General features: G+C 35.6%; 7 protein-coding genes across 10 annotated transcripts in view; 3 read left to right on the forward strand and 4 right to left on the reverse strand.

The window, feature by feature from the left end:
• Positions 1–4749: 4749 nt before the first annotated feature.
• Positions 4750–102980, reverse strand: fancm (FA complementation group M). The gene is given in 25 exon segments (XM_030126059.1): positions 4750–5399; positions 8449–8743; positions 10568–10916; positions 12229–12322; positions 12809–13290; positions 15118–15224; positions 16155–16320; positions 18832–18945; positions 19165–19233; positions 20167–20249; positions 20376–22161; positions 53421–53585; positions 55267–55412; positions 55555–55795; positions 57224–57430; positions 59631–59830; positions 61040–61138; positions 61964–62056; positions 62232–62364; positions 64442–64573; positions 99488–99646; positions 99763–99840; positions 101867–102000; positions 102003–102038; positions 102116–102980. Coding segments are annotated over 25 exon segments (6198 nt in total). The 5' UTR covers positions 102819–102980; the 3' UTR covers positions 4750–5272.
• On the forward strand, positions 74393–87366 carry soul3 (heme-binding protein soul3). Its single transcript, XM_030126062.1, has 5 exons — positions 74393–74922; positions 80873–80967; positions 84279–84420; positions 84572–84755; positions 86971–87366. The coding sequence occupies exons 1-5, from the start codon at positions 74682–74684 to the stop codon at positions 87140–87142; spliced, it is 834 nt and encodes a 277-aa protein (XP_029981922.1). The 5' UTR covers positions 74393–74681; the 3' UTR covers positions 87143–87366.
• A 130-nt stretch (positions 102981–103110) lies between the features above and the next one.
• On the forward strand, positions 103111–113663 carry iqcc (IQ motif containing C). Of its 2 annotated transcripts, none has more exons than XM_030126063.1 (5): positions 103111–103210; positions 103398–103544; positions 105514–105850; positions 107758–107903; positions 112564–113663. In XM_030126063.1, exons 1-5 carry the CDS (start codon positions 103169–103171, stop codon positions 112597–112599), a joined length of 708 nt encoding a protein of 235 aa, XP_029981923.1. In that variant the 5' UTR covers positions 103111–103168; the 3' UTR covers positions 112600–113663. The 2 variants fall into 2 exon arrangements, with proteins under 2 accessions (XP_029981923.1, XP_029981924.1); XM_030126064.1 differs by having other exon boundaries at positions 107782–107903.
• A 720-nt stretch (positions 113664–114383) lies between these two features.
• dcdc2b (doublecortin domain containing 2B) lies at positions 114384–135411 on the forward strand. Its single transcript, XM_030126061.1, has 14 exons — positions 114384–114424; positions 114620–114914; positions 120433–120484; positions 126933–127003; positions 127084–127215; positions 127293–127427; positions 127579–127618; positions 127711–127776; positions 130137–130293; positions 130405–130514; positions 132689–132757; positions 134840–134932; positions 135022–135096; positions 135202–135411. Exons 2-14 carry the CDS (start codon positions 114631–114633, stop codon positions 135292–135294), a joined length of 1377 nt encoding a protein of 458 aa, XP_029981921.1. The 5' UTR covers positions 114384–114424; positions 114620–114630; the 3' UTR covers positions 135295–135411.
• A 1843-nt stretch (positions 135412–137254) lies between these two features.
• tmem234 (transmembrane protein 234) lies at positions 137255–146973 on the reverse strand. The gene is made up of 5 exons (XM_030127630.1): positions 146885–146973; positions 146415–146566; positions 146256–146322; positions 142654–142746; positions 137255–138370 (listed from the first exon to the last, which is right to left on the reverse strand). Exons 1-5 carry the CDS (start codon positions 146901–146903, stop codon positions 138267–138269), a joined length of 435 nt encoding a protein of 144 aa, XP_029983490.1. The 5' UTR covers positions 146904–146973; the 3' UTR covers positions 137255–138266.
• Positions 146974–147934: 961 nt separating this feature from the next.
• ncmap (non-compact myelin associated protein) lies at positions 147935–172996 on the reverse strand. The gene is made up of 4 exons (XM_030126413.1): positions 172211–172996; positions 151369–151475; positions 150885–150969; positions 147935–149017 (listed from the first exon to the last, which is right to left on the reverse strand). The coding sequence occupies exons 2-4, from the start codon at positions 151460–151462 to the stop codon at positions 148738–148740; spliced, it is 459 nt and encodes a 152-aa protein (XP_029982273.1). The 5' UTR covers positions 151463–151475; positions 172211–172996; the 3' UTR covers positions 147935–148737.
• Positions 172997–185877: 12881 nt separating this feature from the next.
• Positions 185878–288358, reverse strand: part of rcan3 (regulator of calcineurin 3) — a 113055-nt gene continuing 10574 nt past the window's right edge. For 2 of the 3 annotated variants that reach the window (XM_030126411.1, XM_030126410.1), the window contains exons 3-5: positions 202884–203057; positions 198017–198188; positions 185878–188979 (exon numbers count right to left, since the gene is read on the reverse strand). In XM_030126411.1, coding sequence (XP_029982271.1) covers positions 188825–188979; positions 198017–198188; positions 202884–203057 — 501 coding nt within the window. In that variant the 3' untranslated portion in view covers positions 185878–188824. Of the gene's footprint in view, positions 188980–198016; positions 198189–202883; positions 203058–251122; positions 251399–288358 lie in introns of those variants that run through there. The other variant, XM_030126412.1, reaches the window with a different exon arrangement.

Raw genomic sequence — 288358 nt, forward strand, 5'->3', positions numbered from 1 at the left:
GTGATTTTGGTAATTATCAAGAAAACATGGAAAATGACTTGATATTAGCTCTGAAATGAAACTGTTATGAGCTATTTTTGTTGTTATCATTATATTTGTCTAAACAAATGGACCTTAAGTTGTACCAGGCGTTAAAATGAACCAAATATTTTTTCCGCAACTGTATTTTTAACCAAATCAAAGTGTCACTGAGATTAAAACCACCTTTTCAAGAGTATTCGTCACATGTTAGACAGAACCAGTAAATGTTTGGTCTTTTTTTTATGTTGCTTTGAAAATCACTGAATCAATGAATAGGTCATTGAAGTAGTTGTATTTTTTGATAGATGCGTTGTGGCTCTAGCTACAGTAGGTTTTATGTTTGTCTTGTCTTTTGCGACGCCACCTTCTGAACACACTGCTTTATCCACTGTCAAATAAGTTCTGGGTGAATGCTTTTACTGTTAACTCGGCTTCAGTGACCCGTCGAGCCTTTTCCAGACGACGGTGGATCAGAGAAGAACGCGGTAGGATCAAGTCAAAACCTCCTCTCTCGGGCTTGAATGTTGAACTTATTCTCATGTAAAAGTTGACTAAAGCACATCAAACTTTTTATGTATTTTAAGAAACGTACTGCCCGTCTGCGAGGTGTAGTCTGAGCAGCGTACCCTTCTGTGCATGTGGATGGAGTGTGTTTATCTACTGCGGTTCTAAACTGCTGCTGCTGCTGCTGTTACTTTTCCTGCTTATCGGTGACGTGTTGAACCAGGAGTGCAGCTGGCTCTATAGTCGTCCAAAACCTCCTTACATGTGTATATACTGTGAATTTTGGATGTAAAATTTCTTTAGGCTGTAGAGTGAGCATGATTACAGTCCTGTATTTTTCTCTTTTTTTTTTTTTTTAACATCTTTTCTAATGTACATATGTTTCGGCTTGTGCTGATGATTGTTGTAAATCCTGGTAAAAGGGCTGCTTTAAATATCTAATGTTGCCTTTGTGTTCTGTACATTTTTATTTACACCATTTTGCACCAAAAGCAGCATGCACACTATGTAGTTCTGTCACGGGGTGGTGAAATAAAACTGGAATTTTTCTCTGGTATTCTGTTGTTTTTTTTTGTCCAGTCACTAACACAATTTCCTGGAAATACAACATAAACAAAAAGTTAAGAATATTCTTTTTTTTTTTTTTTTTGGTCATTTTTTTGGGTCATTTTTGTCATTTGTAAATAAAACTGTTTGGTCATTAAAAAAAATGTGTTTCAGTTTAATTCACACAAAAAAAAGTGCAATGCAAGATTCCCAACTGAAAAAAATAGCTGAAAAAATTAAAAAATATCCTTGACTTTATTTGCAGTGTATGGCAGAAAGAAGTTTCAATACACCTATCATAAAAAAGATGCAATTCTGACCTCTAGTGGCTACATGTGAATATTAAAAATACTACTTAAATTGGGGATTGGAGTACAAAATTAGTCACAATAATGTTGAAATATCTAATGTTGCCTTTGTGTTCTGTACATTTTTATTTACACCATTTTGCACCAAAAGCAGCATGCACACTATGTAGTTCTGTCACAGGGTGGCGAAACAAAACTGGAATTTTTCTCTGGTATTTTTTTTTTTTTTGTCCAGTCACTAACACAATTTCCTGGAAATACAACACAAGCAAAAAGTTAAGGATATTTTTTTTTTTTTTGTCATTTTTTTGGTCAGTTTTGCCATTTGTAAATAAAACTGTTTGGTCATTTAAAAAATGTGTTTCAGTTCAATTCACACACACACACAAAAAAAAAAAACACACTGCAAGATTCCCAACTGAAAAAAATAGCTAAAAAATGAAAAATAACCTTAACTTTCTCTTTGTAGTGTATAAAGAAGTTTCAATACACCTATCATAAATTACATAAAATACAAAATTAGTCACAATAATGTTTAAATAGCTAATGTTGCCTTTGTGTTCTGTACATTTTTATTTACACCATTTTGCACCAAAAGCAGCATGCACACTATGTAGTTCTGTCACAGGGTGGTGAAATAAAACTGGAATTTTTCTCTGGTGTTCTGTTTTTTTTTTTTTTTTGGTCAAGTCACTAACACAATGTCCTGGAAATACAACACAAACAAAAAGTTAAGGATTTTTTTTTTTTTTTGCCATTTGTAAATAAAACTGTCTGGACATTAAAAAAATGTGTTTCAATTCAATTTACACACAAAAAAAGTGCAGTGCAAGAATCCCAACTGAAAAAAAAGCCCAAAAAATTAAAAATATCCTTAACTTTTTCTTTGTAGTGTATAAAGAAGTTTCAATACACCTATCATAAAAAAGATACAAGTCTGACCTCTAGTGGCTACATGTGAATATTAAAAATACTACTTAAATTGGGGATTGGAGTACAAAATTAGTCACAATAATGTTTAAATATCTAATGTTGCCTTTGTGTTCTGTACATTTTTATTTACACCATTCTGCACATGTAGTTCTGTCACAGGGTGGTGAAATAAAACTGGAATTTTTCTCTAGTATTTTGTTTTGGTTTTTTTTGTTTTTTGTAATTTTTGCCATTTGTAGATAAAACTATGTTTGGTCATTAAAAAAGTGTTTCATTTCAATTCACACACACAAAAAAAAAGTGTAGTTCAAGAATCCCAACTGAAAAAAAATAGCCCAAAAAATGCAAAACTAGAAGCACTCGGAGAGCGCAGACCTCCGCCAAGGCTGATCAGTGCCCCCCCGCCCCCGTGGGCCCCCCCACGCCGAGGAGGTTATGTTTTTGCCAGGGTTTGTTTGTTTTCTGTCTGTCTGTTTGTCTGTCCGTTAGTGTGCAACATAACTCAAAAAGTTATGGACAGATTTTGATGAAATTTTCTGGTCTGCGCCCCCCCGTGGGCCCCCCCACCCCCGATCACCACCAAAATTTAATCATTTCTTCCTTATCCCATTTCCAACAAACCCTGAAAATTTCATCCAAATCTGTCCATAACTTTTTGAGTTATGTTGCACACTAACGGACAGACACACAAACAAACAAACAAACAAACAAACAGACAAACAAACAAACCCTGGCAAAAACATAACCTCCTTGGCGGAGGTAAATATCCTCTTTGTAGTGTATGGGTAGACAGAAGTTTCAGTACACCTATTATAAAAAAGATGCAAGTCTGACCTCTAGTGGCTACATGTGAATATTAAAAATGCTACTTAAATTGGGGATCGGAGTACAAAATTAGTCACAATAATGGTTAAATATCTAATGTAGAAAGATCAGGCCATACCTAACCGAACAGGCCACCCAGCTCCTGGTGCAGACTATGGTTATCTCTTGCCTTGACTACTGCAATGCTCTTCTAACGGGCCTCCCAGCTTGTGTTGTCAAACCACTACAGATGGTCCAGAATGCAGCAGCGCGTCTGGTCTTCAATCAGCCTAAAAGGGCACATGTCACCCCCTTACTCACTGAGTTACACTGGCTACCCATAGCTGCCCGCATCAAATTCAAATCTTTATTCCTAGCCTACAAAATTCTCAGTGGGTCTGCTCCTACCTACCTAGGTGCACTGATAAAAGCTTATGTTGCCCCACGACCACTCCGCTCATCTGGGGAACGTAGTGTGGTGGTCCCCAGACCTTGTACAAGACAATCCAGGCTCTTTTCATGGGTCGTTCCACGTTGGTGGAACGCTCTACCAAGTGCTACAAGAACAGAGGCATCCCTGCCTATCTTCAAGAAGCTCCTGAAGACCCAGCTCTTCCGAGAGCACCTCCTATCCTAGCACTTTCAAACATTCCATTTTAAATATTCTAATAAGGTTTTTCCCAGGATTATCACAGATTCTTCCAGGATTATCTCTGGACCTGCTGCGGTGGTCCTGCCTCTCTCCTGCCCTCATCATCACCACTCACTTATCCTCAGCTGCCTCCATGTGTCTCCCCCTACTCCCCCCTTCTCCCCCAGTCTATCTCTATCGCTCTCTCTTTCTCTCTTTCTTTACCCTCTCTCTTTAACCCCAACTGGTCAAGGCAGACGGCCATCCTCCAGGAGTCTGGGTCTGCTCCAGGTTTCTGCTGTTAAAGGTAGTTTTTCCTTCCACTGTCACCAGTCACAGGTGTTTGCTCCTGGAGGATTCTGTTGGGTTTCTGTAAATTGGCTTAGAGTCTGGTTTTTGACCAACTCTATATATAAAGTGTCATGAGATAACTTTTTTTGTGATCTGGCATTATATAAATAAAATTTGATTGATTGAGTGATTTAATTGGTTTTCCCCTGTAAGTCGCTTTGGAAAAAAGCGTCTGCCAAAAGCATAAACATAAACATAATGTTGCCTTTGTGTTCTGTACATTTTTATTTACACGGTTTTGCACCAAAAGCAGCATGCACACTATGTAGTTCTGTCATGGGGTGGTGAAATAAAACTGGAATTTTTCTCTGGTATTTTACACAATGTCCTGGAAATACACCACAAACAAAAAGTTAAGGATATTTCTTTTTTTTTTTTTTTGCCATTTGTAAATAAAACTGTCTGGTCATTAATTAAATGTGTTTCAATTCAATTCACACATAAAAAAAAGTGCAGTGCAAGATTCCCAACTGAAAAAAAAGCCCAAAAATTAAAACTATCCTTAACTTTTTGTTTGTAGTGTATGGGTAGACAGAAGTTTCAGTACACCTATTATAAAAAAGATACAAGTCTGACCTCTAGTGGCTGCATGTGAATATTAAAAATACTACTTAAATTGGGGATTGGAATACAAAATTAGTCACAATAATGTATAAAAATAGCATTGTTTATTAAACAAATCTGCCACATTTTATGATATATTTATGAGTACATTTGTAAACAAGGTGTCCATTATTTTAACGGAAAAAATAAATTATTCAAGCGTCAATCAAATGTTGATTGATTCCTCATAATGATCAAATCACAGTGTTGTCTTTACGTAACACTGTATGATGAGTTAAGTGCAGGAGGTTTAAGATGAACCAGTAAGAAGTACAAAAAAGTACACATATTGCATATATTACAGAATAAGAGCATGTGTGATCATCACAGTGAGTTGGATCAGCTTACTGTGGGTTGAGGCTCTTCTTTAACAGGAATATGAGTGAAGATAAGAGCATTCATGACCTGGTATCTGAGACTGAAAACAGTAATGAAATAGGCCCCGATAATGTGGGAGAAGAAAGTCCACAGGACAGATGTAATGAATGAGATGAAAAAAAGAAAAGATAGTAAAGAAAATGAGGGATGAGCGGTAGGACCAGACACCAGGCTGTTGAATTCTCCTGTGGTTTTAGCTGATTTTTCTTGCTTTCGATGCGTTCATGAGGAATGAGTCGGAGGAGTAGTGCAGGAAGCGGTAGATCTCCTGGGCTCTGGGTCGACTCATGCAGCCTCCCTTCTGGATGGCTTCGATGGAGCTGGGATGTGAACACAGGCAGGTTAAACATGAGGGAAAGCAGTGGAGTTCATGTTTACTGCCTCTGAAATAACAGGGTTCCACAGGGTCTTTAAGTCTTAAAAGTCTTGAATTTACAAATCTACATTTAATACCCTAAAAAAGTCTTTAATGGTATTAAATTATATATGGTAAGTCTTAAATTATGTTGCCTTAACCCAGGGGTGTCATACTCATTTTAGTTCAGGGGCCACATTCAGCTAAATTTGATCTGAAGTGGGCTGAACCAGTAAAATAATAACATAACTAGAAGCACTCAGAGAGCGCAGACCTCCGCCAAGGCTGATCAGTGGGCCCCCCCGTGGGCCCCCCCACCCCCGATCACCACCAAAATTTAGTCATTTCTTCCTTATCCCATTTCCAACAAACCCTGAAAATTTCATCCAAATCTGTCCATAACTTTTTGAGTTATGTTGCACACTAACGGACAGACAAACAAACAGACAGACAAACAAACCCTGGCAAAAACATAACCTCCTTGGCGGAGGTAATAATATATAAATAATGCCAACTCCAAACTTTTCTCTCTGTTTTAGAGCAAAAAAAGTAAATTTACATTATGAAAAGGTTTACATCTACAAACTATCCTTTCAAAAGATGTGAAAAAATAAGTGTAATTTTAACAATATCATGCCGCAGTTTATCATTTACACATGTACGTTATAACTTACAGATCACGGTGGATCTACAAACACACAAAATATTTAACCCTTTCATGCATAGTGGTCACTACAGTGGACAGCTATTCTACAGCTGTTCTCTTGTATATTCATGGATTTTGTTGTTCTTTTCGTTGTTTTTTTGTTTTTGTTTTTTCTTTACACATATCTTTAAGTTTTAAGACACTACATATCTTTTCTGACATGAACTGGTAACATTATGTAGATCTCTCCTGAGGATAAACCCCCAGAATCACAAGCCTTCCCCACAGTTTTCACACAATGTATCAGTAAATACATGTTTCTGTGTGTCAAAAATTAAACGTGTGGTGTCCAGCTGAGTAGATATTTTTGCAACTTCATGAAAAATAGATTCATAAGAATTTTCTTGTCATTATTACTTTTTTAATGTATTTTTAAATTTTTTTTTAAAATTATTTTTATTTTATTTATTTATTTTTTATATATTTTTCAGAAGAAAATTTTCTATCACATTGTTTTTTTCATGCCTAAAGAGGAATAAAAACACTCAGGAAAAAATTTTGATTAAGGTTCTCATAATTCGTGCATGAAAGGGTTAATAACAGTATAACAATATTAACAATATTGTTAAAATTGTACTTCTCTTAAGACATTTCAGGTTCATGTTTGTTCAGGTTATTCACATTTCTTGCAAAATTATACTTTGTTTTAGTGTAAATACATAAAAATATTTACATTTACAAAGAGAAAAATGTGGAGTTGTCATTATTTCTATGTTATTATGATAGTATTTTACTGGTCCTGCCCACTGGAGATTGAATTGGCCTGAATGTGGAACCTGAACTAAAAGGATTGTTAATATCTTGTTTTTGCATTTCACAAATTCATCCCAAGGGCCGGATTGGACCCTTAGTCGGGCCGGATTTGGCCCCCGGGCCGCATGTTTGACACCTGTGCCTTAACCCATAAAGATCCAAACATCCACCCGCACCAAAACCACCTACTGATCTAAAGTGTTTAATACCTGTTCATCCACTAATCCTATCAATCCATGTAAATAATTGGGGTTAAATACAGTTATTCATCTTTTCATGGTCATCAGATATGACCCATTTGGACGTTAAGAGGCTCTGTGGTTACCGTGGAAACACCATTATCTTCTACAACATTGATTCACCAGTAAAACCCATACAGTTGGATCAATGACAGTGGATGGAGACACTTGGTTAATGTTTAGTTAATGATAGATTTTACTGAAAAATGCACTTTTTCTTCAGTTTTCTTTGTTTTTGATATAATAACCCTCAACTTTAATATGAGCTTTTATGAACACCTTCATGATCAGTAAATTAAATATAAGAAAATATGTGATTTTCACTGAAAAAGCGCAAAATACTGAGTATAATATTAGAATAAATGGTGACAAATCACTTAAGAAAGGGTTGATAGAGAGAAATATTCATTTGGGAACTACCACAAAAGTACACTGGGTCTTTATGGGTTAAACTTGTTGGTTATATTGTGTTTAAATGTGTCTGTTAAATGTTTGAGCTGCGAAGAAAGTAACGATAGTCAACTCAGTTCCACCTGTTCCAACCAGACCATTTATATTGAGATTAGGAACCAGTTATCGCTAACTTTGCAGCCCCCGGTGAGAAATACCTTGGAACGATGGGAACAATGGAGTAAATAAGTACATTTTCCTAAACTCTAGGAGGCACATTTTTGCCAGTATGGCTGTGGAATGGGCATTAAATTCTGTTCTAAGTAGTCTTAAAAAAAGTCTTAAATGTACTTATTGGAGGGAAAAAAGCTCTGATAAGGAAGTGGCTACAACCAGATGGACCATCACAATCTATGAAATCTATGTAATAGAGAAGCTATCCTTCTCATTAAAAGTGAAACAGGATAAATTTATGGAAATGTGGTCGAAATGGAATGTACATATCACCCCATTGAGGCCAGATTTAACTTAACTGGAAATGACTAATTATAACTGGACTGGTAGAATGTAAAAAATCTGAAACGTGTAAGGATTTTGGAGTAAGAATAATGAAAATAAGGAGAAAAAAGTGACATGTTTTCATTCTATGGTGTATTTTTTTAACAAAATATAACAAAAAAAGGGAAGACTTACTTTAAGAACAGTCGTTTTTGTTTTGTTTCTAAACAGAGAACTTATATGGAATGTGTGTATGTTAAATTTCATTGTTGATTTTTTCAGACATGATATACAAATGTGCTTAGTTATCTGTTGTAAAGTATCTTTCCAAATGAAAAAATAAAATTACGTTAAAAAAAAGGTTTCAATTTAACTTGTAGAAGCCTGTGGGAACCCTGAATAAACTAGATCAAAGAAAAAAACCTCACCTGTTTATGAGTTGTGCGACTGACCCAAAATTGTGGCTCATGTTGAGAGCGTGGACGTAGTTGACCGAAGGCAGGCTTAAGTACAGCTGCAGCGCCTGTTGCCTGTGCTGACCTTTGACCTCCAGTGGGACGGTGATTCCTTGTGCCTTCCGTTGCTCCAGCTTTGCCAGCTCTGCCAGTAAACCGGCGCTCTCTTCAGCGCCGCCGCTCCATAGTAAACGCACTCCTGACCGCACCAGCGCCGCCACAGTGCTGTCATAGTAACGCGTCCGCTGGAAAGGCCGCGACGCCTCGCCTAAGACAGTCATAGTCATCAGGAAAAAAAAAAACAAAACACAGACTGTTACTGACATATTGATGTTTGTAGCAGGGATCGTTAAAACTTGATCCTCTGTACCACAGGTGTCAAACATGCGGCCCAGGGGCCAAAACTGGCCCGCTGAAGGGTCTAATCTGGCCCGCGAGATGAATGAGTGAAATGCAAAAATTATACCGAATAGATGAACAATCAAGGATGTAAAAATCATTTTAGGTCAATTCAATCTAAAGTGGGTCAGACCAGTAAAATACAATCATAATAACCTATAAATAATGAAAAACACACATTTTCCTCTTTGTTTTAGTGTAAAAAAAAGTCAAATAGACAAAAATGTTTACATTTAGTCTAGGCCTTTTACAAAAAAATGTGAACAACCAGAACAAATATGAACAACCTGAAATGTCTTAAAAGAAGTAAGTGGCATTTTAATAAAATTCTACATGTTATTAAATGTTTGGTGCATTTGTAGATCCACTGTGATCTGTAAGTTATAATGTACATGTGTAAATGACAAACTGAGGCACAATATTGTTAAAATTGCACTTATTTTTCTTAAGAATTTTCAGATTGTTCATATTTGTTCATGTTATGTTCGAGTACAGTTTGTAGATGGGAACATTTTCATTACGGAATTTGACTTTTTTTTACTCAAAAACAGAGAATACTTTGAAGTTTACATTATTTATCAGTTTTTATCCTGTTATTTGTAGTATTTTACTGGTCCGGCCCACTTTAGATCATATCAGGCTGTATGTAGCCCCTGAAGTAAAATGAGTTTGACACCCCTGCTCTATACAGTAGTGGAAAGAAGTTTTCAGACACCCTTAAAATTTTATTCTCAAATATCATCATGAAATATTTGCGGAAAAATCTTTTTTGTGTTTCATTATGTGTGGCTGCATCAGACACAAACAAATGCATTTTTTTTTTGTTTAAAGTTCACAAAAAAACCCAGAATCAATATTGAGAGAAATTAACTAAAAAAATAAAACATCTCTGAGACATTCTGGGATAAAAAAAAAACAATTTAAATTAAACTAACCAATGCAATGATATTTATTACAATATAAAACTATATTATAACATTTGTCATTATTATTCTGTTGCCCAGACCCCTGGTAGAAAAGACATTCAACGTGTCCCAATACTTCTGTCTATATAGTGTGGCTTAGTATTACCACTTTGTTCTAGGACTGACTTAGACAAACTTTATTGATCCACAAGAAAAAAGAAAAAAAAAAGGAAAGTAAGTATGAAGAGATAAAAACAATAAATTATATGAATAGAATACACTAATAAAGCAGAAAAAAGTACAAGATTTGCACATGTAGAAATGTACAGGAAATAGAAGTAAATATACACTATAAACATACAGGCGTAAAAGTGACTAAGGTAATAGTAATGTGAATGTGAGGATGTTGCAATAGTTCATTGTAATATCATTAAAGGTGCAGAGTGGAAACAGCAGAGTATCTAGATAGGATTTTTTGTGTTGTGTGTATGTTGTCTATATGTTTTTTGTTTTTTTGTTGTTGTTTAGTTTTGTGTTTTTTCTTCCCCTCTTCAGCTTTGACTTGTGCAATTCATTTTCTTCCTTTCCAGTTTGGAAATTAACTGGTACGATAACTAACATTGCTAAATGAGCTTTGTTGTCAAGGAGTGTTTATGATTGTATGTGATCAGTGTTTGATCTGGATGATCAATAAAACTAGTTCCAAAAAAAAAAAAAAAAAAAAAAAAAAAAAAAAAAGGTGCAGTGTGGTTCTTCTCCTCAGTCACACCACCTTGTTCAGGACTCACCTGGCTTGGTTCGGTCTTTCTCTATGATCAGACAGACACGTTCGAACAGTCCCTGCAGACCGCCCACTCTGTCCACCAGACGCTTCCTGTTCTGCATCGAAGCCAAGTCTGACTGGCTGTGGCGCTCCACCGCCATCCGGTTGCTGACGATGAAGTAGCCTCCGTCCAGGGAGCAGATGTGGACGGAGGCTGAGTGTCGCTGGCGGAGGCTGGTCATCAGCTCCACGCCGCCGCTGAGACAGCGACTGTCCACCAGGATGTAGACGGGCCCCGGTGGAGCAGGGGACCGGCTGGTGGACATCTGAGGCTGAGGGACCAAAGAGGAGGAGGAGGAGGAGCCAGGGACAGTCTGGACAAAAGACACAAACGTTGGACAGTATGTCATTTATCTATGACGTTACATACTTAGAATTCAGTGTTTAAAAAAAACTACAGGAATAAACAGGTGTGAAAGAAGAAAAAAATATCGTCTGTAAGTTTTCATTTTCACAGGTCATCGTTCATTATTAATCATTTTTGAATTTCAACTAGACTGGTTTGGTTCTTGTTTGAAAACTACAAAGATATGGTTAAAACTGTATTATATGTTTACAAAATCCTAAATTAAAAATTATCAAGATAAAATATCTTTAGTTTTTTTCATTTTTTGTAAATGAATTACAAACTTATGAATGTAACAAATTACCTGTAAACAGTGACTAAAACACACCTATAATTGTCTTTTACAGATGGTTGTTCATCTTTCCTTAGTTAACATTATTTTTATAACTGTATAATATTTTTAGTTTTTAAACAATCACAGCAAAGCTCATGTTACAAAAAATGACTGAAACTAACACTGACATTTAAATATTCAGTTAAAAAAAAGCTATAAACTATTATAACCTTAGTGCATATTCATCTTTCCCGAGTTAAAACATATTTTTTAATGTTATATTTTATTTTGTTTGTATAATTTTACCAAACAAACCTCATATTGAAAAAAAAGACTAAGACTAACACTGAATCTAGCAACAAAAACCAAAAACTAACACTATAAAACTATATTTAAAGACTAAAACTAAACTGATTCTGTATATTTTCTTTTGGTTTTATAATTTTCACCCAACAAACCTCATGTTGCAAAAAAAGACTAAAACTAGCAACAAAGACAAAAACTAACACCATAAAACCATATTTAAAGACTAAAACTACAATGGAATTTAAATATTCAATTGAAATAAAAGCTATAAACTATTATAACCTTAGTGCATGTTCATCTTTCCTAAGTTTAAATTTTTTTTAATGGTATAATATTTTATTTTGTTTGTATAATTTTCACCAAATAAACCTCATGTTGCAAAAAAGACTAAAACTAACAACAAAAAATAAAAACTAACACCGTAAAACCATATTTAAAGACTAAAACTAAACTGAAATTTAAATATTCAATTAAAATAAAAGCTACAAACTATTAAAACCTTAACGCATGTTCATCTTTCCTAAGTTAAAGCATTTTTAAAGAATAACTAACACCATAAAACCATATTTAAAGACTCAAACTAAACTGAAATTTAAATATTCCATTCAAATAAAAGCTATAACCTATTATAACCTTGGTCTTGCCATCATACATAACGGCCGATCTGACCTTTGACCTGTGGACAGTCATGTGACTTTACCTGCTTTGTCTGATTGGATGATAACAGTGACTCTGACTCCATGAAGTCCAGCTCATCAGACAGTAGATGCTGCTGTTCTAACCTCTGGCGACACCTGCAGGAACATACAAACATTGCTGTAATAACTGTGAGGGTTCATGGACTGTATTAGTGTAAATACAGTAGTCAACCTTTGCTAGGGATCGGGACTGTAACTTTGCTATATTCGGGGGTGTAATTCTGGAAACTTGAAAATTTACTTTCCCAGTGGAGTACAGCCTGCGGATGCGGATGGTGGCCACACACATTATTGACATCACACCGTATGTGTTTCAGAACATTCTGAGTGGTTTCAGTGAAAACAAAATTGGAAGAGTAATTGTTGTGAACTCTAATTTCTAGGGTTGTATCACCCTTTTGCCAGAGAGTGCAATAAAAATTTATGTTTTTTTACCTTTTGGTCCATTTTTCTTTACATGACTAGCCAAAGTACACACATAATATATGAAGTCACCCAAAATATTATACAACATCAACTATTGTGCAAATATAAAACTGATCCCTAGCAAATGTTGACTAGTATATTTGAGGATTCCATCACCTCTGGTTCTGCTGTTCTCCACTCACTGCTCCTCTTTGTGCTTTACTCAGCAGCGACACCTTGGATGCGATAGTAGAGGTGGAGGAGGTGAAGGAGGTGGACTTCTGCTCCTGCTCTGCTGACTTTGAGCTCAGATTTGCGACACCTCTCCCTCCTGCCGTTCCGCTTGCATCTTCACTGACTTGCTCCGTCTCCTCGTCACTGGAGTCCTCCACGCGTATGACCCGGGCCCGTTTGGCTTTCACCCCCCCTCTGTGTACGAGTGGACGCTCAGCTTTAGTCTCAGCACCAGCTCTGGCTTTGTGCAGGAAAACCCTCCTCCTGGTGGCGTACTGCCTCCTGCCGTCCACGTAGGACTCTTCAGGCAGGAGTTCAACTCCTTCTTCTTCCTCATTATCATCTTCCTCACTGTTCTCCAGCTCCTCTTCATCACTGCCCACCACAAAGCTGTCCTCTGCATAGGTCTCATCCACCTCAGGAACCTGCAACCGGAAGAACTTTGTTCAGACCAAAAATACACAACATTCTACCTGTAACTCATTCATGTTCCATACTGAAATAAACAATTTCAAAATGTATTAAAATGTTTCCTCTACATGCACGGTGGACCTTGAGGATTACAGTTAACCCTTTACAGGTCACTCATAGAAATACTCTGAAATTCTACATTTCAACCTGAGTGTGTTATTAGAGGACATAACAAGACTATTACTTATTATTGTTACGTAGAAAATCAAGATCAGTGAAATTACCATATTTGGTTCCTTACCCATAAGTGGCAAAACAATAAATAAATACCAGAAATATAAAAAAAAGATTAATTTAAATTCATTCATATAAACCTAAATGGACTGTAATTGATACAAATACATTATTACAAATATTAAATTATTTAACTCATTGTTGTATTGTGGCTGCCTCCGCCGCTACCATCGCCACAATAATACTAGCAAATTAGACTACTGCTATTATTATTATTATTATTATTATATATTTTTGTATTATTACAACAATGATCATTTTCCCCCTCACTCCCCCCTCTCTCTTTCTCACTTTCATTCCCACTCCCCTCTTCCCCTTTTCCCTACCGCCCTTAATCAAACTATATTGTTTAGTTGCTCTGTACATTTATGATCTTTTTCATTGTAATATGATGTTGTCACTGTTGTTGTTTGTCATTACTCTGTCGTTGTTGTTGTTGTTTTTGGTTTGTTTATTTGTTTGATTTTCCCTTTGTTTAAAGGTGTGGGAGACTTTCGTGACCAATTTTTCATCAGATCTGTCACACCTCAGTCATAGCCTCAGTATCAGGAATCTGTAAGTCTTTCTGTGATTACTCACCTCTTGCATTATGGTGAACAGTTTCTTAGTGCCATCCACCAGAAACAAACCATTTTTTTGCAGACAGTGCCAGTAGGAAACTCGGGCATCTTCGGAATTTTGTCGCGACATGCATTGTGGGAAAGGGAAGTTCGTGCAGCCGCCTGACAGTGGCAGCGGCATTTCAACCACATGATATTATATGGATGAAACAAACACAACGCTGAAACGGATGAAATGCGGAAACGGCTGGAGGAATATGCATAGAGGGAAGGGAGCTCCTGCCGTTTCCGCGTCATGTCTATAGCAGCTGCCACCGTCAGGCGGCTGCGCGAGCCTCTGTTTCCCACAATGCATGTTGCGACAAAATTCCAAAGATGCCCAAGTTACCTCCTGGCTCTGTTTGTGAACACATGGTTTGTTTATGGTGGATGGCACTTAGAAATTGTTCACCGTGATGCAAGAGATTCAGGTGAGTAATCACAGAAAGACTTACAGATTCATGACACTGAGGCTATGACTGAGGATTTACAGATTTGATGAAAAATTGGTCATGAGAGCGTTTTTGTCGTTTTTCTGTCCACAACATCTTCTTAACTGTCACTAATAAAAAAAAAGAAATAAAAAAAATACAAGAAAAACACTATGATAATAACCTATAAATACTGACAACTCCAATTTTTTCTCTTTGTTTTAATGTAAAAAATTACATTGCTTGAAAATGTTTACATCTACAAACTATCCTTTCACAAAAATGTGAATAATTTGTAAAGGCTTAAGAGAAGCAAGTGCCATTTTTAACAATATTCAGCCTGTTACTAAATCTTCTGTGTATTTGTAGATCCACTGTGATCTGTGAGTTGTAATGAATATCCATAAATGATAAGCAGGGGCATAAAACTTTTTAAATTGCACTTTTCTTGCCTGGGAAGGGTACCATTATTATTCATAAAGTAAAAAAAAAATTGTCAAAATGACATGTAGTGTACCTGGGAGAATATGTCCATGTTATGATGGTTTCGGTGGGACATTTTAAACTTGCCACGGACTGCAGGACTTCTCACTGACTTCAGGTAAATCCCTTGCATTTCCGAGTCTGAGACAGAGGACAGACAGGAAGTTTATCATACACCAAAAAACATCAAATGAATTCATTGGTAAAATACATATTTTTATGATGGGTGATCACACTCACATACTTTGGGATTGCCCAAAAACACAGACATTTTAGAAAAACATTAAAGAGTTGGAAAAATTTTTGGAAAGACCCTTTGTTGTTCTTATTAGATATGTTTCCTAATCACCTGTTCACTACAGAACAGTGTTATATACTTAAAACTGATAACTATTAACTGACTGAACCTCCTGTGATAATTCACTGGTTGCAAAAAGTAAAACATGTCCACATGATGGAGTACATGATGGCTCAGTTACAACTAAAAGAGCCTGTTTTTCTGAAAAGATGGACCCCAGTCACTGAATATTTGGGCTAAGATGCCTATACCTTTGCCGCCTAAATTATATAATACAGTGGAAACTTATATATACGCTGTTTACCTCTATTTTCCTCAACCTTGTGAAACCATTTGTGCAGCGCCAGGCTCTGGAACCTGATTCCTGTCAACAAGATCAATACTTTCCTTGGTAACCTGCTGTATGTGAACTGATGTGTGTTTTCTGCCCCCTGGTGGTCAAATCTCAAGATGTGTTGTTTTTTTTATTTTTTACCCCCGCCAAGGAACGGCGGAGGTTATGTTTTCATCGGGTTTGTCTGTTTGTTTGTTAGCAAGATAACTCAAAAAGTGATGGAAGGCTTTGGATGAAATTTTCAGGAAATGTTGATACTGGCACAAGGAAGAAATGATTAAATTTTGGTGGTGTTTTATTTTCATTTACATATTTTTTCTCCCTCTTTTCACTGATGATGTTAATTGCCTGTTATAGAAAAAAAGATGGCAATAAAGTAAAAAAAAAAATTTAATTAAATAAAAAATATTATTATTTGTGTATGACTGTGTTGCTGTACCATTCAACCCCTGGGAAAAATGTGAGTTATCGACCACAAAGCCTTCCAGAGACTGGTTCTGATCCTCCCCGTCCTCTTCATCGGATGAAACATCTGCTGCGTCATCGTCGTCCAACAGCTCTGCTTCCTCGTCCAGGAACTGATGTCTTCTTCGAATCGCAGAGCGCTGACAAGAGGAACAAGATGAGAAATGTCAAGGCAGATACCGAGGATGACCATACAACAACAACCGTGATATTTATAGACGTGACATTTTTGGTTTGTGGGGAAGACGCGGCGTCTGGGCAAAAAAAATAAGACACAGACAGAAATACCTGTTTATTTTTTAAAGGTCAAATGTTAGAGATTAGAGCTCAAACAGCATGAAAATGTGGACACACAAATACCCACACACTTTAAAATGTTAAATGGGGTTTCTTGAGGTGGAGTTTATACACAATTTATACATAATAGCCTCATTGGAATTACATGAGCTGACCATGATTATTTGGCACAGTTGTGGTCATCAGTTCCACATTGTTTTCCACTGGTGCTGTTTTAATAACTATAAAGAACTGAATTATTCTCTGCTTCTCCTTCTTTGACCTTTTCTCTCTTAATTTTCTCTTCTATTTACGCCACAGTGAATACATGTTACCGACTTGACTTCTTCCCTGGAGTCTTTGTGCTTTATCTCCTCACAGGTTTTCCATGGACCATCTCTGGACCTGCTGCTGTGGTCCTTCTCTCCTGCCTTTATCGTCATCACTCACATATCCATATAGTTATGAAAATGTTTATTATATACTTCCATAGATGGTAGAGGTTTCAATTATTTGTACTAACTGTTGTAGTAGTAGTACATCCACTATTAGTACTTGTACTTGTAGTAGTAATATTAACAGTCATGGACCTTTGTTCTGGTTTCTAGTAATTACACTAACACCAGCTGATCTACTTTAGACAGTTCTAGTTCAGTTATCTGTGCATTATTGCATCCATGTGTCTCCCCCTACCCCCCACCCCCTTCTCCCCCAGTCTCTCTCTCTCTTTTTCTCTTCCTTTACCCTCTCTCTTTCACCCCAACTGGTCCTGTCAGACGTCCATCCTCCAGGAGTCTGGGTCTGCTCCAGGTTTCTGCTGTTAAAGGTAGTTTTTCCTTCCACTGTCACCAGTCACAAGTGTTTGCTCCTGGAGGATTCTGTTGGCTTTCTGTAAATTGGCTTGAGAATCTGGTTTCGACCAGCTCTATATGTAAAGTGTCATGAGATAACTTTTGTTATGATTTGGCACTATTTAATAAAATTTGATTCATTTATTTTTCTTATCAATTAAAGAGGGCACTTTTCAGTTTATATTTTGCACGCAAAATTTACTTATAACGATTTATAATTTTTAATATATTAAAGTTAAATATACGTTGTTTGTTTGCAAAGTTTTGAAAATAAAAACTGGCATAGGAACAAATTTTGCCCCATTTTTTTTCCTGAATTTTCCTCATTTCTTGAATTTCCCTTGGGATTAATAAAGTATCTATCTATCTATCTATCTATCTATCTATCTATCTATCTATCTATCTATCTATCTATCTATCTATCTATCTATCTATCTATCTATCTATCTATCTATCTATCTATCTATCTATCTATCTATCCATCCATCCATCCATCCATCCATCCATCCATCCATCCATCCATCCATCCATCCATCCATCCATCCATCCATCTTCAAAAATGCTGAAGCGAGGCTTGGGGGGAGTTGGCTAAAAACATATTTCAGGGGTTACTCCACTGTAAAAAGTTTGAGAACCACTGGTCTAGTGGATTGAAAAGAACATAAATATACAGTGTATTTAGAACATTTTCACTGCATTACCCTCCCATCAGAGTATGCAGCAGTGACAACAGGGGAAAAGTTTTCAAAGCCCCCAAACTACCAAGACAAAAACGTGCCATTTTACTCCACAGCTCAAAACCAACAACCATCTAGTACATGTACTACACTGGTTAAACACCAGAGGCAATTTCTCATAGACTGCAAGGGAAGCTCAGCTTCCCCTAAAATTACAAAAATTAAATGGTTAAATATGTTCGGTTGTGTTGACATTTCATTGACTACAAATGTGTTAGAACACGTTCATCTCACAGACGAGTTCGTTCAGAATCAGCTTTATCACAAATCATTGGACTCGATTTTGTTCACTTCTCATACATTCCCGTGTCTCTGTTTTCCCATTCGATCTCTGCTCAGTGCATTTGCCCATAGACGCTCAGTGTCCATGCACTTCAGTGGGACTGAGTGGAACAGTTTTTTTCATTGCCTCAAAACTAGACAGTAATTGGATAAATGCCACAATGTTGTCCCGTACTTCCTTGTTTCAATTTAATATAATTTCAACATTTTCTTGTTTAGTTGGTACGATAAGGTCATTGACCATTTTCTTAAAAAGGAACGGAGGGCCGAATTTATGTTTAAATAACTTGACTTTTTTTTTTTTTTTACGTAAGCCGACAATGAGCTTCCCCTGTCTGAAAGATGAGCAGCCTCCACTGTTAAACACCTCATACAACCCTGCTTCCAAGACTCTATCCAACCCTATGCTGTGACAGGTGTTGGTGATTACATGTTGTGGAAATGTGAGTAATGAATAAAACAGTTCTGTTTCAGTGACAGTAGAACCATGTGTTCCTGCACAGACCTTGGCATTGGCCTGTTGGACTCGATGCTTCTCAGCCGTTATGGGTCTGCGTATGAGCACAGACTCATTCTGGAAATCATCATCAGAAACAGCGTTGTCCTCCGTTTCATTAGACTAGAGGACAAAAGAGAGACAGATAAGTCCACAGTTAATCACTCTCTTTATGGTCTTATGATGCTGCATATTATTGCCTCATTTTAACTTCAATGACTGATTTGAAATCCTTCTGAGTCGAACATAAAGTGAAAAATATTAAATCATATCAGCTCTATTAAGTTCAACCATGTGGTATATTACACTGCTCATAAAACGAAATAATAAAATAAATCTTACAGTGTCGAGTGCAGTTACACGTTTCCTGTTCATTACCACTGGAGAGTCCACGTCACTGGTGATCTTCGTCTATCAGACACAGACATGTTAAAAAATACAAACATTTATACTGTTTCTGTACGTGTTACACACAAATTGTCAATATTTTGTCACTGTGTGTGCAGTGATGTGCTATCAACACGTTTTTCACTTTTCAGCTAAAAAGGACTTTATCAAAGCTGGCAACCAGGTTGGCATGACAACTGCAGGTACCAAGGAAAATGATGGACAGACCCAGATTGAGCCATCTGAATCAGATATGGCCCACCTCTGCGGTTAACCCATAAAGACCCAAACATCCATCACCAACCAAAACCATCTGCTGGTCTAAACTGTTTAATACCTGCTGATCCATTAATTCTATCAACACTTGAAAATAATTGGTGTAAAATACAGTTTGCCATCTTTTCATGATCATCAGATATGACCCATTTGGATGTTCAGAGGCTCTCTAGTTATCATGGAAACACCGTTATCTTCTACAGCATTGACTCACCAGTAAAACCCATGGAGTTTGATTAATGAGAGTGGATAGAAATGCTTGGTTTATGTTCAGTTAATTACATATATTACTGAAAAACTCCCATTTTCTGCAGTTTTCTCTGTTTTTGATAAAATAACCCTCAACTTTAATCTGAACTTTTATTAACACCTGCATGATCAGTTGATTAAATACAGGAAAATGCCAAATTTATACTGATAAAATGCAAAATACAGAAGATAATATCATAACAATTAGTGATAAATCACTTAAGAAAGGTTAGATATAGAGAATAAGTAATTTCGGAGCTGACACTAAAGTAGCACTGGGTCTTCATGGGTTAACTCAACATACAAAACAAATGCATTTATTATAGACCTAAAATGAACACACAAAGACAGAAGAGCTGATGCAAACAGGTATCTTTTGTGTGAATCTCACTGACATGAAAAGCAGAAAAATAAGACTCAGTTAGGGCTCACCAATTCAGGAGACGACAAAGGGTTGATCTTGTTTGGATGTTTTCTTTTACGGACCACAACTTCATCCTCGCTGTCACTGTTCACTACAAAAAAACAGAAACAAGCCGGGATCTTGACAACATATCCAAACAGTAGCAACAACAAAAACAAACCACAGCATCATACACTGAGAATTGCGCCTTTTGAAGATTCAGTCAGAGTGAACAAACCTGGATGAGGAGGAGAGGAGTCGGACACATGAACGTATTCCTGCCGTGGGTCGTCGTCCGCGCCCGATCGCCTTTGTTTGAAGCCTGACAGTGACGGTTTGCGAGGAGTCCGCCTGGCTCCGGGTGATACGATTGGAGATGGGAGTCCTTTAGATATCAAAGGCGAAGTGAAAAGAGAGGACGTTTTTCTCTGTTTGTTTTCTGACAGTCCTTGCGGTGTAGACAGTTTATATTCACTGGACTGCGGAGGCCTGGAAGAGCTGTTACAAGGAGACATTAGGACACGTGGTCCAGGACTGGCCTCTGCTTCTGCTTCCTCCTCTGAGTCGTCCAGGCAAAATCCGAGGTCAAAGTTGACGGAAAAGAAGTCACGGGAGCTGTCAATTGACTCCGTTTGTTGTTCCACTGTGGGAGATTCACCTGTAAAACCCTTGTCTGTCATTGATTTGTCTGTTACATGATTACTTGCAGGAGTGTTATGAGCGTTTTTTTCTGGAGTTATCACTTCGGCATGCACATTTATGATGTGCGTATCTGTTAATCTTACACTTTCGGCTAAGTCTGTAGTGCTATGTGGTTTGCTAGGCAACTTTGTGGCACTATTAACAACATCCTCTGCACTTGTTACGTTTGCGACAGAGTCTTCTGGAGTGGGGATGTCTGGGATGGTCATCTGCAGGAAGGCTTCGTCGTCTCCGAACAGATCCATGCTTTCATCCGTTTCAGGCTCAAATGCAGACTTCCTATCGTTGTTAACACCACAGTCGGACTCTTCTTCATTCCTCTCAACCTGGTTGTCTTTTCTAACATACACGCTATCAATCTTATTTTTTATTTCCTCATTTTTCTTTAAGATTTCAGCGTGTGCCTCGTTGTTGTTTGGTTCTTCATCTCCGAAAACCTCGTCCCAGGTCGGACTGTTGACAGCTGGTGAGTCGGGATCGATCTGCTGCTGCTCGTTGCTCATTTTGCTGTTCTCTTTATCTGGAGAAGCCATCTTTGAGTTTGAGTTGGCCTTCAAATTGTACACCTCGGTGTCATTTATCACCCCTTCATCATTTTCGTCGTCGTCATCCACATCCAGGGTAAAACTGACCTGGAACGGCTGATTAGGTCCTTCCATTGGCTGAGGAGTTGAAGGAGGTGATGGAGAAGCCATTATTTCTTGCGTTTCCTCTTCTAAATGTAAATCTTCAGTCAGGAGTGATGGTGGCGATCGGGACAAGAGTTCACCGACGTTGGCCAGGATGAGCTCTAGACTCTTGTTTCTGGGTTTCCCTGAGAGGATTTTACCACAGGAGGTAGGAGTAGATTCCCACTTAGGAAGGTAGAACATGGCCTGGAGTTCCACATTTTCCTCTAGGTCGGGGTCACTGTTGTCAACTTTGGTGATCAACTGTGAAATGTGATCTACAGTCACCGGCTCGTTCAGTAAATGCTTCGATTTTGCAGGAGCTTTTTCCTCCGCAACAAAGACACAGTCGTCATACTCGTCATCGTTTGAGGGACAAACTGTTTTTAGGTTTGATCGGTTTATGATGTTGTCATGCGGTTCCTCAGTCTCAACCGAAGACGTCTGGTGTCTCAACACCGGAAGTAAACCTGCGTCCCTTTCTGGTTCCTCATCAATAAAGTCCAGATCAGGCAAAGGCGGCCGAGAGTGTTTGCTGTTGGATGTTTTGTTGCCGATCTTTGTTCGCTTCTGTCTCTTCTGTCCATTATTTTTGACACTGTTGTCAGCTTCGTGAAGGTAAGGCAGAAGCTCCTCTTCGTAACTGCATTCCCCCTGAACACAAACAGGACAGTTGTATAAGGAAACAGCACTCTGCAGGAGGACTAAGGTCAGTGTGCCGTTATCAGCCTGTGAACCGTGTATGTATGACGAGTACGCAGCATAGAAAACCAATTCACTGATAAAGCAGCTTATGGTTTCATGCTCACACTGTAATGTAATCAGGAAATGCCCTATAAAGGGTCACATGCAGGCACACATACGATATTTTTATAAAACACATCAAGCAAGATTGAGTGCCTGTGTGGAATTTAGACATTTGCTACAGGAAACAGACAAATTATCAGTCACATTGTTAGGATTATTTGTATCTCAACATATTTGGTTAAAAAAATGGATTGAGCTCATCATCTCAAGCAACATCCTGCTGAGATCACTAAATCACTCAAAGGCTTGTGACAGAATGAAAGAAACTACTGATTAGTATTTTCTTTCTTAGATTTAACACTCAGCTTATTGCATTTACCAATATGCATTTATAAATCATAGCAGAAGTATACGTTTTAGTACAAATGTAAATCATTCCCAAATACACCCGTTATCCAATCAATCAATCAATCAATCAATCAATCAATCAGTTTTTGCTGTATTAAATGTACTGCAAATGAAATAATTGTATATTTGTTGGGTAAAAAGAGAAAGACTACTATATGCCCTTGAGAGCTCACATTATATCATTATCTTGGTCATCCAAAGAAACAACATTAGCTAGCTTAGCAGAGAGTTGCTTATTATTTATTTTAAGTTGGGTGGTTGTGTGTTGTTTACAGTTGAGTAAATACCACATTTCAAATAAAAGAAATACCACCAGTGTTGGTTTTCTTTAGTAACAACTGTACAAACTGTGTTTTAAAGAAGCTAACCTTAGTTAGCATCTGACCCTGTCGCAAATAGTTTGCAACAATGTTCAAGGGCAAGAAGTAAACGGTAGGAAGGACAAGATACAGGAAAGTGTGGACTATGCTACTTTAGACAATATATAGATAGAAATATACATATAATATAAATACTACTAGTACTCCTTTGCATTAATTTAGCGTCAAATATTCAGTGCCACATTGTTATGGTCAGAAATTATGCAGATCGGTGTGGGTAAGTTACAGATCTGCTTAGATATGGACAAAATCTTTCATACGCAAATGCCATTTAATTCACTTCTAGCAATCAGTGCACAAACAGTGTTCATTTTAGGTCGTGCAACTGCTGCAATTAGCAAATATTCTCTCTTTACAGTGAATTACAGAAAAATAATCATATAGGTAACCCACTTGTATGAAGTAGATTAATTGATTGTCTGCTAATCTAGACTATTGAGCATGCTTGAGCAAGTCGGATATATTAGGAATTACTACTTACACCATCATGTAAACAACCTAAGACTGATGACAGATTACAATCATTCGTTTATAATAATCATCTTCTGACAGTGCTGAATTTGGACAGACTAAAAGCAGTTTCTAACATATTTATGTCTTCTATGTACCTGTTAAACAGGTTTAAGGGTTAGTGCTGTTGTTTTTAGTTGAAACAAAGGCTCCCAAGTCATTTTTCTGATTTTCAGTTCCTTATTTTTCCCCCTCCTTAACAGCAGCTATTGTTACATAATAAATGTTCCCTGTTTTTCTCTAACTGGCTGTCTGGAACGACGATAAATGACTGAAAGCAGAGGTGTTTTGACAGTGTTTCTATGGAGAAAATCAATTCCTGCCATCTGCCTGCTCTGATGAGACATCACCGGCAAAGATCCTATTAAAGCTATACTGAACAATCTGGTATTTTTACCCTTTTTCTTTTGTAATCTTAAAATGCTCCTGATAAGCATGTAGCAAAATAAATGTAAAAGAAATCCACCAGGTTTTGAAACTAAAAAATGTTTAATTCTCATATATTTCTGATAAAAGTCTGACCAACAGTTTTATTCGGTCCAAACAAAATGATTGGCTGAGCTTCCTGTCTGTCATCCGTTGCTGCATCCCGCATCACTTGCCTATCGATGTCACCGCTTGCGAGTCACGTACCTCTGCAACTGAGCGGTCTTTGAAAGATATCAAGGCACGGTGAAGAGCTTTCAACTTCCACCCCCAACTGCTCACACAGAGAATAAGATGCACAAAAAGACTGTCGCAGAAAAAGCTACCCAAAAGAGGATTCTCGATGCGACAAGAAGCAATACATCGGGTTTGCCTTCGAACGATGGCTTCATTCAGAGGTTAAAAGCGATGAGATGGTCGCAGAGTTACTTTCAGTTTGCCTAATCATAGAACAAAGCATTACATGTGATAACGCAGCATCTAAATGCTATCAGTTACTATAGTTCTGTAATGTCATGTTATTTGAGCAATGAAGATTCGCGTTAGCGTCAGCGTTAACTTCATTGTTAGTGTAAAAAAAAACAAGCATGTAGCATTAGCGATCCTTTAGATTTAGCTGTGGCATTATGGACAGTGCTATCAGTGTTAGCGTTAGCACTTGCAGGAGCCTCAGTGTTTATTGTGAAGTTGTCATTTACCCTGTTCTCAAATGCAACTCTGAGGTTGCATTTGACTGTGTTGGCCGTACAGTAACCAGAGCTAGTTCAGCACATTGCTAGAGGACTTTCCTTTTGTTTTGCTGCAGGAAATGATTGGAAGTCCCTTCAACACTTCCTTAAACTTTCAGCTTTCCCATCACTCTGTATGTTTAAACCGAAACGACAACATTTCCTAGTTGACAGTTGCACGTGTTGACTCTCCCTTTTCCCCTTCTGCTCTCTCCCCATACATTCTAGTAGTTATTTATGCTGTTTTTAACTTCACAGCCTCTTCACCATTGGTTGTGAGTCTTGGATTCATCTGTACTGTTTCCTTTTATCAGTTTTTCTTTTGTTCTGTTTTGTTTTGTCTTTGTTTTTGTCTATTGGGGTCTCTTGCCAGGTCCTCATTGCAAATACAAAGCTGTTCTCAGTTGCTTTTACCTGGTACAATAAAGCACTACTAATAAAAGGAATTCTCCGACTAACAGAGAAGCATCAGAGGTCAGGCAAGGGGAAGTGGGCGGGACTTCCATGAAGTGCTGTGCGACATGCCAGATCGGTAGGTGTAGCTTTAAAGAACTTTTCATCAGTCATTAATACATTCATTTTCTGAACCCGCTTTATCCTCACTAGGGTCACGGGGGTCGCTGGAGCCTATCCCAGCTACTTATGGGCAAAGGCGGGGTACACCCTGGACATGTCACCAGTTCATCGCAGGGCTGACACATAGAGACGAACAATCACTCTCACATTCACACCTATGGGCAATGTAGATTAACCGATTAACCGACAGTGGGAGGAAGCTCATCATGTTGAAGCTAAAATAGGATTTGGACTTTGGCCATTTTAGGATGGAACACAACCAATTTAACTAAACTGTCCTTGGATTTTCTTCTTGCTGATAAAACAGAGATACATAATACATTTGTCAAACCCGAAAGGTGTTCCATTTCCCTATGACTCATGTTCTGTTATACACACACACACGCACACACACAAACATACAGTAATTATCTACTAAATCACCTGTCAAAACAATGATGATTCATACAGACTGGTATCATCGTTATGCAAACCTGTGAACAGATGGTGCAACGTACTGAGAGACTATGGGAAAAGATGGTGCTTAATGAAGAATGAAATGAGAGAAAGAAAGAAATCATTCGAAATGTATCTGAAAAAAAAAAAAAAAAAAAAAGGTTTGTACCGTCCTGCCAGTGATGTAACTATACACTTCCTATATGTAATTTCTACAAAGTGGGAATGAGAACAAATAGACTTGGTACACCATTTACCACAGCTCACACAAAGAAATACCTGTTTGACCTGGATTCTGCTGAAACCCAGTCATTTGTTGAAACACTGGACCTCTACACAGGACACTTAGAGTTCAATCTGGAATTGATTTGACAGAACCCCTGCTGTGTCTTTTTACTTACAGGTCACAAAGTGTGTTTATACTGCACAGCGTGTGTCTCCTGCCCACTGTACCGCAAAGTCAACACAGCAGGGAAGCACTACATGTACAGGTGTTGGTTCTTTTCATTTTCACTTATTCCAATAATGTCTGTCATTAATATGGAAGTCTTTAGGGCAGTGTTTTTCAACCTTGGGTCGGGACACCACGTGGGGTCGCCTGAAATTTCTAGCAATTGATAAAAAACACAAAAAAAAAACAAAACAAAAAAAACTTACTAATAAAAAAATATATATGGTGAAATGACAGAGACAATCCCACTCCATAACAGACATGACAAACTCTGAAGCTGAAAGTGAAGCACTGTGGTACTGTTTATCTTTCAAATGTTCATTGTGGTCAGTTTCAGATGCTGCAGCTCTTTCATAATTCATAGTTTGAGTTCTTGTTTGTTCAGTATTAATTGTCAGCCTTGTAAATCCAAGCTGGACTGACTGTACATATCCTGACCGAGGAAAATCAAATTCTCACTTTGTGCAGTAATCTACACCAAGGTTATTATCGTAACGTTAAAACATTTTCGTTAACTGAAATAAATAAAAACTGTAATTAAAAGAAAAAAACGATAACTAACTGAAAATGTATTGTGTGTTTACAAAACTAACTAAAACGTATTAAAATTATGGATAAAATTCCCTTCGTTTTCGTCTTTGTCAATGTCGGATTGATATGAAATCGATTTATTTCCCTCAAGCAATTTTAGCTAGCGGCACCATATGATATTTAACGGTCCGTCACTTCTCGTCACTTGCGGTTTACAGTCGTCTTCTGGTCCCCACTCTACTGGAAACATGGAGACTACAGTTGGGAGAAAGCAGCAGAGTCCTGTCTGGGATTTATTTGAATACGATGGAGAAGAAGAGAAAAGATATGAAAAAAACTAAAACTAAACTAAAACTAAGCATTTAGAAAATAACAAAAACTAATAAAAACTAGCAAACCTGCTCTAAAAATGAATTAAAACTAACTGAATTAGAGAAAAAAAAGTCAAAACTAAATGAAACTAAACTATAATGAAAAATCCAAAACTATTAGAACCTTGATCTACACCTGGCTTTTCTGCCTCTGTCCAGAATAATATACATTATATAGACTAAATGTCGTCTAAAATTAAAGTTTTTTTGCGACATAGTAAACTATTACATGATCAAAAACACATAAATTTTAGCAAAAACATGTCTCTGTTTTTAATGTCTGAGGTCGCCAGAAAATTGCGATGTTAAAATGGGGTCATGAGCCAAAAAAGGTTGGAAACCACTGGTTTAGGCTTTTGTCAGTTCCTCAAATGTATTCAATTATTAGGGCACATCTTTAGAGAGAAACACCTGAGATTTTTGAGAGCATTAAAAAGAGAAAAATGCATCACGTTAAAAGTTCAGTATGTGATATTTTGTTGTAAGATTCAGACTGTGACCTACTGACCGACCTACTATTGTCAACCTCCCATATAATGGTCAATGTTTAGTTTGTCATCAGCAAACAGAAAAAAAGACGAAAAATGGAAAAACATGAAGAAAAAGAACAAGAAGAAAAACAAAAACAAGAAAAATATTGAGAAGAAAACCATGACAAAGAAAAACAAGAAGAGGACGGAGGAGTAGAAGATGATGAAGAAAAACATGAAGAAAAAGGAGAAGAAATAGAAAAAGACAGACAAGAAGAAAAAGAAAAACAAGAAAAATAATAGCAAAACATGAAAAAGAAAAAGCAGCAGAGGACAGAGAACTAGAAGATGATGACGAAGAAGAAAAACATGAAGAAAAAGGAGAAGAAATAGAAAAAGAAAGACAAGAGGAAAAAGAAAAACAAGAAAAATAATAGCAAAACATGAAAAAGAAAAAGAAGAGGACAGAGAAGTAGAAGACGATGATGAAGAAGAAAAACATGAAGAAGAAATAGAAAAAGAAAGACAAGAAGAAAAAGGAAAACAAGAAAAATAATAGGAAACCATGAAAAAGAAAAAGAGGACAGAGAAGTAGAAGATGGTGATGAAGAAGAAAAACATGGAGAAGAAGAAATAGAAAAAGAAAGACAAGAAGAAAAACATTAAGAAGAAGAAATAGAAAAAGAAAGACAAGAAAAAGGAAAACAAGAAAAATAATAGAAAAACATGGAAAAGAAAAAGAAGACAGAGAAGTAGAAGATGGTGACGAAGAAGAAAAACATGGAGAAGAAGAAATAGAAAAAGAAAGACAAGAAGAAAAACATTAAGAAGAAGAAATAGAAAAAGAAAGACAAGAAGAAAAACATTAAGAAGAAGAAATAGAAAAAGAAAGACAAGAAGAAAAAGGAAAACAAGAAAAATAATAGAAAAACATGGAAAAGAAAAAGAAGACAGAGAAGTAGAAGATGGTGACGAAGAAGAAAAACATGGAGAAGAAATAGAAAAAGAAAGACAAGAAGAAAAAGGAAAACAAGAAAAATAATAGGAAAACATGAAAAAGAAAAAGAAGAGGACAGAGAAGTAGAAGATGGTGACGAAGAAGAAAAACATGAAGAAAAAGGAGAAGAAATCAAAACAGAAGACAGACAAAAAGAAAAACAAGAAAAAAAAGAGGGAGGAGGAGAAGACAAAAAAGAAGAATCTTCAAACTGAGCTACAGTAGAAAAGTCATAGTATAATTTAATTACTGAAGACCTGCTCCATCTGTAGAAATAAACAACTCCATTCTGGAAACGAAAACACAACTATTCCTTTTTCCAGGTGATTTTACACTAATGACAACATATTATATAAATATCATGTCCCACTGTTCCAATTAAATCTCCCTAAATCCTTCAAAACCTTCCACACTGACTCTTTAAAGTGACACAGATGCATTAAAGGCTCATTTATTCATCCATTTTGGAACAATTCAAGGTTGGTTGCATTCACACAGACCTGAATCCATTCAGTTATGTTTGTTGGGAGTTGGATCATGTTTCACAAATCTGCATTTCCCTTCGCCTACACAGGTTTTTTTATAGTCAGCGATAGTAATCCTACTTCAATGGAAAACCCATGTCACACCAGAGTACAGGCAAGCCCGGATTAACCATATGGGCAACTGGGCAATTGCCCAGGGGCCCGCGACCTCTGAAGGGCCCTGGGTAGCTCGGGCATAACGAAAATATCTGGTTATCTTTTGCTTATAAATGAAACTGTCCGCTGCCCGGAGCCATTGCACTGCACAGAAACCCTGCTCCTGTTGTCTGTGACCGTGAGCTGAGACCCTCTCCTCATTGGTCAGTCCAAAAAGCCAACCAGCGGTGACGCAAATCAACGTGCGTGCACTGAGCGGGATGTGAGACGTCAAGAACTACGCGACATACGCGAATCAAACATTGCAAACATGGAGAAGCAGCTAAGTGGGAAGTTTAGTATTGGTCAGATAAGTATTTCTTTGAGAGAAATTGACGGTTTTCCAGATGTTTATAGCAGTGGCGATTTCTCATAGACTGCAAGGGAAGCCCGGCTTCCCCTAAAATTATGAAAATGAAATGGTTAAATATGTACGGTTGTGTTGACATTTTATTGACTACAAATGTGTTAGAACACGTTCATCTCAAAGATGAGTTCGTTCAAATCAGCTTTATCACAAACCAACGGACGCGATGTTGTTCACTTCTCATACATTCCCGTTGCGCTGTTTTCTCCTCCATCTCTGCTCAGTGCATTTGTCCGCAGACTGTGTCCGTCTCTGGGCTTCAATGGGACTGAATGGAACAGTTTTTTTCATTGCGTCAAAACTGGACGGTAATTGGATAAATGCCACGATGTTGTCCCGCCCCCGGACACCGGGTGTCTCTGCGGGTGAATGGAGCTGTGGGCGGAGCTCGAACGGGCTATGTCAGAATCCCACGTGCTGATTGGAGGATCGGTCGAAAGGCTGAATCCCGTTTGATTGACAGCTGTTTTCAGATCTACTCCTTCACTGACACAGTTCAGTTTAATACCATCACACATTCTGCTGTGAAATCAAGAGAGAAAGTACTACGAAATTACTCGTTCATTTTTTGCACTGTAAATAAAACACACTCATTGTACTTCCTTGTTTCAATTTAACATAGTTTCAGCGTTTTCTTGTTTCAGTTACATAATTTAATCATTTCTTGTTCGAGTTTAATATCGTTTTGTAGATAGTTAAATCAGTCAAACTGTCGGCTAGGTTGGAGTGAAAGAGCATCTGTAGTTTAAAAAAGCTGAAGTCTGACACCCACAACAGACTGGGCCAAGGCAATCTAAGCAGCCTAGGTCTACTGGATATTGAGAGGACACTGGTCCAGTCCCTGAAAAAGACGCCTACTTGGTACGATAAGGTTACTGAGCATTTTCTTAATTTTTTTTTTTTTTTTTTTTTTTTATGTAAGCCGACAGTGAGCTTCCCCTGTCTAAAAGACGAGCAGCCGGCACTGGTTTATAGTATTTAGTATATGTAGTATTTAGTATTAAAATGTTTAACCCTTGCCTTGACATGCCTTGAATTGTGATGTGTTTTCTGTTTAAAAGTTAAACTGGGACCAAAATGTTTATTTTATCAGATTATACTACATTATATTTATTTTTTCCTTGTGGTGGCTCCATGAAAATGTTGAGATATGTTTATTGTTGAGAGAAAGCAGATTTCAAGATGTTTACATTGCACTTACTTTAACTCTCTTGTTGAATTCTGAGGTGACAAGGGGATTTCTGTTTAAAATTCATATCTGAGTCTATCAGATTATGTTTGTGTTTTGTCTGTGGGCTTTTTCTGACGATTCAATACATTTGTGTTGGCAAAAAGTGTTCTTAAATAAATACTGGATACTTTGGAAATGGTTTATTTATTTTTTGTGAAAATGGAGGACACTTCCCTCTCTTTCTAATGTAGTGGATCAATTTTAGATTATACTGATGATGAGGATGTGTTTTGTTTTCATATCATCATATGCAAGTGAGTGGCCTTGTCAAGAGGCTGTAGTAGTGCACTTATAGTTCTACGAGCATTTACACATTTGTACATCAAAATGCAATTGATAATAGTTAGATATTGGAGTATGGGGTATGTTTACATATATTCCTGGAACTTATTCTGTATTTTGCCAGATTATAGGGATCCTGGGGTTGTGATGATGGGGCCCTTAAATATTGTTGCCCAGGGTACAATGAAGTGTTAATCTGGCCCTGAGTACAGGGAATGAGTGAACGTCAATGCATCATTTCAACCACTGACAGCTGCAGCATATGATAGAAAATAATGTTTAATGGGCTAGTGGGACTTTGTGGGATTTATTAAAGGAGAAAATATGGAATAAAAGATTGTTTTAGCAGTATTTATGTTCTTATGTAGTTCAATTTTTTTGGACTTTTTCACACTGTGAGTCCCAGAATTTAGGAAAATGTATTTATTTACTCCAACACCTTGATTACCACCATTCGGAGTCATTTCTCACTGGGAGCTGCAAAGTTAGCAATAACTGGGTCCTAATTTCAATATAAATTGTCAGGTTGGAACGGGTAGAACTGAGGACACTAATGTTATTTTGTTTGCAGCTTAAATACAACAAAGGGAACAAGTTAATGACAACATAATTTAAGATCTACAACAGGGGTGTCTAACTCATTTTATTTCAGGAGCCATATTCAGCTAAATTTGATCTCCAGTGGGCCGAACCAGAAAAATAATAACATAATAACCTATAAATAATGACAACTCCAAATTTTTGTCTTTGTCTTAGTGTAAAAAAAAACATTAAATTATGAAAATACTTAGTTTTATAAACTATCCAAAAAAAAAAAAAAACCTGAAAAAACTGAAATTTAAATTAAAAAACATAGGAAAATTTAGTGCAATTTTAACAATATTCTGCCTCAACTTCTCATTTCTACATGTGCATTATGGATCAGATCTACAAAGACGCTAAACACTGAGGAACAGGCAGAAAAATTGTTAAAATTGTGCTTAATTTTCTTTAGACATGTCAGGTTGTTCATATTTGTTCAGGTTATTCACATGAATTTTTTTTTTTTTTGCTTAATTCAAGGTTTTTTGCTAAATTTGAGATTTTTTTGGCTTAACTGAAGATTTGTTTTACTTAATTGAAGATTTTTTTTTATTTTGCTTAATCCAAGATTTTTTCCTTAATTCCAGCTAATTTTTCTTTCCTTAATTCAATTCAAGACTGTGGAATTTTTGCACTTGGCAAAAACATCCCAGGGGCCGAACTGGACCCTTTAGCGGGCTGCATTTGGCCCCTGGGCCACATGTTTGACACCCCTGAGCAACAATATCACATTTAATACCTTTTAAAGATGTTTTAAGGTATCAAATGCAGATTTGTAAATTCAAGACTTTTAAGACTTTTTAAGACCTCACAGGAACCCTGATTTACACAGCACTGGAGGTCAGTAACATAGACAGAAGTCACCTCAAATGCAGTACAATTACACTGGTCTACATGGAAAATGCTTCCAGAATAAAAGTAGTTAAACTTTACCAGATTTGAGTCACTAGTAAAGAAAAATTAAGTCAAAAGTGCTCGTTGGTTGTAGTTTCTAAGATACAGTCTTGGGCCAAAATGTGAAATTCTGAGAATTAATGAGAGACTGGGTTTTATTCAAAAGGAATATTTGTCTAAGAGTTACCAGATCTACCTCAAAACAGTGTCTGCACATTATAATACATTCATTTTACAGGTTGTTTCTAGTGGAACATTTGTAAATTCATTGTATCAATGTACATAAACCAACATATATGTGTAATAACACACCGTCAAATATATTGAAAACATGAGCTAACCAGCACTTTGGTCATTTATTTTCAGATTCATCTTATTAAAGTATGTAAGATTTAGCACATTTAACGTCTGAAGCACGGAGACATGTGTGTTTCTTTATTCATCAATCGAAAAGAATGGATTTGCAATTAAAAAAGAGATTTGACAGCAAAAGGCAGTAAGTGGCATTAAAAAAAAAGATCATTTTGCTTATAATTCAGTTCAGTAACCGACGCTATTTAGTGTAATTCATTACTTATGAGATACATTTCAATTTCAAAGAGCAAGAGACTATCAACTGACCTCCAAGTAACAGAACACAACGGAGAAGGGGGTTTAACGTGGAAGCTGGAGCCGGTGCTGGAGCCAGGTCAAACCCACCAACAGAAACTCTTCTCTCATCCATAAGCGTAGGCCCCGCCCATTAAGCGCAGTTAAATTCGCAGGCAAAACTTTTGAAGTTGCAAACAAAGAGGAGTGATTCATACACAAACTGATCTTTTTTTTTTTTATTGCCACTTACTGTCTATTGCTCTCAAATCTCTTTTTTGGTTGCAAATCTATTCTTTTTGATTGATAAATAAAGAAACAAATTTCTCTCCATAATGAAGTAGATATTTTCTAAAAAACTGTAGAACAGTGTTATTACTTCCCTTTGTGGAAACATTATGAGGGCTGATTCTTCCCTCAGAAATCAGAACCTCCTGAGGGAGAAATGGGTCGGTTTGAATGTTTTGGATAATGAAGACCTGAATGTAAATGAAGAGGAAGAAGAAGATGAAGGACCTTCTGATAACGTTCATGCAACTACGTCAGTGAGAGAAGTTGGACAAAGAGTCCAGCCGACTGTGAGCAGCTTCTCTGTAAACTCTGTAATCTTTACAATCACCATCTCCACAGAGGAAAATATGTAGATCCTGTATGTACTGGTTTCTCTGTAACTGGAGCTGGACTGGTCTGGTTTATGTTCAGAACGTCTGGGATGTTGATGAGAATCTGTGGACTGATCCAGACCAGAGACAAAGAACTGACGCAGAATAAAAGGTTTTTTTCTTTACATCCGAGCTGGTTTGTTTCATTCATTTGCATTAATATGTACTGGATATTCAGCAGTGATTTTTTTCACTGGTCTGATCCACATTCATTTTCCAATAATTTAGTTGGGGGGTGTCAAACATATGACCCAAAATTGGCTCAGCAACTCTTCCAATCTGGCCTGCGAGAGGAATTTGCCAAGTACAAAAATTAAGACATTAACACTTACTGCAGTCAAACTCATTTTAGCACCAAAAGCTGGCTTGTTACCGCCACCAGGAGGTATTGTGATCACTTTGCTTTGTTTGTTTGTTTGTTAGCAACTTTACGGGAAAACTATTTCAACCATCTTTACCAAATTTTACCCACAGATAGGCCTAGGCCCTGGGACCAACCCATTAAATTTTGGGCCAAGTAGGCCAAAGTTCAAGGTCACAGCAAGGTCACAAAATCTCAAATTTTCCCATATTTCATCATTGAGCAATTTTCGAAAATTCATAAAAAAATCAAAACAACTCCGATTAGCCTCCAATTTGATACACCCTTAGCTTATAACAATATCTTGTACCTGGCACAAAATTGTCCACATCCACTGTGGAATGTGGACTCTGTGGACATTTCAATTTAACATCAAAAATCCCATTTACGACACATTTTTCATTTACATATGTTTCTATCTGGTTTATATATGTTTCTATGTGGTTTACTGCTGCTTGGCTGGTTTATATATGTTTCTATCTGGTTACCTCTGCCAAGGAGGTTATGTTTTTGCCAGGGTTTGTTTGTTTGTTTGTTTGTTGGTTTGTTGGTTAGTTAGCAAGATAACTCTAAAAGTTATGGATGGATTTTCATGACATTTTCAGGAACTGTTGATACTGGCACAAGGAAAAAATTATTACATTTTGGTGGCAATCGGGGGGGAGACAGATCTGTCTTGGCGGAGGTCTGCGCTCTCCGAGTGCTTTTCTAGTTACAAAATGTTTGGTACCTTTGTGGATCCACTGTTATCTGTTCTACACATCTATAAATGACAAGTTGAGGCATAATATTGTGAAGATGTGAAGACTGTCGTGTGGGTGTTTGTACATGTAAACATTTTCATAAATACATCCGCAAAGGATGGCAGTTACATTTTCATGGAGGTTTGTTTGTCTCTCTGTTAGCAAGATAACTCAAAAAGTTATGGACAGATTTTGATGAAATTTACAGCAAACGTTGATACTGGCACAAGGAACAAATGATTACATTTTGTTGGTGATGGGGGGGGGGGTCCACAACACGAAACTGATCTGCCTTGGTGGAGGTCTGCGCTCTTCGAGTACTTTTCTAGTTAAATTTTACTTCTTTGCACTAAAACAAAGAAAAACATTTGGAGTTGTCATTATTTAGAGGATATTCTGTATTATTGTACTGGTCTGGCCCACTTGAGATCATATTGGGCTGTATGTGGAACCTGAACTACAGTTTAAAACGCTGCTGTGTTGTGATGTTAAGGACAATCTAAGTCTGATTATGAACAAAGACAGGAAACTGAGGCAGAATAAATGTGATTCCTTTCTTTATATATAACAATCTTTTCCTCCTATTACTCACAAATACCTTGAAAATCACTTTACAGTTCTGTATTATTTATTAGCTACATATTTATAAAACCCATTTATTTTTTTCACTTAGATTCTGTTTATTTTACTTTAGTGCATTAGGGAATTTATAATGTAACCATTATTTATTGCAGTTACATGTTTTTATTGTAGTGTTTTGAAGAAATCTGACCAATGTATGATGTATTGATTATGGAGATTGGTAAGTTTTGGGAATGACACAAATGGATTCTTAACATAAATGTGATTTATTTGCCAATAAAAGTCTTTGCAACCTATTTATTACTTCTACTTGTGCACCTCAGAAACAGGATTTTTTTTAATTTTTTTTTTAACTTTACAAATTTTATGAAAACAAAACTTGTGTCATTCCTAAAACTTCTGTCCAGGACTATAGACAGTAAACGGTGTTGTTTGGACACAGACGTCTTATGTCTTTGAAAATTAGTGTCTGGTTCTGTATTTGTCAGTCATGTTTTGAAAAACAGAGCATGCATTCCAAGTAAATTACTAGTTACCCTGAAAGAAACACCCAAACAATTAAACTTCTTCACACCCTTTCTACTGAAATCAGCCAAACAAACCTGAATGCAGATATTAATTAGCCATCAGACGTCACGTTCTATTCCGCAGAAACACGGACACTGTTAATGTTAGCTGTAATGGCCACGTCGTCACTCTACAGGGTTACTCAAAAAGAATGAACCGATTTCATTTCGCAATATTTTAATAAGGAAAAGCAATAGAAAACTCAAGCCAGGTCACAAGTATTCTACTCACAATCAACTATTATTTCCTGTCTTACAAGTGTTCAATGTGTCCACCACCTGCACGGACAACATCAATGCGATAAGAGAATTCCTCCCAGACGCGTATCACCATATCACTATCCACTGAGTTGATCGCTGTTGTTATTCGATGTTAAAGGTCATCGAGGTTAGTGGGTAGCGGTGGGACATAAACTTAGAAAACTCCTCTTTCAAATGGTCATGGACTCATTCCATGACGATGCTTGAGAACTGAAGCAATGCGTCATGAAATCGGTTCATTCTTTTTGAATAACCCTGTATTATGTTTCAGGGCAAGGCTTGACAGCAGAGAAGTCTATCATTTACACGCAAACACTGTCATTGTGTGCATTATGACTGAAAACAACATAAAAATGAAAACAAAAATTTGAAAACTGAAAAAATATATCGATTCATTCAAAGTGCATAGTTCCTAGGTTCTGATATACAGTCACGGAAAAAAAATATTATCATTACCACCCTTGTTTTCTTCAATTTCTTGTTCATTTTAATACCTGGTGCAACTAAAGGTACATTTGTTTGGACAAATATAATGATAACAACAAAAATAGCTCATAGGAGTTTAATTTCAGAGCTGATATCTATCCATTTTCCATGTTTTCTTGATAATAACCAAAATCACTTCAGTTCTTACATCAATATCTATGGCATTGTACTGACAAAAACAGTGCTTTTAGGCATTCCATGTTTTCTTTTCTGTCTGTTTTAGTCACATGATACACACAGGAGTTAGTGGTTGATTACATAACTATTGTTTTTGATGACTTTTGATGGTCTAATAATTTTTTCTGCGACTGTAATATACCCAATCCGGTGAAATAATTAGTGTTATCACCATTTCTCCTGTGATGTTACAGCCAATTAGTGTAGTTCACTATTCAAAACAGTAAATAATTATGTCTTATTTAACAAAATAAACAGTAGTTATACTTCTTTAAGTTACTTTTACTTGATTTTTACTGAAAATCTGCAAAGTCAGTCAGTTTATAAAGCTTTTTCTCTTGAACTGTCACTACAAGGACAAATTAAGTAAGTAATTTATTCATCCATTTAACAAAACATGATATATACATACAGGGTGGGGAAGCAAAATTTACAATGAACATTTAGTTGTTTTTTCTCAGCAGGCACTACGTCAATTGTTTTGAAACCAAACATATATTGATGTCATAATCATACCTAACACTATTATCCATACCTTTTCAGAAACTTTGGCCCATATGAGTAATCAGGAAAGCAAACGTCAAAGAGTGTGTGATTTGCTGAATGCACTCGTCACACCAAAGGAGATTTCAAAATAGTTGGAGTGTCCATAAAGACTGTTTATAATGGAAAGAAGAGAATGACTATGAGCAAAACTATTACGAGAAAGTCTGGAAGATACTATTAAAGAAGAATGGGAGAAGTTGTCACCCCAATATTTGAGGAACACTTGCAAAAGTTTCAGGAAGCGTGTGAAGGCAGTTATTGAGAAAGAAGGAGGACACATAGAATAAAAACATTTTCTATTATGTCAATTTTCTTGTGGCAAATAAATTCTCATGACTTTCAATAAACTAATTGGTCATACACTGTCTTTCAATCCCTGCCTCAAAATATTGTAAATTTTGCTTCCCCACCCTGTACATACAGATTGGATTTCTATATTAAACATGGGCGAAAAGGTGTAGGCAAAAGTAACAGCTTATTTATGCCTACCCTATTTACAAAAAGGAAAGTTGCAGAAGCAAAACAAGATAACATTATTTAATTACCGGCAAATTAAATTAATGATGAACTCCAGATTAGTACAAAGTGGGGCTGGGTGATAGATCATATTAATCTGATTTATTGATTGATTGATTATTTGCTCTTAGAAAATTATAAAAAAAAAAAAATCAAGATTATTTCTCTGGAGACCCGTCTTGCTCAATAAAAACCTCTTAACTTCTTGTAATAAATTAATTGTGAATGTGTTTTTGCATAGAAGTCATATAGCTTTAGTAAAGAAAGAAACTTCATGTAGCCAGATAGTAATTGATTAAAAGTGGAAATCATCATTAACACTGACTAAAATTTTTTTTTTTTTTTTTTTGCCATATTGCCAGGCACTAGTACAAGCCCGTATTTGTTTTATTTTAGTGCCAGTGGGCTGTCAGACGATTGTTAACTCTCTGAAACATTGTTCATGTACTGTCCAAACCTTAGAGACAGCTTTTTTTTCATGGTAATCCATCTCTTGTAAATTTTTTAAAACCTCCAGTGTCCCTCCGGCAGCTTTGCATGTGGCGAAACAAAACATCGCTGTAGTTCGTCCTCTTTCACATCCCAATCCTGATGAAAAACAGACTAAAGCGTTTAGGCGTTCAAGGATTTAGTCACACTCAACTTAATGATGTTCCTCCTGTGACAGAAAAGTGTTGTTTGTTGTTAATTTAACAAATAGCATTAATTTCTCCCCCATTTTTTTTCCCCTCGAAATTCAGGACCGACTTTAACACAATTAATTAATGATGATCGAATTAAGTCTGTAGGAGCAGAGAGAGGTCTGAGACTGAAATAAACTGGAGGACGAGGACAGGGAGGGCCGGGTTAGAGGGTTCACGTTGTTCGGACGGAATGAGGAGGAAGCGGCAAAGTGGAAACTCCACTCTGTTTATTATTCTCATCGTACTGCAATAATCATACAAATTTAATGCTCATGAACCCACACAAAGAATGCATCGGCCGCTTTGATCGGTCTATAAAACACGCAGGCGCTCTTTTTATGGTGTGTCTTTTTTTCCTTTGCGGTTTTTAAAGTTAAATCGACCACCAAAACAAAATCATACCTGACTAATAAGAGGCATTTTAGACTTTTTTTTACACTTTCTAAACAAATACAAACATAATTCTCTATTTTACTTCACGCTGGAGGATAATTGGCATAACAACATGCAGTTCTATTAATAGTTTTTGTAATTAAATGTATTTTTTCTATCTAAATATTTTCAATTTTGTCTTTTTTTTCTACTTTTGCATCTGTTTTTGATGTCCCGTTCTCCGCTCTTCAGCACACGGCATTACTTCTAGGTCATCACAGTCTAACCTACTTCTAGTTTCCTGGGTTTACGTAACAGTTCAGAGAAACGTTACATAATCAGAGGAGAGGAGGCCCGTCTGCTCACCCTACAGCCCCCACCCTCTGTCTCCTCATCATAAAGACAAAGAGGTAAAGCAACGGGAAAAAAAAAAAGAAAGAAAAAAAAGAAAAAGACATGCACATCATTGATTTCAACTCAGCCGGACAGAAAATAGCTGAAAAATTAGGATAATGGCTTCCGAGGTAAAAGGCTATGAAAGAGAGGAGGTTAGAAGGGGCAAGATGGAGTAGGAAAAAAATGTGTGGGCTCAGAATGGGATGTTTTTTCTTGACCTTTGATGTTTCTGGAGCTAAAAGTCAAAGGCTAAATAAGTAAGCTGTGGCGAACACAAAAACAAGCACATCTCAGCATGAAAATGGGTGAAGAAGAGCTTGAAAAGATGTCTACAGTCGCAGAAAAAATTATTAAACCACCCTTGTTTTCTTCAATTTCTTGTTCATTTTAATGCCTGGTAACAACTAAAGGTACATTTGTTTGGACAAATATAATGATAAGAACAAAAATAGCTTTAATTTCAGAGCTGATATCTAGCCATTTTCCATGGTTTTCTTGATAATAACCAGAATCACTTCAGTTCTGCCTGTTTCACATGGAGACGGTGAATTGTGTTCCTCCTACAAAACCTGACATACATTTACGCTTTGTCTATTAGACGTCAATGTTTGATATTATGACAGTTGACAGAATCTGAAACTATTATTGGACAAAATATAAAAACCTGCGACACAAACTAAAATAATCGCAGACTGCACATTTTGACTAAAGCTTCACTTTTGGTGTCGAATAATATTGATGATTCAAGATGCGCAAAGAATAAAATGCATTAATGATGGACTGGAAAGTAAGGACAAAACTGTACATATTACGATTTATGTCAAATCATTTTTTCCTTAAGATTTAAAGGCTGACTTTTGGATCCTGAGTTTAAAGTGAACTGGGTGATGATTTCTGTTTTGATGGTCGAAACATGACCGACTCTTGCTAAAATCTAGACGCTGAGCATTTAAAACTTCACAAATAAGTAAAAACATTGTATTATATATATTGTAAAATAACAAACAGGCTAGCATAAAAGAATCAAGACTTGCTACTATACTATAAAATACTAAAATACTATATTAATGCTTCTGCTTAGTGTCACTGAATCCATACAGTTGCGGAAAAAATTACACTGGGTTACAAAAAAATGTTTTTTGCAAGTTGTCTAGGTTTTTTCAACTGAATTAGGACCATTTTGCACCGGAAAATCAAAAAATTACATTTGTTTTTCTCAATCAGGTCAGGTTTTTTTGCTCATTTGATTTTGAAAAATCTGATCTTCTCACAAAATTGATTACATTTTTGTGACTTTATCAGTTGATTTTTTGTACAGTTCTCACCCAAAATAGGTTTATGAAACTTTATGAAACTTGTGACTTGATTCCTGTTAGGTACAATGGTGTATTCACCGCAGATGTAGCAGAATACGTCAGGCTTATTTTTGCAAGATCTTCTAGTCGAAGCCATTTCATTCACCATTTAAAAAAAAACCATTAATCATAAATTGGCAAAAGTAAAATCTTCAGAATTCGTTTATTGCAAGAAATATGAAAGAATTTTGTATCATATGATGTGAAAATGCCCATAAATGTAAGCAAAAATGTTAAAAAGCCAATATGTAGCATAGTTCAGAAAGTTGACCTGATTGAGCAAAATTAATGTGATTTTTGGATTCAGCACACCAAAATTATCCTAAATCAGCACAAAAAACTTAAACAATAAATTTGTTGTTGACCAGTGTTATTAGACCACCCCTTCTTTTCTTCAATTTCTTGTTCATTTTAATGCCTGGTACAACTAAAGGCACATTTGTTTGGACAAATATAATGATAACAACAAAAATAGCTCATAAGAGTTTAATTTCAGAGCTGATATCTATCCATTTTCCATGTTTTCTTGATAATAACCAAAATCACATCAGTTCTTACATCAATATCTATGGCATTGTACTGACAAAAACAGTGCTTTTAGACATTCCATGTTTTCTTTTCTGTCTGTTTTAGTCACATGATACACACAGGAGTTAGTACTTGATTGCATAACTATTATTTTTGATGACTTTTTATGGTGTAATCATGTTTTTCCACGACTGTAATATATCCAATCCAGTGAAAGGTGCTATTGTAATGAAATAATCAGTATTAATACCACTTCTCCTGTGATGTTACAGCTGATTAGTGTAGTTCACTATTCAAAACAGTAAATAATTACGTCTTATTTAACAAAATAAAAAGTAGTTATACTTCTTTAAGTTACTTTTTCTTGATTTTTATTTTATTGTAAATCTTGAACTGTTACTACAAAGAGAAATTAATGATGAACTCCAGATTACTACAAAGTGAGGCCGAGTGATAGATCATATTAATTTGAATTACTGATTGATTGATTATTTGCTCTTTGAAAATCATGAAAAATCAAGATTATTCCTCCGGAGACCCATCTTGCTCAACAAACATCAATATTCTTACATCAATATCTATGGCATTGTACTGACAAAAACAGTGCTTTTAGGCATTCCATGTTTTCTTTTCTGTCTGTTTTAGTCACATGATACACACAGGAGTTAGTACTTGATTGCATAACCATTGTTTTTGATGACTTTTGATGGTCTAATAATTTTTTCTGCAACTCTATGTAGGGCTGGATACACTCATTTAATCAGTACTAAATTAAGGGGCAACATTCATTAAATCTGATTCTGTCAAATTACAGAGAAAAACAACTATTTTCTATCCAAATGTATTGTAAATTTGCAGAAAACCAGCACATTTCCATTACAAACATTATATGAACTAGTAGTTTCATGTTAGTAATAGTTAACTGTCATTGATGGGATGTAAAATAAGTAGTTAATGTGACATGAGGTGAGTTCTAAAGTAAATGCAGTGAGTTTGATTGTAAAACTTTGCTACTTAGATGTATTAAAGCTGGGAGAAAGGGATAAAACAGAATGATCCCTTAATGTACAGAGCTGTAGGTCAGAGTGAGAAAAGAGGAGAGTCTCATATTCTGTGATGTCATTAACCACATCCTGTGTGGGATGAGTCTATTCCACATACCAGAGGTAAAGCAGTATGGAATTCAACTTTTTCTAAAACTGAGTGTTTTCCATCTCAAAATTTTACATAACGTATATCCCTCCAACACTATTTTGTGTCGATTTTATGATGTGGAAGAAATGCATAACTTTTGTCAATCTGAATCTGAATCTACTTTACACCTATTCTTTTTATGTGAACATTGTTCTAATTTTTGGTCAAAAATTGAAAATTATATCATATCTAAAAGTAACAATAAAATAAATATAACATCCCAAAATATAATTACTTATTTTAAACATGATACTAACAATCTAGAATTTATTGTAAATTTATTCATATTATTTGGAACATTTCATATACATAAAAACAAATATACTAAAACACACCCAAATTTTAAAATCTTCTTTAGAATTAGAATTTGAAAATTCTATTAAATTCTTTAGAATTCATATATAATAAAAAAGCACTAACACATTGGCTATTTAGAAACAATTTTTCAATACTGACTGAACTCTCTGTTGCATTTATTTATTTGTATTTGTCAGATTTATTATTTATTCACGTTTTTACTTTTTTTTATTATAATTTGTATTTTATGCTTTGTATTTTTAAATCTATGTATTATTTTCTGAAACTTACATGTCCAAATGCTTTTTCTCTTTTGACATCTTGATATTTGTTTAAAATTTTGTACTGTATACTCAAATGTTGTTAAAAAAAAAAAAAAAAAAAGAGTCTATTTCACATATTGTCCAGCGCTGTGTCTAGGGTTTTGGATAATAACGTACAACCAAAGCTCAGTGCTCGTTATACCTTTTACAACTGACACCTCTCCACATGGCTTTACTGAAGTCAACATTTTTTAACTCTACCAGAGAGCACTCTTATTCTATTTTAATTAACCCATAAAGACTCAAATATCTACCGGTGACCAAAACCATCTAACTGATCTAAACTGTTTAATACTTGTTGATCCATTAATCCTATCAATCCATGTAAATAACTGGTGTAAAATACAGTTTGTCATCTTTTCATGGTCATCAGATATGACCCATTTGGACGTTCAGAGGCTACGTAGTGAAAACACTGTCATCTTCTACAACATTGATTCACCAGTAAAACCCATGGAGTTGGATCAGTGACAGTGGATGGAGACACTAGGTTTATGTTCAGTTAATGATAGATTTTGCTGAAAAAGTCACTTTTTCTTCAGTTTTCTCTGTTTTTGATGTAATAACCTCTGAATTTACTGTGAGCTTGAATGAACACCTACATCACAGGTGTCAAAGGCCCGCCAAAGGGTTCAGTCCGGCCCCTGGGGTGAATTTGTGAAATGCAAAAATTACACTGAAGATATTAACAATCAAGGATGTTAAAATAATTTTAGGTCATTTCAGTCTATAGTGGGTCAGACCAGTAAAATACTATGATAATCTATATCAGGGGTGTCAAACTCATTTTAGTTCAGGGGCGTCAAACTCATTTTAGTTCAGGGGCCATATTCAGCTAAATTTGATCTGAAGTGGGCCGGACCAGTAAAATAACAACATAATAACTTATAAATAATGACAACTCCAAATTTTTGTCTTTGTTTTAGTGTAAAAAAAACCAAAACATTAAATTATGAAAATACTTGCTTTTATAAACTATTCCCAAGAAAAAAATGTGCAATTTTAACAATATTATTCCTCAACTCATCATTTCTACATGTGCATTATAGATCAGATCTACAAAGAGACTAAACACTGAGGAACAGGCAGAAAAACTGTTAGAACTGTGCTTAATTTTCTTTAGACATTTCAGGTTTTTCATATTCAGGTTATTCACATTTTATTGTTACAGGATAGTTTGTAAATGTAAATGTTTTCATAATTTCTTATTTTTTGCACAAAAACAAAGAAAAAAATTTAAGTTGTTAATTCTAGACTTTTTTTTTGGCTTAATTCAAGATTTTTTTTACTTAATTGAAGATTTTTTGCTGAATTTGAGATTTTTTTGGCTCAATTCAAGATTTTTTGCTAAATTTGAGATTTTTGTGGCTTAATTGAAGATTTTTTTACTTAATTGAAGAATTTTTTTTTTATTTAATTCAAGATTTTTTTTTGGCTTAATTCAAGATTTTTTCCTTGATTCAAGTTACTTTTTTTTTTGCTTAACTCAATTCAAGACTGTGGAATTTTTGCACTTGGCAAAAACATCCCAGGGGCCGAACTGGACCCTTTGGCAGGCCACATTTGGCCCCTGGGCCACATGTTTGACACCCCTGATCTATATAATAATGCGCGTTCTGTGTCCGTCTGATGTCCGCTCCATATGTGATCGATGTTGCAGCACAAGAGTGTGTACGGGTACAATGCCACTGTTGCACCACAGGAGGGCGCTATCATACAAGGGCACCACGGGTACAATGCCGCTAGTAACCTATAAATAATGAAAACTGTAAATTTGTCTCTTTGTTTTAGTGTAAAAAAAAAGTAAAATTAACCAAAAATGTTTACATTTACAGACCAGCCTTTTACAAAAAATGTGAACATCTGAAAGTATGTGGAATTTTAATAATATTCTCCCTGTTATTTGATGTTTTGTGTATTTGTAGATCCACTGTGATCTGTAAGTTGTGATTCACATGTTTAAATGATAAACTAAGGCGTAATATTGTAACATTGCACTTATTTTACTAACGAACTTTTAGGTTGTTCATATTTGTTCATGTTATGTTCATGTACAATTGTATGTAAACATTTTCATTACGGAATTCACTTTTTTCACTCAAAAGTTCTTATCCTATTATTTGTATTATTTTACTGAACCGGCCCACTTTATATCATATTAGGCTGTATGTGGTCGATGAACTAAAATGAGTTTGACACCCCTGGTCTTCATAATCACAGCCTGATCACAATCAAGATGTACAAATATATTTGCATCACTTACTAATCAGTATTGCAAAAAGATACGTCCAAAACCATTCCCAAAATGTTTCTTTGGCCATCTTATTACTAGATCTTGCAATCCTCCAAACTTGAAGAAAATTGGATAAAAACTGATAAGCCCAAACCCAATGAGCATGAAAACGTGCACAATTTTATTATTATAAGACAGCAAAATTATTGTATATAATGTTTTGTAACACAATAAATAATTACTACTCAACTACTCAACTCCTGTGTCTTTTTTTAATCACAAAATACACACATCACATTGCTTTTCATTTATTGATCATTTTTGTTTGATTATCAGTTCTTATTTTCAGTATTAAGACAATCAACCATTTTATTATGAAATCCCTTCTTTTACAGCCCTTTAATTGTAATAATAGAATGGGAACCTGTTATTTAAGTATTATTATGACTAAATATGCACAGCTAGACAGATTTTGGTACGCTCCCTGGCTGCAGAAAATTCGGTAACAATGCGGCAAACGCATGTTTACGTCGAACCGCATGTTTTCAATGGCGCGTTGTTCACCAAAAGTCATGTAGCATCCGTGCACCAATATACTTCCATCAATAATATGGCGTATATGCCTTATAGATATATTGTTATAACTTGTTCACAAGTGTTTATTTCCTCCTGTGCCAGGAAGACTTAGTTCCAGATCTAACAGAGATGCGACCATGTGGTAAGCCAGATTTCCATTCCAATCTTGTAGAGCCCGTACACCAAGTAGTGTCCGTACACCATATTCAAAATATGTGGGTCTAATTTTATTGTTTCTGTGAATATATGGAATTTTTCAGCATGCATGCTTTGGACACAACATCTATGCAATAAACAATGCATGATTATCCTGAGTGCTGAAATATTTGTATATCTTTGTAGGCATTAAATATGGAGGCTATTAGGCTGGAGTGTCCGTACACCCAATAATTTCTGATTTGACAGGGGTATAAGCCTGTGAAATTTTTAGTAGACACCATAATACAAAAATATTTTGGACTTAAAAGAGAAATATCAGACAATTAAAATGGCCTGTCTGATTTTTTTGATAGAGCATTATTATTTTTATCTATATGTGCACATTTTCTGGTACCCTTGATTGTGATCAGGCCGACAGTAAATTAAACACAGAAAAAAATACCTGATTTTTATTGTAGAAATGCAAAATAAAGAGGGTGATATTACAAAAATTAGTGATAAATCACTTAAAGGGTAAATATAGAGAAAAATTTGTTTGCAAACTGCCACAAAACTAGCGCTGGGTCTTTATGGGTTAAATGAATTAACTTATATATCATATTATTGCTATACATTTCCTCTGCTAATTGATGACCCAATAAAGCCAGATTTGTGACCCATTTTGGATCCTGATCCTAAGTTTGGGAAACACAGAGCTAGAGCATTGTTTGTCTTAACAGCATTTTGTGGTTGTTTCCCATTCTATGCTATTTATGTTTGTTTCTTACATTAATTCAAGGAACATTTCAAATTCATCGCAGTTGCATTTACCAGTTCACTCACTCAGTCCGTTTCCATAACAACTACATTTACCTTTTATCAAAACACTGACTTTTCCAAGTTTTCCATCTGTTATACTTTGTTGAGATACCGGGAGGCATTTCCATTTAGGTGTTTTTATTCATGAAGTGAAAAAGTAAATAAAAACAGCTGGATGGAAGAGCCAAAACAAGCAGAGAGAGAAAGAGTAAGGACGAAATAAGACACGAAGCAGAGAAAGAGATGGAAATGACTTACAATATACTGCAAGTTGACCTGAACTCCATGACTCCAGGATTTTCAAAGCCTGTTATTATTTTCATACCTATTTACTGGATCGTATTTACATCAGTTACTGCAGAATGTTAATATTGTCCCTATTCCTTTGAGTCTTATTATCTCGGGATCCAATCTGCCTTGCAAAATTTGTGGTTAAACACAAATTCTTCAAGTTCTCAAGTAATTTCATGACCTACATTCATCCATTTGAGGTATGTGAGACGTGAGCTGCCATCTCACATTATAATCCTGTTTTGTTTTTACAGGTGGGCCAAATTTGCTCCTTTTCTAGTGTGGTTAAACCTGAGGTGGGAGGGGGGTGTGTGTGTGAAAGGAATCCACTTATTACCTGAGCTAATAGTCACTTTTATCTAAATCACTGACCCAAATTTAAGGATTTGCACAACTTGGCAATGGCAGAGTCTTATGAGAGAGCATATGGTGAGGTAAGGAGGTTGGGAATATTATTTCAAAACATATCCTTCACCACTGATGCTGTAAAAGATATTTGACAGTGATAAAGGTGTGTTACGTGTTTCGACCGGCAAAGAAAAAGGTAAACAATCTGAAGAAGAGAATAATAGAGAGGTCATTAACTACATTATCTGTTATCTCATATTTATAATCAAATTTACCATAAGGGTAACACACTAAAATATAGAGTTACACTGAATGTGTTTTAAACCTCAAACCAGACACGAAGAAGCTGCGTTCAGCTTCGATGCTCCACATGTCTGGAACAAACTCCCAGAAAACCTCAGATCAGCTGAAACACTCAGTTTATTTAAATCCAGGTTGAGTAGAGTTTTTATTCATCACTTTTTTCTTTTTTTTTTAATTGTATATTTATTTGGAATGGACAGAAAAGTACAGCATGACATCACTTAATCAAAATTAAGAACAAGTGGCATTCCAGTTTTTTTTGGTTTTAGATCAGAAAGAGAGTGACATCCAACGTCCAGACATAAAAGTTCAGAGGAGGATCATCTCAGATCGTGGGTTAGGCTGTGTCAGTTCCTTACAGAATCCACTCTCCTCATAATAATGTAATACAATACAGTGGCGGCTGCTCGTCTTTCAGACAGGGGAAGCTCATTGTCGGCTTACATAAAAAAAAAAAAAAAAAAAAAAGTCAAGTTATTTAAACATAAATTTGGCCCCCTGTTCCTTTTTAAGAAAATGGTCAGTGACCTTATCGTACCAAGTAGGCGTCTTTTCCAGGGACTGGACCAGTGTCCTGTCAATGTCCAGCAGAGCTAGGCTGCTCAGACAGCCTTGGCCCATTGTGTTGCGAGTATAAGACTTCAGCCTTTTTAAACAAGAGATGCTCCTTTCACTCCGACCTAGCCGACAGTTTGATTGATTTAACTATCTACAAAATGATATTAAACTCAAACAAGAAATGATTAAATTATGTAACTGAAACAAGAAAACGCTGAAATTAAGTTAAATTGAAACAAGGAAGTACGAGTGTGTTTTATTTACAGTGCAAGAAATGAACGAGTAATTTCGTAGTGATTTCTCTGATTTCACAGCAGAATGTGCGACGGTATTAAACTGAACTGTGTCAGTGAAGGAGTAGATCTCAAACTAGCTGTCAATCAAACGGGATTCAGCCTTTCGATTGATCCTCCAATCAGCACGTGGGATTCTGGCGTCCAGCCCGGCCGAGCTCCGCCCACAGCTCCATTCACCCCCAGAGACGCCCGGCATCCGGGGGCGGGACAACATCGTGGCATTTATCCAATTACCGTCCAGTTTTGAGCCAATGAAAAAAACTGTTCCACTCAGTCCCATTGAAGCCCAGAGACGCCCGCAGTCTACGGACAAATGCACTGAGCAGAGATGTATGAGAAAACAGCGCAACGGGAATGGAGGAGAAGTGAACAACACTGAGTCTGATGATTTGTGATAAAGCTGATTCTGAACAAACTCATCTTTGAGATGAACGTGTTCTAACACATTTGTAGTCAATGAAATGTCAACACACCCGTACATATTTAACCATTTAATTTTAGGGGAAGCCGGGCTTCCCTAGCAGTCTATGAGAAATCGCCACTGATACAATAACATTAAGAAACGCACTGAGGCAGCAAAGGTGGAGACAATTTTTCACTTAGAGCCCATACTGGCTAAATGCCCAGAACAGACAGAGCCCATGGATGTTCACAGATTCACTTATAGAAGGTTCTGGTACGATTTAAAGTGAAGAGGAAGAGTTAACACATAACTATGTACAAAAATCGCGGGGGGAGACATTGCCTGCTGCTGCTGTCATAAAAGTAGTCGACAATAGCCAGTCACAAAAATAAAATAGGTAAGTTACAAAACAACATTACCAGTGGAATCAAATAAAGTCTGCTCTCGTGGGGGCTATGAATGAGATCCAGTTTTTCCAGATTTGGTAGAATTTGTCTTTTTGGAGTCTTAATTTTTCCATCTTAAATATTTCAAAAGTAATTCCAAACCAGTCATCTAGTGTAGGTTGAGTTGGGCTTAACCATCTTCTTGTAATTGTTTTCTTGCTTAACACCAAAAGTATTCGCAGCAGTTTTATTTCTCTTTTCTGTTTCAGAAAAGGAACATGTCCCAGGTATAGGATATTAAATTTCAAGGGAATTTGGGTGTTAAAGACTACGCTTAAAGACGCCTGGATATCCCTCCAGAAATTTTTTAACTTGGGACAGTCCCAGAAGATATGATAGTGATTAGCAGCAGTCAAGTTTTATTCATCACTTCAGATCTGCACTGATTCTTTTACACTTAAAGTTTTTATCTGTTTTATCTATTTATCTGTTGTTCTTTTTTTTTCTCATGCCTATACTTTTCATTGCTTCCCTGCTGTAATGCTTTTAATGTTTTATGTAAAGCACTCTGAATTGTCTTGTACAGGAAATGTGCTATAAAAATTAACCTGCCTTGCCTTGCTATGCCTAAAAAAGCATACTTTAAAGTTGCAATTTTTTCCTTTCAAGGAGATTTTACGGGTTAATTATAATTAGTGTTATTTCGCTGGAGTGTGATCTTGTCGATTTGATGACCTGGTTGATAGAACTGATCCTTTCAAACCACCAGAAATGTTAGACTGCCAACAACAACCAGCTACGAACACAAAACAAGCTGCTACTAAATCAGCAGGCAAGAAAACAGAAACCAAAGAAGAAAGAAAGACAAGAAACCAATGTAACGTCCACTGTTCAGTCCTGCATGTCCACATACTCTGGTGTTCTGGTTAAGGTTGGCTGAGATAGACTTTGGCTTAAAGGATTTAAAATTTTTGATATTTCAGAGCATTTTATTACAACATATCCTCCCTCTGTTGGTTGATTTAACCTTGAGTATGTTGATGATGTGAGAGTAGAAGGAAGAAAAGGTTTCATTTTAGCTCAAAGGAAGAAAAGGCACCAAGTTCACCGTGTCCTTAAAGTGGCTTTATGTAATATTTCTACTTTCAAATATCAAAAAAACTACCTAAAATCATCAATAGCATTTTTAGAATAAAGAGCTTTGAAGTTCTGCCAAAGACACCAAAGTGTTGGTTTGTAGACACATAAGTGAACATATTTACACTGAGGGTCCGTCTGTCTGCATCTGAAAGTGACCAGATGGGATGAGAACCGCTAAGAAACAACTTTTAGAGTCACAGAGAGTGACAAAGTGATAAAAGCTACAAGCAATGTTCTTCCTTTTCTTTTCGTTAGGAGTTATTTTGTGGCTTGTTTTTTGGGTAGGGTAGCAGTGCACTGGCAGCTTCTACAGCTGGGGTTGGCCTGTCCAATGCACCATCCTTATTTATATTTGGCCGGTCCACTCCGGTCTTTTCTTTAATTATTTTGGGTTTGGTTCTAGCCAAGAAAACCATATCCCGTTTCTATAATGTGTTGAATCAGACCGACGTGTTGAACATAACAAACACTCATAGTGTAGCACAGGTGTGGCAAAACAAACTTGGTGTAGACATCAGTAAAGAGGAGTGGGACATAATCTGGAACCATACAAAAAAAAAAATCTCAGTGTGTAACCGTGCAAGGCTGTTGCAATTCAAAATTCTGCCCCCTGTGCAAATCTCTCCTAATAAAAGACACCAGATGAATAATCAACTTTCACCTCTGTGTTTGAAGTGCAGGTCTACTGTAGCAACCGATACACACTGTGTCTGGTCACGTCTAAAAATTCAGTCCTACTGGGTAGATATTTTATAAGATACGGAAAAGATTCTTGGCGTGTCTTTGAAACTGGACCCTTTATCTCTACTCTTGGGACATCCAAGTCGGGACATTATCGACACCAGCTTGAAAAGACTGTATGATATCCTCGCATGTGCTGCAAGGAAAAATATTTTCATGTCCTGGATAGATGACGAACCTCCCACTAAAACAACTTGGCATAAAATCCTTATGGAATGCTTTCCTATGGACTATTTGACCTGTTTACTTCATTCTTCAAAGGGACAGTTTATGAAAATTTGGACTCCATACCTTTCACGAACTCATCAGTCACTTCCATGCTTTCAGACCTCATCAATGACTGAAAATCTTTGGTGCCTGTTTACAATAAGATCACTACTGGTCTCACCTGTCACTGCTTGATTGTCTGATCTTTGTTTTATCTTCACTATAAGTCCATACTATGTAGTAGTTGCTTTTTCTTGGATTAGTCTACTTTTTTTTTTTCTCTTACTCTGTTTATCTTCCAGCAGCTTCATACTTTTTTTTTTTTGACCGAGTGTTGTACTGAGCCATTTGTTGTTGTAAAAAATGTAATAAAATATAATAAAGATAATTTTAAAAAAAAAGGGGGTTGGTTCTGGTTAATTAAAAACAGCTCATTCAAACAACGTAAAGAAGTTAAAAACAACGAAGAATGAAACAAAAGACATCTAATAAAATAAAAACATGTTTTCTGAATGATACCCTTTTGACTTCTGTGTCCTTTTTAAATATGTTTCACCCTCAGGTTGTAACACTCCTCCAAATCCAAAGATTACGGTTTGCAAATGAGCACTGCAACACAAATATGACCTTTTGGTGGCATGGTCTTTGGTCACGAATCATGAAAATTCAGCCAGGAAGCTAAAGCTCAAACACAAGCGGATCTTTGAGCAAAACAATGGGCCTTAGCAGACCTTCAAAATGTCACTGATGTTGCTTAAGACCAATGAAGTAAACATTTTGGACTGGCCATCACAAAATCCTGACCTTAATCCGAGTGAAAAAAACAGGTTTGTATGAGGAGGGCCAAAAATACTACTGACTCAGTATCACGAGTTCTGAGGGAGGAATGGGCCAAAATTCCTGCAGAGTGTTGTGCTTGTGGAAGGCTACCCGACGATTTTGATTAATATCTCAAAACTCAGGTGTCTGTAAACTTTAAACTTTTGACCCTCTGAAAATCCAGTAAAAAAAAAAAAAAAAAAAAAACTGAAATAAAACAATCTATCTTCTATTGTTCTGAAATGCACATGCATAGAGTGAAATGTAAAATGAAATCCATTTAATCTAACATCAAAATGCGAGTCTGAATGAATATTAACTACAGTCTGTATGAGTGTTTTCTTAAATGTAAGATGGGGAGAGAAAGGAAAATAAAAAGAGGAGTAAAAGCATGGAAACCTTGGTGAATATGAATTAATTAATTTTATACTAAACCACTTTTTTGGCCATGGAGCCTGTTTATCCTGTCAGAAATTTGCCTTGAGGGTGAAAGCGATGAATGTGGTAACTTATCACAGATAACAACTGTATGTTCACATGCAACTCAGCTGACTCCTTTCAGTTTATTTCCTGGTCCATTTATAAACTCTGGTGGACATGGAGGCTGTTGTCTGTCCTTTCTGAAACTGGATCATTAATGGAAACTGTGCAAGTGCAAATATTGTGAATAAGTGTCAAAATGATCAAATTAGCTGGTAGCACACCAAAGAGCACTGATCCCAAAGTAGTACCACCGTAACTTTAAGCTTAATGCCAAACAGGCTCATATGAAAACAGATTATTGAGGACTTATTCTTACATACTTCAACCCCCCATTTATTTATTTATTTATTGATTGTTGATGTGGTATGACTGTTTCTGTGGAGCGCTGACCGCATTTTATATTTTGAACTTCCCCTTGGGGATTAAATAATAAAGTAAATCTAAATCTTAACTTATGTTTTTGCTCTCACCTCATTTTCCTCTTTCATGTGGTCAATAAGCTCCATCACTTTAACAAAGTGGTGGCAGCGAAGGGAATGGTCAGCCTCATGGGTAGGAAGTGGTTTGTGTTGCCAGTGTCTCCACTCCCACAGAGACAGCTCTCTGGACGGTGGTCCGCCTCTGGAGACTTCATCCTTTAACGACATCAAATGATATGATCAAAAATAAATAAAGTATTAAGGGAATGATAAGGCAGGGTTTAATAAGTCAAAATTTTAAAAGACTTTTTTAAAACCAGTGTAAATGCTGTTTATTAGTTCACATCCTGTCAACAATAGGAGGCTTTTTATGGCAGGTTTGGGTTTTACCAGGGTTTCTGCAGCAAATCTAATTTAATGCTTTTTAATGCCCTTTTTAATGCCACTTTAAACAAATGTAATGCCCATGTCCAACTGCAAATACAGTTTTATATATAGTTTTATGACAGTTTACCGTCAACAGGCATTAACCAGATTCTGAATAGTTCCTCCTCCAATCACTTCTGCTGAAACTTGCATTTTCCCCATTTCCTGACATTTGTTAATTTTCCCTCCGCTCTTTCGCCACGGCATGAGCACGCTCACAGTACGTTGCATTCCAAGCATGCGGTGTTGTGACTTGGTGCATCGGCCATAAACAATAGCCAATTAAAGGGTTCCGCCTGTCAGTCATCATACTATACTTCCAATCAAAATTATCAAAAGTTTATATAATCAAAATAAATCGTGAATAACAATGCTTCTTTTCCATCAAGTGTATTTAATTTTTTAATGCCTCTGGACATCCAATTTAATGCTTTTTAATGCCATTGAAGGCCTTACTTTTCACAAAATCTATTTAATGACTATTAATGCTTTTTAATGACCTGCAGAAACCCTGTTTTACTGACTTCCCGTGTGATATTTTTTACTACAAGTTCCTCATTTGTCATCTTTCAGTGTGTCATAGTAAGTGACATTTAGTGACAAAGTAGCAAATTGCAATCAATAATAAATACTCCACCTCACTCTATCTCATGGTGGCCATTAAAAAGCAAAAAAATCCTTTTTAGTACAGACAATACTTTGTCTGACACTAAGCCATAGAAGGGGATGCTAATACATTAATACATTAATAAACTGGATGCCCTGAACAAGAATCATGATTAGAAAATACAAATCTGTTCTGAACTACTGAAGAAAAAACTGGCAGCATAACATACCTGTAGATATAAACAGCCCATTCCAAGATACAACACAATGATTCTTAATTTCCAATAACACAATAATTATTCACATAATTGTCAATACTGCATTACATTTCTGCAGTTAGATCTCCTTAAATCTTCCTGAACCCTTAAGAACCAGCAAAAACCCTCAAAACTTATATTCAAGTTAGCAGCAGTTAATACACAAATGGAAATATTTGAAAAGGAAAATATGAAGCTGTGTCATTTTACAAACACCCTTAAGTAGCGAAATCACAAGAAAAATCCGATTTGCATTGTAACCAGTTAAGAATTCCCTTAAGATGCAGTGACATTAATGCCTCCAGACAATCTGATAATCCACATAAATCTGTCCAAAATATTACAAATACAGCATTTTTTCATACCAGGGTTTATGTTCTCACTTGTTATTTTTTCAAAATTGAAGTATGCTCCATGTTTACGTACAGCTACATGAAAATATCTGCTTTCAGACAGTATTAAATCACAGAGACCTATTAAACCTACATTGTATGTTGGATGTGTTGGATAAAACAGCCTGGATACACACAGCTCACAGTGGCTTTATCCTCATGTGCACTGTCTTCTATTGTTAAGAAATAACGCGAAGGAAATACAGAAGTACAGACCTGTGGTGGCAGATCACTGGGTAGGGACATGAAGTGTGATTGCTTCAGGGTTGGATGAGTTTCATCTTCTCTCAGTTTCATGGTGGAAGCCCACATGGAATATTCTGCACTGCTCAAGAAGCCATCCGACGTACTACCCTGACGAACTGACACGAAACACACACACACACACACACACACACACACACATCAAGATAGATGAAACCCACGTCACATTTCGACTGAAAATGCACTATTTTTCAGCCTTAAAAACAAACCTACTAAATCTACTATGGCCTGGTTACTCACTCATATTCTGAGGGTGGATGAGCGAGGTGCGTCCCTCTGAGGTGGACCGTCGACCTCTGACAGACCGTCTGCTGGTTTCCCGGTGGTCAAACTGACCGCAAGTAATGTGCATCTTATGCAGGGTGGGGTTCACCCCCTCAGGGAGCATGCGAGGACTGTTGGGGTACATGTGGAAGCCATTTTTGTTGCTGGTGATAGATTTATACACACTTCGTTTGTTGCTCTGACTTTGGTTGTAGGTCTGAGGAAAAAGAACATTTGGCACAGGTGGTTTAGTGAATCCATTTAGGACAGTGTTTTTCAACGTGGGGTTGCCTGAAATTCAAATGGGGTCACCTGAAATTTCTAGTAATTAAAAAAATAAAAAGAAAAGCGTACTAATAAACAATATATGGTGAGTTGAGAGAGACAATCACAATCCATAAAAGACATGACAAACTGTGAAGCTGAAACTGAAGCACTGTGGTACTGTTTATCTGTCAAATGTTCATCATGGTCAGTTTGGGACAAACCATTTATAACATAAAGGGAAACCTGCCAATTTCCAGCTTCTGTGTTATGTAATAAAATGTTGTTTGCTAGCTAGCTAAAAAAGTTAGTCAGGTAGCTCATGAAGTCGAGCATAGCAAAGCTCTAGTTTGTCCTCCTGTGAGAAAAAAAAAACGTTGACTGAATTGATGGAGCAGCATGCAGCCAAATTATTATAATACTGAAATAATGAAAAAAGAGGCAGCATCAGGAAAAGGATTTAGACAATCCAACTACTTTAAGGAACTGGATTGTTACACTCCGTCCATCTAAAAAAAAGACAACAACTATTGTTTAACTTATATACCTCCTAAAATGTGAGTTAATACTAGAGGATATCTTCAATTAAGGTTCAGAGTTTTGGTGCAACAGAAAAAGAGGTTTAGAGCAAAAAGTAACAGAGTAAACTGCAAGCTTTATTAATTTTAAGTGAGGTGTTTTTAAGTCATTGTATGGTGAAGTATAGTTTAAACCAGTGTTTTTCAACCTTGGAGTCAGGACACCACGTTGGGTCGCCTGGAATTTCTAGTAATTGATAAAAATAAAAACAAAAACTTACTAATAAAAAATATATGTTGAGTTGAGAGAGACAATCACATACATCAAAGACATGACAAACTGTGAAGCTGAAACTGAAGCACTGTGGTTCTGTTTATCTTTCAAATGTTCATTGTAGTCAGTTTCAGATGCTGCAGCTCTTTCATAATTCATAGTTTGAGTACTTGTTTGTTCAGTATTAATTGTCAGCCTTGTAAATCCAAGCTGGACTGACTGTACATATCCTGACCAAGGAAAATTAAATTCTCACTTTGTGCAGTAATCTACACCTGGCTTTTCTGCCTCTGTCCATAATAATATACATTATACAGACTAAATGTCGTCTAAAATTAACGTTTATTTGCAACAAACTATTACATGATCAAAAACTAATTAATTTTGCCAAAAAAAAAAAAGTCTCGGTTTTGAATGTCTGGGGTTGCCAGAAATTTGTGATGTTAAAATGGGGTCACGAGCCAAAAAAGGTTGGGAACCACTGATTTAGGATAAAAGCTGAATGAGGTGTCACACTGTGTATCCTCAGACGGTTTTCATCTAAGGGTGAAAGGTTTTTTCATCTTGTTTGCGTGGATCAATAACTGACCCTCTCCTCACGACCCTCTGCCAAGATGACGACAATGCGTCCCTGCCGCTTGCGTCCGGTTCGTCCCATTCGCTGCACCAGGCGGATGGGATTCTTCTGCGCATCGAAGCAAACAATTAGATCCACTTCCCCGATATCCAGTCCCTCCTCTCCCACGCAGGTCGACACCAGGGTGTTAAAGCCTCCCTGTCGGAACCTATGCACCACCTGGAAAACAAATGAATAACCATAAAAAGTAACAAAAACTGGATCCGGAAGTGAAGAGATGAAACAGAAATGGCTCATGAACAATACTGTGGCTTTGTACAAAATGGGAAGTTTAATAGACAGTGGTTTTGTAGTTCATATTTGATGTCATATCTTCTTTTACGACAGGGGTGTCAAAATCATTTTAGTTCAGAGGCCACATGCAGCCCAATATGATCTCAAGTGGGCCAGACCAGTAAAATAATAACAGAGTAACCTATAAATGTCAACTCCAAAGAGTGAAAAAAGTAAAATTACAGTATGAAAATGTACAAACTATCACTTAAAAACCGTGAATAACATGAACCTGAAATTTCTTAAGAAAAACAAGTGCAATTTTAACAATATGTTTCAGTTTTTTATGTGCATTACAACTTACAGATCACAGTGGATCAAGAAAGACACAAACATTTAGAAACAGGCCGAATATTGTTAAATTGCACTTACTTCTATTAAGACATTTCAGAATGTTCAGGTTATTCACATTTTTTCTGAAAGGATAGTTTGTAAATGTGAAGTATCTTCATGTAATTTAACTTTTTTGTACAAAAACAAAGAGAAAAATTTGGATTTGCCATTATTTACAGGTTCTGATGATAGTATTTTACTGGTCCAACCCACTTGAGATCGAATTAGGCTGTATATGACTCCTGAACTAAAACGATTTTTACACCCCTGACTGTTAATATCTGTAATTTTTGCATTTCACAAATTCATCCCACTGCCTGGATTAGACTCTTTGGTGGGCCGTGTCAGGCTTTCTGCAGATATCATCAAATCTGATTTAATGCTTTTTATTGCTGTATAGCACAGGTGTCAAGCATGCGGCCCGGGGGCCAAATTTGGCCCGCCAAAGCTTCCATTCTGGCCCGTGGGATGAAAGTGCAAAAATTAACCTGAACAGTCCAGGTTGTCCAAATCATTTTGGTTCAGGTTCCACATACAGATCAATGTGATCTCAAGTGAAAATAACAACAAAATAAACCATAAATAATGACGACAAATTTTCTTTGTGAAAAATTAGGTGGAAAAAATTTAAGAGAAAAAAATAACATTACACTGTGAAAATATTTACATTTACAAAACTATTCTTTCACAATAAAATGCAAATAAACACATAAATAAAAACAAAGATGAACAATCCGAAATGTGCAATTTTAACAATATTCTTCCTGTTACTGATCCACTGTGATCTGTAGTGGTGTTAATATTAAGAGATGTAATATTGTAGAAATTGTTCAAATTTTATTTCCAAACTCCAAAATTTTAACAATATTCTGCCTGTTACCAAATGTTTATGTAACATTGTGTGTAATATACATGTATAAATAATAAGTCAGATATTGTTAAAATTGAACTAATTTTTCAAATGAAATTTCTGTTTTTTCAGGTTATTCAAATCTTTTTTGTAAAATGTAAATATTTTCATAATTTGTTTTTTTTAAACTAAAACAAAAAGAAAAACTTTGATTTGTCATTATTTATAGGTTATTAAGTCATTATTTTACTGGTCTGGCCCGCTCGAGATCAAATTGGGCTAAATATGGCCCCTGAACCAAAATGAGTTTGACACCCCTGCTGTATAGTTTTATGACAGTTTACCGTCGACAGGCTTTAACCAGGTTCTGAATAGTTCCTCCTCCAACCACTTCTGCTGAAACTTGCATTTTCCCATTTTTCTGACAGTTGCTAATATTCCCTTCGCTCTTTCACCACAGCATGAGCACGCTCACAGCACGTTGCATTCCAAGCATCCAGTGCTGTGACTTCATGTATCAACCATAAACAATAGACAATTAAAGGGTTCCGCCTGTCAATCATCACACTATACTTCCGATCAAAATTATTAAATGTTTATATAATAAAAATAAATCGTGAATAACAATGCTTTTTTTCCAACAAGTGTATTTAATTTTTTAATGCCTCTGAACATTGAATTTAATGCTTTTTAATGCCATTTGAGCCTTAATTTTCACAAAATCTATTTAATGACTTAATGCTTTTTAATGACCCGCAGAAACCCTGTGTGTGTTTGACACCCCTGTTTTACACTATGAATCTCAACTTCGCCCATAATACATAAAATTAATAAAAAATAAAATGTTTGAGAACCAAAATAAAACTAAAGCCACTAAACAGAAATCAAAAACTAAATCTCTACCTCCAGCTGTTCCTTTTGCGTGAACCCTTTGACCCCTTTCCCCGCTGATGCTTGGCCCATAAAGGTCATGACCCTTATCAGCGGTACGTGGCGGTTCAACATGGCTGCGATTTCCTGTACGCTCTCGCGGAATGAGGAGAAGATCATCACGCGTGTGCTGACTTCATCAGGTCTGTTTGCAGCAGCAGGACCTGAAGCACCTGGAGACGGAGGCGAAAGAGTCTGGTAATCTCATCCTGCAAATATGATCACCTGTTTTATTGAGATCCTGTTGGAAATATTTGGGATTTTATAGCCTTTCGCCTGCGTTTTCTGCACAGAGCTGACTAGAAGTACTTTTATTTTACATCATGACACCACTGACTGGACCATTCATTTTTTTATTCAGTCATTGTTTACTTACTGTATATTTTGAAGTGATGGCCTCATTTTCAAAATCTATTTAATTTTAATTCTATCCTGAACAGCAAATCAATAAAATACATAAGAAATGGATTACATATGACATAAATGTGATAAAATGAAACGGTTAAAGTTCCATAATTATAGAAATTTGGTAAGTATCTGCAATTTGTTGCAGGTTCTTTGTGAATAAAACTTTATTTTGGAGTCTCAGTACTGCAGCATTAAACTATCATAACCTATCTACACCTGCTAATGATAATTTTCTGTGTCAGTGAATCTTTCAGTTAAACTTTTGGAATAATCAAGAAGTCATTTCATCTAAAAATGTCAGAAAATGGCGAAAAGGTTTTTCCCCAAGCCCATCAAGACACCCTCAATCGTCTTGTTTAATCCTCTAACCACAGATATTCAGTTTGCATCACTAAGGAGGAAAGAAACCAGAAAATATTTACATATAACAAGAAAGAATCTGAGAATTGTAACCTTTATTCCTTAAAAAAAGAACTCAAAATTACTCCATCCTTTTATTGTTTACCACAATAACTATTGATTAACTCTGCAGGTGGTGTTTATTTTTCTAATTCAACTATTATATTATCATCACATTAAAAGACAGTAGACCATTTTCACTACAAATGTGTGCAAATGTACAAAAAAAAAAAATGTTTTCTCTTTGCTGAATTGAAAAGTAGGAATGGAATGATGGGTTTCATTTTAAACCCAGAATAATCAATTAATGTACGAGGGCTGTTCAATAAGTTCATGGCCTCACCCAGAAATACTGGTTGTTATAATACAGGATGTTACATTCTTTCGTGATGGGATAGTGATGCTTGAACATCGATGGACCAAGTGCATTGCTGGAAATGGAGATTATGTTGAAAAATAAAATATAAATTATCAGTCTGTGTTGTTCTGTTCTGGGTGAGGCCATGAACTTATTGAACGGCCCTCGTATGTGTCAATGCATGAAACTGCTTAAACAACAATGGAATCACACTTACTGGCTGATGAGCCCTTAGCCCACTGTCTGAAGTGTTGAACCACCACATCCTCCAGTTTCTCCAGCTTTGGGTGACTGTAAATAAATGGCTCATCTGGACCTACAAGTATTTATCACAAAGGGATTTATTGAAATAGACACTACATTATATTTCAAACTGGTATTTACTATGAAATAATTGATGGTAAAAAACTAAAAGTATTCAGAAAGCAAAACCATTCCCTAATTTAAAAAGTATATTTAGACTAAAAATAAACTATTTAAGGAGTGATATTTTGCTTTTTTTCAATGGAATTATACATTTTAAAACATTTCCCTGTGGTCTACATAAACTGTAAAAGCTCTGATTGGGTCTGAATTCTTCATTAATTCATTTCCCCAGTCCATCTTCAACCCTATTTCTGAGTAACGACACCAGAAAGGTCATTTTGAGCGCTGGCCCTTTAAATGCAAATGAGCTACTTCATGCCCCACCCCCTCCAGGTTGTTGGCTGTGCTGCTCTGTCCCGTTCAGCCACTTGTATTCGTTAATACAACCAACAACTGAACATTTTAGGTAATCGGCTCAAAGTTTGGACATATTTTCAGTTTTTACTACAACCGCTGCTGCTGCCAAACATCAATATTATGTCGTACTCAGAGAAATGTTCGTCGTAAGTCTTGACCTTATATGTGCAAATGTGGTGACGTAACTTGGTATAAAACGTAACGATTTAAACAGGAATTAAAACAGGTTGTAGAAATCCACTCGATTTTTGCCAAAATGAATATAAAGATAACTTTGCGGCACCTGGAGGGTTCAAATTCAAACTTTATGAACTATTAGGGTCCGAATACACAAATAAATGAACCAAAGACTAATAAAAGTGGGTTTAGCAAAATATGACCCCTTTAAAAGATATTGTGTGAATGAGTGTGCAGGTACCGGCAGATGGCTTGACAAACATGGCTTCCATCTCCTGGCACAGGTCCATGAAGGTGGGAGTCCTCTGCAGTTCATTCCTGGCTCTAGACATTTCTGAATCAAAGAACAAAAAAAAAACAAATTTTTGAAATATAGAGTTTCCTGAGGTTGGAAATGTTGCAGTGGGAAGATGGTGAATGATAACAGAATCAATGCTCTGCCCTTTAACCTAGCTACTAAGAGTAAATCACAATAAATGCAGTAAAAGCCTGAAGGTAAGGTGACTGACCTCTGGATCCATCCATGATTCCTTGGATGTAGAAGAAGAGCGATCTGAGGCCCATTTGCATCAGTAGCTCGTAGCCGTGGTACAGGCTGATGCAAAGGGCAAAATCGCCCTCCAGCATTCCCTGCTGTGGACCCTGAACACAACACTTCAATCAGACATTTAGATGCTTTAAATAGCCAAGTTATATCTTTGTCTTACTATGAAATAATTGATGGTAAAAAAAAAAAAAAAAAGTATTCAGAAAGCAAAACCATTCCCTAATTAAAAAGCACATTTAGGCTAAAATTAAACTGTTAAAGGAGTGATATTCAGCTGTTTTTTTAAATGGAATTATGCATTTTAAAACATTTCCCTGTGGTCTACATCAACTGTAAATGCTATGCTTGGGGCTGAATTCTTCATTAATTCAACTCCACAGGTCCATCTTCAACCCTATTTCTGAGTAATGACACCAGAAAGGTCGTTTTGAGCGCTGGCCCTTTAAATGCAAATGAGCCACTTCACGCCCCACCCCCTCCAGGTTGTTGACCGTGCTTCTTCAAACAATTATGTCGTACTCGGAGAAATGTTCGTCAGAAGTCTTGACCTTATATGTGCAAATGTCGTGACGTAACTAGTTATAAAACGTAACAAATTAAGCAGGAATACTAGAAATCCACTTGATTTTTGCCAAAATGAATATAAAGATAGCTTTTCAGCACCTGGAGGGTTCAAATTCAAACTTCTTGAACTATTAGCATCCCCAAATACACAAATAAAGGTACCAAAGACTAATAAAAGTGGGTTTAGCAAAATATGAGCCCTTTAAGGAAGTTCTCACCCTTTTTACAGTATCTGAATTTATGAAAGGAAAAGGAAACAGTGTAAAATCTGTATCCTTTTTGTTACATTACATGGGATCTATTAGAAAAATGCTAACGTTTATGTAAAAGAGGTCATGTAAAAAAAGAAAAAGATCTATAATCCAATAAACAGAGGTATGCCTCTTGTCCAGGGTATTAATTAAATTGAGGTTTGATTAGAAGCCATGGGATCATATGACATAGAAGCTCCTCAAAAACATCCATAATGCTTATCAAAAATAGAAGAGGCACTAAAATCTGATAAAAACAAATGTGTCTCATATGTCCAGTCTAGTAGTAACATATGGCACATTAATCCTTTAATACCTAGAAGTATATCTGTTGCGACTTTTTTCTTCATGTAACCTTTCGTAAGTGATTTATCACCATTTATTATGATGTCCTTTGCATCTATCAGTGAAAATCAGAAATCTTCCTGTATTTACTTTATATGATCATGTAGATATTCATAAGAGATGAGAGTAAATTCAAAGGTTATTATTTTAGAATAGAGAAAACTGGAGAAAAAAGTGACTTTATCAGCAAAGTACATCAATAACTGAAAGTAAAAACAAGCATCTCCATCCACTTTTACTGGTGAATTCGGATTGTGACTAGGGGTGTGTATCGGCAAGAATCTGGCGATACGATACAAATCACAATACTAGGATCACGATATATCATGATACTGTCATGATTAAAAAGGCAATTTTTCATTGGTTTTGTTTCTATTTTTAAAAGATTATTTCCTGGAAAAATTCAATTACACCAGAAATACGCACAAATACTAAACACATTTTTATTTGATCAGAACAGGATCTAATGCTATATCACAAAATGTTCCTGTGTTAAAACTTAAACTATGTTTTACAGACACAGTTTAAGATCCTGCTCAAATGTTCATATTCTATTAGTTCAGAACTAACATCATAACATTATTTTTGTGCAATCCCAACAAAGGAACTAACATTATTTAATAAAAGAGTGTTAAATAATAATAATAAAATATAAACAAAAAGAAAAACAAAAAAACAAAAATGAACCTCCGCCATATCTGCATTTGAATAAATACCAAAAAATATCGATACAGTACTTTTTAATATTGCTACAGTATTGTGAAATGAAATATCGCGATATATTGCAGAACTGATATTTTTTTACACCCCTAGTTTTGACAGTGTTTCCATGTTCATTTCAGAGCCTCTGAACATCCAAATGGCTCATATCTGATGTTGTTAAAAAGCTGGGAAACTGCATTTTACCTGAATTATTTAAATAGGATTAGTAGTTCAAAAGTTATTAATGATTTTAGATCGGTAGATGCGTGGGTCTTTTTGGGTTAAAGTGATCGTATGGGCGGCACCGTGCCTTGAGGTACGGCGGTGGGTTTTTGCGGAACTGATCCCTGGCGAGGATGAGCTGGTACTTGGAGAGGGTCCGTAGATCCTTGTGTGCCATCACCCGGTTCTGGGCAAGACGAGACATGAATTTCTCCAGCACCTGAAAAGAAGGACAGACACATATATATAGGTCATCAATAATAGGCCAGTTCCTGGGTTGAGGAGTAATGAAACAGACAACCTCTTACCCAAAGCTCACACAAAGCAACAAAGACTCTTCACACTCACAAACATGCATGTTGTGACTCCATGTGAAGCCCACTCATACACACACTCACACAGTATGAATAGGAATCAGACATGTAATAACACTAAAATGCATCAACCACCCTCATTTTGTAGTAATTGCAGAGGAAATAAAGGCTTTTTGTCGACGGGCAATTTAAGGAATATCTATTTATCTGCACAACTCGAGATAAAAGGGCCCTGGGTCATTTCACTGTGAATATCAGCATTGTGGGACAACTGCTCTCAAAACAGAAAAGGATAAAAAGCTGCTTTGAAAGGAGTGGCCTGGTCTTTCGTCTCAAGTGGTAGAAAAATAATGAGATTTCGTAACAGCTTACGACAGTGTTTTTAAACCTTGGAGTTGGGACCCCACGTGGGGTCGCCTGGAATTCAAATGGGGTCGCCTGAAATTTCTAGTAATTGATTAAAAAAAAAAAAAAAAACTTACATTTTTTTATCACTTTACCAGATGTTTCTTAACAGTTCTGAACCCAAACATCACCTTAGTTTTCATCATCACGGGAGACCTGCAAAGTCACTCAGTACTCCCTCTAGTGGTCACATCTCTGCAATTACAATACATTGAAATTTTGACATAAGATCTGAAGTATTTATTCTAAGCCAGTGGTTCCCAACCTTTTTTGGCTCGTGACCCCATTTTAACATCACAAATTTCTGTCGACCCCAGACATTCAAAACGGAGACTTTTTTTTTTTTGCTAAAATTTGTTTTTGATCATGTTATAGTTTGCTGTACTATGTTGCAAATAAATGTCAATTTTAGACGACATTTAGGCTATATCTTTTTTCTTTTTTTTTCATCAATTACTAGCAATTTCAGGGGGGCATTTGAATTCCAGGCAACCCCACATGGGTTCATGACCCCAAGGTTGAAAAACACTGTTCTAAACACTCTAATGACACTTTAGGTGGAACTACATCTGCAACCAACTGGGGGCTGGAGTTGAGAATTAGCACTAGCTATAAACTCTATATGCATCACATTAGCTGCAAACTTGTAACTATGTTTGACTGCATTGTCCCTGTCAAATAAATAAATAAACAGACATCCATCAGTCCTGGTGCATCTATAGCCTGTCTGTCCATGGGAGTGGATCTCTCCTTCACTGTGGTTCTCCCCAAGGTTTCTCTTTTCCCACTGGGTATTTGGAGTTTTTCCTTGCCAAGAAAGAGGGTCTAAGGATGGGGGATGTCTAGGGCATTAATCCATTTCCTTCATCTGCTGTTTATTTGACCGTTTTTTGTTTTCAATACCAGTTAATTCTGTAAAGCCCTGTGAGCTCATCTTGTTGCAGGGTTCTAGATTGCGACCGAAATGGGCGTATATGCGCCAATAATTTCGGACATGCAACTTAAAATGAAATCATGGTCGCACTTGACATCATCAGTGATGACTGAAAATCTGTGGAATAAATTAGTTGGCTGTAACAAATTGTGTGATTTGTCCTCCATCCCTAAGAACCATCTAGAATACCACAAAGTTATTTTCTACCAATCAATATAGGACTTTAATGCAGCAGAATTATGTTTTTTTCTTTTGTAATCTATTCAAACACCTTATTCCAGGTTGTTAACATTGATTACTAAGGGTATTACTTGATATATCCACAAGAGTTTTGCTCTGGCCCCAACTTTATAGTGGTGCTCCTAGATCTGTGCTAGTGCGCCCAACTTTTTGGAGTTGGGAGCACCAGTGCTCCTAAGTCAAAAAGTTAGTCTAGAGCCCTGTATTGTGATATCGGGCTCTACAAATAAAATGGAATTGAATTGAACTGAATTAGGTCAGTTGTGAATATTTGAAGTATTAATACTACATATAGCTCCCTTGGCTTTTACAGACATTGTATAAAATCTGTGCTGAAACAGCCAAACTAAGTTAATTAGTACAGTCTACTCTCGTTAAACCGCCCGCCGTTATATCGCCATTTCCGCCTATCGCCATCCGCCAGCCCAGTTCCATGCACAAACAACACTTATACCATTGATTTCCCGACCGTTATACCACCAGCGTGATTGCCATCGAGTACACATAAATTTTAACAATGCACTGAAACAAACGCGCCAGACGCTGATCGCGACAAGCTACGAGTAGGTCTACGGAACGGCCACCGTTCATTTATCGCAGAACACTCAGTAGGTCAGGATGTCGGGAAGAGGACGTGGGATTAAGCCAAAGCCTCAAGATGATGGGGTGTCATTTCCCGACACGGTATAATAATGCTTAAAATGTTTCCCCACTTTAAATGATCCCTTACAACATAACAGAATCAAGATTTATTTAGAAATGCAATTAGAACGGGTTAACGGAGGCAGCATAGACATCATATAGTAAAGACATGCACATTATGGACGCAACCCGTTGTAACGCCATTTTCGCTATACCGCCAATTTGGCCGTGAACGGAAGTTGGCGGTATAACGAGAGTAGACTGTAGTTTGTAATGTCAGCCAAACTAAGTCACCTAAGTTGGATCACCAGAATGCTTTATTAACTCACTTGTATTTTTCTTATTCACTGTTTTTACATTTGCAGATGAATTAACTAATCACAAATTAGTCGTTAAATCAGAAAAATAATTAAGACATTCATCCTTTGAGGAGCCTGTTTAATTAACCAACTGGAATCTGTGATCCTGCCAGCTGGTATTCTGGTGTCATGGCCTCCTTCACCAAAACTGTTGAACAAATTATAATAAATGATCAAAAAATAAAACAAAATTATAGCTCTATTCTCATGTGGGGGAAAAAATAGGACTGAGCTAGTTTGCATCTCAACATCCGGATATATGAGCATGCTTTACCGCTCTTATTGCAGACAAAGGCAAAGAGTTGAATAACAACTCCTAATGCCCCTGACCTTTCAGAAAAACATCGACAGCTGTACCCGTCTGTTCTTTCAAGTCAATTTAAGGCCAGCCCATCTACTGAGGGTTTGCTTGATCATATATGATAAGATTGCAAACCAAAAACAAACCACTTAGCAGGTGATTGCCAACACAGTTTTATCAATAAGGTAACAAAAGCCAAATAAATGGTCAAACCACTTATGTGTTATACCTACATATGACTGGTAGTCTGAAGGGATGCACCATAATAATTTACACTGTTAAATTAATGAAAGTTTTAATTTACAGCGTGGAAGTGCAGAAAATTTCAAGTTTAAGTTAAGAAATAGCTAGCTTAAGCTCACAAACTTTTTTTTTTATCAGTTTTAATGTGAACACACATGAGATGAATGTGCCACTGTGAACTATGCAATCATTTGTTTTTGTTTTCAAGCACAGTTACTCAAATTCATACAAGGGGTCATTAAGTATTTATTCAGTATGTACCAAAGATGAATCAGGTATAATTTTAATTTTCGTCCATCTGTGTGTGAAGAATAACTTCCCAATGAATACATCAATGGTTTGTTGGAAAAAATGTTAAATAATGGAATCCAAACAATTCACAGTTTGTCCTTAGAATGTACTGCTGTTGATACAAACACCATTTCCAGTAAGAGTTTCAAATTAAAAGCCCACTGGTATTTCTTTAACAGTCTATAGCCTCTTTTACACTGCACTTCTGTTCCGGGAATATTTCACCTTTATTCTGGAACGACCTCTGTGTAAACAAAATGGTGGATCATTTGATCCCACCTCTGTAACGCCTCTGGAGGTAGTAACAGAGCTGTAATAAAGGTAGAATGATTCTGGAACGCTATGTAAAAGGAACACCTCTCATCCCACAACTAAGGTGTGATGTTTTGATAACGTATTGCATGTGCGACTCATGTGCCAGGGGGATTTAAAAATGAGCACGGGCCATGCACAGTTAACAAACATAACAACAAGACCAGAAAGATGTCGAACTGGGGAGACACTGAGATCCATGAGCCGATGTCACTTAGGGTGGAGGACTCCATCCATGCTAACATTTGAGGAACGGTGAAAGACTCTGAAGAGGTTAGCAACACCGCTATGCTCGGGGTATTTCCAACGCGCAAGGTACAAGGTGGGGAAGCAAAATTTACAATGAACATTTAGTTGTTTTTTCTCAGCAGCACTACGTCAATTGTTTTGAAACCAAACATATATCGATGTCATAATCATACCTAACACTATTATCCATACCTTTTCAGAAACTTTTGCCCATATGAGTAATCAGGAAAGCAAACGTCAAAGAGTGTGTGATTTGCTGAATGCACTTGTCACACCAAAGGAGATTTCAAAAATAGTTGGAGTGTCCATAAAGACTGTTTATAATGGAAAGAAGAGAATGACTATGAGCAAAACTATTACGAGAAAGTCTGGAAGATACTATTAAAGAAGAATGGGAGAAGTTGTCACCCCAATATTTGAGGAACACTTGCGCAAGTTTCAGGAAGTGTGTGAAGGCAGTTATTGAGAAAGAAGGAGGACACATAGAATAAAAACATTTTCTATTATGTAAATTTTCTTGTGGCAAATAAATTCTCACGACTTTCAATAAACTAATTGGTCATACACTGTCTTTCAATCCCTGCCTCAAAATATTGTAAATTTTGCTTCCCCACCCTGTATATCTCACACTATACGCTGCATTGTGTCACCGCCCCTTTGATTCCAGAAAGCAGGTCCGCTGTGTAAAAGTCCAGCCCGTTTCACCTCTGTTACTCCTTTGCTTGGCTGTGGAAATGGGTCAGTGGTGGAAAAACGTGGGATCACCATCTCATCTTTTTTCCGGGATCTCTATTTAAAACTGGCTTAATTCTTGACGGGGCTTTTATTTTGAAACGTAGTGTGTGTCCTGCAAAACTGAACACTGTAACAAGCATGTCAAATTCTGTTATTATTCTTGATATTTTAAAAGTTGCCTCATTGAATATGAAAGGAAAAGCTGATTTTTGGCTGCTCTTGACTCCAAGTACATTTTTCAAGACATCGCTGATCAAACTTAAGACCTTGCATAGACAAAAATAACAGTACAATGGGCTTCAAAGTTATTGCATTGAAATAGACTTAACCGTGTTTCAATGCAGCTAAAATTACATCTACATTTCTCCCTGACTGATGTTTCTGCTACTGATGTTCAAGCTGTTGAAGCTCATACCTGAGCCCCTCCACCCATAAATGATTACTGGATGCCACATCTCTGTAATAAAATACTAAATACTAACCACAAATTTGACAAATTCTTTACAACTTATACTTTTAGTACCTTTGAAAATAATGGTGAGGTTTCACATGTATGTTCTTATCAGTTTAAAGTTTGTTTTTAGTACTGACTTTCATTGTGTTATTATGGCTGTGGTTTCCATTTTGTGTAACTTGTGCTGCTGCTGCTGTCTTGGCCAGGACACTCTTGAAAAAGAGATTTTTAATCTCAATGATCTTTTTTCCTGGTTAATTAAAGTTTATATTAATAAATAATAAAGTTTTTCGAGGGCAAATACAGCAATATCATTTATTACCTCCGCCAAGGAGGTTATGTTTTTGCCAGGGTTTGTTTGTTTGTTTGTCTGTCTGTCTGTTTGTCTGTCCGTTAGTGTGCAACATAACTCAAAAAGTTACGGACAGATTTTGATGAAATTTTCAGGGTTTGTTGGAAATGGGATAAGGAAGAAATGATTAAATTTTGGTGGTGATCGGGGGTGGGGGGGCCCACGGGGGGGGCGCAGACCACAAAATTTCATCAAAATCTGTCCATAACTTTTTGAGTTATGTTGCACACTAACGGACAGACAAACAGACAGACAGACAAACAAACAAACAAACCCTGGCAAAAACATAACCTCCTTGGCATGGGGGGGCCCACGGGGGGGGCCACTAATCAGCCTTGGCGGAGGTCTGCGCTCTCCGAGTGCTTCTAGTTATATCTGTGGAATATTTAAGACCTTTAAGTGCTAGATTTAAGCATTAATGATCGATTTTAAGGATAATTAAGGCCTTAATTTTAGGACAATCAAATGTAAGACTTTTGCATGACTCTTAAGCTCTGTGGGTCTGAATTTGTGGTCCACATCCAATCTTGGCCACATTTTTCATTTAGCCTCTAACTTAACAACATTTAAAGTTTCTTCTCTGTATTTTTATGAGCAAATAAACCAATGAGTTGAAATAAAATAACTAGAGCAGAAGAGCCTTTAAATGTGTTTCAAACCTGAGCAAACGCAGTTCAGCTTGAGAGTCTACGAGCAAAAGGACAGGTTTTAGTCTCAGCTCATACTGATAAAATGATTAGCATGTCACATAGCACTGATTCATCAGCGATAAAACACAGCACCATCAGCTCATGAATTGAAAACCTGCCTATGGTTTCCAATCATGTCTGTAGGCGTGAATGGAAACCATTATGTACTGTCATATGTGTATATTTGCACATGTATGTTGGTGTGTGTATATGTTTAAGATGGAGATAAGACAACAGGACTGCGAGTAAGTGGTGCAAGACCAAGGTCGACTCTCCCGCTGTTTGTGTGTAAATGACAGGTGGAGCTCAGGGAGGGAAAAGTGTACGCTGTCGTCAAGTCCATCTTATGAGATTACACACACAGATTAGTGAGGACGCTGTTTTTGTCACACACACACACTCTCACACAAGTGTTGTCCTCACCATTTGGTAGGGTAGGGTAAGAGAGGAGAGGAGAGGAGAGGAGAGGAGAGGAGAGGAGAGGAGAGGAGAGGAGAGGAGAGGAGAGGAGAGGAGAGGAGAGGAGAGGAGAGGAGAGGAGAGGAGAGGAGAGGAGAGGAGAGGAGAGGCTAAGTGACAACAGTGTCAGCAGCAGCCTCACAGAGCATGCTCAGTGGGGACCAGCAGCTGATTGGAGGAGGGAGAGTGGGCAAGTGATGTGGGGGAAAGGGTGAAAAAGCCAGTCTGTAAGCAGCTATTGATTTAAAAAAAAATAAAAAAAAAAAAAAAAAAAAAAAACTCACTAAGCTGAACACTCATTCCCGTGTTTTGTACATAGGCAAGACTCACTTATCTGCGTGCACGGCTACACGTCAATTCTTGTTTTACCCATAATTACTGTACGAGCTGAGACAAAGAGGGAAAAACAAGTTGTTCTGCTCAAATAGTGAATCAATTTCCACTATGCATTGTCTTGTGATAAAAAGTTCAACTGCTGTTACTGCAAGCGTGCAATTACTGTCAGACTACAGAGATTTTTTTTTTTTTTTTTTTTTTTTTACAGAAGAGACAAAAAGTCAGACATAAAGCCAGCACCAATGTATGTGAATAAATGCTAGGAAAAAAAAAAAACAGCCAGGCAGGGGGCCTATTAGATCCATCTCCCCATGGAGTACTGTCACAGATTATCTGTGGACGTGTGTGTGTGTGTGTGTGCGTGTGTGTATTTACATGGAGACTCCCTTGCCGACTGTAAAGGATTATATAATGTCCTGACTACAGTACGTGCATGTGGAGGAGTGCAGCATGGTGGTTGGTTGTCGCAGTACCACAGCTGAGAGGAAATCCTGCCCCTTATGTCCTACACCATCAAGTTTGTTTATTATCCTACAATATGTGTTTACAGTTTCATGTACTGCAGTATAATGTATTATCAGCAGGAATAGCAGTAAAAATTGCTGCACTGATTGTATGCAATGCAGAGTGTGTACACTGACAAATATGGTCGTGGGTGTGACACAGACACAAACATACTTGACTCTGTCTTTGTTGCCTCTATCCTGAGGTGTCCAGTTGTCGAAAGACTCAAATTTATTAAAGGATGCAGAAAAACCATAAGGATATCAGGTATGAGTGTTACAAATACACAGAAATTAGATAAAAACAGTCACTACGTCTCAAAACAAACAGCATTTAGAAGTTGATTTTTTTTTAAAATCTATTATTAGTACTACCTGAACTCACAACTAATTATCTGTTTCACCTTTTAATGTATTCTAATTAATATAAAATGCATTTAAGTAGCTTGTGCCATGACATGAGCTGTTGTGTTTTTATGTGTGATGGACTTATTTTTAGTTTTTTTAATTCTTTTATTGTGGAATCATGTGATGACAAATTCCAATCTCTTGTCCATGAAAAGCAGATGATTAAGATTTAATAATTATGAATTCCTCTAAGAAGTCATAAATGGGGGTATGAAGAAAAAAAATATTAAATGCATGGATAATCAAAGATAGGATGAAATTCTTACCAATTGGCTTATCTTATATATGTTGTATTAATAATTGTAATTAATGGATTTCATTGACTATGCAATTATTTATTCTACACACTATAACTATAACACTACAACATTCATTCCATACATTCTATGACTGTTCGAACAATGATATTTATAAATCATAAGTTATTTTATAATTTATACTTATTTAAGTGCCCTTATTTCTTTTGTGATTTCAATATCTGAAGAACCAGCAGAATTTTTTTTTTTTAAATCTAGCTTCTGAAATGTTAACATTTGTTGCTTTTGATTGAAAATATTCATATCTGCTAAGGATTTTAAGCGTATCATAAAGAATGCAGTGAGGGAAGACTGTTTTTCTTGTTTTTCTTGAGAGGCCATTGTGCTTGAACAGCTTTATTGTCCATTTGTGCATCTTGTAGACATACCTGATTAAATAAAGGTAAATAAAGAATAGAATAGAATAGAATAGAATAGAATAGAATAGAATAGAATAGAATAGAATAATAAAACAGAGGTAGTTCTTTAATTCTTCAGCAAGTGTCTTTTAGTGTATATATAAGGAGATGAAAGGAAAGGAAAGGAAAGTCTTTGAGTACTTAGAAAAGCGCTATATAAAACCAGTGTATTATTATTATTATTATTATTATTATTATTATTATTATTATTATTATTATTATTATTATTATTATATACTAACCTTAATGTCAACCTGGCTACTAACCCACTGTTGTGTTGTGTTTTGGTCTGTCTGTTTTTTGTCTTGTGCTGTATGTAAAGCTGCTGAATACTTGAATGTCCCTTGGGATTAATAAAGTATCTATCTGTCTGTCTTTCTGTCTGTCTGTCTGTCTCTCTCTCTCTCTCTCTCTCTCTGGAATAGAATAGAATAGAATAGAATAGAATAGAATAGAATAGAATAGAATAGAATAGAATAGATGTTGGTGTCTAGCAGCTCATATAAAATCCACAATCACAATGATACAAGTATGTACAGGTATATGCAAATATAAAAGTATCACAGTTGTAAAAGTAAAATATAATAAGAAAAGCTTGAAATTAAGAAAAATAAAATATAAAATTATTGCTATTATTATTATTCCTGACGGGGAGGTTATATTATTATTATTATTATTATTATTATTATTATTATTGTTGTTGTTGTTGTTGTTGTTGTTAGGATTATTATTATTATTATTATTATTATTATTATTATTGTTGTTGTTGTTGTTGTTGTTGTTGTTGTTAGGATTATTATTATTGTTGTTATTAGGGTTATTATTGTTGTTGTTGTTGTTGTTGTAGTGCTACTTTATGCTTCCTCTAACCACATATGTTCTGTTGTGCGCGGGTTGCTGCTGGCTGAAACCGTTTGTGTCGGGTGGAGGTCTGGGTATTTATCTTGCGGGCCGTGGGAGGAGGGGGCCGTGGGGCCCGCAGCGTCACGTGGTCTGGCTCGGTCTCCTATAAACAACGCATTCACCTCCGGCTTGAATGAGCGCAGACGGAACGCGGCTGTGCACGAGCCACGGATCCACTACTGTGGTGTTTTTTAAGGGTCTGAAAAGTAAAGGCGACGGAGGATACGAGTGGTTTTTATTCACATACAGAAGAGCGGACGCTGAAATGGCTCAAAGCGTCGGGAAAAGCCGCTTACAGGCCGGTTTATTCACGAAAAAGCAGCGGCGGTCCTAATCTGGACGGCGAGGGAAACGCAATAGCTTAGAGACTAAAAAAAGAACTGCAAATCCCAGAATTCATAGCTGATTTTTTTTTCAATTGTAGTGTTTTATCCGAGCGTCTGAGGCAGTCCGTCCTCTGCAGGTACCGGGCTAAAGCGCAGAAATGGACCGAGGCGGCTGCCAGATGAATGGAGGAGGAGGTGGCGGAGGAGGCGGCGGTGGGCCCGACCGACACGGGATGATCACGCTGGAGGACCTGGAGTCCTTTTCCGAAGACCAACTGTCAGACTCAGGCAACGGCAGCCTGGAAGAAGAGGGGGAAACTATGGGAGAGGAAGAGCAAGACCGACTCCTGCACTACTGGCAGGATGTAGCCAGAGGACATCAAGTAGAAGTTTCTGAAGGTAAAGCAAAAAAAATAATAATAACATGTGCAAACTACTACTACTATACTATAAAACAGGCCTTCCACTGTGTTCAAATGTGTGTTCAAATGGTAAATAAATCCAAATAAATCTGCTTTGGCACACTTAAAAAAAAAAAAAAAAAAAACTTTTACTAGAGCAAAAACAATTCATGACATGTCTGAGTTGAGTCACATACATGTTGAACCTCCATGAGGCACACCACCATGTACACTGACCTAGTTTCTAATAGGGGCCCATAAAAGACCACTTAAATCCAAGACAACAGTAGACACCCATGTCCTGCAGCCATGTATGCTGTGTTGTCTTTAGAAAGACAATAACGCGCTGGTTTTGAGCACACTGTTCTTACAGAAGCTCAAAGTAACTTGTTGGTGGTAAATACAACGCCCACTTAGACAAAAAAATAAAAAATAAAGAAACGTTTTCCCTTTAAGTTTGCTCAAAAAGACTGCTCAAAAAGTGCTCAAAATGATGAGAAATTATGTCGGAACATCAATATTTTACCTTGAAAATAACAGATTGTTGACATCTACTGCAGAGCTTCAGAACAGTTATTTACTACTATTATTTACTACTATTATTACAGTTATTTATCATATAAGTAATTGTGTTTAACAGTATTATTAACTTAATGACACCTCTGTAGTATAAGTATAATTATGGTGTTATTACGCATATACACCTTATGAAGAGAAAGATGTTAAATAATTTATGTATCTGGCAAATATGACATGACTTAGAGACAAAAAAAAGCTCATTACTGAAGGCATAACAGAAGAAGAATGTGGTGTAAACAACACCAATCATAAATGGCATGGAAAATGATGAACAAATTATTTCTATTGTTGTTCAGGTGTATGTGTAATATGGTGGTTATTTAATAAGTCTGACAGGTCAAATCCACAAAACAATAAAGTGTTCCTAAAATACTTCTATAATTCTACCACTAATGAGATACTATTTTATGTTGTGTATATATTTGAAGGCACTGTGAATATAAATAAAGTACTCTGAAGTGCAAAAAAGTAACACAATACATATTAAAAATCATGCAAAGTGAGTTGTTGTGTTGCTACCGTGAATACTGGAGTTATGTTTGTGGTTTAAAATACTGTAACACAGCACAGCACACATCAATTAATAGAAAAAAATAACATATGGGTATTTTTTTTCTAATAATAAGGTCTAATACAGCAGTGCAGCCATAATAGTACAGCTATTAACACAGGATAAATAAGGAGCAGTGGAAAAAAAAGCTGGAATGAAAGTTCCTGTTTGTGACAAATAGCAATTTACTGAGTAGCTGTGACCAGTCCGTGACATGCTGACTTGTTTTTTTTTTTTTTTTCCTCAAGCATATGAATGGTTTGTTCCGTTATTCTCTCATTTTTAATATTTGTGATTATGTTAGCCTCAGAGACACGACATTTGCATCTTTGACACAATATGCCGTTGCTATTGTAATTGATATTGACACAAAGTAATGAACCAAAACTCATTAATGCTGCTTGTTTTTTTTAGCTTCAAATTGCCCAAGACTGGTTGTAAGACTGACCTGGAATTTTAGAGTAAAGTGTGTTTTCACTTGGGGCTCTATTTACAATCACTAGTTTAGTTTTCCGTGTTTTCTGCTGTGTTCACTTGTACCCTGTAGCTTAATGAGGTTCTTCAGTGTTCTGTTACTAATTGATTGGACTTTTATCATCAAGTCTGACACGTTGCCCTGAAAACATTACCTCACTAAGACAGTATTAAGCGGTATTTATAGTTTTTTGGTCGACTGCAGTGGGCAGGTTGTGTGGGTTTCGTATGTTCAGTCGTATGTATGTGTGCATGCATGGTCTATTTGCGTGCCGTCTGGAATGTGGACAGGGCAGTGGAGGTTGAACTGCTTTGAAACCCCTGAAAAGGCTTGAAAATATGCCGCACAAAAGACTAGTTCAATGTCTGGGTCTGATTTTAAGCCGCTGAACTGTTCCTGAGGCAGACCTCCCACAGCATGAAAACTGTAAATGTATATATTGACTTGTGCTAACCATGTTTTCACTAGCAAAACGTATATAGTAAGTCTAATCCCACAGGTGTTTTTTTTTTCTCTGGAAATTGTCGATAAAAGTACTTCTGTGAATCGACATTGTTCCCGCGCAGCTTCAAAAAGTCTGAAAATACAATACAAGTGCAGATGTTGTGCTCAGCGGGACACAACAACATTGGTTCTTTTCAGTTCTAAAGCAGTCTAAAAGGCACGACTAATCGCAAATCTTGGATACACAGACCAGAACAATAGACCCACTGAGACGAGCAAAGGCTTTTCAAGCTACTCTTCAAATGCGTTGCTGCTTTTTGGGTCCTAAAACATGAGAGAACATATCGAAGACCTGTTGATTTTTTATATATTGCTAATGCTAATGACATGCTAGTAAAACATAGAGTTTTCCAGGGAAGATCGGGCTCAATTTTGTGCAGAAGAAATATATATTTTGCCCCCTTTCTGACACTTTGTCCCCCCTCTGCCCTAAGACCACAGTAGTAATTGAAGCCTAAGAATGAAATCACCAACTGGGGCTTTCTGACTCAAGGGGTGAGGGGGGGATTAGCTACCTTGCATGCACTGGCACTGAGGAGATTTTGGCTGCTAAATCCTGCACTACAATACTGTTGCTAAAGACGTAGGACAAGGCTACTGTAAACCCCTTTGCTTTAAATGGGATGAGGTCGAGTGGACGGGCTGAAGTGCCCTCTGAGGAGAAAATGTTCAATTCATGGAAATTTGAAGACATTTGACAAGCAAAAACAGAAAAAAAAAAAACACTCCACTCTTAGATATAAATACATGAAATTCAACCCCAGTTTTGTGTTTGAGTTCTTCATATTTGATACTAAATAATAAAAAAAATGCAATATTTTAGCGTGAGCATAATTATACACGTGCATTTGTCACATTTGCTTCTGATGCGAGGAGTTTGTAGCTTGCATTTACAGTTGCATCCACATGCTAATCATAATATTTCAGGTTTTTGTCACATTTTTGATACACTACACAATATAAAAATTTAAGCAACCCACCAAAAATCATCTCAAGGCAACATGAAAAAGTGTCCGATATGTGTCGACAGCACAGGTTGACAGTTCCACGTGAACACTGACTCACTCCCCACACGCTGCCATAGCAACAGATTAGTCTACCAGTGCATATTTGTATGTGCAGATAACCGTGCAGTGGTTTTCCCATTGTGCGCTTTCCTTTCTTTTATACCATAGACGTATGTAAAAGGGATGGAAATATCTCACCATCATGTTGAAGCGTGTATATGTGGTTCTAATAATTTTCCTATTTTCACTCCTGCACAGCTGTGCTCTTTGTAAACTGATTGATCATCAGCACATCAGATTTCCTCTGACCCCGTTTGGTCTCTGCGGTATTGATTGACAAAATGTAATTGAATGGAGTTCACCTCGAGCGTCTCGTATCTGGCAGTTCCAACAGTGGAGCGTAGCGCCGTTATTTAATCTCACAACGTGGGCATTATCGTAAGAGTCTAATGTGCTGATGACGATGTACTCGTTTGCTTTTATAGCAACTTTGCAGACGAGTTATTCTCATAGTGTCAGGAGAATGTGTCTGAGTTGTGTTAAATATTTTTTAACCATACAAATTGTCTGGTTTTATGGTTGAAATAAACATTTGCTCCAGTTTATAAAAGCTGTAGCTATTGCCGTAGTCTCTTGGTTAATTCCAGCCTATACCTGGCCTTGGGCAGCTTTAGTCAGTGTTCTCTCCATCAGCTCTAATAAACATTACTCTCTGCGACATCCTGGCACAACACACATCCCATCTGGCAGCCCTTTCCATATAAACTACCAAGACCGCCTGCCAGCAGATTACTGGAAGTTAGCACGCTTGAGTACATGGAGATATAATATCAACCTCATACTTTTACATGGATTATTATTACCTCCGCCAAGGAGTTTATGTTTTTGCCAGGGTTTGTTTGTTTGTCTGTTTGTCTGTCCATTAGTGTGCAACATAACTCAAAAAGTTATGGACAGATTTTGATTAAATTTTCAGGGTTTGTTGGAAATGGGATAAGGAAGAAATGATTAAATTTTGGTGGTGATTGGGGGTGGGGGGGCCCACAGGGGGGCCCATTTCCAACAAACCCTGAAAATTTCATCAAAATCTGTCCATAACTTTTTGAGTTTAGTTGCACACTGACGGACAGACAAACAGACAGACAGACAGACAAACAAACAAACAAACCCTGGCAAAAACATAACCTCCTTGGCGTGGGGGGGCCCACAGGGGGGGGCACTGATCAGCCTTGGCGGAGGTCTGTGCTCTCCGAGTGCTTCTAGTTATTTATTTATTTTTTTTAAATTTAATTTTCCCATACTAAAAAACTTGCACATAAATACATGTTGGTTAAAAATTGCGATGGATGGTTACCAAAAACCCTCAAGGGGCTTAACAAGTGGCAACCTCCAGATTTCAAAGATTATTTACAACTGCAATTAAAAATATAGAAAAATATTTGCAAGCTGCACAAAAGTACATTTTCTACAAATAAAAAAAACATGATATACCAAGCTTAGAAATGTATCCCATGTGGAAATTTGCAACCACTCAGGAGCGGAGTTTTCACAGCTTTTTTAAACTGAATTTGAGGAAACTCTGTTAGAAGAGTTGGAGAAGGATAATTCACACAATTTCCAATATTACAAAGAAATCCCAATGTGGCCGGAGATCTATATTCTAGGTCTTATTCCAGAAACTTTAGCCCTTAGAACTAACAAAAGTAGGCTGGTGAACCTCTGTCTAATACATGTAAAGCGTCTTATAGCTAAACATTGGAAAAGTGTTGATTGCCCATCGCTGAATTCATGGATTGCGGAACTCTCATCCTGCATAGCTATCGAAAGGCTAACGTACACAATTAAATGAAAAACTCCCATCTTCCAAGAGATATGGAATTCATTTCTAAAATTTTTAGAATCAAGACCTGATATCTGATCATCATAATTTATAAAGTGACACCATACCCCCCCCCTTTTTTTCTTAAATGATGTTTGATTATGGATGTTGAGAAGTATTCAAGTCAATATTACTTATATTGTCGGTAAATTAATATTTTATGTTATTTACTTTCACAGCTGTTTCAAAAATCAGAGGTGGTCCTGGGGTGGAGGGGGTTCTGGGGATTTATGTTCAAGGGAGACCCACACAACATTATCATTTCATGTCAGAAAAAATATATGTGAAAACCTTAATAAAGATGTGTTAAAAAAATATAGCCTAGAAAAATATTTGCAAGCTGCACAAAAGTACATTTTCTACAAAAAAAATTCCACAATATACCAAGCTTACAAATGTATCCTATGTGGAAAATTACAATCAGGAGCAGAGTTTTCACAGCTTTTTTAAACTGAATTTGAGGAAGCTCCCTAAGAAGAGTTGGCAGATTATTCCATATTTTGGGTCCTCTGTATAGAACACTGAACTGAATGGTTTACAGACTTATATCAACAGGGGAAAAACTAGAGTATGTAATTATATATATAAGACTTTTACATCACAGAAACTCTGTCTCTAGCAATCTCACGAGAAAAGAAACTAGCCCTTTTTTGGAAGTAAGAGATGTAATCTATGCAGGAAGAACACCACAAAGCAATCAGAACATCAAAGTAGACTACAACCTGAATATCCAGACACTGTATGTATAGTTTGTCTAAAAATAGACACAGCATATGCACCAAATACAGAAAAGAAGTCTTTGGCTGGTAGTGTGTCCTACACAAACATAACAAGGATGAACAAAAAAGAACAACTCAATGCCAGACTGTTTGTTTTCTTTGTCAAAATGCTTTGCAAGAACAACACTAAACTATATTTTTAGAACTTGACCTGTATTGTTGTGTTTGCGGACAGATATGGCAGAGCCCATTCAGCAGCTAACCAGCAACAACCAAGGACGCAGCAACAGAGAACACATCCCCTTCACGCTACTGTCACGGAAAGACAAGGTACGTTTTTCCATTTATCTGATTTTACCATTGACAGTTAAAAATATCCTTCTCCTGATTTAACCCTGTCGGTTCATGTGATGTGTGTGTTTCACATGAAAAGGCAAGACAAGGCAGATTTATTTGTAGAGCACAATTCATACACAGGGTAGTTCACAGTGCTTTACAAAAATGGAAAAGAGACAGGTTAAAAACACACAATTACAATTTAAACATAATCAATAAAACATAAATAACTAGAAAAGCACTCGGAGAGCGCAGACCTCCGCCAAGACAGATCAGCCCCCCCCCCATCACCACCAAAATTTCATAGTTTGTTTCTTGTGCCAGTATCAACATTTCTGTCCATAACCTTTTGAGTTATCTTGCCAACAGACAGACGAACAAACAACACCCCCCCGACAATCACCACCAAAATGTAATCATTTGTGCCTTGTGCCAGTATCAACATTTCCTGAAAATTTCATCCAAATCAGTTCATAACTTTTTGAGTTATCTTGCTAAAAGGCAGACGAACAAACAAAAAATCCCCCCTGGTCCCCCATCCCCAGTCACCACCAAAATTTAATCATTTGTTCCTTGTGCCAGTATCAACATTTCCTGAAAATTTCATGAAAATCCATCCATAACTTTTTGAGTTATTTTGCTAACAGACAAAGAGCCAGCCAGACAAACAGACAAGCCCTGATGAAAACATAACCTCCGCCGTTTCACTTGGTGGAGGTAATAATCAATTAAAATAAAGTAAAAGCGAAGAGTGCAGATAGAACCCTTTCAGTTATTAAATGCACAGTTGAACACAGCCGTTTTCAGCCTGGCCTTAAACATTATCAGAGTAGAAAAAAAGGAAAATAGCTGGAAAAGCAGCAAACCTGCAAATTAAAACATTGCATGAGACGCAGTCTATGAAAAACCATGATCTTCTTTACAACCGACCAACTGCCAAATGGATTAATAACAGAAATGTGTAGGTGATTATATTTAAACTAATCATGTTGACCGCATATTTTCATAGGACAAACAGTCCCAGAACCTTTGATTTTATTACTCAGTTTCAATAGGATTAAGCGGTTTACTGGCTTATATCAGGTCAGATGTTAAACTATAGTGTACTTAACGATGCGTGAGTAATGTCCAGAACAATGTATTTATTCACACATCAACAAAGCAAAATCTTAAGTCTGAAGTAAAGCAAGGCATAAACCAAACTAATCCAGCCTCATAATGGACAACATGAGCAGTATTAAGGCTGCGTACAGGTTTTATGTGTGAGTATGGGTCGTCTATTTATTTTCAACAAGGCAATCATGTCACCCACTACAATAAGCTTTCTAAACTCCTTAGGGAAACGTATAAATAAAGAGGCCTAATTGGTTTAACTTGAGTTAATTAGTTCATTAAAACTTGGCAGGAGACTCCAGTTAAACGTAGGACAATTGTGGATCCCTATTTTTAGAGCAGGTCGTAGTGTCTTTGACATCCCTTTTTTTTTTTTTTATTTCAAGTTATTCTAGATAAACTGAGCTTTGAAAATGCGTGGGAAAATGTATCTCTCTCCTCTAGCTTCCTAAGGCTTAGTGCGCTCACAAGACCGACACTGTTTGACTTGAATAGCTTTAACGGCAAAGGTTGTGTGAGGTTTTTTTCTCCTATTGCGTCACCAGTTATTATCATCTGCTGGTGTATTCATTACAGTTAAATATCCTGGTATCACAGACTCTTAAGTGATCATACTTGTGGGTCTTTTTTTAATTTAGTTTTGGTTCTTGAAGATTGTTTTCAGTGAGGGCAAGATGCTCCTGGATCATATTAGACAGACCAACCTCTTATCAGATGAACAAAATCGAATGTAATAAAATGGGAATCTCAGGAATCAACAAAAGCTTTAAGTGCAGTTGTTGCTCTTCTGTTAGAGAAGATACAAAGACAAACAGATGGATATACGCACAGATTTGATAAATGACAGTGGTATGGACTTCTGGGAGACCACAACTCCACAAAAAAATGACAGTAGGATACTTCAGTTTACCCAAAATGCAGTGTACCTTTCTACATTTTTTCTCCTATAGATGTCTTTGATACTTAGAAGTGTACTCCCTATAAGTTTGCTTACTATTGTTATGGTCCTTCTGAAGGTCTCCCTCTAACAAATCCATCATATTTGTACAGTTTACCTGTTCTCTTCATACTACACTTCCTCCTGTCAGTTGGTCCCTGAGTGCTTTCAACAGCAGCTCACTGTTCCTAATGTGTGCCATATGCTAATGCTAGGTATTGTGGGTGTAGTATGATGGGTCAAATGCAGACACTGAATTTTCCTATTGGAATAATAAAGTAAGTTAACCTTTAACCCTTTTTTTTACCTTTAAACCTTAAACATAGACTGAAACATTGGTATTCTTTATTTATAAATGTATCCTAGGTCTGCTTCCATCGCATTTGGTGGTCTACATTTGTTGGAATGTCTTGAATAATTACAGTCTCCGGTCCCAGGATCTGTTATCTTTACAGGTTCCAAAAGTCAGAACAGAACTGGGAAAGAAAGCTTTTAAATATTCTGCTTCCACTGCCTGGAATAACCTACAGAAGGACATTAAACTGAAGGAACTGGTCTATTTAAATTCATTCAAAGTCATTTTAAATCAATGGGAAAAGGACAAATGTGGGTGTAGATGTTTTTCTAATTGATTAAATTGGGTCTGGCTTTGAGATGCTTTTAAGGAACATTATAATTATACTATTAGTACCTTTTAAAATAAGGGTGATGTTTTACATGTATGTTCTTACTTTTAAGTTTGTTTTTAGTACTGACTTTCATTGTGTTTATGTATATTAGTGTGGATGTATGGCTGTGATTTCCATTTTCTGTAACTTCTGCTGCTGCTGTCTTGGCCAGGACACTCTTGAAAAAGAGATTTTTAATCTCAATGAGCTTTTTTCCTGGTTAAATAAAGGTTAAAATGCCTTCAATGAATGCGCAAAAGATAGTGAGCATATTGTTGTTGATTGTTTAAGGACAAATTCTTAAAGAAATACATTCTTTGTTGAGACATAATGCTCATGAGAGCAGCACAGACGTAAGAGCAAATTAAAAAGACAGTTCCACATCAGCGGCAGCCATATTGATTATGTAAAAAGCTGTGAGTCATCATATCCAACTCGCCTCATATGAAGGTCGTGGACAGTTGAAGGTCAGAGCAAATAAAAACATGAGCTAACACCTCAATAGAAAACGCATATTACTCTAGAAGAGTTCATTCAGTTCAGTTAAACTCAGTATCTAATCATTTTTTTTATTTTTTTTTTTACAGTGTGGGGAGGTGCTGTATGAAAAGCGGCACTACGAAAAAGGCCACTGGGCTTGTATTACAATGCGAGAGGACACGTATGAACAGAGCATCTGCTACGGTTTTATGAGGATAATGAGATACATTTGTGAGCAGAACTCCTTAGGTAAGTCCAGAAGAAAAGAAAGTACCAGTCTTATCTTGATTAATTGCATTTGTTGATGATCATCTTCAGAGCAAAACCGATACTGCATAAAGAAGACCGGCTTATTAAAAGACTCCATCCATCACTTTGCTGTTTTTATCCACCTCATTAGGTGACTACCTGGGCATGACACTCCCCATTGTGACAGTGGTGCACACAGATGAGACTCATTCTGTGATATCTAACGATGTCACTGTAGCGTACTACCTTCCTCTGGACCATCAAGCCCAGCCCCCTCAACCATACGACAGTGAGATCACCATAGAGGTCTGGCCCGCCGCCGTCGTATACACAAGGTTAGTATTCTGACTTTTTTCTCATAGTAATGATAGAAATATAATATTGGATCTTTCTTTCCCAGTGGCCCTAATCCTCTTCTGTAGAGTCTTATTTGTAGAACCAATAACTTTGAAATAATTAACAAGGTTCAAAAGTAAGAATGAAAATATAAAGCAGGGCTGTGGCAGGTGTATGAATGACAAGTATAATAAATACATGTAATAATAAATGTTGCCCAGGCATTTTTTTAACAGCGAAAATTAAAAAAAAAAAATGTTCACATTGCTGGAATATATTCCATGTACTGGGAGTGATTTGAAAAACTATTAAAGTATCAAGAAAAAAGAAAAAAAAAAGTAAAACCAAGATAAAATTCATCTTAATCTTAATGGAGAGACTTCATTTCTCAAATATATAAAGTACATTTCCATGCTGTTGGGACAAACCATTTATAACATAAAGGGAAACCTGCCAATTTTCAGCTTCTGTGTTATGTAATAAAATGTTGTTTGCTAGCTAGCTAAAAAAGTTAATCAGGTAGCTCATGAAGTCGAACATAGCAAAGCTCTAGTTTGTGAGAAAAAACGTTGACTGAATTGATGGAGCAGTATGCAGCCAAATTATTACAATACTGAAATAATGAAAAAAGAGGCAACATCAGGAAAAGGATTTAGACAATCCAACCAACAACTTTAAGGAACAGGATTGTTACGCTCCATCCATCTAAAAAAAAAAAAAAACAGCTATTGTTTAACTTATATACCTCCTAAAATGTGAGTTAATACTAGAGGATATCTTCAATTAAGGTTCAGAGTTATGGTGCAACAGAAAAAGAGGTTTAGAGCAAAAAGTAAACAGAGTAAACTGCAAGCTTTATTAATTTTAAGTGATGTTTTTAAGTCATTGTATGGTGAAGTATGGTTTAAACCAGTGTTTTTCAACCTTGGGGTCGGGACCCCATGTGGGGTCGCCTGGAATTCAAATGGGGTCGCCTGAAATTTCTAGTAATTGATAAAAATAAAAACAAAAACTTACTAATAAAAAATATGTGGTGAGTTGACAGAGACAATCCCAATCCATAAAAGACATGACAAACTGTGAGTCTGAAACTGAAGCACTGTGGTACTGTTTATCTGTCAAATGTTCATTGTGGTCAGTTTCAGATTCTGCAGCTCTTTCATAATTCATAGTTTGAGTTCTTGTTTGTTCAGTATTAATTGTCAGCCTTGTAAATCCAAGCTGGATTGACTGTACATATCCTGCCCAAGGAAAATAAAATTCTCACTTTGTTCAGTAATCTACACCTGGCTTTTCTGCCTCCATCCATAATAATATGCATGATATAGACTAAATGTCTAAAATTAACGTTTATTTGCAACATAGTATAGCAAACTATTACATGATCAAAAACAAATTAATTTTAGCAAAAACAAAGTTCTCTGTTTTGAATGTCTGGGGTCGCCAGAAATTTGTGATGGGGTCATGAACCAAAAAAGGTTGGGAACCACTGGTTTAAACCATGCCCAGTCTATACGTTTTCAGAAATAACACTGGGTTACAAAAAAATGTTTTTTGCAAGTTGTCTAGGTTTTTTCAACTGAATTAGGACCATTTTGCACCGCTAAATCCAAAAATGACATCTGTTTTTCACAATCAGGTCAGGTTTTTTTTGCTAATTTGATTTTGAAAAATTTGATCTTCTCACAAAATTGATGACATTTTTGTGACTTTATCAGTTGATTTTTTTATATAGTTCTCACCCAAAATAGGTTTTAAGAGAAAAAAAATCATTTTCTAACAGGATTCCTGTTAGGTATAATGGTGTATTCACCGCAGATGTAGCAGAATACGTCAGGCTTATTTTTGCAAGATCTTCTAGTTGAAGCCATTTCATTCACCTGTAATATTAAAAAAACATTAATCATAAATTGGCAAAAGTAAAATCTTCAGAACTCGTTTATTGCAAGAAATATGAAAGAATTTTGTATCATATGATGTGAAAATGCCCATAAATGTAAGCAAAAATGTTAAAAAGCCAATATGTAGCATAGTTCAGAAAGTTGACCTAATTGAGCAAAATTAATGTGATTTTTGGATTCAGCACACCAAAATTATCCTAAATCAGCTCAAAAAACTTAAACAATAAATTTGTTGTTGACCAGTGTAATCAAATAAGTACAGTTTTTTTGCATTGCTGGGAGACTTTAATCATGTATTGCTTCTGTCTTTCAGGGCCTTCACCGGTCCCACTAATGAAGTGACCATCATTAATCAGATCAACACCATGGCTGAGCTGCTGGATTCTCCAGGTGTGTGCATCAACGACTCGTTCATCGTGGCCGGCTACACCAACCCCGCACACAGCAACCGTCAGAACGAAATCTGGTTCTTAGAGCGACGCTGAGCGGATTAAGCAGCCTCCTTATCTGTGGCCCTCGAGCCTCATAAGACTCCCTTATAAGACTCCCTTAACACTGCCCCAGCTTAGCTACAGCCTCAGGTGCAACAACATCACTTTTACACGTCACCTCTACCTGAAATGACCACCAGCCTACAGCACACACTCCACACCAGATGGGGCTCAGAAAACACACACACATACACATCTGCACACACAAACAAAAAAAACCAAAACACAACCCTACATCTAGCCTCATGAATAGACCTTATTTTCACTCATAAGAACCAAAACCAAAAATCACTGCCATATTCTCAAGGATACAACCCAGATGCTAAGGTAAAACATAGCATTTATCTTCGAAGCACAGCGCACTGCTACGAGTGGGAATACTCGTGGTGGTCTGCTGACGGGGTGATCATCGAGTGCCGTCAGAAACACAGCCTGTCCATCCATACAGGTTCCCAGTGGACACGCAGCCTTATTGTGTTCCCTTTACGCTTGTCGGACAACTACAGTGCTTTGTCATGTAAGGTATACAGTAAACGACAACTGAATAAACATGGCTCTGTGATGCTGTGGCTTGCTGAGGCAATTTTAATAGTGTCACTATGGGTCCACGTCATTTTTCTCTGGGCTACAGAACATTCGATATATTATAGATTAATTGATTTTATGTAATGCCGCCCCCACTGCGTAAACAGTCATGTCTCCGACAATAAGTGCAATATTTTCCAGATAAACAACATCTATTATCCAGTCAGTTGTTGCAGTGACCAGGTCAATAACAGGGTTTTTTTCTACCACAGTTTATTAGAAATGCTGCGATTACTCCAACACTCTGGAGAGAAAATGACACTAAATGACAGTGTGTTCTTTTCCAATCCAAATTTCATTGTGTGTCACTAAACAATGATATTAAAGGAATTAAATTATAACTAATGTAAGCTTTTATAAGTGGGGGTTAGTTATTGTTCTTATAATTGGATGTTGAATTAATCAGTGATCAGAGGTCGGTTTCACAAAGGCAGGTATCGAACTTAGCTTTTTTCTGCTGCACAAAGCAGGTTACTTATAGTTTTTGCTCTAAATACACAGCTCATCATATTCATTCTAGCAGAAAACTTGTACTTTTAGTAAGAATTTTAACAGGTATATATTTTTGTTGGCAATATTCAGGTACAGTATTTAACCCATAAAGACCTAGTACTACTTTTGTGCCAGATCCCAAATGAATTTTTCTCTCTATTTAACCTTTCTTAAGTGATTTATCACCGTTTATTATAATATTATGCTCTGTGTTTTGCCATTTTTAAGTGTATATCAGGTATTTTCCCGTATTTAATTCACTGATCATGTAGATGTTTATTAAAACTCAGATTAAAGTTGAAGGTTATTACATCACAAACAGAGAAAACTGAAGAAAAAGCGACTTTTTCAGAAAAAACATTAATAAATAATTGTAAAAAGAAGCATCTCCATCCACTGTCATTGATCCAACTCCATGGGTTTTACCGGTGAATCAATGTTGTAGAAGATGACGGTGTTTCCACATTCACTGTGAAGCCTCTGAAAGATGACAAACTGCATTTTACACCAGTTATTTACATGGATTGATACGATTAATTGAACAACAGTTATTAAAACATTTTAGATCAGTAGATGGTTTTGACCACCAGTGGCTGTTTGGGTCTTTATGGGTTAAAACAAATGCGATCTAGGAAAATAATAATGTTATATAATGTGGCCGCGAATAGAGGAGATGATCACTCTTCAGTAAATTATTTATAGTAATTATCAGTGCTTTGTATCTTCAGCAGCTACAGTGTTTCAAACAAATATTTTCTCCTTTTATTTCTCCTCTATAGTACTGTTGAACCATTATCAAACCAGAAATTAAATCCAGAGTTCAGCCAGTTTGCGCTACTGGCTAGTGCAACTGATAATTAGCATGGACGTACAGCTACTAGCTTTTTATGCTTGACATAATAGTCTTTATTTTTGTGAAATGATCTAACTTGCATTGAAGACCAAACTCTTTTCATTCACTTTAACACTGGGCCAGTCTGACACACCTTTATGAAACCGACCCCTGACTTTCTTAGCATTTGTAAGCTATTTTTTTAAAAAAATTGTAATAATATAGGTCTAAAATTATGTAAAGATGCATAGTTTTTACACAAATAACAATAAGATGGATTGTGTCTGAAGAGAGAAACTGATAGGTAGTCTGCAACACAACTCTATAAACATTAGTGAACCAGGAAGAACCACTGGCTTCAACCATGAATAACCTCAACACAATGACACTAATTTAAAAACACACATGAACAAGACATGTGTATGAATGTACATCTACTGGGAGAGGGTGAAGAGCAACAGACCTCACTTTCACTGATTTAACTGCTGAATGACAATCATGATGTACCTTTACTATAATACAACCTTTTCTGTCAAAGTGTTGCAAGTCAATGCATTCCTTATGTTTTGTTCGCACAGGAATAGATACCTATGTACCTCTTTTTTCTCATGCTCTGTCTACTTGCTACTCTGCGTCAGTATTAGTGAGTATGCGTTTACTACTGTACTGCAAATACCACCGCTGCTGAGTAGAAACGACGTTAGCCAAGAGCAGAAATAGAGCATCTCTCTACTGTGATAATACAGTTGCGGGAAAAATTATTAGACCATCAAAAGTCATCAAAAACAATGGTTATGCAATCAAGTACTAACTCCTGTGGGTATCATGTGACTAAAACAGACAGCAAAGAAAACATGGAATGCCTAAAAGCACTGTTTTTGGCAGTGCAATGACATAGATATTGATGTGAGAACTGAAGTGATTTTGTTTTTTCTTATACTTTTCTTTTTTTCTTTTGTTTAGACAAGGAATAATTTTTAGATGTTACTTGCTTGACAGTTTCGACTGTGACTCCAGTCTTCCTATGAAACGTCATCCGACGTCCTGCTGACATGGAGTAACAGTCGAAACTGTCAAGCAAGTAACACCTAAAAACTATTCCTTGTCTAAACAAAAGAAAAAAAGAAAAGTATAAGTACATTAACAGAAGACAAAATGAATGTCATCAGCCTGATTTTGGTTCTTATCAAGAAAACATAGAAAATGGCTAAACATCAGCTCTTAAATTAAACTTTTATGAGCTATTTTTGTTGTTATCATTATATTTGTTAAAACAAATATACCTTTAGTTTTACCAGGCATTAAAATGAACAAGAAATTAAAGAAAACAAGGGGTGGTCTAGTAATTTTTTTCTGACTGTACATTGTTTCTGTTGAAATAGAGAAAAAAAAGCTAAATCCTGTTATAGTTCAAAACTATATTTAATTTTCTATCACCGATCTATGGAGAGTTTATAAAAGTCAGAATGAAAGATGTATGTATGTTTATCTTCTCTATATTTTAATATAAAAACAAACCAATGCAACAAAAAAAACAGTGTTAAAACATCTATTTACATTAAGTTTGCAGCGATATAGGAATGTTTCTGCTTTGTTTTAAAGGAAGATACATTTACTGCTCGGGTAAGGGTGCCACAGAAATATATGCAAAAGATGCACCTATGAAAAACTGGAAAAAAAAAAAAAAACAGTCAAGTAGCCAAATCAAACACTGTGAGGATTCAAGCAGGACATAGGCCAGGTTTAGGAAAACAAAGACGACTTACAATAGGGCACTTATTATGTAATTACAGCACATCACAGAAAAATGCAACACCTTAAGGACTATTAGTTTTGGTTTTGGAGCGTTTGTGTTTGAACACGTGAACATCTGCATCCAAAGAGTTAATCTTGCATAAACTCACTGTGGAGTCCAAACAGAACTCTACTGTTGTGTGTAAACACCTACAAAGCCATGACACATTTGGGTTGTTTTTCCCTTTAATTGCTTGGTTATTTGGGAACATCGTGTCCAAGGGTTTTTATTGTGTTTCTTTTTTTCCTTTCTGTCTTTTTTTTTTTCCAGCTTATTTTTTTTTTAGTGTTTTGCAAAAAGTGTGCTGTACTGTGAAAATGCAAGTGCAACAACAAGAGCTACTGTGGTTTTCTTTGTTCAATAAAATGTGCTTGTCTCTCGTCCTTGGAAATCTGCAGTGAGGTTGTGTTTTATTGGGTTCTTACCGACAACACGAGACACTGATATCCTGTAACACACCTCCATAGTGGGGTGTGTACTGCAAGAGAACATTTTTAATGGGCAACATATTCCAAGAGTGCTGAAGAAAATAGCGATTGTCATGTTAAACCAGTATGGCAACTAGTTTTACTTTGACTCAAGGAAGACTTACTACTACTTACTGTAAAATAAGTGTGTTCGAAAATGTCAGACAACCTACAATTATCCAACAGTAAAAAAGTCAGTAAAAAAGTAAAGTCAAATAAATGTCAAGTGAAGTTCTATTAAGTGGTGCCAGGCACAACAAACCCCGTCCCTCACAAGTATTGTAGCTTATTTTGGCATCGATCCAGCTGATGTCATCACGTCTATACATGTGTTGATGTCATCATATCAATTACCTCTATATCGGCTAAAATTTGCTTAGAGGTCTTATTTCTGTCTTTGTGCATAAGAAATCAATCTAAGTGAACCCCCAAAGGAACTTTGTGTTGGTAAATGCAAGTTCTGCAAATTTACAGGATTTCAGTTCTGTTACAACATGTTGATGGTCATATGAACTATGTTTTCAGCTCAAAAATGTCCAATTTCATCACAATTAATGCTATATTTTCATGTCACAAATGGCCAAGTTATATTTGAACTGAATTTACCTGAAAAACAAATATTCTATTCTTTTAGATTCCCCAGTTTGTCTTACAAGATTCTATACTACATATCACATGTTTTATTTTTACAGGTTCAATATGGAGTATGGTGCTGATCCATCCTGCTTATGTTACACCAATACATACATTAAGAATGTCACACGTCACTTTTTAAATCAACAGTTTTCTAATAATAAGCATTTTTATAAAGAAATAACAATTCTATATTGTTATTTAATCTTTAGTATGATGATAAACTATACAATAAATAATTCTGATCCTAGTTTTTGCACAGGGATCATTTGTGTAAACGGTGACATGGCTGCCGAGCATCAGTATGATGGGATCTGTAACAACCATGTCACATCCGTCCACTGCCACATTTTGTGTTTTTGTGTCAGCTGTTATTGTTTTAGATCCACAATACTAACATTTATGAATAAGAGGAGAATTAGCAATAGTAAGTCTATAAGTTTATTACTAATAAAGTACTGGTACTGACCAGAGCATCATGGGTAATGTCACGTCCGTCCACCAGCAAAAGTTTTCACATACACGTGCTATTCAAAATCCAATATTTCTGAAAATAGAGCTTCCACTGTCAAATAATATCAGTAGTCTGTGCACAAATGTATTAGCATTATTTCAACACAGTTCTATGCATTTCTTACAACTTCTTTTTTTTTGACAAAAATGGCCACTCATTTGACCTCCTAAGAAAATTTTAGCCAATATTGGTGACAAGTTTGAAGTAAATTGAAACAAAATTGATGTTTTAAAGACATTGAAGTGTTGCCCATTGTGAGTAAATGGGAGAAGAAAAAAGATTTCAAAAATTCATAAAAAATTTGAACTTTGACCTTCTTTTCCCAAAATGTAATCACATCTATTGTGCGTCACTGGCAATCTACAAACCCAATTTGGTATGAATTCAGCCAATAGTTTTGCTGCTACAGACATGTGAAATTTTGCCCATTATAAGTGAATGGGAAAAAAAAAGATTTTAAAAATTCGTAAAATAAGTGGAAAAAAGAACTGTTGGTAGAATTAAGTGATGATGCACGGTATGAAATATGTGAAACTCAAGTGACTACATCTAATTCCAGAAACTGGAAAATATATTTCTGAATCTCTTGCATTACGGTGAACAATTTCGAAGTGTTATCCACCATAAACAAATACCACGTGTTTATATTCAGAACCCGGAGGTAACTCGGGCATCTTCAGAATTTTTTGTCGTGAGGTGCATTGTGGGAAACGGACGTTCGCACGAACCTCCGTTTCCCACAGTGCACATCTGTTATTTGTTTATGGTGGATGGCACTTCGAAATTGTTCACCGTAATGCAAGAGATTCAGTTGAGTAATCACAGAAAGACTTACAGATTTGTGATACTTAGGCAATGACTGAGATTTTACAGATTTGATGAAAAATTGCTCCCGAAAGTCTCCCGCACCTTTAAACGAAATGAGAAAACAGATTTTGATTTTAGCACAGTCTTGAATGACAAAAACAAAAAAAAAAGTCTTTAAAATTCATGCGTAAAAGGGTTACATGAGCAGTAGAAAACCGTGTGAAAACAGTGATGAAATCTGACATTTCTGTCTTATTCCCATCCAGTCATTATTATACAGCTGAATGGAGCCCGTTATCACAATTATGCAAAATAATTCATTTAGCTCAAGTCATATGTTACAACAGTGACATGCCAACTTCCATTCCACTTTCACACTTTTCTACAACTGATAAAAACCAGTCTGTGAAATGAAGATGAACTTTAATACTTCAATCTGTTAATTTGCTCCCTTTTAACATTCTCATGCCTTTAAAAATTAACTCAGGGAAAAAAAAAACATCGAAGCACTGATATAGGCCATTCATGAAATTGCTACTGTTTTTTTGTGCTTCAACAAATCTGCTATTTTCTAACTCTTTATTTTAAGCAGCAAGTAGTCAGAAATGCTTTTAGTCTGTGCTTCTACAACATATTTTCCCTGGGGTCTGGGTTCAGGGTGAGGATAGTCCTTTCTTGTTTTGGGGTCAAATGCAGAAAACAATAGAGGTCACACCCTATTTTGTTTCGACACATATATCATAAGGTATTCATGAAAGGAAGTGGTGCTCAGTTACTGTAGTGTAGTAACATGATGAGCTCTCCCGAGGGACGTCAACCAACTAATATATCACAATGTGCTGTACAAAACAAATGTGATGAATGTGATACGAGCTGATAGGAGTCAAGAATGGAGCAAAGACCTGTTTGAACGTCACAGCCAAGAGGATTACGGTTACCGACAAGTACAACTAGCAGTTTCATTTCCCAAAAAACTCCCAAAAACTCATAAACGGAACAACGGAACACAATATGCACTGTGTGGTGGATGAGAAGAAAACAGCTTTGACTTTTTAATTCCTGCATTTTTTCCATCCTCATTTTAGCATCTATAAACTGAAGCCAGTTTACTACATTCATGGGTGTGGCCAAGTGAGTAACAGAGTGAGAAAGCACTGTGCAGCAAAACTAATCATGTCATATCTGTTTTTAAAAATTCATTTAGCAGCAACCATAATAGCTCAAATTGTAGGTCTAAGCAAGTACTTTAATTTGCCATTAAGGAATAATAACCAAATATTTAATAAAAACATGAATTTATCATCATTGACAAAGTAACGGAGTGAGGAAAAATATACAGCAGTTACTTAAGGTTTGGAAAAAATGCCAAAAAGTGCTGTTCCTCAAGGAAAGTGCAAATATTTAGCATACCACACTTTTCTTAACATATGAGAGTACATTATACCCAAAAATGAAACTGATACCATTTTTAGTTTAGTTTTAAAAGGCATTAATTCATGGTAATGGAGTGAGAATCCAAAAAAGTAACAGAGTGAGGTATTTGTTCAACGTGATGCACCATAATAATAATAATAATAATAATCAAAGATTTTATTTAGATACTGATAAAATTCTCAGTCTCCCCAATTATCGCTTCAGCATTTTTGACTGAAAAAAATTACCGGTAGTCAAAATTTGTTCCTGTGCCAAAGGTGTCTGTTTATATTTCCAAAACTTTTTAAACAAACAACATATATTTAACTGTAATATATATATTAAAAAAATAACACATTTTTTGAAGTCAATTTTGTGTGTAAATATAAACTGAAAAGTTCCCTGTTTCATTGATAAGAAAAATCAATAAATTGGTCATTGATTAATAAATGAACCTTTCAGCAATAAAATATAATTACTTACCTAATCAAATAAACTCACTTTGAATGACATGAAATAGAAATGTTGTTAAAATGTTACCAAAGCTTAAACAAATTGACTGACAATAAAACTATTATATGAATGGGCTGTGTATTGGCAAGCATCTGGCGATACAATACAAATCACAATACTAGGATCACGGTATGATATATCATGATACTGTTAAAAAGGAAATTTTTTGTTTGTTTCTTTTTTAAAAAAATGATTATTTCCTGGAAGAATTGAATTACACCAGAAATATGCACAAATACTAAACACATTTATATTTGATCCCAACAGGATCTAACGCTGTATCACAAAATTTTCCTGTGTTAAAACTTAAATTATGTTTTACAGACATTACAGTTTAAGATCCTGTTCAAATGTTCATATTCTATTCGTTCAGAACTAACACCAGAACATTGTTTTTGTGCAATCCCAACAAAGGAACTAACATTATTTAATAAAAGAGTGTTAAATAATAATAAAATATAAACAAAAAGAAAAAAAAAAAATTAACCTCCACAACATCTGCATTTGAATAAATACTTTAAAATATCGATACAGTACTTTTTAACATCAATACAGTATTCTGAAATGGAATAACGTGATACATTGCAGAACCGATGTTTTCTTACACCCCTATATATGAATGTATTTATTGTGTTTTATGTTTCAGCATTAATTCTCATTAATTATTTTTTATTTGGTACATGATAACTTATTTAATGTACTTTTCCAAAATAATTTCAAGTACCCCCTGGGCCTCTACCAAGTACCCCTGGGGGTGCGCGTACCCCACTTTGGGAATCCCTAGACTAGTACATCCACACTCTGTTCTTGTCAGTAGTGCTGAAAAACATGAAATGTGACCTCCCTGCCTTTAATTAATAAGGAATGCCACTAAAATGTGGGCACTAAATTACACCATTACTTTCCATTACAACACAACAGTGCGTGTAAACACAATGATGGATAATCCAGGTGGAGACGGTGGCCTACTTGCTCACTGATATCACATACAAGTGTCTATAAAGCCACCTGCACTCAATCAGAATCAGTACCAAGACCTAAAGGAAAGGAATTATCCTAAGTGTGAGAAACTACTGTTTGTCTCTAATGACATTTTAATATTAAGCGTGTGATTAATACAGCCTAAAGGAACAATGGAGCAAAAAAAACCCTTTTTGCATGACTGTTGATGTGTTTTTGGTTCTCTCATCAGTAATTAAATTCCACATGAATGACTGATCATTTCACACCTGTGAACAATGTCGTGTACTGTCTGGTACAAAGAAGGTGAGGCAGTGAGAAATTCTAATTAATAAGCAGGTTAAAGATGCCTGCAGGCTACGAGGTATGTCAAATGAAGGTCAAAGGAATTAAATCAGTGTTTTTCAACCTTGGGGTCGGGACCCCATGTGGGGTCGCCTGAAATTTATAGTAATTAATGAAAAAAAAACAAAAAAAAAACCAAACTTACTATTAAAAATATATGGTGATTATATTTTGGATCTGCTTTACATTACATACAACCTGTATGTACTGCGCTGGATTGTATAATTTTGAAAATGTTCAATAAAAAGAATGTTAAAAAAAATAAATATATGGTGAGTTGACAGAGACAATCACAATGCATAAAAGACATGACAAACTTTGAAGGTGAAACTGAAGCACTGTGGTACTGTTTATCTGTGAAATGTTCATTGTGGTCGGTTTCAGATGTTGCAGCTCTTTCATCATTCATAGTTTTATTGTTTTTTCATCAGTAATTTGCAGCCTTGTAAATCCAAGCTGGACTGACTGTACATATCCTGACCAAGGAAAATAAAATTCTCACTTTGTGCAGTAATCTACACCTGGCTTCTCTGCTTCTGTCCATAATAATATACATTACATAGACTAAATGTCATCTAAAATTAATGTTTATTTGCAACATAGCACAGCAAACTATTACATGATCAAAAACAAATTAATTTTAGCAAAACCAAATGTCACTGTTTTGAATGTCTTGGGGTCGCCAGAAATTTGTGATGTTAAAATGGGGTCACGAGCCAAAAAAGGCTGGGAACCACTGAATTAAATAGTTGCAAAATACAACTAAAAAGATCCAACACTGCAACCAAAAGGAAAGGAGGAGGGATACAGGTAAAAGAAACCAAACAGCAGCAAAAACAAGGTCTAATCTTTCAACCACAGGTGTCAAATTCCACTTGTAGAGCCAGTTGATACTGATGAAGACTAGCTGCACATTTACAGTACATTTCAGTACACGTTGAGCTCAGTGTATTGTCTGCTTGTCGCAAGAAGGGACTCTGTAAAGTCTGTTAATAATCCTGGCCCATTTCATGCTGAAAGCCAGACCCACAGTGTGAAGCAGGAAGTTGCTTTTAAAATGAATAAATCAATTTAGAATGAAGTGACCCGGAAAGCATTAAAAAGACATGTCATGCTGAGAAAAGGATTCCAGCTGAGGCGGCAAACTTTGACCACAAGGTGGTAGCAAAGCAGCAGGAAAAACATCACATGACACTCATACTTGTATAACAGCTCTAGACCAGAGCAGTGGGGGGTTAACGGAGCTTGTTTGATGGGTGTGTTTGCTTGTGTATTTATTAAAAATACTGACAAGATAATGAAAAAAAAAAGTGACTCAAATATTAAAGAAAAGCACTGCAGCAGTCCGACACATGACAGGATATGAAGTTAGTCATCTCTAAATGTTTAATTTAAAAACTGTGCAGGAGAATATGGATGCACAAATCAAATAAAATGACATGTTACTGATAGCAGAGGCTGATATTTATCTGCTGTGTTGTTTTGATGATTGTTTCAGAAATGAATATGACTGAATTTGTTCATAATCAATGATAATCCGACAAAGACCTTAAAGACTTTAACATTAAGGATACACCGTTATATCAGCAGGACATCAGTATCAGCTCATATATTGGTATTGACTTCGAAGATGTCTTTTTAACTAATGGTAATGGCAGATATTATCACCTTAATATATCACTGTTGAGTTATATTAAGATTTTTCATACATTTGTATTTATCCCTCCTTTCTTTGTTAAGAGGGAAATAAATAACAACAAAAACTAAATAAAGACACATAAAAGGAAGCTAGTATCAGCTTTGGCAATTGCCCAAAATGTCATTTTAAATATCGTATCTATCAAGAGTTTTACAATCAGTGCATCACTATTTGAATTTTAAAGGGGGGAAATAACAACAGCAAATATATAAACAATCAGTGAAGATTTTACTTTAGAGTTTATCCTTCAAGGGAAAAATTGTCTACACTCTTTCCCACCGCAGATCCTGGTTGTCCGAGATGCAACTATGTACCCGCCACAATAGGACACATGTTCTGGTCATGCACTTCCTTCAACGACTACTGGATACAGAAATTTGATGTATTTTCCAGAATCTGTGGTCAGACTATAGCATCTGATTATCACACAGCCATCTTTAGTGTACCACCCCCAGGCTGCAAAATCTCAAACTAACAAACAAACGCTCTAGCATTTGCTTCCTTGCTTGCAGGCAGACTCATACTTTTTAATTGGAAATCAAATTCAACCCTGTCATTTCTGCAGTGGTTGAGGGATGTACTATCTTTCCAACCTGTAAAGAAACTGAGATATAAAATATGTAAAGCTCACAAACACTTCACCCTGACCTGGAGTCCCTTTATAATAATAATAATAATAATAATAATAATAATAATAAGTAGAAGAAGAAGAATCATCATCATCATAATACTACATCGGTTTTATATAGCACTTTTCTAAGTACTCAAAGACGCTTTACAATAAGTAGCCAAGGGACAAACACACAACAAATGGCATAAAAACAGAGAGTTAATACACAAGGGCAAACAAAGAACAAATACTCTAGCAAAAACATAGAGACAGAAACAGAAAAGAAAACACATGAGAGAAGGTGGATGAGGGTGGATGAAGTGGAACAGGAAGTTAGTTTATGTATGATGATCTGAAGAGGTGAGATTTGAGTTTACTTTTGAATGAAGTGAGTGTGTCAGAGTTCCGGATTTTATAGAATTTGGAGAAAATTTTCCTTTTCAATGATACATTTTGGTGGTTCAAACTACTTACAACATGCTCAACACATCAATTCACTCATGATATGATGAGAAGTTCCTGTCTGACTATTTTTTGTATTTGTTTTTGTATTTTTCTGTTTATTTAGTTTTATTCTTGTTTAGGAGCCTTTGGGGGTGGGGGCTGGGGGGGATACATTTCTTTTTGTGTCTAAATTAATTTTAAAAAAAGAGAAAAAAATGAGTTTATCCTACCTGTAAGTAGCGTGCCTGGTAAGCAGCTAAAACCTCTCCCAGAGGAACAACCACCTTTTCCACACTGCGTTGGTGGGAATGGGCCTGGATGTCCGGGCTCTCCTCAGAACGCAGCTCAATGTGAGAAATGAGTAAGTTGGAGATGACAGACTGTACGGACTGCAGGCACGGGAAGAAAGAGTGAGGGGAGAAAACTTTAGTTAAAACATTTTAATCTTTAAGTCAGAAATATAAAGAGCTATTTAGACACACGACTGTATGCCCCAGTTCCTCACCCTTGTGTCTCCTCCTGGAGTGGCACTAAGAGCCAGGATGCGGAACTGCTTATTCTGGCTGCACATTTGTCTGATCACCTGAGCAAATAAAAAACAAGAACAGAACACTTGGAATGTTCATACATTCATTCAAGTACCCTACTTTAGTAAAAATATGATACACTGAAGATGATTCTCAAGAGATTATCACAGTCTATGATATGTGAGATGATTCATTACAGACAAAGTGGCCCAGTTGAATTCTGGGATCTCAACTACTGAGATCCTGAAATGGTACAAATACAAATAGATAAAGTCCTGTAGGTGAACAAACAAAATTCAGAGCTACATTATTTCATCCTACTTTATCCTTATATTCCACAAATTACAGAGGCATGAAATGTTTTTTTTTTACAACTTTACATATATTTGATATTTGTCTTTTCCATCCCCTTCTACTCCAGACAACATGTCACCAAATGTGTTGAACGTGAATGCTTGATATAAACTCAAGTGTTCATTTATGGGTAGAGTTTATAATTCACCTCCTTACTGAGATAAATACACTCTTTTAAAGGTTTATGTTGTAGTTGTAGGCAACATGTTGAAACACAAGGTATGATAAATATGTATGGACAGAATAAAGTAAAAGAATCAGAATTCCAAATGCATACACAAGACAGCAAAACTAAAATGTTCTTCAGAATCAAAACAGCTTCTACAAATGTGTTTATCCCATTTTGTAGGATTTACTTTTTGTGTGTAAACAGATTTATGCAGTTATGTTAATTTTATTCATATTTCTAAGAATCAGCAGCACACAGCTGTGATGTTAACTCAGTTTGTGATTAGAGTGATGTGCTCTGAATGCAGAGATGAAAATGTGTGTATATTTTGGGAAAACATAATTAAGATTTAGTAAATACTAGGCTTTTAAAATTAAATTTGCTTGATTTTAATTCACTAAAAGTGGGTCACTAGTAAATGACTATGGAAAATGTGGATTCTACGGTAAGACATGCTGATCTAAATACTGTACTTCTTTCACTACTGAAAGATATTGATATTACGGTTAATTAACAATCTGCCACTAATAGTAAAATATTAAGAGCTCATATCAGGGACGGTGACTCTCTCCCCATATTCAAAACCAGACTCAAAACACACCACTTCAGAACAGATTACCCACTATAAGTTTTACTCTCCATTTTACATTTTCCTTTCTATGTATTGTAATTACTCTTATCTGTTTGTTTATTTCTTTGTATTTTAGGCATTGTCTGTTTTATCCTCTGCTGTACAATGTCCTTGGGTTTCCTGAAAGGCACTTGTCAATAAAAATTTATTATTATTATTATTATTATGGAGAAAGTGAAGGACTCTTCACAGTGTACTGTTACAGTAGTAGTACATTCTTCTAACAATTGAGAGGATGATGAAATATTTTAATTTGGATGGTTGAATTCTTGGGTTTAATCACGTTAGTCAGTATTGGTCAGGATTCTTTTGTGTCACTAGATTTTCTTTGTTTCACTGGTCAGTTGTAAATTTCTTAGGATAAGCTTGTTTAGACAGGAACCATCTGTCTAAACAAGAGTGAATTAGGTTCTGTTCTTCTTCTAGATACACGTCTGAACAAACACATTCACACACATAGTGTTGTCAAATATAGGTGATAAGGGTAAACTGATTGTTGGCATAAGTTTACTTAGAGTTAAGGCCCCACATCTGTTTGATCGTTTTAGGTAACGCTAAGTTAAAGACCAACCCACAAGGGGTTAAGCCCATAGTTTGAAGATCAGTTTACAAGGATTATAAAAGTGATGTGCATGGCAATGTGCGAGATCCATTTTCCCCACTTGGGGTGTGGATCCTCAGCTGAGTTATATTTTGTTTGCGATCAAGATACCGAAAAGAATCCGGACTTATTCTTGGAGCTTCCAACAAAAGAACACGCTAACAATGAAATGCTTTATAAACCCACTTATTTTGTGATGCAAGCAAAATAATCTAGTCATCAGTGTCATATAACTTGACCCTGTGTTAATGAGTCTCAGCAGGAGGGTGGTGATGGTGGTGATGGTGTGTGTGTGTGTGTGGGGGGGGGGGGGGGGGGGGTCTGTACCTGACAATAGGCATGGTTGCCCAGGGCTTTGTGGGCTTCATCAATCACCACACATTTGACCTGCTGTGCCGGGCATGTGTCTCTGGACAGATCATTCACCATGACCTGAGGCGTGAGGAAGAAAACACGTTGGTCCTCCACACCTCCTGCCTCTGCTTTGCTGCTGTGCTGCCTGTGGATCAGGAAATATAGTCTAGTTAACAATAGCATGATAAAAAGGTGATCCTCCATCTGCTGTGATTTATTTACCTGTCAACTCAGCCATGTGTGCCTGCGGGATCCCCATCACTTTATAACAGGCTTCGATCTGTTGTGCCACCAGGGGTTTTGTGGGAGCCATGAAAACAATCTTTCCAGATGGATACCAGCGGTAGAAGTTGTACATAACCACAGAAGCTATAAATGTCTTTCCCAGGCCAGTGGGAAGACATACCAGAGTGTTCTGAAACAGGGCAGCCTCTGACATCTTCAGCTGGTACTCCCTGATGGGATAGTTAACTGGGTAGATCCATACCTTAGCTGAAGAGCTGTCAAAACCAGGGAAGTCTGGGTAGCTCTGTCCCCCAGACAGGATGGGGGACAGGGCAGTGCTCCCTACTCCAATAGTACTGTCTTGCTGAAAACAGGTTCCATTATCAAGTTGGAGGGTCCTTTCTGCTTCATAGACAGCAACCACCATCAGATCATCATCGTCCTCATCATCCTCAAAAGCAAGTATAGGCTCCTCTGTCCTATCTGGGACCTCTGATGTGTATGAGGACCCCTGCCCTATTTCAGCCCAAAGGGGGGTTCTTGGTTGTGTAGCAGTTGTTACCTGTGTGGTGTTGCTTGGGGTGGTTCTGCGCCGTCCAGCAGCTTTTTTGCCATCTTTTTTCGGTTGAACAACTTTGCTTTGAGACGTAGACACGCCCCAAGTCTGAAACAAAGTCCTCTGATTTGGAACATTACTCATTCTTAGTATTTTAAGTAAATATAGTAGCTAAAAAGTGCCATGTGAAGAGCAGCAGCATTTCAAAACTAAGTACACAAACACACGGACACTTCCTGTAGCGGGTTTTTCAAAATAAAATCTATCTACATACGTAACTAGGTAATGACACCATTTAACACTTTGTTTTTCATATACAGCTGAAATGGACACTTGAAGATGTTATTTTCATGGCAAAGGAGCAAGTTAAATGCGGAATCGTTATGCTACTGTAAAAACTAACAGCGGAGAAGCTTTTAATTTTAATGGCTGACCCGGAAGTAGATTAAAAGTTTGAGTTCATCTCCCGCTTCTTGTAACACTGACATGTTACAATGGATAGACGCAAATGGGAGATTATACTCACACATTTTCAGGTAAAAGTTTTAATAATAAGCTTTTTTGATATAAGAAGCCAGTCGCGTCGTTAGACCTTATGTAACCTCTGTTAATGTTTTTGTTGTGTAGCATATTTTGCTAACGCTATTGTTGTTAGCGTACAGATAGCTAATGGCTAACAGCTGGTCATCACTGTAACTATAGTAACTGTACTCTATTTAACAGGCATGTGTACGCGGATACTTGGTGAGAAATGAAATTCGTCGTGCGAGAGAGGATTTTGAAGACATCGTGAGAGAAATTGATGGAGGTTTAGATCATCTGAAGTGGGTGAAGATATCAGCCCTCTCTATCCCCCACTTCACAGACACTGTAAGACACTGAAGTTACAATATCATTCATTCATGTGGCCACTTTATTGCAGGGTTGATGTATAGACACAGAGAACAACCATAAATATTCACATTTATGAGAAGTTCAGATTCGTTTTGTTGCAGCTTTTACTTGATCTTTGTATTTGCACTTTGATTACATTTGTCTTTTTACCATTTCTTGTTTTCATCTTTTTATATCTTTCACATCATTTGCATCTTCTTGTGTCACACTTTTATGTTGTCTTTTATATTTTTTTTAATCATTTTTATTTTTACATACAAAATCACAGCAAGAAACTACAAATAACCAGAAAAAAACAATAGGCAAAAAAAAAAAAAAAACAGCCATGAAGGAAAAACAAAGAAAATTAAAAAAAAAAAAAAAAAAAAACTGATCCATGACAATAGACAAGAACCTAGACAATAGACAAAAATCACAAGAAAAAACAAAAAAGACAATAGGCAAATATACATATACAGTATGTATATGCACACACGTATGTTAGAATACAATAGATAAAAAACAAAGAGACTAGACAGGAAAAAAAACAAATGAAAAGGGCTGTGTATTGGCAGGAATCTGGCGATACGATAGAAATCACAATACTAGGATCACGATATATCACAATACTGTTAAAAAGGCATTTTTTTTGTTTGTTTCTTTTTTTAATGATTATTTCCTTGAAGAATGGAATTACACCAGAAATATGCACAAATAATAAACACATTTTTATTTGATCCCAACAGGATCTAATCCTATACTAACTATGCTAAACTTAAATTCTGTTTTACAGACATTACAGTTAAAGATCCTGTTCAAATGTTCATATTCTATTAGTTCAGAACTAACATCAGAACAGTATTTTTGTGCAATACCAACAAAGGAACTAACATTATTCAATAAGAGTGTTAAATAAGAATACATAAAATATAAATAAAAAAGAAAAACAAAAAAAGGAAAATGAACCTCCACAATATCTGCATTGGAATAAATACCTAAAAATATCGATACAGTACTTTTTAATATCGATACAGTATTGTGAAATGAAATATTGTGATATATTGCAGAACCGGTATTTTTTTACAGCCCTACAAATGAAGGGACAATAGACAAAAAACAGATTAAAAAAGATGATAGATAAAACCAAACAACACAAGTACCTTGGAGTCCGAAAAAAAAAAACCTGTCATCTTGCATTAAAAACAGCACATCCCTACAGGTTCCATCTTCCTCCCTCCTCCTCCCTCCAGGAATCTGTCTCGGCTGACATCAGTCCCAACCAAGCGTTAAGTTGGCTGGATTTTGTCTTGTTGCATCATTTACATCATTGTGACCTTCATGTGTCACTTTCATCTTGTATATTTTATGTGTTTTGGCCATTCTTACATGTACGTTGTTTTTGTCTCAAGTGTTTACATCTTTTATATCTTATTTTGTCATTTTTATTATGTCTGCCCTGATCTTGTTGCATATTTCATATCATTTACATTTTGTGTCCTGTTTGTCTTTTATTTTATTTTAAAATTTTATTTTTCAAGAAGGTTTTATACAGGAAAAAGTCAAATAACAAGAATGTTTAACGAGGTGTGTACACAATCAAATACAATACAATAACAATATACAGGGAAATACAGTTTCATAAAGAAAAGAGAATACATAAATATAAAAGAAAAAAGGAAAGATTTACACAAAATATGGAATTTGTGTCTTAACATCATTCTTATTTTGTCTGTTTTTTCCATCTTGTAGGCTGTTTTCATCTTGGTGCATCTTTCATTCCATTTTAATTTTGTTGCATTTTTCATATTCTTGCATCTTTTACACTGTTCTACTTTAACTTGTTAATGTTTTTTACAACATTTTAATTTCTTAGATATTTAACATTTACTCTCATAATCACATAATGGACTGTTGTGAAGGTTATTATCATGTTGTTAATTTTTGACCATATCACTATTACCTCCAGGATGGTTCTGTTCAACCCAACACCTCTGCTCTAAAATGTCCAAATCCAAGAACCGACATTGGTGTCGGTTCCCAGAGTCCACCAGCAGCTGAGGAGGAGAGAGGAGGAGAGGACAGTCTTCTTCCAGAGAAGATGGAAGCAGAGAGGGATGTTTCACAAACCAAAAGGCAGGCTTCCCTCCCTGCAGACTGTTTTCCCAGCAGCTCCACTGATGGGGATGGAGAGAAGCAGAAACAGAGAGGAGCGGAAGATAAAGATGGAGGGAGCATGGAGAACATGGGTTACACCACTCCTGTCTGGAGCAGTGTGGACATGGACACGGACTGTAGTCAACAGTGTGAGTGTTTTCAGCATTTTGATAACATTTTACACTTAAATCTCATCTAGCAGGCTAAACCCACAAATTATATCACTAGACTATAGAGCTGCAACCGATTAATCGATTAGGTGCTTGAAGTCAATGCATAAAGTCCCGATTCGACTAATCGATTCGAATTGATTGAATGGAGATATTCTATTGCAGTTTTCCTGAATTGACGCTTCTTTGTGCGTCACAATAAGCGTCCGTGTGAAACACAACAGTGGATCCAATGTTTAGCAGCAGAGAAATGAAGGAAACAAAGCTTTGATTCAGGAGAATTATGGTTGAATGATTTTTTTGGATCACTTTGAGTCGATTAATCGGTTCCAGCTCTACTAGACTATTCCTAAATTCAGTATGGTTCATCAGTGCAAGTCTATGTGGTGTGAATGGGTGTGTGTATGAGTGTCTGTGTTGTTTTGATTCATGTTCTCTATGTTTATTATTATTTACTTTGTTTACCTTTCATTATAAAACTTAAATATGAATAAAAATATTGTAGGAATAAAAAAGTATGGTTCGTAATCCACACACAGTCATCATCAGTTCAGGACAAGAATCTATGGCACGGACTTGTTCAGGCAAAACACTCTGGAAACTATTGTTATATCAGTGCATGTGTATTGGTGTTGCATCCCTAAAGTAATTCAGGGCTCGTACTTGAAATCTGCTGTTTGAATTGCTTGAAATCCTTGAAAATGCTTGAATTCCAATGTTTTCAAGGTCTGGAAAGTGCTTGTAATTACAACTCTGTGATGTGATTTATTTATTAATTTTTAATATTAATTCTGCCAGGTTATATGTTTATGTTTACGCATTTGGCAGACGCTTTTTTCCAAAGCGACTTACAGGGGAAACCAATTATATACCAAGCCAAAGCTACTTACAGAGAGGTAATGCATTTTGAAAATATGTCAAAAAATAAAATTACCAGGTGTTCTCAGGTCGACTCCGGGTACATTTTTACCTTAATCTTTGTCTCGGTACGAGTGCGTCTGAAGAACGCTAAGTGGCTTCCATTTTTCTTGGATAAAACTGTGTGTTCTCCTTTAATTTCTAAACCTTTTGCTATTATGAAACATAATTTTAGATGTTTATAGCATAATACAATGTACATCATAGTGATTAAAAAGTGACAAAAGTAATCCTGAGTATATGTATTCCTGTAGATATGGATTTGACCCCTCAGGCATGCGCTGCAGTTCAATAAAAGCCCGCGCCAACAGAATGATGAACGGTTTCTTTCCCTGGGCAATATGGAGACTTAATAAACAACAGTGTGCTATACTCTGCTGCTCTGCCTCCTCATGTGCACTAATACCTCCTATTTATATACCTGTTTCACCTATATACCACCAGAAAACTTTTATATTTACGCTGTATTTACATGTCTACCTCAGTGTTGTCAAGTGTTGATGGGTGTGTGTTTTTATTGTCTTCTTTTATTGTCTTAGCTACTTTTTGTTTTTGGATATAGTATATGTTTTTATGTTGATGTCTTGTGTTAATATGATGACAATACATCTTCTTAATCTTCACCCCAGTGATAAGGTGCTGTGCTGGGAAAAATTTGAAAATGACCCTTAAAAGTGCTTGAAAAGTCCTTGAATTTGACCTTGAAAAATGTGTACAAACCCTGTACTTACTGTGATGTTCAATGATTAAGCTCTTGTCGATTGGATCAGCATCTGCATAAGATTATCATCCTTCTCCAAATTAGTTGAGTCCCAGTTACACATTATCTACCAACAATAAATCACATTGTTACAATTATTTCACAAGAAGAGATAAAAAATACTACATTCCAGCTGTATGGGCTACAGTGTGTTGAAGTCATTTGATTGGTGTCGTAACGTATTGAGGGTCGGGTTTGTCCTCATCAGGCCTTTTTGCCATCCGTCCTCCAGATCCCCGGCAGTACTGCTTGGCTCAGGAGGTGCCCCATACCCCTGAGGCTCTGCGTCTCCATAGAAACACCCTGACCATGGAGCTCCTCTGGCTCCAACAGGCCATTGACAGCAGGAAAAAGGTACGACGAAGAAAGAGGGGAGATGTAGTGTTTCCTACCTTTATCCAGCCAGTGATGGTCTCCTGCTGGAGGAAAATTACTTCTGCTGGAAAACAAAATTTATTTAGTGACCTCCAGTCTGGATGGAGTCTGTGCTGTACAGCCAAGGAGCAACATTACTTATTGAGTTTTTATATACAGGGTGGGGAAGCAAAATTTACAATGAACATTTAGTTGTTTTTTCTCAGCAGGCACTACGTCAATTGTTTTGAAACCAAACATATATTGATGTCATAATCATACCTAACACTATTATCCATACCTTTTCAGAAACTTTTGCCCATATGAGTAATCAGGAAAGCAAACGTCAAAGAGTGTGATTTGCTGAATGCACTCGTCACACCAAAGGAGATTTCAAAAATAGTTGGAGTGTCCATAAAGACTGTTTATAATGGAAAGAAGAGAATGACTATGAGCAAAACTATTACGAGAAAGTCTGGAAGATACTATTAAAGAAGAATGGGAGAAGTTGTCACCCCAATATTTGAGGAACACTTGCACAAGTTTCAGGAAGCGTGTGAAGGCAGTTATTGAGAAACAAGGAGGACACATAGAATAAAAACATTTTCTATTATGTCAATTTTCTTGTGGCAAATAAATTCTCATGACTTTCAATAAACTAATTGGTCATACACTGTCTTTCAATCCCTGCCTCAAAATATTGTAAATCTTGCTTCCCCACCCTGTATATATACAGTACAGGCCAAAAGTTTGGACACACCTTCTCATTCTTTGCATTTTCTTTATTTTCATGACTATTTACATTGTAGATTCTCACTGAAGGCATCAAAACTATGAATGAACACGTGGAATTATGTACTTTACAAAAAAGTGTGAAATAACTGAAAACATATCTTATATTCTAGTTTCTTCAAAGTAGCCACCCTTAGCTCTGATGACTGCTTTGCACACTCTTGCCATTCTCTTGATGAGCATCAAGAGGTAGTCACCTGAAATGGTTTCCCAACAGTCTTGAAGAAGTTCCCAGAGATGCTTAGCACTTGTTGGCCCTTTTGCCTTCACTCTGCGGTCCAGCTCACCCCAAACCATCTCAATTGGGTTCAGGTCCGGTGACTGTGGAGGCCAGGTCATCTGGCGCAGCACTGCATCACTCTCCTTCTTGGTCAAATATCCCTCACACAGCCTGGAGGTGTGTTTGGGGTCATTGTCCTGTTGAAACATAAATGATGGTCCAACTAAACGCAAACCGGATGGAATGGCATGTCACTTCAGGATGCTGTGGTAGCCATGTTGATTCAGGTTGCCTTCAATCTTGAATAAATCCCCAACAGCGTCACCAGCAAAGCACCCCCACACCATCACACCTTCCCCTCCATGCTTCACGGTGGGAACCAGGCATGTAGCATCCATCCGTTCACCTTTTCTGCGTCACACAAAGACACGGCGGTTGGATCCAAAGATCTCAAATTTGGACTCATCAGACCAAAGCACAGATTTCCACTGGTCTAATGTCCATTCCTTGGGTTTCTTGGCCCAAATAAATCTCTTCTGGTTGTTGCCTCTCCTGAGCAGTGGTTTCCTAGCAGCTGTTTGACCATGAAGGCCTGATTCATGCAGTCTCCTCTTAACAGTTGTTGTAGAGATGTGTCTGCTGCTAGAGCTCTGTGTGGTATTCATCTGGTCTCTAATCTGAGCTGCTGTTAATTTGCGATTTCTGAGGCTGGTGACTCAGATGAACTTATCTTCAGCAGAACCTTTCCTGGGGCGGTCCTCATGTGAGCCAGTTTCGTTGGAGCGCTTGATGGTTTTTGCGACTGCACTTGGGGACACATTCAAAGTTTTTGAAATTTTCTAGACTGACTGACCTTCATTTCTTAAAGTAATGATGGCCACTCATTTGTCTTTACTTAGCTGATTGGTTCTCACCATAATATGTATTCTAACAGTTGTCCAATAGGGCTGTCAGCTGTGTATCAACCTGACTTCTGCACAACACAACTGATGGTCCCAACCCCATCAATAAGGCAAGAAATTCCACTAAGTAACCCTGACAAGGCACAGCTATGCAGTGAAAACCATTTCAGGTGACTACCTCTTGATGCTCATCAAGAGAATGCCAAGGGTGTGCAAGGCAGTCATCAGAGCTAAGGGTGGCTACTTTGAAGAAACTAGAATATAAGAGATGTTTTCAGTTATTTCACACTTTTTTGTTAAGTACATAATTCCACATGTGTTCATTCATAGTTTTGATGCCTTCAGTGAGAATCTACAATGTAAATAGTCATGAAAATAAAGAAAATGCAAAGAATGAGAAGGTGTGTCCAAACTTTTGGCCTGTACTGTATATTCTAAAAGTAAAAGAGTCAGCAAATGCAAACACAGCTAAGTTTTGAGTACCTTTAACATCATGGTGTTTTAATTTAACAATGACATGTTTTCCAAATAGAGTCATCCTCTGCACTTGTAAACTCAGTTCATTTATCTGCAGATTATTTATCTAAAGGTACCATTAACTCATTTTTTTTCCCCACCCCCAAAGGGGAGGCAAGGGGTATTGTTTTTGGTTTGGTTTGTTTCTTTGTTTAACACTCTAGCAGCAAAACTATTGGTTGAATTCATACCAGATTGGGTTTATAGATTGCCAGTGACCCAGAATACATGTGATTACATTTTGGCAACAGTAGGTCAGAGTTCAAATTTTAATGATTTTTTTTTTTTAATCTTTTTTTCCCCCATTTACTTATTCAGGACTTGCAGCTGATGTCACTGGTCATTGTGATTGTTGTTTACACCGCCATATTGGTAGGCACGCTATCTGGATCCAGAAAGTCAGAACTGTTGCTTTATATCGTGTTTTTCTTTGGACTCGTGTTTGCATGTTTTGTTATTTACGAGTATGTCTGCTTGTGATAAAGGCACCATACATGAGTTTCAGTGTTTACTAACAACAGTGATGCGTGGGCAACTCAGAGGCAAAAACATGAGTACCAGCTCCCAGCCAGCTCACATCAGCCGCGTACAGGCTCCAGGCTCTGCCCCAGAACTCGTGAATGGGCCGATATGTTAGCTCTAAAATGGTCCATTAATTGTCTCTGTCCAAAAGCCGATCCCATCTTCTCTTTCACGGCGGCATAATTTGACTTGACCGCATCGGGAAGGCTGTCCCATAGTAGAAAAGCAGACTGGCACAGATGGGTGGGGAGTATTGTCACCAGCTCCCCACTGAACTCACTGATGTCGCCCACCATAGCTCCGACTGCCACCTCCAGCTGCCTCACCTAGCTGAGGAAACTCTGGCTGCCATCACCAGCAAAGGAGCAGGTAGATCCACAATCACTCTCTCTCTATAGGGTGATAGGCCAGGGGAAGCCCTCCTGGTAGGTTTAAAGGGATCTTCATCACCGTACCACATGATGACAATTCTTTTTTTCCACGCCGCTAAGTGCAACAGGGACGCAGGCTAACTATACTGAGAAGCTATGCTAACCGCGGTAATAACTAAACAGCGGTCGGCAGAACAGAACCACCGCTGCCACCAGTGGAACCGAGCGGTCTTTCTGCCGAATTTAGAATTGGTGAAAGCTAAGGAATAAACGGCACACAGGAGTTTAGCAGGTCCATCGTTTAACACGCTACGAACTTGGCGTGACTTCCTCCTCCAAGACTTAATGTATGCATACGTTACATGAAACTCATCTATTGCAACCAACCACAACACATGTGGTTACCATGATCACACTGCTTAAAGCTTTGTGTTATTGTAGATCTACACAGGAGAGAGACAAATATCACCAACAATGGGCAATTGTATGATCCAAGGAAAGCTTGCCTACCAATATGGCGTCGTAAATAGAAAACCACATGATCATGTGACGTATGTGCAAAACCTGAATAATGGGCGAAATTTGTAATGTCTGTAGCAGCAAAACTATTGGTTGAATTCATACCAAATTGGGTTTATAGGTTGCCTATGATGCAGAATAAATGTGATTACATTTTGGGAAAAGTAGGTCAAAGTTCTAATTTTTAAAGAATTTTTAAAATCTTTTTCTTCCCCATTTACTTATAATGGCTGAAATTTCTCATGTCTATAAAAACATAAATTTTGTTTCAATTTACCTCAGACTTGGCACATATATCGAGGCAATTGACATGATGACATCAGCTGGATCCATACCAAAATAAGCTACAATACATGCGGGGGGCGGGGTTTGTTATGCCTAGCACCACTTGTTTTCTTTTTATTTATTTTAAAATCACATATATACTTAAATAGGTATACAATTCCAGCTCTTGTTTTAATTTGACAACAATGAATCCATTTATCAGTTAGATGTTAACGATCAACAACTATTCTGATAATGGTTTGAGCAATTTCATAAGGAAAACAACATGAAAGGTGTGAATGTTTTCCTGTTTATTTCCTCTTCTATGGCAGTAAATTTAATATCTTGGTATTTGAGGATGTCAAACTGGACTTTGGGAAATACTTTTTTATTCTTTTCTGACGCACAATAAACTGATGAATCAAGAAAATAACCAACAAGGAAAATAATCATTCGTTCCTGGCATTGTCTTGCACTGTTTGTGGCCATCTAGTAATTTCATTAAACACATGCTTTCTCTGATATGTTTTTGCTTATTATTTTCTCCTCTCCAGTACTTGTCACTGAAGGAAAGACTGAGTGTGTCCTGACAGCTGAAGAAGCAACAATGGAAAGCCTGCCTGAAGATGCTTTTCTAAGTCAATATGAGATAAAAAAAAAAATGCTCCTAGACTGTATTTATTATCACTTTTGACAGAATATAAAACAGGGTCTCTGTGTGCAGGATGTATGGATTGTAAAATTGTGGCTAGAAGTCGACTGCAATGTTATTTTGTATTTGTTGTTATTTATTCCCCTGTTTGTGTGCTGGGGAAATCTCAACAGTTTTTTTTATTTTTTCAGCTGTTCATCACACACAAAGGGTTTTCTATTTTCACCAGTCAAATCACCTGTTACTTGCTGATAACTGATGTGAGTCATTAAGGCCTACATATCTGTCCATCTGTAATTAATGTCTTAATTTTTCCAAAGTCTTAAAGATGTAAAGAAATGGGAAGTGGGATTGTCTTTTTTTTTTTTTTTTTTTTTTAATTTACTAAATGTAAATGATCAGGATACTAGAATCAAATAAGTTTTATGTTACAGTGAAATCTGATCAAATTAATTTTGTTCTTTCTTATTTTAGTTATTTTAACCCTTACAGATCTAACCACCCTTAGCAACCAAACACTGATCTAAAATATGTAATAACCTTTGAACCACTAATCCTATCAATACATGTAAATAATTCAGGTAAAATGCAGTTTATCAGCTTTACACTGGCAGCAAATTAGACCCCTTTGGATGTTCAGAGGCTCCATAATTAATGTGGAAACACTGCAACATTGATTCAGCAGTAAAACTCAAGTAGACGCTTGTTTTTATGATTGATTTACTTTGTTGAAAACGTCACTTTCGCTTCAGTTTCCTCTGTTTTGATATGATAACCTTAAATTTACAGTAGATAAAATGCTAAATCACTTAGGATAGGTTAAGTGCTGTTACTACAGAAACAGAACTAGGTCTTTAAGAGTTAAAGATTGTCATAAATTTCATTCCTAGTCATGCACAAAGTCCTAATCTATTTTGTTCTCAGCAGCTGGAATCATATTTGTACACTGTATGTTATTTATTTTATTTTATGGAAAGAAGAAATAAACTTTATTTTTCTATAAAACCTGCACGGTTGTCTTTCTTCTGCTGTTATCACTTTACTGATGTCACCCATGAGACTTTAAAAATTAAAAGTAGTCCAGGTAGTCATCTATTGTTTAGGCAGAAGGAATTATGGGAAAGTTCTTGGCTGAAAACGAGTTTGAGTGGTGTCTTGTAGAAAGCTCATGTTTCTCTTTCAGATCACAATGAGAAGCTCTCAGTGAACACATGTCATCCTGAAAACACTCACCAGCCCGTCCTGTTCGACCGCCGTTGTCTTTTAGCGTTAAGGACATATGAGGACGGCGTTTATGAAGTTAAAAAAACTCATATTCCTCTTAATTTTTTTTAAATACTTAATGTGATATAGCCAACATTTTGTTATGGCTCTGTCTATCGGCTCCTCCTTTTATTGCCAATATAAATGATTAATTCAGTCAATGTTTTCGGGGGGGGGAGGACTGCAGACCAGTGAGTGCAGAGGTTATCTTATTGATTCAGCTTCCAACACAGGGACCCACACGGTCTCCCCTCCTTTTTGTCTGTCTTTTGTTGTGGTTGCTGCTGATGGTTTGGCCCACAAAGCCAGTCACTGCTGGCCCTGCTGCTATGGCAACCAGGAAATACTCACAGCCATCGGTGGAGTAGAGTGTGTTATGCGAGGGGGGATAAAGAGAGCAGAACGTGGTGAGTGGGAGTCCAGACAGATCAACCACAACAGAGGGGACCGATTCTCACCTTTGGCTTGAATTCTACACTTCCATCTTCATCTTGTTCCAGGTTTGTGAGTGAAGGTGTTTGTGTTAATGTGTGGCTGTTTAACAAACCAAAGAATGTGGTGTGTGTGTGTGTGTGTGTGTGTGTGTGTGTGTGTGTACAAAGGAGGTCAGTAAATGTAATGATTTGTTAAGTGAAGCTGTGTGTGTGGTGTAAACGTGAGCTTACCAGCACTTTTTTTCCACTGGTGTGTAACAGCTGGTTCAGGGATGGCTGCAGGCACAGCAGCCACAGCTCTTCTTCCTCCGGTGAAGAACGTGGTGGTCTACAAGAACGGAGACCCCTTCTACAGCGGACGCAGGTTTGTGGTGAACCAGCGACAGGTGGCCACCATGGAGGCCTTTCTGAACGAGGTGACCCAGAGCATCGGGGCCCCGCTCGCCGTCAGGAACCTGTACACCCCCAGGCAGGGCCACCGGGTCATGGACCTGCAGGACCTCCAGACCGGAGCCCAGTATGTGGCAGCTGGATTTGAGAGGTTCAAGAAACTGGAGTGAGTACGAACACGTTCACTCTACTGGCGTTAAGGGGTCATTTTACGGTCAATGACAGCGAGAAAAGAAAGATTAATCCTTAACTAATAACCTTAAGGAAAGTATGTGAGTGCAACCTGCCAAATGGAGTTCAAGTATGAAACGTAAAATGGTCTTGGTTAGTGTTTTTGGATTCTTTTTTTTTTTTTTGTATAATTTTATTTGTGGATTTTCAACAGCATAACATGGATGCATCATACAATCTGTGCATTTCTACTGTCTTTTTAAACACAAGTCCCCAGCCCCAACTTAAATATAAACATAAACATGTAAATATATCTACCAAAACACATCAGGATTATGAACAGGAGGCATATAGCATTCATACAAAGTCTAAACGTGAAAACATAGCAAAAGCAAAAATAACTACATAAAATAAGATTAAATAGATAACAATTATACATACATTTAAAAAAAAAAATAAAAAGACAAAGAAAATATGTACCATACCTAGTTATCCAGGTAATGAGTGGTGATTTGGTGTTAAAGTCATGATAAAGTGCTCATTCTATAAGTTTCTGTGAATTTTAGAAAAGGCCGCCATGCTTTACAGAATTTTGCAGTTGATCCTGCTAACGTACATCTCATCTTCTCCATATGTAAAAACCTCATAGTGTCTGCAATCCACTGATCCTGCGTGGGAGGGGATTCCTGTTTCCACCTCAAAAGTATAAGAGTAGAGAAGCAAATGCAATAGCATTTGAATAATATTTAGAAACATGAATGTTTGGGGGAATCACTCCAAAAAGTGCTGTCAGGGCTGAAGGTGGAAAGTTAATGTCATATATTTTTGAAAATGTAGTAAATATAGATATCCAATAGTTATGAAGATTAGGACATGTCCAAAAAGTGTGGATAAGTGAGCCTTTGGATTCATTTTAATGCTGCTTTCATGTATATGTTGCAATTCACTGCAGTAGATGTTTAAGTCTGAGCTCAGTTTAACAAATGTATACACTGTTAGTTGTTTAATCTAGGGATGTAACGATTACTGGTGTAACGATAAACCGCGGTAAAATTCCCGACAGTTGGTATTACTGTTTAAATTATAATTATCAATAGGGATGTAAGAAAATATCGGTTGTGCAATATATCGCTATATTTCATTTCACAATACTGTATCGATCTTAAAAAGTACTGTATCGATATTTTTAGGCATTTATTCAAATGCAGATATGGCGGAGGTTCTTTTTTTTTTTAGTTTTTCTTTTTTGTTTATATTTCCTTTATTATTATTTCATACTCTTTTATTAAATCATGTTAGTTCCTTTGCTGGGATTGCACAAAAATAATGTTATGATGTTAGTTCTGAACTTATAGAATATGAACATTTGAACAGGATCTTAAACTGTAATATCTGTAAAACAGAATTTCTGTTTGAACACAGGAACATTTTGTGATATAGCATTAGATCCAGGTGGGATCAAATAAAAATGTGTTTAGTGTTTTTGCATATTTCTGGTGCAATTCCAATCTTCCAGGAAATAATCTTTGAAAAAAGAAACAAAACCAATAAAAAAAATTGCCGTTTTAACAGCATCGTGATATATCGTGATATATCGTATCTTGATCCTAGCATTGTGATTTGTATCATATTGCCAGATTCTTGCCAATTCACAGCCCTAATTATCACGATAACCATGTTTGTTTGTTATCTATCTATCTATCTATCCGTCCGTCCGTCCGTCCGTCCGTCCGTCTGTCCATCTCTGAAAAAGAAACTCAAACAAGTCAAACTTGATATGGAAAATTGTCAAACAGTGGCCATAAGGTGACATCTTTAATGCACATTTGTATATTTGATTGTTTACATGTTAATATTTTAATGTTTCTGCCAACAGAAAGTACATTGTAGCTATTATTTAATTTTATTTATTTATTTTTCAAACTACAACTTGGTTAAATTATTTCAGTGTGTGTGTAAGTACTTTTTGAACATTTTGAGCACAATTTCAACAATATCGCGATAATTTTGGTCACAATAACCGCGATATGAAATTTTCATATCGTTACATCCCGAGTTTAATCTACAGCAATGTGTAATATTCTGTAACGCTAATGTGTATTTGGGTCCAAACATGCTATTCGAAGTCTCTCTGACAGGACATTTTAGAGACATTTTGACAGATTAGTGTTGCTAAATGACCCACATTTTTACTTTTAAATTCATTTTTGCTTTAGTTGGATCATAAGAGATTATCCAAAACAAGAAGCTGCTTTATATTGAAATAAATGTTGGAATGACAATCAATTAAAGTTCGCGTTCTGACAGGACATTACTGTGTTTTGACCCATTTGTAATTTTTCAATGAATCCAAGTCGTTTATTTGGCTTAAGAAGGATCAGGATTTTAACTCAACCCACTTCCACTTAAAAAAATCAACTCATTTAGAGATATGGGTTTGTTTGCTTTTTTCAAAATAGGAAGTAGATTAAATGTCATTGTCTGAAAAGTAACTAAAGTACAAACCTTCACTCTGATGTAATGGAGTACAGAGATAAACACTTTGTTTGGATAGTCCACGTATAGCAAGGTTAGTTTAGTTTAGTATTTCTCACTTTTCAGCAGCTCATTGTTTGAGTTTTAGCTTCTTTGTAGATGAGTCATTACACATATTGATAATCTAAACATCATCAGCATATGTTTAGGGTCAGAGTACTTTACTGTAACAAAATCCTTCAATAGAATAAAACAACAATAAGAATATGTATGCAATTTTTGCCTGATTTTTGGAATTTACGGTGTTGTACTGTTGACATAGAAGTAATATTTACAGGTAACCTATGTAACATCACTATTCACTAATTAAAAATCGAGGAGGTAAAGCCTGCCCTTTATTTGTGAATGGGATTTGCCCAGAGTTTGGTCTCTCAGACGGAACTGCACACACAACAAACAAGTTAGAAGAGCAGAAAAAGGAGATAGTTCTGTAACTGAAGTGGCTTTGTTTTTATTTTGTTCTGCCTGTACATGTTGTGTGATGCTGTTATTAGCTGGAGGTACAAACTCAGTGGCCAAACGATGATGCCCAGAAACATCACGAATGCAGCAAAACAGAGGAAAGTAGAAAATACAGTGTACACAACCACACTTAGTGGGTCAGAAGTGGAGACTGAAGGGGATTATTACTTTCTATACAGTATAAATATTAGCGTTTTAATTATAAAAAGGTGATATCCATGTTCACTGTAAAACCCTGACATTCACAGTCTTCGAGGAGCAAAATCAGCACTGTTTACAGCTTTAGTTTAACCCTTAAAGACTATAAGGCTAGAACTATTTTTGTGGTGTCATCCAAGTGATTTATCACTATTTATCATTTTATCCTCTGTATTTTTGAAAGAAAATCAGATATTTTCCTGGATTTAATTTACTGATCATGAGGATGTTCATAAAAGCTCAAAGTAAATTCAAAGGTTATTATATCAAAACAGAAAAAAAATGAAGAAAAATTCACTTCTTCAGTAACAATGAAGTGTCTACAATCACTGTCATTTGTCAAATTGTATGTGTTGATGATGATGATGATGATGGTGTTTCCAAGTTCACTACAGAGCCTCTGAACATCCAAATGGGTCATATCTAATGATGATAAAAAGCAGAGAAACTGCATTTTATCTTAATTATTTCAATGTATTAATATGACTAGTGGTTCAACAGTTCTAAAACATTTTAGATCAGCAGATGCTTTTGGTCAGTGGTGGTTGTTTATGTCTTAGATGGTTAAGGTTCTTGCAGTTATTCAAAATTCTGCTTTTTTTTTTCCTTAATTCCAAACATTTTTCAGTCTCTGTATCAAAATACGACCAAGTATAAACTGAAAATAAAACAGTTTCTACCGATTAAAGTACCAAGTAGTGTGACCTCCCCTTGTATTTTACACATTTTGAACTCTTTTGCTCAGACAATATGGTACACTGTACTAGTGGTTAGGGCTGCATAATTTTGGCCAAAAATGATAATAAAAAAAAAAATTTCCTCTAAAAATCCAACTTTTGATTTGGGCTGGTGGTGGCGTTTTAGCCGGCATGTCGTTTTCATGTGAAGCCCGCAATGTAATGCACTGCTCCCACTCTGACGTGTGATGAAGTTTGAGGTGCTGAAATATTTCGGTTGTGCTGCTGTCTTTGACTGATACCACCTTCAGGCAGAGTTTGCAAAGAGGAATGGTTTGGTATTCATCGGAAACTTCAAAGCCATACCAATTACACATAACCAACCTGCTCTTGCTATTTTGAGCCACGACATTCTCACTCTTCTTAGCAAACTACATTTTTGTACTAGTGTGTGGAGACCCAAGACTGTGGAGACCACTGTCATAGTTAGGAGGAGGAGCCTACGGTAGCCTGGAGGAGGAGTCTATGGTAGCCTGGAGATTAAATTGAATTTTAAACATTGTCCAATTAAATAATCTGATTTCGACTTAAAATTGATTAAACGTGCAGTGCCACTAGTGGCCAAAATTTTTAGGAATGACACAAATGGATTCTTTACTTAAATGTCATTACATTTATTTCAAACCTACATGACACTTCTAATTGTTCTTCATTGTACCAGAAACATAAATATTTAAAAGGACGGCATCAAATTTTACAAAAACAAAACTTGTGCCGTTTCCAAAACTTTTGGCCACAATTGTAATCTCCTGTTCTTTTATTATTTTATCATCATATATAGTATTTATTATTGTTCATGCTACTATTTAGAAACAGATGTCATATATTTAATACTGGGTTTTTTTTCACGTGTTTTTAATATTGTGTATATATATCCCCCTTAATAAGACTCTGGTTTCAACCACCTCGATATGTAAAGCGTCATGAGATAACTTTTGTTATGATTTGGCGCTATATATATAAATAAATAAAATTTGATTGATTGATTGATTGAATAAGACTCATAAATAAATACAATTGTTCATCATGTCACAAAAACAATAAAGCTGTAAGTGGCCTCAGACTTATGCACAATACTGTCTTAAATACTGAACCTGAGCTGTTGAAATACAACTCTAATGTGTCTATAAAGTGTTACTGATTGATTGATTGACTGATTTTGAGCTTGTCTACAGTGTTGTTTCAATTTCACGACAAGACAGAGATAATATAACGTCCACATATTATATACGCATCATTATATGTACATAAATATACACTAATATATACAATAATTCACTATTAACATACACCCCTAGTAGCCCAAAAAGGGAGTGAGAAGAAGTAAAACTTATTTACTCTCACTCTCAGTTTCATTTTTACATTGTATGGTTGCAGTTATATTGGAGAAACTAGTTGTGCATTAGTAAATATTGACAATGACTAAATAAAAAAAATAAGAGAAAAAAACAAACTGCTGAACATGTTCAATTGCCTTAAACTTGAGTAATAACTGGATTCCATCTCTGCCCTTTGGTGTTTGTTATGTGTTGACGACAGCGTTGTCACTTTTCTTTTTGTATGTGTTCTTTTAATTCCTAGTTACCTGAACGTGGGAGTGAAAAAGCAGCCTGTTGCCCGAGAAGAAACCCAGGTGAGTTATTATTTTCTACAGAACAGCCCATCATTCATTAATCCCAGTCTAACCAGTACACAGCACCACTCATATCAAGCTGATCCATTTGAGCTCCTGCCAAGTTACATATGAAAATGAGTGTTTGTGCGGCTTAGTGAAGCCTTTTCTGTTACCGAGACAAGTCCATATTTGCCTATAAATTTGGAGGCTCGTGGAACAGTTACATTAGCACAGGTTAGATTAGACGACCTTTTCGCTGCGCATGGTTCGCCCTTTGCTCTTACTGTACCCTGCCCCATTGATGTCACCGCTTGTCATGTAAATAACCGGAAATAATGGGCTAATGACTGTGCTGTCAGTCCAACAGTCAGTCAGCGCTCGCAGGGTGCCCTTTCAAGGCTCTCAAGTGACATTACATGGAATTAATTAACGCTAAGTATCGTCACAGATCAGAAAATACCACAAGTCAGGCTTCAGAGGAGGATCATTTACATAAAGATTAAATGAGTCTAAGGTTGAAATGTTTTTTTTTTATTATTCGTTTTATTTAGATGTTTCTTCCCAATTTCAAAAGTTTTTAAAATGACATTTATATGCTTTTGAATTTCACTTTAGCTGTCTATTCTGTGTTTAAGTCTTTGTCATAAAATGGGCTGTTTGACAGAGAACAGAAATATTTAAAACTCAACAAAACATCATTAAAAAATACTTTTAAGGTGTGCATTCAAGTGAACACAACAACAAAATGACAGTAGATAAGGTACAAATACAAAGACACTCCACACAATATGCAGCATTAAGTAGAAAATGTGTGTAATTCTGCCTCTGAGGTGAAATGAACCCAATAAACTTCAGAGAATTTCTATGATTTTAGAGTCTATTGTATTCATATTGTTACAGATTAGTCTAAATTATTTCTTGAAGCAAGTTTGCTAGTTTAGTTTGTTTGGTTTTAGGTTTAGTCTATTTTGTACTGAGGGGATTAATAAAGAAAAAAGAAAGTAATTATAAGATAGGGAAAAAAGTAAAAACAAACAAACAAAAAAAACATCACAGTATTTTCACAAATATATTCATACAATACACCACCATTCAGAAATGATAGCTATTAAAGATGAGTTTCAATGCACAACAGAACGTAAAATGTAGATATAGGTACAAATTACTAAATACTCCACATAATATAGTTTTATTTAGTTTATTTTTTTCCATTTTAAATTGAGTTTTATTGAGAAGTGGCTAATTTTTGTTTAGGTTTTATTTTTACTTTTAATTTTTCAGGTATTACAAGGAAAACCTTGATTTACAGACTGCAAAGGGTAGGATGAAACAAATCGTGGCATTATTAAAACATTAACACATTGTGCAAAGCCTTTTTATTCTTATTCCATGTGAATCCTTCACAGTGGAACAAAACAAAGATGATTTTAGCTGCAATTCTACTTTACTTTAGTTCATGTTGCACAGTTTATCGTTCAGAAAAATGTTCACTGCTAATGATAGTTTTCTCTAACCATGTGCTAATGCTAATGCTAGGTACTGTGTGTGTATTCTGGGTAAAATGCAGAGACTGAATTTCCCTTTAACCTTTTATAATAAATGGTTTATGTGGAAAAACAAAAACATGACAAACATTCATGTGATTTAGAGAAAATCTCAAGATATTTTCTCTATAATTTTACCCAGGGCTACTTATGTGCCGGTTCCCAAATAAATGTTTCTTTATTTTAACCTTTATTAAGGGATTTATCACCATTTATTATAATATTATGCTCTGTATTTTGTGCTTTTTTGTGATAATCATGTATTTTCCTATATTTAATTGACTGATCATGTAGAGGGTCAAAAAAGCTCAGAGTAAAGTTGAGGGTTATATGAAAACGGAGAAAACTGACGAAAAACCCGAACATAAACCAAGTGTGTCCATCCACTGTCACTGATCTGACTCCATGGATTTTACTGGTGAATCAATGTTGTAGAACACAGGTGTCAAACATGCCGCCCCGGGGGCCAAAACCAATCAAGGTTCCAATCCGGCCCACGGGATGAATTTGCAAAGTGCAAGTTAGGGCATCGAACTCAGAAATAATATCATAATAACCTATAAATATTGAAAACATAAATTTTTTCTCTTTGAGTTAGTGCAAAAAACACTAAATTATGAAAATATTTACATTAAGAAACTATCCTCTAACAATAAAATGTGAATAACCTGAACAAATATGGACCTGAAATGTCTATAGAAAATTAAGTGCAATTTGAACAATATTCTGCCTGTTACTAAATGTTTTGTGCCTTTGTAGATCTGATCCGTAATGCATATGTATAAATGATAAGACGAGGCAAAATACTGATAAAATTGTACTAACCTTTCTTAACAAATTTCATTGTTCAGGTTATTCACATCCTTTTTGTTTGGATAGTTTGTAAATGTAAATATTGGCATAATTGAATGTTAATTTTTGCGCTAAAACAATTTGGAGTTGTCATTATTTATTGCCTATCATGCTGCTATTTTACTGGTCCGGCCCACTTACAATTAAATTGGGCTGAATGTGGCCCCTGGAAAAAAATGACTTTGACACCCCTGTTGTAGAAGATGACTGTTTCCACGTTCACAAAAGAGCATTAGAACATCCAAGTGGGTCATATCTGATGACCATGAAAAGATGACAAAAATTGGTATTTTACACCAATTATTTACATGGATTGATAAGATGAGTGGATCAACAGGTATTAAACAGTTTAGATCAGTAGATGGTTTGTGTCACCAGTGGCTTTTTGGGTCTTTATGGGTTAAACACAAACTACAGCCTCATTTCTTCATGTATTTTTTTTTTTTTTTATTAATGATACTAACCTTAGTGCATCGGACTGAAAAGACTGACTTACATTATGAAAGGAAAACTGGAGGAATTTGTACAATTATAGGAACCTTATATGAACATTATGGTACCTGGAATATAGGGACATGACATCCAAATTATTAGTTTTTTTTTTTATTGTCATGACTGCTGTATTTTAATTTTTGTATGTATATGTATACATGAGAATACATAAGAATATATGTTATTTCTATCATTTGGTGCAAGTCTACGTGGTGTGAATGGGTGTGTGTATAAGTGTGTTGTTTTGATTCATGTTCTTTATGTACATTATTATCTACTTTGTTTACCTTTCATTATAAAACTTAAATACCAATAAAAATATTGGGGGGAAAAAATGATAGTAACCATGACCTGTGCCCACATTTATTTGTTTATTCGGTAAAAGAATGTCTGTCTTTCCTGTGATCTGAAAGGCCCAGCTGCAGACAGAAACACGTCACGACAGCTGTAGTAATACGTAGACTGTGGCGTTTGCTTCATCATTTACGTCGCATGTACACACAGAACCACTCACGCTGACAAGTGCTCGCTTTGTATTCCGACCGACTGGTGAAGATGACTGCTTGGGTGTTTTTTGTTTTGTTTTTTTTCAGCCCCTGAGTGCGCTCTTAGTTTTAAAGCGTCAGTGTTGCTTTTTTTTTTTGTGAAAAACATAAAAGAGTGGAGAGTAATTGTGTGTGCCTTGGATGGCTGCCATTTGGAAAACAGATTTTTTTTCTTTTTTTTTTTCCCAACCTGTGTCTCTTAGAGTCTTAGGGTTTTAAAGTCTTACGTGCCTGTGTTGTGGTTGCTGTGGAGCGATGCAGGAAGTGTGTCCGCATGCGAGGGATCCTGCTGGTAAAACAAAGAAAATCTGCCTCAATACACTGTTATCAGAACTGTGTGCATGTCTGGGCAGGCCTAATGCCCATATTCACCCCCCCCCACCCCCCCATGCCTCAATCTCCTTACAAAGACACTGCAAATGTATTCAATTTATTAAATGTATGCTACTTCAAAGCAGAAAATAATGAAGGAAGGTTATGAATGTCTGCTCGGCTCTGGGTTGATTGATTTAGTGGAGCTGCGTTATCAGGGGCAGACGTGGATATTGGCTTCAGATTTCGTTGATATGGGTAACGACTTTGAGGAGCCTTCGGATCAGACACGGAGTGTGAATGTGTCATTGGAAAAGTCGCGGGGTGACGTTAGTTTCCATGGCTGCAGCACTCCAGCCGACATGAGCGGAATAGTTACACGGTGATTATACATTTTGGATTGCTGTTTTATCCAGGATGGACGTGCGGCGTAATTGATGCGTAGGTCGTGAACGGCACAGATCTGATGAGGAAAGTTATTACTTTTTTTTTTTCCAAGCAAATGACAGCATCATGACGTTCTGCACCAGTGTTATTATAATATGCAGCAGCCCCTGTAAAGGTTTGATTAGTGGACTGTCATTAGGTTGTTAACTGGTGAAAAACATTTTAAAAGACATTAATAAACAACATTTCACAAGATCAAGATACTGCAGTACTTATATTTACATCTATAACAGGTTCTGTAGTTTTAAGTGTTTCTGGTTTACTTTACTACTACTACTACTACTACTACTACTACCAATACTACCACTACTACCACTACTACCACCACTATTACTACCACTACTACTACTACTACCACTACTACTACTACTACTACTACTACCACCACTACTACTACAACTATCCCTACAACTACTACCACTACTTACTACTACCACTACTACTACTACTACTACTACTACCACCACCACTATTACTACTACCACTACTACTACTACTAGCACTACTACTACAACTATCCCTACTACTACTACCACTATTACTACTACAACAACTACTACTACCACTACTACTACTACCACTGCAACTACTACTATTACTACCACTACTATTACTACCACTACAATTATCCCTACTACTACTACCACTATTACTACTACAACTACTACTACTACCACTACGATTACTACTACTATTACTACTACTACTACTATAACTACTACCACTACCACCACTACAACTACTACCACTACTACTGCCACTACTACCACTATTACTACCACTACCACTACTACTACTACTACTACAAGTACTACTACCACTACCACTACTACTACTACTACCACTACAACTACTACTACTACAACTAGCCCTACTACTACTACCACTACTACTATTACTACTACTACTATTACTACTACCACCACTACTACTACTACTACTACTACCACTACCACTACTACTACTACTACCACTACTACTACTATTACTACTACTACTACTACTGAAAACTACTATCAGAAAAAACTGTTTCATAATGCTGTTTCCAATCAGGGCAATTATTTAATGTAAAAAGCCAAAACCTTTACTTTTCTGGGTCTGAAACAGTCAAACTACAACTCAAGTAAAGACTGAACTAATTTGAGTCAAGAGTAAAACTAAGACTCAAGCAAAATTAAAAACAAGAGTTGTCAAAAAAAACGCGTTAATCCATCACCATGATTAGTCTGATTAAAAATTTTAACACAATTAACCTATCTGTAGTGCAGAATGACTTTGAAAGACAACGCATTTGGGGCAGTTTGTCCAAGTAGAGCTGCCGCTGTAAAAATGGACAGTTGATCCGGTAGTGACAGGCAGCAGAACCAACCCATAAAGATGGAAGACACTAAACAGCACGTTGGCCCTCTGGATGGAAATATGAGGACAAAAAAACCCCAAGACGGAACAAGTGTTTCAAGTTGTTTTGTTGAAACTGTTGAAGGTGTTTAACAGGTTAAGTGCATATACAGTCGGAGAAAAAATTATTAGACCAACCCTTGTTTTCTTCAATTTCTTGTTCATTTTAATGCCTGGTACAACTAACGGTACATTTGTTTGGACAAATATAATGATAACAACAAAAATAGCTCATAAGAGTTTCATTTCAGAGCTGATATCTACCCATTTTCCATGTTTTCTTGATAATAACCAAAATCACTTCAGTTCTTACATCAATATCTATGGCACTGCACTGACAAAAAGAGTGCTTTTTGGCATTCCATGTTTTCTTTTCTGTCTGTTTTAGTCACATGATACACACAGGAGTTAGTACTGGATTGCATAACCATTATTTTTGATGACTTTTGATGGTCTAATAATTTTTTCCACGACTGTGTGTTTCCTTCTTTCTTGAGTCTACTCATGCAAAATGAAATGTGATTAATATAGATTAAAAATGAAAGATATTTAATCGTGATTAATCGAAATTAATCCGCAGCAACCCTGTGATTAATGTGATTAAAAATTTTAATTGTCTGACAGCACTACTAAAAACCGAACTGAAAGACTAATTGAAAACAAATAGTGTGGAGATGGAAACTAGCAATACCTATAATCTCTTTATGTGAATCATCAGTTACTACAGCTTGTTTGAAACAGGTAGAAGTTATACTGCATAATTTGCATTGTCCCATCAAATAAACTTAATAAATAAATGAATAAAATTAAACTTTCCCAACTGTTACAATACTGACACTACACACTTTCATTTTTGTCCATTTTTGTCTCTTTCAGGTCAGATTAATCCAGAAGCCAAATGTTGCAGCCAAATGGAGGAAGTTCATCCCTTTACCCTGCATCATACAGTGAGTTGTCAACACATACTACTTATAAATAAGTCAAATATAAATAAAGTATCTGAGAGAAGTGCCTCCATTGTGTTCAGTGTTTTCCGAAATGGAGACGCGCTGTGTCCACCGTTCCGGTTCATCATTCCCCGGACCATGCAGCAAGACCTGGATCAGATCTTGAGTTTAGTGTCAGAGAAAGTGAGCTTACGGACCGGAGCCGTTCGCAGGTCAGTGACCCCCGTCGACTGGAGAAAACAAAAGGAATGTGGGTGAGGGTCCGCCCTGACCCCCTGTGCTTTGTCAGGTTGTGTTCTCTAGAAGGAGTCCCTGTGTCCTCGGCCGGGGAGCTGGAGACCGGACGCTGTTACGTTGCTGTAGGAACCGAAAGATTCAAGAAACTTCCATATGTGGAGCTGCTGGTGTCAAAAGCAACAGAAAGGTATTGTCATGCAAGGTCATGAGTTGGTGTCTTTACTGGCTGTAAGAACAATGAATGTCAGACAACACGACGATTTATGGCATAACTGTGCACTCGCATCCTCCACCTCCTCCACATCCTTCACTTCACAATGGTTTTCTCGCTTTTGTAGGTTTTACCCTGGAAAAAGACGGATGCTGAGGAGAAATGAAGTAAGTTTTCAACTAGTTTATGATGTGATGGATGTTTGCAATGTGACAAAAAAAGTTACTTGACAAGGACAACTCTTGTGTGTTTTTCTTAGAACAGAAAAGCAGAAAGTGGTCCTGAAGATCAGTACAGTGACTCAGCTCTCCTTGACTCTCCAGAGGTAAAAAAAAAAAAAAGTTAATTCATAGTTGGTAGATACAAAGAATAGATTTAGTCTGTGTATTTGTAATAGCTCAACCCTTTAACGACGGCTATCTCTCCGGTGCAGTATTTTACACTTTACATCATTCAAATTACTGTAACTCCTGAACCGTTTGTGCTATCCACAAAATTCAAACGGCATCGGAAAGCTGAGATCTTGAGCTTTCTGACATTATATAACACTTTATGGCAGCAATGTGGGACTCTATTACAAGTAGAAAGGAACTGTTTCAAAGACTTCCATCTGGGCTAAAAAACGCCTGTAAATAACAAAAAATCTGAAGCCACAATATGGATACCGAGTGTTTAAAACTAAAAAGCATGTTTGAGCAGATGTAAAACAGTTGAAAGTTTATTTATACAAGCTCAAAAAGTTTTGTTATGGACATTTACGGTTGTTTCTGATAATAAATATGCTAAAAACTTCAAGTCTGTTTTTTTTCTTTTTTTGCTAAAACACACTGTTTTAAGTGTTTTTTATTTATAATAATGATAATTAATGGCCAGATATTGAAAGTTAAGTTCTTCCTGAAAACAAAGGTGCAAAAAAATTGGCATTTTCTGACACTTCTATTGCAAAGACAACATGAAGACACCTATGCAGCCTGTTATAATGTCAGTCTTAGAAGGGTTTACTCTTACATTATGTGCAGTATTGTGCAAAAGTCTAAGCCACATTTATCTTTGTTGTTTTTGCAGGGTTGTGATGAACATACACACAGTAGTGGAAAAAAGTTTTCAGACCTGCAATCTCAAATATTATCATGACATTTTTGCAGGAAAATTCAAAAGGTGTGGCTGCATCAGACAGAAACAAACAAATACAAATGATTTTTTTGTTTGTTTGTTTGTTTCATGTTAACAAGAAAAAAAACCAAAACTAAATCCTTGACAGTTTCCACATGTTATGCCCTGGCTGTGTTTCTTTTTTTTGCTCAAACATCCAGTTTTGACCTTGATGGAACAGAGCATGTGCAGAAGGGAGTGTGTGGGTTTAGAGAATAGAATGATACTTGGCAGAGTTCAATGACTACAGTGATTCTTAATGTAATGTATCACAAATGCATGGGATATCTAAAAACTTTTTTTCATTATTGCTGTGTATATTTCTCAGTCTCTAGATGAACAGAGAAATACAGGAACTACTGTATGTGCACAACTTAAAACATACTTAAAAATCTCAATTAAATGCCCTCTACAGATAAAAGTCAGTATTAAGTTTGACCTCTGTTCCTTTGACAAAATGCACTCAAACAATGAGAATATTTGACACGTGTTGAATAAAATCTGGTGGGAAACAGCAGAAGATGTCTCAACAGGAGTTGAAGACATGTTAAGTCAGGGGCGTCTCATTTTAGTTCAGGGGACACAAAAAGCCCTTTATGATCTCAAGTGGGTCAAACCAGTAAAATAATAACATAATAACGTATAAATGTCAACTCCAAACTTTTCTATATGTTTTAGAGTGAAAAAAGTAAAATTACATGATGAAAATTTTTACATTTACAGATTATCCTTTAATAGTATGAACAACCATGAACAACCTGAAATTTCTTAAGAAAAATAAGTGCGACTTTAACAATATTATGTCTCATCTTATCATTTACACAAGTGCATTATAACTTACAGATCATAGTGGATCTACAAAGACATAAAATATTTCTTAACAGGCAGAATATTGTTAAAATTCCACTTATTTTTCTTCAGACATTTCAGGTTGTTCATATTTGTTCAGGTTATTCACATTTTTTGGGGGAGAGGATAGTTTGTAAATGTAAAGGATTTCATGTAAATTTACTTTTCTACACTAAAACAAAGCCAACAATTTGGAGTTGTCTTTATTTATAGGTTATTGTGATAGTGTTTTACTGGTCTGGTCCACTTTAGATTGAATTGATCTGTATGTGTGTATGTGGCCCCTGAACTAAAATGAGTTTAACACTTTCGATTTTTAATATCTTGTGTAATTTTTGCATTTCACAAATTCATCCCATGGGTCGGATTGGACTCTTTGGGGCAGCTGGTTTTGGCTCACGAACCAACTGTTTGACAGCATTGTGTTAAATGGAAATGGTCTTCACAGTAAAAAATTTTAGTTTGTAGAACCTTGTGTTTTTACTGCTGTTTACATATTTCCTGTACGTTACCAGCCATAACTACTTCTACATGGTCATTATCACACTGTAAAAACAACAAAACCAAGACTTTTTCACAGTACTGTATATATACATTATGACAAATAACACCTTACCCACCCCATACTAAACATCCTCCCGTATGAAAAGGCTTATATCGTAATATTGTGTGCTGTTATTTCAGTCAGATGGACGCAGGGTAAAGTCAACAGGGGATGAAGTTTCTCCTCCAGATGCCACCCATCAGAGGAGCAGGAGGGAGGGAGCAGAGGACGCCTCGGTGTTCTTCGCTAGACCGGTCAAGATCCGCAAAAACCGAGCGCAACTCAGTAACGGACCTGGTCAGGATTCCCATTAAACCGAACACATACATTTATGTTTAGAGATCTGCCTCCTTCACATTCTCAGACACTATGATTATGGTTCAGATAAATGTTCTTTTTCTGTTATAGTCAGGCCTAGTGTTTTTAAAAGGACGGGGAGGAAGCGGAGGGAGGAGGTCCGAGGAGCTGAGGAGGTGCAGGAAGATGAAAACACAGCCACTGAGCTTCCTGTTGATCAGGTAGGCACAGTTTTCTTCTCATCTTCTGCACTGGGACACTGCTAGGATTATGTTTTCTTAACATTTAGAAGATACACAAGGCAAAAATCGCAATAACAGGCAGGTAATTGTTAATGTACCAAGGCTTGTGGTCAGTTTGAGGCTTGACTCAGGGAAAAGGATGCCCCTGCCTTGCATAGGGGCGGCTGTGAGGAGGTAGAGCGGGTCGTCCAATAACCGAAGAGTTGGCGGTTCGAATCCCGCTCTGTCCTAGTCATGTGCTGTTGTGTCCTTGGGCAAGACACTTCACCCATTTGCCTCCAGTGCTGCTACTCACACTGGCGTATGAATGTGATGATTAAGATGATGAATATGGTGAATATAATGAATGCGATGAATGTGATTAACATGATGAATGTGATGAATATAATGAATGTGATGATTAAGATGATGAATATGATGAATGTGATGAATATGATGATGAATATGATGAATGTGATGATTAAGATGAGGAATATGGTGAATATAATGAATGCGATGAATGTGATTAACATGATGAATGTGATGAATATAATGAATGTGATGATTAAGATGATGAATATGATGAATGTGATGAATATGATGATGAATATGATGAATGTGATGATTAAGATGAGGAATATGGTGAATATAATGAATGTGATGAATGTGATTAACATGATGAATGTGATGAATATAATGAATGTGATGATTAAGATGATGAATATGATGAATGTGATGAATATGATGAAAATGATGCAAGTGATGAATGTGATGAATATTATGAATGTGATGAATATGATGAATGTGATGAATATGATGATGAATATGCTGAATATGGTGAGTATGATGATGAATATGATGAATATGATGAATGTGATGAATGTGATGAATATGATGATGAACATGATGAATATGATGAATGAGATTAACGTGATGAATATGATGAATGTGATGAATATGATGAATGTGATTAACATGATGAATGTGATGAATGTGATGAATATGATGAATGTCATGAATATGATGAGAATATGTTGAATGTGATGATGAATATGATGAATGTGACTAATGTGATGAATATGATGAATGTGATGAAAATGATGAATGTGATGATTGTGATGAATGTGATGAATGGGATTGTTGAGCCGCATTATGTAATAAATTGCCATTATGTAATAAAAGTTCAAAATGTAATAAGAATGTCAAGTCATCTTGTAATAAAGCCGCATTATGTAACAAACTGACACATTTTGTAATAAACTACCTCAATCCATTGTGTCGTAAATTTTTGGACGGCGCAGAGAGACGGGGAAGATCGTTCACGTATGGACTGGAGCTTATCTCTGTGACATAAATTGATAAAACACACAATAAATGTTTGCTGTTCAATCTGAGGGTGTCAAAGAACATTTTTCCAAGATCATAAGATACTGTATCAGACACAACTGACACGGCAATATAATAACAATGTGCTAAATTAATCTTTAAACTGTGTGGTTAAAGTTCGGATTACATTACCTGTAGCTCCTGTGACTAATTTCTTCTAAATTGCTCTGAAATTATATTAATTTGGGTTGTTATTACATAATGAACCATGTTATTACATTTTTTTAAATAAAAATGCGTCAAGTGCATTTTGTAATAAGTTTCTCAAATTGTAATAACTTACTACATAATGTGAAAAAATTTACTATATAATGTGTTGACGTGTTTATTACAAAATGTGTCACTTTATTACATAATGTGGCTTTATTACAAGATGACGTGACATTCTTATTACATTTTGAACTTTTATTACATAATGGGAATTTATTACATAATGTCGTTCAACAATCCTCCTGAGTATTTTTTTCATATCGCAGAGTTAAAAAGTCAGTTTTTTCCAATATCATGCAGCCCTAGACTGGACCTCAGAGTGGGCTGACTAGAACAAACCTGAGGTCCAGTGACTTGGCCTACGTATTGTGGACTGATTCCAACAGCCATATTGGCAACACTACTGAGGATGTGTCCCAAAATTTACATCCTTCCCTTGTCTGAGATACAGCTCCCATCCCCCTCTCATCAACGCAAACCTCAAATGCATACCATCTATAGGCACAATGAGCAGTTTAATATCATGTCCCATATTTTATGATTCTTCTTCTTAATCTGACCATTATTTTCCATCTAAGAGAGTGGCAGAAATAGTGGAAGATGAGGAACTGAATGGCACAGACCATCCACTGAACAACACAATGCAGGTAGAGATGACTATGTTTTACCTCTTTATTCAACCCATGAAGACCCAGTGCTACTTTTGTGTCAGTTCCCAGATGAATTTTTCTCTATTTTTAACCTTTCCTCAATTATTTATCAACATTTATTCTAATATTATGCTCTGTATTTTGCATTTTTCAATGACAATCAGCTATTTTCCTACATTTAATTCAGTGATTATGTAGATCAGGGGTGCCAAAACCGGCCTGTGGGATGAATTTGAGAAGTACAAAAATTACACTAAAATTACACTCAAATATTTTTGTGAATCATTTGCGGAAAAATCTTTTTTGTTTCAAAAGGTATGGCTGCATCAGACAGACACAAACAAATGCACATGTTTTTTTTTTGTTTGTTTATTGTTAAGAAGAAAAAACAAAACTAAATCCTTGATAGTTTCAGCATGTCATTTCTCAAATAACAGAGAATGTGTTCAAAACTGAAGAAAAAAAAAAAAAAAACATCACATCATCAAATTAATGTTTAGTAATCCTACCATTAGTACGCAGTAGAGCTCTAATCCTGGCTGGCATTTCCTTGCACTTGAAAGAAATTGCAATAGGAGACTTAAGAGTGATTCTTAATTCAATATATCGCAAATGCGTGGGGTGAACAAAAACTTTTTTCCATCACTGTAAATTGGCTAAATCTGGAAGTGGTTTTTACCTTTATTTAACACTACAAAAGAATGTTAACAGACAAAGAGTCAAAATACCAGATGATAAGATGCACCTATTTTATCAGATTCCAAAGTTTTTTTAAAAAAAATGCTGATTCCATTTGTTGGAAAAATGTGAATATTAGCTTCTACAATCAGTTTAACTTTAGGGTTAGTGTGATTATTTACTTATTATAACTAGCAATAGATAAAGTATTTAAAAGCCTAAACAGCCACCAGTGACCAAAAGCATCTGATCGAAAATGCTCAATAACTTTTAAACCACTAATCATATCAATCTGTATAATTCTGGAAGGTCTCAGCGCATCTGTCTGTGTATGTATCTGCATGGTTCTGAGAAACTGAGAAATTGTTTTTAACTGGCCAATTTGGTACCTACAGCTGAGGAATAGTCCCATATCAACATTAAATATCTTTTTTTTCTTTAAAATTCCCTTTTTTAAAGTCAGGAGGGACTGGTTTAATTCATGTTGCTAAGCAGTTTCCAGGGGGAGGGACAGGAAGCAGCCTTGCATGATGGGAAATGAAGTTAAAAATACGAATGACACATTTATGGTCAAGACAGAGACTAGCAAAAACTGCAAGTTGATAGGACCAATATTTTGAGAGATATTAGTAATTTTGGAATAAAATAGCCTTACAATCACGTTGCTATACTCATGACGGTTGACGGGAAGCACAGTACCATGCTGCATGATGGTAAATGAAGTTAAAATCAGAAACAACGCATTTACTGACTTCAGTCCCTAGATATCGGTATTGATAAATTGTCGTTAAAATTTTAAAGAATGATTTACCAAACAATTTTTATGTCAGTACTTGTAAAACATAGACTAACATCTTTCCCAAAAGTCAGTTCTCCCCAGCATAAAAACCACAACATCTACAACCCAAGGTTCTACAACGTGCTAGTACATATAAATAATTAAGATAAATTGCAGTTTTAAGTGGGTTCAGATAATGAATGAATGAATGCAGTTTTAATTTTTGTCTGCTGTCAATAGTCAATGCGGAAACACTGTTTTCTTCATAACATTGATTCATCAGTAAAACCCATGTAGTCTGACAAATGACAGTGGTTGTAGACGCTTGTTTTTATGTTCAATTAGTGATGTATTTTGTGGAAAAAGTCACTTTTTCTTTAATTTTCTCTGTTTTCATATAACTGTTGAATGTACTCATGAGCATGTACATGATCAGTAACTTAAATACAGGAAAATACCATGTTTTCAGTGAAAAATGCAGAGGAGAAAATGTTTAATCATTATTAATCACTTTAGAAAGGATAGATATAGAGGAAAGAGTACAATGCCTAGGCATAGTATGGTTAGATGCATGTTTCATTTATTTATTTATCTACTTACTTTATTTATTTATTCCCTCAAAGGCTGTGACGTCTGAAAAAGACAAAGCGAAACAGGAGACGATGACAGAGACAAAAAACTCCACCAGAGCCGAAGAACCTGCTGCTGAAACACTGGTAAACACGCCCACGCTAGCAACAGCTTACAACAATATGCAGTTTTATTTAATGCAGAAAAAACACTGTTCCCTCACTTTACTTTAAAGGAGCCTGAGCTGAAGCAAACGCCCCCAAAGTCAAGTCCGCAATCCTCACCGCCAAAGGAGGTTCAAGGAGAAAAGGTACGTCACACCATAACAAATACTGGCATCACAACAGTCAGAGCGGATGTAATTGTCCTCATGATTGCTTTCTGTTTCACCGTTTTATTATTTTTGCTTCAACAGGACGCCCCATCAGTGACAGCGGAACAGAAGCATCATCAGGAGGAGCTTGTGACTGATGACAAGAGAGGATTTAAAGAGGTCACATCATCGTAATATCCCTCAACAACCGAATCACAGCCACAAGCACGGCAGATAAACAACCACTCACACTGCCTCCACATGAACTCTGTGGCTTGATGAATGTTAAACTGTGACGATGAGCCAAGAAACTAAACACAAAAAAAGAGCCAAAAATGTGAACACAACATAAGGGCAAACATGAGAGGAAGATGAGCTCCAGTATCAACATCCTTTAACAAAAAACAACTTAACTAACGCTCATTGTTGGCTATTTGCATTGCATCCATTCATTCTGATGCTGATGTTATTCAACTTGTTTTATAAATGTAATTAAGAGTAAATGTTTTGGGGAATATTACACCTTATGTATTTAGTTTTGCAGGGTTTCTGCAGGTTTCAATAAATCACATTTGAGACTTTGTAAGATTTTAAGGCTAATTTGATTGAAATCCCTGTTCTCAGTCTAGATCACAGGTGTCAAACATGCCGCCCGGGGGCCAAATCTGGCCCGCCAAAGGGTCCAGTGGGATTAATTTGTGAAAGGCAAAAATTACACTAAAGATATTAATAATCCTTTTAGTTCAGGTTCCACATTTAGACCCATTCAATCTCAAGTAACATACTATCATAATAACATATAAATAATGACAACTCCAAATTTTTCTCTTTGTAAACGGAAACACTGTCATGTATTTCCACTAAAACAAAGAATAATTGTGCAAAAAATTTGAATAACCTGAACAAATATGAACAACCTGAAATGTCTTAAAAGAAGTAACTACAATTTTAACAATATTCTGCCTGTTATTAAATATTTTGTGTATTTGTAGATCCACTGCGATCTGTAAGTTATAATGTACATGTGAAAATGATAAACTGAGGCAGAATATTGTTAAAATTACACTTATTTTTCAGTTTGTTCAGGTTATTCACATTGTTTAAAAGGATAGTTTGTAGATGTAAACCTTTTCATAATGTAAATGTAGTTTTTTTGCTCTTAAACATAGAGAAAAGTTTGGAGTTGACATTAATTACATATTATTATGTTATTGTTTTACTGGTTCGGCCCACTGCAGATCAAATTTAACTGAATGAGGCCCCTGAAGTAAAATGAGTTTAACATCCCTGGTCTAGATCTTACCCATATTAGATTAAAGTAACATAAAAACAAACTATTTTGACTTCTAGAAGTTGATGAATTTATTGATGAGAATCCATACCCAACACTTGGACACTAAACTTCAACAGAGTAACAATTTCTAATTTTGTTATGGGACAGTCAACACAAATTTTGCCACAACACTTTCACTGCAAAAAAGGTTTTAAAAATGTTGAGAAACATTAATGTTGACATAATCCCACTCCAAATGATTATAAAACCATGTCAATTTATTTCTGTACCCTCTTAAGCCCAGTTGGCCTCAGTACCTGGGGCAGCCTCGGTTCCATCTGTGTTGCCATGGTAATGCTAGCTAGCCAATGCAACCAGATGAACATTAGCTAAAAAAACTGAATAAAACCAATTGTTTGACGACAGAATACAACCCAAACAACAAACTCTTAAATGGGCTAATCCCTAAAACAAGTTAACAGTCCGAGGCCATCGAATATCATGAATAATTTAATAATAAAACAGACTAATGAAACAAACTTCTCAGCGCTAAGCTAAATAAGCTAACAGGAAGCACATCCAACGACATAACTATTATTTCTCTCCCGCTAAAACTAACTAAGCGAGACAAAGAAGACCATAAAAATCTCATTATGAATCGATGACTGTGTATTTTGTCTTACCTTAGCTGTTTTCTCATCATAACTTGGTTTAAAAAGATAAAGCTCCTGCTATTAGCTAATCCGTTTATTTGCTGTGTGTTACGTTGAAATAATTCCCACTGGAAACAAATGGCCCTGGTCTTAACAGGTAGATAATTTATAGAACCTTCAGAAACCCTGTTTGCACAAATTGGCAGTAAAAAACAACAGACTAAACAGACATGTTTTGCCAAATTTATTCTTAAAATAGCACAACAAAGATCACAATAAAAACATCATCTGAACAGTTTCTTGTGTCTGTTAAATATTCTGACTCTCACAATGAAAATATATTATGAGTTGTACATTTCACTCTTCACATAAAGCATTGATAAATAAGTATATACTGAAGCATTGTTTTTAAGTAGCTGCCATGTCTTGTGACCCAGTGACTCCTCTTTTTATTGGATTTTAGAGCTTCATCTACTTTATATTGAAAAGTACTATGGAAAAACAAGCACTTTTATCGATCTCTTCCATGTTCTGTGATAATGACTAATATCTAAGCTCGGTTTTTCTCATAATTACAAGATCCTAACATCAGATAGTAACTCGGAACTATGAGATAAAGTGTCTGTTTTTTTTTTAAAACCACTTCTGTGACTTTGCTAATATGTCATTTACTGAACGCGAAGCTGCAAAGGGTTGGAGGAAAAGGTCAAAAACTAAATAAAAACAGCTCTGTCCTGGAGGTAAACAGTAATTTGCCCTCTCTGGTGTCCCGTCCCACAGCTGACAGACGGCAGCTGCAATTTAATGCCCGTGTTAAACCAGGAGGTGACACCTAATTGTTCCATGTATTTGAATGTGGTTTCTCCAGCTTTATGCAGATGCAGTGTCACATGGCTCGGCAACACAGCGCCTAAAAGTAAAAGTTAACAACCACAGTTTTCTATAAAAGAGCCATAAATCTAGTCCAGCTCTGGGGTGAACCCTACATGAACCCGTCCCCCTCCAACATAGTGTGAGAGTTTCTGGACAGGTCCTTTTGAAGCTCACGCTGAGTTCATTTAGGCAGAATTCTCCCACCAGAACCGCTCAGAGAAGTCGCGGCCTGAATCTAAATTGGCCCCTCCAGTCCAGCTCCAGCTCTAGCTCTGCGCTGACCCTCCTCCCTTCTTTTCTGGCTTCCAGCGCAGCAAAAGGAGGCCTCCTGATCCCGATCCTCATCCTCATCAAATGCGCGATCGCTGTTAGAGCTCTGCCTCGGTCACATTCTGCTTCACAGAGTCATCCATGGAGCTCATAACACACAGAGTGATGCCGGCCATGGTGAGGAACATCCCTGCAACGGCCTCTGCACAGAGAAAAGAGTGTGGGGGAGGGGAAGATGGAAAATATCAGTTCAACTTTTTTTTTTTTTAAGTTAATATATTGGGTCGCATTGCACCAATACGTATAAATTTACCTACTGTTTTAAGACATTTTACTCATTTGTCAACTGGTACACATATAAAAAAAGTTCTGCAAGACATTTTCTGGTAGCTTCCTGCTGTAAAATGTAGCAACTGCTGCTGTTCTGCAATTCATTGGACAAAAGACTAACTTTAAAGATATCTATGAAAACCATTATGTGTATTTTTCTTTGTATTTTTTGGCATGTCTGAGAGGCAGGGTCTGCAGTCTTTTGATTTTGCAAGTCAGCAATTCTATTCATCTCCCCAAAAAACTATTTCACAGTTTATCTTATATTTCAGAAATGTGCATCCAAAGAAATAAAGTCCTTTTTTGTTTATCCAAATAAATAAATAAATAAATAAATATCAGTTCAATAAACAAATTTAAAAGGATAGAACGCAGAACATTAACATGATGCATTTCAGACAGAAATATATAAAACCATTATCTCTACATTTCTAGTACATAACTATATAGCATTGTTTATTGTTTACTTATTTATTCCTTTTTCTTTGTTCTTGATTTGCTTTCTTTCTGTACTTTAACTGTGTTGAAGCAACTGTAATGCACAAATTTCTCCCCGGGGATCAATAAAGTATAAAATATTTCTGATTCTGATTATTAAATGATATTCATGTGTATGTGGTTGTAACTCTGCAGACTGTCCTTCAGATTACAAAAAAGTAAGATGTCCAATACAAGATGGTTTTAGAGTGGTAAGATTATAAAAAAATTCAATATCTTTTTTACATCTCTGTATTGTTGTCACTGACTGTTTCGGCCTGTCTTTCTTCACTATGTTTTTTGGATTTTTGCTGCTGTAAACACTGCAATTTCCCCACAGTAGGATCAATATAGCCATATCTAATGTTGTGTTGTGTTATCTTGTCTTGTGCTTGATAGTTTTTTGGTGTAACTGGGCAAAAAGTCCATAATTACTAGAGATGAGTCATGGTTCAAAGAGTTGTTGAATTATATAAAAAAATAAAATAAAATCCTCCCACATGGATTTAACTCTGCAAATAGTTCACATCCTTCCATTGCATAAATATTTAAGAGATTAGTATATTTTAACTGGAAACATGCTCTTAAACTCTTAACTGATAAAGTGAGAAGCATCTAGTTTCTTAAACAACCATCAATTTGATAGTGAGCATAAAGATTGGACTGTGTTCCAATGCAAAAAGGTCATGATGATCCAGAGTGATGGGCGCATTAGGAAAATGAGAAAAGAGGTGAATGAAGTGATTACCCATCATGCCTAGTGCCTATAGTACAAGCCTGTGGGGGCAGTGTTAGGATCTGGGGTTAATTCAGTTGGTCAGGTCTAGATTCAGCAAAATTACTTGTCTGAAAAAGGATTGAGATAAATGCTGTGGCAAGGCATAAGTTTAATGTAACTACGAGCTGAAAATATTACACTGTTTAGACTTTTTTTTAGCCAGGCTGTGTATTTTATCTTTTCATTTTAGCAATGCCTGGTATCATCTTGGCTTTGTGTATCTGTCACTGAGCAAGAACATGAATATATATCAGGGGTGTCAAATTCATTTTAGTTCAGTTTGATCTGAAGTGGGCCGGACAAGTGAAATAATAACATAATAATATGTAAATAATGTCAACTCCAAATTTTCCTCTTATGTTTTGGAATGAAAAAGTAAAATTATGCGATGAAAATGTTTACATCTACCCACTATACTTTAACACAATGTGAATAACATGAACAAACTGAAATTTCTTAAAATGTGAAAAAAGGAAAGTGCAATTTGAACACTATGTCTCAGTTTATCATTTAGACATGTAAATTACAATTTACAGATCACAGTGGATCTACAAATGCACAAAACGTTTAATAACAGGCAGAATATTGGTAAACTTGCACTTCAAATGTTCATATTTGTTCAGGTTATTCACAGTTTTTTTGTGTAACTACAGCAAAATGACATGAAAATGTTTAAATTTACAAAAAGAAAAATTTGGAGTTGTGAGTATTTATAGGTTATTAGGAGAGTATTTTACTGATCCAACCCACTTGAGATTAAATTGATCTGTAAGTGGAACCTGAAGTAAAATGATTAATATCTTCAGTGTAATTTTTGCATTTCACAAATTCATCCCATAGGCCAGACCGGACCCTTTGGCAGGCTAGATTTGGCCCCCGGGCCAGATGTTTGAGGCCTCTGATACATACACATATACATATATATATATATATATATATATATATATATATATATATATATACAACCAAGACTACAACCAAGTTCATTAATGCCTGTTAACCCTATAACGCCAAATGTATCATATTTGATACATGAGTTTTGAAGCCCTCTACATGATCAATGTGATTTTTTTTCTTGAAAAACCTGATGTATACAATTAGATACATGCAATACACGGATAATCCACCAGGGAGGAGGAATTCCTTCACCAGAGGCCTTTCCAGTGGCACTACAAGACTGTCATTAATAAGGAAGGTATGGAGAGAAATTTGTTTCTTTATTCATCAATCAAAAAGAATGGATTTGCAATTACAAAGAATAGATTTGCAACCAAAAAAAGAGATTTGAGAGCAACAGACAGTAAGTAGCAATAAAAAAAGATCATCATAAATCCCACTCATTCCATACTCTGCTCAGGCTGTGAATATACAGGCTGTAGCCGACGATATTTTGTGTAATTCGTTACTTATGGGACACATTTCAATTTCAAAGAGCAGCAAACTATCAACTAACCTCCCAGTAACAGAACACAACAGAGAAGTGGGCTCTCATCCATCAGCGTAGGCCACGCCCATTAAGTGCAGTTAAATTCGCAAGCAAAACTTTTGAAGTTGCAAACAAAGAGGAGTGATTTTCAAGCAAAACTTTTGAAGTCTCAAGCAAAAGTTTTAAACTCACAAGTAATGAGGACTGATTTATAAGCAAAATGATCTTTTTTCTGATTGCCACTTACTGTCTGTTGCTCTCAAATCTCTTTTTTGGTTGCAAATCTATTCTTTTTAATTAATGAATAAAGAAACAAATTTCTCTCCATAGAAAGGAGGCAGAACTTTGCCAATTTTGAAACGAAATTACCAATTTGTTAGACATGTTTGTGTTAGATTATGTTTTTGTTTGTTCAAAAAATAACAATATTTGAGCATTGAGACTCAATGTATCAAATATGATACAAAATTGAAACTCATACATGGAAATTGATATTTGAAAAAAATTTTTTTTGTTGTTCAGAAGGACCAATAAAGGCTCCAGTTTCAATGCACTGGAATTTTCTGTCTGGTTTAACGGTTCAGGCTTTACAGGGTTAACACTGTAGATCAATATAAAAGTAGCACACATCAGGCTTCGCTAGAGCTGAATTAATGTAAAACAGGAGATACATGTGTTAATGTCACATTTTTAACTCTTTCCCCATCAGTACTTCTCATCCTGTTCCATCTCTGTTCAGTTCATTCCTCCTGCATACGCTTTACTCCAGTACACACTACAACTGACTTGTTTTCTGTGTTGTTAGACCTCTAATTGATTAGCCGATAGTTATTTACTCACTGCATACTTGCAACTACAAAACTGCAACGTCAGCTGATTAAATAGCAGATCGCTATTACACTCCCCCAATAGTCTATTAGTTGCAGCTAATTACCAGTGATTATCTAGTAGTATTTGTGCTTGAAATATCCATCCCAAATAATTAGCTTTCAGTATAGTGTAATTAAAGTCATCTGAGAGGAAGCAAAAATTCACCCTATTTCTGTGGACTGGAGGAAATCTGCCCCATGATGCAGCGTTTTGGTTAATCATGGGTGTTTTTATACAGGTACGGGGGTAAATACATAACTGGCAGCTGTAATTAGTGATCAATTTTAAATCAATTTCATCAGATTCTTCTGTTCTACTCAACATGGAAGTTTGTTATAAAGGCATGAAACAACATCATGACGTCTGTTTTCATATTTAGTCTTTTGATTTGCGATCAGGACGACAGAACTGTAGAAGGAAGGTGTATATTTTCATATTCAGGATTTTTTCTTTTGTCCCCTTATTTCATCTCCTGCAGCTTACAGGTTTGAGTGTGTTACTTTCTCACATGCTTCCCTGTGGTTATCAGTGACACCACAAACGTGTGACTTTCCACTGAAAAGACACTCATCCGTGAGCAGTATCGCCAACACGGGTCACTTACGTTTCCCTCCAAACTCTTCGCCCAGTAACTTTCCAGTGAGTAGAGTGCAAAGAAAAGTAAGAGAGTTGGCCACAGGAACTGCAAGTGATAGCTCTGGGTAAGAAGAGGAGTGAGAAAAAAAAAACATTAGTTGGAAGACACTAACAGCAAGTACTAGAGTCAACTTTTTCTTCCTTTTCTTTTTATATTTTGGAAATTTTTTACATGAACCACATAATTCATTTCAACTTGCTCAGAGCCATGAAAGAATGAAGCGCTGATGTGTGAGAAGTCAGTTTATGTCACATGACTGATTCTCATACGATATATTTGCTTATTTTTTGTACATATTTGATGTCTTATAGTCAGGGATTAACAAAATTAAATGGTTTTCTTTCATGGTGAAGTTAGTTTAGTTTTATTTCAACCGCGTAAAATCACCAGATACCAAAGAACCACACAACATGGTCAAAAAAAAAAAAAAATTCAGTGCTGGAAAAGGAGTGGGAAGAAGTATAACTTATAGACTCCCACGCCCTTTTTACAAACTAATAATTAAATTTATTCTGCTTCCTTTGCTTTAACACACTTTTTTCTACAGTAACACAAAACATCCATACAAACCATTCACCATACACTTTTTTAGTCACCTCACACATAATCAGATTGGTATAATCAACCTTTTTTAATATAAACTATAATATTTATATGCACTTTAATTATTTACTACAAATACAATCATTAATAAATGTGATAATATCTCCTAATCATGATAGAATGTATTAATGTATTAATTACAAACAGGCAATACACAATTACATCTTATTTTATGCATTCTAAATAAAAGTACATGAAGTTAATTTTGCTAGTCTACGTCAGGCAGAAAATGTTATAGCAAAACCTTTTCTTCTATTACAGCTATGACATGTGATAATTTAAAAAAAGTCATATCATATCATATTAAGCAAATTCTGTGATATAACAGTACTGTGTGATGGTAGAAATGTCTTGAGATTTGACAATATTGTTTCCCCCACTTCCCTTAATCTCTCTGCTATGTTATGTCTACTGTTTTTAACTCAAGCGTTCTCACCTGAAGCAGTTGTTTTTTTGTGGTGAAGTTCCAAATACAGTTACTTTGTCATAATAAACTATGCACCACAATAGATTTGGGCTACAGCATCCACCCATATCCTGTATACTGGTAAATAATGGAAGCAGGTTTTCTCAAGGTTTCAGAGGGTTGAGCTACTGTCTGGAATGAAGGGTTTGAGATTATTTTTAAGGAATTTATTTAACATTTCTTCACACTGTGTCTGTCTATTATCTTTCCGATAATTGTGAAATAAAACTTGTGGGATGCACATGGCTGTGGTTTTTTTAGGGTCCTCCAATTAGAAATGTTGTCGTTTTACAGTAAAAAATACACAATATACAATTTGATATCATTTATTACTACCATATTTTATTATATCTGTGTCTGGAAAAGCTAGAGCAGATAACTAATATGATATTACACAATAGATGTTGTTGTCCCTATAGGGATATAAGCTTTGGGCTCAGTAATGCTGCTTACAATTTAGTGAATAAAGCTGCAATTGTTAAATAAAATATAATAATCATTCGATAATAGTTGATAAATACAAACTACAGCAATGGATAAGCATAAATGACACAGCACATGTCCTCATACTGCACATATCACTGTATGAAACCCTCTACTTAATTCCTAATGACACTGCACAGGGTTAAGCGTCATCTAATTTAGGTCTATAACTGAGTTTTATAAGTAGGCCGATGGGCATCATTGACTTTTTAAAACAGATTAGTCTGCATTTAAGGACTCTGAATCTTCCGCCTGGTGGTAAAAACTCAGAGGGAAGGACATGCGATGGATCAGCTAAAATGTATAAATTGTTTGGAGGAGTCTATAGTACTGTACAAAAGCCTTTTGCCAACATTAGGTTAGTTGGTTTAGTAAAGTAATAATGACCACACATATGCATTTGTCTCAGTATTCAGATACAATCTGGATATATGTGAAGTACAGAAAGCAGTAAAAACAAAGATTTCAGGGAAAAAACAGCTTCTATAAACTAAAGTGATCGTATTTATTGTGACCTCCTTTTGCACTTAACATGGCTTTAATCCTAATGTTCAGACAATATTAGATTTATTAAGATAAGATAAGATAAGATAAGATAAGATAAGATAAGATAAGATAAGATAAGAGTAAAGTATTGATGACCACACATGGCCAGTCTGGTCTGCTAGTGGGGGTACTGTCCTTGGGTCCCTTTGGCCCGGCTGGCTGGGGGTCCTCCCTTCGATGTGGGGGTCCACCTGTCTGTCGGAGTCGGGGGGCCTGGGTGCTGGTCCCCCCGATGGCACGGCCTGTGGCTCCTCCCAGTGTGGACGGCCCCAAAGGTGGCATTTCCTTGATCCTCAGTGCCATGCCATGTCTCCCTGTTGTGTGCGTGTGTGTGCGTGTGTGCGTGTGTGGGCGTGTGTGGGCGTGTGTGGGCGTGTGTGCGTGTCTAGTATGGAGGGTGGGAGGGAGGGGTTTTCTTTGAAATTGTTTTTCTGTTTTTATTGTGTAATTGTTTTTAATTCTGTAAAGCACTTTGTGTTGCATCTGTGCATGAAAAGCGCGTTATAAATAAAGGTTGATTTGATTTGACATGCGCATTTGTCTCTGTATTAAGATACAATCTGGATATATGTGAAGTATGTACAGCAGTAAAAACAAAGATGTCAGGGAAAAAACTGCTTCTATAAACTAAAGTGATAGTATTTATTGTGACCTCCTTTTACATGTAACATGGCTTTAACCCTGATGTTAAGACAATATGAGATTTTTTTAAGATAAGATAAGATATTCCTTTATAGTCCCACAAGGGGAAATTCCAAATTTACAGCAGCAAGAGTGGAGTACAACAGAGCACACAAGAGTAAAAAGAGCCTTCAGTTACTACAATAAGTAGATACATAAGGAAAAATATAAAAAATGTAACTTACAAATAAAAAAGAAGCTATAAATACCATTTACAGCTGTTGTGTACATGTTGAATGTGTTACAGGCTGGATAGGGGAGATATTTATATGTACATTGCATTCATTTTCTCATGTTTTACAACAGGTTTCATTCAACACATGTCAGATGTTTCGTATTGCTTGTGCTGATTCTTGTCATGGGGTCAGGGGTCACATTAAATAGTGACTTTAACCTTTAGAATCCATTTAGTTCAGTTTTGTGTGTGTCTTTTAAGGTTAAGCGCATATTTAATTTTTTTAAATTGTTGTAGCTGAGGAAAAGAGAGAGAAATAATATGTATGCTCACTTCAGGAGGGGAGAAAAAAAAAGAAAAACTAGAGGTGACCTAAGACTTTTGCACAGTACTGTATGTTCTTCTTCTATTCTCCTATTATTTACATGATACTCTTTGTTAGTTGAGCCAGTTACAAGTAAACAACACCCTCAAAGCTTAAAGACAAAACTCGCCTAAGAAAACCAGCCATGAAATCTGAGAAAAGTTTGTTCATCTTAATATTTTCCTCATTGATTCCACACATTTGTATCAGGTAGTGCCAACACTGCTTGAGCCTGTGGATGCTTCACTCACCTGTAGTTGAAAGAGTGTAATAGTAGACCAATGATCCACTCTGGTTCAGGAGGAATGGAACTAAGTACTGTGCAGAAACAAAAAGGAAATCATGCATTTCAACCTCAGATTCATTTCTGACGTGCACACCAGCCACTACATAATGATTTCCAGATTTACCTTGAGGTTAAGGAACAGAAACTTGACCTCTGCCAGCAGCTGAGACACTCTGTTGGTCTTTTCCACATGTTCTATCCCCTCTGTGCCTCTTTTCAGGAAGGGGTTAGTGCAGCCCCAGAGCACAGAAACCAGCAGCAGACTCAGCACCTCCACTGACACGCAGCACAGACACAAAAAGACTCAATTATCATTTCATTACCGAGCCATACTAGCAACCCCTTTAGAAAACTATTGGACCTGATGAACAAATGACAACACTATGCTAGCTAACAATTTCCTTAGCATGAGCGCTACAATGCTAGCTACTTAGCACATTAGTTTTGTGTTTATTTAGCGTATTTAGCATTACAATAGCACTAAAATGGAGATTCACTATTCGGAATACACGCTTAAATTCAAAATACCTCTCAGTCTTGAGTATTTTATCCTTAACACGGATAAATTAGCTTAAGTTGGCTAACGCTACTCACCCACAGACACCATGGTCATGTAAACAGTCCAGCTCAGAGTCGCATTCAAGAAAATCTGTTTGTTGTTGTTATGAACAGTTTTTACAACTTTAAATTAACGGACAGCTTAAACTTTATAATTTCGTTAAAGGTATTGAAAAACCTAGAAGTATATAAATAAATCAATACTGAAGGATTTATTCGTGAAAGTCTAATTTCGGAACGACAGCGTTTTGCAACACTGTTTAATGATGCTGAACAGAGTCTGAGATTTTTTAACGTTGTTGAAAATGATGCTGCCAGCAGAGGACGCTTTTCTTTTCTTTTTTCTTTTCTTTCCTTTTTTCTTTTCTTTTCTTTTTTCTTCTTTTCTTTCCTTTTTTCTTTTCTTTTTTCTTTTGTTCCTTTTCTTTTTTCTTTTCTTTCTTTTCTTTGTTTCTTTTCTTTTTCCTTTCTTTTCTTTCCTTTTTTCTTTTCTTTTTTCTTTTCTTTCTTTTCTTTTCTTTCCTTTTTTCTTTTCTTTTTCTTTTCTTTTCTTTTCTTTTTTCTTCTTCTCTTTCCTTTTTTCTTTCTTTTTCTTTTCTTTCCTTTCCTTTTTTCTTTTCCTTTCTTTTCTTTTCTTTTTTCTTTTCTTTTCTTTTCTTTTCTTTTTTCTTTTCATTTCTTTTTTCCTTTCTTTTCTTTCCTTTTTTTCTTTTCTTTTTTCTTCTTTTCTTTCCTTTTTTCTTTTCTTTCTTTTCTTTTTTCTTTTTTCTTTTCTTTTCTTTTTTCTTTTCTTTTTTCTTTTGTTCCTTTTCTTTTTTCTTTTCTTTTTCTTTCTTTTCTTTGTTCTTTTCTTTTTTCTTTTCTTTTTTCCTTTCTTTTCTTTTTCTTTTTTCTTCTTCTCTTTCCTTTTTTCTTTTCTTTTCTTTCCTTTCCTTTTTTCTTTTCTTTTCTTTTCTTTTCTTTTCTTTTCTTTTCTTTTCTGTTCTATGTAGACTTACTGCAACATAACTCTAAACATTAATCCTATCCATTCTACACTTCCCACTTTTTTAGTAAACACACACCACAGCCGCACACATTAAGAAATATTAGATTTTATTTTAATCTCATTCATTTCATAAACAACCACATATAATACAAATACAGGGAACAATTAAAATAAAGTGCAAAATCCTTTGGTGTCAAACTAAAAGGGATTCACATCAGCATGTTCAGCTGACAAAATATCACTGTGGTCTCTTCACTCTGTGTGGTATAAAAATAGGTTTTTAACAAAATGAACATCTATGTGCAGAAAACAAAGACAGTATGATGCAAAATAAACCAGATTAAATGAGCTGCTATTGATAATCATTGAGTTATTGTGTATTATAGTGTTGTCTCCTGTTCATACGGTAATACAGTAATAATTCTACATTTACTAATGAACTTCTATGGTTTGCTTTAATACAGAAATGTACACACTTAAGACCAGCATTGTTAAACCATTACAGTCTTGTCTATGTATTTTCTCCTTCATCATAGTATTAGTAGTGATAGTACAATACAAAAAATAGGGAATTACTGGCATCAATACTCTGAACACTGACTGGTGCCAAAAAGTAATCCCAACACAAAACAGTGTCCTTCTTTTTGTCATAAACATTCTTCATGCATGAATCCGTGGAGTCTGTGTAAGGTACAATTTGTTCACAATGTTTATTTTTACACCAAAATGCTGCTCTGTAATACATGTAGTCACCAGCAGTGGCTCAGCTGTGACGATGACAGTAACAACGCTACCATCAAGGACCGAGCCTCCGCAAAATTCAGTCGGCACACAGTACGTGGTCACATGTGAAGACAACATCAGTCAACGCCTGTTGTGAGAGTAAAGCGTAGTCGTGTCGCTATGTGTTTCCTAATGATGGGATGTCGTGTATGGTGACCACGGTGGACCCGCTGGTGGTGCTGAACTGCTCTATGTGGTTTCCCTCCATGCTGCTCAGCTCCACTCTGGGGAGTTGGAAGCCGTTCTCTGAAGCTGGGTTCGAGTTGGCCACGCTGCCTGACACAGAGCTGATTCCTATGGGGCTCAGCGGCACGTTGCTTTGAACTGTGGATTGTGACGTCTTTGGACGAGGTTTGGAGCCTCCACTGGCCCCCAGGACTCTGGAAACATGGGTCCGCCTGGTCACACAGAAACACAGATCAGAACACAACTCTCTTGGTGTCTATTCACCCAGTGATATTTGGTAACAACAACAACAACAACAACAACAGATATTTTAGATGAGATAATATTAACCCATAAAGTCCCAGTGCTACTTTTGTGTCAATTCCCAAATTAATTTTTGTGTGGATTTAGTGATTTATCACCATTTATTATAATATTATCCTCTGTATTTTGTGTTTTTTCAGTGAAAATCATATATTTTCTTCTATTGAATTCCATGATCATGTAGATTTTCATTAAAACTCAGATTAAATTTGAGGGCAATTATATCAGAAACAGAGAAACCTGAAGAAAAAGTGACTTTTTCAGCAAATCTATCATTAACTGAATATAAGCCCAGTGTCTCCATCCACTGTCATTGATCTAACTCCATGGATTTTACTGCTTGTAGAAGATAACAGTGTTTCCACGTTCACTATGGAGCCTCTAAAAGTCCAAATGGGTCATATCTGATGACCATGAAAAGATGACAAACTGTATTTTACACCAATTATGTATATGTATTAAGTGGTTCAGAAGTCATTAAACATTTTGACCAGTAGATAATTTTGGTCGTCGGTGGCTGTTTTTATGGATTAAAACATAGTTTCAAAGATATCTGCTGTAAATAATTTGACAAAACAAAGGAAATGTTGTGTGTTTTTAGTTGTGCTTTCAAGAGAGGAGCACTTGTAATCCTCTAATCAGGTATCACAACAGTGTAGCAATGATTTACGTCATCATTACAAGTCAGTAAAAATGTGAAGAAAAATTTGTCTTCTCGGATTTAGATTTTGCGTGAACCCACATGAAAATGTTATATAATGATATATATGAAAAAATCTGGTAAATGTATTTAAATGTATCTGCAAATCCACTATTTTGCTCTGGTACTCTCAAACTTTTTTGTCATATTAGTTTGGTAGAGATGACAAACCATCACAGCTCAAATCACAAAAGAAGGAAATTTGTCATTATTATCACGTTAGTCTTGTGTTTGTCTTATACTTAGATAGAAAAGTTCAGTCACAAACCAGTGAAATAATATGATATGATGACATGTTAGTCCATAAAGACCAAGGATTACTTTTCCAGCAGTTCCCAAATGAATTTTTCTCTCTATTTAACCTTTCTTAAAGGATTTATCACTGTTTATTATAATATTATCCTCTGTATTTTGCAGGTATTTTCCCATATTTAATTCACTGATCATGTACATGTACCCCGCCTTCACCCCTATGTCGCTGGGATAGGCTCCAAGCGACCCCCGTGACCCTAGTGAGGATAAAGCGGGTTCAGAAAATGAATGAATGAATGTACATGTTCATGAAAGCTCAGATTAAAGTTAACTGTCATAATATCAGAAACAGAGAAAAATGAAGAAAATGTAACTTTTGCAACAAAATTTATCAATAACTGAACATAAACCAAGTGTCTCCAGTCACTGTCATTGATCCGACTCTATGGGTTTTACTGGTGAATCAATGTTGTAGAAGATGATGGTGTTTCCACGATAACTACGGAGCCTCTGAATGTCCAAATAGGTCATATCTGATGACCATGAAAGATGACAAACTGTATTTTACACCAATTATTTACATGGATTGATAGGATTAGTGGATCAGAAGTTATTAAATGTTTTATTTTGGTAGGTTTTTTTGGTTGCCGGTGGTTGTTTGGGTCTTTATGGGTTAATGTGAATGACAATAGTCCACATTATTTTACAGATGGATTAAAAGATTAAAAGCAGCAGCCGGTGTGTGGTTGACAGAAATAGCATTATCATTTGTTTTTTTTGGGACGCAGCAGGAATCAGACTGTTTGACAGGAATGTCACCTTACCTGTTGTATGTCTTCAGGATTATCAGTAGAATGGCAAGAATGATGATGATACCTACGACGATGACAGCGATCATGGCCCCAGAACCTGAAAGACACACATGGAGAATGAGTGACGATGAACAGGTTAAAAGAAAGGTTGTTTTCTCAGTGTTTGTGCCTCTTCTGAAATGTGCATTTTTACACGTTTCCCATGTTTTCCTGTATCCTCTTGAGTGTATTATGCGGTAGCTTAGCAACAGCATCATTTCTTCTACAGAACACAACAAATACTTTGATTTAATACACTTGTGCCACTCCTGTAGAGCAGAATGAATGACGCAACAGGTTGTCATTTACGAGGCCTCGGTTATCATGTTTTTCACGGTGGACACTTAAAGATCTGATTGAACAATCTGAACGAACAACGATCAAATCCAAGGCTGAGTTTTATCAAAAAGAGATAGATATGAAGAGAATGAGGATGTACGCCCACACAAACACTTACTCTGAATGAGGATTTGTTCTCTGGACTTTGTGGTGGCGGTTGTGTTTGTTGTTACTGTAGTGTTGGTCACAGGTGAGGCAGTTGAAGCTTGCATCTTCAGCAATAACCTGCACAGGAAAAAAAAAGGAAACACCACTTATCAGCTGAATACCTGTAATCGTTGTAAAACACAGAACAAGGAAGGAATAAACACAATATAACTCTTTTTCACAGAAGAGGGTGTGCCAGCAATTAATAAATGTTCCACAGAAGCCACAGGAATGAGGACTGTCACTAGAACATTATGTCAAGTACTATGATTAGTGCCAACATTATGACCGGAATACTCTCATGCTGCAAATTATACCGTTTGTTAAGATCTTTTGAGATTTAGAGTGAGACGGTACTGCGCAGGAAATATAAGTGTCATGAAAAAACTATCCCCGTTTTTACTTTTATGATTGATGAGATTGAAACGTCTCTGTGTTTGGTCTTTATCGGCGAACTGAAAGATAACAGCAGGCTTTTACATCGTTGTCGTGTCCGCTGAAGTCTTAAAAAAAAAAAAAAACAGCACAAAATAGATCTTCATTCTCTGCCAGGGTGGAAAATTATCACTGCCTCACAAAAAAGCTGATACATATTACAAACACTTTAGATAGATAGATAGATAGATAGATAGATAGATCATTTATTGATTAGTTGATTTATTGAATTCTGACTTTCTTCTCAGAATAATAATAATAAAAAAAATATTTGACCTTAATTTTTTTTTCCCAGTCGCCTTAATCCTATTCCATAAATGCTTCTGTACAACAAGTTGAAAGAATTATGTTGCAAGCCGACAATTCAACTAGATTTCTTAACAGAAATATAATCAGCCTATGTAGAAATTAATGGGATCATGTTATTTTAGCATATAACTGTAACAATTAAAATTAAAATAATTAAAATTAACATATAAAATACTTATGGAAGAACATTAGGGCCACTAGGGAAAAAACAAACAAACAAACTAAGGTTCTATATATATATATATTTTATTATTATTCTCAGAAAAAGTCAGAATTCAGGACTTTTTTCTCATAATAATAATAATAATAATAATAATAATAATAGTAATAATAATAATAATAAATATTGGACCTTAATTTTATTTTTTTCCCCAGTGGCCTTAATCCTATTCCATAAATGCTTCCATACAAAGAGTTGAAAGAATTATGTTGAGTGTGCTGACAATTCAACTCGATTTCTTAACAGAACTATAATCAGCCTATGTAGAAATTAATGGGATCATCTTATTTTAGGATATAACTGTAACAAATGCAGTGAAAGAATATGAAACTACTGATGGATGGATGGATGGATGGATGGATGGATGGATGGATGGATGGATGGACAGACGGACAGACGGATAGACAGACAGATAGACAGACAGATAGATAGATAGATAGATAGATAGATAGATAGATAGATAGATAGATAGATAGATAGATAGATAGATAGATCATTTATTGATTAGTTGATTTATTGAATTCTGACTTTCTTCTCAGAATAATAATAATAAAAAAAATATTTGACCTTAATTTTTTTTTCCCAGTCGCCTTAATCCTATTCCATAAATGCTTCTGTACAACAAGTTGAAAGAATTATGTTGCAAGCCGACAATTCAACTAGATTTCTTAACAGAAATATAATCAGCCTATGTAGAAATTAATGGGATCATGTTATTTTAGCATATAACTGTAACAATTAAAATTAAAATAATTAAAATTAACATATAAAATACTTATGGAAGAACATTAGGGCCACTAGGGAAAAAACAAACAAACAAACTAAGGTTCTATATATATATATATATTTTATTATTATTCTCAGAAAAAAGTCAGAATTCAGACTTTTTTCTCATAATAATAATAATAATAATAATAATAATAATAGTAATAATAATAATAATAAATATTGGACCTTAATTTTATTTTTTTCCCCAGTGGCCTTAATCCTATTCCATAAATGCTTCCATACAAAGAGTTGAAAGAATTATGTTGAGTGTGCTGACAATTCAACTCGATTTCTTAACAGAACTATAATCAGCCTATGTAGAAATTAATGGGATCATCTTATTTTAGGATATAACTGTAACAAATGCAGTGAAAGAATATGAAACTACTGATGGATGGATGGATGGATGGATGGATGGATGGATGGATGGACAGACGGACAGACGGATAGACAGACAGATAGACAGACAGATAGATAGATAGATAGATAGATAGATAGATAGATAGATAGATAGATAGATAGATAGATAGATAGATAGATAGATAGATAGATAGATAGATAGTTTATTGATTCCGAGGGAAATTCGAGTATTCAGCAGCTTTGTATACAGCACAAGAAGACAAAAAAACCCAGACCAGAACACAACAGTGGGTTAGTAACCAGGTTGACATTATGGTTAGTATATCTACTCTAACAGACACTTGCTACAGAACTACTCTAAAAGGGCTTCTGTACAGTACTGTAAATAAGGACTTGTGGTTGTATTTACACTTTTCAGGGCAGTGATATAAAGTGTAGCAGTGTTCTGTGTAGCAGTTACGTAACACTATTAACTAATGTTACAGCATGAAACAACTATGATAAATATTCAGTGTCTGAGTCTCTTTACATAAATACACACACGTGCTGTACTGAAACTATCAAAACAAAACCTGTGCCCCAAACAGTACAAGATTTATATTTCTGCCATATGTTCTGCAAAACTACAGCTGTTGACAAAACCTGAAGTAGTTACAAAAAGCACTAGTGAACAGACTATTTCGATGGGCCCCAGTGTACAGTATTTAGACACGCCCTGGTGCATACTATTTTGACGGGCGCTAATGTACACTTTATTGACGGGAGCTAATGTACACTGCTTTGACTGCTTCTAGTACATACTAAATTGACAGGTTCCACTGTATTTGGAATTGAGAGGCCCTAGTGCACATTATTCTGATGGGTACTAATGTGCACTATTTTGACAGGAATTAATGTGCACTATTTTGACGAATAGTAATGTACACTATTTTGATGGGTACTAATGTACATTATTTTGGCCAGGACTAATGCACAGTATTTTGATGGGTACTAACGCAAACTATTTTGACAGGAACTAATGTACGCTATTTTGACAGATAGTTATGTACACTATTTTGATGGGTACAGATACACATTATTTTGACAAATAGTAATATATACTATTTTGATGGGTACAAATGTACATGATTTTGACCGGTACTACTGTACAGTATTTTGACAGGAACTAATATACTCTATTTTGATGGGTACTAATGTACACTAATTTGATGGTTAGTAATGTACAATGTACATATTTTGACAGGTACTAATGTAAAATAATTTGACAGGCACTAATGTACTCTATTCTGAGGGGTACCAATGTACACTAATTTGACAGTTAGTAATGTACACTATTTTGACGTGTATTAATGTAAACTATTTTGATGGGTACGAATGTACACTATTTTGATGCATACTAATGTACACTGTTTTGACAAGAATTGATGTGCACTATTTTGACGAATAGTAATGTACACTATTTTGGTGAGTGCGAATGTACAGTATTTTAATGGGTACTAATGTACACTATTTTGGTGAGTGCTAATCTACGGTATTTTAATGGGTACTAATGTACACTATTTTGGTGGGTGCTAATCTACGGTATTTTAATGGGTACTAATGTACACTATTTTGGTGGGTGCTAATCTACGGTATTTTAATGGGTACTAATGTACACTATTTTGGTGGGTGCTAATCTACGGTATTTTAATGGGTACTAATGTACACTATTTTGGTGAGTGCTAATGTACGGTATTTTAATGGGTACTAATGTACACTATTTTGGTGGGTGCTAATCTACGGTATTTTAATGGGTACTAATGTACACTATTTTGGTGAGTGCTAATGTACGGTATTTTAATGGGTACTAATGTACACTATTTTGGTGAGTGCTAATGTACAGTATTTTAATAGGTACTAATGTACACTATTTTGACAGGCACTAGTACATATGTGACATTTTGATGGGTTCTAGTGTAAACTATTTTTCTCTATTGTACAGATTCAAGTGCATGCTACTTATTGTACATTAAACTTAACAATCGTATCACATTGTCTCATTGCGTGATCAAACAGAGATTTGACAACATCAATTTGTTTCTCTACAATCATTATTGCTTTTCTGTATGAGGCAAAAATACATAAGTAAACAAATAAGTTCTTTTTATTTTTTATAGTTTATGCAGATGCACATAATAGATTGCTATTGAGTACAACCTCTCAAAAACATAAGTTATGACAGAATAAGTTTATCTTTTTCTATGTTTTCAAGTTTCATTTATCCTATTTCTACTCTGTATTTGGTCTACATTTATGACCATAGACTTGCTGGTGTATGTTTTTAACTTTGTAAGTTTATATCTCCCAGAGCAAAAGGGATTCATGTCACAGAAGACAGTTTTCTTTGTTACATTCTTATAATGTGGCTTTATCGTAGATAAAGAGATATGAAATACAATTTATCTTCCTATTATCATGACCCATATTGTCATCACATTTCAAAGTGTCAGATCTTCCTCCAGCCACATTGTGTTTTTATCAATATTAAGACTTATCTGGAGCTTAATCATATCCACTGTTGAAAAACAGTGCGTCATGCTGGGATCCTCTGTCGTGCAGGAGGATTCCTGACACTATTCAGGAAACTCTCCACTCACTGAGCTGTAGGTCAGGGCTGTCCCTGGAACCGATACTTCCCCAACGTCACCATAATCCACCTTTGCATGCGCAGACACTGATAAACAACATCCTTTTTCCATTTTAGTTCCTTAAAATCACAATGGAGTAATTTAGAAATGTCTGATTTAAGCGTCATCATGAGAGTTCCTCATTTTCACTTCACGCGGTGGAACATAATAATGATAATGAGGTCACTGAGTTATTTAACCATGACTCAGATGTGTGGTTAGTAATTGTGGAGGTATAACATGTCTGATATGCCATTATTGTTTCAATATTTTATCTCCTATCTTAGCAACCAAGAATAAAAATATATCATCATGAAATTTGCAGCCAGTCTTTACTTCCATTTGTCTTTCAGTCATTATGCGTAATCTCCAAATGACCCCAGTATTAAGTATTTCTTTCATTTAGCTGTGGTATGTGAAAATGTCTTAATTACAGGTGACTGATGAAGGACGAGGTCTTGTAAAACTGCACAAATCCCAGTGACGTTATTCTGACTCCTCTGCAGTACAATAGCTGTGTCAAGTGGAAACATTTGCATGGACTATAAACGCCTCTTGTATTTGACATAAAGACACACACACAGATGTGACAGGGTTGTCCTTGTGTTTGCATTCAAATCCACAAGAACATATTCAAAACCTCCAACCATCGCAGCCTGTCAAATCACAGCTGAGCGTTATAGTCTATAAACCACCACCATTATATAATGAGAAACTGTCATCAGTTCACCTATATTTAATCCATTCTTTATGCTGCAGTCTCTTTTTTCTCATTATGCATCCAAACATCTGTGCCTATTGCTCTACATGTTTTTTTCCAATTGAAGGCTTTTTTGAGGGGAGCTTTTCCTCATCTGTACTTAGGGTTGAGGGACAGTGAGTGCTGTATATTGTCTAGATCAGAGGTCTCAAACTCATTTTCTTTCAGGGGCCACATTCAGCCCGATTTGATCTCCAGTGGGCCGGACCAGTAAAATAATAACATAATAACCTATAAATAATGACAACCCCAAATTTTTGTCTTTGTTTTAGTGCAAAAAAAAAATCCCATTAAATTATGAAAATACTTACTTTTATAAACTATCCAAACAAAAAAGATGTGAATAACCTGAAAAAACTGAAATTTCTTCAGAAAAATAAGTGCAAATATAACAATATTATGCCTCAACTTATCATTTCTCCATGTGCATTATGGATCAGATCTACAAAGACACTAAACACTGGCAGGCATAGGCAGAAAATTGTTAAAATTGTGCTTAATTTTCTTTAGACATTTCAGGTTGTTCATATTTGTTCAGTTTATTCACATTTTATTGTTATAGGATAGTTTGTAAATGTAAATATTTTCATAATTTAATGTTATTTTTTACGCTAAAACAAAGAAAAAAATTTGAAGTTGTTAATTCAAGATTTTTTGGCTTCATTCAAGATTTTTTTACTTAATTGAAGATTTTTTTTCTTTTGCTTAATTCAAGATTTTTTCCTTAATTCAAGCAATTTTTTTTTTTTTTTTTTTGCTCAATTCAATTCAAGACAAGAGGAATTTTTGCACTTGGCAAAAACATCCCAGGGGCCAGATTGGAACCTTTGGTGGGCCGCATTTTGCCCCTGGGCCGCATGTTTGAGACCCCTGGTATAGATTGTGCAGATATTTGTGATGTTGGACTACATAAATAACAGAATGTGCTGCATACTTTTAATTCCCTTTAGCCAAATATAGTGTAAAGTTCTGTTCAGAATCAGAATCAGAAAAGCTTTATCATCATGACAGAAAATCATCTTAGACATCACTTATACAACAACACAAAACAGAAACACACAATTCCTAAAAACCTAGTGAGATGATAGAATACTCAAACATAAATAATTTACACAGAGTTCAAGTAAAACTCTAACATGTGCAACGTGGTAAAGTGCATGTACTGGAGATCATTTATGAGCTACTGATTGTTTAAAATGTTGTAAGTTGAAAGTTACTGCCCTGTCATTTAGATTAGATTGTCTTTGTGTAAAACTTATTACATACATATTTATATTTGACAGTACTCAGAAATTGTAACTGCACAAGCCCATCTGACCTTAAAAAACTAGGTCAAGGTCACCTATTTTCAATAGTTTTCTGCTCCATGACAAGATCCATCCACAGTATAAATTTGGTGCAGATATCTGAATAAATTCCTCAGATAATGCGATTACGTTGTTGAATGGACAGACAGACAGACGGACAGACAGACGACAAAACGATCACAATACTCCTTTGGCCTGAAGTTGGCCGAGGGGTAAAAACTGAAACACACTGGACAGCCATTGTTCTCAAAGTCACTAACAAAGCACCACTTAAAAAAAAAAAAAAACCTTGCTCTGCTTTTCCCCAATGAAACAGTTTTTACACTGAAAGCACAAAAACAAAAGTATAATGTTGCTTATAAAGCTGGTCTGTTAATTCCTATTTATACACATCAGTAATCAGCTTTGACCAGGTACAATGATTACATACTGAGTCTAAGTTACGCTTTATCTATTAAAAATAAATCACATTTTCACAATCAATATGTTTTACTCCAACTTTATGGGCAACAATGTACAATGATCAAGTATGACTAACCTACTTCACTACATCTCAGAAGCTTATAATGCATTTTACTCATCTTTAATTACTTATCAGATTATAGTTTTTACCTGTACATAACTACAAATTTACCTGTATATTAAAAGCCATTTGACCTCTGAATGCTTGTGTGTGTGTGTCTCAGGATTTACACAAAATCCAGAAAGAGATGACTACTGCAGTTTGGCATACTTGTGGATTTTTGGTCAAGGAACAGACTAGCAAAAACGGCAAGTTGATCAGACCTATATGTTGGGAGATATTAGTAATTTTGGAATGCAATAGCCTTATAATCATGTTACTATGGCCAGAATGCTTTGGCGGTGACTGCTGGACAAATGCAGAACAGCATGCACGAATACACAACAGCATAAAAACTACCACATCTAGAACCCATCCCCCACGGGTCAATGCACTGGTTGTTTTTTAACATCTGAAATACAAAATTTTGAGAAAACCTCTTGGAGTTGTTTGAAAATGCATTGTCTCAAAGCAGACTGTCAAACAGGACTTTTTCTTTGTGGGTCACACATGACAGTGACATTACAAACACATGCTGATCATACAGAATATGCACTGATACAGATTAAAGTACACAGAGTTGTTCAAATGAGGTCACCCTTAAACACACTCAGCAGCAAAATACAATGCATACATAAATTCAGTATTACAACAAATCCAAAAACACCATATTCAATAGTAAAACTGTGATTTCATACTTTAAGTACATTTTACTGATAAAGTTTACATATTTTTCCTTTAATTTTCAAATGCAGGACTGTTTTATAATGTTATATTGTACTTTTATTCAACTTTAGATGTGAATACTTACACTGTCCATATGTAAAACACTTACATAGGGCTTTAATAAAGAGGTGGTTCTCTGCAGAACACCTGGTTAATGAAAGACACAGCTTTCATTATACTGCTGAAAGCTACTGCAGCCTGGTAATGCACTTATCAAAGTACATCAGAACCTCTTTAACCCATAAAGACCCAGTGCTACTTTTGTGGCCATTCCCAATTGGATTTTTCTCTGTATTGAACCTTTCTTAAGTGATTTATCACCATTAATTTTAATATTACCCTCTGTACTTAGTTTTTTGCAGTAAAAAAAATATTTTTTTTCCTCCAATATTTAATTCACTGATCATGTAAATGTTCATTAAAGCTCAGATTAAAATTGAAGGTTATTATATCAGAAACAGACAAAATGTAAGAAAAAGGGACTTTCTCTGTAAAAAATATCATTAACTGAACATAAACCTAGTGTCTCCATCCACTGTCATTGATCCAACTCCACGGGTTTTACTGGTGAATCAATGTTATAGAATATGACGGTGTTTCCACGGTAACTATGGAGCCTCTGAATGTCCAAATGGGTCATATCTGATGACCATGAAAAGATGACAAACTGTATTTTACACCAATTATTTACATATATTGATAAGATTAGTGGATCAACATGTATTAAACAGTTTACATGACTAGAAAGGTTGGATCACCAGTGTATGTTTGGGTCTTTATGGGTTAATTAACATTTACTTGCACCGGTTTTTAAAGAATATCTGATAATATGATAATATTACATCTTAATGTATACAGATGTTCGTGTGAATAGACTTGATTGTTAATGGACGGTGCCTTTTCTTTCACAACAGAGTTTTGAAACATTGTAAAACCATTTACAACTCGTACAAGACAAACTTATCTGCACGAGCCTCTAACGACACTTTGAACAGTTTCTAAGTTCAACGAGTTTGAAACAAAAACCAGAATTTTAATTGCAGTCTAACATCCGAGGCACGAAACTAACATTCAATACTGGTGTGTACTGTACATCTTATCCAGCTTCAACTGCAAATATTGCACAACCAGCTCTTCCAGTGTTGACATACTATTAACCATTGAGATTAGTAATAGCATATATCATGCTGGCTGTTTGCAGAGGTGACAGTTTTTTGATAAGTGGCTAACTGATCATATGTTGTGTATTCCCACTGCTTTGGTAACACAGGAGACAAAACAGTTGCATATTGCTGATGTCGGCATGTGTAAATAGCCAATGTGGCGTTAAGTGACGTACTTTAAAGAGCAGTTGAACTGGTGCAAATTGATTTTTGTTGCACGTAAATTCATATATAAACATGAACGCAGTAAATATAACTTTAGCAAATAAATAGACTGTATATATTTTTACATTTTAATCATGCATTTTCATGACACAGTGTTTTGGGTGCTCTTTTCTTCTCATAACTGGATGATATATGAGGAAAAAAAGAGGGAAAAAAAACCCTACACATATGAGCCCATAATAGTATCTTAAGTAATACTAGAACACAGTGACTAATTCCTATAATAATACTTGATGATGTGTCAGGATCGTAGTCGCCAACAATAGATCCATACCAACGGGGAGCTGGTGATTAATGCATAAAATACGTAATCATCTCATGAACCTATTTTTTGTCCATTATGCCCTGTTCTGGTAAACATAATTCCTGGTTCTATTATTTTGTGCAGGCTGGCACAGTTTTTACGCCGACCTCTGCAGCAGCGGCAATGTTTCTATGGTTACAATACAATGCAAAAAGTATGCAGTGAGTCACTAATTCAAGTAATCGTTTCATATGTAACCATAAATATGGAAAAACTGAATATTTACTGTTGAAAAGTGAGAGTAAAAACATCTTACAGTAAATAAATTCAATAACACAGACTTGTAACCTTGCGGTGATACATATTCAAACCCACTTGGTTTGCATTTTCATTATACACTCTAATTAGTTTTATTTCCATGGCTAAATAGTAGATGATATTATACACAAACATTTTAATAAAAACACATTTGAATATACATGTTGGCACTAATAACGCTGCTTTATAATTTCTTGAAAATATCTGCTTCAGACATTAAATGTGCTAAATCTTACATACTTTAATAAGATGAACCTGAAAACACATTACAAAAGTGCTGGTTAGCTCATGTTTTCAATATATATATATGACGGAGTGTTATTATACATATATGTTGGCTTGTCTACATTTATACAATGGATTTATAAATGTTCCACTAGAAAGAACCTGTAAAGTGAATGTATTGTCATATGCAGATACTGTTTTGAGGTAGATCTGGTAACTCTTAGACAAGTATTCCTTTTGAATAAAACCCATTCTCTCATTGATTCTCAAAATTTCACATTTTGGCCCCAAGGTTCTAATAGTTTTGGATTTTTCATTATAGTTTAGTTTTATTTAGTTTTTACTTTTTTTTTTTTTTTTTTTATCTCTCATTCAGTTAGTTTTAATTAGTTTTTAGAGCAGGATTGCTAGTTACCCCCACCAAGGAGGTTATGTTTTTGCCGGCGTTGGTTTGTCTGTCTGTTTGTCTGTGTGCAAGATATCTCAAAAAGTTATGGATGGATTTGGATGAAAACTTCAGGAAGTATTGATACTGGCACAAGGAACAAATGATTAAATTTTGGTGGTGATCAGGGGGGTATGGGGGGGGCCCACTGATCTGCCTTGGCGGAAGTATGTGCTCTCCGAGTGCTTCTAATTTTTATTATTATTATTATTATTTTTTTAATGCTTAGTTTTGCTTTAGTTTTTTCATATCTTTTATCTTCCTTACCGTTGTATTCAAATAAATCCCATATAGGACTCTGCTGCTTTCTTCCAACTTTAGTCCATGTTGCCAGGTAGAGTGGGGACTCTAAACCACAAGTGATAGGCTGTAAAGTGTCGTATGGTGCCACTAGCTGAAATTGCGCGAGTGAAATAAATCGATTTCAAATCAATCCGACATTGACAAAGATGAAAACGAAGGGAATTTTATCCATAATTTTTATTCGTTTTAGTTAGTTTTGTAAGCACACAATACAGTTTCAGTTAGTTATCATTTTTTTCTTTTAATTATAGTTTTTATTTATTTCAGTTAACAAAAATGTTTTTTCAATTCTAATTTTTGTTCTTTCGTTAGTTTTCGTTAACAATAATAACCTTATTTGGCCCAAGACTGTATCTTAGAAACTACAACCAACCAGCACTTTGGACTTAATTTTTTCTTTATTAGTGACTCAAATTTGGTAAAATTTAACTACTTTTATTCTGGAAGTATTTTATTTGTAGATCAGTGTAATACTTACATACTCAAGGTTCTGAATGCATACTTTTTGTTCTAGTGGAGAATCACAGTGTGGTATTAATCATTTTACTTAAAGTTCCGAACTCTTCTCCCCCCACTGCCCATACGTGAAGCACTTACAAAGAGCTTTAATAAAAGAGGCTCTTTGTAGAACACCTGGCTGCTGACAGACGTAGCTTTCATAATCCTGCTGAAAGCTCCTGCAGCCTGGTAATGCACTTGTCAAAACTTAGAACATAGCTCTTTTATTATTTACCTCTTAACATCCGTTAGTTCCGCAGTAAAACATTTCAGGTTAGAGTTACATTTCCACCATGTTCAATCTGTTTAGGTTGTGTTTCAATCACATAATTAATACAGAAATTAAAAGAAGAAGAAAATACATACATTTTACAGGCCTCTACTCTGACAATGTTTAAGTCCAGGCTGAAAACAGCTCTGTTCAACTGTGCATAGAACAACTGAAAGGGTTCTATCTGCACTCTGACCTTTTACTTTGTTTTAATTGATTATTATTTATGTTTTATTGATTAAGTTTTAATTAGAATTTTGTGTTTTTAATCTGTCTCTTTTCCATTTTTGTAAAGCACTGTGAATTGCCCTGTGTATGAATTGTGCTATACAAATAAATCTGCCTTGCCTTGCCTATTTTAGCCCTAGTGTAATGAAATAAGAGTTTATACATTATATGAGTTATAGCACATTTGTTTAAAAAAAAAAAAAAGATTTCAACTGTTATAAAATTATATGTGATACTGTCTATTTCATGGACTGATGTGAATGAACTAGAATGTAGGTGAGATACAGAGAAATTAGGTAAAATAATGAAAATAATAATAATAATAATAATAATAATAATAATAATAATAATAATAATAATAATAATAATAATATGCTTCAATACAGCTAAGAGCAGTAGTAAAAAAAAAAAAAAAAAAAAAAAGTGTACAAATATCCTTGCACTTGCCCCAGATATAATGTGTTCTTTGTTATTCACACTCTACCTTTATCCAAGTTTCAGGAAACTCACCATGTTTTTTATTTATTTATTTATTTTTGTATAATCCTGTTGACAGACAAACAGTAGCAAAAACACAACCTTCAATGCCCTGTTCTTTGCGCATCAGTGGATATATTGATGTTACTTTTATCTGATCTCAACTTAGTCACTGGATGTTTTCTGGACTGTGTCGTATCCATGGCAACATTGCCACATCTGCAGACAGCAGCCGTCTCTATAAAACTGTCTTGGCCTTTTACAAAGCAATAGTGCTAGGGATGATGGGATTATCGGTTATCGTCACGAACAATGGTGGGAAACGATGGAAATGATGTAAGTCTGTATCTTGTTCATAATAAGAGTGTTGGCACATGTTGGCGGGTGTGTTGACTCCCACATAATAAGGTGTGTCTAAAAAAATAGGTGAGAAATTAGGGTGTGAAGGAGGTTAGATGTTGGCTAGTTGTATTAAAGCCAAGGAAAATGTAGCTGAGGAATTGCCTACAGTGAACGTCATGCACTTGTGTTGATCATTAAATTACTAATGGAACGAGACTTAATCCCTCCGAACATTTCAACACAAACAGCCTGATGTTGTCCTGAGCTGCAGCTTTTTTAACGTCTGTGACTATTACACACAGCTAAGAGCCTTTCACATGAACATAAAGTCATGCATGAAAGGTGATAATTTGAACATTTTAGGTGAGGAGGCACAAACATGTAAAAGACTTGGGTTTCATTCAGGTCTATTTTAAACATGGGACAGGCTGACAGCTACATTTGCATAACAGAATGCTTAGGGTGCCATTATTTTAGGCAAAGCCAAATGAAGCATGGGTAATTTGACAGTGGCACAATAAACAGCTTATTGGCAATAGCACCAAATACTACAAGGTTACATACATTTCCCTGTAAATGGAAAAATAGCTAAATTAACTCAACCTTTTAAACGCTAATAAAACACGATGGATGACGAGTTAGTTATTTCTGATAAATATTAAAACTTGTCTTACATCTAGAACATATATTTTTACATTTGGATGATACCACTTTAGGCCTACAATGATGAAAACAAAATGTTAAATATATTTATGTTGTTTTTTTGTTGTAAGACCACACAAGCTTTATGGAGCTACAGAAACATGAGAAAGCTACATTTCTTTTATTAATTAAATAAACAGCTATCCTCTGGAGCTTCAGTCACATTATTTACATTAATATTTTCGATTTGTAAAATTAACTTCTACTTGTTTAATTTTGTCTCACTGTCAGACTGCTGAGCTGCAGTTAGCACAATGGCTGCTATTAGCTCCTGTTAGCCTGCTAGCTGATGTCTGCGTGGGTTCTCATTTGACCCAGGTCATCGTTTTTCTCGGTAGTTCTTCTCAGTTCAACTGGACTGGTTTAGCTCTTTTGAAAACGTTTCGTCCCTCATCCAAAAGACTTCTTCAGTTCAGAACAGTCCAGTCTAAACCAGTCCAGTTCAACCAAGAAGAACCACCAAGAAGCTTGCTAGCTGATATTACCTTTTTCTTGCTTTATTATGTTATTAATAAAAACAAATTGTGGTTGCAATTTGCAAGTCTATGAATAAAATGTAACAAATCATCACAGAGGTTTTCTGATTGGTATAAAATCAACAGATTTCACAAAATTCCCTTCTCCCACAGGACTCCACTCAAATAGACCAGACTCTAGTGTTCCTTCAAAGACCCCAAAGCTGCAACATTTTTACATCAACAGACTGGAATCTTACATCTCTGATCAGAAAATAACTGGCATTATTTTAGAATTGGCTCCTACTGGTGCATTGTTTTCAGTGCAATGCATTATGGGCATTTAGAGAGTTGAAAACATGTAAAACTTCTATGTTTGTTATTGTAAATATTCTGTCTGCAGTTTTATAGATGCCTCTTTTATTATTTTTGTTTTAAGTTGAAATGCTTTTCTTGTTGCAGTACTGTGAGTGGCCACTGGTGGCATCAAGTCAAACACCATCTGGAATTTAAAAGTAGAATTAGCTAACATTAACAAACACCCATCTCTAAACTCAATGATCATGAAAATACATTTATTTAATTGGGAGTAATCAGATAATTCTAATAATCAGATCTGACCCATTTACATGCACTTCAGATATACATACCATACATAACTTCCATTTTCTATGATTTTTTTTTTTTTTTTAACATTTATTTTACTCATGTGCAGATGTAAAACAATGCAAAAAATCAGGTTAACAGGTACACATGCATGAAGACAGTACTAGGGAAGAAAACCAGGTGTGTTAATCCACTTTCTCGTAATCAGATTACTTCTATTATCTGATAAAACATATCAGATTATGCTGTTTACATGATCACTTGAATTATCTGACAACTCCAGAAAAAAGATAATGATCAGAAGTTTAGTGTGCATGTAAACAGACTCATGTAAGGACTTGATATCATGATTAGACTCTTATATACATATATATTTTACACTCATTTTATTCAGAATATTAACTATATTGATGACAGGTTTTTCTTAACCGGGGAACAGGGGCGCTCCGCCCTCATACTTTCGGCTAGTGCCCCCTTACTGAAATTCCGATTTTTTTTTTTTACCCCCAAGCTCACAGTTACGCCGTACTCTTATAGTCATATACAACACAGTACTTACACCACACTAGAGTTACAATATCCTTCTCAGATAGCCTCAGAATGTTCTGTTTTTACCTCAGTTTTTCAAAAGGGAAACCCCCCTCCCCCCCCTTTGCTTGGTCGCTTCGCTCCCTCGCCTACCTGTGCTCCCTCTTACTAATTTTTTCTAGAAAAACCCCTGGGTGTATACCTAAAGAACATATTTTACGTACCCTTTATATTTTTCTCCCATCATTCATTTTAGATAAATATCATATGCAGTATATGAGAATTTGAAGGCAAAGCAATCTACTACTAAAACAATTCAAGCCACTGGCATCACTGTATCTGTCCTTTTTTCATTTTTTCTTGTGTGTAATAAGAGTTTGTTTGTTGAAATCACAGCTATTCACTGACACTGCAGGTCCAATATCTTCGCCCACCCTCAGTAAACAAATAATTTATTGGGCTGTTCAGAGACCAGACTCTCAAAATGCAGAACAGGAACAATTAGTTTTCCTCTTTTTTACATGAGGATCAAACTGATGACACTTCTGCACATGTCCTTTTACAGGTGTATGCACACACATTAAGGCCGTCCTTCATAAACACATTGAAAGTATGACCTCCATCGAATTATGGTGTGAGTCAATATTTGCAGAGTCAATTTGGAGCAGCTTCCGGGTTAATAAGACGCAGGCAGTGCTATTAGTTTGGCTTTGAAACAGCAGGCATGCAGAGGTCCCTTTTAACAAGTCATATAAATTTGACCATATTTTTGTTTTCCTATGTCACATGAAATAGATTTTACTGTCTTTTATTGACCTCAATCAGTCACCAAAGTATCTGCAATAACACCCACAGGGCATTGGCAAGGCTGGATGCAAAAACTCTGTTAAGAAAAAAAAAAAAAAGATGTCTATAGTAAAAAGGCTATATATCACAATAGTGTCTGAGCTCAGGGTGTAACGGCCAGATCTCGCCAAAAGTATTGTTGAGTCACTGGTGTTTATTAGTCAACCCCTAGACATGAGATATGATAGTCACATGATGAATGACTCACTACTATAGCTGACAGCAGAGATATTTAGTGTTGAAAGCACAGCATTGACCCCAATACAAACCTGAATATCAAGATTAGCGGGAAGTTCATGTTTCATTTTTTAAATCTGGATGAAACAAAAAAACAAAACAAAAAAAAAACAACACGTGCAACTATCATATGGATACAAAACTGATGAGTAAAAGTGTTAAATAGGCATTAAAAGTCTAAAATCAGACAATAATTTGGATATGAAAAAGTGTAAGATGCTGCTTTTCACAACAGCCTCCGAAAAAGCATTGTTTTCATGGTTACCAAAAGCATGACAAATGGATATTTATAGACAGGAAAGTTAAAAAAAAAAAAAAAAGTGCTGCAGAGTGGCAGCATGAAAAGCCTTTACTGTAGTCGAGCTTTTCTAAAGGGCTTTGATTGATCGTTGTCTAAACTGTCTGCCTATAAAACAGTCTGAAAAAAGAGCTATTTATGTCATATAAATCACTTTAGTTTATCATTTGTAAGACCAGGGATGACGTAAATAGTCAAGTATGTATGGAGAGCTGTGTTTAAAAGGAGAACTGATGGCGACAACTTCAAATCACAGCTATTGTCAACGTCTAGCATCATTAATGTACTTAAGGTTTACATATCTGTACTTTACTTGAGCTTTTAGGACATATTTCCTGTGTTTTAAAGGTTCAATATGAAAGTTTTTGTGCAGTTACATGGACTTGGTGTTGTGTCTTTTGTTCTGGGAGCTGAGAGTTGCCTGGAATTCAAATGGGGTCGCCTGAAATTTCTAGTAATCGATAAAAATTTAAATAAAAACTTACTAATAAAAAATATGTGGTGAGTTAAGAGAGACAATCATAATCTATAAAAGACATACCAAACTGTGAAGCTGAAACTGAAGCACTGTGGTACTGTTTATCTTTCAAATGCTCATTGTGGTCAGTTTCAGATGCTGCAGCTCTTTCATAATTCATAGTTTGAGTTCTTGATTGTTCAGGATTAATTGTCAGCCTTGTAAATCCAAGCAGGACTGCCCAAGGAAAATCAAATTCTCACTTTGTGCAGTAATCTACACCTGGCTTTTCTGCCTCCGTCCATAATAATATACATTATATTGACTAAATGTCGTCTAAAATTAATGTTTATTTGCTACAGAGTATAGCAAACTATTACATGATCAAAAACAAATTAATTTTAGCCAAAAAAAGTCTCCGTTTTGAATATCTGGGTTTGCCAGAAAGTTGTGATGTTAAAATGGGGTCACGAGTCAAAAAAGGCTGGAAATCACTGCTGTAAAGATTTTGGTCAAATGAAGCCAATGCACATCTATCGTAAAGTTGTAATACCACTGATGACTACTGGGGCTGGCTCCAAAACAAATGGCTCTGATAGACTTGCACTAAAATTCTCTGTAAAATGTTAAGTCAGTAATTTGCTTCTACAAGTCATTCTGCTCTCATCTGCATTTGGACCCTCTAAAAAGACGATCTTAACATTGAATTAAGAAGATCTCAGATTGGACAGAAGACTGGTGTCTGCTCTGTCACCTGACTCACCTGCTGAGTCTGCTTATATAATAAAACACATCTTTTCCTGACAAACAGCTTCCACTGTAATAATAATAATAATAATAATAATAATAATAATAATAATAATAATAATAATAATAATAATAATAATATTTTCATTGTCCATTGTTACTTTTATTGTTTTATGTGACTGCACTTTAAGGTTAGCTTTTAATCTCATTGTACGGCTGTGCAGTGACAAATAAATTCTAATTCAGATTCTAATAATAGTAACAACAACAACAACAACAACAACAACAACAACAACAATAATAATAATAATAATAATAATAATAATAATAATGATAATACATTTTATTTGTAAGTGCCTTTCATGACACCCAAGGACATTGTACAGCAGAGGGTAAAAAAAAATGCATAGACTACTAAATAAAAATAAATAAATAAATAAATAAATAAAAGCGTAAGTACAATACATATTATTCACTGTAGTTGTGGACGGTAGGTTGCACTAACAACACCCTTAAAAACCTTTATTATGCAGTGCTAAATGAAGTTTACTTTTTTACCAAGTCACAGATGACTCTGACCGCCCCTACTCCGCCCCTTTTGTCCAAATATGGTAATTTCCAAAAAGCCAACATGGTAATGGACAAATCCCAAAAAAATAGAGGACTTGCAACGTTTTTCCATAAAACTTCTTATATTTCTGAGGTCTTCACTGCCTCTGTTCTGCTCCTCTACAGCAGCCACAGTGTACACCTCTAGCTAACATTATCTTAGCACTACAGTCAGATAATCTCAGAGAATTAAAGGGTCCCGGTACAACACAAGAAAATCTTACACAATGAACTTTTAGTACAAATATCTACACTTTCCACTCCATCCATTTTTATTTCACTCTACTGCCATCTCAGTAACACTACTTCAAACTAAATGGATCTCGTAATAACACAGACAGACAGAACCGAGAACAAAAGCAGACAGGACATAATCGTGTTTCGATCATGTCAATCAGGTTTTGAGTTACATTGTTTACATTAAAGTATATCTATCTATCTATCTATCTATCTATCTATCTATCTATCTATCTATCTATCTATATATATATATATATATATATATATATATATATATATATATATATATATATATATATATATATATATATATATACATATGTATATTATTTAATGAAAATAACATTTAAAGTTAGAATGGCTTAGTATTAAATTTTGCTTTGCACATCCATATTTTTTTCTCTTACTCTCAATAATAATAATAATAATAATAATAATAATAATAACAATAATAATAATAATAATAATAATAATAATAATAATAATGGATTAGAATCATATAGCACTTTTCTATTACTATTATTTATTATACTAGTGCATCTCAGAGTACTTTTTCACTCTACTAGAAATGTACTCACTACTTCCAGTTTAACCAGAGTCATTTTTGCCACCTCTGTGAACTGGAATGATCAGTGAATGGGACTTTCCCTTATCTCTCATGGAATATATGTGTGTGGTTACTGCTGCTATGCACTGTTATTATTGTGTGATTCATAGATTTGGGTTAAAGATTTAACATCAGAACGTCCACACAAGAAAATGATCAACCAAAACTGTGTTGATGAAAATTATCTAAGTGCATTTATTTTGACCTGCATTATATGGACACAAGTATTGGGATACTTTGAATTCAGTTGTTTCATTGCTAACAGGAGAATGGCCTAAAAAAAAGATAATTCATAACGCAATATAATTCTATCTTGTGATAAATATCGTTGACGTCTATGTTTGCAAAATTTTACTGTTTAGTGCTGGTTTATGTTAATCATTATAGTTGTTTTATATGTTCTACCACTCAGTTTCTGAAATATTAATCACATTCTGACCATAAATAATTACCATCTTTCTTCAACTCAGGAAAGACATAAAGACATATTGATTTGACATTTATCATAATGATTATTGAGAAAAACTAACAAGTTTATCATGATAATGTTTCAGATACAATCTGTAGTTGTGTGTAAGTCCCAGTGTTTTTGTCCATGAAGTTGAAGTCTTTTCTGTTAAATTAAAAGACTGTTCCTTTCTGCCTCACATTAACTAAATCTGACTAAATATCACTCAGACTGATAATAAATCTTTCTACTATGAACAAGAATACTTTTAAAGTTTAATATGACAATTTATTTTGACGCTGAATATCAATACATAGATAATGTTGGTGTTAAAGTTTCAGAAAATAAACACAATAACCCTATGCCTAACACGTACAGTACAATATAGAAAATGCTTTTCAAAGGTGAAGGTTTTTAGAAATAATCCAGACACAGCTTTATTACATAAAACGTAATCTTTCTTGACAGTAACTAAACTTCTGAGCTCATTCCTGGCTCGTGTCTGTGTCAAAACAATGCAAAGCTGAGCGAACACAGACGTTCACTCATCTGGAAAGGTAAGGCGCCAATGATTGAAACACTATAGAGGGAGAGGTAAGTTTTCTATTATTAGACAAAAGCTGATTAGTTGTAAAGAAATCACAAGGAAGAGAACGTGTAGTAAATAAAAGCCACATTTATCTCCTAAAATGAGACAGAAATGACATCAGTTTGTACTGAATCCACATGAATGTATTTCCCTAAATGATAAGTGCAGCTGTTTCCTTCTACTGTAGCTTTTATTAATGAGAGACATAAACCAGATACTGTTGGGAAATGAAATAAGATCTCCCCTGATAGACATAAATCTGTTCTGTTCCTCTGGTTCATCAGTAATAGTAGGAAAGCAGATTCCAAAATCTGAGCGCTCTTTGGAATTTGAGCTATTCCCTTTCACCTGAGACTCACCTGCTGTCTCGCCATGTTGTCTGAGGAAGCCCCCGTTCTCACACACACACACACACACACACACACACACACACACACACACACACACACACACACACACACACACACACACACACACACTCTCATGAACACACACCATGACACAAAATACTCTCACGGCTGCATGCAACAACACACAGGGAGGTTTAGATGGAAACAATGTCTGACAAGAGCAGTAAGTTGGAAACACTCACCTAACCGTCTCCTGTTTGACTTCAGCTCAAAGCCTTCAGCAGATGGGAGCCCGAGCCCCCTCCCTCAGCGAGCCGAGGGGGGCATAGTCCACCGGCTGAGGGGGGTGCTGAAGGGCACAGGACTCAGAGAGGGAGGGAGTAAAACCGGGTGTTATTCCAGGAGAGGAGTAAGGAGTCCCAGGTGCTGCTGAAGTGGCAAATCCTTTAGGCGGAATCAGACAGGACAGAGCAAAAAAAAAAAACAGTAAAATATTAGTTTAATACAAGCAGAGATAGAGATACAGCTGTGATGTGAGGTTTCTGTGGGAATCAGAGTGTTTATTTCAAGAGGAGGAGGAGGAAGGAAGAAAGAGGAGGAGGAGGAGGAGGAGGCTCCACGCTGGCTCACTCCTGAGCTGCTGCTGAGAGTAATAATCTGAGGCAGCTGGTTTTTCAGGTCCTTCCGCCTGGCCCTTAGGCGTGTCGCTGCCACTGATCAAAAAGTGCGTGGCTCTTCTTCATACAGTCACCGTCTGCTCTCATCTGCTCTCATCACCACTGCTGTCTGTTTCAAAGCACACCTTCATCATCCTCCTGGATATGTGACTTACTTAAAGTGCACAGGTGTGGCGCATTTTGCACATTTTGTAAGAAGATGATAAGCAGTTATACTGTGTTCAAATGAAAGAGTGAGTGCAGTGTGTGTAGATATGCTTCAGTGTTATCTCACCGTCTTTTCATCTGTGAGTGAAATACATTTTTATGTATGTGGTTAAATATTAACCATTTGAATGACATGTGTCCAAAGGGTATTTATTGGAGTGTGTTTGTAGAAGGCATACAGGATATTAACCTTTTCTTTTCTTTTCTTTTCTTTTCTTTTCTTTTCTACAGAAGTGTGTTACTGCCAGGACAGAAAAAGAAAAGGATTTTAGTGGATAACTAGCACAGATTTTCATTTTATAACAGTTTTATGTATATTATGTTATTACAATAAACAGCAGGTGAAAGTAAATGCTGTAGCAGTTTTATATCTTCTTATAACAGGAAACACTTTACATTAGAATGTGATAACAGCCTGTTTTTATTTTACTGGCCCGGCAACAGCAGGTTTCCTTTCCTTTCCTTTCCTTTCCTTTCCTTTCCTTTCCTTTCCTTTCCTTTCCTTTCCTTTCCTTTCCTTTCCTTTCCTTTCCTTTCCTTTCCTTTCCTTTCTATACTGGGTTAAAGCACTTCAACAATAGGTGATCATGTTGAATGTACTGTATTGTAACCAGATAAATAGTTTCGTCCTTTCCCTCTGTTGGACTCTTCTTGTCATACTTCAGCCTCTGTAACACACTTTGCAGCTCTGGTCTTTCCCCAAACGGTGCCCACGAGTCGCCCGGTGGCGCCTCATGTTACCTCCAGGGGCTAGGTGGTGCCCACGACTATAAAGCCACTCAGTGTTGTGCCTTTGTGAGAAAGTGTAACTAAACTTCATCTGGGCAGACACTCATTGTTCAGCTTCACCCAATGGGCTGAAAGTGCTGTTTACAGGCTGTACAGTGCTGCTGTCCGTTACATAAGTACACATCTGCAAGGGTCAGGTTTCACAGTGAAGAATACATCTTTTTAAAATGGCATCCCGGTATTGTGTTGATCTCTGTCCAGTACAAATGGTGTAAACACCCTAGAGAGAATGAAAAGACGAGTGGATCATCGTCTGATAAGTACCTTCTTAAGGCTAGAAGAGGTAAAGAATGGATCGATTTCATTCATATTCGGTGAAGTCGATGAAGTGTAGGATGTTTAATTTTAAAATACCCAAAATTTGATGGATTTGGATTTGATGTTTTAGGTGCAGTTTAATTTTACAAAGCAATAACACATATGAGCAAAACAGCCTGATCCTGCCCACCTCAGAGCTCCACAGTCACTGGACTCCTTTAAAAAGGGACTAAAGACATTCCTGTTAACACCAGCTTTTTATGGCCCACCATGGTGCTTTGTTTTATTTGCTTAGTCTTCTATTCTTGATACAGTATTTTATTTTATATCGGACTGTCTTCTCTCTGTAGCACTTTGAGATTCTGCCGAATGAAAAGTGCTTTATAAATGCAATTTATTATTATTATTATTATTATTATTATTATTATTATTATTATTATTATTATTATTATTATTATTATTATGAACAAACTGGAGGTTTTAGAAATTTAACTTTAGGAAATGTTTTGAAAAATCTGCAAAACATAAAGACAAGAGGTTTAAAGATACAGAAAAATATATCTTTTGCAAAATATCCACATTAGTGTGGATGGGGCATTAAATTCAATGATTTAAGTCTTTTTTTTCATCATTTGATTGAGGCCTTAAAAAATGTCATGTGGTGTGACCACATTTTATCTAAAAAAAACCAACTAATTTCTTTCACATCAACATAATGTTAAATGTAGTTAATAGGCAGAATAAATTGGAAAAGAAATTTCAGTAGATTGGGAGTGATTTCAAAGACATTTTCCAAACAGCAGCCATGTTGGCACCACATGATATTTTGACACTTTAAATAACAAAAAATTCACAAATAACTGTTTTGAGTAAATAATGTATATGGACTCTATATATGTGTGTGTATATACATACATATATATATATATATATATATATATATATATATATATATATATATATATATATATATATATATATATATATATATATATATATATATATATATATATATGTATGGCATCTTTTAAACTTTCTTTGGCTGATTTTATATAATGTTACGGCCTTAAAAATGACATGTGATGTGGTCATAATTATCTTACAATTAATTCATTCTTCCATGTACTTGACATTAATATATCAACATAAAGTAGAGTTTGATAATAGTTTTTGTATGATCTCATATAATATTCAAACATATCAGTTATTTTTTCTTGCAAATGGCAGACAACTGATGCAAATATTTGGAAAAATACATTTGAAGACAATAAATTTGAAAATAAAATCAATCTGAAGGTATTTTCACGGCCAGATGATGGCATCACTTGACATTTTGACACAATAACAGATAATGTATAATATCCAACTGTTTAATGAACTGAACAGAATATTTATCCATTGCATTTCTGACCCATTTTAAAAGAAACACCGATTTTACTTGTAGTTACTATTCCTGAATTAAGGTCATTAATAAATAAATCACAAACATTGGTAAGAATCACATTCCTCTCTTTTATAATCTGTGTGTATTATCTAAAAAGATAAGAAAACAAATTTACTGTGCAATATTCCTGACAATGTCTGTAAATGGGAAAAAACAGCAGCTTTTATGTGAATCCACAGAAGGACATGAAAGCATTTACCCTCTCTTGACGGAGATAAAACTGTTTACACTCACTATACTTTCCACTTTACTGCGATACGGGACTTGATGTACAAGCTGAGGTAAATGTTTGAATGGGATGCGAATAAATCCATTACGCAGCATCTGTTAATTACACTCATGCTCCTTTGTTTACTCAGAACAGCCACTCTGCAAACCACGTATTGTATTTTCTATTTCAGTCAGGTCATGACTAATGCATCACTTAAAATTCCTGAGACCATTAAAGGAATCTGGAGGTACCAGAGCCATTAACAGCCACAAGTTAACCTGATCTGTTCCCTGTAGGTGCACACAAACACACTGTCACGTTTAACAGTAAGGGTCATTGTGGACAGGAATTCCCCATTCCCTTACACCGTGAAGAGAAGGCTTTTTGTGTCATGTGGTGGAAAATATGCGCCATCTCACAGCTGTTCCTCAGCTTCGCTCTGCTCGTCAACTACACCACAACTGGTGCATGTAACCTTTAGGATCTCCTGCTTTTTGATGCTAAATATGGAGTATTTATGACAATTAGTGCACATAAAGCATTCATATCTTACCACCAAACTTGTAACGTGGTTTTCTGTAACAAAATATGGTTCGTAACTCTTTACAACAAAAAATGGGTCATAATTAGGTCACTGCTTCAATAGACCGATGCCACATGATGTCACGGGTCATGTGATTTATGTTTACGTGGCCATATTGGAAGGCAACCCACAAGCTAGAAAGAGCAGTGCCAGGCTTCTTAGACAGATAATTATACTTAATAACTGTAGTCATGGTTAACTTTTGTGCAGTAATAGGCTGCTCAAACACAGCGGGACATGGTGAGAAGTCTTTCTACAGGATCCCCTCTGTTCCAAATATAAGGAACTCAGTGTCCAGAGACAGAGTACCGAGTATGGTAGTAGACCTACAGTCACCTGTCGGCTGGATATTACATATAACCATTAACAGTGGTGAACAACAGTTATGCAACAGTACAGGTTATCCGTGGTTTGGTACATATGGAGGTTCTTGGGTCATGGTTCAGGCACAAGGGCTGACTGGGGCCAGATGTGAAGCCCGAACTGTGAGCTGTGCCCCGGGGCTCAAACGGGGCTGGGTGGGTGTGGGGTGTGGCTCCAGGATCCGGTGTTGTGGCTATACAGGACGGCAGGTGTTGTGCCAAGGTACGTATCCCTGCTCAGAATGGTTTCCCCTGACTGCGGGAGCATAATTTCTCATACATCTCGGCCTTCCATACATAGGAAGCCCGTTTCCACCACTGAAAAAAAAAAATCCCCATGATAAGTCATAATTATGAGATAAAAAAAGTCATAATTATGAGATAAAAAGTCATAATTCTGAGATAAAAAAAGCCGAAATTATGAGATAAAAAGGGAAAATTATGAGATAAAAAGTAGAAAATATGAGATAAAAAGTAGAAATTAAGGGGGAAAAGTCATAATTATGACATAAAAAGTCAAAACTATGAGATAAAAAGTTGAGATTTTGAGATAAAAAGTCTAAATTATGAGATTTTTTTAAACAAAAAAAGTCAAAATCATGAGGTAGAAAGTTGGAATTATGAGATAAAAACTAGAAAATATGGGGAAAAGTCATAATTATGACATAAAAAGCCAAACATTTTGAGATAAAAAGTAGAAATTATGAGATAAAAAGTAGCCTAGAAATTATGAGATAAAAAGTCATATTTATGAGATGAAAAGTCAAGATTTTGAGATAAAAAGTCTAAATTATGAGATTTTTTAAAACAAAAAAAGTCAAAATTATGAGATAGAAAGTCAAAATTATGAGATAAAAACTAGAAAATATGGGGGAAAGTCATAATTATGACATAAAAAGTCAAACATTTTGAGATAAAAAGTAGAAATTATGACATGAAAAGTAGAAATTATGACAAAAGTAGAAAATATGAGATAAAAAGTAGAAATTATGACACAAAAAGTAGAAAATATGAGATAAAAAGTACAAATTATGACATAAAAAGTGGGAAATATGAGATAAAAGTAGAAATTAAGGGGGAAAAGTCATAATTATGACATAAAAAGTCAAAAGTATTAGATAAAAAGTAGAAATTATGAGATTTAAAGTAGCCTAGAAATTGTTAGATAAAAAGTCATAATTATGAGATAAAAAGTCAAAATGTTGAGATAAAAAGTTGAAATTGTGAGATAAAAAATCATAATTATGAGATAAAAAGTAGAAATTACGAGCTAAAAAGTAGAAATTATGAGATTTTTAAAAAAAGTCAAAATTATGAGATAAAAAGTAGAAATTATGGGGAAAAAGTCATAATTATGATATAAAAAATAAAAATTTTGAGATAAAAAGTAGAAATTATGACATGAAAAGTAGAAATTATGACAAGTAGAAAATATGAGATAAAAAGTAGAAATTATGACACAAAAAGTAGAAAATATGAGATAAAAAGTACAAATTATGACATAAAAAGTGGAAAATATGAGATAAAAGTAGAAATTAAGGGGGAAAAGTCATAAGTATGACATAAAAAGTCAAAAATATTAGATAAAAAGTAGAAATTATGAGATATAAAGTAGCCTAGAAATTGTTAGATAAAAAGTCATAATTATGAGATAAAAAGTCAAAATGTTGAGATAAAAAGTTGAAATTATGAGATAAAAAAAATCATAATTATGAGATAAAAAGTAGAAATTACGAGCTAAAAAGTAGAAATTATGAGATTTAAAAAAAAAAAAGTCAAAATTATGAGATAGAAAGTCGAAATTATGAGATAAAAAGTAGAAATTATGGGGGAAAAGTCATAATTATGATATAAAAAAATCAAAATTTTGAGATGAAAAGTAAAAATTATGACATAAAAAGTAGAAATTATGACATAAGTAGAAAATATGAGATAAAAAGTAGAAATTATGACATAAAAAGTAGAAAATATGAGATAAAAAGTACAAATTATGACATAAAAAAGTGGAAAATATGAGATAAAAGTAGAAATTATGGGGAAAAAGTCATAATTATGACATAAAAAGTCAAAATTTTGAGATAAAAAGTAGAAATTATGAGATATAAAGTAGCCTAGAAATTGTTAGATAAAAAGTCATAATTATGAGATAAAAAGTAGAAATTATGAGATAAAAAATCATAATTATGAGATAAAAAGTAGAAATCATGAGATAAAAAATCATAATTATGAGGAAAAAAGTAGAAATCATGGGGAGAAAGTCATAATTATGAGATTAAAAAGTCAAAATTATGACATGAAAAGTTGAAATTATGAGATAAAGAAAGTAGAAATTATGAGGAAAAAGTCATAATTATGACATAAAAAGTCAAAATTTTGAGATAAAAAGTAGAAATTATAAGATAAAAAAAAATAATTATGACATAAAAAGTCATAATTATGAGATTAAAAAGTCAAAATTATGACATAAAAAGTCAAAATTATAAGATTTAAAAAGTAGAAATTATGGGGAAGAAGCCATGATTATGAGATAAAAAGTCAAAATTATGCTCCCACGGTCAGGGGAAACAATTTTGAGCTGGGATACATACCTTAACACAACACCGGCCTCTGCGTCCAGGCCGTGCCGTGAACCCTGAACCGTGAACCACAGCCAGTTACTCAGCGTAGCGTTGCCTTTCACCAGGGTCAGAGTTTGAAAGTAGTGTACCATATATAAACGATAAACTGTCACTACTAACCCGTTTAAAGGATCTTACCACTGCAAAAGCAGCTGCTAAACACACAGTCTGCCTCTCTGCTGCCTCCACTCTTGCCTTCCAACATGGCGGCGTACCTGTTTACCCCCAGTACTGATGACGTAGGTGGCATCAGTCTGTTGAAACAAGTCCCACAATAAAGAGCTTGAACTGAAAAGTGGTTTGAAATAATAATAAAAACCTAGTGTCTCATTAAACATTGACAAAAATCTGGGTGGAAATAAAACTTTTTCTGTTGGTGTAGACATGGTAGCATTAGATAGTTTTGTTTTAGCATCTCCTACTTCTTATGCTATGCTAATGCTAGCTTGTAATGTTAGCTACAAATCACAGTGGCTAAATGTTGTAAAGTAAAGATTCAGTTCAGTATAGTTTAATAACATGGTTAATATGTCTGCTATGTACAATATAAAACTTACTGTTATCTGTGGTTCACTTGTAGATACATCAGAAATAGGCAATAGTTTGCAAATTAAAGTAACCACTAGCTAAAGGCTACATGGAAACCATTTATATGAGACAACTGATGTGGAAGTGGTAAAGCTAATTAATTCACTTCATATATTTAATATTTATATACTGTACTTAATTCATTATGCAGTCTAAACTATACATACATTTGTAATTATACACTTAGTATTTATATTTTTTTCTTAAACTTAAATTTCTTTGATAGTAACCTTATAGTTGAATCTTGACAGTGTATTAAGGCCACATAAGAAAATAAAAACACTTGTCATTACGAGAATGAATTTGTAAAATATCAAGATAAAATCCGTAATTTTAAGAAAATAAAGTCGAATACAAAAAGAGTCACAATTTTGCGAGAAGGAAGTCGTAATATTATGAGAATAATGTTGTCATATTTTGAGAATAAAACCATAATATTACGAGAATAATGTAATTTAAAAACAGGTGTGAAAAATATCAAAATTTATGACAATAAAGTCATACCCACTCGTAGTGGGCTACTTTAATAACTGGAATTTGAGAGTAATTTAACCCATAAAGACCCAGGGCTATTTTTGTGTCAGTTCCCAAAAGTTTTTTTTTTTTCTCTCTTTTTTTACCTTCTTTTTTTTTTTTTTTTTTTTTTTTTTTTAAGTGATTTTTTACCACTTATTTTAACCCTTTCATGCATAGTGGTCACTACAGTGGACAGTTATTCTACAGCTGTTCTCTTGTATATTTATGGGTTTTGTTGTTTTAGTTCCATATCAGCCAACACAGTGGACACTCATGCATCATCACATACACTACAATTCATCCCATTACTGTAACTTTACTGTTCTTGATAAACCTGATCTGCAGTAACATGTTTGAGTGTAAATTAGTTGCTTATTATTGTTATTAGACTGTAATTAACAAGAAAAAGTTTCTTCTTTTTTTTGGATATCATCTCCATGAAGTGAGTAATGACTAGTATTAGACCATGTAATAATGTGAAAAAGAAAGATATTAGCAGCATTAAAAATATTTTTATTTCATAGTTTTCACACAGTATATCAGTAAATACATGTTTCTTTGCTTCAAAAAGTGTCCAGCTGAGTGGACATTTCTGCAACTCCATGATAAATAGGTTCATAAATTTTTTTTTCAATCGCATTGTTTTTTTTAATGCCTAAAGAGGAATAAAAACACTCAGGAAAAAAATCTTGATTAAGATTCTCATAATTCATGCATGAAAGGGTTAATATTATGCTCAGTATTTTCCATTCTTAAATCCTATATTTAATTTACTGATCATGTAGATCAAATTTAAGTTGGAGGTTTTTATATCAGAAACAGAAAAAAACAGAAGAAAAAGCGAAAATAAATAATTAACTGAATGTAAAAACAAGCGTCTCCAACAACTGTCATTTATTGAAGTACATGGGTTTTACTGGTGAATCAATGTTATAGAAGATGATGGTGTTTCCATGGTAACTACAGAGCCTCTGAACGTCCAAATAGATCATATCTGATGACCATGAAAACATAAACTGCAGTTTACACCAATTATTTACATGTATTGATAGGATTAGTGAATCAACAGTTATTTAACTTTTTTAATCCGTAAATGATTTTGGTCACTAGTAGATGTTTGGGTCTTTATGGGTTAAGGGTTACATAGATGTTAACAACTCCAAGTGTTTAACCCATAAAGACAAAAACACCCACTGGTGACCAAAATCATTTACTGATATAAAAAGTTGATCCACTAATCCTATCAATACATGTAAATAATTGGTGTAAAATACAGTTTGTCATCTTTTCATGGTCATCAGATATGACCCATTTGGACTTTCAGAGGCTCCGTAGTTACCATGGAAACACCATCATCTTCTACAACATTGATTCGCCAGTAAAACCCATGGAGTTGGATCAATGACAGTGGATGAACACACGTTTTTATGTTCAGTTATTGATATATTTTACTGAAAAAGTCACTTTTTCCTCCATTTTCTCTAATTTTGATAAAATAACCTTTAACTTTAAGTTGAGTTTTTAAGGACATCAATCATCATCAGTAAATTAAATGAAGAAAAAGACATGATTTTCCCTTAACAATGCAAAATACTGACCATCGTATTAGAATAAATGGTGATAAATCACTTAAGAAAAGTTAAAAGTGGAAAATAAAATAATCTGGGGACTGACACAGAAGGGTCTTAAACAGTTTTTTTTTTGTGTGATTTCCACAATGTTTACTTCTTAATGTGAAGCATTTGTTTATTCATTATTATTAGTATAGTACTATTTTATGTAGACAGATTTTTTATTTTTTTTTTACTTTTATGAACAAACCCATGATTGCAAAACATCGTAATGTCAGGTCATGATGACGGTGACAGTTTGCCACTGTTTCAGCCTTTGTTTTTTTTGTTTTGTTTTTTTTTTAATCTTACCTCATCACAGTCAGAAGGAAATGGGTAAGAAAAACCTTTTGTCATCAGTCATTAATCTTTTTTGTCTTGGCTTGACAGGAGAAACTCAGTGGGTTGCTGAACTGTAGGTTGTAGTTGCCTGATTGCCACATATTCACCTCCTTTCCAAGTCGTAAGTTTCCAAACGCCCAGTGTTGCATGTTAAAGGAAGCATTTGTCTTACCTTTAACCTCCCTGTCATTGTCTTTACCACGAAAACAAACAGAGACCAGACAAAATACTGACTCATAGCAGGTCCTTGAGGGAAATATGAGGTGCAAAGTGCAACGACTGCTCCATTCACTGAAGTTTTAAATATACATTCCTTATCTGAGAAATATTTCCTATGTATTTTTATTACACGGACACATATTAATAACAACTGAGTGTAAATCCACACCTTTTGTCTACTGGTTTTATTATTTAGAATGAAATATGAAATGGTTTTTACATTATTTATTGACTTTATCTCCATTTAAATGAGCCATTACTTTATTTTTAAAGCACTTTGGTCATTTTTTCTTAATGTGCTATAGAAATACATTTGGCAAATACAGTAAAACAAGCTGACGGTATGTAGTTTAAGTTTATTACTTTTATATGGGATTAGAAAATATAGTAAGGAACTGATCTGTGTTTATACATTGCATTTACTCGTAGTATGACCTTATTTTTACCTCCGCCAAGGAGGTTATGTTTTTGCCAGGGTTTGTTTGTTTGTTTGTTTGTTTGTCTGTCTGTTTGTTTGTCTGTCCGTTAGTGTGCAACATAACTCAAAAAGTTATGGACAGATTTGGATGAAATTTTCAGGGTTTGTTGGAAATGGGATGAGGAAGAAATGATTAAATTTTGGTGGTGATCGGGGGTGGGGGGGCCCACGGGGGGGGGGGGGGGGGGGGGGGGGGGGGGGGCACTGATCAGCCTTGGCGGAGGTCTGCGCTCTCCGAGTGCTTCTAGTTTGTTGTGTAGCGATTGTTTTTGTTGTAATATTATTGTTGTTGTATTGACTATATTGTATTTATCATTTATACTATGTGGAAAAACTACAATAACCAAAAGAGAAATTATTGTTAATTCCTCCTAAACAGATTTTTTTTTTTTTTTATATCATTGAGCAATTTTTTTTTTTTTTTTTTAAATTAAATGGCTAAAAAAAAACATATAGATGAGACAAATATAATACAACAACCTACCTTTCTCAAAGATTGTTAATAATTATCATTTTAACTTGAAGCTGCTTTTCCTAATCATTTGGTTAAGACCAAAAATGGGTCACGGAGCTGTTTTCAGTGTTCATTGTCATAAAATACAAATCATAATAGAAGAGGGGTTTTCTGTAGAAGTGTCAATAAATGCTGACCTCGACAAAACCATGTGAAATGACGACGAGAGGCCCAAACTGTTAAAAACTTAACAAGATGAAAATGATATAAAAGGTGCAAAGAGACAAAGACCACAAAAAAGACAACGGCCTATATTAAAGGGGTTCTATGTGGTACTGTTATAACACACTCTCACCAGCAGGGGGAAGTCATGTACCAGAACAGACTTATGACTACTAAAGCCACCCATGAATGAATGGTACATCTAGTATATATGATTCACTGAGTAAGGCCTAAAAAATGGCATTGTTTACACACATCTGTATTGTGGTATTGTGTAGTTTTCAAGAAAATATTGGTCGAAATAACCCTGTGTTGATGACTGATAGTTTACATTATAGCTCTGTTAGCTTAGCTCTGCTTTTAGACAGAAAACAGCCACAGTAAAACCATTAACCACCTCTGTTTGCTGTCAATAGCTGCACTAAAGATCTGTTTGGAATCGTCCAAACTAGGTCAGAACTATTACAGTTTAATCAAACGGTGAATTTAGCAAAGATAATGAAATTATACAATAACTTTATACCTTCATAAATCTCATAATCCAACTCACCGGTGTAGAGGAAACACTGATATCAGCACCAAACTCCATTCTTTTACTTTAGAGCTCTCTCTGTGTGTGTGTGTGTGTGTGTGTGTGTGTGTGCTATTTCTTTTGGCAATGGCTACTATTACTAATATCAGTTTGTCTATTGCTACAGAGCCAATCAAATGTGAGCATTTGTACTAGAGTCAGTCATAGATACTGTTCCGTGAACTCATTGTCCTCTTGTTGCCACAGTACTTTTTTGATATATGGTGTATACTTCAGTGCATTCTTTTATGCATTTTGTTACCACCGTGCTGTGGGAACTGATGGAGGAAAAGATAAATTAGTGATAGTATATAGCAGGGGTGTCAAACTCATTTTAGTTCAGGGGCCACATTCAGCCCAATTTGATCACAAGCGGGCCAAACCATTAAAATAATAGCATAAAAACCTATAAATAATGACAACTCCAAGTTTTTCTCTTCATTTTTTGTGCAATAAAAAACATTAAATTATGAAAATATTTACATTTACAAACTATCTTTTCACAAAAAAGATGTGAATAATTAGAAAAAAAAATTAATTTCTTTAGCAAAATAAGCTAAATTTTAACAATATTATGCCTCAACTAATCACTTGTACATGTGCATTACACACAATGTCACACAAACATAATATTGTTGAAATTTTGAAGTTTGGAATGTGTAACTAAAATAAGAATGTCTACAATAGTATGTATCAACTTATTAACACAACTTACAAATTGGATCTACAAATCCACAAAACATTTAGTAACAGACAGAATATTGTTTTAATTGTACTTAATTTTCAGGTTGGTCACGTTTTATTGTAAGGGTTATTATGTTATTATTTTACTTTAGATCACATTGGGCTAAAACCAGTTCAACACCTTTGACGGTTAATATCTTCAGTGTAATTTTTGCACTCCATAAAATCATGCCGCGGGCCAGATTGGACCCTTTGGTGGGCTGGTTTTGGCCCCCGGGCCGCATGTTTGACACCTGTGGTATATAGTACAGAATAGGACTTACTGTTGTAAATGCTGTATGTGAGGCTGGAGAAGGTGGGTGGAGTTACATATTACATACAGTACTGTGCCGTGTGACTCCTCAGTTCTGCGTCAGTTCAGTGTATTCAGTGCTGTGGTCTGAATTCTGCACTCTGAACGCTGTCCCAATGGCTGATTTATATCACTGTCAGATTTACCTACCGCCGCTCTTGGTACTTCAACCGGGAATTGAACCCAAATCCTCCACGTTGCAGTCTGACACATTACAGAGTGAGCTAAATTTCTGCTGTTTCAAATTCTGACCTATTTGCTGTCTTGTACTTTGGTACTTTTCAGGATGTAACAAGTTATCAGTCTAGACATGATATAAGGAGGGCGCTGATTGGCTCTGTGCTAATAGACAAACTGATATTTCTTGCCACAGTACTGTGTCTGCAGCCACTTCGATTTCTTTTAACAGTCACTTTCTTTGTCTTCCTCAGCTTAGCCATGGCATTTTTCATCTGAGTGACTCACTACTCCCTCTAGTGGTCACATACATTCACAGTGACACATTGGCCTGTGGCTGTGGATAAATTTAATTCATATCAATACAATAAAATTATATTTTTGACACAATGTCAGAACTTTCTAATGGTAATTTTAGGTAATTTTTGTATATTTTAAAGTAGAAATACTACATATAGCTCAGTTAAATGATAAAATCTTGATGGTTTATTCTGCTTGAGGTTTTATTTCTGTGCAAACCTCTAAAATAAACACCACTAAACATGGCTTTTAAGAATAAGTCTTTATGTATTTCTCTATGTGAAACAAATGACTATATACTACACAAAGAGAAGCGGATACTGTAAGAGACAGAGACCATCTCTGAGAAATAAGTACATAACATGAAAATACACATACCGGTATTATAGAACTGTAAATTATTGCTTGTTTTGCTACTTTGTTTTCTGGATTCCTACAATACAAGACACAATATTCATATTTCAACAGAAACAGTACAACAGTGACAAACGGTAGTATTGACCTCTTTAGTAGACGTTCCCCAGAAATAAAAGAAACATTCAAACAGAGTCCATGTTGAACACAACACAATGACAGTTGGTTTTTGTTCGAGCATCATTGGGACTTGTTGTTACACATTTTTGTCATTTTTTTTCCATTACAACATTGCCAAGAGAAGCCGTAACAAACTGCACACTGGGACTGGCCTCAGCAACAAAAAAGAAAAATAAAACACTTGGCATATGTACATAAATATACATTTTCATTTCAACTGTGACCAAGATGCACCCAGTTTTAAACACTGTGACCATAGAGAGTAAAAAAACCTTGTGTGTCTCCCTCCTGCTCTGCTGCTTCCTGTTTATCATCATCATCTGCTGTCTGCTTCCATAGCTGCGACAGCTTTACTGCAGTGCCAATATGATGCATTTCAAAGAACTGTTTCTCAGAAGATAAGATGAATATTTCTTGCGGACAAAACACACAAAAACAGACATTTATTTTGTTCTGCAGTGTCGTCATGCTCCATTTGAAAAACACTACCTCTTCTAAAGCTGTATCTGTACATCTTTTTCTGCTTAGATAATACACTCCACTGGATCCAAAAAGGCCTGAAATTCTCTGAACTTCACACTCGCAAAAAAAGGAAGTGGAGTGTTTCACTCACTGCAATATGCTGGTGAAAAGGCTAACCAGGTGTTCAGCTTGAGATGAAAAAAAAAACAACAAAAAAAAAACACAAAAGAAAGAAATGCTTCCTACTTTGTCTCAAGAAAGAGGGATTTCAAGAAGGAAACAAAACATTGACAATAAAGTGCTCACATGCAGAGGGATTTGTCTTTTGATTATTATTGTTATAGCAAAAGTCTTTTCAGATTTCATGCCTTTGAAAGAGCGTTTACACATCCAAAAGGGAACATTTGTTCATGTCGCTTTAAAAGCACTAAAATAATCTAACATGGGGAAGCTTTAAAAAAGTGAATAGCTTATCATTTCTAGTCTATTTGTTTGGGTTTCAACTGAAAAATACACAAACTTCAAATTAAATGTTAAAGCACAATTAAATGATAGAATACAAAGTACTGCGCTCGTGTTGGGAAAATATGATTTCTTCCAGCTCAGTTTAAACAATCTACATCAAAAATATTGATGACAACATGTGGTGAGTGAATGCTTTGGTTGATATCTCATGAGGCTTCCTAATTTTCCCTTTTCTCAGCAAAAATGCTTTCAGGTAAACTACAAAATCTAAAAGGACTATTTCCACAAATATTCCATTCAGCTATTTACAGCGAGAAGCAGCGCATGTCAACTGGTCGGTGCGCAGCAGGAGACAGTAGAGACCCTCGCAAATTGCTTGGAGATATCAAGAGATACTCAGTGCAAAACAAGCAGTAGTAGGTTTCAAAACCTGACACATAGAAAGTGGGTGATCAAACAAGATAACCAAGATGTGATTACAACAAACATCAGAAAATAAAAACCACGTACCGAACCCCTTTGAAGAAAAATGAGGGGGATGAACTGTCTCTGATCCATCAAATTCCAACAAAAGCGACAAATGCAAATTTGCTGTCAAACTGAAGACGGAACTGTCAACCTTTACAAAAAAACACCCATTCAGATTTTTTTTTTTTTTTTTTTCCATTTCCCCCAGTTGTCACTCTGTAAATTCTGCATGGGCATATGCACTTGCGTCAAAAAGCGTCACACCATGTCCCTGTCATTACAAACGACAATTAAAAAAAAAAAAAACACCTCAGCTCCTCATCTACAGAAGTACTTAAGCATGCAAAAAGTGTTGGGTTATCAAATACATATTGAGAATACACATCTAGTAGTTTAGCAAAAAACAACACCTCTCCAAATAAAAAAAAGACAAAAAGCCAAAAAACAAGCGGAAAAAAAAGAGAAAAAAAGTCAAACAACCACCACAACTTTGTTAGTCACATATGGCGCTTCGTGCTGTGTGTGATGTTAAATAGGTTGCTTTTTCTTGATATACCTTGTTAGTATTAGTGTTTTTTGTATTTTTTGTAATACAGTATATACATGCAGACAAGAGCGGGAACATCACACACTCAATCTTGATGCAAGCTGAAGCAAGAAACCAGCAGATATGAAAATGGATGAAAAAAAACCAAAACAAAAAGTAGACATAAATAACCTGAAAACACATTGTAAAAAATGAAAAAAGTCTTTGTTTTGAGGTATTGCATGTCCTCAACCAAAGATTGTTGTGCACACACGACTGAGACAGGAGAGGTACGGCTAACAAGCTAACTGACTAGCAAGCTACGGACTAGCAATGAGAGCTGAGTGTGTGATAAGTGACAGGTGCCTGCGTTGGGACAGGTATTTGAACCCCTCACGCTGAAAACCAGAGGAGGAGGGGGGGGTGGGTTTGGTGGGGGTGGAGGCGTGCATGCCCGCCTCTCCCCACGCTGTCCGCAGAATGTGATGAGTGTGTGTGTGATTCTCATCCATCCCCTTCAAGCCGCCTCATTCCATCGCCACGCTCTCCACAAACACCGTCTCGAGCAATGTTTGTTGGTTTTGTTTTTGCTTGTAGTTGAACTGAAATGAGGGGCATCAACGCTCTCTGTGAGTGCAGAGACGAGAGAGAGAGGGCAGGTGTGTTGCGGGTTTAAGGAGGCGGTCGGGGGCCGCGTCGGTGTCGGTGTGTGTGTGTGTGTTTGGGAGGGGGGGCCTCTCTAGTTAAAGACTTTGGGGGGTCCGTCGGGACGTCTGGTCTGGACGATCTGCTGCTTTGGCCGCGCCGCCTCGTCCTCCTCCGTCTCGCTCTCGCACACATGGACGACCACGCTGGGGGTCGACTCTGTCCCCGCGTGGAGCTCGTACTTTTCGCCTGAGGGAGGAAGAAAAAGTTCAAATCAGAGAAGAGCCCTCCAAGATTTTTTTTTTTTTTTTAAGGATAATTTTTGTACAATAATAAGCATTTTTACGTTCATGGACACAATGACCTTCACAAAGTCATTCTGTGTTACTGCCAAAACCGTTGGGTACCAATGTGCAGGGTGGGGAAGCAAAATTTACAATGAACATTTAGTTGTTTTTTCTCAGCAGGCACTACGTCAATTGTTTTGAAACCAAACGTATATTGATGTCATAATCATACCTAACACTATTATCCATACCTTTTCAGAAACTTTTGCCCATATGAGTAATCAGGAAAGCAAACGTCAAAGAGTGTGTGATTTGCTGAATGCACTCGTCACACCAAAGGAGATTTCAGAAATAGTTGGAGTGTCCATAAAGACTGTTTATAATGGAAAGAAGAGAATGACTATGAGCAAAACTATTACGAGAAAGTCTGGAAGATACTATTAAAGAAGAATGGGAGAAGTTGTCACCCCAATATTTGAGGAACACTTGCGCAAGTTTCAGGAAGCATGTGAAGGCAGTTATTGAGAAAGAAGGAGGACACATAGAATAAAAACATTTTCTATTATGTCCATTTTCTTGTGGCAAATAAATTCTGCTAAATTTTGCTTCCCCACCCTGTATATTTAAAGGTTATTTATTATCTGTAAAGTCATCACACTGAAATGAGTGTTCACTTCTATTCAGATTCAGATTTATTAACCCTTTCAAGCATGAATTATGAGAACCTTCAATCAAGATTTTTTTCCTGAGTGTTTTTATTCCTCTTCAGGCATGAAAATTATAATGCGATTGAAAATTTTCTTATGAACCTATTTTTTATGGAGTTCCAAAAATGTCAGCTTGACACCATGCGTTTAATTTTTTGAAGCAAAGAAAAATGGATTTACTGATATATCGTGTGAAAACTATGAAATAAAAACATTTTGAATGCAGCTAATCTGCATTTTTCTCACATTTTAACAAACTCTAATACTAGTTATTGCTCACTTCATGGAAATAATACACAAAACACCCCCCAACTTTTTTGTTAAAAAAATACAGTTATTTGCAGTTTAGTAACAATAACAAGCAATTGAATTTTTTTTTTTTTTTTTTAGTTTAGTTTATTTCAAATATGCAACAAAACAAAGTAATCTTACTTAGTCCTTAGAAATAAAACAGGAAGTAAGAGGTCATGGAAGAAAACAAAAAAACAAAACTTATACATATACATGATTTATTAGCACATTTGAAAAGGAGTGGGAGGAAGTATAATTTATTTAATCCCACCCCTTCAACACTCAAAGATGTTAGTGCAGATCAGGTTTATCTAGAACAGCAAAGTTACAGTAATGGTATGAATCACAGTGTATGTGATGATGCATAAGTGTCCACTGTGTTGGCTGATATGGAGCTAAAACAACAAAATCCATAAATATACAAGAGAAGAGCTTTGAATAGCTGTCCACTGTAGTGACCACTATGCATGAAAGGGTTAATATGACCCTTAGTTCCCCACAGCTCAATGCGCTATTAAACAAATAATTTCTTAGTCTCAGCAGAAAAGTTAATCTTTCCATCTAGTGAATGTCTTTATTTGATGTAAATTATCCACTGTACCCGGGTCAGCCTGTAACCGTTTGTGACTACAGGCTTTTGTTGTTGAATATTTTGTAAAGGTATCTATGATTTTCTGTAACTCTTTTTTGCAGGTTTCCCAAATTAAATAAAGTGTTACATCTGTTGGATTAGTATGAATACCTACTAGACAGGTCTAGACACATCTATTAGCTTCAATGATGATCAATATCGTTCAGCACATTCATTTGTCAATAATGTTTCTTAGTGCACAAACCTTATTCTGTTTGAAAATTCTAATGAAGGCTGAAACTGCACGTATGCCTATAGATGAGATCCTTAATATTTTAACAGTGAATGCCTGTACTATCGCAACAATCAAAAGCCTTAATCAACGTAATCAGCTTATTCTGAATGGATATAAATGAATAATACGGCTAAATACTTACGATTCTGTGATTGCGGCAGGCTGTGATTGGACGTATTGTGTGAAAGTTAGGACCATTTTATGATAATCTAGGAAAGAAATCCAATACTGTGGCACAGCTGTTTTCATGTGCTGTGTCAATATTCATGTAATTCTCATCTGAGACTTTGTCCTTGACCAAGATGAAGGTGACAGATATATTGTGCCATGTATACGTATTATGGTATATACTATAATACTGCAACTGATAATACAGGTGTACTTCTACTTACACATCGGCTAAAATTTACTCAGGGGGTCAAATGAGTGGCCATTTTTGTCAAAAAAAAAAAAAGTTGTAAGAAATAACTGAGAACTGTGTTGAAATAATGCTAATCCATTTGTGCACAGACTACTGATATTATTTGACAGTGGAAGCTCTATTTTCAGAAATATTGGATTTTGAATAGCACGTGTATGTGAAAACTTTTGCTGGTGGACGGACGTGACATTACCCATGATGCTCTGGTCAGTACCAGTACTTTATTAGTAATAAACTTATATACTTACTATTGCTAATTCTCCTCTTATTCATAAATGTTAGTATTGTGGATCTAAAACAATAACAGCTGACACAAAAACACAAAATGTGGCAGTGGACGGATGTGACATGGTTGTTCCAGATCCCATCATACTGATGCTCAGCAGCCATGTCACCATTTACACTAATGATCCCTGTGAAAAAACTAGGACCAGAATTATTTATTGTATAGTTTATCATCATACTAAAGAGTAAATAACAAAATAGAATTGTTATTTCTTTATAAAAATGCTTATTATTAGAAAACTGTTGATTTAAAAAGTGACGTGTGACATTCTTAATGTATGTATTGGTGTAACATAAGCAGGATGGATCAGCACCATACTCCATATTGAACCTGTAAAAATAAAACATGTGATATGTAGGATAGAATCTTGTAAGAAAAACATTGGGGAATCTAAAAGAATAGAATATTTGTTTTTCAGGTAAATTCCATTAAAATATAACTTGGCCATTTGTGACATGAAAATATAACATTAATTGTGATGAAATTGGACATTTTTGAGCTGAAAACATAGTTCATATGACCATCAACATGTTGTAACAGAACTGAAATCCTGAGAATTTTTTTTGTAACACAAAGTTCCTTTGGGGATTCACTTATATTGATTTCTTATGCACAAAGACAGAAAAAAGACCTCTATGCAAATTTTAGCCAACATATATTTTATAGCTTTAATATTATTACAATTTTTTTTTTTTTTTTACTTTAGTCTTATTACAGTCACAGAAAAAAGTCATAAAGTCATAAAAAATAAATGGTTATGCAATCAAGTACTAACTCCTGTGTGTATCATGTGATTAAAACAGACAGAAAAGAAAAGATGGAATGACTAAAAGCACTGTTTTTGTCAGTACAATGCCATAGATATTGATGTAAGAACTGAAGTGATTTTGGTTATTATCAAGAAAACATGGAAAATGGATAGATATCAGCTCTGAAATTAAACTATTATGAGCTATTTTTGTTGTTATCATTATATTTGTCCAAACAAATGTACATTTAGTTGTACCAGGCATTAAAATGAACAAGAAATTGAAGAAAACAAGGGTAGTCCAATAATTTTTTCCGCAACTGTATTTAAGACTTGTTACACAATGACAATAAATTCTATTCTATTCTATTCTATTCTATTCTATTTGAGAATACAAACAGAAACAGGTTTAAAGCTTGACTTTGCTGGAAATCTGCAGCAGCTCTGGTCAAACTATTCCATGTCCTCTATTGATTATCTACTGTTTCTCAGTTTTATCCACCAAGGTTTTTATTTTGTTTATTTTTTGTTGTTGTTTTTTTTCTCAGCATAAAAATAATCGACTGTTTGTCTGTTGAAGATCAGCGGCGGTGATAGCAGAGAAATTCGAGAGCCAACACAAAAAAACCCCCACATTTCTAGGAACAGTGCTGCCGTTTTGTCGACACGCCAAACTCTGCGGTGGGACTGAAAACACGCACTCGCTAGATTGTATCACAGTTGCCATGGCGATGAGATCAGACAGCTGGCAGAAAGGAGGAAATTGGTCTGGAAGATTTTCACTGTGGTGCCAAACAGAGAGATGGACGGTGAATAGAGTCCTGCTGTTACCGCGGGGAGTTGACAGAGGGAGTCAGCGCGCTGTCCTGCGGCTGAGCGCTAATCTGATCCTAGATGCCAGGATGTGAGGTGAACAACAAAGCCCCCCATTTTTTTTATTTATTTATTTTTTTTTTAGCTTTTTTGTTTTTTCCTGATGCCTGATGTTGCTATGGTAACAGGAGACTGGACATTGGTACGTTTATATGTAGAAACTTTAATCATGTTTTGCTGATGATAAAAAGACAACAAGCGTTCGTTGAAATACAGACTAAAACGTGATGTTTCCCCACTTCAGCCGTGACGTGACTTGCCTTTTTCATGTGCATTAGGTGACATTTTATGAAGGTTGCTGCAGTCTGAGATTTGTGTCGACAAGGCAGATGGACGCAACACTTATCTGGGAGCAGAGAAGCTGCTGGGAAACAAGGCTGGCTGAGAGAAAAGCAGCCAAATCTGACTGTGCTGAGCTGTGCTGCTGCCTACACATTTTATACACTTGCTAAAATAGTGATAAGATGGGAAATGCAGAAATAAAGGCTTTGCAGTAGGGTGAGGTAATGTTCATTTTATTATTTAATTTTCTATCTCTATCTCGATTGAAATGAAGCTTCCAACTAAAAGAATGTCACCTTAACCCATAAAGACCCAAACATCCACTGTTGAACTGTTGATCCACTAATCCTATTAATCCATGTAAATAATTGGTGTAAAATACAATTATTCATCATTTCATGGTTATCAGATGTGACCCATTTGGATGTTCAAAGGCTATGTAGTTACCGTGGAAACACTGTCATCTTCTACAACACAGGTGTCAAACATGAAGCCCGGGGCCAAATCTGGCCCGCCAAAGGTTCCATTCCGGCCCGCGGGATGAAAGTGCATAAATGAACCTGAACAGTCCAGGTTGTCAAAATCCTTTTGGTTCAGGTTCCACATACAGACCAATGTGACCTCCAGTAAAAATAACAACACAATAACCCATAAATAATGACAACGACAAATTTTCTTTGTGAAAAATTATGTGGAAAAAATGTAAGTGAAAAAAATAACATTACACTGAAAATTTTACATTTACAAAACTATTCTTTCACAATAAAATGCAAATAAATACATAAATAAAGATGAACAACCCGAAATGTACAATTTTAACAATATTCTGCCTGTTTCTAAATGTTTGGTGCATTTATAGATATACTGTGATCTGTAGTTGTGTTAATAATAAGAGATGGAATATTGTAGAAATTGTTCAAATTTTAGTTCCAAACTCCAAAATTTTAACAATATTCTGTCTGTTAACAAATATTTATGTAACACTGTGTGTAAATGTACATGTATAAATAATAAGTCGAGGCATACTATTGTTAAAATTGCACTAATTTTTCAAATGAAATTTCTGTTTTTTCAGGTTATTCACATCTGTTTTGTAAAATGTAAATATTTTCATAATTTAATTAGTTTTTTTTAGTACTAAAACAAAAAGAAAAACTTGGATTTGTCATTATTCATAGGTTAAGTCATAATTTTACTGGTCTGGCCCACTTGAGATCAAATTGGGCTAAATATGGCCCCTGAACCAAAATGAGTTTGAAACCCCTGTTCTACAACATTGATTCACCAGTAAAACCCATTGAGTTTGATAAATGACAGTGGATGGACACACTTGTTTTTATGTTCAGTTACTGATATATTTTACCGGAAAAGTCACTTTTTCCTCCATTTTCTCTGTTTTTCATATAATAACCCTTAACTTTAATTTGAGCTTTTATAGACATCAATGATCATCAGTAAATTAAATAAAGAAAAATACCTGATTTTTACTTAAGAATGCAAAAATACTGACCATATTATTAGAATAAATGGTGATAAATCACTTAAGAAAAGTTAAAAGTGGAAAATAAAATCATTTGGGGACTGACACAGAAAAGGCACTGGGTCTTTATGGGTTCAATTAATGATATATTTTGCTGAAAAAGTCACTATTCTTATTTTTTTCTGTTTTGATATAATAACCTTTGAATTGACAGTGAAGTTTTATGAACATCCACATTATCAGTCAATTAAAGATAGGAAAATAGATAATTTCCACTGAAAAAAAAATGCAAAGTTCAGAGGATAATGTTATAATAAATGGTGATAAATCACTTAGGGAGGGTTAAATAGAGAGAACAATTCATTTGGGGACTACCACAAAAGTCTCACTGGGTCCTTATGGGTTAAACGGATCTTTAGTACATACAATTGTGGAAAAAGTTGTTAGACCATCAAAAGTCATCAAAAACAATGGTTATGCAATCAAGTACTAACTCCTGTGTGTATCATGTGACTAAAACAGACAGAAAAGAAAACATGGAATGCCTAAAAGCACTGTTTTTATCAGTACAATGCCATAGATATTGATGTAAGAACTGAAGTGATTTTGGTTATTATCAAGAAAACATGGAAAATGTCTAGATATCAGCTCTGAAATTAAAACTCTTATGAGCTATTTTTGTTGTTGTAATTATATTTGTCCAAACAAATGTACCTTTAGTTGTACCAGGCATTAAAATGAACAAGAAATTGAAGAAAACAGAGGGTGGTCTAATAATTTTTTCCACGACTGTAGTTATCTGATATATGCATTCATATTTATTTCTTTGTGCCAGAATGAATTTCAATAAACTGCAGAGATATGTTACTTCACTTACAAGGTTTACTACTGAAACATGGTGATATGTTCATGTTAGAATTAAATTATGATGGTTAACTGATTTGTGTTTTTTCAGTGGCTAATGTTAAATGTTGATGCATATATAAATATATATATAATGCTGATATCATGTTATTATTATATTTTTTTTTTTGCATCTGATTAACAGAAATGTATTAATAACAGATAAGAAACAAGTAACCCCATTAAATGGATCCTATGCAAACAAACACTGATGCACATTTAATGCACATGTCTTTAGAGATGTCAGACAGAAGCAAATAGGAATCTGTAATTACAGACAACGGCCAACGCTGCAGATTTGATCCGTACAATTGGAACTGATTTATTTTTTATCACCATAAATAACACAGCAACACCTCAGCAGGAAAGATGATGTTAGCGAATTTCATTTATTCATGTTTTAAAATGCATTTAGATCAATTATTAGGTGGTTTGTCTCATAGTCTTGTGAAATGTTATATAAATTGCTGCTCTAAAAATTTAGTTAATTAGGTAACTTCAGAATCAGATTTTATTGCCAAGTAATTTTTACATTACAAGGAATTTGTCTTGGTTCTGTTAGTGCTAACAGTTAAAAAGAAGCAGATATCAAAAATAAAAATAATAAGAACATAGAAAAACAGAAGTGTTCGCCTTCAGAAGTGAATTATATACGTATATACACTAACATATGTGCTAGAAACTGTGGTACCCTTTAAGTGACAGATTACTATTTCATAACTGTAACCTGAATTATTATTACTATTAGATTGTGACTATTATCTGTTAAAAACTAAGTGTCAAAAAAATAAAATGCATTCACATGTACTACAGGGTGGGGAAGCAAAATTTACAATGAACATTTAGTTGTTTTTTCTCAGCAGGCACTACGTCAATTGTTTTGAAACCAAACGTATATTGATGTCATAATCATACCTAACACTATTATCCATACCTTTTCAGAAACTTTTGCCCATATGAGTAATCAGGAAAGCAAACGTCAAAGAGTGTGTGATTTGCTGAATGCACTCGTCACACCAAAGGAGATTTCAGAAATAGTTGGAGTGTCCATAAAGACTGTTTATAATGGAAAGAAGAGAATGACTATGAGCAAAACTATTAGGAGAAAGTCTGGAAGATACTATTAAAGAAGAATGGGAGAAGTTGTCACCTGAATATTTGAGGAACACTTGCGCAAGTTTCAGGAAGCGTGTGAAGGCAGTTATTGAGAAAGAAGGAGGACACATAGAATAAAAACATTTTCTATTATGTCAGTTTTCTTGTGGCAAATAAATTGTCATGACTTTCAATAAACTAATTGGTCATACACTGTCTTTCAATCCCTGCCTCAAAATATTGTAAATTTTGCTTCCCCACCCTGTATATGAACAGATGCAAGTCATTGAGTTTTTCTATATGATGTGAAAATGCATAAAGTCAAGATCAGTGGTTCTGTTTGCAATGTAAGTGTCTGCTTGTTTTCATAGATTTATTGCGAATATGCTTCTGATGTTATTTTTTTTAAAATTAATTCTGTTTTTGTTTTTTTTTTTGGGGGGGGGGGGATTGAGCTGATGAAAAACTGAATTTTCACCAGGGGATCAATAACGTTAATGTGAATCTGCATCTGTGGTAACTGATTTTTAATGAATAACACACACTGAAAACCTTCTAAATACTTTTGCTTTTTCTTGTTGTTTGTTAATATTACACAAAGGCACTGTTCAGATTTAACAGTGAAAACTACTTTAACTTCAGTTTATGCAGATAGGAATTATCTTTTTAAATCACGAATCAATCCTAAACTGAAGGTTTAATTTTTGTCTATATCTCCCAACCTTAAAACACAGAAAACACATGTGCGATCAGGAAGACGAGCCTCGCCCTCCTGTGTTACAGTCGTGACTAAAAAGCCCGCAGGAAAAGTCAAAAATAAAACGGTGATGATTCAATAACGTCCACCCCAATTCCTTTGTCCTAATTCCCGCTGAGGAGTGTGAAATGATTTTTTTGTTTTCTATCCGGGCGACGCTTCAGAGATAAATCACATAAGGACGTTTTTATGCCTGTGTGTGTGTGTGTGTATAGCATATGTGTGTATTTTATGTGGAGTGTTTGGCGCAGGTGTTTGGAGCTTTTCACACATGTGTTTGGAGTACTGACCAGGTCCCAGCTTGGCTACTGCACACAGCAGGTCGTAGTTGATGACGGGCGTAGCGTCTTCGCTCTGGCTCCAGCCCACGGGTGGCGAAGCGGGTGGCGAGATCAGGAACTGTTTGACGGGTTGGGGAGGGGCCAGATAGGACTTGTCGATGTCCTCATCACCGTTCTGGATCTATTCGAAAACAACAACAGGAGAGTTTGATCCAGTTTCATATGTCTGTTTAAGCCAGGGGTGTCAAACATATGGCCCGCTAACTGGTCCAAAATGGTCCAAGGGATGAATCTTGAAAAAATCACACTAAAGACATTAACAGTCATGGGTGTCAAACTCATGTTAGTTCTAAACTCCAAATTTTTAACAGTATTCTGCCTGTTACTAATGTTTTGTGCCTTTGTAGATCCACTGTGATCTGTAAGTTGTAATGTACATGTATAAATGATAAACTGAGGCAGAATATTGTTAAAATTGCACTTATTTTCTTTAAAAATTTCAGGTTATTCCCATTTTTTGAGAAAGGATAATATTCATTTTTGGATTTTTTGCTGATTTGAGAGTCCTGCTTGACTAGTTGCTGTTGTTAAGATTGTCAAATATTTTTTTGAATTTGTGTGTATATGATTGAGCCAGGGTATAGGTGAGGTGGGGCAGGTTTGTGTTTTTTTAAAATTATTTATTTATTTAGTAGTTTTTGGGTTTTTAGTTTTTGTTTTTCCTCTTTTTTTCCCTCTGTTTCTGTTTCTTAATGTTCTAAATTTAAAAATTAATAATGATATCTGGAAAAAAAAATGATAAGTTGAGGCATAATATTGTTAAAACTGCACTTTTTTTCTTTAAAAATTTCAGGTTATTCGCATTTATTGTGAAAGGATAACTTGTAGATGTGAACATTTTAAGAACTTAATTTTACTTTTTCTCAAATAAAAAAGAGAAAAACATTGAACTGTCATTATTTCTAGGTTCTAATGTTATTACCTTACTGGTCCAGCCTGTTTGAGGTTGCACTGGACTGTATGTGGCCCTTGAACTAAAATGATTTTGACATTGACCTTCTGTCCAAAATGGCCCATGGGATGAATCTTGAAAAAATTACGCCAAAGACATTAACAGTAAAGGGTGTCAAATTCATTTCAGTTGCAAACTCCAAACTTTTAACAATATTCTGCCTGTTACTAATGTTTTGTGCCTTTGTAGATCTGTAAGTTGTAATGCACACATATAAATGATAAGTTGAGGCATAATATTGTTAAAATTGCACTTATTTTTCTTTAAAAAATTTCAGGTTATTCCCATTTTTGGAGAAAGGACAGCATTCATTTTTGAATTTTTTTGCTGATTTGAGAGTCCTGCTTGACTAGTTGCCGTTGTTAAGATTGTCGAATATTTTGTTGAATAATGTGTGTATACGATCGAGCCACGGTATAGGTGAGGTGGGGCAGGTTTGTCTTTTTAAATTTATTTATTTATTCATTTTGTAGTTTTTAGTTTTTCCTCTTTTTTTCTCTCCTCTGTTTCTGTTTCTTAATGTTCTAAATTTTAAAATTAATAATGATATCTGGAAAAAAATTATAAGTTGAGGCAAAATATTGTTAAAACTGCACTTTTTTCTTTTAAAAATTTCAGGTTATTCGCATTTTTTGTGAAAGGATAGCTTGTAAATGTGAACATTTTAAGAACTTAATTTTACTTTTTCTCAAATAAAACAGAGAAAAACATGGAATTGTCATTATTTTCAGGTTATAATGTTATTACTTTACTGGTTCGGCCTGTTTGAGATCACATTGGACTGTATGTGGCTCCTGAACTAAACCCGTGGGATGAATCTTGAAAAAATTACACTAAAGACATTAACAGTCAAGGGTGTCAAACTCATTTTAGTTCTAAACTCTTTTGTGCCTTTGTAGATCTACTGTGATCTATAAGTTGTAATGTACACATATAAATGATAAATTGAGGTGTAATATTATTAAAATTGCACTTATTCTTTCAAAATTTCAGGTTATTCAAATTTTTTGAGAAAGGACAGCATTCATTTTGGGAATTTATTGCTGATTTTAGAGTCCTGCTTGACTAGGTGCTATTGTTAAGATTGTTGAATATTTTGTTGAATAATGAGTGTATATGATTGAGCCAGGGTATGGGTGAGGTGGGCCAGGTTTTATTTTTAAATTATTATAATTTATATATTTATTTATTTTAATAGTTTGTGAGGTTTTTTTGTTGTTTTTTTTCCTTCTTTTTTCACTCTTTTGCTCTGTGTTTCCTAATGTTCTAAATTAAAAAATTAATATTGATATCTGGAAAAAAATAAGTTGAGGCATAATATTGTTAAAACTGCACTTTTTTCTTTAAAAATTTCAGGTTATTTGAAAAGATAGCTTGTAAATGTGAACATTTTAAGAATTTAATTTTACTTTTTATCAAATAAAAAAGTGAAAAACATGGAACTGTCATTATTTTCAGGTTCTAATGTTATTACTTTACTGGTTCGGCCTGTTTGAGATCACATTGGACTGTATGTGGCCCCTGAACTAAAATGATTTTGACACCCCTGGTCTAAGCTGTAGACAAAATTATTTACCGTACAAACACGGTACAAAAAAACCCATAACATTACCAGGCTTTTAAATCACTCATTTCTCACTGCAAAGCCCTATAAAAGTCAGACACATTAGCATACCCACTAACATGACATAAGTGCACTTTCATTCTGACACTTCAGACTGTGAAAAGCTGCAGTTTTGTGTTCACAGCTTCAGTCTTTTAATCTTAAATTGTGAGCTTCGCATCGGGGACCTCTGATGTTTTCATAGCTGCCAATTGCCGTAATTACAATACCTGCATGTAGCATCTGTCTGAGCTGTGCGATCCTTAATCCTCTTATATCAAAGTACTGAGAGGTGCAATAGGGGTCATAACTACTGGTGGATTTGTGACAAAGCAGGCATCAGTTACACCGTGACTCATGTTTTCCCAGCGTGTATGGAGTTGGTAATTTGCAGAAGAAATGGCAAAAAAGAAAAATTAGTCTCATTTTAAAAACAATTATGCCGATGTGAAACTGATTTCTTTTTTTTTTTTTTTAGCGGCTAATGTCAAAGTTCAATACAAAATGCTGATATCATATTGTCATGTCATAGTATCATATTAAATTATATTTTTTTCAGTACAACAATAACAAATAAGAAACAAATTGCCACATTAAATGAATATTTATCTAATGTTATCATGTTAAAAGGTTTTTGTTTGCTCATATAAATCTATTCTGACCACACTGTGCAAAAAAAAAAAAATGTACAGGTAAATAATAAAATAATAAAAGCTCAGTATTTTACAAAAAAGGTCCATTACTCATCTTTACATTAATATTATTAACAGATAATAGTTAATTTGTGCATCTTCTAATCATTTACTAATAGTATAGAGTCTTTACATTAACTTCCTTTCATTAAAAAGTGTTCCTAAAATGTGATGAACGAATACTAAAACTGACATTTTTCATCAGATTTTAAAAAAATTTCATTTCTTGATCTGAAGGACACATTAATTTCCACTTGGGATTAATGAACTTAATCAAAATCTGAGTCAAGGTTATTATCGTTAACGAAAACCAACGAAATGAGGATAACGAGAATTGAAAAAACATTTTCATTAACTGAAATAAATAAAAACTATAATTACAAGAAATAAATGAAAACTAACTGAAACTGTATTGTGTGTTTACAAAACTAAAACTTATACAAATTATGGATAAAATTTCCTTAGTTTTCGTCTTTGTCAATGTCGGATTGATATGAAATCGATTTATTTCCCTCAAACAATTTAGCTGCTGGCACCATATGATATTTAACGGTCCGTCACTTCTCGTCACTTGTGGTTTAGAGTCGTCTTCTGGTCCCCACTCTACCTGGAAACATGGAGACTAAAGGTGGGAGAAAGCAGCAGAGTCCTGTCTGGGATTTATTTGAATTCGATGGCGAAGAAGATAAAAGATATAAAAAAAAACTAAGACTAAACTAAAACTAAGTATTTAGAAAATAATGAAAACTAATAATAACTAGCAAACCTGCTCTAAAAACGAATTAAAACTAACTGAATTAGAGGAAAAAAAGTCAAAACTAAATAAAATTAAACTATAATGAAAAATCCAAAACTATTATAACCTTGATCTGAGTCTGAATCTAAATCTGAGCTGTCATTTGTTTCGCTGGTGATGTCATGAAATATTTGGCAAATGCAGATTGTCTCAAAATGAACTAATAATAACTTGCTGAATGTTAATAAATGTAAATTCTGTTGAAATACTGGTTTATGAGTAACTGGAGACTGATCTGGTGTAGGATTACTCTGTTGTCCAGATCTAATTAATCTGTAAGAGCCTGTAATGGATCTAAAAAACAGACATAATATTTCAATATTTGATCTCAGAGAGTGTAAGACTGATTGAAAAACTGCATCGTCTTATTCACCTGCTTGTCCTAGAAACACACTTTGTTTTGGTTTGTCTTACTTTCCCAAAGGGGACAGATCGACTGACAGACTACACACAGCTATGACGACAGCGAGGTGAGGAACTTATGTAGTCATGCATTCAATCAGGTGACGGATGGAGTTTGACAGAAGGGTTGGTGGGTTAAAGAAGCATTCAGGCTTAAAGAAGAGGCTCCCAAAAAAAAAAAAGAGTAAAAAAAAAAGAGTAGAAGGAGAGTAAGTGCAGTGAGTCGAGAGTGAAGCCTTGCAGTTTTCAGTCCCTGGTCTCTGTCTCTCTCTGAATAGCTTTCCATGTAAATAATCATGATGTTCTTCCTTAGTCGGTCCAGGTCCCAGGCCCCCATCCTGCCCTTTCCCAGACCCGACGCTGACACTCACTTGGGCAAAGTAGAGTTTGAGCTTCTTGCCGTTGAACTCGGACTCATGCAGCTCGATGCGAGCGCGGGCCGCGGCCTCTGGGGTGCTGAAGTTGATCCGGACTCTCCGGAAGCTTTTGAACATCTGGAAAGTTGCTTGATCGTCGTAGATCCTAAACAACGCCTCGAACCGCTCCTGTAGAGAACAACAACATACAGATGAACAAACGCATTAGCAGATGGACGCTTAAACACTTTGAAGCAGCAGACATGAATAAACAGGGGTGTCAAACATGTGGCCCGTGGCCCAAAACCGGCCCAACGAAGGATCTGATCCAGCCATGGGAGGAATTAAAGTGCAAAAATAACACTGAAAATATTTATGGTGTCGAATTCATTTTAGTTTAGGGTCAGTCAAATGTAACCTCAAATGAAATAATACCATAATATCCTATAAATAATGACAACTTCGAATTTTCTTCTAGATTTAATGTGAAAAAGTAAAATTACAGTATGAAAATGTTTACATTTACAAACTATCCTTTCACAATAAAATCTAAAGAACCTGAAAAAATACGAACCTGAAGTTTCTTAAGAATAATAAGATTTAACAATACTATGCCTGTTACTAAATGTTTTGTGCATTTGTAGATTCACTGTGATTTGTAAGTTTCATTAATAACAATGAGACATAATATTAATGAAATTGCACTTTTTTTTTTTTTTTTAAGAAATCTCAGGTTGTATTTGGTTGTACAGGTTAGTCACATTTTCCTTATGTAATTTTACTTTTTCACACTAAAACAGAGAGAAATTTTTGGAGTTATTATTTATAGGTTATTATGTTATTATTTTACTGGTCTAACCCACTTGAGTCTGTATGTGGCCCCTAAGCTAAAATGAGTTTGACACCCCTGCTTAGAGAATGAATACAACCTTCAAACTAAACTAGGTCATCAGTTATTGTATCTGATTGTAGGGGAATTCTTCTCTGCATTACACCCATCCTTATTATTAGAAACATTGGGTGATCACAGAACGGCACCCAGGGACCAACCCCAGAACTAAACCGGTACCTTGTTCAAGGGCACCGACAGGAAAACACAAGTTTTCGATGGCGGGGAAAACCGGAGCACCCGCAGGAAACCATTAACATGGGGAAAACATGAAAAGTGAAAACAGAAAAGCCCTTGATCTGAACCCAGGACCTTGCTAAGAGGCAACAGTGCTAACTGCTATGTGATACAAGTGAATAACTGTGATTTTGTTATTGTTCTAATGATATACAGCGCCGCAGGGATGATGTCTGTTTGTGGGCCAACCTGGAAGTCTGCATCACCCTGGTTCTCTTGGTTTATTGCATTTTGATTATTGACAGTAAAATGTTAATATTAAACTAAAAACTTGAATGACTTCAGCATAAATGTCAGTAAGCTTCCAACTTGTAATCAGATTTCACACAACCTTTCCTCTATAGCTGTGAATGGAATAGTCTGAAAACATGCAACAAAACAAGGTTATAATGGTAGAAAAGTGAGTAGATGTTTTTCCATGCTCTGATTGAATTTAATGTCGCTTTAGCTGCTAGTTAGCAAATGGTTTTTAAAGCCACATAAAAGCTTTCAAGGGAATTTACACTGTGGAACAAAATGTGAAAACCTCTAATATTTTTTGTTAAACTGAGGATTTCTTTAAGAGGTCATTGATTTTCAAGATGAGAAAACTATAAGAGTAAATTCTGTCTCATTTCTAGAATAATTTCTGCACTGCTAAAATTCAACATTCAAGCCTGAGAAGCTAACAAGTGCATGAAAACAATCTGTGCTCTGATTTACATGTAGAGGACTCAGGATGTCTTCTGGAAAAATCCTTCAAGGCATCTTCTGCTCAACTTCACCTGCATCAGTGTCCTAACCCAAACCCTAACCAACTGCTACTATCAGTAGATTTAACGATTTATAAGGAATAATATAGATCTGTATTTCTGTGATGTTGGTTCAGTGATGCTTTAGATCAGGGGTGTCAAACATGCGGCCCGGGGGCCAAAACAAACCCGCCAAAGGGTCCAGTCCGGCCCATGGGATGAATTAGTGAAACACAAAAATTACACTGAAGATATTAACAATCAAGCGTGTCAAAATAATTTTAGGTCATTTCCATCTAAAGTGGGTCAGACCAGTAAAATACTATCATAATAAACTATAAATAATGACAACCACAAATTTTTCTCTTTGTTTTAGTGTAAAAAAAAAGTAAAATTACACAAAAACATTAACATTTACAGACTAGCCTTTTACAAAAACTGTGAAAAACCTGAACAAATATGAACAACTTGAAATGTCTTAAGAGAATTAAGAGTAACTGCACCAATGTTTTGTCTGTTATTAAATGTTTTGTGTATTTGTAGATCCACTGTGATCTGTAACTTGTAATAAATATGTGAAAATGAGAAGCTGAGGCCAAATAATGGCATAAATTGTTAAAATTGCACTTTTTTTCTTAATAAATTTCATTTTGGTCATGGTTCATGTTTTTCCACATTTTTTTAAAGGAAGTAAAATTTTTGATAGTATAATTTTACTTTTTTCACTCTAAAACATAGAAATTAGACATACAAAATTTTGGAATTGATATTATTTTTGTATTATTGTGTTATTATTTTAATCATTCGGCCCACTGCAGGTCATATTGGGCTGTATGTGGCCCCTGAACTAGCATGAGTTTGACACCCCTGCTTTAGATCATTATCTGAAAAGCTTGAGGTCACAAATTTGAAAGTACAAACAAAGTGTATATGAGAAATACTTCCATATACTTAGGAATTTTTACTGCTTTATTTGTTTCGCTTAATTCAACAGGTGGACGACATGACTTTTACACTGATGAGTACAGTACGGATCACAGCCTTGGTTATGAGGTGAAATAATTAGTGTCAGACTGAAGTCATGAACAACTGGAGAAAAAAGGGCTCGTGATCAGCAGTCACGGTTCCATCTGTGTTGCCATGGTGATGCTACCCAACACTTGTAGCTATATGCCTTCTATACATCCACGTAAGCAGAAGAACGTCTTCTAAAACCAAGTGTTGGGCGACAAAACACAATCCAAACAACAAACACTTAAATGGGTGAAAATCTAAAACGAGCTAACAGTCTTAGATCAGTGTATGTCATGGACAGTTTAATAAAAAAGGAGACCAATGAGACACATTTTGTAGCGCTAAGCTAACATTAGCAGATCCAACAGTAGTATTATTTCTCTGCTGCTAAAAATCACTGAATGAGGCAAAGAAAATAAAAAAATAAATGCTGTATTATGATGTTAGGACCATGAACTTTGTCTTGCCTTTATTGTTTTCTGATCATAACTTGACTTTATATGAATGCTATTCATCTGCTATCAGCTACTACTTTGTTGTTTTGTGTTACACTGAAATGACTCCCACTGGAAACAAATGGCTCAGGGCTGAACAGGTTCATGTCAAAGAATAAGGCAGCTCCCAGCAGAAAACACATTTCCAAACAACCAAAACCATGTGCAAAAGAGCAGCATTTTACATATTTAACCTTTAAAGGAGTGATATTTTGCTTTTTTAAATAGAATTTTACATTTTAAAACATTTCCCTGTGGTCTACATAAGCAGTAAATGCTATTCTTGGGTCTGAATTCTTCATTAATTCAACTCCACAGGTCCATCTTCAACCCTATTTCTGAGTAATGACACCAGAAAGGTGGTTTTAAATGCAAATGAGCCACTTCAGGCCCCGCCCCCTCCAGGTTGTTGACTGTGCTGCTCTGTCCTGTTCAACTAACAACTGAACATTTTAGGTAATCGGCTACAAGTTTGGACATATTTTCAGTATGGACTAAAACCGCTGCTTTTGATAAACAATTATGTTGTACTCTGAGAAATGTTCGTCGGAAATCTTGACCTTAAATATACAAATGTTGTGAACTAACTAGTTAGAAAACATAACAAGTTTAGAAGGAATTCAAACAGGTTGTAGAAATCCACTCGATTTTTGCCCAAATGAATATAAAAATAGCTTTGCAGCACCTGGAGGGTTCAAATTCAAACTTTATGAACTATTACGGTCCAAATACACAAATAAATGAACCAAAGACTAATAAAAGTGGGTTTAACAAAATATGACCCCTTTAAGTAAGTCAACAAAAGCTACCTTTAATGTTAAAGTAGCTTGTTTTATCCAACTAAAACCCAAAGACTACGAAGTTTACTTTGATTCCCTCAGGCTGGTGCTACCATATACCTCAGAGGAGAACCAACAGATATTCCAAATGTTTTATTCCTTCAGCTATCACACTTTTAAACTCTGACAGTAGTCATTTTAATAATTTATATGAGATTTTTTTTATGTTAGCAGAACCAACAGGGTTTCTTAGTCCTTCAGCCTGCATTAGTATTTACTGATTATTTATTGTTGATCATTTAATGCATTTATTTGTAGTTGCCTTCCAATGTTCTCATGTTTGTATCAAGGTTATAATAGTTTTGGATTTTTCATTATAGTTTAGTTTTATTTAGTTTTGACTTTTTTTTCTCTAATTCAGTTAGTTTTAATTCATTTTTAGAGCAGATTTGCTAGTTTTTATTAGTTTTCATTATTTTCTAATTGCTTAGTTTTAGTCTAGTTTTAGTTTTTTTTTTTTTATATCTTTTCTCTTCTTCACTGTTGTATTCAAATAAATCCCATACAGGACTCTTGTTGCTTTCTCCCAACTTTAGTCTCCATGTTTCCAGGTAGAGTGGGGATGAGAAGTGACAGTCTGTTAAATATCATTTGGTGCCACCAGCTTAAATTGCTTGAGGGAAATAAATCAATTTCATATCAATCCGACATTGACAAAGACGAAAACAAAGGGAATTTTATCCATAACTTTTATAAGTTTTAGTTAGTTTTGTAAGCACATAATAGTTTCAGCTAGTTATAATTTTTTTCTTTTAATTATAGTTTTTATTTATTTCAGTTAACGAAAATGTTTTTACAATTCTAGTTTTCGTCATTTCGTTAGTTTTCGTTAATAATAACAACCTTGGCTTGTATACTGATTCATGTTTGTCACATTGCACTTTCAATGCTGACTGATGTGTGTGGAAAGCTGCAAATGAATTGCCCGTATGGAATAAATAAAGTTTTGTGAATCTGAATCTGAAGAAGTTGATGTAAACAGCTCATACGTATCTTTGCACATGACTAGGTATGTAACGATTACCGGTATAATGATAAACCGCGGTAAAATTCCCGAAGGTTAGTATTACCGTTTAAATTCTAATTATCATGATAACCTTGTTTGATTACCGCACTTTGAACACAAACTTGATATGGAAAATGGTCCCACAATGGCGATAAGGTGCCGTCTTTAATGCACATTTGTATGTTTGGCATTCACTGTTTTAGACTCATGTTTGTTCAGGTTCCACATTTAGACCAGTATGAGCTAAAGTGGAATCAGTCAAATAAAAACAGAATAAACTAGAAATAATGACAAACACAAACGTTTCTCACACCATTACACTAAAAATACACTAAAATATACAAAAATATGCAAAAATACACAAAAAATATACTAAACTACACAAAAAATATGCAAAAATACACTAAAATATACAAAATATATGGAAAAATACCGTAAAAACATACAAAAGTACACAATAAATATGCAAAAATACACTAAAGTATACAAAAAATATGGAAAAATACCCTAAAAACATACAAAAGCATACAAAAAATTCGCAAAAAATACACTAAAGTATACAAAAAATATGCAAAACTACACTAAAAACATACTAAAGCATACTAATAATAAGCAAAAATACACTAAAGTATACAAAAAATATGCAAAAATACACTAAAAACATACTAAAGTAGACAAAAGATGTGCAAAGATACACATAAATACATACCTTCAATACACATTTGTATTTTTGATGTTTACATGTTAATATTTCAATGTTTCTGCAACAGAAAGTACATTGTGCCTATTATTTTATTTGTTTATTTTTTCAAATGATTTCAGTGTGTGTATTAGTACTTTTTAAACATTTTGACCACATTTCAACAATACCGCGATAATAATGATAACCGTGTATGTTTGGCATGGCATTCACTGTTTTAGACTCATGTTCGTTCAGGTTCCACATTTAGACCAGTATGAGCTAAAGTGGAATCAGTCAAATAAGAACAGAATAAACTAGAAATAATGACAAACACAAATGTTTCTCACACCATTACACTAAAAATACACTAAAGTATCCAAAAATATGCAAAAATACACTAAAAGTATACTAAACTACACTAAAAATATGCAAAAATACACTAAAATATACAAAATATATGGAAAAATACCCTAAAAACATACAAAAGTATACAATAAATATGCAAAAATACACTAAAGTATACAAAAAATATGCAAAAATACACTAAAAATATACTAAAGTATACTAAAAATAAGCAAAAATACACTAAAGTATACAAAAAATATGCAAAAATACACTAAAAACATACTAAAGTATACTAAAAAATAAGCAAAAATACACTAAAAACATACTAAAATATACTAAAAATAAGCAAAAATGCACTAAAGTATATAAAAAAGTATGCAAAAATACATTAAAAATATATTAAGTATACAAAAAAATATGCAAAAATACACTAAAAACATACTAAAGTAGACAAAAGATGCGCAAAAATACACATAAATACATATCTTTAATGCACATTTGTATTTTAGTTGTTTACATGTTAATATTTCAATGTTTCTGCAACAGAAAGTACATTGTGCCTATTATTATTATTATTATTTTTTTTTTTTTTTCAAATGATTTCAGTGTGTGTATAAGTACTTTTTGACCACATTTCAACAATACCGTGATAATTTTGGTCACAAAAACCATGATATGAAAGTTTCATATCGTGACATCCCTAACACATGACAGAAGCAAATTCAGAGACCCCACTCTGAACAGCAGACATGACTCTGGCTGCTTAGCATCCATTTCATTTTGCTGTTGAGTTAATTGCGAATTATATCTCCATCTGCCTATAATTTTTATCTAATACAGTCTGCCTCCTTTTCTCACTTTTTTTTTTTTTTTTTTTGCACTTTTTGTAATTCTCTTCTTTCTCACATCACTCCTGCTCATGTGCCAGACGTTGTCTTTAAGTACACCCATATGATATATTCCCACGTCTCAGATGGTTTATAACTCAATCCTCTCTGTGGGCACCAAATTGGCCTGTTCAGCTGTGAACTCAATCAAGCAGCTCAGCAGGAGGGCTAAAGGAAGAGGGAAAAAGGCCACCGGGAGGCCTGGTTTCTGAGTAATCAGTGGCGCTGTTCTTTGTCTCCAAGCCGACCATCTCCCAGAGCTGGCGGAAACGTGGCTACGGGTCCTTTTTCCATAAATGGTGGCGGATAAATGTCCCATACTGATGAGCGGAAAGCTGTCTGTCATGTCAGGCATCGTGACATTCATTAAGTGCGGTTGGAATGCTGCTGGTACATCTGCCAACATGCCAGTTTTGAGAATGTAACTTAACAAAAACACACATAATACAATACGGCATCCTTTAGCGTGTTGCTAAGTGTCAAAGTGTTTCCATAGCAGCTGCTTCCGCCTCGTCTTCTTCTGCAACAATAACAGCTGTGCTTATCAGACAATCATTATTCACTGCGGCAAATATATTTGTATCCAAATGTGCATGACATATCCCGCATACTGCTCTTTCCTGTTCTTTTCAATCCATTAAATGTTGTAAGTGTGCAGTAACTAGTAGAGATATGAACTGGCAGCCAGCTCTGTCAAATGGGTTTGTGATCACATTACTGCAAGACAGATTGTCTAAAGAGATTCTTTTTTGTAGTTTTGGTAGTGGTAGAGACAAAAAAAAAAAAGAAAAAAAAACCCGAGCTGAACACTTTCCCGTTGAGCTGACACAGCAGCTCTCTCCAGGATGGAAAGGGTGAGTGTTACCTGAGGAAACACAGGCGGCGGTGTGTTACCTGTGAGATCTGCCTCTGTACATTAGTGACAGCTTAGTGATGGGAAACACCAGGTATCTGTAAACTCAGCACACTGAAATGAGTGCCGGCTTCTACCTGTCACTTTTCAAACCTCCTACAGGGTGGGGAAGCAAAATTTACAATGAACATTTAGTTGTTTTTTCTCAGCAGGCACTACGTCAATTGTTTTGAAACCAAACATGTATTGATGTCATAATCATACCTAACACTATTATCCATACCTTTTCAGAAACTTTTGCCCATATGAGTAATCAGGAAAGCAAACGTCAAAGAGTGTGTGATTTGCTGAATGCACTCGTCACACCAAAGGAGATTTCAAAAATAGTTGGAGTGTCCATAAAGACTGTTTATAATGGAAAGAAGAGAATGACTATGAGCAAAACTATTACGAGAAAGTCTGGAAGACACTATTAAAGAAGAATGGGAGAAGTTGTCACCCGAATATTTGAGGAACACTTGCGCAAGTTTCAGGAAGCGTGTGAGGGCAGTTATTGAGAAAGAAGGAGGACACATAGAATAAAAACATTTTCTATTATGTCAATTTTCTTGTAGCAAATAAATTCTCATGACTTTCAATAAACTAATTGGTCATACACTGTCTTTCAATCCCTGCCTCAAAATATTGTAAATTTTGCTTCCCCACCCTGTACTGAATATGTCGACTCTTATCTTCACATTGTGTGTATATTTATCGTAACTCTGACATTTTTACATGACTCTAAAATCTGTTTTTACAACTTAAATAACACGGAACACTAATTTTTTTGTGCAAATCTTTTTTTTTTTTTTTTTTTTTTTCCAACCTTTGTTTATTTGGAGTTTTATAGAAACTGGGCAATACAAACATCGTACCATATCTGACATCAGCTGAAAATAAATTGTTGCACAATTTCCTTTTTTTTTTTCCATGCAAACAAACCCAAGAACAAGAACAAGTACACCAACCTTCTCCATTAACAAAAACACACAAAACAAAGACAACAACAACAAAAAAAAGGTCTTGAAAGGTTCACATTTAGAATATTGATGTGGTATATGTTACACAAGGTGCATTACTGAATAGAAAAAAACAAAAAAGAGGACCAGGTGGAAAAATTACTATAAAAGTTAATCTGGAACAAAGGGGAAATTTGTTTTCCTGACTAGTTGAAACAAAGGATTCAAGATTTGTGAAAATTTATCAGCAGAGGCATGAAGTGTCATTCTAATTTTTTTTAATTTGAGAAAATATAGGACATCTTTGAGCCAGTGAATAAAGGAAGGGGGCTGAGGTGACTTCCATTTCAGGACAATTACCCTTCTCACTAGAATAGTCATAAATGCAAGAGAATTACTTTGAGAGGTGGAGAGGGAAGGTGTTCCGACAAAAATCCCAAATAGGGCACTCAAGGGGTTTGGATTAATTTTCCTACCAATTAGATTAGAGATGATGGAAAAAACTTAGGTCCAAAAGTCAACAAGCTGTGGACATAACCAGAATGTGTGAATTAGATTACCCAGGGATTGATGACATTTGTCACATTCTGGAGATATGTTATTATACATTTTAGATCAGGGGTGTCAAACTCATTTTGGTTCAGGGGCCATATTTAGCCCAGTTTGATCTCAAGTGGGCCAGACCAGTAAAATAATGACTTAATAACCTATAAATAATGACAAATCCAAGTTTTTCTTTTTATTTAAGAACAAAAAAAAAACCCAATTATATTATGAAAATATTTACATTTTACAAAAATATACAATAATAATGGAATAATAACATAAACATTTGGTAACAGGCAGAATATTGTTAAAATTTTGGAGTTTGGAAATAAAATTTGAAGAACTTCTACAATATTCCATCTCTTATTATTAACACAACTACAGATCACAGTGGATCCATAAATGCACCAAACATTTAGTAACAGGCAGAATGTTGTTAAAATTGTACATTTCGGGTTGTTCATCTTTGTTTTTATTTATGTGTTTATTTGCATTTTATTGTGAAAGAATAGTTTTGTAAATGTAAATATTTTCATAGTGTAATCTTATTTTTTTCACTTCAATTTTTTCCACATAATTTTTCACAAAGAAAATTTGTAGTTGTCATTATTTATGGGTTTATTGTGTTATTTTTACTGTAGATCACATTGGTTTATATGTGGAACCTGAACCAAAAGGACTTTGACAACCTTGACTTCTCAGGTTAATTTTTGCACTTTCATCCTGCGGACCGGAATGGAACCTTTGGCGGGCCAGATTTGGCCCCCGGGCCGCATGTTTGACACCTGTGTTTTAGATAAATGAGATTTTGTATAGTAGACGCAATGGACTAGTTTGCACTGTATAAGAGAATGCTTTGCACATATGAATGATCTATGTACCCGCTTTAAGATTAAAGACAAGTCGTTCGATATAGTTTCTCCCAGATCCTCCTCCCACAGAGTTTTAACTGAATTAAGAGAGTCTGAATGTGTAGTTGATATTTGATTATAAAGAAATAAAATGGACCCCTTCAAAGTAGAAGCGGGCGAAAGCAGGGAATCCAATGTGGAGTCTTCAGGTAAATTAGGAAATGTATGTTTTTGTGCAAATCTGAAAAAGCATGAAGTAACATTAGAGCACAGGTGTCAAACATGCGACCCGGGGGCTAAATCTGGCCCGCCAAAGAGTCCAGTCCGACCCTTGGGATGAATTTGTGAAATGCAAAAATTACACTGAAGATATTAACAATCTTTTAAGTTCAGGTTCCACATTCAGACCAATTCAATCTCAAGTGGGCGGGACTTGTAAAATACTATCATAATAACAGATAAATAATGACAACTCCAAATTTTTCTCTTTGTAAATGTAAAAATTTTTATGTATTTACACTAAAACAAAGTATAATTTGCAAAAAAATGAGAATAACCTGAACAAATATGAACAACCTGAAATGTCTAAAGAGAAATAAGTACAATTTTAGCAATATTCCACCTGTTACTAAATGTTTTGTGTGTTTGTAGATCCACTGTGATCTGTAAGTTATTATGTACATGTGTAAATGATAAACTGAAGCAGAATATTGTTAAAATTACACTTATTTTTTCAGTTTGTTCATGGTATTCACATCATTTGAAAGGATAGTCTGTAGATGTAAACCTTTTCATAATGTAAAATTACTTTTTTCGCTCTAAAACACAGAAAAAAGTTTGGAGTTGACATTATTTATATATTATTATGTTATTATTTTACTGGTTTGGCCCACTTTGGATCAAATTTAGCTGAATTGGCCCCTGAACTAAAATGAGTTTAACACCCCTGCGTTAGAGTTTAACATAACTGTGTCGCGCAGAAATACAACATGATGTTAAAATTCCACAAAAAGCACTTAGAAATTAGTGCAAACTGCTGTCCTACAACCACTAAACAGGTTTAAAAAGCATCTAAATCACTCAGAGGTGGAACCCTGTACATTCATTTACATTGTTGAAGCTGTGTAACAATACCTTTTGTATTTCTTGTCTTTTTCTTTCACTTTTGGTTTTTGTTATATCGGGAACGTTCGAGTGTACCTTTTAATAATGTAAAAATACAAATTAAAACAACTTAAATAACATGGAATGCTGATTTTTTTTGTACAAATCTGAAAAAGTATGAAGTAACGTTAGTGTGAAACATAACTGTGTCATGCAGAAATACAACATGATGTTAGAATTCCAAGAAAAGCACTTAACTATTATATAAGAAATTAGTGCAAACTGCTGTCCTACAACCACTAAACAGGTTTAAAAAGCATTTAAATCACTCGAAGGCGGAACCCTGTAAAACTGTTCTTGAATTTATACCTCTTGTGTTGTTGAACTAACTCTTGAATTAAAGGAAATTGATCTTGTCACCAGGTTAATCTGGGTGTTTTTATTTTTATTATGTACATTCATTTACATTGTTGAAGTTGTGTAACAACATCTTTTGTATTTCTTGTCTTCTTCTTTCACTTTTGTTATATCGGGAATGTTCGATTGTACCTTTTAATAATGTAAAAATACAAAATAAAATGTTCCAGAAAAAGCATTTAAATGTGAGATCTGCCTCTGTACATTAGTGACAGCTTAGTGATGGGAGACACCAGGTTTCTGGAAACTCAACACACTTATCTTCACATTGTGTGTATAGTTTTCATCAATCTGACATTTTTACATGACTCTAAAATCTGTTTTTAACTTAAATAACACAGAACGCTAATTTTTTTGTACAAATCTGAAAAAGTATGAAGTAACGTTAGAGTGTAAAATAATTGTGTCATGCAGAAATACAACATGATGTTAGAATTCCAAGAAAAGCACTTAACTATTATATAAGAAATGAGTGCAAACTGCTGTCCTACAACCACTAAACAGGTTTAAAAAGCATTTAAATCACTCAAAAACTGTTCTTGAATTTATACCTCTTGCGTTGTTGAACTAACTCTTTAATTAAAGGAAATTGATCTTGTCACCAGGTTAATCTGGGTGTTTTTATTTTTATAATGTACATTCATTTACATTGTTGAAGTTGTGTAACAACATCTTTTGTATTTCTTGTCTTTTTCTTTCACTTTTGTTATATCGGGAATATTCGATTGTACCTTTTAATAATGTAAAAATACAAAATAAAATGTTCCAGAAAAAGCATTTAAATGTGAGATCTGCCTCTGTACATTAGTGACAGCTTAGTGATGGGAGACACCAGGTTTCTGGAAACTCAACACACTTATCTTCACATTGTGTGTATAGTTTTCATAAATCTGACATTTTTACATGACTCTAAAATCTGTTTTTAACTTAAATAACACAGAACGATAATTTTTTTGTACAAATCTGAAAAAGTATGAAGTAACGTTAGAGTGAAACATAACTGTGTCATGCAGAAATACAACATGATGCTAAAATTCCACGAAAACCACTTAACTATTATGTAAGAAATTAGTGCAAACTGCTGTCCTACAACCACTAAACAGGCTTTAAAAGCATTTAAATCACTCAAAGGCAGAACCCTGTAAAACTGTTCTTGAATTTATACCTCTTGTGTTGTTGAACTCTTTAATTAAAGGAAATTGACCTCGTCACCAGGTTAATCTGGGTGTTTTTATTTTTATTATGTACATTCATTTCCATCTGGCAAAGGTTCATACTGTCTTCCACATATAATTATTGTAGGTAATTCATTTATCAGACAGGGGTAGTTGTTTGTTTACCTGCTTTACTAACCAATCCTCCTGAACAGCCTATAAGACACGTCACAGCAACATCATGTGACGCTTCTAACGAAGGCAACAGGAAGTAGCTGAAACTAGTAAAGCAGGTAAACAAACAACTACCCCTGTCTGATAAATGAAGTACCTACAATAATTACATTTATTTAGACTGTTGAAGTTGTGTAGCAATACCTTTGAGTATTTCTTGTCTTTTTTTTTTCACTTTTAATTGTTATTGATTTTGTCTTAGGGAATGTTTTATTGTATATTTTAAAAACGTCAAAATACTAAATAAAATGTTCCAAAATCAGGGGTGTCAAACATGTGACCCATGGGCCAAAATCAGTCCACCAAAGGGTCCAATCGGAATTTGTGAAATGGAAAAATTATACTTAAGATGGGTGTTAAACTCATTTTAGCTCAGGGGTCACATTCAGCCCATTTGGATCTCAAGTGGGTCTAAAAAGTAAAATATAAGCATAATAACCTTTAAATGATGACAACCCCCTGCTACTGTACATTATTGTGTTTTTCTAACTTCAGCATATTTTTCATTAATTGAAACGTATTGAGTTTAGATCAGGGGTGTCAAAGATGCGGCCCGGGGGCCAAAACCAGCCCACCAAAGGGTCCAGTCCGGCCCGCGGGATGAATTAGTGAAACACAAAAATTACACTGAAGATATTAACAATCAAGGATGTCAAAATAATTTTAGGTCAATTCCATCTAAAGTGGGTCAGACCAGTAAAATACCATCTTAATAAACTATAAATAATGAAAACCACGCATTTTTCTCTGTTTTAGTGTAAAAAAAAAAAAAAAAAAAAGTAAAATTACACAAAAATGTTAACATTTACAAACTAGCCTTTTACAAAAACTGTGAAAAATCTGAACAAATATGAACAACCTGAAATGTCTTAAGAGAATTAAGAGTAATTGTACCATTATTAAATGTTTTGTGTATTTGTAGATCCACTGTGATCTGTAAGTTGTAATGAACATGTGAAAATGAGAAGCTGAAGCCAAATAATGGTATAAATTGTTATAATTGCACTTTTTTTCTAAATAAATTTTCTTTTGGTCATAGTTGTTCATGTTTTTCCACATTTCTTTAAAGGATGTAAAAATTTTGATAATATAATTTAACTTTTTTCACTCTAAAACATAGAAATTAGACATACAAATTTTGGAATTGATCTTATTTATGTATTATTGTGTTATTATTTTAATCATCCGGCCCACTGCAGGTCATATTGGGCTGGATGTGGCCCCTGAACTAACATGAGTTTGACACCCCTGGTTTAGGGCATATTTCCCCAATAAAAGCACCCTTTACATATGACTTTATATGTATTATGTTTACAGCTAGGGATGTAACAATATGAAAATTTCATATCATGGTTATTGAGACCAAAATATCACAGTTATCAATATTATCACGGTATTATTGAAATTGTGCTCAAAAAGTACTTATACACACACTGGAATAATTTAACCAAGTTGTATTTAAAAAACAACAACAACAAAAAAAGCTAATAAAATAACTGGCGCAATGTACTTTCTGTTGCAGAAACATTCAAATATTAACCCTTAGAGGTCTGAGCCTTTTTTGTCCGTTTTTCAGTCCTTTTGATTTTGCCTTTATATGCTATATAAACAAATGTTTGCTATACCCATGTTTGGTATCTTTTTTCAGCACAACTTCATTTATATCATCTGCCTATTATTTTTTCACTTTAACCTACTATAAAAATATAAAAAGACAAAAAACACAAAAAAAAATATAAAATCCGATTTGAAAAATGTATATACTTTATTGCTTAAATAACACAAAGATGCTTAACGAACCTTTTCAAAGACTTTAAAAGTGAATATTGATTCCAAATATTAAGTATAGAAAATCAGATTTGTAATAAATTAAAACTATACTCAAATATTTGACATAAAAGCAGATATTTACATAGGGTTTTTTCCCCTAAAAGTGCAATAATCAAACATCATGATATCATGATAGTTAGAATTTCAACGGTAATACTAACCGTCTGCAATTTTACCGCGGTTTATCGTTATACCGGTAATCAATACATCCCTATTTGCAGCTACTGAATATATCATTTTGTATTTCATCTTATAATCTAAAGATCTTAATAAACATCTAAGGCTTGCCAAATTAAATGCTTTAAATGTGTGTTTTGTTGTTGCAGTTTACAGTCATTACGTCAAATATGCCAAAATCTTTTAAAGCTCGTCTTGCAGAATTATTTCTAACATTTGATACTCCATATGCTCATGACGGTAGAATTGGTTGCAGTGTTTAGTGAATTTGCCATTACAGTGTTTGTTTTTCAGTGACGATCTGCTCCAGAATACAATGTGTATGCTGCATCTCTGCGGAGAAATCACATCATCAGCCTGTCTGACACATGCAGAGCTGTTAATGATTCAGCAAGCTGTGAACCACAGTTATGCTGCAGTGTAGTGTACACTGTGGTAAAATAATTAGCATTACGATTAACACTTTATCTCTCAATCCTGTCTTTGATTCTGGTTTTATCTTCGGTTCTCCTCTGCACGTGTTTCCCTTCTCTAATCGTCTGTGGCTTAAACCTCAGAGTTGACTTCACCTTCAGGCTGCGTGATACCATTTTTAGTCAGGTTTCTAGTTCACCATACAAGGCGCATTCTACGGGAGAAGTGAGGAAAAGAGGTCACGTTAAGAATGTGTGAAAATCCTACTCCTTTTTTTGCGTTAGCGGAGAATTACAGAGCAAATTAACACGTAACAATCCCCAAAAGCCAGAGGAGAAGGAAAGCGTATGAGTCACTGAGATACCGGGAGAGCCAAGTGTTAAATACGCTCATTTCAAATTGATTCTCTCACTCCCACAGACCAGAGTCGACTGCAAAATAGTAGTTAAACAAATTGCTTCCTTGTGCTAATTGTATATAAACACATGAAGAAGAACCCACTTGTCAAAATATTGCACTTAAGGTTAATTCCGACAACTTTGCAGAGAAAAAAGTCTCTTCAACCGCCGTTTTTAGATGCGACGCATGTCATCTCTGCTGCTCTCAGTCAAAATCATAATAATTGATGCAGTAGATGATGTTGTAAGTAATGTGGCATCATGGGAGTTGGAGTTTTCACCAGGATTGTTGATGAGAATTTATGTCACAAAGTAAAGTATTGCATCTATCTATCTATCTATCTATCTATCTATCTATCTATCTATCTATCTATCTATCTATCTATCTATCTATCTATCTATCTATCTATCTATCTATCTATCTATCTATCTATCTATCTATCTTCTTGTTAAATTATGTTGATGTTGGTAAAGGGAATATAATACCTCTGACAGGACAAATAAAATAAGTGATTCACTCATTTGGAAAATGAAAATTGCTATTTCAATGAATAAAATTGCAGATTTTCCTACATTTGAATGATCCTGGAAGCTTTTGATGTTATATAAGCACACAAGTCAACACAATATACCACCACCCTAGTTGTTTTTAGATTAGTTTTATGATATTGATTGATTTAGTGATTTATTCTGAAAATGCAATTAAATTTAACATATATGTGAACAAGCAAAACATGCATAATAATACAAATACAGATGTAACGATATGAAAATTTCATATCATGATTACTGTGACCAAAATTATCACGGTTATCATTATTATCGCGGTATCACTGAAATTGTGTTCAAAATGTTCAAAAAGTACTTATACACACACTGAAATAATTAAACCAAGTTGTATTTTGGGGCCTGAGCCTATTTTGGCTGTTTTTTCAGTACTTTTGATTATGCCTTTATATATTATATAAAGAAATGTTTACTATACCCATGTTTGGTATCTTTTTTTTCAGTACAACTTCATCTATCTCATCTGTCTATTATTTTATCACTTTGACCTACTATAGCAACACAAAAGGCCAAAAAACACAAAAAAATATAAAATCAGATTTGAAAAATGTATATAATTTATTGCATAAATAACACAAAGATGCTTAACAAACCTTTTCAGAGACTTTAAAAGTGAATATTGGTTCTAAATATTAGGTATATAAAATTAAATTTGTATTAAATTAAAACTATACTCAAATATTTGACATAAAAGCATATCTTTACATAGGGTTATTTCCCCTAAAAGTGTTGTAATCAAACACGGTTATCACGATAATTAGAATCTGTCTGCAATTTTACCGCGGTTTATCGTTATACCGGTAATCGTTACATCCCTAAATACAAATATCAATAATCACAACAATCTTAGACCAAAGAACAGCGCAATAGTTCCAATTACATGCCTGAAGGATATTTGAACCCTTAAAGACCTAGAACTAATTTTATGGCAAACTGCACATGAATTTTTCTCTAAATTTAACATTTCCTGAGTAGTTTATCACACTTTATTACCCCACCCCCTGAAGCGGATTACAGGGGTATTGTTTTTTGGTTTGGTTCGTTTCTTTATTTCTTTGATTAACACATTGGCGGCAAAACTACTGGTTGAATTCATACCAAATTGGGTTTATAGATTGCCAGTGACCCAGAATAGATGTGCTTACATTTTGGGAAAAAGTAGGTCAAAGTTCAATTTTTTTATGAATTTTTTAAATCTTTTTTTTTTTTCCCCATTTACTTAAAATGGGCAACATTTCAAATGTCTATAAAAACATCAATTTTCTTTCAATTTACTTCAAACTTGGCACATATATTAAAGGCAATTCATGTACTGACATCAGCACACACATAGACATGATGACATCAGCTGGATCGATGCCAAAATAAACTACAATATGTGCGAGGGGCGGGGTTTATTGTGACTTGCACCACTTGTTATGATATTATGAATTTTACATTTTTCAGTATAAAAAAAAACAGATATCTTCATTTTTTAAAATTTACTGATTATGTAAATATTAATTAAAACTTAAAGTAAATTTGAACAATATTTTATTACAACAGAAAAAACTGAGAAAAACAGACATAAAATGGTTTTGTCACTAAAAGAACGTAAAAACAAGCACTTTCATCAACTGTCTTTGTCAAACCACATGGGTTTTACCGGTGAATCAGTGCTGTGAAGGTAACAGTGGAGCCTCTGAATGTACAAATAGATCATATGTGAAGGTGAAAAGCTGATTTCACCTAAATTATTGACAAGTATTAAAACAGGTAGTGTCATTTCAGATCAGCAGATGCTTTTGGTTAATGCAGAAATAATACGTGTAAGCTTTAAATCGATGTGAGACGTGAAGTGAAATGCTAATTTGCCAGATTATCCCTTTAATTACAAGATTTTCCACTAGAGCTCAGACACACGAATCTTACATATTAAACCTAATACCAACTGAATTTAGGTAGGTAAATAACCCTGAAGAAATAAAGATACCGCATTCAGTCCAACTCCTACATTACAGTAACAGGAGGATTGTTTCTTTGTGAAAAATGGGTTTGATCGTAATTAATTTGAGAATGTCAACAAGGCGCTTATTTGGCTGATCTGCACAGCCCACTTAAGTCCTCATTCAAAGCGTGAATTTTCCATGAGCCTCAGCCAGCTACCATGACTCACATGTCATCAAACTCCATGTGTGATAACTGATAAGGCAGTGTTTCATATACACACATACACACAGAGCGGCTACTTCCTTCACTTAAATTGATGTTTTGGCATGAGAGGGGGGGGTACGGGAAAGGCAGCTCAGTCATCATGTCCCATAATAGCGAGTGCGCTTTTTAACCCTCTATCGTGATGCTGATACACTTGCAGTGTGTAACAAGTGAGCGTGCTGATCACTAATTAATGTGGTCTCTATGAGCGGACATCCTGAGGGAATGAGAGGAGGAAGAGGAGAGGGAGCGAGGAAGAGGAGAGGGGTGTTGAGTTACACACGGCTGAAAAGTGGCCTGCTCATCTGCCATCGCAATGTTCCCTGCGGTGACCCACTCCCTTTTGTTGTCATGCATGTCTGTGTGTGTGAGTAAGAGGCCTCGCAAATGAGAGAGCATGTGTGTGTGATGTGGACGCTGCGTTCAGGACGCCATCCTGCTTTTCCACAATTAGTTAGGCCGTATACATGACGGTACAAACAGGGCGTGAATTCATGGTAAAATAATAATGCGACAGGTAGCGCTATTAATATCTCAGCACAAGTGAAGGACAACCAATACCCTGTCAGCAGAGATAGGCTGATTCTAGCTGAACAAAACGAAAACACACACACACACACACACACACACACAGTGGGATCCAACACCTGCTACTACTGTATTTGCGGTGAGTGAGAGCTGCATAACAACAGGTGAGAGATGAGTAGAGAACACCGTGTTCTTGTTTTTCCTTCTCATTGAGGCGGATGAAAACATCTATTGATGAAGTGGGATGAAAATTTGATTTGTCTCACATGCAGTGGGTAAGACACATGTGCACAGCTGTAGAAACAAATCACTAAACCTTCAGTTACAAACCTAATGAGCTTCATTTAACAACACATCAGCGTTTTACAGGCAGTTTGTTTGTCTGGACGATGCTATTGGGGTAGTCTCATGTGTGGCGCAAGGGGGGATTTAAGGATGTAATTACAGGCTGAAATGCAAAAATCGCAATTATCCTGGTGTATAATTACCTGAACATAATAATTGTTGCATTTTTGTTACCGTACAATGAGCCATTTATGTTTGGAGAACAATTAGGCCATGTTTCAGAGTCTGCCATGCTTCCTACAAAAGGACTTTTGACATTTTCTATGACGGCATTCAGTGTTAACCCTATAACGCCAAACGTATCGCATTTGATTCATGAGCTTTGAAGCCCTCTACATGACAAGTGTGAATTTTTTTTAACTGAAAAACCTGATGTATACAATTAGATACATGTAATACACAGATAATCCACCAGGGGGGAGGAATTCATTCATCAGAGGCCTTTCCAGTGACACTACAAGATTGTCATTAATGAGGAAGGAGGCAGAACTTTGACAATTTTGTAAAGGAATTACCAATTTTTTTTAGACATGTTTGGGTTATATTATGTTTTTGTTTGTTCAAAAATAATAATGTTTGAGCATTGAGACCTGATGTATCAAATATGATACAAAATTGAAACTCATACATGGAAATTGATATTTGAGAAAATAATTTTTTGGTTGTTCAGAAGGACCAATAAAGGCTCCAATTTCAAAGAACTGGAATTTTGTGTCAGTGATTTAATGGTTCAGGCTTTACAGGGTTAATATGCATCACTGTCATATATTTTGATGTAAAATGGTGTGTTATTATTTCCAAAAAACAGACAGAACGTACTTAAAACCTGACATTAACAAGGGACCTTGGTGTTTCTAAGGTGACATGTAAGATAAATCTTTGCCACTAGATGTCAGTAAATATTACATATTGAACCTTTAAAATGCAAAACATGAATTAGTATTTAGCCCTTCCATTTCTGTCATCGTGATAGCTTTTTTCTTAGTTCCCTGATTAATTCAAGCTATAGACCGTTTCTACAATATAAAACAATTCCACTTACTAATTGTGAATCTTAAAAACAGGGAGTTACTAACAACATGGCGGCTACTGTTGTATCAAATATCATCTACTCACTAGTCCACCTGAACAACCTTGATGTTTTCCGGAGGCTTACTTCTTCCAAAAATGAGGATTACATTGTTTACCTTCCTGGAGACAAATATTGAGTAAGGAACATGTGTTCTTAGAAATTAAAAAAAAAAAAAAACCTTCTGGGTAAGGTTTGAGAGGGACCACTTCAACCCCACAAACAAATTTTTACAGTTATTTTTGGAAGAAGCAAACCATCTGTGCAAAACAGCTGACTGGAATGATGTTTTTACTTGATTTAGAAAAAAACAAATCTGTTACTAAAGTTTTGGGAAATATGGAACATTTTCTCCTACTACCTGGGCAATTATAATGTAAAAAAAAAAAAGGACAGAATAATGATATAAAACACTAAACTAAAAGGATGCCCCCATTTTCTTTTCGAAATGGTGTGTATCTTACTTATATTTCTTTGAATTTTTTCTTTTTTTGTACTTTGATACAATACTTTTTACTCAGTTAAAATAATGTGTTCTTTTGACGATTGCATCGACATTTCAGAAATCATACGGTGATTCATTTCTGATTATCATGCTGACAAACGTGACGCTAACTTCCGGATTACAAAAATAGGTGATCCCTGCTGCATTCAATGGCAGGCTATTTCCTGTGAGTCAGACTATGTTTAGGGTGGAGTCAGGAGAGGTGAAGTCACCCCTCTCAAATAGCCGACAGCTTGGCCTGATTGAAACACCAAGTGACTGCGTGTTTCTCCATGTCACCTTTATGTAACACCCACGAGTCACAATGGGCTGAGTTCCCTTCCTTTTCTGGTTGATTTTATTCTTTTCCACAATGAAATCCGTCTGGAAAATAGAACATACATGACAAAGCAGCAAAAGTGGCCAATCAGGTAACAATTTTTGGTTAACCCTCAAAGATCTGAACAGTTGCAGACGACCAAAATCATCTACTGATCTAAAATATTTAATGTTATCAATTAAATAATTCAGGCAAAATTCAGTCTGTCAGCTTTCGGATACGACGTGGAAACATCGATTCAGCAGTAAAACCCATGTAGTTTAGCAAATGACAATGACGTAGATGCCTGATTTAATGATATGTGTTGCTGAAAAACTCACTTTTTCTTCATTTTTCTCTGTTTTAAAATCCTCTTAAGACCCAGCAATGCTTTTTTGTCCTCTGTAGTGGACCTTGGACCTTGTTCGGAGTAGGGCTTAGATTAGTTTTAGTTTAGGGGAATTAACATTATTATGAATATTAACATTATTTTATTTTGTGTATGTGAGTGTGTGTGAGTGAGACTGAGGATCAATGTGCTTATCATGTAAACCTGTACTGTGTGAGACTGTGGATGCTTGAAAAGGGAGGCTATTTCTGGGTTTGTCTTATTGTAAAATGTGTTGCGTTATTGTTACATGTGGTATTTATTCTTTGTGTCTAGGCCCCTCTCAAAAGCTCTTCAGCATCCCAGGGTGTCCCATTTCACATACTGTAAATGCAAAATGGAATGTTCTTATACTTGGATTTAATATATACAGTATGTGAATAAAATGAATGAATGAATAAAGGTTTCACAGCTTTACTTGCAAAAAAACCCCCACTGTCCACTGCCAAAGACATTACAAAAAAATGAATTTAAAAAACATAAACTCATTTGCTGTTTCCAAGACAATAATCTAATGTAAAAAAAAAAAAAAAAAGCCCAACCTTTTACTTTTCTGGGTCTCAGTAAGATATACATAAAACCCTTTGACTTTATTCTTGTATTTTATGAGCAGCTGCATGATCAGTAAAGTAAATATAGGAAAATACCAGATTTTCACATAAAAATGCAAAATTCTGAGTATAATAGTGTTATAAATGGAGATTAGTCGCTACATGCTCATTTGAAAGTTCTATCTTTAACACAAAATGATCCTGGAAACTAAAAGGGAAAATGTAGGTCATTATAAACAACATCCACTTTTTTTCTTTTTTTTTTTTTACCCATTTTCAACTGTACAATGTGTTGTATTTAGTCTATATTAAAAACACTGAGGGTCAACATTCCTTTACAGGACTTATTTTGTTGTGTGAAAAAGAGCAAATTATGGGCAGAGTCACCCGACAGAAGTGGAAACCAGCGCATGATCAGTAAAGTATGATCAGATCAGTAAAGTAAATTATAGGAAAATACCAGAATTTCACTAAAAAATTTAAAATTCAGAGTATAATAGTGTCGTAAATGGAAATTAGTCACTACATGTTCACTTGAAAGAGTTCTTCCTTTAACACAAAATGGTCCTGGAAACTAAAACGGAAAATGTAGGTCATTATAAACAACATCCTCCTTTTTATTTATTTATTTATTTATTTATTTTTAACACATTTTCAACTGTACAATGTGCTGTATTTAGTCTATATTAGAAACACTGAGGGCCAACATTCCTTTACAGGACTCCCTGTGTTGTGTGAAAAAGAGCAAATTATGGGCACAGAGTCGCCCAACAGAAGTGGAAACCAACGCATGATCAGTAAAGTAAATATAAGAAAATACCAGATTTTCACTTAAAATGCAAAATTCAGAGTATGGAGGTTAGTCACTACATGTTCATTTGAAAGAGTTCTATCTTTAACACAAAATGGTCCTGGAAACTATAGGTCATTACAAACAACATCCTCCTTTTTTTTTTTTTTATCCATTTTCACCTGTACAATGTGCTGTATTTAGTCTATTTTAGAAACACTGAGTTCCTTTACAGGACTTATTGTGATGTGTGAAAGAGAGCAAATTCTGGGCACAGAGTCACCCAACACAAGTAGAAACCAATGCATGATCAGTAAAGTAAATATAAGAAAATACCAGATTTTCCCTTAAAAATACAAAATTCAGAGTATAATAGTGTCATAAATGGAGATTAGTCGCTACATGTTCATTTGAAAGAGTTCTATCTTTAACACAAAATGGTCCTGGAAACTAAAAGTGAAAATGTAGGTCATTATAAACAACATCCTCCTTTTTTTTATCCATTTTCACCTGTACAAGGTGTTATATTTAGTCTATTTTAGAAACACTGAGTTCCTTTACCGTACTCCTTGTGATGTGTGAAAGAGAGCAAATTATGGGCACAGAGTCGCCCAACAGAAGTGGAAACCAACGCATGATCAGTAAAGTATGATCAGTAAAGTAAATATAGGAAAACACCAGATTTTCACTTAAAAATACAAAATTCAGAGTATAATAGTGTCATAAATGGAGATTAGTTCATTTGAAACATGTTCATTTGAGAGAGTTCTATCTTTAACACAAATTGGTACTGGAAACTATAGGTCATTATAAACAACATGCTCCTTTTTTTTTTTTTTACCCAGTTTCACCTGTACAATGTGTTGTATTTAGTCTATTTTAGAAACACTGAGTTCCTTTACAGGACTTATTGTGTTGTGTGAAAGAGAGCAAATTATGAACACAGAGTCACCCAACAGAAGTGGAAACCAACGCATGACCAGTAAAGTAAATATAAGAAAATACCAGATTTTCCCTTAAAATGCAAAATTCAGAGTATAATAGTGTCATAAATGGAGATTAGTCACTACATGTTCATTTGAAAGAGTTCTATCTTTAACACAAAATGGTCCTGGAAACTAAAAGTGAAAATGTAGGTCATTATAAACAACATCCTACTTTTTTTTAAAATCCATTTTCACCTGTACAAGGTGTTATATTTAGTCTATGTTAGAAACACTGAGTTCCTTTACAGTACTCCTTGTGATGTGTGAAAGAGAGCAAATTATGGGCACAGAGTCGCCCAACAGAAGTGGAAACCAACGCATGATCAGTAAAGTAAATATAAGAAAATACTAGATTTTCACTTAAAATGCAAAATTCAGAGTATAATAGTGTCATAAATGGAGGTTAGTCGCTACATGTTCATTTGAAAGAGCTCTATCTATGACACAAATTGGTCGTGGAAACTATAGGTCATTATAAAGAACATCCTACTTTTTTTTAATCCATTTTCACCTGTACAATGTGTTGTATTTAGTCTATTTTAGAAACACTGAGTTCCTTTACAGGACTTATTGTGATGTGTGAAAGAGAGCAAATTATGGGCACAGAGTCACCCAACAGAAGTGGACACCAACGCATGATCAGTAAAGTAAATATAAGAAAATACCACATTTTCACTTAAAAATACAAAATTCAGAGTATAATAGTGTCGTAAATGGAGATTAGTTGCTACATGTTCATTTGAAAGAGTTCTATCTTTAACACAAAATGGTCCTGGAAACTAAAAGTGAAAATGTAGGTCATTATAAACAACATCCTACTTTTTTTTTAAATCAATTTTCACCTGTACAATGTGTTATATTTAGTCTATTTTAGAAACCCTGAGTTCCTTTACAGTACTCCTTGTGATGTGTGAAAGAGAGCAAATTACGGACACAGAATCGCCCGACACAAGTAGAAACCAGCGCAACACAATGAAAATCCAATGCGGATAGATGTAAAACCAGCTAGTGAACTCCATCCACTTCCCTGGTGGCTGCGGGGCCATCCTTCAGCAGGTTGCCTCTTGGGTAATGAGGCAGTTATGTTCCTGACGGTAATGGAAAGGCTGTCATCACAGTGGCAACAGGACATGACTGCCGGCATGACTCACATTCAGCAGCGAGCCGCACAGCCAGCTAGTGGTCCTGACACACAATCATCTGAACAAAAGATCAGTTGGCTTAGGGGACGAGGCGCAGCTTTATTGTGCCACGTCGAAAAGGGTTTCATCTGGGGCAAAGTCGGCCGGCGAAACAATAAACAGAAGTGACTGACGGAGCGGAGGGGAGACAGGCGATGCAATAAAGCTGAGAAATGAACAAGTATAAACAGTACATCAACCTCACTGCCTCCCAGGTAATGAATCAGTTAAGAGGAAACTGTCAACTGGCGGAATTTGGTGTAACCCCCTGACAGATGAGTGTGAGTTAAGAGTTTACAGCTCTTATGTAAAAGCGGGATTGAGTTTCTTGAACACGTAGGGATCACGGACAATTAGCAGAGCCGCACCTGATCCTGTCCTGTGAGCATAATAAACGCATTGGCTTGTACGCCGAATCCGACTGCATCTGCGACAAAAAACGTCCACACAAACAACCGATTCTGCTCCACAAAGGCTCCTACGTGCTGTCAACTTCCATTGTTGCAACTGTCAAGCCCGTGCACAGTTTAAGGAGTTAAATAAGCCTCACGTATTCAGCTGTTTGTTCTCTGTCAATGGCGAGATTACACAAGTTATATCAGCTGACGCACACAAACACGTCCCATTATTCCTACGGTCGAAAAACGCAATCAAAAATAGGTACAAAATTAGTGCAATTATCAGTTCAGAACAAAAGCTTTGGAATTGCTGCAGAAAAATGGCCATCTTAAATGTGAGAACAGCTTGGGAGGAATCTATTTTTGATCACTGCATGAAAAACATTCAGTATCTGCTGTAGAAATCTGGAGCCGCTGCATTGAAATTCACAAACTGAGTAAGTACTGTTCCATTTTGATTTTGTTTACCGTTCAAGTACAGTAGATAAATCACTCTGGCTTTCATTTACCACAATCCATGACTGTAATCCACATCCTAGCTCATTTTTGCTGTATTACACCATTTGGCTATTTGGATAAAAATGAAGAGATTAACTGAGCATAATTGGGACGTAAAGAAGGGATACAGCGTTTTACTTTTTTTTTTTTTTTCTGCTGGCAAATCACTAAACTTTCTCTGTGACACGTGCATGGCTTTAGCGCAGTCTAATCCAGACCCTCATGTCTGAATGGGATTTGGGTGAAAACCATCAAAGTAGGCCACGGAGCCTCAGGGTGAGTCAGGGATGGTGTTGGACTAAAAATAGATTCATGTTGGAATAATTAAGAAAATTCATTTCTTAAGTGTGCGGACCATCATTTTTAATTACCGCCCTCCCTTAAAAGGCCACACTGGAACCGGTCTAATGAGGTTGAATGAGGCGGGCAGATTGTAAAGATAACAGACGGAGCTGGATGAAAAACTTAATACCTGCATGCGCGCCTGTTCCAGTGCATTTCTGCTGATCACATTCCATATTTTTTTTCCATGACTGTTCTAGAAAACCCAGCCAATTTTCCACTGCAGCTACGTCTGTGTGCAGTTACGATGATCACTTGTGACAAAAAAATGTATTATGTTTAACACACAAGAGGACGGTGCCAAACATGACTACAAACACTAAAACAAATGCTGATAATATGGACATGTTTGTGTTATTTTTCAGGGTTTAAGCCCTGAATGATAGCATGAACTAGCCAAAGAAAATCGTCAATATGAATCAAAGTTATAATAGTTTTGGATTTTTTATTATAGTTTAGTTTTATTTAGTTTTGACTTTTTTTTCTCTAATTCAGTTAGTTTTAATTAGTTTTTAGAGCAGGTTTGCTAGTTTTTATTAGATTTTGTTTTTTTTCTAAATGCTTAGTTTTATTTTTTTCATATCTTTTATCTTCTTCACTGCCGAATTCAAATAAATCCCAGTCAGGACTCTGCTGCTTTCTCCCAGCTTTAGTCTCCATGTTTCCAGGTAGAGTGGGGATGAAAAACTGAATCTAAACGTCAATTAATCAGAAGTGACGGTAAATATCATACGGTGCTGCTAGCTGAAATTGCTTGATGGTAATAAATCAATTTCATATCAGTCCGACATTGACAAAGACGAAAACGAAGGGAATTTTATCTTTAATTTTCAAACATTTTAGTTAGTTTTGTAAGCAAACAATACAGTTATAGTTAGTTACTGTTTTTTTTCTTTTAATTATAGTTTTTATTTATTTCAGTTAACAAAAATGTTTTTACAATTCTAGTTTTTTTTAATTTCGTTAGTTTTTGTTAACGATAATAACCTTGATGTGAATAAGACAATCATGATTTCGATATTCTACTGAGACTCATCAATGCATTTTTGTCCTCTGTAGGGGACAAATGTTTGACAGTTTTACTTAAAAAAAAAAAAAAAAGTCCATTGCAAAGGACATTCCATTAAAAATATGAGTAAATACAAATAATTTTTAAACATGTATCTGAAAAAAGTGTTGCATTATGCAGTTTCTAACCAACACAATTGTTTAATGTAAAAAAGCTAAAAACGTCACTTTCCTGGGTCTCAGGAGGATATGCATATACATAATAAGACATTATATACTGGGTGGATACTGGGTATGTGGGTGTAGCCACTGTGGCATCACCCACTGGTTTGCAGACTGGTGTGTTGACCCTTAGCATCTGTGCATTTTGAAGTTAGAAATGATCACATCTTTCCAGTCGGTTCACTGGAGAGTGACTTCCTGTTTCAGTCACATGATCGCCACCCTTTTAGGAGACTAGCGTTAGATCCAGTCCCATTCGGTTCAATAGGAGAAGTGAATTTTTACAGGTTTGGAATGATTCTTTCACTCTAAACGTCTTTTCTGAGAGGAGGCCATGGACTTAGTTGGAGGCCTGTCTCTGTTTCAGAAATAGACAAAATCTCATTTGTAAGAGCTAAAAAAAAAGAGAAAAACAAAACTATACAATAATGTTAACTACTTGTAATATTGTTATACTTTATGGTATTTAAACTCTGAACACACCTACTTGTATAAAAAGGAGGTATTTGTTTCATGTCAGTGAAGCCTACATACTGCACCATCTTAGTCAATAGACCAGGGGTGTCAAACATGCGGCCCGGGGGCCAAATGTGGTCCGCCAAAGGGTCCAGTTCGGCCCCTGGGATGTTTTTGCCAAGTGCAAAAATTCCACAGTCTTGAATTGAATTAAGCAAAAAAATTTAGCTTGAATGAAGGAAAAAAATCTTGAATTAAGCCAAAAAACATCTTCAGTTAAGTAAAAAAAATCTTCAATTAAGCCAAAAAAAAATCTCAAATTTAGCAAAAAATCTTGAATTAAGCAAAAAAAAAAAAAAAATCTTGAGTTAAGTCAAAAAAAATTTTCAATTAAGTAAAAAAAAATATTGAATTAAGGCAAAAAAAAAAAATAAAAAATAAATAAAAATCTTCAATTAAGTAAAAAAAAAGAATCTTAAATTAAGCCAAAAAAAAAAATCTAGAATTAACAACTTAATTTTTTTTCTTTGTTTTAGTGCAATAAATAACATTAATTATGAAAATATTTACATTTACAAACTATCCTATAACAATAAAATGTGAATAACCTGATCAAATATGAACAACCTGAAATTTCTAAAGAAAATTAAGCACAATTTTAACAATTTTCTGCCTGTTAGTGTTTAGTGTCTTTGTAGATCTGATCCATAATGCACATGGAGAAATGAGAAGTGGAGGCAGAATATTGTTAAAATTGCACTAAATTTTCTTACGTTTTTTAATTTAAATTTCAGTTTTTTCAGTTTTTTTTTTTTTTTTTGTATAGTTTATAAAAGTAAGTATTTTCATAATTTAATGTTTTTTTTTTTACACTAAAACAAATTTGGAGTTGTCATTATTTATATGTTATTATTTTTGTGGTTCGGCCCACTTCAGATCAAATTTAGCTGAATATGGCCCCTGAACTAAAATGAGTTTGACACCTCTGCAATAGAGGATCTTTGGTGAAATTCACCAAGCTAATGCTAACTTACTGAAAACACTGACTAAAATGCTAACTGACACTGTCGTATTAAACACCACCACATAGCCTAATTTCAGTTTCTTGGTAAATGTTAACAGATGCAGCTGTGTTTGATAAATGTTATGTCACAGTAATGTGGGCTAGCTGACAGCTGACACTGCCTAAAGCAAGTTAACGCTCACATTAGCTTATGTAGCAATGCTTAGTACTAGCAAATTTGACCTTTGACATTTGATGCCTCTCTCGCAGGCAAGAGGGCTGTCAGTCAAAGCCCATGTGACCTTAACCCTTTAAACCCTAAGCCTAAAATGGTCCGTCTGGATTTTTTTATTTCTTATTTTGACGATAAAAGGTTAGAAAATATGCTGTTAGTGAGTCATTTGGCCCATTTTTTCAGAGCATTTAGAACTTTCAAAATCAATTAACTGTATGTTATTATACAGCTAAAATGGCGTCTTCTCCAACTTCTAGTACAGACGTGAGTGAAATTACTATAATGAATAAAGCCTATACAGCGCAACATTTCAGGTTTCAGAAATCATTGGAATTTTTCCAATTGCGCAAAAAGTGAAAAAGTTACAGCCATCCAAAACGCATTTGCAGGGTGTGTCAGCGATGACACGTCAGGTTTTAAAGGGTTAATTATCTATAGCTTTCAGCATTAATACAATTAAAATAGGTGAGTTGATGTCTTATGACAGAGGTGTCAAACATGTGGCCTGGGGGCCAGATCTGGCCTGCCAAAGGGTCCAGTCTGGCCCCTGGGATGAATTTGTGAAATGCAAAAATTACACTGAAGATATTAAACATTTTAGTTCAGGTTCCACATACAGACCAATTTAATCTGCAGTGGATCGGATCAGTAAAATACGATCATAATAACCCATAAATACTCACAACTCCAATTTTTTCCCTTTGTAAATGTAATCATTTTCATACCATTTTACTGTATTTACACTAAAACAAACTAACATTTCACAAAAACGCGTATAACCTCAAAAAATATAAACACTTTGAAATGTCTGAAGTGTAATTTTAACAATATTCTGCCTGTTATTAAATGTTTTATGTATTTGTAGATTCACTGTGATCTGTACGTTGATGTATCATGACGTGATGTACATGTGTAAATGACAAACTGAGACATAATATTGTTAAAATTACATTTGTCACTCATGTTATTCACATTGTTTTAAAAGATAGTTGGTAAATGTAAACCTTTTCATTGCATAATTGTACTTTTTTTGGGGAAAGTTTAGAGTTGACTCTTTTTTTTAATATATATTAATATGTTATTATTTCACTGGTTCGGCCCACTGCAGATCAAATTTGGCTTAATATGGCCCCTGAACTAAAATGAGTTTGACACCCCTGTCTTATGAGTTCTCTTATGTTTGGTTTTTTTTTTGTTTATATGTCTTTGTTACCCCGTCACAATATTTTGTCAAGCACTAAATAAAAGAAAAAAAAAAATTGTTAGTCATAAAAAATATATATATGTATGTGAGTTAAATAAAAAAAACATTTGCTGTAGACTGAAGCTTTAGTTGTACCAGGTTTAAATCTGTTTTTTTCTGCTATATAGTCGGTATCTGAAGTTAATGATCTGCAGTTGAGCCGCAGTGACCAACAGTAACTTCACTCAATACGTATGATGATGTAATGTGGCGTTAAGAAAAAAATGAAAAGAGAGACTTATTACATGATAAACTCTGACGTGTGTGATGTAATCTAGCACTTCTGTCAAAGAAGCCATTAACATTAGTAAAGCAGCAAATCCCTGGCATTACAAAACAACAAAAAACATCCCATGATTAATAGCTTTTGTCTGGCTTGTGATGGCTGCGTAAACACTGTGAAACCAATGTGAATGGGGCAAGTGTTATTACAGTGGGATCAATACCCTGAGCGGGGAACGGTATCGATGAGGGCCCGGCGCTGCTGCGGCGCCGCTCTCTCCTAGGGACATTCTGTCCACGGCACGAAGATTGAAATCAGTTTACGGCGTGTGGGGACGCATTAATCCTATTACCACCAATCTGGTCGTTATGGTTTTTATTGAGGCGGGAGCATTTCCTCATCAGCAGCACTTAGGCTCGGTTGAACACACAAACGAGGACACACATGTTATTACTTCACACTCTTAAAACGCAGGCGTGTCCACACAGTCTCCCACACAGATCCACACACTTTACAGAGGCTCTGGTAATCCATAGAGTGACACGACATTACATAAGGTGGCTCCAACAGCTCCTACCTTGCACCAAAACATACGGATCGATCTTTGTCTCCTCCTACTCTTCTATCTGTTACAACTCTGTTTTCTCTTTGTAATGTCTCTGGTGGAAAAAGGTGCTTTGTCTAGAAGGTGATGCAGCATCCAGCTCTAGTGAGGATTAAAACAACCATACTGATCTAAAATGTTTAATAACTGTTGAACCATTAAGCCTATCAATACATGTAAATAAATAAAATAAAATGCACTTTCTCAGCTTTTCATCATCATCAGCTATGACCCATTTGGATGATCAGAGGCTCCACAGTGAACGCGGAAACACACTAACAGTGATTCACCAATAAAACCTAAGTAGTTTGACAAATAACAGTGGTTGTAAACACTTATTTTTATGTTCAGTTGATATATTTTGCTTCAGGTTTCTCTGTTTTGCTATAATAACCTTTGAATTTACGCTGAGCTTTGATGAAAATTGACCTGATTTATACTGAAAAATACAAAATCCAGAGGATAATATATGATAAATGGTGATAAATCACTAAGGAAAGGTTACATGTAATGAGAAAAATTCATGTAGTTCTGAGTCTTTAAGGGTTAAAAACTGCAGGAAGTGAATGTGCATTAGATGTAAGGGGAAGTGCATTTTACAGCGTAGTTCCAGCCTCTGTAAATGTCCCAGTTTAACTGTAGCAACAAGAGTTAATATCTGAAAAAAAGAAGAACGTGTTTTACAGAAGTGGCTACAACTCATTATTATGTTTTAATTTGCTACTAAATTGTGACACAGTAATCCAGCCCAGGGCCAACTGACTTATATATTTTAATACCCCTGTTAACCATTCACCACTAGACAGGTCTTATGTATTAGGATTGTGCAATCTTTATTGTAATCTTAACTGTTATTGATCTAAATTTGTCATATTATCTGACTGAGTCATTGAAAAAATAAATAATAGCTGTGTTAAACCTTGTCTACCCTGAAGTTACAGCTAACATTTGTTTTTCTTAGTGTAATTAAAGCTATACCGTATGATGTGGCAGTTTTACACTTTTTTTTTGTCATCTTAAAATGCTCCTAATAAGCGTGTGTTAAACTAAAATGTAAAAGAAATCCACCAGGTATTGAAACTCAAAAATGTTTAATTCTCGTATATTTCTGATAAAAGTCTGACCAATCACTTTATTCGGCCCGAATAAAATAATTGGCCGAACCTGGCTGAGCCTCCTGTCAATCATCCATTACGGCCGTCCAGCATCAGATCCATTATCGCTGTCTCCGCATCCGATATGTGTCCCTCTGAATCTGACGCATCAGTCGCGCTGCTTCTCCTGTCACTGACCACAGTCTTTCTAGGATGTGTATGGATAGAACTCAAATGCACATGTGGAAGGGAATAAATGGATTTATGAACAGAAACAACAACTAAGGAGAACAAACAGGAGTCTGATGAATGAAGGATGGAGATAAAAGTCCGGAAGTCAGCTGTACTGGACTGAACAGGTCTGCATAAAGCTCAGCTTTTATGACCGTGGGACTCATACAGGTACATGTACATGGTGTCACACAATGTAAGATGATGTAGGATGATAATTGTATGGACTATGAAACCTCAAATGTCCACGGAAAAATTCGCGGAGTCCACGCGTTCACAGTGCGCGCGCCCGTCGCCTGAGCATCTCATCTCCGTGGTGCAGTGAAGACCCTGACTCAGTACCGCACAGACCAGACCCTTAAATACAGGGTCTACTGATGGAACAGGGGCCGCGGGCCCGCGGCACGTGGATGATGCATCTGATTACTGAGGGAGGGGTCTGCGGACACACCGAAGTGGACCGGACCTGCCCCTCCGCTTCCTCCGCGCGCATCAGGTGAGAGGAGGCGAGCATCAGAGCTCAGGCAAGGGGAAGTGGGCGGGGCTTTAGAGGGAGGCGGGTTGTTCATGTTCAAACTTTTACTAAGTGCTGTGAGAAATGCCACATCGGTAGGTATAGCTTTAAGGTATTTTTTGTACCCAGTGATGAGTTTATAACAGTAATGTCACAGGTTCTGACCTCTGATGTGCACTGTGTCTGATTTATGCTGATGCTTATGAGTGTGAAAATGTTTTTGTCATATTATTAAACTTATATGACAACTTAAGCCGCAACAATCTGTCTTTGCATGTGCATGAAAATGTGGACTAATGTTTACTTGATCTGGATATTGTCAATATTATAATAATTCTGGTCTAAAATAGTGAAAATAGGGAGAATTTCTAATAAGATAACAGCAACAGAAATCATCTTTTTGTTCTGAAGTATGTTATTTAACAAAACATAACAAAAAAAGGGAAGCTGATTTTAACAAAAGGTTGTTTTTTTTATTTATATGAACTTATATACAGGGTGTCCCATAAGTCTCCATACATAGGAGACATAATACATTCCATACATATATGGTTCTAACATGTATTTCTTTATATTTCAGATAACCCAAAGAATGCATTTGAATAAAGAGCAACAAATTGAAATCATCCTGATGGCCGGTTCAGCAAGCAGTCGTATGGTTGCAAGCGCATTTAACAGAAAACATGGGACGTGTATCACACAAGACACTGTGGCAAAACTTATTGTCAAGTTAAAAAAAACAGGAAGTGTTTTGCATCAATTTGTTCCTGACAAAATGGCAGTCATATAGAGCATATTATATAAATAAAAATGGTTTATGTCAAGAAACGTTTATTCTTCCTATGTATGGAGACTTATGCGACACCCTGTAGAATGTGTTTACGTTACATTTCATGCTTTACCATTGTTGATTTTTCAGAAATGATGTACAAATGTGCTTAGTTTTTTGTTGTACTCTGTTGTAAAGCATCTTCTCAAATTTAAAAAAAAAAAAAAAAGAAATCATTACTTACAGCACAGGTGTCAAACATGCGGCCCGGGGGCAAAACCCAGCCCACCCTAGGGTCCAATCTGGCCCGTAGGATGAATTTGTGAAATGCAAAAATTACACTGAAGAGATTAACAATCAATAGTGTAAAAATCTTGTTACATACACATATAAACCAATTAGATCTCAATTGGGTCAGACCAGAAAAATACTGTCATAATAACCTATAAATAATGACAACTGCAGATTTTATCTCTGTTTTAGTGTAAAAAAAAAAAAGTAAAATGACATGAAAATGTTTACATTAATAAACTATCCTTTAACAAAAAATGTGAATAACCTGAAGAAATACAAACAACATGAAATGTCTTGAGAAAAGTAAATGTAATTTTATCAGTATTGTGTATTTGTAATTGTAATGTCAGTTGTAATGCACATGTGTACATGATAAACTGATAAACTGATGCAGAATATTGTTAAAACTGCACTTGTTTTTCTTCAGACATTTCAAGTTGTTCACATTATTCAGATTTTTAAGGACAAGATGTAGATATAAACATTATCATAATGTAATTTTACTCTTTCACTGGTATTTTACTGGTACGACTCATTTGAGATCATATTTGGGTGAATGTGGCCCCTGAACTAAAATGAGTTTGACACCCCTGACTTACAGCCTGAGCCTCAATAAACCTTTAGTGGTTAATGGTTCTAGTTGTGCTTGCTAACATTCCATGCAGTTATTCCATTAAAACAAAATGACATATATATACAGGGTGGGGAAGCAACATTTACAATATTTTGAGGCAGGGGTTGAAAGACAGTGTATGACCAATTAGTTTATTGAAAGTCATGAGAATTTATTTGCCACAAGAAAATTGACATAATAGAAAATGTTTTTATTCTATGTGTCCTCCTTCTTTCTCAATAACTGCCTTCACACGCTTCCTGAAACTTGCGCAAGTGTTCCTCAAATATTGGGGTGACAACTTCTCCCATTCTTCTTTAATAGTATCTTCCAGACTTTCTCATAATAGTTTTGCTCATAGTCATTCTCTTCTTTCCATTATAAACAGTCTTTATGGACACTCCAACTATTTTTGAAATCTCCTTTGGTGTGACGAGTGCATTCAGCAAATCACACACTCTTTGACGTTTGCTTTCCTCATTACTCATATGGGCAAAAGTTTCTGAAAAGGTATGGATAATAGTGTTAGGTATGATTATGACATCAGTATATGTTTGGTTTCAAAACAATTGACGTAGTGCCTGCTGAGAAAAAAACAACTAAATGTTCATTGTATATTTTGCTTCCCCACCCTGTATATTGTCCCATCTCCACAAAAATGCAATTGCCTTTGCATCGTTACATGCCCGTCTGATATTACTGAACTGGAAGGGGAAGAACCCTCCTGCCTATGTTCATTGGATTAGAGAGGTGATGTTGGGATTGGACCTGGAAAAAATTAGGTATACAGTCTGCGGGTTGGAGGATAAATATGATAGAACCTGGTCACAGTTTATAAATCATATCAAGAACTTGCATTTTTCCTGATTTCTTGTTTTTACTTAATGCATTTTTCTTTCTTCTTCACTCTTTTACTGCCATCTTAGTCTTCTCAGTGCCCACTGTCTGACTGCTGGGACTTTTTTTTTTTTTTTACCTTATGCAAGAGGTCCAGAATGTTGGTGATATGACCAAAATGATCAACATAAATTGGTTTGAGTCTTTTTTTTTTTTTTTTTTTGGTGTTTTGTTTGTCACTGTATTTATATGGATGTATTTGTGGGGATGCCACCTGGATGGGGGGGGGTGCAAGTTTAAGAATTGCATAAGATATGCTTAAAGATGTAATTGTAATGGAAAAATGATAAATAAAGTTGTTAATAAAAAAAAAATGACATATATGCCACTAAATCTAATATAAATAACACTCCTGGCTGAAATGCATCTGAACATTAAAATGAAGTGATCATCTAGTTTTTTGTTTTTTTTTTTGTAAATACATTCCTCATCACTGTATCACTGTTACTATATATATATCCTAGTGAGTAACACTCTAATACACTTAATAGACTACAGTGTTTGGAGGAACTATTTATAAGAGTCAGTGTATAGGTAATGAGTTCTGGCGTGTCTATTTTTGGTAGTACATCTTCCTTGTATTTCCATAACCACTTGTGTTGGACTTAAGCTCTCTTGGAAATTCTGACAAGGAAATTATTTCTGTCCGGTGCATTCAATAACAAAAGCCAATCATTGTATGACGTTGCGTTGCCTCTAAAGTGGGGGCCTCTACATTCCATTGCGAGACCTTTTTTCTTTTGCTTCTAATCTTATCGCTTCATAGTCGTGTTGTCTTGGACACATGGTAACCGGACCCCCACACCAGGGAGACTGTCCTTTTGTTCTACGTCACCCTCAACGGACGCAGCACTAACCTTTAGCTGACACCTGAGCCCCGGCGCTTCTCTAGGGTTTCAGGCCAATGTGAGCTGCCCATCTCCACCTGCCTAGTGCCCAGACTGGGAGAGGAGGCACACCTGAGCCCACTGCTCGGGCCCAGGATCGCTCAACCCTGCCAAGTCGCAGATCTGGTTTCCTAGCGGCGCAGAACCTGATCCCGTCACCGTCTACATCCATCCTGTGTCCTGCCTCTGCTCCTCTGCCTCTTACCTTCACCCCAATATCTGGTCAGGGTGCATCACAACGGGGTCTTTAAAGTCCACGATCATATATGAATGTACAACTGATGAATGATTAATGAGCGCGTCCTTTCTTTGAAAAACTGAAAACTGAAGGACAACTGGGTGATGATGACACATGAAAAATAACGCAAGAAGGTTCACAATAGAAAACAGACCATTTGGCTCTTTATTTAATATTTAACTAATCTTAGACAAATGGAACAAATGTCTTGGGAGCATGTGTTTGGCTGAATTTTTAGGTTTGTTTTACAGTTTTATGTCAGTTTTAGATGCTATTTTTAAAAACTTACACCTATTACCTGCATCAGATATCATATTATGGTGTCCTGTGTCACATCTCCTCATTATATCTTACATTAATCCACTTGAATATTAATTGTTTGCGAGTAACCTTATCTGAACTGTTTTATTACCTCGAGTTAGTGTGCAGGTATTAGAATAAAACAGTATTTAAAAAGAAGCGATAAGAAATCACGTTAAATGTTTTATAACTTGTTTGGTTATTATAACCTGGTAGATAAGGTGAGTTTAATCTTTATTTATTTATTTGTTTGTTTATTTAGCAGGAACAGTACACATTAATGAACATTTCTGTAAATGTGCCAGTATTAGCAAAAAAAGCTATTTTTCAATTGTTGTCCCTGGGTAAGATGTAAAGTACCAGCATACATAAAATTAGAAACATTTTAAAAATTAAAACTAATATTTCAGGTTTAACATAATTTGTAGGTTGGAAAGGTTATTGCCGTATAATATATGCATTTTCCCAAACATAGGTATGTTCAAAAATGTATATATATTATTAATTATTTTAGTTATTTAGTCATTTACTTTCACGATCACTTACCAATTTATCATTTTAACCCTTTTATGCATGAATTATGAGAACCTTAATCAAGATTTTTTTTTTCCTGAGTGTTTCTATTCCTCTTTAGGCATGAAAAAAGTTGAACATTTTTTTATGAACCTAATTTTCATGGAGTTACAAAAATGTTCACTAAACTGGACACCATAGGTTTAATTTCAGAAGCAAAGAAACATGTATTTACTGATATACTGCGTCAAAACTAGGAAATAAAAACATGTTTAATGCTGCTAATCTGATGTTGTGTCACATTTTAACATACCTGCATAGAGATAAAATGTAAAAAACAAACAAAAAAAAAAAACAATCTAATAAAAATTACCAATTTTTTACACTCAAACATGTAACTCCAGATCAGGTTTATCAAGAACAGCAAATTTACAGTAACTGGTATGAATTACAGTGTATGGGATGAAGCATAAGTATCCAATGTGTTGGCTGATATGGAACTAAAACAACAGAACTCATAAGAGAACACCTTTGAACAGCTGTCCACTGTAGTGACCACTATGCATGAAAGGGTTAAATATACTTTATCTTATAAATTTCCATGAAAAATTGAGTAAAAAGGTCTTGTTTCAGGGAAATGGATCTCATTTGATGTTTATTTTATGTTTTATATAAAAATATATGATTGTGTTTTAATGTATGTTTGTTAATGGTTCAGTGGCGTACAAATAAATTAGATTGGACTGCATTAAAATGAAAATTAAGCTTCAAGCATGCTTTTCATTAGAAAATATATCAGATTTTGTGTTAGTATGACTTTTCAGCTAATATTAAGTGATTAAGTGATTGACAGATTTAAGAGACCACATGAAAAATGGCTCCTTTAGTTTGAGTTTTAACAATTCCTGCTAGAATATGTGCTTGACACTCCCTTGGTTGTTACATTTAAGTATATTTGACTTTTTTGTAGACCTGATAGCAAATCACATAAAATGATGCCACAGTATAACAATAACGTACCTTGTTCTGTTATGGCAACATGTTATATAAGGTCAGAACCCCCAAAACACAATGGGGAAATAATGAAAACCTTACAGACGTCAGCAAAGCCATTGTAGTTTCCTTAACTATAAACAGCGGATTAGTCATCACATCTCTCCTGCTTCCTCCTATACCAGCATAATTTTTGCAACGACAAAGCCTGAGAACAGACGTGACACTAGTGACACACAGAGAGGTGGACAGACGGGGAGGTAGGAGGACAAATGGAAAGTGACCCTGATGCTGATGGAAACTTCTTCTGTGTGTACGCTGACCGAGGTGTTTTGTCTGTCGGTCTGTGAGTTCGCTGACTCACTGTTGTGTTTGGAATGTGTGACAGTGTCAGTGTTACTCCAGTCTTCAGCGCGTGGGAGACGAGTTGAAAAATCCACTGTGGCTCATATCGCTCAAGTGTTCTTTAATAAGTTTGTGAACGACGCGAACGGGCCAACGGGGCACGCATTTAATTTTCTCCTATAACTCGGATGTGTTAAACGGCTCCTAATTAAAAATAAACACATTTCTTTCAGTGACAGACTGACGCCACGGAGGCACTTATCAAGTGAAAGAGCAGGTTGACAGGCTGATTAATTATTTATGCATGCGTAAAGGAAGAAATAAATGAGGAACCATCAAACCTGCGAGGGAATAAATAAAGAAATTCGATGTAAATGTCAGAATCAAGCCAAGCATGCGACGTAACAGTAAAGGCTTGCGTCATGCTCTGTGTTGCGTTAATGCAGTCACTGTTTGCCAACATGCCATGACCTTCACCATGTGTCCTGAGCTATCATCTGCTGATGCCGCTAGATTTTCCAGGTAATGATAGTGTTGTCACGAACATATACACATAAAGTGACAGTCGCTGCCTTCAGCCCACAGCTCTGGCTTTACTCATCACAGTAATAGTGTTTTCGTTTCTCAACAAGAATGCTTTATATAACCTTGTATCTCAGAAATTACGCTTATATCGTCGGCTTCCTGATAAAACCTGCTAAGTGGCATTTTTGGTTGGGAATAAAAACCTGCTATCTCCCCTATTATAGCTTCCAATTTCAGTCTCCTGTTAAAGTTGTTTACATTCCATCATACGTACCAACATTAGGGCAAGAATCAGGCGGTACGATACAAATCACAATACTAGGACCACGATACGATATATCACGGTATATCATGATACTGTTAAAAAGGCAATTTTTTGTTTGTTTCTTTTTTTTTTTTAAATGATTATTTCCTTGAAAAATTGAATTACACCAGAAATCTGCACAAATACTAAACACATTTTTATTTGATCAAAACAAGATCTAATGCTATATCACGAAATGTTCCTGTGTTAAAACTTAAATTCTGTTTTACAGACATTACAGTTTAAGATCCTGCTCAAAATGTTCATATTGTATTAGTTTATAACTAAGATCATAACATTATTTTTGTGCGATCCCAACAAAGGTACTAACATTGTTTAATAAAAGAGTGTTAAATAATAATGAAAAAATGTAAACAAAAAAGAAAAAAAAAAAAAAAAAAAATGAACCTCCACAAAATCTGCATCTGAATAAATACCTAAAAATATCGATACAGTATTTCTTGATATCGATACAGTATTGTGAAATGAAATATCGCGATATATTGAAAAAACAATATTTTCTTACACTCCTAACCAACATTAAAGGAACAGATATTTTTTTGTCCTATTTCAATTTCCTTTTATATAAACATTTTTTTGTTTCTCCAGTAAAATTTGCCAAAATCCACACAGCAGGTTTTATCAGGAAGCTGACGATATATAACTCGGTTGTAGTGATATTGAATGCACTGTTTCACAAAACTGAAGGTTCAACTTGTAAGATTCATTGGATTGTGTTTTGTTGTTGATGTTAGCTAACTCCGTTGCTAAGCTAACAACTGTCTGGATTCCCTACATCACAGGTGTCAAACATGCGGCCCGGGGGTCAAAACCGGCCGACCAAAGTTTCCAATCCGGCCCGTGGGATGAATTGGCAAAGTGCAATTTACAGCATCAAACTCAAAAATAATATCATAATAACCTATAAATAATGACTACACCAATGTTTTTCCTCTTTAATTTAGTGCAAAAAACATTAAATTATGAAAATATTTACATTAAGCAACTATTCCTTAACAATAAAATGTGAATAACCTGAACAAATATGAACAACTTGAAATGTCTAAAGAAAATGAAGTGCAATTTTAACAATATTTTGCCTGTTACTAAATGTTTTGTGCCTTCGTAGATCTGATCTGTAATGCACATGTAGCCTATAAATAAGTCGAGGCATAATATTGATAAAATTGTACTTATATTTCTTAACAAATTTCATTTTTTTCAGGTTATTCACATCCTTTTTGTTTGGATAGTTTTTGTTTGGCATAACTGAACATTATTTTTTGCACTAAAACAATTTGGAGTTGTCATTATTTATTGGCTATCATGCTGTTATTTTACTGGTCCGGCCCACTTCAGATTAAATTGGGCTGAATGTGGCCCCCGGAAGAAAATGAGTTTGACACCCCTGCCCTACATCAATGATAACAGCCTCTAAACCAGGGGTCTCAAACTGAAATGGGCAGGGGGCCGCTTTAGGTCCTTAAACAGTGACTGAGGACTGGCTCAACTTTAAAAAAAGTATTAAAAAAAGTCTCAGGTTATTGCAATATGTATATTTTTTATTTCCAGTGCTCATATTTTTGTGATATTTAACCAACAGATTCCATCAGCAGCTGCTAGATTTATTTGTTCTTAAATTGTATGGCACTTTTTATCCATATATGAAAAAGAATTCAACTATATTATTATATTCATACATTTTAATACATGAACACCGCTTCGTTTGATGAGAGGAGTTTGAGACCCTTGTTGTAAACTGATTTTGTGTGGAAAACTTGGGACAAATATTCTGCAATAAATTCTTTTACTCACTCCCATGTTTTTCCATGCCACTCTTCTGCTCCTCTACAGTAACAACAGCGTAAAATACTAGGTATTTTTATCTTAGAAAAAGACTTTATCACATCAGTAAAGGGCATAAAACAGACTCTGACACAAACGTCATGTCAGCAAATCTTACATATTGAACCATGTTGTCAATTAATGTGGAAACGGTGCTAGATTGTGACAGTATCAGCCTCAACTTGTCTTATTTTTTGCATCAACATGTTGCATTTCCACTGCGTTAACACTGATTCTGTGTGGCTCATTGTTAAAGCACCTATTAGACATCATCTCCAATGCAGCTGCAGCTAAAACTGAGACAACAATGGGAAAAACTGCAAAACATAACTCCTACAATTGTATTTTCTGACTTAAGTTTTGATAATTTCAGGTGAGAATGTGTGTTTTGACTTGAAAATTAGCTCCAGCGTCTTCACAGATATCCTGCTAGCTTGGCTCCATCATGTCAACATGATGACAGACATTAGTTGTAACACAGCAATGATTGTGGATCGACTAATCTGTGATCTGCGGGATTTTACATCATCAAGTATTGCTTTGGTTCAATTGGAACCACTGTGAAAATGACACTACAAATAGTATCAGATGGTACCTTTGGCTCAAGGCAAGTTGAAATGATATTATCAGAGGAAAAGTAGCAAATGTTGATACAAGGTGATGTACTTTGATGCAATTTTTTATATCTTTTTTTCCAAATTGTCATAGTATGAAAAAGACAAAACTGTACACATTAGAAAAGAATAAAACTAAAGCAAAAAAATTAAATCCAACCACCCCTACGGCATTACTTCCATTGTAATCTGAGCTACAGAAATCATTTGGCTGTAGAGGTAAAAAAAAAAAAAAAAATCTTTGCATGAAAAGTATAATTTAAAAAATGTGCTTTTGAGGCTTGACACAGTGCCATAAACATAACATAGTAATACTCAAGAGGATAAATATTAGTGATGTGATGTTCACGAACGAATCGAATCTTTTGAACGGCTCTTTGAAATGAACAATGGGAACTGAGTCTTTGTAAAGAGCCGTTCATTTTTTTTTTTATTTTTTTTTTTAAAGAGTGAGTGTCCGATTGCCTGTCAATTTACCAACATACTGTTCTTGTTCTGAGAATTGCACTATGGTTCAGGTATTTAAGTAATTGCAGTCATTAATCACTGTTGTGTTTTGTGCAGTTTTTTCCGTATGTTTACACACATTTATTGTTCTTGTTTTGAGGAGAATAAAATGTTATTTCATAAGAAAATGTTTTATTTTCTTCATTTTTAGGCTACAGACTAGTCCACATAATGTACTGTGGTTTTTGGTCAAATTCCAGCATTTGCCTAATGTCACCTCTCATGTCATGTATTTACCCACACATTTGAACTAACTATTCTTTTTTACGGTAAGATAATATTTACTGCCGCGCCAATTAAACACCTTTAAAATGTAATGTCAATCATCACATGTAGCCTATTTAGTCATTAAAACATTGGTGTTTCAAAATAATGCCAAAAACATAAAAGAGCCAGTCTTTTCAGTGAGCTCTTTTCAGTGAACGGCTCCCTTCAAAGAGCCAAAAGTCTCATCACTAATAAATATTTCCTTGCAACACCATTTACAATATCTTTTGCTGGTTTTGACATATTATTTAACTTAACATTTAGTAAACGTTGAAGTTTCGCACTAAGACAGAAACAGCAAGACTTAGTTTAATATAGAAAAAATGGGAAAAATGACTCACAATGATATATATAACCTCAGCCATGATCTATTCCTACTCTGAGTCACAGACCTTTTGTTGCTTAAACCTAAAAAAGTTGCAGAAGTCTTTCTTTAAAATGGTTGGCATAACGTTGGAATGTCATTTCTGTGAGACTGTGTTGAAATGAAGCACAATGAAATGAAAGACCCTGCCATTAATATAACAATAACCTGCCCTGTCCACAGCCTTTCAGTTTGGTTCATTAATGATGTAACCAGCAGGGATTGAGCCAAAGGCGTGGGCTTTCCAAAAGTCCTTTGAACCGTATCAAAACAATGGCTCCAAAACACCACAGCCATTTACAAAGCACCTCCTCTAATTAAAAACCTGCACCATTCACTTATTTTCTTCATGTTGCCTATTCGAGCACCAAACGCCGTCACCTAATCTTTCGCTGAAACGTCTATAAATAGCAGCAATCCGCATATTAGTTCACCCAAAGTGCTCTGCGGCGAAAAACAGGAGTATGATTATTGTTTGTCATCTTCAGATTTGGAGATATTAATAAAAACAGCGGCCTTAGACTGGTTCAGATCTTGTTGAATGATGATAAAAACAAGAGCAGGCTGACAGGGAGCTCAATCAGAACCGACCCCCCCCTAACCCCCCCCCCCACGTGCCCTGCTTTAATCTGCCCTCTCCCCCTGTGTGCTCTCCATCGCTCTGTGTGAGCCAGAAACCGGGATTAGTGGTGTTCTTTATGCCATTGGAAAGTCAGCGCCTCTGTCTGCTCTTTTAATTTGCGCAGAAACCCCCTTCTTCTTCGGGGTTAGTCTGTACGAGGGGTCGGCTGATAAGCGCTGCTTGACATGAACGCTACTCTCTGATCAGACCGTCCTACCTCCGACTGTGTCAAGTACGTCAGGACGGTACGAGACATAACCAGGGCTTATTATCGAAACTAAATCACACAAAAGTCCTCTGTGCTGTGGAACGTTGGAAAAAATAGGAAATTTGAAGCGTGAAGTCATTATTTTGAGGGAAAAAGGTCATGATATTAGAAGAAAAGAGTTGTAAAGTTCATCATGTGGCATCAAATAACAACAAAACCATCAGCCTGTTAGCTCAGCAGTAGCAATATCTGTTTATCAGAAACTATCTTAGGGGTCAGACTGCTGCGTTTAGGTCAGCTGGTAATTTTGACAACTTTGTTTTTTTATTTATGGTTAATTTGATAAGTACAGATACATGTTAACTGGGAAGCAATCCCAAGTATCATAGTGTTTGTTGTGACTGCTACAAACAAAACAATAATCTGACAGTAAGATTAGTATAAAGTTTATTAAAAACTAATTACAGCAGGATGAGTCTTTCTCATAAAAAGGAGCTATTTTTCATCATTTTGAGACTTTTTGTCTTGAAAACATTTGATTTATTCTCCTAACGTTACATTTTTCTTTATTGAATATTACAACTTCATTGTCAACATATGACTTTTTTCTCAGAATATAGGCTTTAGTTTCGTAAAATTCTAACTTTTGTTAAGATGTTAGTACTTTATTCTCATATTTTGACTTTTCTTAAAATCTTCTGACTCCATTCTCATACTTGTGATCTTTTTCTATAAAAAAAATTGCAAACTTTTTCAAACTGTTATGATTTTTTTGTCAGAATATAGCCTTTAGTCTTTTAAAATTCTAACTTTTGTTAAGATTTTACTGCTTTATTTTTATATTTTGATTTTTCTTTAAATATTCTGTATCCATTTTCATAATATTGAACTTTTTTTTAAACTGTTATGATTTTTTTTGTCAGAATAAAGCTTTAGTCTTTTAAAATTCGAACTTTTGTTAAGCTATTACTACTTTATTCTCATATTTTGATTTTTCTTAAAATATTCTGACTTCATTCTCATAAGTTTGATCTTTTTCTAAAAAAAATTCCAACCTCTTTTAAACTGTTGTCATTTTTTTGGTCAGAATATATGCTTCAGTCTTTCAAAATTCTAACTTTTGTTAAGATATTACTAATCTATTCTCATATCTTGACTGTTCTTAAATATTCTGACTCCATTCTCATAATATTGAACTTTTTTAACTGTTATGATTATTTTTTGTCAGAATATAGGCTTTAGTCTTTTAAAATTCTAACTTTTGCTAAGATATTACTACTCAATTCTCATATTTTGACTTTTCATAAAATATTCTGACTCCATTCTCAAAATATTGAACTTTTTTTAAACTATTATGATTTTTTTTTTTGTCAGAATATAACAACTTCATTCTCATTATGAATTTTTCTGACTTTCTTTTGACTTTTCTTAAAATATTCTGGTTCCTATCTCATAATTCTGATCTTCTTCTAAAAAAAATTACAATATTTTTTAAACTGTTATGGTTTTTTTTGTCAGAATATAGGCTTTAGTCTTTTAAAATTGTAACTTTTGTCAAGATATTACTACTTTATTCTCATATTTTGACTTTTCTTAAAATATTCTGACTCCATTCTCATAATATTGAACTTTTTGTCAAAACTGTTATGATTATTTTGTCAGAATATAGGCTTTAGTCTTGTAAAATTTGAAGTTCTATTAAGATATTACTTTATTCTCGTATTTTGAGTTTTCATAAAATATTTTGACTCCATTCTCATAATATTGAACTTTTTTTTAAACTGTCGTGATTTTTTGTCAGAATATAACAACTTCATTCTTATTATGACTTTTTCTCAGTTCTGATTTTTCCCGTTATGCCTTTTTTTCATCCTCCAAACATCCATTTTTCCATTCAGTATGGCCTTATTACTCAACACACCGCACTGCTGCATCACACAAGCACAGAGTTGAAAATAAGCCAATGCCATGATCAGGAGTATTCAGCAGACACACTGCACAATCAACTCTTCTGAGGCTCGACAATCTACTTCGACAGCAATTTTCCACAGAAATCTTAAAAGCAATGACCTCAATCTCTAATAACAGGACGAGCGAAGGGTGAAAAATCAGTGTGTTTTCACCTTGGCTCATCTGCAGCAGTTGTAAGTGTAATGGGAGTTAGAAAGCACAGCACATGCACTGTTTGTGTGTTGGCTTCATACATGCAGGATATTCTTCAGCATTTAAAACCACAAGGACATGCCCGTTGGTACGTGCAGCAAAGACACAGAAAACATGACGTCTGCATTCAATATGAACACGAATTCCAGTATCGGTGCATGAAGTTAATTATGAAGGGAATAAAAAACGATAGAGCTGACCAAGACGCTGTGGGAATGAGGGTGGGGTGACTGGCTCCTTAAACCTGAAGAGGCTTTTTTTTTTTTTTTTTTTTTTCTTTTTTTTGCAAACCAGTGCACATCAGCATGAAAAATTGAAAGACAGAAAAAGAAAAAATGTGTCTGTGCCCACACCAGAGCATCCTCGACACATCTATGAACTATAACCAAACTCAGACCTCTGAGCTCAAGTGGAAAGCTGGGGTTTATACCTCTTATGTTTTCCTGCGTCTTTTTTTTTTTTTTGGGATGACTCAAATCAGACAAGCAGACAGGCGGCCAGCAGGTGAGGGAATCTATTCTGACATGGAATTTCCAAAGGGTTTAGTGGGTGAGCCAAGCTTTGGCAGACCATCTGTGTGGCCTTTTAAGCCCCAAAACTGGCACGTTGCGGTGCCAAAGGTGGGGTCCCGAAGCTTACTCTGAACACATTTAAGTGCAACTGCTTTCCTGTCTTGTGACTGACGGGCATCATATTATAGTATATTTAATTCCATTTAATACAACGTTCCCATATAGACTTTAAGTTCACAGTGATCTAAATGCATTTCAGGACAAAGTGGAAAAATAAAAAGAACATTTCACAAGGACATTAAGGGACGCCACAGAATATTACCATTCATACTACTTATGTATCATTTACTATAATCCTGTATGTATCCCTTCTAATCCAATGCACCTGCAATGCTGATGGGATGAGGACAGAGCAGATACAAAAGGAGGAGTAGGACTGCGTCTAAAACTGCCTCTGCAAGTGCATTATCATGGATCATTTTATCCCAAAAAAAAAAAAAAAAAAAAAAAAAAAAAAAAAAAAAAGACGCCCCCCGTTCAACTTGCGCATCTTCTCCCCTCTCTCACCCCGTTGTCTCCCAATTTCTGCAATTCATTCAGCGTCAATCAGCTAGAGCCGTGCGTGAAAAAAAAAAAAAAAAAAAGCGAACAGGACGCGCGTCTTTGGAGAGATCTGCGGCTTCCCATTGATAAAAATCCTCAGTCTGAGACGGCTGCATTCAACGTCACCACAGACATGCATCTATAGGCTGGATCCGAGCATGCTCAAGCAAAACTGCTGCAACAAACTACAAGGACACCAAAAAAAAAAAAAAAAAAAAATTCTGAATGACAGGGCGCAGCGTGCGTCTTTTTTTTTTTTTTTTTTTTTTTTTTTTTTTATAATAGGGGTCACACTGTACCTGCATTTTGTCTGATGTAAACACCTCGATGTCTACTTCGCAGGCGATGATGGTCACCATCTCCAGTTTCATATTTATCGATGGCATTCCCCTTTTCGTGGTAATGAAGTCAAAAAATGAAGTAAAAGTGTGCGTCTCGTGCAGAATGGCAGTGAGTGGGAGTGGGTCTTCCTCCACTAACTTGGATCCGGTGGAAGGTGATGGCTTTTCCGCTCCCAGTTGTTGGACTCCTCACTGCACTGACGCGCTGCTCAGTGATGCTGCAGCACAACACCACTGCCTCTGCCTCTCTCTCTCTCTCTCTCTCTCTCTCTCTCTCTGTGCCTCGCGCTCTCTCTCCCCCTGGCTCCTCATTGACGTCATTACCATCTTCACGTTCGTCGTGTTTTACGCCACTACTGAACCCGACGAGCCGTGCATGGGGCCACTGCAGAACTCACGGTCCGGTTTATTCCGCTTTTGCTTATATTTTCTGTATGTTACATATTCACCGCAAAAGCATTAGAATAAAAATAAATAAATAAATGTGTCACAGATCGTTACTAAGTGCCAGACTGCAGAAAACACGACTGAAACAACACAAAACATTTTATTTATTTATTTATTTTTTTACATGTGGTGCCTTCAGAACCCAGGTTTACTGCATCAGTCCTGCAATAACACTGTGATGCTCATTCTATGTTTCATTTAAGAGGATAAAACACAGGCTGCATTTGCATATATCAAGATTCCAGGATTTAATGGATACAAATTAGATGTACTACTTCTACATTTTCTACACTTCTTAGTCAATGGTTATTGTATATTATGAAAAAACAAGCAGCTGATCTTATAAAATATTAAAAATCCAAAGAGAAAAACTGTTTGATCGTTGAATCTATTGAAAAGTCTTTGACTACAAGTGAAGAAAATGCACATACTATTAAAAATATCTTCACAGTTCTGCTTAAATGTATGTAAATGTATGACTTTCTTCACCACCAGTTTGAATCTCCTCCCTCACAGTGAACAATTTCAAAGTGTACTCCACCATTAATGCTCCATTTGTTTACAAACAAAGCCAGTAAGTCATTGTTGGCCATTTTCGGAAATTTGTCGTGACGTACATTGTGGGAAACGGAGCTCCACACATAGGGATGGGAATCGATAAGGATTTAACGATTCCGATTCCATTATCGATTTTGCTTATTGATCCGACTCCTTATCGATTCTCTTATCGATTCTTATTGGGTGAGGGAATAAAAGAGTACAAACGGGTGTGTTTGCATTTACTATCTTTTTTAATTCCAACTCTGCACAGAACATATAACATATACAGTATGTACAAATAATGACAGATGATGCTGGGCCCAGTTTGGGGGGGGGGGGGGGGCACCTTACAGTAAAAGTGAAACTTAAGATGCTTTACTAATTCCTCTATGTCTCCTGTTGTTGTGCACCTCATTTCCTTCCTTTCCCTACCCTCAGAAACTTTTACTTGAGGAGGCAGGATGTTTGTTTCTCGCACCGGAACCGGCCTGGTGTTCGCTCTGCCACGAGATTCACAAGCATCACTACGTAGCATATCAAATACATGACATTCCTGTAAATGAATCACCTGCTGTGGACAAATGTTTGAGCAGATTGGAGGGATTTCCCCCTTTTGACGAAATAGAAGCTTTGCAAGTGTTACAAGTGGACCTGGTGTTGTCTTTTTGGACTGTTTCTGCCTCAACACCATGTTGGCTACATTGTGACCAAAACAATGCAGCATGCGCGTGATGTCATCGCACATGCGCAACGAGGGTGGAATCGATAAGCAGAATCGTTAAGCAGGCAGGCAAACGATTCCAAGGAATCGAGCTACTGGAAACCAGTTCTCAAAAAGAACTGGTTCTCGATTCCCATCCCTACCCACGCAGCCACATTATGGCCGCAGTGGTAACAAACACGGAAATGGCTTCATTGCCTTTTGCTACTGGAGCTGCTGGAGCTCCGTTTCCCACAAAGCATGTCACGACAAATTACTGAAAATGCCCGAGTGACCTACCGGCTTGAAATTATTCACCGTGAGGGAAGAGATTCAGGTGCGCAATCATAGAAAGACTTACGGATTCATGATACTTAGGCTATGAGTTGGGTTTTACAGATTTGATGAAAAATTGGTGACAAAAGTCATACGCAGCTTTAATAACCCTCTCTCCATTGGATTGTTAAGACACTAACATCATATCATTGTCATTATGGAAATAGTACAGCATCTACATTAAATAAAAAGTAGGTTTGGTGATATGGTGATTTTTATGAATAGGATAGAACTGCCATTTAAACTGATTTCATGATATATGCGCAACTGCATATTACAACCACTGACAGTGGAAAATACTGGTCTCTTTTGTGTTAAAGGGGTCATATTTTGCTAAACCCACTTTTATTAGTCTTTGGTTCATTTATTGGTGTATTTGGACCCTAATAGTTCATAAAGTTTGAATTTGAACCCTCTAAGTGCTGCAAAACTATCTTTATATTCATTTTGGCAAAAATCGAGTGGATTTCTACAACCTGTTTTAATTCCTGCTTAATTTGTTACATCTATAACTAATGATGTCACAAAATTTGCCCATATAAGGTCAAGACTTCCCACGAACATTTCTCCGAGTACGACATAATTGTTTCTCAGCAGCAGCAGTTGTAGTAAAAACTGAAAATATGTCCAAACTTTGAGCTACCAAAATTTACCTAAAATGTTCAGTTGTTGGTTGAACGGGACAGAGCAGCACAGCCAACAACCTGGAGGGGGTGGGAAATGAAATGGCTCATTTGCATTTAAAGGGCCAGCACTCAAAACGACCTTTCTGGTGTCATTACTCAGAAATAGGGTTGAAGATGGACCTGTGGAGTTGAATTAATGAAGAATTCAGACCCAAGCATAGCATTTACAGTTTATGTAGACCACAGGAAAATGTTTTAAAATAATTCAGTTTAAAAAAGCAAATTATCACTCCTTTCAAGCTGTAATTAGTAGACATTTACACACTGTCTTACTGTTCTCATTTGTTACCTTAAAGCCTCCATTTTAAACCAATGTTAGTTTTACTGTTTTGTCTTGTTATGTCCTGTTATGTCATAATCTTTACTGTTATCATGATATAAAGCTACATGTGACATCACAGACTATTTTGGCATTATCACCCACAACCTTGTTAAGTGTGTTGCTTTGTAAAACCCGCTAGCTGATTCTGCGTCACTGACATCCACATCACTGGCACATTCAAAAATAAGATGCCAACCAAAGGCATACTGCATATTTTCCTGCTAAGGCATAATTGCATAACCATGGCTGTCAGCTGCATGCTCTGGAGTTGACATGGTCTGTAGCTTCACTGGCTTCACTGACAGACTCTGCGGCTGTACGATGGTCATACTGATTAGAGCAAAGCCAAAGTTGTTGCTGCTCACAGACAGAAAACAGGATATTAATAGACAATAACCTGTGTATTAGAATGAGCAGAGTGATAAACAGCTCTTTTTCAGAGCAGGCGATTCATTGATCCTTTTTAAGACTTATAAACTAAGTGAGCTGGACTTTACTTTTTAATGCTTGCCTTGATGATTGGAGATTAACTGTACCGTCGCTCTTTATCGCTCACAATAAAGCAGCTGATGAAGCTGGCTGCAACACTGCTGCCACAGCTCCTTTTCTCTTAATTACAATGACACTGTGCAAGTTTCCACTTCAGCTGAAGGCCGGTCATTTAAAAAAATTCCCACAGACATTATGTCATTGCATAATATCCTATCAAAGCGTGTCTTCTTTCCATCACTCAGATCACCTCTCTCTCTCCCCCTCCTCCCATCGTTTCATAATAATAATTGCCAAGCCGACTGAGACAGCTAAGTCCCCTATAAGCCATTAATATTAAGGCCTTAGGCGCTGAAGGCTATTTGTGTCTGTGTGTGTCAGGCATTGTCCATGGGACGCATCAAGCAGACGGAGAACATGACTGAGATATGTGAGGATGACTGTGACGTTCCAGCACCAGACAGCATCAGTCAGTCTTTCAGTCTGGAACAATCCAGCTCGAAATGCCACAAACAGCACATATTAGACACTGTAGCATGTTAGCATAAGCCTGAACAGCACTGTCGACTATGTGCTGCTGTCAGCTGCTTCGTCTGCTCAGAGCACAGGCAGAAAGGAACAAAGTATAATCGCTTCATTAGTCTACTTAAGTAGCGTATTTATTTTTCTGTCAACTTCATACTTTTGCTCCCAACATTTTCAGAGAAAAACACTTTTTACCCTGTACCTTCTTAAAACAGGCCTGCTACATTCATTTTATACATTTGAAAGGAAATGTTAATTATTTTTTATACTGCATCACTGCACCATCTCTGCATCAAGACTGATTTCAAGCTACATGGATAGAACAAAAACACATAAAAAAGACAATCCCTTCATCTATAAAGAGCTGAAGACCCACTTTTTCTACTTGTGTCTCTTTTTTCTGAAGTAATTTTTTGAATCCCATTTGTAGTATATCTTCATTTACACATTTGTCCATTCAACCCTTTCATGCATAGTGGTCACTACAGTGGACAGCTATTCAAAGCTGTTATTTTATATATTCATGGATTTTATTGTTTTAGTTCCATATCAGCCAATAAAGTGGACGTACCATTGCTGTAACTTTGCTATTCTTGATAAACCTCATCTGCAGTAACATGTTTGAGTGTAAGTCAATTCCTTGTTATTGTTATTAGACTGTAATTAACTTTCTTTTTTTAAACAAAAAGTTTTGGTTTTTTTTACATATTATCTCCATAAAGTGAGTAATAACTAATATTAGACTATGTTAAAATGGGACAAAACATCAGATTAGCAGCATTAAAAAAATGTATTTCATAGTTTTCACACAGAATATTAGTAAATACATGTTTGTTTGCTTCAAAAATTTAACTCATGGTGTTCAACTGAGTGGATATTTTTACAATTCCATGAAAAATTCAATCAGTGTGTGTGTGTGTGTTTTTTTTCATGCCTAAAGAGGAATAAAAACACTCAGGAAAAAATCTTGATTAAGGTTTTCATAATTCATGCATGAAAGGGTTAAAGGTGATTTTTCAAGTAAGAAAGCTGCAGTTTGTGGTAAATTTGTGAACTATCTGACTGTGAATATACATAAATAAAAAGACTAACCATCGTCATTCTAACTGTCTCTCTTCATGATCTGTACAGAGTCACTGAATATATCTCCGCAGCTTCAGATTTGTATTGATTTTTGCCTCTTTGAATACTTCTTACCTTGATAAAATGTGCTAAGGCAGCTAAGGTCATTCTTATGTTTGTAGCGCATACCATGAGAGATACAGTCCATGGAGCTATTTAACACAGAACTAGATATTTCCTTACAATCACTGCCACAAACCATGACTTTTTTTGGGTTGTAAAAATTCTCATTTGATTGTACAAACATTATATTTTATAATTTTTATGGAGTTAGGTCTCATGTGGTACATTTACGCATATACAACATAATATATGACGCAAAAAAGATGATAACCAGTTAAAACATGTAACAAGATTAAACAGATGAGAAGGGGAAACTGGACTGCAGAGATTTTTTATACATTATAGATGAGGTTTTTATAATGAAATATACCATATAAGTCTATATAATATATGAAGTGAGGTTAAGTTTGCTTTGCACTGTAACAGCCAGAGGGAATATCCTGACTTCCATGGTTTCTGTCTGTACATGAGTAAATAATGTGCCGCCTCTTCCTCTTTATGTGATTTATACTTTCCAATCACAGCAGTACAGAAGTTATTACTAGACAGCATCAGATATTAATCCAAAATCAGCACCACCACTCATTAATCACAAGTTCCAAATGATAGAAGAGTCAGTCTGTGTTGCCTTTTCTCTCAAATCAACTGTGTTTTCTAAAATCAAATGTAGTCTTAGCTTGCCACAGGTTATGATGATTTATTTATGCTCCGTTGGCAAAATTCTCTTTCTTATTTCTCTTTTTCATTTCTAAAGCGGAGGGTCAGCAAAAGAGAGTAAGGGTCTCGCTTAAGAAAACTTCAGCAGATGTTTGCAGACACACGGATTCAGACGTAGATCTTGTTAAAACGCCGGTAATTTTCATGAAAGTTAAAAAAGCCTTGTTTCTGAGAATTGAGGCTTGTTTTTTTTTTTTTGTTTTCTTTTCTCCATAAAAATAACCTTGTGACGCATGTTTTCCATTAGAAAAGTAATAGATAATGTAAGATAAGATATTCCAGCTAACACTGACCTAGATTTAACCGGTAACAAACTCAAATAAAAGGAAGCGGAGGAGTAAATCTTTCATAACTGTATCTTCATTGATTGTAATAAGCAACATTTGCTTAAAATTTGAGATGAGTATTTATCTCTTATTTAGCTCAAAATGAAAGAAAATATAAATACCTAGCAAAGCCTGACGTATTTTTAACACAAGATGTGGCTTTCTTTCTGTTTTTGCAGTGTACCCATACCAACCCTAATGTAGTCTGACATAATTCTAGTCTTGTCTGTGATGTATGTTCTGTGAAGTAGAAGATACAAATCATAACACATATCCTGTGATGTAGAACATGTATCGTAGCACATCTAGCATGATGCTCTATGATGCATAGTCTAGACGGATACATTCAGCTGTTTTCGCCTTAAGCCGTCACTGTACAGATCATAGGATGTAGACATGAATGTTGTGGAGTATCGAAGCGCTGTGTAGATGCGCCTCTCTGATCCTTTTGTCACTGCTGATAAGTAGGATGGATCGTCGTGGATGATGAAGCACTTTTCCTCCTCTCTGGCCTCATTCTGCAGCTCTACTCCTCCTCCACCTCCTCCTACTTCATTCACAATTTTCTATATTGGACCTTAAAGAAGGCACACCCTGAACAAGACTCTATGTAGGAAAACATACATCGGTTTGAAGAAGATTCAAGACAAAAACCTAAAACTGCGAGAAACAATACTTGATTCTCCCAGGCTTTTGCTACACTGGTTTATAATCATATTAGGTGTGCAACCATATGATATTATATGGATGAAACAAACACATGAAAATGGCTGGAGGAATACGCATAGAGGGAAGGGAGCTCCTGCCGTTTCCGATCGTGTCTGTTCCAGCTGCCGCTGTAAGGTGGCTGCACGAGCCTTTGCTTCCCACAATGCATGTCGTGACAAAATTCCGAAAATGCCCGAGTTACCTTACGGCTCGGTTTGTAAACAAATGGTATGTTTATGATGGATGGCAATTCAAAATTGTGCACCGTAATGCAAGAGATTCAGGTGAGTAATCACAGAAAGACTTACAGATTCATGATACTGAGGCTATGACTGAGGTTTTACAGATTTGATGAAAAATTGGTCACAAAAGTCTCCCGCACTTTTAAGATACTGGGTTATGCAATTCCTGAAACATGTTTGGTGATGTATTTCGGACGTATTATTGTAACAATGTATCAAAAATCATAGATATTTGTTTAAAATACTATTAGCAGCCTGTAAAAAGACTATTACCAAAAAATGGTGCATATTAGAACTACCTACAACTAACGACTGGATACAAATTGTGAATGGAATATTTGAGATGAAGATTGTGACCAACAGATTGAAGACTCAAGAAGAACAGTGTCATGATAAATGGAAGAAATAGACAATTAGCATTTCAACATCACATTACTAAAACCAATTGTTAGTCACAAAGGTTTTTTGTGGTCAATGTATCCCAGATGTTTGTATCATGTTTGTATTGTCCAGAAATCAAACAATAAAAATAAAGTAACAAAAAAGAAAATAGGTGACCTTGACCTACTTTGTCAAGGTCAAATGGCCTTGTGCAGTTATAATATCTGAGTATTTTCAAATATAAATATGTTTGTAATAAATTTTACACAAAGACAATATAATCTAAATTATAGGGCAGTAACTTTCAACAGAATCTTACACTTTATTTGGCTGAGGGGTTATACTTCCTCTCATTTCTTTTTGAATGTGCAAACGAAGGCATATATATATATATATATATATATATATATATATATATATATATATATATATATATGTGTGTGTGTGTGTGTGTGTGTGTGTATGTGTTTTGTTTTTTGTTTTCTTGTTTTTTGTTTTCTTCTTCTTTCTTCAATTTTGCTTCCCCAGCTTGTACACACACACACACACACACACACACACACACACACACACATACACACACACACACACATATATATGTATATATATATATATATATATATGTATATATGTGTGTGTGTGTGTGTGTGTATGTGTTTTGTTTTTTGTTTTCTTCTTCTTTCTTCAATTTTGCTTCCCCACCTTGTACACACACACACACACACACACACACACACATATATATGTATATATATATATATATATATATATATATATATATATATATATATATATATATATATATATACACATATATATGTGTGTGTGTGTGTGTGTGTTTTGTTTTTTTGTTTTCTTCCATGATGTCTTACTACCTGTTTTATTTCTAAGGACTAAGTAAGATTACTTTGTCTTGTTGCATATTCGAAATAAAGTAAACTAAAAAAAGGGGGGGGGCGTATTAAAAGTGTGCAGCATGTTATGTTTATATAAGGGGATATTAACTGGCCACTCATACATAGCAGGTGACAGTAATGCACCTTAACTTCAATCATCAGAAGGTGGTATAGACTACCCCCTAGGCCCTAACAACATCTAAAGGAGGTTCTTTTTGGTGAGTACCACAGTTTATCTCATGGTTTTGTAGTTCTGCTGTAGACATTAAAATGAAGACAAAATGTCATGAAGAACCAGAACAGATGGATGTCAGAATATTCTGTTTTGTCGTCCATCTGGAACCACTCAATCACATAACAGATGAATTATCAGTTTGTAAAAAAAAATACTGAATGGTCTCCAGAATGTTAACCCTTTAGGAAACATAAGTGACAGACAGCTTTTTGAAATGTTGATTCAAAAATTGAATATTTTTGGAAAAAACAAAACAAAACTCAGGCACCTACAGGGTTGAAATGAGTTTGTGTTTCTTCCAACACTCCCTTGTGGCTCACAGGTTAACACACAGTAGTGTTGTCTCACTATACCAGTGGTTCCCAACCTTTTTTGGCTCGTGACCCCATTTTAACATCACAAATTTCTGTCAACCCTAGACATTCAAAATGGAGACTTTTTTTTTTTGCTAAAATGTATTTGTTTTTGATCATGTGATAGTTTGCTATACTATATTGCAAATAAACATTCATTTTAGACGACATTTAGTCTATATAATGTATATTATTCTGGACGGAGGCAGTAAAGCCAGGTGTAGATTACTGCACAAAGGGAGACTTTGATTTTCCTTGGTCAGGATATGTACAGTCAGTCCAGCTTGGATTTACAAGGAGGACAACTAATACTGAACAAACAAGAACTCAAACTATGAATTATGAAAGAGCTGCAGCATCTGAAACTGACCACAATGAACATTTGACAGATAAACAGAACCTCAGTGCTTCAGTTTCAGACTCACAGTTTGTCATGTCTTTTATGGATTGGGATTGTCTCTCTCAACTCACCATATATTTTTTTATTAGTAAGCTTTTTTGTTTTGTTTTGTTTTGTTTTTAAATACAAATTTCAGGTGACCCCATTTGAATTTCAGGCGACCCCACGTGGGGTCCCGACCCCAAGGTTGAAAAACACTGCACTAGCCAGACTGTCATCGTCCTTCCTTTCACTATGTACAAGAGCATAAAATAATAACAACAACCTCTGAGCTGCAACTGCACCTGAAAATGGCAAGTTTTGATATATGCTATTTTGTTTTGTAGGGATTTAGTAATTTTAATTACACAAAGGCCTCCCTCATGAGCATTTTCCACTCATTTCTTGACACTATTTTACAAATACACTGTTGTTGCATCCATTTCTCAGCGACCAAATGATCCACAAAACTTTACCCCTACTCCAGAACGACTGTGGAGGATGCCACGCCCATATACAGCACAAACACAGTGTTGAAAAAATGAGGAGAAAGATGTTAGTTGTGGCTGTGCTACATCAGTAGTTCCTTTGGCTATTTAGCACTAACATATTCTAAGTAGCTAAAGGCACCACTCCAACATAAAACAGTAACTTGTAGCAAGTCTGGTGAAAACAGTCGGGAGTAATCACTGTCTGTAAATGATTTAACCTCCTAAGACCCAGGAAATGTCAGCAAAGTACAAGATTTTTTTGTTTTTTATTAAATAAGTGCCTATACTGGAAACATCATGATGCAACAGTTTTTTCAGATGCAGTTTTTAAAATTTTTACGGAACGTCCTTTGTGGTGAACAGTTTTCTTTTTTTTTGTATAAAGTTGTGAAACTCTTGTCCACAAATGTGGACAGAAAACCCATAGCTGGGTCTTAGGAGGTTAAATTTAAAATAAAGTTGTCCTCTGATGAGGGGTGGTGGTGGAGGGCCAAAAAAAAAAGAAAAAAAAAAAAGTTTGGTGAAAACACATTATGTTGTAATGAAAATATTAAAGATACTTTTGCTCTGGAAGCAAAGTGACCAACAGATGGACAGATGGACATAGTGATGTGATATAACATGCATTAAATTCTGAAAGGATAACTAGGAGAGGAAGAAGTCTGTTTGGCACTACTGCAGAAAAACTGCAGAACAACATGATGGACTTTTAATCCCAATCTGCTTTTTCCTGTAGATACAAGTGTTTTTGTCACAACTGTCACGACTTTGGCAAACAATTGAAATTTTAACCAAACCAAAAATATATCAGTATCATAGGCGGCCATTCAATTATTTTTTTTAATCATCACTGCTTTTGTATATTTTTCATTATTTTGCAAATGATGTCTCAGTATGTTCCGGCTGATTGAATATAACCAAAACACTGAGATCCTCTAGTGTGAGCACGTCATATGCATACTGAATATTATCATAAGGACAGGCTGCTTTAACCACACATAAATGAGTAGTGATGCACTGAAAATAATTCACATGATTTTCCTCCAAAATGCAAATGCAAATGAACACCTCAAATGAAATGGAATTTTTTGGCATGTACTCCATTTCTTCATGTGCACGTGAAGCAAAATGAAAAAACATGCAGTATAAATGATTGGAGGGCAGAAACATGTCGCGGTGTCTCTAAAATGCATGATGCACTCTTTAAGAGATGAGAAAGGAGCAGGCAGCGCTGCTCAGAGGCTGAGTCGCTGTGCCTCAGACTCACTGACGAGTACAATTTGTATTCTGAAGTGGAGCTCTGCAGAGCGGCAGGAGGAGGCAAATCAGGGCAGTGGATCATCATGGTGGGCTCATACACGCATGCTCATAATACACACATGTACTGTATGGTACAAACAATGCAATTTATAAATAGCAACTATGCATAGTAAAGACCCACTGTGTCATGCTACAGTATTTGTGCATTCAAAGTGAAGCTCATGAGCACAGATAAGATCCTTTGATGATAATTTTTTTTACATAAACCAAAAAAAGAAATGCATTAAAATCTGCACCGTATGTGAGGATCTGCATATTTGACAACAGAAGAATGGGAGCAGTGACAGTGTAAACATCTCTACTGCAGATGGACTTGCAGCCACACTCTCCTCATGATTACACCCGCATGTAAACACACACACACACACACACACACACACACACATGGATGCGTGCATGCTTCCTAGCTTCACTGCCAACCTCTTGTTACACCAGGCTACCTCAGTTGGCTCTGGCGAACCAACCTCTGGTGCCAGCGCCAATGCAGCTGCTGTAATCTAGGCCAAGCTATTTATAAAGCAAGCAGCCAAGTACAGGCACAGGGAGCCAGGGGGAGACAGAGGGATGGGAGGATAAAAGAGTGTCTACAGGGCAGAGAGACAGATCTACAGAGTGTAGGTGAGAAAGAGCGGGGGAGAACAGAGGAGCTGGGAGAGGCAGGCTGATGTAGAGGGAGTAAAAGTAGTGTCAGGGTGAGTGAAAATAGAAACAGAGATGCAGACATAGAGAGAAAGGGGGGGGGGGGGGGGGGGGGGGGGACAGAGAAGTCCTGTCAGGTGCAGAGGACAGCATGAATACCTGAGGACGAGCGCTATAAATGACAAACACTACGAGGCTCCATCAGCGCTCCTTCAAAGGCTGATTTATCTGCAGACGAGCTGACAGAATGAAATGTGAGGGAGAGAATGTGACTGCTGCAGCATTTGGATGTAAAAAAAAAAAAAAAAAAAAAAACTTGATAGCTCCAGATTTACATGCCTTTTGGCACTGAAGCTTTAATTATTAGTGCTACAACTCCCAAATCCCTAAGTCTAACTCTCAAATCGTGTCTCCCATTTAACAATACAGAGATGGGTCTCCAGGGAAATCTGAACATGGACACAAAATGGAAGTCCAACCATGATACGCTGTTATAAAGGTATGTTAAAGCACACTGGAAAAATACGTCATGTACAAAGTAGTGTCTAAGTATCAGCTGCACAAAACACTGCATCAGAATCAGAGGGCATTTGTGGGGCCGTTTGTTTTTGTTGGAACCATCCTGATGAGGTCAGTTAGCTGTGTTTTGAGTGTTCATCTCCTAATAAATAATAAATAAATAAATTTATTTATTTAACGCATGAAGAGCTGGAGCTAGAGGAGGTGTCTGGGGAGAGGGAAGTCTGGGCATCCCTGCTTAGACTGTTACTCCCCTGACCCAGCCCCGGATAAAGCAGAAGAAAATGGATGATGGAACCCATGAAGACCCAGACATCCACCATCAACCAAAACCACCTACTGATGTAAAATATTAAATACCTGTTGATCCACTAATCCTATCAATACATGTAAATAACACTGGTCTACAATTTTTTAGAAATGATTTGCTTCAGAGATTAAATGTGCTAAATGTTACATATTTTAATAAGATTAATTGGAAAATAAATGACAAAAGTGCCGGTTTGCTGATGTTTTCAAAGTGTATGATTAAGTGTTATTACACATATATATTGGTTTATGTACATTTATATAACAGTTTTATAAATCTTCCACTAAATAGAACCTGTAAAGTGAATGTATTCTAATGTGCAGACAGTGTTTTGAAGTAGATCTTGTAGCTCTGAGAAAAATATTCCTTTTGAGTCAAACCCATTCTCTCGTTAATTCTTGAATTTCACATTTTGACCCAAGGCTGTATCTTGGAAAGTTCAGCCAACCAGCATTTTTTACTTGATTTTTCTTTATCAGTGACTCTAATGTGGTAAAATTTCATTACTTTTATTCTAGAAGCATTTTCCTTGCAGACCAGTGTAATTATTGTAAAATGCAGTTTGTTATGTTTTCACGGTAATCAGATATGACCCATTTGGATGTTCAGAGGCTCCGTAGTGAACGTGGAAACACCGTCATCTTCTACAACATTGATTCACCAGTTGGATCAAGGACAGTGGATGGACGCACTTGTTTTTATGCTCAGTTGTTGATATCTCTGCAAAAAAAGTCACTTTTTTGTTCAGTTTTCTGTGTAGGGGATATAATAACCCTCAACTTTAATATAAGTTTTTATGAACATCTACTCAATCAGTTAACCCTTTCATGCACGAATTATGAAAACCTTAATTACAATTTTTTCCTGAGTGTTTTTATTCCTCTTTAGGCATGAAAAAAAACCCAATGTGATTAAAAATTTTCTTCTGAAAAATAGATAATAATTAAAAAAAATAACAATAATAATTTAAAAAAAATTTAAAAATACATAAAAAATAATAATGAAAAAAAATTCTTATGAACCTATTTTTCATGAAGTTGCAAAAATGTCCACTCAGCTGGACACCACACGTTTAATTTTTGACACACAGAAATATGTATTTACTGATAAATTGTGTGAAAACTATGGGGAGGGCTTGTGATTCTGGGGCTTTATGCTCAGGAGAGATCTACATAATGTTACCAATTCATGCCAGAAAAGATATGTAGTGTCTTAAAACTTTAATAAAGATATGTGTAAAAAACAACAACAACGAAAAGAACAACAAAATCCATGAATATACAAGAGAACAGCTGTAGAATAGCTGTCCACTGTAGTGACCAGTGTGCATGAAAGGGTTAATTAAATATAGGAAAATACCTGACGTTCACTGAAAAAAATGGAAAATACAGAGGATGACATTATAACAAATGGCGATAAATCACTTAAGAAAAGTTAAATAGAGAAAAACTAATTTTTTAGACTACCACCCTGGGTCTTTACAGGTCAGTGAATATGCCTTTAAATTATAGATTTGAAAGTTTTCAGTGACTTTCTTCCTGCAGGTCCATTAAGACAAACAGTCATTTGCTGTTTTTTTGTGTCTGTCAGGAACAAAATTACTTAAATACTCAGAGCAATAGCCTATAACTGAGTTTTTTTTTTTTTTTGTTTGTTTGTTTTAATATATAGGATTCAATAAATTCAACAACTTTAAATAAAAGATAAGACTGTAATGGTGGTACAAAACATACTCCAATCAGGCTTAATTAACACACAACTCATAATGACTTAAAGTACTTAATGCAGGATGTATCATGAATCCCTGTTGCTCACTATTAAATAATTGAGTCACTGGTGCTTTATGTAATTAATTGACAAAAAGATCTCCATGAATCCACATGTAATTAAATGCAATCAAATGGATGGTTTCAGTTGTGCCAAACTTTATTAGCCTCCACAGACAAGAAAGGACAGCTCATGAATCCATCTGTAATGAGCGGGACATTGGTGCGTCTTAGGAATAAACTACGCTGGTTCATGTTCATAAGGTGACCAGTTTGATCCTGTTTCTACAAGAACAGGTTCTGCTTTTAGACAAAGAGCAAATACATCCATCTGAAAATTACATTTGAAATTTGTTTAATGTGGTCACATAGATACTTGTATGTGAAGCAAATGTGAACTAACATTCCTCAGCTAATAATCACATGACGTTATAGTAGATTTGATTATACAGTCGCAGAAAAAATAATTAGACCACCCCTTGTTTTCCTCAATTTTTTTCTTCATTTTAATGCCTGGTAAAACTAAAGGTACATTTGTTTGGACAAATATAGTGATAAGAACAAAAAAAGCTCATAAGAGTTTAATTTCAGAGCTGATATCTATCCATTTTCCATGTTTTCTTGATAATAACCAAAATCACTTCAGTTCTTATATCAATATCTATGGCATTGTACTGACAAAAACAGCGCTTTTAGGCATTCCATGTTTTCTTTTCTGTCTGTTTTAGTCACATGATACACACAGGAGTTAGTACTTGATTGCATAACCATTGTTTTTGATGACTTTTGATGGTCTAATAATTTTTTCTGCAACTGTATGTTAATGGTGAACAACAGAAAGTCATGATACCTCCTACATTAATTCATGCATTCACTATAGCTCTGTTAGCTTAGCTCTGTTTTAAGACTGAAAAAAGCCACAGTAAAATAACAAATCACTTACGATTTCTGTATATTTTGTGTTGTCGATAGCTGTATGAAAGGTTTCTTTGGAATCATCCATACAAGGTCAGAACTGTCACAGTTTAGTCTGAACTGTAGATCAACAAACTACAACTTGCAACGATAATAACATCACATAATAACTGCATACCTTCAGACACCTCATAATTAGACTTGAACGTAAAGAAGAAATGCTGTGATTTCTTTATCAAACTCCATTCTTTTCATTTAGATCTGTGTCCAGTGAAAACAACAACAGTGCAGCTAGTTTTTATCACTTTGTCACTTTCTTCGACTCTAAAAGTTTTTTGTCAGTTCTTGTCACCATCTCGTCACTTTCTGACGCTTTTGTCAGAGGCCCTGTAGCGTTAATGACTCACTACTCCCTCAAGTGGTCACATAAATCTGACAGTCAGTTAGCGTAAATACATCACTCCATATCTCTACAATCCAACACACTGGCATATTTGGCATAGAGTTGCTAGTTTGATGGGTTGAGTTGCTGCAAGAAAGCCATCGCTGAGACTTCAGAATAAGAAAAAGAGGCTTGCCTGGACCATGAAACACCGCCAGTGGACTACTGAAGACTGGAAGAAGAGGTTATGGACTGATCAAACCTGCAACTGGAAGTCTTCTCTTCACAGTTGAAATGGAGACTTGCTTACTACAACCACTATTGAGCTGTGCTTGAAGCTCTTGTCCTGTGAGGCGCCTATCACACAAGCTGTTGACTCTCAGAAACTAGTCTTCTGTTGTGGCTTTGGCTCTGTCAGACCTCTTCCTGTCAGCATTTCCCCCAGTTTCTGAGTGCCTTTGGATGGTGAAGAAAACTGGACTTACTGACACCTTGACTTTCTTGCAATTTCTCTGTAGGACAGACCTACATTTTTAAGTGTTATGATGGTCTGTCTCTCTTCTATCGTTAATTGCCTTTTCCTCTTTTCAATTTTTATAGTAACACACTACTTTCTGCAGTACAATTCTGTTCAAATAATGCTCACAACAATATGGTACCACAGTGTGTTCCAACACTACTTTTATGCAGACAGAGGGGGTGGGAAGGAATTCACAAACGTTGGGACACCTCTAGTAACTGGTAGCACCAACTTTTGAGGCTTGCTGCAGAACTGCTTTAAGTTGTTAACCCATTTCTTGTTCGCCTTTTTGTATAATTCTGAAATGTACATTATTTTTCAGTTTTGTTTAACCTCACCTTTTTTTTTTTTTTCTTACCTCTGGCAGTTCACTGCTTACCTTTGTACCATTTCAAGCTGTTTATTGGACTTGAACTGCTTGAATTTCATAACAAAACTGGAAAAATTGGGGTGTTCTAAAACTTTTGACCTGTAGTGTAGGGGTAAGAAAACTATCACAACCTGTCTGTTATTTCAATTGGTTGGTTGCCCCTCCCCTGAGGATGAAATTAATTGAGCAGAAGTAGGGATGTAAAAACCAGAGGGGGGGTTGATTTTCCCCCATCCCCCCCAACAAATCGCACCCTGTCAGTATTAACGTTGGTGCCTGCAGCCTGGGCCGCTGTTAAAAGGGAGGAGAACATGACAAATTCATGGAACCCAGCATTCTCGGGGGGCCCATACAGCAGTGGAGTGGGCCCAGAGAGTTTCACTTTCACTTTGCACTACTCCGAAAATCACAGACCGCTACCCCCACCCCTGACAATCATGGACCACAATCCTCCGAACATCTACAACTAGGGGTGTAAGAAAATATCAGTTCTGCAATATATCGTGATATTTCATTTCAGAATACTGTATCGATATTAAAAAGTACTGTATCAATATTTTTAGGTATTTATTCAAATGCAGATATTGTAGAGGTTCATTTTTGTTTCTTTGTTTTTCTTTTTTGTTTATATTTTATTTATTATTGTTTAACACTCTTTTATTAAATAATGTTAGTTCCTTTGTTGGGATTGCACAAAAATAATGTTATGATGTTAGTTCTGAACTAATAGAATATGAACATTTGAACAGGATCTTAAACTGTAACGTCTGCAAAACATAATTTAAGTTTAGCATTAGTTAGTATAGCATTAGATCCCGTTGGGATCAAATAAAAATGTGTTTAGTATTTGTGCATATTTCTGGTGTAATTCAATTTTTCAAGGAAATAGTCATTAAAGAGAAAAGAAACAAACAAAAAATTGCCTTTTTAACAGTATCATGATATACCGTAATATATCGTATCGTGATCCTAGTATTGTGATTTGTATCGTATCACCAGATTCTTGCCAGTACACACCCCTATCTACAACCCCACGGGTCACATACTAGTTAAACATAAAATTCCAATAAGTGAACCAAAAAACATGTGAACTTTGTGCAGTAGTTACTATTCTATTTAGTTTAATTAACAAAAATTGCTGCAAAACATGTTCACACCGGATACTAACAGATAAAACACCCAAATACTTTTCTTGTGTTTTACATGCAGAGCGCATTTAGGAAGTGCTCCTCAAACAGTGTCCAAACATGGGAGCTGACAGTGTAGTATGTTTTTGGTTCACAGCCCACATCTGGTGGGCCACCAGCATCTGTTCAATGTTTTAACCCGGTCCAGCAGCTTAGGAGCTGCAGAGCTGATCTGCCACGGCTGTGTGAGCGAGGCAGAGGCAGAGGGAGAGGAGGGGGATGGAGGGGGAATCACAGAGCGACACGTGCCGATGCTACCACTGATTGCTTCGCTTTAAAATCAGGTCAAATCTTTGGATGACTAAGGCGGACTCTCCGACCTGTATACAGGCATCGCTGCAGTTAAAATACCAGACACAACAAAAGTGGGAGAGAAAAAAAAAAAAAAAAAAAAGCGGGCGAGGAAGAACCCGAGGCGGTGTGAGATCCACACAAGTGTTCAGCTTAGAAGACGACACAGCTCTCTGAGAAGAGGGTGCCATTTTCTGAGGCAAATAAACAAAGACCGAGGAAAAAAAAAAAAAACGACAGACTTCACCAGAGGATAGAGAGAGTTCTCGATTCTTTCACTTCAAACAGATCTAATTTAATGCCATGGGTTCCTCAAGGCAATAGCGATGTGCACAAATGATAAACTGGTGCAAACTTTAAAGAATGAGGCCGGCCCATAAGAACACTTGATGTTAAGGAAAATGGGGTTATGGTACAGTTTCCAGATCTGTTTTAGTAAACCAAAACCCACCAGACTGACAGATGCTCAGACTGAACAAATCACATAGATCCTCAGATATCATTAATCTGAGCACAGACCGTCAATAAGCAACATGACAGACAGCGGCAGACAGGGAGGGATGTAAATAGAGACAGACTTTACTGACAGAAAAGCTCTCATGGGGAAAATGAACAGAAGAAAGAACTGAAATAAACACAAACCAAAGTAAAACAAATTGAATCGAGGGGAGTGACCTACATGATTGTTTTTCTTCTTTTATTTTTTTCCCCAGCAACGCAATAATGCAGAGAAACAACTGCCAAGAGAAAAATCAGTAAAAGCAAGTTGTCTTTAGTCTTTTACTGAAAATGACAAGCGTCAGAAATTGATTTGGATGCCAGTCTCCATACCTCTCTCCTAATAAATAACTCTGAGACGTGGCCTCAGGAGGGAACATGCTTTGCAGACTGAGGCGCCACAACACATTCAAGGTCGATTTAGACGCAACAAACAATTTCAGACATCCAAGTGCATTTTTCTTTGAATTTGTGACACCCTGCATCCACATTTGAGGACATTACATTTTGGGTGTGCTGAATAAATTTCACTAAGGCATCAGATCATGCATGGTTAAGGGTGTGCCTGCTTTAAGTGACAGGTGTGTGGGCGCACTCTGTGTCTGATGTGCGAACTTTGATTCACAGCTATCTGAGCCTGTGAGTCAGACTGTCAAAACTTCTGTTTTTTTATTGCTCGAACACAGCTTTGGTTGTGAGATTACGCTAACAAGACCATAGGATGGTTCTGTCATGTTATTGGTACTTAATTAGCTATAGAACTTTGTCCTTTAGCGTAACTTAACGTTAGCATCCATCTTAGACTATATGGACCATTAGCCTGCTTGCTAATTAGGCCCGCTGGTGCTAATTAGCGTGTTTGTACATTGCATAAGGTTGGCAGTAGAGTTACATAACGCAATCCCATTTATCATACGGAAAAATTACTTTAAATTGGCAGTAGTTGCTTTTCCACTGCCTCTCAAACTGCGCAAATATAACTTGCACATAAAAATTTACCAAATGGAAAAACGACAATTTCACCAAAAGTCTCATTTTTTGATTAAAAGATTTTGCGCTGGCAAGAGGTAAATGGCAAATGGTATACCACGCAAAACTCCAATGGAAAGACCGTTTTTCGCAACTACAGTCAGGTGAATTAAAAAAACGGATGTTGACGTACATTACAACAAGCAAAGAAGAAGAAGAAACATGTCGCGGTATGTGTGGACACACCAGGAAACCCGATCATTTTTTTAATTTAGTACGAGATAGAGGGGTAATATATAATAATAATGAATATATCTGTAAATCAACACCACATTTACGTTTGTTACCATGTTTATGGAATGACTTCTTGTGTCATCTCACAATAATAAACAAATCCTCACATTTGTGATTTCATGGAAAAACCAACATTACGCACCTCTGTTTTTTCAACATTTAGTAAATATCAGTAAAATTTTGCGCAGATGTCCAATGGAAAAGCGACAAGTGATAGCCAGTGTTTTTGTTTTCAGTGAGTTAACATTACCTTAGTCAGTTTCATACCTCACTCTTCTGAAGCTCTTTTTCCATTTCGGTGTTTCGTTTGTCTGTTATCTCCATGCTACATGAGTTTCCTTCAGGACCAGTTTGAAAAATGAAGATACTTACCTTAATTCTGTCTGCACCCTTCACCAAGGAACTGATAAAAATGTGGCTGGCAGCACACTACGCCTAAAGTGCTAATGCTAACGGCTAATCGCTAATATCAATGACTGTGTATTAACCTTTAACTAGGGGTGAGCAATATGGCAAAAATATCATATCACGATTTTTAAAAAAATAAAATCACAACCTCAATTTTATCAAAATTCTTTACTTTGATCTTTGAGACTAATTTGCAAGTTTCTGAACAGTGCAACTAAACATGTAAAACATAGCTCCAAAAGGAAAAAAACAAAACAGACAGTTTAGCTTAAACAACCTTCCAGAACATTTTTAATTTAATTTAATTTAAATTTAAATAGTTTGTGCAATTTTCCCAACATGCACCAAGAACATAACCATACTAAAATGTAAACAACAACACTCTGATTAAGCGCACTCTTGCAACATAAAAACTAAACTGCACTTGGTTTTTGAGGTAGCTTTCAATAAACAATGCCCCCTTAACCCTTGTATGGTGTTTGGTTCTGTGGGACCCATTTTCATTTTTTATTAAAAGAAAAATTTTAAGTAATTTTTTTTTCCTGATTTTTTTCTTCTCATATCTTGATTATATTACATTTTATTAATAAAAAACAAACTAAACACGAGAAGTACTTTAATTCATAAATGTGATCTAGCAAAGGCAAATATTAAACATATATGCTTTTATGTTGCTTGTAATTGGGATGAAGTAAACATCTGTTGAGTATTTTAACATAAAATTGTTTGATTATGTTGAATTAAAAACCCACAGATGCAGCAGGTCCACCACATCCATGAACACTAGCTGAATAACACAAATCTGAACACCACACAAGGGTTAAACAAATGTCCTGCCCCCTCAAATTAAAGTTTCCAAAGGTAGGGAAAAGGAAAATGAACTGCACAACAGCGGGAAACTTAAGTTTTACGTTTCACTTTCACTTTGTACGGTCGAATGGTGTGCGCATCATACTCATTGTGGGGTACATACGGCACAGAATGCACCCCCCCACCTCCGCTTTGTTGGATCGATACGTGTTGTAATTATCCAAATTACGTCCAAAAATAACGAAGCGAGACTCTTGATTTAAAAATACGCATTCATTTTTACTGCGTGCGGCAACTTGAAAACACATACAACTTTTCACAACTCATACATACATCTACTTCCATGAAAATTTCCTATACTTCTTGGGTAATGCTAAGCCTCATGGGAAACTTAGTTATCGTAATCTTAGCATTTACTATTACTTATTTTAACAACTTTTAACATAAATCACAAATGAAATATACTGTATATTTTAACTCTGAAATAAATTAACATGAAATTGCATATGTATCATGAAATTATAATAAATCCAAACACAAATTACTTGTACTTTATCTTTCCCAAATAAAGTCACAACCATACGCTCTAATCCCTCACGATCTAATATTACACACCCCTACCTTTAACATTTAGCTTTGTGAACAAAATTCCACTTCTTTAACATCAATTCAGAAATAAGTGGACAATTTACAAAACATGTTCAAATTGTGCAGTCTAAAACTACAAATTTATGCCTACTAACATCTGTAGTTTGGTATTGTATAAAAATTTGACTAGTTTTAGTAATATTACAAAACTAGGATGCTGTTAATTTGAGGATATTGGGGCTTTAATGATCATGAAATTCAGTGTGTGTGGTGGTGTGGTAAATTTTTTGTACTTTGTGTGACATCTAAACTGAACACTGTTCAGTTCACTGTTCACAAACCTGTTTTTGCACCTTTTCACACAGTTCAACAGGTGTAATAGACAGATGTGAGAGGTAAGAGGGGATTGCTTCTTCTTCTTTATAGAGCAAGTAGAATTTATGGTGTTACAAACAATTCAAGGCTTTTTTTGCACTGGCACCCAAATGAACAGTTTTCTACTTTGTTACACAGTGTTGTTTGACAGTTAAATAAACATACTGTATGCATAAGACCATAAAACTACTTCTTATGGCTCATTTTTGATACTTTGGTCAACACTTCCCCGTCGTCTTTATTTTTACTCATTCGTGGTTAAATACAATCATCCGCAGAAGATTTCATAACATAATGACTATATGATTGCAGCTATCATGGGATTTGGCTTTTATATTCACAGCTGGTTAAATAAGACATCATTTTCTTTTGTTGGGAACTGCTATTTCTGAATGCGCCCACACAACATCTCTGTTTTTAGAATGACTGAAGCAGAAATTAATCTTGATTTAAATAGAACCACTAGAGCGGGGGTAAGAACAAATGCCACAATAGAATCTCAAATGTTATAGTTTCATAATCGGCTCCACGGCTCCCACCGTTGTTAACAGACAAAGGAGGGGCAAGATGAGCTGTCCCTTTGACTGAGGCACCAATGCAGAAACAAAACCATAATCGCACATCAAACAGCAAACAATTATTTCCTTGAAGCTGCTGAAGGTGTAGGAGGGGTACTTCATACACTGCATTTCATGCCTCTGAATAGAGAGTTAAAGCTGCTCTGAGGACCGATTTAGAGCAACAGGCAGAAATAAACTTATATAACTGGATCTAAGTAGCTGTGTCAAGAATTTTATTCCAAATATCCAAATAAAACAGATTAACATGAAGGATATTTTGTTCTATATACTTCTAATTCAGAGTTATTATTACACAAATTGACTATTTCCTTGAGAATACACAAAATATTACATTTATATCTGATTATTTATTTATAATAATACAAGAAAATAATGTCAAATGAGGAGCTCAAATTATCTCATATTTACTCAAACTAAAATATACACAACACATTACTTTTTTATTGTTATTTTTTAGAATTTTTATCATTCTGTTTATATGCATAATCGGTAATGACCCTTCTAAATTCTCAGTCTGTAGTCTGTAATAAGTAACGGTAACCTTTAACTGTGAGTGGCTTTTAGCATTGAAAAAGAAAATTTATGACATCCTCTGCTAAAGCTAAAAAAAAACTAAAATACATCTGCTGTCAGACTCACACATTCCATTCAAGATAATATAAACGCTCATAAAAGTCCAAATTAATTAATGACTGTGTGCTTTATGGGCACATTTAGCTACATGCTATTAAATTATGACTTAAACTAGTTATAAAAACAGTGCCACCTAGTGTTTGCTAGTTTGTTAACAGATGGGCATTTTCTGAGTCGTGTGTGTCCTTTTCCTTTCCTTTTTACATAACTACTTCAACATTCATTCATCTCGTGCAATATAATCATTCCCACATGTAATACATATCCATCTGTGAGTATTAATCACCATGTGCACTATAATCATTCTATATATATTCAACCATCCTGTGCAATACATCCTTAATTTTTTTTAAAAAATATTCTCAATTCTATCCTTTTATCTTCATATTGTATATAAAGCTAACTGCACTGTCTTGTACAGGGGTGTTAGAAAATATCAGTTCTGCAGTATATCGCGATAATTCATTTCACAATACTGTATCGATATTAAAAAGTACTGTATTAATATTTTTAGGAATTATTCAAATGTAGACATGGTGGAGGTCTGTTTATTTATTTTTTTTGGTTTTCTTTGTTGTTTGTATTTTATTTCTTATAATTTAACACTGTTTTATTAAATAACACTGGGTTACAAAAAAATGTTTTTTGCAAGTTGTCTAGGTTTTTTCAACTGAATTAGGACCATTTTGCACCGCTAAATCCAAAAATGACATCTGTTTTTCTCAATCAGGTCAGGTTTTTATGCTAATTTGATTTTGAAAAATTTGATCTTCTCACAAAATTGATTACATTTTTGTGACTTTATCAGTTGATTTTTTATATACTTCTCACCCAAAATAGGTTTTAAGAGAAAAAAAATCATTTTCACAAGCATGCTTTATGAAACTTGTGACTTGATTCCTGTTAGGTACAATGGTGTATTCACCGCAGATGTAGCAGAATACGTCAGGCTTATTTTTGCAAGATCTTCTAGTCGAAGCCATTTCATTCACCTGTAATATTAAAAAAAACATTAATCATAAATTGGCAAAAGTAAAATCTTCAGAACTCGTTTATTGCAAGAAATATGAAAGAATTTTGTATCATATGATGTGAAAATGCCCATAAATGTAAGCAAAAATGTTAAAAAACCAATATGTAGCATAGTTCAGAAAGTTGACCTGATTGAGCAAAATTAATGTGATTTTTGGATTCAGCAAACCAAAATTATCCTAAATCAGCTCAAAAAACTTAAACAATAAATTTGTTGTTGACCAGTGTAATTGTTATTTGAAGCTTACTAAAAGCACTTTTTACTGTCTGAGAGAGGCAGATGTTAGTTCCTTTGTTGGTATTGCACAAAAATGATGTTATGATGTTAATTATGAACTAATAGAATATGAACATTTGAACAGGATCTTAAACTGTAATGTCTGTAAAACATAATTTAAGTTTTAACACAAGAACATTTTGTGATATAGCATTAGATCCTGTTGTGTTAAAATAAAAATGTGTTTAGTATTTGTGCGTATTTCTAGTGTAATTCAAGTCTTCCAGGAAATAATCATTTTTTAAAAAGAAACATACAAAAAAATTGCCGTTTTAACAGTATCATGATATATCGTGATATATCATATCGTGATCCTAGTATTGTGATTTGTATCATATCACCAGATTCTTGCTGATACACATCCTTAGTCTTGTAGGACTTTATCGTATACATATTTTGCACCTTATATTTTATATATAGACTCATGTTCGCACTGTTTGCACTGAAAATCTCGTTGTACATTCTGTATAATGACAATAAAGGGCATTCTATTCTATTCTATTCTATTCTATTCTATTCTATTCTATTCTATTCTTCTATTTTCTAATAGGGAAATCTGTCCCACACTCCAGAATATTAGGAGACAATAAATGCACCTCAAACAATAGTTGCCACCCACCACTGGACAAAAAAACCCAAAAATGTCTGTAAATGCATTGTGTGCACTGTGAAATTTGGTATCCATCTTTCAGATCAGATTTTCAGGTTTGTCACATATTCCATACAACTTAATACTATTAGTCAGTCACAATGCTAGTAATAGATAAGAGGCCATTTCAAGCACAACCTTAGTGATAAAACTGAATGGAGGCATATCATCTGTGCCACTTGTTACACAGGATAAAGGCTGAGGGAAGCCTTTAAAATTGAGTACTGGCAGCAGAAAGGATTGGAGGAGTGAAAATCCATGAGCTGGCCAAACACCGGCAACCGACACAATGTGAAAAAGGGATTTAATTGGTCAAAATAAATAAAATTACCACTTTACAGCAGCTCTACACGGTCTTTAACATTTTATATTCAATTATTCTCAGAGATGAATTTATTTATGCAAAGACAGAAAGAGATGTGAGATTATATGAACAGTTACAAGTTTTTACATTTGTTTTTGCATCTTGCGACATATTTATTTACTCATTTTGGTCTGCTATCATAATTGTTTTGCATCATTTTGTCAGTTATACATTTACCTATGTTTTGTTTGCTTTGTACTTCCTAGATATACATACATTCATTTCTATTAATGATTTTAAAAGTATCATGGAGAATGCAGTGAAGGAGGAATGTCACTGTTTTTCCTGATGCCATTATGTTTGAATAATTGTTATTGTGTTTTATTGTTTATTGTGTATCATGTATGTGTTTTATGTTGTTTGCACTTTGTATGGCTGCTACCTTGACCAGGTCTCCCTTGCAAAAGAGATTCCTAATCTGAATGGGACTCCCTGGTTAAATAAAGGTAAAATAGAATAGAATAGAATAGAATAGAATAGAATAGAATAGAATAGAATAGAATAGAATAGAATAGAATAGACTTTATTTGCCATTTGCACAGATACATCACAGTATAGGTACACTGGAATTCTTGTGCATTTCCTTGAGTCACAAAGTTAGAAAAAGACGTGAATAAAAACAGAAACAAAACATAAACACAGCTAAAACATATAAAAACAGTTATTGCACAGACAAACACAAATACACATTTGTAAAACAGAGTACTGATCAGAAAATAAGTAATAATAATAATAATAATAATAATAATAATAATAAGAAGAAGAAGAAGAAGAAGAAGAAGAAGAAGAAGAAGAAGAGTACTGAAAGGTAAAAACAAGTTATTGCATATTTGAATTAAAAGTAAGGTAAAATAAAATAAATATGTATTTTTGCACTTGGTTTTGTATTTATTTGTATTCATTTTGTATTATCTTTGGGTGTATTTTGTTTGGTTTGTCTGACTTTACAGCTAGTTGTGTATAGCTAACCATTAAGGCTATTATTATTTAGAAGGGGGCAGGAAATATAAGATTTTCTTCATCCTGCTTCTTTTCGAGCATGGGTTTGGACATATTCGTTCACCTGATGATTATTGAATGTCTGCTGATGAAATGCACATCCATGAACGAAAAAAAAAAAAGATTTTATGAATTTTGTTCAATCTTTGCAGAAAATATCTCCATAAATACTCAGCAATGTGTAAACCTAGAAGTATCGCAGCAGGTACAGTATTGCTTACAGAACAGAATGAGCTCACCCCTTATATCTGCAGCCTCACTTTGTCTAGGCTCTGAAATTACTGGAAAATCTGGAGGCTGACATCATACTGAGGTACCTGTCAAACACCTAAAAGGTAATTTACTTTAAGAAAAACAATAGAAAACTGTCACCGTAACTAGAAAACTGTCATTTTGTCAAGTTTGCAGCCGTAGGTGTCACAACAGCTCAATTTACCCAAACTGCACTTTGCGTTTTCTTTTGCTTCCTGCTTTCTTTTGTTTGATAAATAAAGGTAAAACAGGCACAGTGGGTCGGTGAGACGAGCCCGGTCGGTGTACCAGAATAATATCCAGGCCGCGGCGGGAGCAGAGGCCAGCGGCACTCACTCACTCCGCACTGCATCATGTCTGACCTTCAGCCTGCCAAGCACCCGCTCCCTCACGTTCACCCCCCGGGACCCACGCCCAAAAATAGACCGTTGTCTGACACATGCAAACATATCACCACCACATGCATGCATGCATACACACTGCATAGTATGTACATGCTTTGTGAGCGCACACAAAGCACACACATGCACTGACACTCACTTTACATCTCACTTTTCACATCCTCTATCACGCTATCTTTAGTCGTCCCTGGTGTTTCGTCGGTCCTCGGTGAGCTGAGGTCGTCTTACTTTATCATCTAATACATGAGTCACACTATCAAACACTTTGCACAAACGCTTTAGACTGAAGTGGGACAGTTTTGTGCACTGGAGCTGCTCAACTTTTCACATACTTACAGCACTCTATCACTGCCAAACTGCTAATGTATCATCTGTGTTGGGGAGTGGTGAGCTACAATAAATGCAGTTAAAGTGGAACCATTTTTCTATCATTAAAGGTGGGGTAGGAGAAGTTTTCCTGGAGCATTTTTTTACTATATTGCTTAAAATCTCCACACCCCAATTACAACCAATTAATTAAATGCTCTAAGACAAAAATTTTTAAAAAAAAATGTAGTCACCTGTGGAACCGACAGGACTGAAAAAACACCATCAAATCATTTTAACCGGCCCTTCGAAATGACTGAATGGTGATATGTCTATCAAACTCAACAGTCATTTGTCCCTCCCTCCTCTGTGCGTACCCCTCTTCGTGCACGAATCACGCGTTCTCAGAGCTTTGGCGCACTTGTACAGGAAACGAAGCCAGAGCCAGAGCTTGGCTAGCTATATTAGCTATATTATTTTATTTCATTTCATTTTATTTTATTTTTTATTTTTTTTCATTTTATTTCGAACATGCAAAGAAAATAAGACAAAACTAAGCAAATTAAGACATAAACAAAATAACATTTAAATGGACAGAATCTATCTTCAAGTACATACCAGTCTGAATTTTGCATGGTCGAAAAGGAGTAGGAAGAAGTATAAACTTATTTAATCCTACCCCTCAGTGCTTTTACACCTTTATCATTAACTTTATACAGCAATCAGCCTATACTATTTCCCTAATTTTAGCATCGAACTACAACAATCCATAATGCATTAATTATATATTATATTAGCTGTTTTGTCCCTAACATAAATCACTAGGGGATGTAACGTTAGTCTGCTAGGTATGAATTGGGGCTGTTCTGCTGACAAACATAATGTTGAAATGCACAGATTACAACTTAAATGAGCTGCTAGCCTGACATCAGTCTGACTGCAATCAGCTGTTCTTACTAGGCTAAGGTTACTTAGAACATTTACCAAAATAACAAGTGAAAAGTCGAAAAGTAGTTTGCGCGAACCGTTTTTCCAAGATCTCCAGCCCTACCTTTAACTGAATCTACAAACTACAAATTTTGTGCTAAAAACTTTTAAAGTGATTTTTTTTTTTTTTTTTTTTTTTTACATTTTTTATTTTTCCATCACTTCTTCATTCTAATGGAAAATTGCTTTTAATGAAGGCAACAGATTCAGCATCAGGACATTTCTACACTTTGTTCCATGTTAGTTTTACAAGCCCCATAAAAATGGAGATGTTTTGTCTTATATTTATGTCATTTGCTTCTAGCTACTACAGTCATGGAAAAAATTATTAGACCATCAAAAGTCATCAGAAACCATGGTTATGCAATCAAGTACTAACTCCTGTGTGTATCATGTGACTACAACAGACAGAAAAGAAAACATGGAATGCCTAAAAGCACTGTTTTTGTCAGTACAATGCCATAAATATTGATGTAAGAAGTGAAGTGATTTTGGGTATTATCAATAAAATATGGAAAATGGATAGATATCAGCTCTGAAATTAAACTACTATGTGCTATTTTTGTTGTTATCATCATATTTGTCCAAACAAATGTACCTTTAGTTATACCAGGCATTAAAATGAATAAGAAATTGAAGAAATTCAACTCAACAACCAAATAGCAGTACATGAGGCTTTAAGATTTGCCAGAATTTGAAAATACACACCAAATGTGATGATCTGGAGTTGGTCTCAAAGTGCCTTCAATGGCCTCTCACAGCTCGTGATGTATAAAATGTGCTAATGCTAAGTGCTAATGCTAATGCTAATGCTAGGTACTGTGTGTAAAATGCAGAAATTCAATCATACAATTTTGGGGGGAAAAATATATCCAATATCAGCAAATATTGATCAATACAATGTTCGGCTGATATACTGTATCGGTCCATTTTATTTTTCACAGAATAGGATTTTACTCCTGGTACTGACACATTTCTCCCGAGGGACTAATGCGGAACAGTCTCAAGCCTTTCTTAAAGACCCCAAGTATTTACAGCAAGTCAAACTTTCCTTCCTCGTTAGATCATCTACGACCAAACTGCATTTATGTCTAGATCAGTACAACTTCATCTTGCATGAAGAAGTTGAACTGACAAAAGAAGCTTCCAGAACTCATTGCTGAGATGGAACACCTTGCTGGGCCTCTGCAGTAAAGATATGACAGACAAAATCATTCAAAAGGCTGATGGTAGCTCATATAAGTTATATGTTCAATACTTCCACAGCTATATGCACCACGTAGATCCAGCAGGCTTTGCAAAGGTAGTAAATAATAACACTGGTCTACAACAAATTTATTGTTGAAGTTTTTTGAGCTGATTTAGGATAATTTTGGTGTGCTGAATCCAAAAATCACATTAATTTTGCTCAATCAGGTCAACTTTCTGAACTATGCTACATATTGGCTTTTTAACATTTTTGCTTACATTTATGGGCATTTTCACATCATATTCTTTCATATTTCTTGCAGTAAACGAGTTCTGAAGATTTTACTTTTGCCAATTTATGATTAATGTTTTTTTTAATATTACAGGTGAATGAAATGGCTTCGACTAGAAGATCTTGCAAAAATAAGCCTGATGTATTCTGCTACATCTGCGGTGAATACACCATTGTACCTAACAGGAATCAAGTCACAAGTTTCATAAAGTGTGCTTGTGAAAATGATTTTTTTTCTCTTAAAACCTATTTTGGGTGAGAAGTATATAAAAAATCAACTGATAAAGTCACAAAATGTAATCAATTTTGTGAGAAGATCAAATTTTCAAAATCAAATTAGCAAAAAACCTGACCTAATTGAGAAAAACAGATGTCATTTTTGGATTTAGCGGTGCAAAATGGTCCTAATTCAGTTGAAAAAACCTAGACAACTTGCAAAAAACATTTTTTTGTAACCCAGTGTAATACATCACACTTATATAGCGCTTTTTTTGGACACTCAAAGACACTTAAAAGAATGGATTAGATTTCTATATATGTATGTCATTTAGAATAAACAGAATAAACTGTGTACTTGGTGTTGTATTATGCCTGCAGCTGTACTTGTGTACTTGACTGCCCTGGTTCTGGATGGAGGAGGGCTCTGACAGCAGCAGGAGCAGCGATGAAAGCTTTGCTCTGTGCTGATTAGGCCTGATATTCGCTGGCACTATGAGGGATGACTTATAATGGCTCTGCTGACCTTTCTCTTGACAAGCAGAGAAACCACTCTGGCTCATTACTTTACCCATACACACCTCCTTTTCTAACTCCTTGTCCCCACTTGTTTTCTGTATGAGCTGATGCTAATGAATCATGTCAAAATTAGAAGCACCAGTGGCTGCAGCTGTGTTCACTATATGGGAATACTGTTTAGCATATTCCCATACAGGAGGGAGCAGACACAGTTAAAATGAGGCAGCATTTTCCAAGGTACATCTAATATGACACAGTGTGAATTTACAATACAGAAAAGATGTTTTGAAAGATTTTTACATTACGTTTAAAACAATATATAATATTCAGTGCTTAATTTGTAAAGTGGGAGGTCCCAGAACGTAGAGGAGGGGTGGATCCGGCAACTCAAAATGGGGGTGGAGGTAATGGAGACAGTGTAAATTGCTTAATATAAAAAAGCTTAACCTAACTTAATGTCCAAAAACTGTGATCAATCATCACCTAATTTATTTAATAAATTGTCTCTCTCTCTGTCTCTCTCAGACACAAATTGTCAAGACGGAGTGAATGACTGGACTCAAATGTGCGGTGCTGAAGGGAAGGTGTTTTATTAACAGAAGTAGAAAAGCACTTGGTAAGTGCAGACCTCCGCCAAGGCTGATGAGTGCCCCCCCCATCACCATCAAAATGTAATCATTTGTTCCTTGTGCCAGGATCAACATTTCCTAAAAATGTCATCAAAATCCCCTCCCACCACCACCGCCATCAAAATGTAATCATTTGTTCCTTATGCCAGTATCAACATTTCCTGAAAATTTCATCAAGTCCGTCCATAACTTTTTGAGTTATCTTACTAACAGACAAACAAACAAACAAACAGACAAACCACAATGAAAATATAACCTGTGCCGTTCCGTAGCGGAGGTAATAAAAATAAGGCTAAAGAGGACAGCATCCATAATATTGGGGTTTTCGTTTGGATTTTTGCAGAGGTGAAAATGGACATGATTAGAGATGTCAATGCCTAATTTGGTCTTAGAAAAAGGGTTCGATCAAGCTACATTTTGAAAATACTCAATTCAAAAGTCCAAACCCCTATCTTCAGACGTCCCTCCGAAGCCACGCCTCCAGAGTAGTGGCACGCGCAATGCTTGTTCCCGAGGGTTCCCGAGTGCTGCACAGCAACAATTCGCCGGCTGAGGCTCTGCTCCATCCCTGGCTCCGTCTCCGACTTGGGCTCCGACGCCGTCTACGGTCCGGTCCGGTCCGGCCCGGCTGAACCGTCTCCGACACCGGCTGAGGCTCCGTCCCCTGCTCCGGTCCCGTACGCCTCAGGCTCCTACCCCGGCTAAGCCTCCAGCTCGCATATCCATGCATACCTCATTTAGTTTCCTCCAACACCCCCACTCTTATAGAACAGCGCCAGTTCAGACCTATGTGACTAATGTTACATTTCCTAGTGGTTTATGTTGGTGACAAAACAGTTTGCCGATGAACTTTCCATCCTAATAGAACTAATATAGCCAGGTTCTGGCTTCGCTTCCTGTACAAGTGCTTCCAGCCTCTGGGAACGCGCAATTCATGCTTGAAGAGGGGTTACGTGCAGAGGGGGGAAGGGGGGAGGGGTGAATGGCAGTTGAGTTTGATAAACATATAACTGTTCAATCATTTCCAGTGGGTGCTCAAAATGATTGGATGGTGTTTTTTCAGTCCTGCCCATTCCACGGGTGACTAATTTTTAAAATTTTTGTGTTGGAGCATTTAATTAATTAGTTGTAATCGGGGTGTGAAGGGGATTTTAAGGAATATAGTAAAAAATGCTCCAGGAAAAACATCTCAGACCCCACCTTTAAATCTTGATTCATACAGCTCTCTCCTGCACGTCTGCACTACGCTGTTGCCCATAGCAACCGATAGCTTATAAGTTCAGAATGGGGTAGCCATCGAGATATGTCACGTGATATGACGTATGTCCTCATTCCTAATTATTTTTGATGACTTTTGATGGTCTAATAATTTTTTCTGCGACTGCATATTCTAAATAAAAGAATGGAGATAGCAGATGTAGTCACAACAGTTGTTTTGGTTAAATATTTCTAAAACCGTCAGGCCAACATGAAGACTGACCATGAGAATCATTTTATGGCAAAAAAAAAAAAAAAGACCAAAAGTGGACTTAGGAGGTTTCTGCCCGACAGCGATGATATTTAATTAGGTGATCACTTGCTTATATAACAACGGTTCAATATGTAAGATTAATGTGTTCTTGTGTATTTACATGATATTTGTACCGGAGTCTGTGGAGTAAGCGGTTGTTCATTGACTTTAGCTAACACTTCGGTTGCCCATGTCTCCGATAACCCTAACCCTGTACACTCCGTTCCATGTCTGCAAATGGAGTTTGCTGACATCAATAAATAATCAGCCCCCCAACACAAAACAGACCTCGTCACAAACTTCTTGTAATCACATGAGCCTGCATGAATCTTACATATTGAGCCTTTAATTAGACTTCCGTCACAGTTGCCTGAATAAAGACTTGGGGTTAAAATGGGTCATGTCTTCAGCAGGAAGAGGTCATGTCAGGCTGAGAGGAGATATATTTAGATAATAAGATGATATTGTTTTTGTTCTTTTCAACTACAAAACCTAATGAAAACATGCACAGCAGTAACACGTCTGGCATAAATCTAACAATTATTTACATACTGTTTCATACTCTTTGTCCATAATATGAGTCATTCATGTTATTAGTGTAAATATAGGTAGATAATGATGCATGAGCACACTTTCTTAATATGACAGTCATCTCAGTGACTGGTAAATATGCCTTGAAAAATAAAGAATTAAAATGAAATAATATTCTTTATCATTTTGTCCACATCCAAGCCAATATAAAACAACACAATTATGCAAACAGCTCATGTCTGGACCAGCTATGGTGCACTTTTGGTACTCTATTGTCTGATTATTGTAGTTTTAACACATTACATAGCCTAATATGAGCCATTTTGGATTCTCCTCCACATTGTTATTGACCTATTAACATTTTCCATCAAGGTCAAGGAACAATGTTTAGCAATAACAGGATGTATTTTTTTGTTATTTTAACTGCAGTCACAATAGCTTATCTAAAATCCTTTGTAACACGAAACACAATCAGCATAAACAGTCTTTCAGATGCTAAAAGTACACTGTAAAAAATGACTGTAGAATTAACACCAAAAAGTTGTAAAATAGCAACATAAAAAAACTGTAAGTGACAATACAATTCAAAGTTGTTTATTTGAAAAGATTTTTGTGTGAGCGATTAAATCAAATATAGCTGTAGTTCTTACCGGAATAGTATGTTAACAAAACTAGATTTGTATGTAGAAATTATGTATTTCTATAGTTTTTAGAAAATAAAACTGTAAATTGAAAAACAATGTGGTACCGTTTAAATTGCAAGACCATAATGTTAAAATAATGGCCTATTTGCTTTTTTTTTTTTAATTAAAAAGTTATTTTAAAAAAAGTAAAAATTTACAATTTAACATTTTAAACTTGTAAATTAATGGGTTGGTAGAGTTGGTAGAGTGGCTCGTCTAATAACCAAAGGGTGTGTGGTTCGAATCCTGGCTCTGACTGTCCACATGTCCATGGAAGACACTGAACCCTAAATTGTTCCCAGTAGGGCTGGTGGCTTTGTAAAGCACTTTGGGCACCACGAGGGTGTGTAAAATGCGCTAAATAAGTGCAGTCCATTTACCATTTAAATCCAATGTTAAATCTACAGGTTTAAAATGTTAAATCTACATGTTACTCCGTAAATATGTTTAAAGTTGGATGTGTTTTTTACAGTATGGTTCTGGTAACCACCGCTGCCAGTTTTTTTCCGTAAAAACAACAGGAATTTTTTTACAGTGTACGGACAATAATTGGATTTTATTGTTAATAATGTTACATAAAGAATTTACGACTATTCTCAGCAGATATTTTATTTACGAGACATGATCTCTGGCAGATCATTCAAATAGTTAAGTGTAAGCAGTGCAGTGAATTAATTTTAATTAGTAGCTTAAAAATAGCGGGCACGTGAGGTGCCTGATCTGAGAAGACCTTGTGTAAACTTCTTATAAAAACACTGAGCACTTTTCAGATGTCTTTGCATTTTGTCTAAAAGCTGGTCAGGAGAACAAAATACCGCAGATAAAAGAAGAAGTGTGCCACTAGGTTTTACTTTCTTTTCACTAATGCAGAAGAAAGGAAAAGGCTTTTACAGGCTGCTAAGAGCTTCTTGTAAATATGAGGGCACATGTCTCTCTCTCTGTGCATCTCAAAGAGCACAGTGTGATTACAGAAACAGCCCATCCTCCTGCATGCAGGCCTTTGAGGACAGAAACAGAAGGTAATGTCGGTGTTGGTAGAGAGCCAAGAGCCCAAAGACACAAAAATGTAGGTTGCCGTGTCCCCGTTCTTCACCCAGGATGTATGTATACGCTGAGTTCAGCGATGACAAGTTTTAAGCTTTCAGTAAAATGTAGAAATTTTGCCATTTTAGATTAGCTTAGAGACTGTGTGTGAGCATACAGAAGCACAAACAGTACCGCTCCGAGCCCATAAACAAGCCAATATAGTTTTTGTTTGAGCTTTAAAAATATCACAAGCAACCTGTTTTGTGTTTTTTTTTTCCTATTCCCTCCCTTCCTGGCGTCATTTTGGAAAGTTTAAATAAATGTCAAAAGTTCTATTTTTGGCGTAGCTCTTTTGATTGAACATATGGAGAACAATCTATTGACAGGCTCTGAGTGAAGGGTGTGTGTGTGGGTGGCATTTCCACTTAAAAGCTCGAGTGTGAATTGTAATGAAGCGAGGAGGCAAAAAAAAAAAAAAAAAAGAGAAGGGAGGGAAGGGAAGGGGGCGGACTCGGCTGCTGGGAGCGATGTGTGTACAAACAGCAAACTCACAAAGCAGGAGTGATTCATTTAAAGGGATTTTGTGTATGCGCCAGATTTAGCCTCTCTGCTTTGCATTTACATACATAGAAGAGATAAATACAGCACGCTTAGGAGAGACAGAAAGTGAATATGCTGAATTTAGAACAGAGGGAAAAGTTAACAAATGCCTACAAAGAGATCAGGAAAAAAAATGGGGGAAAAGTTTCCTGCTGAAGAAGTAAAAATCTGGATGCAGATACAGTAGAAATTGATGGACGGACTTGACAGGAAGAGGGAAGGACTGCGAGGTACAAATAGAAAAGAAGAAGAAGAAGAAGATGTGGAACATGCCAGCTGGAAGGATGGAGCGATGGGAGGACAGCGTAATTGGATTAGAGGGGCAGAAAATTAAAAGTATCTTCGTTGTATCGTCCTCCAGCAAAAAAGGATCCAGTGATCCAAGTAGTCCTGCTCTGAGGAGTTCACAAAAATACACAGTTCATCCTCCAGCACATAAGACGTGTACTATATAAATACTGACAAATCAAACGTAATAAAAAAACACAGTGACCTCAGGATACAACAGACGACAGGGTTTCAGCTATCATTAAGGTTTATTTCCAGTCATGCTATGAAAGGTGAATCTAATGCCACCTAATACTGTCAGTATCAGCAAGAATTAGTATTGATTTTTTAATGTTTGCATTGCATAAGAGTAGGGTTCACCACCATATGAGATACTTTGTCTTGTATCACCTTTACCCAGAATCCAATGAGCCAAAGCAATACTTAACCCATAAAGACCCAGTGCTACCTTTGTGGCAGTTTCCAAATTAATTTTTCATTCTATTTAACCATTTACCATCATTTATCATAATATTATCTTCTGTATATTGCATTTTTTCAGTGAATATCGGGTATTTTCTTGTTGTAATGTCCTAAAAGTGATGTTCTAATGTTCTAAAATACATGTTCCGTTCACATTACATGTGTTTTTCTTGTAATTTTTTACATTAACTTCTTGTATATATATATATATATATATATATATATATATATATATATATATATATATATATATATATATATATATATATATATTTTTTTTTTTTTTTTTTTGCCACTTGCAGGTAAGGAACCAAATATGGTAACTTCATTGACCTTGATTTTCTACATAACAAGAAAAAATTTCGAAAAATTTCACAAAAGTAATAAGGTCTTGTTATGTCCTCCAATAACACATTAAGGTTGTCGTGTTGAATTTCAGAGCATTTCTATCAGTGATGTGTAAAGGATTGAGTTGAAAAGAGTTCAACATACAGAACAACGTGGCATTCATCAGTGCAAACTCTCTCTCACCAACCAGTTAAAACCAAGAAGGGGCAGGATGTAAAATGTCAACACTGTCAATAACGGAGAAGAAACTCACTGAAAAACCAAATTTTTATGATCTAACACTAAAAGATTAACATGATCTT

Source organism: Sphaeramia orbicularis, chromosome 22 (genome assembly GCF_902148855.1).
Source record: "Sphaeramia orbicularis chromosome 22, fSphaOr1.1, whole genome shotgun sequence".
NCBI lineage: Eukaryota > Metazoa > Chordata > Actinopteri > Kurtiformes > Apogonidae > Sphaeramia > Sphaeramia orbicularis.

What these genes read in the sequence shown, in the direction of transcription:
- iqcc (XM_030126063.1), top strand. Translation starts at nt 103,169, where the DNA reads ATGGATAGACGCAAATGGGAGATTATACTCACACATTTTCAG. An exon ending in CACGGACTGTAGTCAACAGT is followed by an intron (nt 105,851 to 107,757) that starts GTGAGTGTTTTC and finishes TGTCCTCATCAG; the next exon opens with GCCTTTTTGCCATCCGTCCT. An exon ending in CCATTGACAGCAGGAAAAAG is followed by an intron (nt 107,904 to 112,563) that starts GTACGACGAAGA and finishes TCTCCTCTCCAG; the next exon opens with TACTTGTCACTGAAGGAAAG.
- dcdc2b (XM_030126061.1), top strand. Translation starts at nt 114,631, where the DNA reads ATGGCTGCAGGCACAGCAGCCACAGCTCTTCTTCCTCCGGTGAAGAAC. An exon ending in CGGACCGGAGCCGTTCGCAG is followed by an intron (nt 127,216 to 127,292) that starts GTCAGTGACCCC and finishes GTGCTTTGTCAG; the next exon opens with GTTGTGTTCTCTAGAAGGAG. An exon ending in GCAACTCAGTAACGGACCTG is followed by an intron (nt 130,294 to 130,404) that starts GTCAGGATTCCC and finishes TTTCTGTTATAG; the next exon opens with TCAGGCCTAGTGTTTTTAAA.
- soul3 (XM_030126062.1), top strand. Translation starts at nt 74,682, where the DNA reads ATGGACCGAGGCGGCTGCCAGATGAATGGAGGAGGAGGTGGCGGAGGA. An exon ending in TCAAGTAGAAGTTTCTGAAG is followed by an intron (nt 74,923 to 80,872) that starts GTAAAGCAAAAA and finishes GTTTGCGGACAG; the next exon opens with ATATGGCAGAGCCCATTCAG. An exon ending in TACTGTCACGGAAAGACAAG is followed by an intron (nt 80,968 to 84,278) that starts GTACGTTTTTCC and finishes TTTTTTTTACAG; the next exon opens with TGTGGGGAGGTGCTGTATGA.
- tmem234 (XM_030127630.1), bottom strand. An exon ending in TTCTGTTCCTTAACCTCAAG is followed by an intron (nt 146,323 to 146,414) that starts GTAAATCTGGAA and finishes GTTTCTGCACAG; the next exon opens with TACTTAGTTCCATTCCTCCT. An exon ending in TTACACTCTTTCAACTACAG is followed by an intron (nt 142,747 to 146,255) that starts GTGAGTGAAGCA and finishes CTTCTTACCCAG; the next exon opens with AGCTATCACTTGCAGTTCCT.
- ncmap (XM_030126413.1), bottom strand. Translation starts at nt 151,462, where the DNA reads ATGCAAGCTTCAACTGCCTCACCTGTGACCAACACTACAGTAACAACA. An exon ending in AGAACAAATCCTCATTCAGA is followed by an intron (nt 150,970 to 151,368) that starts GTAAGTGTTTGT and finishes TGTGTCTTTCAG; the next exon opens with GTTCTGGGGCCATGATCGCT. An exon ending in ATCCTGAAGACATACAACAG is followed by an intron (nt 149,018 to 150,884) that starts GTAAGGTGACAT and finishes CTGTGTGACCAG; the next exon opens with GCGGACCCATGTTTCCAGAG.